This window comes from Suillus clintonianus (genome assembly GCF_016758775.1).
Source record: "Suillus clintonianus strain FC179 chromosome Unknown DEU56scaffold_24, whole genome shotgun sequence".
In the NCBI taxonomy this organism is placed as follows: Eukaryota; Fungi; Basidiomycota; class Agaricomycetes; order Boletales; family Suillaceae; genus Suillus; species Suillus clintonianus.
In genome coordinates, this window is record NW_024539248.1 from 117,743 (window position 1) to 367,411 (window position 249,669).

At 48.2% G+C, this 249,669-nt stretch overlaps 93 protein-coding genes across 93 annotated transcripts; 49 read left to right on the forward strand and 44 right to left on the reverse strand.

The window, feature by feature from the left end:
- Positions 1-1,747: 1,747 nt before the first annotated feature.
- DEU56DRAFT_795158 (acid protease) lies at positions 1,748-3,897 on the forward strand. Its single transcript, XM_041352826.1, has 7 exons — positions 1,748-2,386; positions 2,445-2,539; positions 2,599-2,853; positions 2,907-2,944; positions 2,997-3,141; positions 3,197-3,545; positions 3,603-3,897. Exons 1-7 carry the CDS (start codon positions 2,106-2,108, stop codon positions 3,631-3,633), a joined length of 1,194 nt encoding a protein of 397 aa, XP_041209955.1. The 5' UTR covers positions 1,748-2,105; the 3' UTR covers positions 3,634-3,897.
- A 136-nt stretch (positions 3,898-4,033) lies between these two features.
- Positions 4,034-5,609, forward strand: DEU56DRAFT_268578 (uncharacterized protein). The gene is made up of 2 exons (XM_041345381.1): positions 4,034-4,165; positions 4,228-5,609. The coding sequence occupies exon 2, from the start codon at positions 4,455-4,457 to the stop codon at positions 5,490-5,492; it is 1,038 nt and encodes a 345-aa protein (XP_041209956.1). The 5' UTR covers positions 4,034-4,165; positions 4,228-4,454; the 3' UTR covers positions 5,493-5,609.
- Positions 5,610-6,860, reverse strand: DEU56DRAFT_268391 (Tgs1 protein). The gene is made up of 3 exons (XM_041345379.1): positions 6,584-6,860; positions 6,330-6,521; positions 5,610-6,271 (listed from the first exon to the last, which is right to left on the reverse strand). Exons 1-3 carry the CDS (start codon positions 6,804-6,806, stop codon positions 5,727-5,729), a joined length of 960 nt encoding a protein of 319 aa, XP_041209957.1. The 5' UTR covers positions 6,807-6,860; the 3' UTR covers positions 5,610-5,726.
- A 1-nt stretch (position 6,861) lies between these two features.
- On the forward strand, positions 6,862-10,615 carry DEU56DRAFT_268405 (uncharacterized protein). Its single transcript, XM_041345380.1, has 12 exons — positions 6,862-7,642; positions 7,698-7,825; positions 7,880-8,028; positions 8,087-8,186; positions 8,236-8,347; positions 8,400-8,722; positions 8,775-9,140; positions 9,197-9,500; positions 9,553-9,752; positions 9,802-10,239; positions 10,290-10,320; positions 10,372-10,615. Exons 1-12 carry the CDS (start codon positions 7,003-7,005, stop codon positions 10,392-10,394), a joined length of 2,814 nt encoding a protein of 937 aa, XP_041209958.1. The 5' UTR covers positions 6,862-7,002; the 3' UTR covers positions 10,395-10,615.
- DEU56DRAFT_268364 (regulator of chromosome condensation 1/beta-lactamase-inhibitor protein II) lies at positions 10,465-13,405 on the forward strand. The gene is made up of 16 exons (XM_041345378.1): positions 10,465-10,696; positions 10,755-10,779; positions 10,844-10,897; positions 10,958-11,279; positions 11,341-11,476; positions 11,527-11,631; positions 11,683-11,764; positions 11,811-11,898; positions 11,954-12,055; positions 12,105-12,123; positions 12,181-12,229; positions 12,289-12,398; positions 12,452-12,536; positions 12,590-12,746; positions 12,803-13,007; positions 13,063-13,405. Exons 1-16 carry the CDS (start codon positions 10,648-10,650, stop codon positions 13,080-13,082), a joined length of 1,608 nt encoding a protein of 535 aa, XP_041209959.1. The 5' UTR covers positions 10,465-10,647; the 3' UTR covers positions 13,083-13,405.
- Positions 13,406-13,724: 319 nt separating this feature from the next.
- Positions 13,725-15,562, reverse strand: DEU56DRAFT_911206 (FAD dependent oxidoreductase; the record flags this gene model as incomplete). Its single annotated transcript, XM_041357264.1, has 9 exons — positions 13,725-13,839; positions 13,898-13,998; positions 14,047-14,085; positions 14,136-14,354; positions 14,418-14,694; positions 14,741-14,799; positions 14,855-15,151; positions 15,207-15,229; positions 15,274-15,562. 9 exons carry the CDS (start codon positions 15,560-15,562, stop codon positions 13,725-13,727), a joined length of 1,419 nt encoding a protein of 472 aa, XP_041209960.1.
- A 671-nt stretch (positions 15,563-16,233) lies between these two features.
- Positions 16,234-17,710, reverse strand: DEU56DRAFT_940252 (uncharacterized protein; the record flags this gene model as incomplete). Its single annotated transcript, XM_041358885.1, has 7 exons — positions 16,234-16,757; positions 16,809-16,836; positions 16,888-16,960; positions 17,009-17,154; positions 17,205-17,370; positions 17,433-17,569; positions 17,619-17,710. 7 exons carry the CDS (start codon positions 17,708-17,710, stop codon positions 16,398-16,400), a joined length of 1,002 nt encoding a protein of 333 aa, XP_041209961.1. The 3' UTR covers positions 16,234-16,397.
- A 961-nt stretch (positions 17,711-18,671) lies between these two features.
- On the reverse strand, positions 18,672-21,839 carry DEU56DRAFT_733952 (putative urea transporter; the record flags this gene model as incomplete). The annotated part of the gene is made up of 20 exons (XM_041348361.1): positions 18,672-18,798; positions 18,862-18,934; positions 18,987-19,235; positions 19,293-19,397; positions 19,445-19,605; positions 19,667-19,754; positions 19,784-19,923; positions 20,045-20,098; positions 20,148-20,272; positions 20,332-20,415; positions 20,471-20,498; positions 20,626-20,690; positions 20,751-20,871; positions 20,928-21,108; positions 21,158-21,248; positions 21,298-21,394; positions 21,493-21,570; positions 21,624-21,646; positions 21,699-21,719; positions 21,771-21,839. The coding sequence occupies 20 exons, from the start codon at positions 21,837-21,839 to the stop codon at positions 18,672-18,674; spliced, it is 1,980 nt and encodes a 659-aa protein (XP_041209962.1).
- A 704-nt stretch (positions 21,840-22,543) lies between these two features.
- Positions 22,544-22,792, reverse strand: DEU56DRAFT_795229 (uncharacterized protein). The gene has a single exon (XM_041352827.1). It carries the CDS (start codon positions 22,763-22,765, stop codon positions 22,556-22,558), a length of 210 nt encoding a protein of 69 aa, XP_041209963.1. The 5' UTR covers positions 22,766-22,792; the 3' UTR covers positions 22,544-22,555.
- A 325-nt stretch (positions 22,793-23,117) lies between these two features.
- On the forward strand, positions 23,118-25,322 carry DEU56DRAFT_795231 (squalene synthase). The gene is made up of 5 exons (XM_041352828.1): positions 23,118-23,465; positions 23,600-23,814; positions 23,863-24,442; positions 24,497-24,622; positions 24,675-25,322. Exons 1-5 carry the CDS (start codon positions 23,232-23,234, stop codon positions 24,945-24,947), a joined length of 1,428 nt encoding a protein of 475 aa, XP_041209964.1. The 5' UTR covers positions 23,118-23,231; the 3' UTR covers positions 24,948-25,322.
- Positions 25,323-25,847: 525 nt separating this feature from the next.
- Positions 25,848-26,780, forward strand: DEU56DRAFT_870726 (uncharacterized protein; the record flags this gene model as incomplete). The annotated part of the gene is made up of 3 exons (XM_041355652.1): positions 25,848-26,172; positions 26,225-26,600; positions 26,651-26,780. 3 exons carry the CDS (start codon positions 25,848-25,850, stop codon positions 26,778-26,780), a joined length of 831 nt encoding a protein of 276 aa, XP_041209965.1.
- Positions 26,781-27,116: 336 nt separating this feature from the next.
- Positions 27,117-29,463, forward strand: DEU56DRAFT_940276 (uncharacterized protein). The gene is made up of 7 exons (XM_041358886.1): positions 27,117-27,337; positions 27,393-27,489; positions 27,540-28,302; positions 28,364-28,373; positions 28,424-28,619; positions 28,671-29,048; positions 29,116-29,463. Exons 1-7 carry the CDS (start codon positions 27,306-27,308, stop codon positions 29,257-29,259), a joined length of 1,620 nt encoding a protein of 539 aa, XP_041209966.1. The 5' UTR covers positions 27,117-27,305; the 3' UTR covers positions 29,260-29,463.
- Positions 29,464-29,978: 515 nt separating this feature from the next.
- DEU56DRAFT_795252 (uncharacterized protein) lies at positions 29,979-31,559 on the forward strand. The gene is made up of 8 exons (XM_041352829.1): positions 29,979-30,126; positions 30,240-30,300; positions 30,348-30,385; positions 30,436-30,605; positions 30,659-30,742; positions 30,800-30,898; positions 30,956-31,185; positions 31,232-31,559. Exons 1-7 carry the CDS (start codon positions 30,034-30,036, stop codon positions 31,080-31,082), a joined length of 672 nt encoding a protein of 223 aa, XP_041209967.1. The 5' UTR covers positions 29,979-30,033; the 3' UTR covers positions 31,083-31,185; positions 31,232-31,559.
- Positions 31,560-31,605: 46 nt separating this feature from the next.
- Positions 31,606-33,036, reverse strand: DEU56DRAFT_269178 (isoprenoid synthase domain-containing protein). The gene is made up of 4 exons (XM_041345382.1): positions 32,517-33,036; positions 32,180-32,468; positions 31,763-32,124; positions 31,606-31,699 (listed from the first exon to the last, which is right to left on the reverse strand). The coding sequence occupies exons 1-3, from the start codon at positions 32,933-32,935 to the stop codon at positions 31,789-31,791; spliced, it is 1,044 nt and encodes a 347-aa protein (XP_041209968.1). The 5' UTR covers positions 32,936-33,036; the 3' UTR covers positions 31,606-31,699; positions 31,763-31,788.
- A 1,767-nt stretch (positions 33,037-34,803) lies between these two features.
- On the forward strand, positions 34,804-35,397 carry DEU56DRAFT_734080 (uncharacterized protein; the record flags this gene model as incomplete). The annotated part of the gene is made up of 3 exons (XM_041348366.1): positions 34,804-35,049; positions 35,099-35,199; positions 35,250-35,397. The coding sequence occupies 3 exons, from the start codon at positions 34,804-34,806 to the stop codon at positions 35,395-35,397; spliced, it is 495 nt and encodes a 164-aa protein (XP_041209969.1).
- Positions 35,398-35,701: 304 nt separating this feature from the next.
- On the forward strand, positions 35,702-36,280 carry DEU56DRAFT_269207 (uncharacterized protein). Its single transcript, XM_041345383.1, has one exon. It carries the CDS (start codon positions 35,810-35,812, stop codon positions 36,176-36,178), a length of 369 nt encoding a protein of 122 aa, XP_041209970.1. The 5' UTR covers positions 35,702-35,809; the 3' UTR covers positions 36,179-36,280.
- Positions 36,281-37,467: 1,187 nt separating this feature from the next.
- Positions 37,468-38,769, forward strand: DEU56DRAFT_795265 (uncharacterized protein). The gene is made up of 6 exons (XM_041352830.1): positions 37,468-37,608; positions 37,683-37,941; positions 38,051-38,202; positions 38,391-38,456; positions 38,508-38,514; positions 38,564-38,769. The coding sequence occupies exons 1-4, from the start codon at positions 37,493-37,495 to the stop codon at positions 38,404-38,406; spliced, it is 543 nt and encodes a 180-aa protein (XP_041209971.1). The 5' UTR covers positions 37,468-37,492; the 3' UTR covers positions 38,407-38,456; positions 38,508-38,514; positions 38,564-38,769.
- Positions 38,770-39,720: 951 nt separating this feature from the next.
- Positions 39,721-41,141, reverse strand: DEU56DRAFT_269332 (uncharacterized protein). Its single transcript, XM_041345384.1, has 7 exons — positions 41,034-41,141; positions 40,557-40,975; positions 40,440-40,492; positions 40,350-40,388; positions 40,254-40,294; positions 39,891-40,191; positions 39,721-39,832 (listed from the first exon to the last, which is right to left on the reverse strand). Exons 1-7 carry the CDS (start codon positions 41,087-41,089, stop codon positions 39,821-39,823), a joined length of 921 nt encoding a protein of 306 aa, XP_041209972.1. The 5' UTR covers positions 41,090-41,141; the 3' UTR covers positions 39,721-39,820.
- Positions 41,142-44,764: 3,623 nt separating this feature from the next.
- Positions 44,765-46,301, forward strand: DEU56DRAFT_795276 (uncharacterized protein). The gene is made up of 2 exons (XM_041352831.1): positions 44,765-44,930; positions 44,980-46,301. Exons 1-2 carry the CDS (start codon positions 44,869-44,871, stop codon positions 46,202-46,204), a joined length of 1,287 nt encoding a protein of 428 aa, XP_041209973.1. The 5' UTR covers positions 44,765-44,868; the 3' UTR covers positions 46,205-46,301.
- Positions 46,302-51,245: 4,944 nt separating this feature from the next.
- Positions 51,246-51,563, reverse strand: DEU56DRAFT_715864 (uncharacterized protein; the record flags this gene model as incomplete). Its single annotated transcript, XM_041347589.1, has 1 exon — positions 51,246-51,563. A coding segment is annotated over one exon (318 nt), but the record flags the coding sequence as incomplete, so codon positions are not given.
- A 6,965-nt stretch (positions 51,564-58,528) lies between these two features.
- Positions 58,529-60,295, forward strand: DEU56DRAFT_795288 (uncharacterized protein). Its single transcript, XM_041352832.1, has 3 exons — positions 58,529-58,927; positions 58,989-59,009; positions 59,058-60,295. The coding sequence occupies exons 1-3, from the start codon at positions 58,844-58,846 to the stop codon at positions 60,282-60,284; spliced, it is 1,332 nt and encodes a 443-aa protein (XP_041209975.1). The 5' UTR covers positions 58,529-58,843; the 3' UTR covers positions 60,285-60,295.
- A 1,970-nt stretch (positions 60,296-62,265) lies between these two features.
- Positions 62,266-63,144, forward strand: DEU56DRAFT_795294 (uncharacterized protein; the record flags this gene model as incomplete). Its single annotated transcript, XM_041352833.1, has 2 exons — positions 62,266-62,785; positions 62,841-63,144. Exons 1-2 carry the CDS (start codon positions 62,711-62,713, stop codon positions 63,141-63,143), a joined length of 378 nt encoding a protein of 125 aa, XP_041209976.1. The 5' UTR covers positions 62,266-62,710.
- A 267-nt stretch (positions 63,145-63,411) lies between these two features.
- Positions 63,412-64,373, reverse strand: DEU56DRAFT_795301 (uncharacterized protein). The gene is made up of 5 exons (XM_041352834.1): positions 64,086-64,373; positions 63,953-64,034; positions 63,848-63,903; positions 63,690-63,798; positions 63,412-63,629 (listed from the first exon to the last, which is right to left on the reverse strand). The coding sequence occupies exons 1-3, from the start codon at positions 64,113-64,115 to the stop codon at positions 63,848-63,850; spliced, it is 168 nt and encodes a 55-aa protein (XP_041209977.1). The 5' UTR covers positions 64,116-64,373; the 3' UTR covers positions 63,412-63,629; positions 63,690-63,798.
- A 531-nt stretch (positions 64,374-64,904) lies between these two features.
- On the forward strand, positions 64,905-70,533 carry DEU56DRAFT_979692 (uncharacterized protein; the record flags this gene model as incomplete). The annotated part of the gene is made up of 19 exons (XM_041359755.1): positions 64,905-65,054; positions 65,114-65,248; positions 65,321-65,521; positions 65,573-66,260; positions 66,311-66,647; positions 66,716-66,959; positions 67,016-67,125; positions 67,179-67,369; positions 67,421-67,455; positions 67,509-67,559; positions 67,617-68,204; positions 68,272-68,370; positions 68,428-68,704; positions 68,762-68,832; positions 68,888-69,335; positions 69,388-69,479; positions 69,529-69,638; positions 69,698-70,102; positions 70,157-70,533. 19 exons carry the CDS (start codon positions 64,905-64,907, stop codon positions 70,359-70,361), a joined length of 4,437 nt encoding a protein of 1,478 aa, XP_041209978.1. The 3' UTR covers positions 70,362-70,533.
- A 1,865-nt stretch (positions 70,534-72,398) lies between these two features.
- DEU56DRAFT_714937 (uncharacterized protein) lies at positions 72,399-72,842 on the forward strand (the record flags this gene model as incomplete). Its single annotated transcript, XM_041347568.1, has 3 exons — positions 72,399-72,542; positions 72,568-72,642; positions 72,714-72,842. Coding segments are annotated over 3 exons (348 nt in total), but the record flags the coding sequence as incomplete, so codon positions are not given.
- Positions 72,843-73,281: 439 nt separating this feature from the next.
- On the reverse strand, positions 73,282-73,781 carry DEU56DRAFT_979693 (uncharacterized protein). Its single transcript, XM_041359756.1, has 3 exons — positions 73,742-73,781; positions 73,620-73,682; positions 73,282-73,567 (listed from the first exon to the last, which is right to left on the reverse strand). Exons 1-3 carry the CDS (start codon positions 73,772-73,774, stop codon positions 73,373-73,375), a joined length of 291 nt encoding a protein of 96 aa, XP_041209980.1. The 5' UTR covers positions 73,775-73,781; the 3' UTR covers positions 73,282-73,372.
- Positions 73,629-74,680, reverse strand: DEU56DRAFT_269650 (uncharacterized protein). Its single transcript, XM_041345385.1, has 6 exons — positions 74,229-74,680; positions 74,113-74,175; positions 74,037-74,070; positions 73,897-73,981; positions 73,742-73,849; positions 73,629-73,682 (listed from the first exon to the last, which is right to left on the reverse strand). Exons 1-5 carry the CDS (start codon positions 74,513-74,515, stop codon positions 73,824-73,826), a joined length of 495 nt encoding a protein of 164 aa, XP_041209981.1. The 5' UTR covers positions 74,516-74,680; the 3' UTR covers positions 73,629-73,682; positions 73,742-73,823.
- A 2,073-nt stretch (positions 74,681-76,753) lies between these two features.
- On the forward strand, positions 76,754-79,530 carry DEU56DRAFT_795334 (uncharacterized protein). The gene is made up of 4 exons (XM_041352835.1): positions 76,754-76,834; positions 76,885-77,293; positions 77,343-77,652; positions 79,269-79,530. Exons 2-4 carry the CDS (start codon positions 76,923-76,925, stop codon positions 79,449-79,451), a joined length of 864 nt encoding a protein of 287 aa, XP_041209982.1. The 5' UTR covers positions 76,754-76,834; positions 76,885-76,922; the 3' UTR covers positions 79,452-79,530.
- Positions 79,531-80,010: 480 nt separating this feature from the next.
- On the forward strand, positions 80,011-81,799 carry DEU56DRAFT_940342 (uncharacterized protein; the record flags this gene model as incomplete). Its single annotated transcript, XM_041358887.1, has 3 exons — positions 80,011-80,473; positions 80,529-80,549; positions 80,600-81,799. Exons 1-3 carry the CDS (start codon positions 80,405-80,407, stop codon positions 81,797-81,799), a joined length of 1,290 nt encoding a protein of 429 aa, XP_041209983.1. The 5' UTR covers positions 80,011-80,404.
- A 1,692-nt stretch (positions 81,800-83,491) lies between these two features.
- On the forward strand, positions 83,492-83,930 carry DEU56DRAFT_269763 (uncharacterized protein). Its single transcript, XM_041345386.1, has one exon. It carries the CDS (start codon positions 83,587-83,589, stop codon positions 83,818-83,820), a length of 234 nt encoding a protein of 77 aa, XP_041209984.1. The 5' UTR covers positions 83,492-83,586; the 3' UTR covers positions 83,821-83,930.
- A 110-nt stretch (positions 83,931-84,040) lies between these two features.
- On the forward strand, positions 84,041-84,972 carry DEU56DRAFT_911225 (uncharacterized protein; the record flags this gene model as incomplete). The annotated part of the gene is made up of 5 exons (XM_041357265.1): positions 84,041-84,359; positions 84,397-84,503; positions 84,572-84,715; positions 84,768-84,879; positions 84,929-84,972. 5 exons carry the CDS (start codon positions 84,041-84,043, stop codon positions 84,970-84,972), a joined length of 726 nt encoding a protein of 241 aa, XP_041209985.1.
- Positions 84,973-85,749: 777 nt separating this feature from the next.
- DEU56DRAFT_911226 (uncharacterized protein) lies at positions 85,750-86,089 on the reverse strand (the record flags this gene model as incomplete). The annotated part of the gene is made up of 2 exons (XM_041357266.1): positions 85,750-86,004; positions 86,048-86,089. The coding sequence occupies 2 exons, from the start codon at positions 86,087-86,089 to the stop codon at positions 85,750-85,752; spliced, it is 297 nt and encodes a 98-aa protein (XP_041209986.1).
- Positions 86,090-86,338: 249 nt separating this feature from the next.
- Positions 86,339-87,826, forward strand: DEU56DRAFT_979698 (uncharacterized protein). The gene is made up of 2 exons (XM_041359757.1): positions 86,339-86,370; positions 86,421-87,826. Exon 2 carries the CDS (start codon positions 86,421-86,423, stop codon positions 87,675-87,677), a length of 1,257 nt encoding a protein of 418 aa, XP_041209987.1. The 5' UTR covers positions 86,339-86,370; the 3' UTR covers positions 87,678-87,826.
- A 158-nt stretch (positions 87,827-87,984) lies between these two features.
- Positions 87,985-88,673, reverse strand: DEU56DRAFT_855370 (Cerato-platanin). Its single transcript, XM_041355245.1, has 2 exons — positions 88,178-88,673; positions 87,985-88,118 (listed from the first exon to the last, which is right to left on the reverse strand). The coding sequence occupies exon 1, from the start codon at positions 88,613-88,615 to the stop codon at positions 88,184-88,186; it is 432 nt and encodes a 143-aa protein (XP_041209988.1). The 5' UTR covers positions 88,616-88,673; the 3' UTR covers positions 87,985-88,118; positions 88,178-88,183.
- A 2,118-nt stretch (positions 88,674-90,791) lies between these two features.
- On the reverse strand, positions 90,792-91,298 carry DEU56DRAFT_795365 (uncharacterized protein). Its single transcript, XM_041352836.1, has one exon. It carries the CDS (start codon positions 91,071-91,073, stop codon positions 90,837-90,839), a length of 237 nt encoding a protein of 78 aa, XP_041209989.1. The 5' UTR covers positions 91,074-91,298; the 3' UTR covers positions 90,792-90,836.
- Positions 91,299-91,990: 692 nt separating this feature from the next.
- DEU56DRAFT_734203 (uncharacterized protein) lies at positions 91,991-92,692 on the forward strand (the record flags this gene model as incomplete). Its single annotated transcript, XM_041348370.1, has 2 exons — positions 91,991-92,524; positions 92,576-92,692. The coding sequence occupies 2 exons, from the start codon at positions 91,991-91,993 to the stop codon at positions 92,690-92,692; spliced, it is 651 nt and encodes a 216-aa protein (XP_041209990.1).
- Positions 92,693-92,814: 122 nt separating this feature from the next.
- DEU56DRAFT_754857 (uncharacterized protein) lies at positions 92,815-94,246 on the reverse strand (the record flags this gene model as incomplete). Its single annotated transcript, XM_041349856.1, has 3 exons — positions 92,815-94,038; positions 94,096-94,116; positions 94,175-94,246. The coding sequence occupies 3 exons, from the start codon at positions 94,244-94,246 to the stop codon at positions 92,815-92,817; spliced, it is 1,317 nt and encodes a 438-aa protein (XP_041209991.1).
- A 2,025-nt stretch (positions 94,247-96,271) lies between these two features.
- DEU56DRAFT_979702 (uncharacterized protein) lies at positions 96,272-97,114 on the reverse strand (the record flags this gene model as incomplete). The annotated part of the gene is made up of 2 exons (XM_041359758.1): positions 96,272-96,982; positions 97,037-97,114. The coding sequence occupies 2 exons, from the start codon at positions 97,112-97,114 to the stop codon at positions 96,440-96,442; spliced, it is 621 nt and encodes a 206-aa protein (XP_041209992.1). The 3' UTR covers positions 96,272-96,439.
- A 1,634-nt stretch (positions 97,115-98,748) lies between these two features.
- On the forward strand, positions 98,749-101,776 carry DEU56DRAFT_940364 (P-loop containing nucleoside triphosphate hydrolase protein). The gene is given in 13 exon segments (XM_041358888.1): positions 98,749-98,860; positions 98,912-98,964; positions 99,018-99,052; positions 99,104-99,138; positions 99,192-99,523; positions 99,575-99,682; positions 99,737-99,809; positions 99,826-100,152; positions 100,207-100,572; positions 100,626-100,817; positions 100,873-101,077; positions 101,288-101,440; positions 101,491-101,776. The coding sequence occupies 13 exon segments, from the start codon at positions 98,835-98,837 to the stop codon at positions 101,737-101,739; spliced, it is 2,154 nt and encodes a 717-aa protein (XP_041209993.1). The 5' UTR covers positions 98,749-98,834; the 3' UTR covers positions 101,740-101,776.
- A 724-nt stretch (positions 101,777-102,500) lies between these two features.
- On the reverse strand, positions 102,501-103,804 carry DEU56DRAFT_734031 (uncharacterized protein; the record flags this gene model as incomplete). Its single annotated transcript, XM_041348364.1, has 7 exons — positions 102,501-102,734; positions 102,789-102,973; positions 103,027-103,158; positions 103,210-103,285; positions 103,348-103,509; positions 103,561-103,679; positions 103,732-103,804. 7 exons carry the CDS (start codon positions 103,802-103,804, stop codon positions 102,501-102,503), a joined length of 981 nt encoding a protein of 326 aa, XP_041209994.1.
- Positions 103,805-106,504: 2,700 nt separating this feature from the next.
- DEU56DRAFT_885143 (aspartic proteinase) lies at positions 106,505-108,073 on the forward strand (the record flags this gene model as incomplete). Its single annotated transcript, XM_041356177.1, has 6 exons — positions 106,505-106,796; positions 106,845-106,973; positions 107,025-107,355; positions 107,407-107,540; positions 107,592-107,710; positions 107,769-108,073. 6 exons carry the CDS (start codon positions 106,505-106,507, stop codon positions 108,003-108,005), a joined length of 1,242 nt encoding a protein of 413 aa, XP_041209995.1. The 3' UTR covers positions 108,006-108,073.
- Positions 108,074-108,845: 772 nt separating this feature from the next.
- DEU56DRAFT_795409 (uncharacterized protein) lies at positions 108,846-109,354 on the reverse strand. The gene is made up of 4 exons (XM_041352837.1): positions 109,211-109,354; positions 109,188-109,189; positions 108,977-109,158; positions 108,846-108,916 (listed from the first exon to the last, which is right to left on the reverse strand). Exons 1-3 carry the CDS (start codon positions 109,323-109,325, stop codon positions 109,000-109,002), a joined length of 276 nt encoding a protein of 91 aa, XP_041209996.1. The 5' UTR covers positions 109,326-109,354; the 3' UTR covers positions 108,846-108,916; positions 108,977-108,999.
- A 1,318-nt stretch (positions 109,355-110,672) lies between these two features.
- DEU56DRAFT_795416 (uncharacterized protein) lies at positions 110,673-111,238 on the reverse strand. Its single transcript, XM_041352838.1, has 3 exons — positions 111,094-111,238; positions 110,851-111,037; positions 110,673-110,790 (listed from the first exon to the last, which is right to left on the reverse strand). Exons 1-2 carry the CDS (start codon positions 111,206-111,208, stop codon positions 110,874-110,876), a joined length of 279 nt encoding a protein of 92 aa, XP_041209997.1. The 5' UTR covers positions 111,209-111,238; the 3' UTR covers positions 110,673-110,790; positions 110,851-110,873.
- A 2,394-nt stretch (positions 111,239-113,632) lies between these two features.
- DEU56DRAFT_855388 (NADP-dependent oxidoreductase domain-containing protein) lies at positions 113,633-115,233 on the reverse strand. Its single transcript, XM_041355246.1, has 6 exons — positions 115,002-115,233; positions 114,907-114,942; positions 114,723-114,857; positions 114,250-114,660; positions 113,844-114,193; positions 113,633-113,791 (listed from the first exon to the last, which is right to left on the reverse strand). The coding sequence occupies exons 1-6, from the start codon at positions 115,062-115,064 to the stop codon at positions 113,758-113,760; spliced, it is 1,029 nt and encodes a 342-aa protein (XP_041209998.1). The 5' UTR covers positions 115,065-115,233; the 3' UTR covers positions 113,633-113,757.
- A 77-nt stretch (positions 115,234-115,310) lies between these two features.
- On the reverse strand, positions 115,311-117,114 carry DEU56DRAFT_795428 (uncharacterized protein). Its single transcript, XM_041352839.1, has 4 exons — positions 117,092-117,114; positions 116,881-117,034; positions 116,804-116,824; positions 115,311-116,754 (listed from the first exon to the last, which is right to left on the reverse strand). The coding sequence occupies exons 2-4, from the start codon at positions 116,962-116,964 to the stop codon at positions 115,441-115,443; spliced, it is 1,419 nt and encodes a 472-aa protein (XP_041209999.1). The 5' UTR covers positions 116,965-117,034; positions 117,092-117,114; the 3' UTR covers positions 115,311-115,440.
- Positions 117,115-118,385: 1,271 nt separating this feature from the next.
- On the forward strand, positions 118,386-120,016 carry DEU56DRAFT_795438 (uncharacterized protein). The gene is made up of 3 exons (XM_041352840.1): positions 118,386-118,542; positions 118,593-118,610; positions 118,670-120,016. Exons 1-3 carry the CDS (start codon positions 118,483-118,485, stop codon positions 119,882-119,884), a joined length of 1,293 nt encoding a protein of 430 aa, XP_041210000.1. The 5' UTR covers positions 118,386-118,482; the 3' UTR covers positions 119,885-120,016.
- Positions 120,017-120,130: 114 nt separating this feature from the next.
- DEU56DRAFT_270201 (uncharacterized protein) lies at positions 120,131-121,875 on the forward strand. Its single transcript, XM_041345387.1, has 4 exons — positions 120,131-120,325; positions 120,377-120,447; positions 120,501-120,518; positions 120,564-121,875. The coding sequence occupies exons 2-4, from the start codon at positions 120,397-120,399 to the stop codon at positions 121,761-121,763; spliced, it is 1,269 nt and encodes a 422-aa protein (XP_041210001.1). The 5' UTR covers positions 120,131-120,325; positions 120,377-120,396; the 3' UTR covers positions 121,764-121,875.
- A 38-nt stretch (positions 121,876-121,913) lies between these two features.
- Positions 121,914-124,184, reverse strand: DEU56DRAFT_754864 (uncharacterized protein; the record flags this gene model as incomplete). The annotated part of the gene is made up of 9 exons (XM_041349857.1): positions 121,914-121,954; positions 121,988-122,132; positions 122,227-122,242; positions 122,311-122,335; positions 122,554-122,667; positions 122,696-122,782; positions 122,848-124,045; positions 124,091-124,108; positions 124,164-124,184. 9 exons carry the CDS (start codon positions 124,182-124,184, stop codon positions 121,914-121,916), a joined length of 1,665 nt encoding a protein of 554 aa, XP_041210002.1.
- A 1,831-nt stretch (positions 124,185-126,015) lies between these two features.
- Positions 126,016-126,768, reverse strand: DEU56DRAFT_270264 (uncharacterized protein; the record flags this gene model as incomplete). The annotated part of the gene is made up of 2 exons (XM_041345388.1): positions 126,669-126,768; positions 126,016-126,620 (listed from the first exon to the last, which is right to left on the reverse strand). A coding segment is annotated over exon 2 (589 nt), but the record flags the coding sequence as incomplete, so codon positions are not given.
- Positions 126,769-127,279: 511 nt separating this feature from the next.
- DEU56DRAFT_795453 (vacuolar protein sorting-associated) lies at positions 127,280-128,352 on the forward strand. The gene is made up of 5 exons (XM_041352841.1): positions 127,280-127,449; positions 127,509-127,722; positions 127,770-127,912; positions 127,975-128,035; positions 128,090-128,352. The coding sequence occupies exons 1-5, from the start codon at positions 127,298-127,300 to the stop codon at positions 128,159-128,161; spliced, it is 642 nt and encodes a 213-aa protein (XP_041210004.1). The 5' UTR covers positions 127,280-127,297; the 3' UTR covers positions 128,162-128,352.
- Positions 128,353-129,461: 1,109 nt separating this feature from the next.
- Positions 129,462-130,242, forward strand: DEU56DRAFT_795455 (uncharacterized protein). The gene is made up of 3 exons (XM_041352842.1): positions 129,462-129,511; positions 129,571-129,771; positions 129,823-130,242. Exon 3 carries the CDS (start codon positions 129,980-129,982, stop codon positions 130,193-130,195), a length of 216 nt encoding a protein of 71 aa, XP_041210005.1. The 5' UTR covers positions 129,462-129,511; positions 129,571-129,771; positions 129,823-129,979; the 3' UTR covers positions 130,196-130,242.
- Positions 130,243-130,296: 54 nt separating this feature from the next.
- DEU56DRAFT_855404 (uncharacterized protein) lies at positions 130,297-131,971 on the forward strand. The gene is made up of 2 exons (XM_041355247.1): positions 130,297-131,155; positions 131,211-131,971. Exons 1-2 carry the CDS (start codon positions 130,390-130,392, stop codon positions 131,663-131,665), a joined length of 1,221 nt encoding a protein of 406 aa, XP_041210006.1. The 5' UTR covers positions 130,297-130,389; the 3' UTR covers positions 131,666-131,971.
- Positions 131,972-132,320: 349 nt separating this feature from the next.
- Positions 132,321-134,314, reverse strand: DEU56DRAFT_870735 (L-Aspartase-like protein; the record flags this gene model as incomplete). Its single annotated transcript, XM_041355653.1, has 12 exons — positions 132,321-132,460; positions 132,515-132,637; positions 132,692-132,755; positions 132,811-133,089; positions 133,144-133,233; positions 133,290-133,421; positions 133,471-133,612; positions 133,666-133,769; positions 133,823-133,909; positions 133,966-134,122; positions 134,174-134,259; positions 134,312-134,314. 12 exons carry the CDS (start codon positions 134,312-134,314, stop codon positions 132,321-132,323), a joined length of 1,407 nt encoding a protein of 468 aa, XP_041210007.1.
- A 1,142-nt stretch (positions 134,315-135,456) lies between these two features.
- DEU56DRAFT_795478 (uncharacterized protein) lies at positions 135,457-136,473 on the forward strand. Its single transcript, XM_041352843.1, has 4 exons — positions 135,457-135,737; positions 135,794-135,951; positions 136,001-136,193; positions 136,246-136,473. The coding sequence occupies exons 1-4, from the start codon at positions 135,524-135,526 to the stop codon at positions 136,305-136,307; spliced, it is 627 nt and encodes a 208-aa protein (XP_041210008.1). The 5' UTR covers positions 135,457-135,523; the 3' UTR covers positions 136,308-136,473.
- Positions 136,474-136,895: 422 nt separating this feature from the next.
- On the forward strand, positions 136,896-138,137 carry DEU56DRAFT_795480 (uncharacterized protein). The gene is made up of 4 exons (XM_041352844.1): positions 136,896-137,094; positions 137,150-137,242; positions 137,301-137,468; positions 137,520-138,137. The coding sequence occupies exons 1-4, from the start codon at positions 136,945-136,947 to the stop codon at positions 137,862-137,864; spliced, it is 756 nt and encodes a 251-aa protein (XP_041210009.1). The 5' UTR covers positions 136,896-136,944; the 3' UTR covers positions 137,865-138,137.
- Positions 138,138-139,312: 1,175 nt separating this feature from the next.
- DEU56DRAFT_940398 (O-methyltransferase-domain-containing protein) lies at positions 139,313-141,320 on the forward strand (the record flags this gene model as incomplete). Its single annotated transcript, XM_041358889.1, has 10 exons — positions 139,313-139,666; positions 139,719-139,726; positions 139,777-140,096; positions 140,146-140,326; positions 140,382-140,503; positions 140,552-140,734; positions 140,789-140,813; positions 140,866-140,907; positions 140,959-141,156; positions 141,204-141,320. The coding sequence occupies exons 1-10, from the start codon at positions 139,480-139,482 to the stop codon at positions 141,318-141,320; spliced, it is 1,383 nt and encodes a 460-aa protein (XP_041210010.1). The 5' UTR covers positions 139,313-139,479.
- Positions 141,321-141,353: 33 nt separating this feature from the next.
- On the reverse strand, positions 141,354-142,825 carry DEU56DRAFT_270430 (uncharacterized protein). Its single transcript, XM_041345389.1, has 4 exons — positions 142,600-142,825; positions 142,510-142,536; positions 141,793-142,458; positions 141,354-141,737 (listed from the first exon to the last, which is right to left on the reverse strand). Exons 3-4 carry the CDS (start codon positions 142,393-142,395, stop codon positions 141,435-141,437), a joined length of 906 nt encoding a protein of 301 aa, XP_041210011.1. The 5' UTR covers positions 142,396-142,458; positions 142,510-142,536; positions 142,600-142,825; the 3' UTR covers positions 141,354-141,434.
- Positions 142,826-143,833: 1,008 nt separating this feature from the next.
- On the reverse strand, positions 143,834-144,792 carry DEU56DRAFT_911247 (uncharacterized protein; the record flags this gene model as incomplete). Its single annotated transcript, XM_041357267.1, has 2 exons — positions 143,834-144,136; positions 144,190-144,792. The coding sequence occupies 2 exons, from the start codon at positions 144,790-144,792 to the stop codon at positions 143,834-143,836; spliced, it is 906 nt and encodes a 301-aa protein (XP_041210012.1).
- A 2,997-nt stretch (positions 144,793-147,789) lies between these two features.
- On the reverse strand, positions 147,790-149,251 carry DEU56DRAFT_754873 (uncharacterized protein; the record flags this gene model as incomplete). Its single annotated transcript, XM_041349858.1, has 4 exons — positions 147,790-147,885; positions 147,944-149,035; positions 149,084-149,143; positions 149,168-149,251. 4 exons carry the CDS (start codon positions 149,249-149,251, stop codon positions 147,790-147,792), a joined length of 1,332 nt encoding a protein of 443 aa, XP_041210013.1.
- A 3,938-nt stretch (positions 149,252-153,189) lies between these two features.
- Positions 153,190-153,775, forward strand: DEU56DRAFT_940412 (HSP20-like chaperone; the record flags this gene model as incomplete). Its single annotated transcript, XM_041358890.1, has 3 exons — positions 153,190-153,332; positions 153,386-153,605; positions 153,677-153,775. The coding sequence occupies 3 exons, from the start codon at positions 153,190-153,192 to the stop codon at positions 153,773-153,775; spliced, it is 462 nt and encodes a 153-aa protein (XP_041210014.1).
- Positions 153,776-154,575: 800 nt separating this feature from the next.
- Positions 154,576-155,594, reverse strand: DEU56DRAFT_855412 (uncharacterized protein). Its single transcript, XM_041355248.1, has 3 exons — positions 155,458-155,594; positions 155,387-155,404; positions 154,576-155,337 (listed from the first exon to the last, which is right to left on the reverse strand). Exons 1-3 carry the CDS (start codon positions 155,524-155,526, stop codon positions 154,666-154,668), a joined length of 759 nt encoding a protein of 252 aa, XP_041210015.1. The 5' UTR covers positions 155,527-155,594; the 3' UTR covers positions 154,576-154,665.
- Positions 155,595-158,319: 2,725 nt separating this feature from the next.
- Positions 158,320-160,444, reverse strand: DEU56DRAFT_270574 (glycosyltransferase family 33 protein). The gene is made up of 9 exons (XM_041345391.1): positions 160,176-160,444; positions 159,923-160,119; positions 159,724-159,872; positions 159,585-159,674; positions 159,462-159,534; positions 158,981-159,410; positions 158,818-158,932; positions 158,691-158,766; positions 158,320-158,639 (listed from the first exon to the last, which is right to left on the reverse strand). The coding sequence occupies exons 1-9, from the start codon at positions 160,408-160,410 to the stop codon at positions 158,430-158,432; spliced, it is 1,575 nt and encodes a 524-aa protein (XP_041210016.1). The 5' UTR covers positions 160,411-160,444; the 3' UTR covers positions 158,320-158,429.
- Positions 160,445-160,507: 63 nt separating this feature from the next.
- DEU56DRAFT_795523 (scaffold protein Nfu/NifU N terminal-domain-containing protein) lies at positions 160,508-161,954 on the forward strand. Its single transcript, XM_041352845.1, has 4 exons — positions 160,508-160,742; positions 160,802-161,373; positions 161,424-161,503; positions 161,553-161,954. The coding sequence occupies exons 1-4, from the start codon at positions 160,520-160,522 to the stop codon at positions 161,575-161,577; spliced, it is 900 nt and encodes a 299-aa protein (XP_041210017.1). The 5' UTR covers positions 160,508-160,519; the 3' UTR covers positions 161,578-161,954.
- On the reverse strand, positions 161,938-163,065 carry DEU56DRAFT_270648 (uncharacterized protein). The gene is made up of 3 exons (XM_041345392.1): positions 162,672-163,065; positions 162,294-162,622; positions 161,938-162,230 (listed from the first exon to the last, which is right to left on the reverse strand). The coding sequence occupies exons 1-3, from the start codon at positions 162,859-162,861 to the stop codon at positions 162,015-162,017; spliced, it is 735 nt and encodes a 244-aa protein (XP_041210018.1). The 5' UTR covers positions 162,862-163,065; the 3' UTR covers positions 161,938-162,014.
- A 1,347-nt stretch (positions 163,066-164,412) lies between these two features.
- Positions 164,413-165,644, forward strand: DEU56DRAFT_734091 (4-hydroxybenzoate polyprenyl transferase; the record flags this gene model as incomplete). The annotated part of the gene is made up of 6 exons (XM_041348367.1): positions 164,413-164,569; positions 164,627-164,779; positions 164,831-164,948; positions 165,012-165,097; positions 165,146-165,279; positions 165,333-165,644. 6 exons carry the CDS (start codon positions 164,413-164,415, stop codon positions 165,642-165,644), a joined length of 960 nt encoding a protein of 319 aa, XP_041210019.1.
- Positions 165,645-166,691: 1,047 nt separating this feature from the next.
- Positions 166,692-168,472, reverse strand: DEU56DRAFT_754880 (uncharacterized protein; the record flags this gene model as incomplete). The annotated part of the gene is made up of 9 exons (XM_041349859.1): positions 166,692-167,012; positions 167,202-167,378; positions 167,427-167,524; positions 167,594-167,776; positions 167,887-168,018; positions 168,136-168,160; positions 168,217-168,247; positions 168,284-168,312; positions 168,428-168,472. The coding sequence occupies 9 exons, from the start codon at positions 168,470-168,472 to the stop codon at positions 166,692-166,694; spliced, it is 1,041 nt and encodes a 346-aa protein (XP_041210020.1).
- A 545-nt stretch (positions 168,473-169,017) lies between these two features.
- On the forward strand, positions 169,018-170,953 carry DEU56DRAFT_270827 (uncharacterized protein). The gene is made up of 3 exons (XM_041345393.1): positions 169,018-169,232; positions 169,291-169,305; positions 169,364-170,953. Exons 1-3 carry the CDS (start codon positions 169,164-169,166, stop codon positions 170,591-170,593), a joined length of 1,314 nt encoding a protein of 437 aa, XP_041210021.1. The 5' UTR covers positions 169,018-169,163; the 3' UTR covers positions 170,594-170,953.
- A 2,115-nt stretch (positions 170,954-173,068) lies between these two features.
- On the forward strand, positions 173,069-173,604 carry DEU56DRAFT_900579 (uncharacterized protein; the record flags this gene model as incomplete). The annotated part of the gene is made up of 3 exons (XM_041356518.1): positions 173,069-173,120; positions 173,206-173,386; positions 173,442-173,604. The coding sequence occupies 3 exons, from the start codon at positions 173,069-173,071 to the stop codon at positions 173,602-173,604; spliced, it is 396 nt and encodes a 131-aa protein (XP_041210022.1).
- Positions 173,605-174,708: 1,104 nt separating this feature from the next.
- On the forward strand, positions 174,709-176,170 carry DEU56DRAFT_855425 (uncharacterized protein; the record flags this gene model as incomplete). Its single annotated transcript, XM_041355249.1, has 3 exons — positions 174,709-175,151; positions 175,211-175,231; positions 175,289-176,170. Coding segments are annotated over exons 1-3 (939 nt in total), but the record flags the coding sequence as incomplete, so codon positions are not given.
- Positions 176,171-179,616: 3,446 nt separating this feature from the next.
- Positions 179,617-180,778, forward strand: DEU56DRAFT_754884 (uncharacterized protein; the record flags this gene model as incomplete). Its single annotated transcript, XM_041349860.1, has 7 exons — positions 179,617-179,655; positions 179,923-180,036; positions 180,088-180,208; positions 180,257-180,352; positions 180,407-180,602; positions 180,655-180,730; positions 180,773-180,778. The coding sequence occupies 7 exons, from the start codon at positions 179,617-179,619 to the stop codon at positions 180,776-180,778; spliced, it is 648 nt and encodes a 215-aa protein (XP_041210024.1).
- Positions 180,779-186,636: 5,858 nt separating this feature from the next.
- DEU56DRAFT_911260 (uncharacterized protein) lies at positions 186,637-188,047 on the reverse strand (the record flags this gene model as incomplete). The annotated part of the gene is made up of 4 exons (XM_041357268.1): positions 186,637-187,350; positions 187,417-187,845; positions 187,903-187,923; positions 187,979-188,047. 4 exons carry the CDS (start codon positions 188,045-188,047, stop codon positions 186,637-186,639), a joined length of 1,233 nt encoding a protein of 410 aa, XP_041210025.1.
- Positions 188,048-189,598: 1,551 nt separating this feature from the next.
- DEU56DRAFT_911261 (uncharacterized protein) lies at positions 189,599-190,792 on the forward strand (the record flags this gene model as incomplete). The annotated part of the gene is made up of 3 exons (XM_041357269.1): positions 189,599-189,697; positions 189,754-189,774; positions 189,830-190,792. 3 exons carry the CDS (start codon positions 189,599-189,601, stop codon positions 190,790-190,792), a joined length of 1,083 nt encoding a protein of 360 aa, XP_041210026.1.
- A 1,863-nt stretch (positions 190,793-192,655) lies between these two features.
- DEU56DRAFT_697069 (uncharacterized protein) lies at positions 192,656-192,820 on the reverse strand (the record flags this gene model as incomplete). The annotated part of the gene is made up of 1 exon (XM_041347244.1): positions 192,656-192,820. A coding segment is annotated over one exon (165 nt), but the record flags the coding sequence as incomplete, so codon positions are not given.
- Positions 192,821-196,535: 3,715 nt separating this feature from the next.
- On the reverse strand, positions 196,536-197,701 carry DEU56DRAFT_972084 (uncharacterized protein; the record flags this gene model as incomplete). The annotated part of the gene is made up of 6 exons (XM_041359476.1): positions 196,536-196,591; positions 196,670-197,115; positions 197,177-197,251; positions 197,302-197,393; positions 197,443-197,483; positions 197,540-197,701. 6 exons carry the CDS (start codon positions 197,699-197,701, stop codon positions 196,580-196,582), a joined length of 828 nt encoding a protein of 275 aa, XP_041210028.1. The 3' UTR covers positions 196,536-196,579.
- Positions 197,702-199,799: 2,098 nt separating this feature from the next.
- Positions 199,800-201,779, forward strand: DEU56DRAFT_795566 (uncharacterized protein). Its single transcript, XM_041352846.1, has 3 exons — positions 199,800-200,265; positions 200,321-200,341; positions 200,395-201,779. The coding sequence occupies exons 1-3, from the start codon at positions 200,200-200,202 to the stop codon at positions 201,613-201,615; spliced, it is 1,308 nt and encodes a 435-aa protein (XP_041210029.1). The 5' UTR covers positions 199,800-200,199; the 3' UTR covers positions 201,616-201,779.
- A 2,392-nt stretch (positions 201,780-204,171) lies between these two features.
- Positions 204,172-205,536, forward strand: DEU56DRAFT_271090 (uncharacterized protein). Its single transcript, XM_041345394.1, has 2 exons — positions 204,172-205,299; positions 205,373-205,536. The coding sequence occupies exon 1, from the start codon at positions 204,252-204,254 to the stop codon at positions 205,248-205,250; it is 999 nt and encodes a 332-aa protein (XP_041210030.1). The 5' UTR covers positions 204,172-204,251; the 3' UTR covers positions 205,251-205,299; positions 205,373-205,536.
- Positions 205,537-205,904: 368 nt separating this feature from the next.
- Positions 205,905-207,104, reverse strand: DEU56DRAFT_795574 (uncharacterized protein). The gene has a single exon (XM_041352847.1). It carries the CDS (start codon positions 206,826-206,828, stop codon positions 205,977-205,979), a length of 852 nt encoding a protein of 283 aa, XP_041210031.1. The 5' UTR covers positions 206,829-207,104; the 3' UTR covers positions 205,905-205,976.
- On the reverse strand, positions 207,099-208,248 carry DEU56DRAFT_795576 (uncharacterized protein; the record flags this gene model as incomplete). Its single annotated transcript, XM_041352848.1, has 3 exons — positions 207,942-208,248; positions 207,722-207,885; positions 207,099-207,666 (listed from the first exon to the last, which is right to left on the reverse strand). Coding segments are annotated over exons 1-3 (688 nt in total), but the record flags the coding sequence as incomplete, so codon positions are not given.
- A 186-nt stretch (positions 208,249-208,434) lies between these two features.
- On the reverse strand, positions 208,435-209,048 carry DEU56DRAFT_795577 (uncharacterized protein). The gene has a single exon (XM_041352849.1). It carries the CDS (start codon positions 208,846-208,848, stop codon positions 208,615-208,617), a length of 234 nt encoding a protein of 77 aa, XP_041210033.1. The 5' UTR covers positions 208,849-209,048; the 3' UTR covers positions 208,435-208,614.
- Positions 209,049-209,071: 23 nt separating this feature from the next.
- On the reverse strand, positions 209,072-213,790 carry DEU56DRAFT_271127 (Rho family DH domain-containing guanine nucleotide exchange factor). Its single transcript, XM_041345395.1, has 20 exons — positions 213,770-213,790; positions 213,142-213,659; positions 212,778-213,092; positions 212,670-212,723; positions 212,533-212,609; positions 212,419-212,482; positions 212,060-212,365; positions 211,697-212,010; positions 211,584-211,647; positions 211,220-211,525; positions 210,900-211,169; positions 210,726-210,849; positions 210,614-210,672; positions 210,135-210,564; positions 210,006-210,083; positions 209,865-209,950; positions 209,655-209,816; positions 209,476-209,604; positions 209,328-209,425; positions 209,072-209,274 (listed from the first exon to the last, which is right to left on the reverse strand). The coding sequence occupies exons 2-20, from the start codon at positions 213,571-213,573 to the stop codon at positions 209,139-209,141; spliced, it is 3,504 nt and encodes a 1,167-aa protein (XP_041210034.1). The 5' UTR covers positions 213,574-213,659; positions 213,770-213,790; the 3' UTR covers positions 209,072-209,138.
- A 269-nt stretch (positions 213,791-214,059) lies between these two features.
- DEU56DRAFT_271161 (uncharacterized protein) lies at positions 214,060-214,977 on the reverse strand. The gene is made up of 4 exons (XM_041345396.1): positions 214,879-214,977; positions 214,550-214,814; positions 214,314-214,495; positions 214,060-214,208 (listed from the first exon to the last, which is right to left on the reverse strand). Exons 2-4 carry the CDS (start codon positions 214,785-214,787, stop codon positions 214,158-214,160), a joined length of 471 nt encoding a protein of 156 aa, XP_041210035.1. The 5' UTR covers positions 214,788-214,814; positions 214,879-214,977; the 3' UTR covers positions 214,060-214,157.
- Positions 214,978-215,211: 234 nt separating this feature from the next.
- Positions 215,212-217,264, forward strand: DEU56DRAFT_940438 (S-adenosyl-L-methionine-dependent methyltransferase; the record flags this gene model as incomplete). Its single annotated transcript, XM_041358891.1, has 8 exons — positions 215,212-215,309; positions 215,364-215,633; positions 215,686-215,731; positions 215,775-215,808; positions 215,857-215,957; positions 216,006-216,188; positions 216,237-216,378; positions 216,436-217,264. 8 exons carry the CDS (start codon positions 215,212-215,214, stop codon positions 216,819-216,821), a joined length of 1,260 nt encoding a protein of 419 aa, XP_041210036.1. The 3' UTR covers positions 216,822-217,264.
- A 229-nt stretch (positions 217,265-217,493) lies between these two features.
- Positions 217,494-219,326, forward strand: DEU56DRAFT_754893 (O-methyltransferase-domain-containing protein; the record flags this gene model as incomplete). Its single annotated transcript, XM_041349861.1, has 10 exons — positions 217,494-217,680; positions 217,731-217,738; positions 217,790-218,109; positions 218,160-218,340; positions 218,388-218,509; positions 218,564-218,746; positions 218,798-218,831; positions 218,871-218,912; positions 218,964-219,164; positions 219,213-219,326. The coding sequence occupies 10 exons, from the start codon at positions 217,494-217,496 to the stop codon at positions 219,324-219,326; spliced, it is 1,392 nt and encodes a 463-aa protein (XP_041210037.1).
- A 2,462-nt stretch (positions 219,327-221,788) lies between these two features.
- Positions 221,789-223,916, forward strand: DEU56DRAFT_271408 (O-methyltransferase-domain-containing protein). The gene is made up of 10 exons (XM_041345397.1): positions 221,789-222,082; positions 222,133-222,140; positions 222,191-222,510; positions 222,560-222,740; positions 222,796-222,917; positions 222,970-223,152; positions 223,204-223,228; positions 223,277-223,318; positions 223,378-223,578; positions 223,626-223,916. Exons 1-10 carry the CDS (start codon positions 221,896-221,898, stop codon positions 223,725-223,727), a joined length of 1,371 nt encoding a protein of 456 aa, XP_041210038.1. The 5' UTR covers positions 221,789-221,895; the 3' UTR covers positions 223,728-223,916.
- Positions 223,917-224,245: 329 nt separating this feature from the next.
- On the reverse strand, positions 224,246-226,298 carry DEU56DRAFT_900588 (uncharacterized protein). Its single transcript, XM_041356519.1, has 4 exons — positions 226,098-226,298; positions 225,850-225,974; positions 225,773-225,793; positions 224,246-225,723 (listed from the first exon to the last, which is right to left on the reverse strand). Exons 2-4 carry the CDS (start codon positions 225,934-225,936, stop codon positions 224,389-224,391), a joined length of 1,443 nt encoding a protein of 480 aa, XP_041210039.1. The 5' UTR covers positions 225,937-225,974; positions 226,098-226,298; the 3' UTR covers positions 224,246-224,388.
- Positions 226,299-226,589: 291 nt separating this feature from the next.
- Positions 226,590-228,443, reverse strand: DEU56DRAFT_911271 (FAD dependent oxidoreductase; the record flags this gene model as incomplete). Its single annotated transcript, XM_041357270.1, has 8 exons — positions 226,590-226,698; positions 226,751-226,860; positions 226,912-226,950; positions 226,998-227,213; positions 227,262-227,633; positions 227,693-227,994; positions 228,050-228,064; positions 228,119-228,443. 8 exons carry the CDS (start codon positions 228,441-228,443, stop codon positions 226,590-226,592), a joined length of 1,488 nt encoding a protein of 495 aa, XP_041210040.1.
- A 2,414-nt stretch (positions 228,444-230,857) lies between these two features.
- Positions 230,858-232,296, forward strand: DEU56DRAFT_271565 (uncharacterized protein). Its single transcript, XM_041345398.1, has 4 exons — positions 230,858-231,143; positions 231,198-231,589; positions 231,643-231,769; positions 231,821-232,296. The coding sequence occupies exons 1-4, from the start codon at positions 231,009-231,011 to the stop codon at positions 232,100-232,102; spliced, it is 936 nt and encodes a 311-aa protein (XP_041210041.1). The 5' UTR covers positions 230,858-231,008; the 3' UTR covers positions 232,103-232,296.
- On the reverse strand, positions 232,125-232,586 carry DEU56DRAFT_271636 (uncharacterized protein). The gene is made up of 2 exons (XM_041345399.1): positions 232,247-232,586; positions 232,125-232,198 (listed from the first exon to the last, which is right to left on the reverse strand). Exon 1 carries the CDS (start codon positions 232,551-232,553, stop codon positions 232,326-232,328), a length of 228 nt encoding a protein of 75 aa, XP_041210042.1. The 5' UTR covers positions 232,554-232,586; the 3' UTR covers positions 232,125-232,198; positions 232,247-232,325.
- Positions 232,587-233,446: 860 nt separating this feature from the next.
- Positions 233,447-234,484, forward strand: DEU56DRAFT_271732 (uncharacterized protein). Its single transcript, XM_041345400.1, has 2 exons — positions 233,447-234,230; positions 234,285-234,484. Exon 1 carries the CDS (start codon positions 233,531-233,533, stop codon positions 234,197-234,199), a length of 669 nt encoding a protein of 222 aa, XP_041210043.1. The 5' UTR covers positions 233,447-233,530; the 3' UTR covers positions 234,200-234,230; positions 234,285-234,484.
- Positions 234,485-236,301: 1,817 nt separating this feature from the next.
- On the reverse strand, positions 236,302-238,525 carry DEU56DRAFT_940479 (uncharacterized protein; the record flags this gene model as incomplete). The annotated part of the gene is made up of 10 exons (XM_041358892.1): positions 236,302-236,473; positions 236,526-236,701; positions 236,750-236,920; positions 236,972-237,133; positions 237,181-237,518; positions 237,565-237,820; positions 237,934-238,143; positions 238,194-238,210; positions 238,277-238,345; positions 238,402-238,525. 10 exons carry the CDS (start codon positions 238,523-238,525, stop codon positions 236,302-236,304), a joined length of 1,695 nt encoding a protein of 564 aa, XP_041210044.1.
- Positions 238,526-239,235: 710 nt separating this feature from the next.
- DEU56DRAFT_940482 (uncharacterized protein) lies at positions 239,236-241,382 on the forward strand (the record flags this gene model as incomplete). Its single annotated transcript, XM_041358893.1, has 6 exons — positions 239,236-239,382; positions 239,449-239,763; positions 239,820-240,022; positions 240,098-240,677; positions 240,714-241,132; positions 241,220-241,382. The coding sequence occupies 6 exons, from the start codon at positions 239,236-239,238 to the stop codon at positions 241,380-241,382; spliced, it is 1,827 nt and encodes a 608-aa protein (XP_041210045.1).
- A 1,707-nt stretch (positions 241,383-243,089) lies between these two features.
- On the reverse strand, positions 243,090-244,847 carry DEU56DRAFT_271765 (uncharacterized protein). The gene is made up of 3 exons (XM_041345401.1): positions 244,589-244,847; positions 244,509-244,529; positions 243,090-244,451 (listed from the first exon to the last, which is right to left on the reverse strand). The coding sequence occupies exons 1-3, from the start codon at positions 244,694-244,696 to the stop codon at positions 243,111-243,113; spliced, it is 1,470 nt and encodes a 489-aa protein (XP_041210046.1). The 5' UTR covers positions 244,697-244,847; the 3' UTR covers positions 243,090-243,110.
- Positions 244,848-246,164: 1,317 nt separating this feature from the next.
- Positions 246,165-247,217, forward strand: DEU56DRAFT_271782 (uncharacterized protein). The gene is made up of 2 exons (XM_041345402.1): positions 246,165-246,283; positions 246,348-247,217. The coding sequence occupies exon 2, from the start codon at positions 246,509-246,511 to the stop codon at positions 247,052-247,054; it is 546 nt and encodes a 181-aa protein (XP_041210047.1). The 5' UTR covers positions 246,165-246,283; positions 246,348-246,508; the 3' UTR covers positions 247,055-247,217.
- Positions 247,218-249,669: the final 2,452 nt, after the last annotated feature.

Sequence of the window (249,669 nt, forward strand, 5' to 3'; positions counted from 1 at the left end):
AGTACTTAATACGAACTTTGTGAGTAATGCAGAACGCCAGGTATGGTGGTTAGTCAGAGGACGCATCATTGAGGGATGGAGCACCGGGAACATTATGGCGCCGCGCAAGCAAAGAGAAGCAAAAGGAGGCGATGCACCAGGAAGAGGTCAAGTGAATGTGAAAGGCCCCCCCATGCGTCCACATATATCATGATGTACCTGTCCCTGTATCAACTTGTAAAAAGCTCAAATCAATTCCGAACGCCAGCGATATCATCCGCATTTCTGACTCTCCAGCCCCAGAACAACAATGCGTGAACTCGCTATATTCTCCTTCTGAATCTCACTCACTCGAGTCCTCCCAAAACCCTGCCCCTACTTTCTCCTCCGCAGCCGTCGATGGTGAAGCGTGCTTTGCCAACGAAGATGAGGAAAGCGAACAGTTAATGTATTAGTGCAGGTACTAGTAGGCCACGCACCTTTCTCTCTTTTTGCGTGCAGACTAATGAACCTGGGTCATAGAGACGCACATGACCTGCATGGTGGCTTCCAAAACTACTGACTGTCTGAGCAAGTTCAAGCCAGACTTAGATTTTGGTTTTTTTCGGAAGTTTGCGTCATGGCGTATAGGTCGTTGATCAAAGATCGAAAATTGGATAAATACATCGCGAGTAGAATTGGGTGTGCCAGATAGAAAGTTGACATAGGGTTCTGCCAGACGCGGCCTCACTTACATAAGTGAGATTACTAATACGACATCTTTCCTTGAACGAGACGATTAGTTAACACTCGAAAAAACTTCACCAGTGCAGCCCAAGAGACCAGCTTTGAAGCGCAAATATCGGGGTCATGCGATATCCACAGCGAACATCGGAAAGGCACTGGGAATCGACAGTGCTGAATGCGTATTCGCAACCGCGTCATGAACATCATTTTATTCAGAAAGCTTCACTCAATCACGAAGCTGAACGAGGACAAGTTCCTGCCCGCATGGTGGCAAATGGTAGTCTGTGAGGGTTCCTTCTTGCTCCCCTTCTTGTCTATTATATTATCGCAAAAATAGGTCATCGGCTTCTCTGGACAAAACGGAGTCTGTATCGCGCAGTATCATGGTATACTAGACCTTGGGCGGTCGGGTGATTGGCTTCCTCATCGACCATGACGAACAATCGACTCGAGATATTCCCCATGGCAAGGAACGAACAAGAGCAGTATTACTCATGGCGCTTGAATTTCCGACAAGGAAAGCCATCGAGGCTGTACCGACACGCTGCTGAATCATTCATCTGGGTCTTCACCTAGGTCACTCTTCAATGGAAGGTGGTGTGCTCTTCCGTAAGGATAGACTGGTTGAATGACTGGCTGAGAATGAATGTGTCTTGCATTCGTCCTATTGGCTTGTTTTATGCGGAGGATCTATACCCATGCTGGAAGATGAGTTCGTGTTTCGGACGTAGCTGACGTGGCTGGAGGCGAAGGATCCGTTGTTGCTCCGAGATTAATGCTCAAGTCTATTTGCCAACTTGCCGTAGTGGCAGGTCACCATGAGAAAGAATTGCAAACACAATCGCTGGGTTCTTTCGATGCGGCCGTTTGCGCCTGATTTTGTCCCTCGTCATGTCAATATTTTCCTTTGTGAACCATCGTCACGGTTGTTGGCCATGGGATATCGTAGCACTTGCTTCTCAAATGTGATTTCCGACTTCGAATTCATTGATGTAAACAAGCGATAATAATATTTCCGCTATGAAGTTGGCAGCTGCAGAGCAACTAAACACGGGACTTCTTTCGAGTCTGCTTCGGTCACCAAGTGAGCCTTGTGGTGTTCCCGTTCAGCAGGCCCTTCTGGTCACTCTCTTCCTTAATCTGTTCTACAAGTTTGGCTATGGACCATGGGATGCCGGTTCTCTGTTGTGCCCATGTGCTGCAGGTCCAAGCGGGACAGTCGCTGCTGTTAGCCTGTTACTAGTGCCACTGTCACGTATGTTCAAGGGCTACACGCGTCATGCATTTGTAGTCCGTCCTATCGGTGCCTGTGTGCGTGGCATGCGTGCTCACATCCCTTCAGCATCAGTATAAATGTGTTGTCGATCCCTTGCAAGCAGGCAGAAACCTCCCTCGTAGTCATGCGGTCGTTTTCTGCCCTGCTGTTTGCAGTCCTCCTCACGGCTAGCAGGTCTACCTTATCCTTGGTCAGCATACCGTTGACAAAGCTTGAGCGTACTGGGTCATACCTCCAAGGGGCTCCACATGCTGATCGTGCCCGAGCGTCGTTCCTGAAGAGCCGAACAACCACCCCGACTTCAAACTTGGCATACGTACAGTACACCACGAGTGTTGGCGTTGGTAGCCCCGCCACCTACTATAATTTGGTTGTTGACACGGGTAGTTCCATCACTTTTGTCGGGTCAGTACATTTGTAGTGGATTGCCCTTGCGACTTGAATGATTGATGATGACGTGCAGAACGGGCAAAAAGTATGTCCGTACATCAACTAGTATCCCCACTGGACAGGATGTCAATGTCACCTATGGGAGTGGCTTTTTCAGTGGTGTCGAATGTTTGTCTTCATCACCACTTAGCTCCAGCATATGCAAATTGATATGTCTAACCCATCAGACTATGATACGGTAACTCTTGCAGCTGACTTCGTCATCACGAATCAGTCTATTGGCGATGCTCTTCAATACTCGGACTTTGAAGGCGTCGACGGCATCATCGGCGTCGGGCCAGTTGCTCTTACGCAGGGCACTCTGTCTCCTGATATTAATGCGTTGATTCCAACGATCATGGATAACGCTCTGAATCAAGATCTAATAAAAAAGCAGATTTTGGGAGTTTCATTCGCGCCGGCCACGGCTTATAATGATACTAGTATGTATACATCATATTTGACATTCGTGTAACCCTTCTGATCGATTGAACAGATGGGGTGATTACATATGGTGGCATTGATCATGCTCTCGTGCGTACAAAGTCATGCTTACTGATATTGCCATTTCTGATTTTCTTGTCAGTACATCGGTAAAATAACCCACGTTCCAGTTACCGAGACGTCGCCAGCATCCGCGTACTGGGGCATCAATGTCACCGATTCGACATATGGTACACACACCATTATTCCTCAGTCAACCGCCGGCATCGTCGATACGGGCACCACTCGTACGCATCATTTGTATTACTTACACACAATAATCACTGAATCTCGACGTCGCAGAGGTTCTACTTGCGGATGATTTCTTTCAAGTGTACTTGGATGCCATTCCTGGCGCCTACACCGACGACAACACCGGCCTCATTGTCATTCCATCTTCTTCCGTCGCGGGCATGCAACCCCTTAACTTTAAGATCGGCGGCCACGAGTTCAGTATGGATACAGCTGCACAGTTGATCCCACTAGATCAGAACACTGCGTGGGGAGGCCAGGATGGCGTACAATACGGCATTGTCGGTTATCTCGGCACTGACAGTGGCGAGGGATTCGATTTCGTCATCGGACAGAAGTTCATGGAGAAGTATTACGCTGTTTTTGATGGCCATGACAACCGTGTTGGCTTTGCATATACGTGAGTCAGCTCGGTTTGGTGCTTACTGAGGTCCGATGTTAATGTTGTTGGGTATAGCGAACACACTTTTTCGACGTACTCGCCTTGAATTGTCAAGGTGGTGGCATTATCATCGCATGTTAGAAAAGCTGACGATATAGACAGCAGCTACACACCAGTTATTTCTACAATATATCTATCTACCTTACGTCCACCACATCATGCTATGCTGTGCGTTTTTGACTGTATCATTGCACCTATGCAACATATGAGTGGCAACGAGGCCTATCTGGTCTATTTGCTATCTGGATATCCTGGTAATGCACGATGTGGAATACGCTGACCTTGTAAGTTAGTCTCCCGTAGGCGGATTGCATAGCATGAAGGTAATTAATTGTTCCTGCTTTTTATATTCCCGTTTCGTCGAAGAGATATTCGGGACCGGGGTTTAGTGCGATCACTGAAACTCCGGATATTAGCTAATCCGAGCCTCTCCTGTCCACGAGCCTCCTGATCAGCTTCAAACCTTCATCTTCATCAAGCATTTCAACCTTGGCTTTTGCGTTAACAGCATGCAGATAGCCAATTCAGAAGTCAAATTTTTACCGGCCACGGACATCATTCGTGCACTGTACGACATTGTAAGTGCCCAATTTTATAGGCACTCGCGTCGACGGCTTGAAATAATAACAATGCGTTCCAGGTGACGCATTCACGAGTTCTGGCATGTCTATCTTGACGATATATATGATACCAAGTTAATTTATTGAGGATGACCAGATCCCAGACCTCGATACCCCATACTCCAACTTCCCCAATATCGACCACTCTGCCATCGAGCTCAACGACAAGAGCATCAGCACCATCATCATCGGACGACAGAAGCAGTTGGATGCAATTTGGAACGAACTCTCGTTCCTGGATACCGTCATGTGTGGTGTGGAAAATGTTCGCCAGCAACTCTTCAAAAATATGGACAATATCACCCAGTCCATGGATTTGCATAAGGGACTTGTATCTGCTCTTTCCCGCTTACCAGCTGAAATCCTATCCCAAATTTATGTCGACTGTCTCCCGGAAACCCATCACTTGTTGCCCACACCAACGCAAGCTCCAATGCTGCTAACTCAAATATGCCGGCGATGGAGGGAGGTTGCTCTCGACACGCCTAGTTTGTGGTGCAGACTGTCTGTGAGGGTCAACCACACGGACTGGCAACGAGCAGTTTTATGCTGTGACTCGTGGCTCAAGCGCTCACGAGGATGTTTGCTCTCGTTAACACTCGAGTACCACACAAATTCGGACTCAGCCAAGCTACAAAACCTTCTTCAGCCTTACATCAATCAAATTTCGACTCTCGATATCGATTTTGTTGGAAATATCGACGAATTTGGACTTGTGTTAGAAGACCTCCCAGCACTCCAGAAATTAACCTTAATCCGGTATGGTGTTAATACGCCACACCAACTCATCTCGCGTCTGCCACACTCTCTGCACACCCTCAACCGCAAGATGGGGTGGTCCCCTCTCGATCACATATTTCTTTTCAATTCCCCATGGCCTCACCTGACAGATGTCGATCTCGTGGTGTGCCTATCTGACACATTCCTTCGAGTGCTCCAGCTATGTCCCAACCTCTCCTCGTTCAGGATGAACTGCTTTTCCCCAGAGCCCTATGGACCAGAGGTTCTAACGCCATTCACGCACACCAGACTTGGACACTTGGACATCCATTTTGCCATTTGGGTCCCACACACATTACCTGACCTGTTCGATGTTCTCTCACTCCCCGGTTTACGCGTATTTGCAATTGACCGTGTCAGATCATGGCCTCATGAGAAGTTTAAGGCATTCTTGGCACGGTCAAGTTGTCCCCTGGAGCGCCTCATTATAGGTACTGAGGAACTGGAGGAATACGTTGACCTCATTCCTTCCCTCAAAAGTGATAGTGCACCCAGTGCATCGTGATGGGCTTGCCTCCCAGCTAAACAGATTTATATTAGTGCTTGATCTTGAGTACTTGTGGTGTGGTAGTTTTGGCTAGGCTGAACACAAATCAAATTACTACAGCTCGCAGGCTACGATGAATTGAAATCTCGAAGTGTAATGCACTTCACTTCACTTTGCACAACTTACTTTGATACATCAACAAGAATGCGCAGCCAAGGGATGTGTTTGCATTGCAGTTCTGGCGATGTGAAGTCAGAATACATGTTCTTGCCCGGCAACCAGACCACCAAAATAACAAGTCAGAGCTTTCAACTTCGACCCCATCCACTCTTCCTCCACTTCAATCATTCGAGACTCGTCATTGGTGGCGGCGCGTTCGTCTTTTTCGAGCAGGCCTAGGGCGGATATTTCATTCAGGTCCGTGTTTCTGGGAAGGAAGTAGGCAATATTTTCAGAGATCCGCTTTGTCAGGCGAAATAGATCAGCTCCGTGTATCGGCTGTATCCTCGAGAGGCTATACTGTGAGCGTGTCTCTAGTTCATCATCCTGGTCCGCATTGTCGTCAGCAGAGACAAGGTTTTTGGAAGTTTCGGAAGGAGAAATGTATCCTGGGCCACCCCAAGGGGGACTCAAGAAGACAACATCAATCTTGCGCGTTTGGTGTGGTCGCGAAAGATATGCGTTCGCAAAAGAGATATAATCTGCAAGTATAAACTCAATGCGGTCTGCAACACCGTAGATGGCAGCGTTATGACGAGCCAAAGCGAGTCGTATTGGAGAGATGTCCAGAGCAATGACTAGTTTACGAGGGTGAAATGAGCAAGACTGTGGTGAGCTGTAGAACGGGCCTCTCACCATGCTCGCAGGTTTTTGCAAAAGCAATTGCATTTCCTCCGACGCCACAGAAAGGATCGAGGATCGTATCGCATCGACAACGCTCTGCGATTTGGACGCCGATGCTTTCAGGTGTCACGCTATACCAGCCTTCTTCATCTAATAGACATCCTTGGTCGTATAAAGAAAAGTAACGTTTTCGTTGCGAAAAATCTGAGAGACAGCTGGGATTGAATCAAAAGGCCCTTCAAATATTGAGTTGTGGCATGACGGACATTTCTGAAGGTTTTCCGGAACCTCGTGAGCGGTGGTGTAGTGTGGAACAAGGGCAGTGGCATCGTATCTTGCGCGAACAGGATCAAGGGTATCCGTTTTGCATTTCTTTGCAGGCCTGCTCTGACTTTGTGATTTCTCTGGAAGGCTAGCAGCGTTTGGATCAGTGAGAAAATCGTGTGGCAGGAAACGAGATAAGCCGGTAAGATTTGATTTTTTGCCCATTGAGAGGTGAGGTGAATGAACGACCCTAACAGTTAAACACAACCCTAACAAGTTGGCCGCTGGCGCTGATTCGCGGAGTTAGCCTGAGTCTCAGACGCCTTCAATCGAACTTGCTTGTTCAACTCCAGAGAGTACCAAGTTTGAAGTAAGTACTGTCATAGTCCCGACTAAATCCTGACTCTCTTCATGTTCTGAGATGGAAATCGACGCGGATCACGACTCGGATATCCCAGATTTTGTACGAGCCTGGCATCCATCAGTTCGTCGACCTATCATTCCCCCAAATCCGGCGATCTACCATGAAGGTGTTCATCCTCGCGCCATTTTTGAGCTTTGTGAAACTCCTTCCAGCGAATATATCTATGTCGTTTCATATCCCTGCACCCATTGTCGCACGTTAAAGCAGTTTTGCTCCCGTTCCTGGCCCAGCTGCGATCGGTGCGCCAGGACTGGACGGCCTTGTAATGCTACTCAACCAGGCTATCAGAAGCTTCCCCCGCCCAAGGGAACCAACCCTAGAAAACATGCATCAATCACTGCACCCCCACCAATACCCGGAATGTCCTCGGCGTTGCCCTCCAAAAGGGCAGCAGCTTTGAGATCCAGTCAATCCATAACAACTTCTTCAAATCCCCAGTCACCCAAGAATCCGAAACCGACCCATTCGAGCTCTTCAAATCCCCCGCCACCCAAGAAACAAAGATTGACTCATTCGAGCCCCCAAAGTGCTTCCAAACAAACTTCCGGATGCAGAGGGAATAAGAAGAAGGTCGATGGTAACTCCCCTCAGAACAAACCACTCAAAGAACCAGTCAACCCGGAAGCTAGGAATGGTGGTTAGTACCTTGTCAGATTTTCATTCATACACATAACCGACACATCACAAATTAGATTCTTCAGCCTCCACAGCGCCGGTTTGGACTTTTGTGCGGCCTCCAAAGACTGAATTTGTGATTGATAGCTCTGCAGCTGTGCCTGTAGTCGATACTCCTACTCGGACACCTCGAGTCTGGGCAAATGTGAAGTACCTCTAAATCATGAATCCGAACCGAATTGTTTAACTAGATACATAGTCTCGCGCAGACGTGGCTTCAATATTCCCTGAACTCACGAAGTCTCTTACGGGTATCTTATGGCGGCAGTTTGAAATGCCCGCATTGTTCCTAGAGCATCACCGCCCCCAGTATTCTTGGAGAGACAAAAATACTCTGGAAGTTGTTCTGTGAGTTCCTTCTGTCATGGCTTTGAAGCATCAATTCACTGATCGGTGCTCCAAACAGGGAGTGGACTTATCAGTGCGGACCCGAAGTACTTGTACATAGCGATTCGCATGACAAAACGCATGATAAGAGGCCCTCCGATAACAGTCATGCAGCACGAGTAAGAACTCAGCATATTTGCGAGGCTTACGTCCTGATCTCAAATTTAGGTGGAAGAGTGTGGGTCTGTGAAGAATTCTGCACCCTCCTTCACCCCTATCAAGCAGGATCTCCAGTTCAATTTCTCATTGTCCAATCCATTGCTGGCTGCGGGATCCGAAGGTGGGCCTGTTCGTCGTTTATATTCCTTCTATTCCGTTACTTAGGTTATGAGAAGTGTTGCCGTCCAATACCGCGACTGTGTCGCAGTTGTCCACGTTGGCGCCAGTACCGTTGCTAGATTCACCATCGCTGCCGGTATTGCTTCCATCTCTGGTTCAACCACCAGAGACGGCGGTGTCTTCCTCGACAACTCCTAAAATCCAACCCCGAATGCCTGGACCAAGGCCATCTGAGATCGAGGCCTTAGATCAATGTCTCATGAAGAAAGACCCCTTACTTGTCTTCGTATCTCGAGAAAGCGGGCTCTTACCACATCAGCTCCCTCCTGAGTACACATACTGTTGCTTGGGTTTATTTTTCATATCTGACCTGAACGTCGGTTTTTCTTTGGTCATTTTGCTGGTCATGTTTGTTAATCTCATTACAGGCAGATATAGACAACACAGTCATAGCTATTTCTAAAACCCAGAAAAGCGGACGCGTACGATGGCGTCTTACCTTGGAATGGGCTCCGGGAGGCGAAGATGCGTTGTCGGAAAACATCAGTGAGACATCATGTCCGTGGTGGATTGATCCTGTCGACTATCTTGTCGAAAAGGGGGCTGGTTCAGTGAAGACACCCTATCGTCCGAGAGACCTGAGCATCCAGCATTTCAGCTTTCTGCCGTTGGACCTCCTGGCGGGCTTCAAACCCAGCGAGTGTTTCCCAAGAGGCTGGTATTGCAAAGAGTGTGGGATGCTTAATGCGCAAAGGTGTTTTCGACACCAGATCTGCCAGAGTTCCTGGTGCAAGGTGGGTTTTTTTTTTCTGCATTTGGCGCTGTCGAACCTTGTTGAATATGACGGCAGCGTAAAATGGAGCGGGGAAAAACAACCAACGATAATGCCTTAATTTGCCATGTTGATCCGTTACAAGCAGTTCGAGGGTTACAACGTTTGCGCATATGGGATCCTCTCGATGACGCACCTTCGTCAGTTGGCAAATTCGATTGCTCGTGGGACGACAAGATGCGGACTTTGACGTATGAAGTCAACAGTGGTGTGAGAGTACAACATGTCTTCACCGGTAACCAAGAGATATTACAGCAGGATGCAACAAAACTACTCCTCGATGTCCAGAAAGATGTTATTCTTTCTCGCAATGACCTGCATAGTATGTATCCTTGCTGCTTGCCTTCTATAAATATGCGAAATTTTAATCTCAGGCCCTTATTTTACCTGGTCCACGAAACTTGATCCTGGACATACATATGCCGAGGATCCAGCAGGAAATCCCGAAACACCTAGACTTGTATTCAACATCCAGGAAGTCTTGCTTCACTATATGCAAGCATATGGCGAAATCAAGGACGCCAACATCAACCATATCCTGATTCAGGCATGGGTCAATCCGGGTTCAAAACGGGTAAGCCAGAAAGGATACTCGACGTTGTTTGTTTCCTGAAATTGACTAGGGCGCCGTTTTCAATGCCAAGAGCCACGTTGTCACGATCATTTGTCTGGGTGCCGAAGTCGTCATGAATTTAGTACCCAAACGTGGTTTCACGGAGATACCCATCGAAACTGCGGAGAACCGCATGGAGATTGATAGCGAGCGGATCTTAAGTGCGTCACAGCTGGTATGTTCATCGGAACCACTTGCGTCGGCAGCAGTAATTGTGCCAGATGGCTACCGCCAACCTGGTGGTGACAAAAACGCCGCGAATCAACATGACCCAGCGAGCCTTGCTGTGGGGGAAGCATCTAAACCGGCAGGTAATGTGGGGGACGGTAAGACAGCGGCCGGAAAAGGGAAGGGTACTGGTGGGAAGAAGAGCAAACAAGCTCCATTAGAACTTTCCATGACCTTAGTTCATGGCGATGCTATCATTCTGGAGGGAGATGATTTTGAGGTGAGGGCATCACGCGACCGCGTTTAATGCACTGCTGATGAGTACGTTAGTACCAAATCAAGCGCAGCGGAACTACGATTCGTGAGTATTTTTGAGTTGGGGTTTCTAAGTTAAATGACATGGCTTGGCTAGTTCTCATTGGGTCTTATGAGTGATCGGCACGGATCGGTCGGTGGTCGTCTTGGAAGTTTCAGATTAACCAAATATTACATTGCATTGTCATTAGACGATAGACTATGGCTTGCTTGTTCTCGGGGTCGTGAATAACAAGGGAGGAAGGGCCTTCGTCGTTCATCGTAGTTAGAGCGCTAGAGCAGTCCGAAAGCAGCAATCAAATCTCCCAAACACTCCAACTGGCTGGCGCCTGCTGAGAGCGCGATTCTTCACAGCAACCAACCTCCAAGAATTATGGCAACATCAACAAGTACAGATGGACAAGACCCAAAGTGGGGAAGAGGTAAACGCTACCTCGCACTTCTGTCAATAGAAGCTCAGTTTTTTTTTTACGCGTACAGTCCTAATTTGCGGTGGGACGGACTGGTGAGCGACGAACCAGTCATTTGAGCTCGGGTATTTATGAATGGATGTTATGCGCTTTCCATAGGCCGAAACTGGGGAGGAAAGAACGTGGTGGAAAAGGTGAAGGCAATCCTGATGCGTGCGTCATTCCTTAGCCAGCATAGCTACATCAGCTCAAAAACAGTTTTCCATATCCCAGACCGGACCTGCTCGAGCCCCATATCCTCCGTTCTCTCAGCAATATCAAAATTTCTTCCATACACGCGTCATGTTCCGGCTGCCACTTCATCCTTCTTGACGTAGACGGCGCAGCGTGGATGTTTGGGCGGAATGCAGCTTCTGCGCTTGGCGTGTCAAGAGAGGACGCGATATCTGAAGACACCCCGCGACGCGTGCTTGCAACAGACCTGGGTGCAGAAGAAGGCACTAGATTCGTGCATGCGGCGTGTGGGCGTAGTCATTCCTTATTAGTAGGCAGTGATGGACAAGTCTGGTCTGCGGGCGCGAATAACTTGGGTCAAGTGAGTCATCCTTTTGGCTCGTGGTTTTTGTTGTGTGGGTTGACCGGCTGGGATACGTCAGTGCGGACATTCGGTCGTTGCGCAAATATCCGCGTTCGAAGCGATTGAAGGGCCTTTTCTTGATGGCGAAAGACAGCACGTCATCAAGGCAGCAGTAGGCATAACGTTTTCCATTATACTCACCGATGATGGCAAAGGTACGTACCCCTTGACGTATTCCGTTCCCCTGCCAGCTGACGTCTCTCAGTCTTTTCTTTCGGCAGTGGCGAAAAGGGACAGTTAGGAAATGGCAGGACGGGAGAACATATTATTACGGGAAACAAGACGGCGTTTGACATTGAGACGGAACCTAGTGAGCTTCGACATTCATTTGGAAACATCACTTGCTAATCTATTCGTAAAGTACAGGTGAAAGGACTTGACGATAAGACCATCATAGACATCGCGTGCGGGCCGCAGCACAGCGTAGCCCTCGATTCCCAAGGGTACGTGCCATCCAAACTCAGTGATACGTCACTCAAGTACTCTTAGCCTCGTGTACGTGTGGGGTTACAACGGCTACTGTCGGCTTGGTCTGGGCAATCAACAGGATGTGCTCCTCCCTAAAGCAGTCCCACACGTACGTGTTGGTTCGGTTGTCCCTCGCAAACTAGCGTTGAAATAGCTTAACTTAGTTTGCCGGGCCGAATGAAATAACGATGGGCGCTCATATTATCGCCGGCCCTTCCAATACCGTGGTTCTGGACAAGCAACAATTGTATTGGATGGCCGGAAAGGTCCGTCAACGTCAGACAGTCGTGTGTTATTTCTGACCCTTTTTTGCAGTGGAAGAATAGCGGAGAAGGTGTGCATCAACTGTTGGCTCGGTTCGTTTACGCATTCACTTAGCTACCCTGGGCAGGATCCTCTGGCTCGCCATACTCCTCATTCAGGTTTATCCAAGATCTAATGTAGGATCTCTGCTTCTTGCTTTGCTAGTTGATTTACGAATATCGCACTTTTTCATCAGGGGTTGTAAAATATCTGGTGGCAGTTGCGGCGGAGTGACCCATTTCGCTCTCACGGCTGATGACGATGGCGGTGTCATGACAGTTGCTTGGGGACAAAATGCATCCTACGGTGAGTTAAAGAATAATCTGCATGGCTGATCTTGCCTGAACGAGGATTGGCAGGTGAACTCGGTCTGGGACCCGATGAACCCAAAAGCGCCACAAAACCCACTCGCCACCAGCCTCTCGCCGGGATTGAGGTTATGAGGTGAAGCATCTTTTGCTCGCGTGTTGGTATGATGTTTATGTGGTCCCATCCAGTGTGGCAGCTGGTCAACATACTACATTGTTTCTGGCAAAACCAAATGCTAAATTCTCTGATCTTCCACGTCATCCCTATGAGGTCGATGCCCCTGAACTCTGTTTAGTCTGCGACAAGGATAACGGAGACGATGATCCTGCCTTGGAATGTGACAAGGTTGGTTACAGTCATCTTTACTTTCGATGTCAGTGCTTACGAGGTTGGCGCAACAGTGCGACCATCCATACCACCTGGGCTGCCTTGATCCTCCTCTGGAGGCCATTCCAGAAGGTGAATGGTTCTGTCCTAAATGCGTCGATGAGCTGGGTGCCCTTTCAGGTCACGACTCCAAATCTTCCGGAAAAAAGGGCACCACATCGTCGCTGGACACCAAGGGTGGAACGAAGAGGAAGGCAAGTTCTTCCGCGAAAGAAGGTGGTAAGCGTCCAATCGACCCCTCTGTGACCTGCTGATCCCTGACGCCTCTTCGTAGCTCCCAAACGTAAAAAGTAATGATATATGGAAAATGTGCACGACCCAAACATACTACATCTGGAACTATACCTTCTCTGGAAATATTCTTTGTGTTGACGTTTAGCTGGGTCTTATTGCTCTCAATGTTATCTACAGACCTCAAGTATCTTTTCATTCCCCGTTTATCAATGTTGTGCGATGTATAATTTTGTTTTATGTGTACATGTCGCTCAAAAACTCCTCTCCGTTGTCAGATAATACATACTGTGGACAAAGTCCCTCCACTCTTTACTTATTAGAAAGCATCATTTGCGCGATGATATCTGTACCGGAAATCATATGAACCCAGAATGTGGATGCTCTTCTGGACGCTAGCATTCAACTCGTCTGCCGATTTCGTGGGGCATTCAGATCAATGCGGTGGTGTTGCTAGTATGAACTTAAGTGCTAGTGTAAATGTATTCCAGCGTTTCCCTAACTGAAAGGAGCTCGTGAAAGAAGATGGCACAGCCCGAGGCTCACTCCCACACCACAAGGTATAGATATGTACAGCGCATCGTCTTGAGTATGACTGGGAACATCAACAATACAATGTTGAATTATAAATTTCAAAGGACCGCGCGTGCCTATGCGGACTACAAGACTTTCTGTGCACAACAAACTTATTACTTGCAGGAAAGATTACTTCAAATCATCAATTCGGTTCCAAGTCAAGAATCTCTCGGGCATCCACTCGGGCCTAGTCCACTCCTTACCAGATAGCTCAGCGGCGATCATTTGTGAAATTATCTCAGCGCTAGAAGAGATGATCAGGTCCTGCCCGTATTATTAACAGTGTGGACGCGAAAACTCACCAGCCGAAGGCTCGGGGCATACCATGCCCACAATAGCCGGCCGCAATGAACTGGCCTTTGAAGGTATCCACGTTTCCATCGGGGCCGATTACAGGTCCCACCTAGACGCCATGCTAAATGTGACGATCAAGAGTGCTAGCCACACCTACCAACGGATCGCCGGCATCGGTGAATCCCATAATTCCTGTCTAATATGATGTGAAGCCCGTCACAGTCGATAACTATCTGCGGAACTCACCCATTCCATCTCGGGCTCCCTCCCGGAGTCGAACTTACCTGGAAACACCGAGGGAAGGAAATTACGAAGGGATTTGCCAATTACATCGCAGACAACGGAGTCATCTTGCACATTTAATTCAAACGGTGCAATAGCGAGACGTCGCGCTCCTCCAAGGATGACCAATGGTTTCTCATCTGAGCCTTTCGGTACAGGTCTGGGAAACCAATACTCAGAGCCCTGTCAGGATGGGAAAAGCCGCAGTCAAGACTACAGAGATGCATGCAAGCAGGCAACACGCACTCCATCGTCTCCCCACGCATAGGTCTTTATCTGATCCATGCTGACTGCAGCTCGAGTGGCCATTACTTGGCCTCTAGTAGGAACGATGCGACCAGCGAGAAATGGGAGCAGATGTGAAGCGTAGCCATTAGTAGCGTGAATTACCCTCGAGCATGAAATGGTCCCTCGAGGAGTCGATACGATGTAAGGGCGTATCAGAGACTGAACATCTGATGGAAGTGCAACCTGTTCGATGGCAGTTGCAGGAGTGCCGAGTGTGCAAAGTGAGCGAGAAGTGCTGCCCGCCGAGCTCAAGACTTCGCTCATAAAGTTTGGTAACAAACTTCAGCGGCCAAATATTGTATGCAGATGAATACACTCCTGGGTATGGCGGTCCGAACTCCTGTAACATGCATAGGGTCAGACATTCCCATCCAAACTTCGGATAACAGCCTTACAGTTTGCATCTCTTCCTTTTCTACCCATTGTGTGGCTTCCATATCTAAGGATGATGATGTTGCGCATTCGAGGTCTTTCTTTGCATCACAAGCGGCCTCCTCTGTGAAATAAACCCGCATGTGCCCACCGTTCACCAGATCAACGTCATCAGCCCATCCAAATTCCTGAATGGTTGAGACAATAGAACGAGTAGTGTATGCTTCGACCTCGTAGGCACGCATCGCCTCAGCTCGGCCGAAAGCAGCTTCACGAGCGGCATACCAGTATAGGTAGCAGCACGAAGATGTCCCCCGTTTCTGCCTGAGATATCCTTTAGTTGCACTGTCCTACGTTCCTCAACAGAGCACTCACCGGTAGCTCCTGAACCTGGCATACTTTTATAAAACGCTTGCTGACCTGGGCGAACAAATACACTCACAGAAGTCTCGCGCCTCGAGGATGACAACCTTTAGAGGCCCATCGCGTGCGGACGCGTGGGCGATTTCATGGGCAGCCTGAGCTAGATGGTATGCAACCCCTACACCTGTGATACCTGACCCAATGATACAGACGTCCGCGTCAGCTGTAAGTAGACCCTCGCTACCCTGCGATGCAAGCGGATTGGCATCCGGAGAAGAATGAGTCCAGAAAGACCGCGTCGGATTCGCAGAAGGAAGTCCTGCTGGTCGAGCAGCGTCCACCATGTCTTTCAAAGATGGGGTGGACATAGTCATTTTATGAACCAAATTGATCGCGATATCGCCGGCGTCAATGGATCTTGGGAGGATTTAACATAAAAATCGGAGTCTTAACAGCCATGACACATAGATCTTGGGGTACTCACTATGTAACTTACTACAAGTGAGTAGCTTGAGTCTTGACTGTGTTATAGCACATGCAACGTGTAGACCCAGCAGTTGGACTGGACAACAGTCGTAATTTGGGGTGAATCCCGAATTTCCGGCTGTCTCTTGCACTTCTTCTGCTATTAATTTATCGTGGACTTGGAGTGATTTAATCGATATTTGATATTTGAGAAACAGCTCTGGTTACGCACCTTCGACTTGCGAGTTCAGCACTGTGACAAGCCGCACGGCTACTGCAGCTGCTGCAGCGCCACTCGCTGAAGTACTACCTTTCAAAATCGTCGGATGACGGAACTCCCGTTTTCCTTGACTGCAACAAGTTGCGGTCACCAAACGACTTGAAGGCGGCAGCGGTCTAGACGTCTGAAACATGTATCGTAAATCTCTGCTTGATCAACGGTTCCAGCAGGAATGTCTAAGCATGTGCTTGGCGAGCGCAAGGGTACGGCGAAACCGCAGCAATCAGGCACGGTGATGATTGTTCATATGTCTCCTGGGCGGCCACCACTAAAATGCTTCAAATCATTCAAAAGTAAGAATCATGCCTCATGCACATTGCAGGCCGCATTCCAAGAAACTCTGGTAACTATTCTAGACTTCTCAGTTCAAAGGTGTAACTACTTATGTATTAGTGATATAGATGATGAAGTATGTACTACGGAACTCGTGATCGTGTCATAAAACGAATGGATGTACTTTACGTCCCAGAACCCGAATCCTCAGCACTGATTCTTGTTTCCATGAGTATGAATGTGGGTGTGCAGCTCGACAGCGACACATCATCGTCGTCGTCGTCATCGTCATCCAACTCGCAAATGCGTTCGTCAGTGATATCCTTCGTTCCTACATCTAACTCAGAGCCGGACAAGTTAGGGACTTCCGTCGAGTCGACCCTGAAGTCGGAAGCACTCTCAGGACATCCATCGATGGCATCAGAGGGTGCAAAGTCATCAAGGTCTACCTCGATCGTAGTCAACCGACTTGAATCATGAGCGCTACCCTTCTGGGACTCGTAGTTTTCGCGGAATTTCTCTTGGTGAAGAACTATGCGTCCAGCCTGACAAAGTCAATGAGCAAGCAAATAACCACCCGAGATCTCGCACTCAACAGCAAACCAAAGGCAGGACAGCAGTACGCTAGTGGGATTCACAGTAAGCCGAGAAACCTGTGGTACACGCAACACTTACTAAAAGAAGAAATTCCTACTCATTTGTATGTCGATGATACCCATGGTGCAGAGAAACATGAAGATGAAGATCGCTGGGGTGATAAGCATACTATATGTACAAAGGAATACACCAATCCTACCTGTGATCACAACAGTCGTGATACTACCGTCGCGGACCGCAAGGTTGCGCCAAGCACGTGGAGCTTCCGACCAGCTAGTCGTGTCTCTGAAGTACCGCCATAGCATCGTAAAAGAGATAAACATAAAGGTCGCAATAATCGAGACACTGATTCTCGACTCGGTAATCAGATATACAAGAGGTACGATAATTCTCACCCGACATAGATCCGATTGCGATGAGGAGTGATGGTGATGCAAGTGGGAGTGTAATGAGTGCCAGTTACAATGGTTTGAGCATTGACAGCCATGGCGACAGCCTGCGCGCTACTGAACATGATCAAGAGGGCGCGGATAGCTTTGCCCTTTTTGTACATTTTGTACACTGGAGGGCGTAGTATAAAGAATAAACACTCGTGCCCAGAGGTAAAACTGAAAACCACGTACCCCGCACCATGAGCAATGTCTCCACTGCGAATAGCAAACACTGGATCGTGGCAGTCTGGTACGTGTACCATGCTTGGCAAGCGAGCGTACTGTTTGGAACCCCTGAAGCCATCCTAAACGCAAACCAGATGTTAAACCTAGCGAAAGGGGTGAGCATGCGACCTCTTGAGTTGCTAATTCGCCTACATTTGTCCAGCCAAACCGGCATACCTAGTCAACACATAGATTTTCGCTTCGGCGCTGCTCCGAAGTTTCCTGTTCGTCAGGAAGATGTTCATGATTAGCGTTCATCAATACGCGGACAAGTACTCACGACCAGATCAGCCGTCTTTCAATACCGAAATACCAAAGATGTTCCAAGATCATGCACCCGGTTAACGTCGCTAATGATGTCTAAACCAAACTGAAAGAACGTTCAGACAGCAGTAGAACTCACTTGTGAGAATGATAATGCTGCGTGCAGCAGGGTCGGTGGAGGGGGACATCACTGGTGCAAGTAGGCACCGATAACGCCAAGTAAAGGAGTGACTTAAGTTGGAAAGGAAGGAAGAACGGGAAACTTATAGACGAAAGTCCAAGACTGCCAGTGCTGCGGAGCGAAGTTGGACGGTCAAAGGAAATAAGTGTCGAACTTCATCGATCATTTAGAGGTGAAGATATAAGGGTTCGCGACCAAGACCCGACGGATAGGCTACGGCTACCCTGACGAGCATGCCATAAGGGTGCGCGCCAGATTTGAAGCCGAAGAACCTCATGTTTGTAAAATCTATTATAATCAGCCGAACTCAAAAACCCCTTACCAGGCCCTACCAGGGTCAATCTGTGGATCAAAACTGTGAAACGTTACTTACTTTGGATCTGGGTTTTCAAGCCGCTCCACCGACGACGTGACAGTGCTAATCAGCTAGTACAATTTGGATATTAGTCCAAGGAATATGCCGTTCGCTTCTCGAAAATGACTCCCCCTTTTCACGGCGCCCCTTCCGACTCGACAGACAACGTAAAGCGCACGCAATTGTGGGTCCACCATTACCTTGATGAATGAACACGCCTAACAGTTGAACTTGAACTTGAACTTTGTTTTGTGTTTTATAAAGAAAAGCCGCACACCTCAGGCCCAGGCTCGGCGATATCCAGGGGATGTTTTTCTTCTTCTATTTTCTTATATAATATCCACAAATATTCCGCCCGCCGCGAACAACGACACAGGGTCAATTAGCTGATAGCCCGCGAATTTCATCACGATTTTATGTACAATTTCGTGGACACAAGCCCCCCAAGTCTCTTCAAGATCGCAGCCATCTCCCTCCACGATTCCAGCACGGGAAGAACAACGCTGAACGTCCCGCTCAAGAAAACCCACACGCTTCACCGTCATCATCATCAATTCAAATCCATGCATCTACTTTTTGATGGATCGATAACTCACATAGAACACGTCACCCAAAATGTGTAAAACCGCTCGCTGAACACGTAGTTTGTGAAAAACATGGATAACGGGACTAGAAGGGTCTGGGTAAGAGTCTGTATGACGGCGCAAGCGGCGGAACCAACCGATGAGGATGACAATTGCGGACATTGCTGATGAATACCATGCTGCTCGCCTGAACACCCTCTGCAGGGTTTCGTGGTCTAGGGGGTCTTCTTGGGCTCCTTGATCCGTAGTACTAGGTCCTGCTTCGAAATCTGGCGTCAATTTTTCACGCTTCTCAGCGGATGCCACGTCCGAATCGGGGTCACTGTTCTCCGGACTATCCAGCATTGCTATAGCTCTGGTCCCTTCGAAATCGTAATTATCAGGTTCTGACACGGCCATCATCAGATTAGCTGCATGCAGGCGCATTACAACAGACCGCTTACTCAACAGAGACACGAAGACGGTAATGAGCCCCGAGAACATAAACCCGGTAAGACCACTGCATACAGCGGATATTGGCAATGCGAGGTTTGCGATGGTGATGGAACCTGTAATATGAATGATTTGTCATCACGATGATCTTTGCAGACGGAACCGAGAATGCCCTTTCCATTGATCTTCCAACACCCGATCATCCATGCCAGCATTCCGAGAATTGCCCCCATGATAGACCCACATAAAAGCCCGGTCCGCGTTAGTTTCGACCACCATACCGTGAGGATGATAGGTATGACTGCGGGACTAAGCACAATTCCCCTGCGCCACCCCATGAAGAGTGAGCGTGTTAGGTTAATTTCGTAGATGACACGCACTGAACATAGTACATCTGGGGCAATTCGGTTTAATCCCAATGGAATAATGATAAATGCTAGGAATCGTTCTCACCCAACCTAGGTCGATGTTCACTTGATGGAGCTGCGACGCAAGTCAATACCTTCCGATAGTGACCGAAAAAAAGAATTTACTATGGTCGCCCAGCACCCCATCCAAATAGCCCATGCACCGATCGCGTAGTGTGAAACACGAACAATCTCCGCCCCCGTCGCATGTGGATTCCAGTAGGTACGATAGATGCTACATGCAAACGAGTCATGACAACGGACAATGTCACAGGTGGCGTTCAGGTCTTACTCATATGACCTTACAATTGGGTGAGCGAGCGTGCGCGCAGAAATCGTGCATGAGCCAAACTTACACAATACTCGACACCGCGATGAGCTCCGCGCTAGCAGCAGATGTTACGGCCATGCTTCGGGAAATATGATTAAGGTTGACGTTCAAGGTTTTGTGTGACTTACAAAACCACCAATAAAAGCGCCACAGCTCCGCCCTTTCCCATCAGCACTGCAGCCGCAGCCGGTGCAGCGAGCCCTGCACTTGTTTGCTGCGGTGACAGAGGGAATGGGTATGTTGGAAACAGTGGCTAAAGTGACGTTATCTTGGCGTTGGTAGGACGAGAAGACTGCGCGCGTAAAACCTTACATTGGTTTGAAGCGCCCGGGCACTCAGACCGAGGCACGATCCGAAAGCCCAAGGAACGGCGAACCAAGAGAGACCGCCGAGCATCTGTGACATTGAAGTAAGCACTGCTTCACTCAACCGATAAAGGGGATGGAAATACATAGGCTTTAGTTGTGCCACTGGGGTGACTTGCAATCGCCTTGAGGTTGATAGACACATCAGTCTATGACGGCAGTGCAAAGTTGCGTTATTTACCCTTTGCCAATACCCTGCGCACGTCACGTCAGAACACTAAACACGAGGTAATTTCACAACGTACCCTGATCACAAAACACGCCCGCGAATCCTGACAGCAACGCTGACGCTCCAAACACGAGACCCTGAGAGAAATGAGCACGGAAAGATGTGATAGAATCAATGAGTCCATTCCGTCCACCCACCTGATTCGACTTCATGGTCATATAACTTCCATTTGCATTGCCGGGGACAGGCACATCAATTGCGGCTTGTGTGAGCAGCTCATACATTCGAGCCACGCTGCCGATTTCCGACGATGTCCCGCTTTATTGGCGCAGATTCTCAGTGGCACGTCCCTGTGACATGGGGACTTCACCTACTATGCACGGAAGATGAAGATGTAAATGATGGCGAATAGAATAATGGTATGCGTCCAGTCACAGATAAAGGTGGCACGCAATCCACCGAATACGACATACACCGCGATGCCAATCGGCAACAGAAAATACGCAGCAAGTGTGTTCATACCGGTGAGGGCGTTCACAGTAGCCGCGCCTCCCACTGAAACACGTTTCAGTAAGGTCCATATCGACACAGTCGGCAATCTCACCCAAGAGAGATCCGCATACAACAAGGACGCAGATGAACGCATATATGGTAAACACGATATGGGCTGCGGTACCGAAGCGAACTTTGACGATCTATAGAGAAGTTGACAGGTTAGTCTCAGGTGCAGTGGGACGTACATACCTCCAAGAATGTGTGAGCGCCATTTGCGTTCATCTTGACTTTGGCAGCTACCATTCCAAACATGGCTACTTGGATAGAACCGCCTGCACCGTACCACCTTCAGGAATGTTGATCAGTCAAAGCTTGAATAGGTGTTAATTGGCTGACCAAGGGCCGCTGACACCTAGACACGATCAGCGTGTGTTGCTCGAGCACATGCTGTGATCCATACCAAATGTATAAGCTGCAGTGCTAGACTGAAGGAGAGTGGCGCTCCATGTCCAGGCGCTGACACTGCGATGATGATGCGTCACAGGTGTTCATATGTGCGGATAAAGACGACTTACATGCCACAGCACACTAACCCGGGCTAACATGGGGTAAATCAGCGAAAGTCCTATGGTCTAGGAAGACTGACGCACTTTGACACTACGGGAAGCACTCTAGAGGGAGTGATATTGAGTGGCGTGCACAGGGAGCATGATGCGACGAACCGTGAACTCTTCTGATGAACTTGGGGTAAATCGGGAGAAGTTGGATTGCACCGCGGTCAAGCATAACATGACGAGGGCAAAGAAAAACCCGACACCAACAACCACACCGTACCCAACGCTCTGCTCTGATACATCAAATGAGTGGATGAGCAACTCAAAAAATCATCACATCGCACCAAGAATAGGCTTGAAATCCATGGATTGAGACATGTTTACAGACACGAAACGAGTAGAGCTGTAAGACTGCAGGAGATACTGCTTGCTTGCCTTGGTTTTTATCATAGCCGCATCTAAGAATATCGAGAAAGATAAGCAAGAAGATAGTCGGTCATTCGTGTGATACATTCATTGTTCTTTGGAGAACCAGGTGCTATTGATTGACAAGCGCGGAACAGCCAAATCTCAAGGAGGCCCGTGTAGTTCTATCCTGGTGTGTGATCTTATCAAGGTACTGTAGTTTATGCCAAGAAGGGAGCTCGTGACAGTACCAAGGGGGGATTTTAGTCCGATGTAGATCAGTTTTTGCCGATTTCCTAGCATGTACTTGCGGTCTTCAAGTGTTCTTTAGGCCGTGTAACGTTGATTTGATGCGACTACATGCTAAACGCATGGATAACTGAAATTGATCCATGGTCTCCCAGTACTGTGCTCCAATATTCCTTTTAGTCTACAGGCTAAGGCTGCTGGCACCGTCTCCCATATACTTGTCCTAATCTGTGAAATTTGAATGCGTCAGTGATTCCGCCCGTGGTATCATGGATATATAAGCTCACCTCGTGACACGGTTATTTTGATTGTCGGATGCACTCCTGTTCAATCGCTTTACTCAGCTTCTGAAGTTGGGCAGTGATTGAAGTATCACTGCCCTTGGAGGGTGTACTGCGAGCTTGAAAATCGTCGAGGAACTTATTGACACGAGAAAGAGCTTGTTTGGAGGAGATTGGGAGTGATGAGGCAGCTTGCAGACGAACTGGAGGACGGGCTATATCGTCCATGATCTGAAACTTGTTGGATGGAGTCCGATGGACGCTGGTGATGACCGATAGCTTAGGCTATATGATGTGGATGATCCTGGATGATCATACTCGGGACATTCCCATGAGCCATCCATATTCAAATTCCACGGTTCTTCAAGTTCTTTACCTTCCACTTTGCGTCGATGGGGAAGCGCAATAGTATTGGGTTCTATTAGGTAGTTTCTATTCAACATGTATGCACCATACTGCAGGAGCTATGGTTCTCAAGTTTTAGACAAGAGTGCTATACTTGTGTTGGCAAGCCGACCTTACCCCACGGCCCGGAAACTGCCATTCATATTAGCGCCAAGCAACATTTTTGTGGTTCGACCGCGTTTCATTTCACCTCAGGTGGAGAAGCAACAGCCAGCAACTGCTCTCTTTTTCCTTAACACCACGACCTCCAAAAGACCTAATTTCCATCTCCTTCTCGCCGTCTGCAGCAATGGGAAAATTGACTTCAATGTTGGGTCTCCTCTTGACACACCCTTTTGAGTTCAGGACCCTTGTTCATTTCTACCTTTACCATGAGACGAAACGCGACATCACTGCTCAGCAAGAGCACCCCACGTCAGGCTGGGACCGCGCCTCTATGCGCCGCTGCTGGGAATTCCTTGACATGACAAGCAGAAGTTTTGCAGCTGTCATCAAGGAGCTTGACGGTGACCTTGCAAGGACGGTAAGCACTTTGCTTATTTTGTCTTTCTTCTTTGCATAGGTCTCTGTACATATATCTACGTGTGTTCTTTTGGCCAATCAATCATTGTCCTAACCCATTCGCTCAACTTCCATGATTGACCCGTGACTTTTCAGATTTGCATGTACTACCTCGTTATGCGCGGCTTGGACACGATTGAAGATGACATGACTATCCCCGACGAAAAGAAGCAGCCAATACTCCGCAAATTTCACGACTTGACAGTAACGCCCGGCTGGAACTTCACAGAGAACGGCCCTGATGAGAAAGATCGACACCTGCTGCTTGAATACCACATCGTCGTAGAAGAAGTCAATAGACTACCACCCCAGTACGCTCATATCGTCATTCACATTCTTCTATCTAACCCCTACGGCAGATTCAAGACCGTCATACTTGACATCTGTCAGAAAATGGAGAACGGCATGGCGGATTACGCACATAAAGCCGCAACCAACGGCACTATTTACCTCGAGACTATTGCGGACTACGACCTTTACTGTCACTATGTCGCAGGCCTCGTAGGTGAAGGCCTCACTCGCATCTGGTCAGCTTCAGGTAAAGAGGCATCCTTCCTCTGCGATCAACTTGAGCTAGCGAACTCGATGGGCCTTCTCCTCCAAAAGACCAACATCATCCGTGATTTCCGGGAAGACGTCGAGGAGAGACGTTTCTTCTGGCCCCGAGAAATCTGGGCTAAATATGGCTTCAACGAAATGAAAGACATGTACGAGAAGGGTGATGTTGAGCATGCCACATGGATACAAAGCGGCATGGTTCTCGATGCTCTGCGACACGCATGCGACTCTTTGGACTACCTGCGCTTGCTCAAGAACCAGAGCGTGTTCGTGTTCTGTGCAGTCCCTGTCGCCATGGCAATGGCTACATTGTCTCTTTGTTTCATGAACCCGGATATGTTCCAACGCAATATCAAGATTCGAAAAGCGGAGGCTGCTCATGTACGTCATCTTCACTTGTGATTTATCAAGGTACGGTATGCTCACACGCCGCAGCTTATCATGCGGTCAACGAATACGAGAGAGGTCGCCCTAATCTTCCGGGAGTACGCACGGAAGATCCACCACAAGGCGAAACCGCATGATCCGAACTTTCTCAAAATTTCGGTGATGTGCTGCAAGGTACTTCATGCGCACCTTTACATTTTGTGTCATCGACTCAACGTCCTTGTAGATCGAACAATGGTACGAACAGAATTTCCCTTCGTTCGTCATACTCGGTGAAAAGGGGCCGCAATACGACACCTCGGACAAGAGAACGGCCATCTTCAGAGCAGAAGAGAAGCGTGCGGCAGAGCGCATTGCCTTGGACCCCAGAAACAAACCCATGCCTCAGGACTTATTCCCATGGGAGCTTGCGACTTATGTCGTTGGCGCGATGGTGCTCATACTGGGCCTGAGCGTGCTTGTCGTGTGGCTCATGCTCAAGTTCATTCCACAAGCATAAAGTTTTGGTTTGGTTTGTTCGCATGTTTGGTATTTTTGGATATTTGGAAGATGCAGTAGATACCATACCCCCTCAAGCTTACTGTTACCCATAATGGACTGAGATGCTTTTTTTGATTTCGTTACTTATCTTTGTGCATCCTGTCGATGTTGTGTTGTTTGGTGGAGGTGATAGTTAAATTGGAGTGTTGTTGCGTGGATGAGTTGTGTACTTGTAAGCTACTTTCGAAGGGAGGATGGAGGACTTGGGAATTTATGGCGGGCAGACGAGTGACCGCATCGAAGAGTCTTGATCATGACACGTACGGAATTGCTTATATCACGGCTGTGTTTTGTGTTTACATTGCGGTTACAAATATGCTGACAAATGAGCCCATGGTTCGTATTACTAACTTTACACTATCTTGACCATCACCAATATATGACGGCGCTCGGACTCGCTCATGTCTGAGTCAGATCTCAACAGGCTGCTACACCATGCATTTGGCGAGATCTTGTCTTCTTTGACCTTGAAAGACCCATTTCCAGGCTTCATAGGTAGTCTCTGCGGAGGCAAATTTTTCAACGCCGATGTACATGTGGTATGGAGCAGTTTCAATTCGGTCAGTGTTCTGGGGCTAACAACTCAAGTCAACGGAGATTACTGGTGTCGAAACTTGAATGGGAGAGACCGATTAACCGGTGGGTGGGCCTCTATAGCTATGTACGACTGCCATCATTATCGCTCATCCTGCAGTTCAGTGACGCCATGCATATGACATATTTTCATTGACGGTCAGCCTTGAGTCAGCCAGGAGGATTGATATGTAAGCCAAGCGCCCTTGGACATATATTATTATATATACCCTGTGATACCAAAGACGCTTCCACTCCGCTTTACGCAGTCTGGCGCCAACTAACCATGGCTTCTGATACCATCGGCACCCTCAACTACTTCCTTGCTCCAACTGACGGCTCTCGGCCTTACACTAACATCAACGCAGACAGTACCACGGGAAAGCACACCCGAAACTGGATCGAGGACCAGCATGATATGCACATTGAGAACGTGCGCGGAAAGGAGGAACTTTACAAACTTGACAATGCTGGATTTCAGTATGGGCGAGAACCGGCAAAGCATACCAGCTTCTTGAATGATGCCGAGATTGAGCGTGAATACTATCCTGAGAGCATCGACCTTATCAAGAGGGTCACGGGAGCAAGTAGCATTTTCATCTTCGATCACAGTACGTTGACCACCAATTTTAAACAACCCTTGATGCCTAATTCATGTCGCAGCTATTCGTCGCCGTCGCCCAGGCGAGCCAGATGATAGCCCACAGAAGCGTCAACCACTCCCCTTGGTACATGTGGACCAAACGACTTCGTCTTCCATTGCTCGTGTTCATAGGCATCTCCCTCCAACAGAAGCTCCTTCCCTCCTTCGCAGACGCTTCCAAGTCATAAACATTTGGCGTCCTATATCACATGCAGCCGTAGACTGGCCGCTTGCACTATGCGACTTCCGGAGTGTCGATGTCAAGAATGACTTGCTACCTGTCGCTCTTATATTCCCTGACCGCGAGGGTGAGACATTTGGAATCACGTACAATCCAAACCACCAGTGGAAATACGTGGAAGCAATGACCCCAGAAGAGTTTGTTCTTATCAAATGGTTAGTGAAGTAACTTGGTCGCGCTTTTCGTCGTGCTCAAAGGGCCTCAGCTTTGACTCGATACAAGATGGCAGTGTCGCGAGGCTCGCCCCTCATACTGGCTTCCAAGACCCGAATACTCCAGAGGGAACGCCGTTTCGGGAATCCATCGAGCTGAGAGCTCTGGTATTCTATGACTAGAACGCATTTTGTGAAGTGAGGTTAAGAAATAAATCAACAAAGAATTCATACCGCGTTTTGTTGCCGTATCTACATGCGTAATTGTACTTCGCCGATTTTATTTTTGGGCGTTTTGCACAATCCTCATGGACGTATCGTAACTAGTAGGCACTGTCCATGCATTCATGACAAGGGGATGCATGTGGTATGGAGATCCTGGAGCAACATCGATGCACTCAGCGAGGTACAAGAGGATGCAAGAGATAACCTAGCTGCGGCGGGGGTCCAATTTAAAACGTTAAATTGATAGGGGTGACTCGGAGGGCAGAATACGACCCCCCTTCTGAATCTACGCGTAACTTTCGCACGGAGAAACCCCCCTTCGGTAATTCCCGAGCAATTATCTCTAGGCTATCATTAACATCTGTGCGAAACTCATTAATTGGCGAGAGCGGCGGGGCATAAGTTGCTGCGTTACAACAGCACAGGATACTTTCATTCTTCTCATTTCGTTTACTGTTCGTCGTTTGCAGATAATCTTGGACAATGTCTCGATTTGTTCGTCCATCCAAGTATCGGTGAGCACACGCCCAAGATTGCAGCACACCGAGGTACTGATCGCGTCTCCCACAGCCATGTTTTCGGACAGACGGCAAAGAAAGAGCACGGATACGAAAATGTGAAGGTCTCCGGCAGCGCATGGGACACGAATCTCGTCTCTGCCTCTGCGGTGACCACTTTCCCTCTTCACGCCCGTCCTCGGCTGATAAACCCACCCAGCGATACATCAGCGTGAACTGGAACGCATCCGGAGGTGGCGCATTCGCAATACTTCCCCTTCCCTCCCCTTTCGCAGCCGTACCCAACTTCCCGTACAAACTTCCCGATGTCATTCCCCTCGCGCGCAGCCACACCGCCCCCGTCCTCGACACCGATTGGTCCCCGCATAACGACTCCATCGTCGCCTCGGCTGGTGAGGATGGCAAGGTCATGATCTGGAAAGTAGAGTCTTCCGCTTTTGAAGACTGGGGCCAGGATCATTGGGTACCAGAAGACTTTGACCCCGTCGCCCGCATCGATGCATCGCCGCGCAAGATCGGCCAGGTTCTCTTCCACCCCACCGCGTCCAACGTCCTCGCCAGTGCGTCTGGAGAACACACAGTCAAGCTTTGGGATCTTGCTGATACCGATCGCCCACGCTCTGTTCTCACCGGACACAACGATACCATCCAGTGTCTTGCGTTTAACCCTACCGGCACGCTCATGGCGACGACCTGTAGAGACAAAAAACTCCGTCTGTTCGATCCTCGTGCTGGAGGCGAAGCTGTTCGCGTCACTGAGGCGCATGGCGGTATCAAGGGTGCTCGTGTCGTGTGGATGGGCGATCTTGACAAGATTGTGACTACCGGCTTTAGCAAGATGAGTGACCGGCAGGTCTCCATCTGGGAAACGGGAGGTCTTGGAAGTGTCAAGACGATGACTATTGATCAGTCTGCTGGTGTCATTATGCCTTTCTGGAGCGACAATGGCATTCTTTTCCTGGGTGAGTGTTTTGCATGTTCTTAGGATGCCGTCTGTTCCTTTTCTCATATCATTGTTTCTAGCTGGCAAAGGGTAAGACGAAATCGGATGCGTTTGTTTCCTGGTTAATCTAAATCTAACAGTGATGGAAATATCCGGTATTACGAGTACGAGAGCGACTCGCTATTCGCGCTAGCAGAGCACAAATCTCCAGATCCCCAGCGGGGAATCTGTTTCCTACCTCGTCGTGCCCTTAACGTGTCGGATTGCGAGATTGCTCGCGCGTACAAGGTATCAGGCTCATCCGTGGAACCGATTGCTTTCATTGTGCCTCGCAAAGTAAACAGTCCATTAAATTCTTTTGATAGCCCTCACTGACTGCATCACCAGTCGGACTCATTCCAATCCGACATTTACCCAGCTGCGGCTTCGTCAGAGCCTGCTCTCTCAGCAAGCGAGTTCTTTGCTGGGAAGACTGCAGCTTTGAAGCTCGTTAGTCTCGAGAATGGCGCTGTGTTTAATGGTACGCAATCGACATTTACGCCTTCGGCGCCTGCGCCTGCGCCCGCACCGACACATGTACATGTGCCGGCACCCGCTGCGTTCAGTGCACCCCCACCTGTCGCCAAATCTGCCTCTATGCCTGCACCCGTGCCACAAACTCCAGTCGTGTCAAGATCCGAGTCCGCACCAATGCCTCCTCGACCTGCCTCGCCTATCTCAGAGTCTCCGGTCATTCTCACTCCGCCATCGCAAGTCGATGATGAAGTGCGTATTCTAATTGTGGTATTAATCGTGATCGCGAGTTCTGACGTGTGGGCTATGCGATGTGCAGGACAAGACTGTGTTAGAGGCTGAAGTTGATCGGCTCAATAGTGAGCTCCGGGCAGCTCGGGAAAAAATTCGCAATATGGAGTTGCAGGTTGAGGGCCTGAAAGCGAATGCGAGGAAGGCGGCTCAGGCGTTGATGGATGGGTGAGGGCCTAGATTTGGATGGTGGGTGTAAAACTTGAATGGCGCCTGATGAGACTAGAGGTGCTTTTGGTGTAGATTGGTCGTGTACTGAGTCATTACATCTTGTATAGCCTGCGTTTCGGTGGACGTTTGTTTCTTTTTGGATATATCTGCTGCGTCCTATGCCTCGTGCAAGTGTTGCTGTGATTTGTAAGCACTGTAAGGGCATCAAAAGGGCATGCACCATCTTTTGTTGATCATCGTGCACAAATCGTGCGTGCGTGGACGTCACAAGGAACGTTATGCTGGGTTTGAACTTTGCACTGATTCTCATAAGTAATCAAAGTCCACGCCTCCTCAACGCCTCAATGCTCTCAGTAGTCTACGCCCCACACACTCGAAGCAGTAGTGGGAAGTAGCCTAGTGGTGAGCAGTGTAATTCTCTTGTGAGCTAGATGCTTGTTGTCCATCCTGAAAGTTGCTGCGACGTCTGCCTTGATCTCTATTCCATTTCCTCAGGAATTGCTCATTCTCCACATGCAATTGCCTGTGGTCACATATTCTGTCTCAGGTGCGTCCCTAATCCCAGCCAGCTTGTGCCCAACACTCATGTCTCTCCTCTCATACGCGACTCTTCGATGCCAGGTGTATTCGCTTATTATCCCCAAGGGCATGTCCCCTCTGTCGTGAACCTTTCCAGTTAGATCGTGTGAAGAAACTCTACCTCGACAATCCACCCAGACGAAACAATGTTGAACAGATTACTGTCAACGATCGTCATGCTAGTATCCTCCAGCGCATGTCTCTAGTCTCAGGCGAAGACACACCCAATGCAGAAGTTGTCACCGAGGTGCAGGAACGGCTGCAGCCTCAATCAGGTAACCCCAATTCCGTGAGTCCCTTTCATCATGCGTGCGCACCACCAACGAGATGTATACCTGTGCTTCAAGTTGTGGCCAACAAATCACTCCATTTTTCTTAAATTTCTCACATGCGGCATTTTAGCCTATACCACTTCGGGATGCCTTAGATTCCCTCCAGTGCCGCATGCAAAGGGGACAGACTAGTGAGTCTCTGTCCTAGGCACAGACGCGCTTTATTCAGTGATTTAAGTTGCCTTCTCGTTGGTTTTCTTCTTCAGTGTCATCGAGGTATGTGCATGGTTTATTTCAACGGATGAAATAATGACCCCCTTCGGTAGCTCACAATCTCAGCCTGGCTCGTGTCGCAATTCAATGACCACCACAACTACCTCAGTCTAGCTGAACAAGCCTACATTCGGTTTCTATCGGTCGCTTCAACATGCACGATTTTATTCTCTGGTCACCGCATATTTTTCTTCGTTCTTCTTCCAGATAGTAATAACTTCTTGTAAGTGGACCTCCTGTGACATGGACAGTCGATCGCTGACCAAATCGCTGTAGCCTGTCTCTGACATTTGTCTTCTGGATTGTGGGCATTGCAACTCACAGTATAACTGGAGCTCTCGATGGAGTGCTGAATCGCAAGTTGGTACATTTTCTATTACTAGTATAGTACTCGCCGCTCACTTCCTATCTTTCTAGCACCCAGAGCGTTCTCATGTATTGCTATCAAAATATTGCGCGAGAAGTCTTTTCTTGGGTGACTATAGCTGGAGCTCGAAATGGAATTCTGAATCCCAAGTTTGTACATTTTCTAGTACTAGTAAAGTACTCACTGCTCAGCTCCTATCCTTCTAGTACCCAGAGCGTTTTCATGTATTGCTATCAAAACATTGCGCCAGAAGTCTTTTCTTGGGTGACTATGGCTGGAGATCTCGATGGAGTGACGAATCCCAAGTTGGTACATTTTCTACTGCTAGTGTAGTACTCACCGCTCACCGGTGCACCTCCTATGATTCTAGTACCCAGAGCGTTTTCACGTATTGCTGTCAGCATATTGCGCTAGAAGTCTTTCCTGTGTTGATTTTGTATGTGTCATTGATATATATCTTCCTTTATTCATATTCTTGCTAGGGTTCTTGTAACTTTCGCAATCTTTGTTATGAATGTCCGCCAAATTGTCGCGGCAATTTGAGGTGACGCAGTGCACGAGTCACATAACACTTGAGCGGGCAGGTTGTCCCCACTCCCGTGGTTTAGATCTCCATGAGTGCGAGATATCATCTTGACTTCGGTCACTGTGATCCTTTGTGCCATCTGGCAACTAGAGCGCTAGTGGTCGATGATCATCAATGTAAATCTGTCTACAAAACCTGAAACAATTTTGAGTCTGTTTTTGACACCTGCACGCGCCCACTGGCGTGCATACAAACTCATTTAACCAGAATGAATAATGTACACCGAATGAACACGATACATTGTTTCCAACTTGTGCAAAATGGTACACAGTCGCTAGAAGATGGCAAGCGGAGAGTGAAGGTGAGACGTTATGTGTAATCAATATTCAGCTTCATGGTAAGACATAGATAATGATGTAGCCTTCTATAATACCGGTCGTCACAATCAGAATCATGCAACGCAGGAAAAAAGTGAAAACAAACTCACATAGAGCAGAGCCATAGCTATAGGCTTTACAGAGGCCGCTTGGGAAGTAGCTTGACGGTTCTCTCCCGTTTGACAATATGTGCATCCTTCCCGAAGTAGCGGGCAGACTCGAAGGACCAGTGCAACGAACCGGAAATCCAGTTCTGCAGTCCTCGAACGTAGATAGCCACCTGCTTGTCAACCTCTTCTCCCCACGAGGGGAGGATAGCGAGGTTTTCTTCAAAGTGCTGAAGGGAAATTTTACATAGCCGGCCGCAGTAGTCAACCGCACCTTGCAGGTCTAGACCTTGTTCGATCATAAGCACCGCAACCAAATTACGCGTGCCATGGTGAGACTGCTCTATGTTATAGGAGAAAATGTCCTGTCGCAGCAATGTCAGTGATACACTATCGTCGATGACAGATATAGGGTATTACATTGGACCAAGAAACAAAATCATTGACAGCTTCCTCCAGAGCCATGATCACCGGATGCGAGACAACTTCGTCAGGGAGATCAATCCCATTTACGAATTCGATGAGGGTAAATAAAGGCTTGCAGCCGCTCACGCCGCGCCTCAATTTCAGGTAAGATTTAACATCGTTGATATGTCCTTTGGCGCGGTTATCTACCTCCTTAGCAGCAGAGATGAACCACAAGTCTACTGTGTGGATAAAGCGCTCGGTGCAGCCAGGGCCGCCAGTCTCCTTAAAGCGGCTGAAGAATCTGAAGACCATAAGATTCAGAATGTGTGTGATGGAAAAATAGGCGCACGATTTGCACATCTTTGCACTATATCTTTCCGTTTGGAAGTTGATGGGATCGCGGAGCGCAGACATACAACAATCACGTACTCTCCATGCGTCGTTGACATCGAACCTATCGATCTCGAGCCAGTCGTCTAATTTGAACGACCAGTTCAGGACGTCTGCGCAGACTTTCAGATGGAAAGCATTCGCATTAGGGTATAAAGCTGCAGCGAAGTAACCTGCGCGCACGCTGGTGTATTTAGTAATTTCTGGCTCTACTAGATGTGCTTCGTCACAAAGCCATTGTGCAGAAGCATGAGAGACCGGATAACAGTGAGGATTTAGTCGCATGGGGTAGCCGCAATCACTGAAAAAGTCAGGTATAATGAATTCTGCGGGCTCGGAGTCTGAAGATGTCACGGTGCAGGGTGCGGTAAGAGCCATGGACGTTGTGGGACTCGTGTCGTGAATGTTGAGATGGGCGAACAGAAAATGGCATCAGAGAACTGGTGAACAGAAGATATTATATAGGAAAGGATCCGAATGTACTGTCGACTTGAGGTTAGCCTACAACAACAATAAAAGGATTTCTTTTAGCATTAGTTTCGTCACATTGGAATATAAAACAATACAAGCGATCCACTTCAAGTTCGGTCGGCACTAAGCAGTATGCAGTGAGCTTTGAAAAATGCGTTAACGCACTCTTGAGATTCGATGCATCATGCATATGGCATGATCACAGAAAAATAGTACTAGTGCTTATCAACTCGCGCCATACAGCATGACGCGAATTATTCAAATCATTGGCCATGTAAAAAAGCACCGCAAATCAATGATGCGCAATCAGCATAATCGCCAGCAAGAACTCACCGGTTCACTGATGGGCCTACTACATATCCGCAATCAAAAGATAGGGCGATACACTGGCACGTCCAATCAGTTTTCAAGTCGCAAATGTCACAGGGTCGGCCACCTCAGGCAGCAGTACTAGTTTGAGTCGGAGGCAAAATTTAAGGTATTCGCCAATGTAATTTTAGCACTGTTCTAAAAATAATATCATGCCTCGCCCTCCTGCTTCTACCTCCCGCCACTAGCCTACTACTAGTACTAGTACAGGCTTGTTCCAGGTCGCAGTCGCACTCTTTGTCAATCGTTGTATCGCCCGCCGCATCCGATCTGTCACTGTGCATCCGAACACAGTGTGCATCCATGGTCTCGCAACGCTCTCGATCACATTCCCCCCATGACACTATTGTCAAACCTTCACGATTTGCATTATTACCTTGCGAAATACACTTCATTCTACATTTTGCCTCAGTGTGCTAAATGGGTAGCAGTACTCAGTCCAGGAGCATCAAGCATTACAGGACGCTCCGAGTTTCGCATAACCTTGGCGTGTCACTTTCGCTGATGACCCACATTACCCACTTCTTTAGCACAGGTTCTTCCTCCTCCAACCCTAGTCGGTCTTCTTTTGGTCTCAGCGCTTAGTGTACTCATACCAGCGTCTTTCGTGCCGAATTCGAACAGCCCTCGACAACATGGAAATACACGTGCAGCATGACCTGAACTTCTGAACCTCTCCTCTCCCTCTCAGCCGAACTCCATCCTCCCCATATCCCCACCTCCGTCTTCTCCTACCACTCATTCCACCCAGCGCTTGGCCTATCCTCGATCCTCTTTGCCATTATGCGTTATTACATCATCATTCCCGGAAGCTGGGAACTTGAAGGCTGAACACGAAATGTATGTCTTATGCTCCTGTCAAGTCTGCCTGCATCCGGAACAAAATCTAAAGAGCTCTGGAAGGCGTCAGTGGCCACGCGGTGAGCCAACTCTGGACGTGTGTATTAGTCGTATCGCTCCGTGCATATAAAAAGGCTGCTTGCCCATCCTAGTTTTTGTAAATGATGACAATTAATGCATTGTGACTTGTCACTGTCTTCTGGTAAGGTGCCAGGAACTAAGCAAATACCCCGACGAGATATCCGACTCAGAATCTCTTGCCAGGACTAGAAGGAGCATCCTACTTAAGTTGTGGAACATTAAGTCGCTGGTGTCTCCTAAATGAACCCGGTATATTTATAGGAAAGCTTAGGAGCCTCTTCTACTTGATGCTCCACAGGCCTCTGAGGCTCTGACAGAACATGATCAAGTTTAGACCTCATACCTGGTCCATCATCATCTTAGGTCAGATTCTCCAGACTTCCACGTACTCCACTCTTTTAGCAGCTACAACCAACCTCTTCTACAATCGCGCTTTGTACCACAAAAGTGTCGCATCGGGCTCGAATTCACAACAATCACCATACATGTCTAAGCCTGATTTCATATCTTGGACGCAATCTCATCTCGGCGCCTTCTATGAAGCGCGTGAAGATGAGGTATTTGCCAACGCCTTCGATGCTGCATTCTCCCCCTCTTGTGAGGTCCGCGTTAACCATGCACCTTCGACACTTGATGCTTTGAGGGAAAGCGTCTCGTCCCGTAAAGTTGCCACCAGAGGAGTTGCACTCTCTTGGGAGAACCTGATCTCCACAGGCGATAGTCCGGACCAAGTGAGTTTCTATGCCCAACCTTGTGGAATTGCTATTCACCTATTAATAGCCGTCGGTGGTTGCCGGAACTTTGATTGTTACACGTAGCATGATGTTCCTCATTCGCGCTGCTCCTGCTCACCGTCTGACTCACATCAACTTCAGTGCAAGGTATGATCTGATCTTACTTAATGCTCCTGCCCCTCACATTTAAACTCTAGAGTGGAACTTCCAGAAGACTCCAATGTTCAAGCGGATGGCAATGATGACCGTCGCCGTATCACCAGCCTCTATCTTACCTCGGTGGATATAGTGCCGCCGATTCACTTTGCGACACCCCATCCGGTTAGCCAAGAAGAGCGGGAGTGAACTTTTCGACAACATGAACACAAGTCATTTTGTATTTTGTACAAGTAACGATTGCATGCATTGCATCGCGGATGCTCATTTACTAAGCACGCGATGGAGCAAATCCAAAACTGAGCGGATACTGTCGAGTGACTCGGACTTTCGCATAGCCGCGTGAGGGGGCATGGTAATCGTTTTGCTGGGTTCGAACTTTGCATTGGTTCTAACAATCAAAGTCCATGCCTCCTCAATGCCCCAAGGCTCACAGACCACAGTAGCCCAACACCCCACACCCTCGAAGAAGTGGTGGGAACCCTGGTGGTAAGTAGTGCAGTTTCTTGTGAGCTAGGTATGCTTGTTGTCCATCCTGCACGTTTCTGTGACGCCTGCCTTGATCTCTATTCTATCTCCTCAGGAATTACTCATTCTCCACATGCAATCGTCTGTGGTCACATATTTTGTCTTGAGTGCGTTGCTACTACTCCAGCCAGCTTGCGCCCTGCAGTTGTGTCCGTCCTCTCATATGCGACACTTCAATCCTAGGTGTCTTCGCTCCTTATCCATAACGGCATGTCCCCCCTGTCGCCAGCTAGATCGTGTCAAAAAACTCTACCTCGAAAATCCACCCAAACAAGACAATGCTGAACAGTATACTATCGACGCTCGTTATGCTAGACTCCTTCGGTGCGTGTCTCTAGTCTCAGACGAAGATACGCACTCGTTTTCCATTGCTCACTTCGACATTCATGATCGTAGTATCCCCTGGTTACCACATATTTTCTTTGCTCTTCCAAAGTTCTAACTATGCTGCCACCAATCTTGCCCAATCCGTTATAGCGTCTATCTTCGACCAATCCTGCTCGAAAATTTCTCCGCTATCCCTGAATTTAGCGTTGGCGCACTCGTGATCCTTCAGCACCCTCGTCGTCATCGAAAAGTTCTGCCTCATCGTCGCTGAGAAGCAGGTACTGGTCCGCAAGATTGTCCATCAAGGACCGGACTAAATCTAATGACTTAGCGTACGGGGGATAATCTTATTGTAGTATATTAAAATATTATCGCTATTGGAAATGTTTTTTAGACTCCGAAATATTTTATTCTGGATTATTTTGCCTACAGAAAGTCATCCATTGTATCCGATTTTTCGCGGTCACCTACAAGGACTGATACATTTATTCTACAGCTACTGGTCACTGCGGCTGTCTGACTTTCCACAGTACACTCTATGTTTGTGAGCACCGCAGCAGTGGCGCAGCATTTTCACCTGTTTTTTTTTGTTCCTGCTAAACAGAAACAAATATGCGAAGTCGCTCGGTTTGTCTAAATCAAAGTTATGCAAAGCACAGGCTGGTTTACTCATTTGTCTGCTTGACTTGCTTGTTCATGAATATTCTAGCGCTTACATTAACGCCCACCATGTCAGCATGAGCATGTTGCGATACTTGTCTTCAACTGTTCCCGCGCTCGTTCCCGCTTGTTTGTGCACGTCAGCACATGCCCCCACATCCGCAACTGTCCCCATGTGTTGTGCTTGTCCGTGCTGGTCGCCACTTCTTCTTTGAAATGTCGATCTTATTTGCGGGGTAACATGTATCTACATTACTTGCAGGTATTTTTTGATGTCATCGTTCACATTTGTTCACATACATTGACGTCTGCATATGTCTTGTTCGTGCTTCTATTGCTATTTGTGGTACCCGCCAAAAAAAAAACTGTGCCCGTCAGAGCGGGTACGGGTTTTTGCAGGTACTAACCCTATATTTTGATGGTCAAACCTGGTTTGAACGCGAACCGGAGCTCCCGAACGTGTTCAACGACGTTCGGTCCAGAGTTCGACCAAACAGCGGAATCCGAACCCGTGATTCGGTTTGGCATCCAGAAAATTTGCCAGAGAACCGGACTGAACCGGCCTTCGGCAGCACTAACACTGTGTATCCGGATCCTAGTGGAACGACTTTCGCACAGCCGTGTGAGGGGGCACGATAAACATTGTGCTGGGTTCGAACTTTGCACTAGTTCTATTCTTCAAGTCCACACCTCCTCACTCACGGCTCACAGTAGTGGTGGGAAGCCTGTTTGTAAGTGGTGTGGTTTTCTCGTGAGCTAGGTTACCGGCATGCTTGTTGTCCATCCTGAAAGTTACTGTGACGTCTGCCTTGATATCTATTCTATCTCCTCAGGAATTGCTCATTCTCCACATGTGATCGCCTGTGGTCACATATTTTGTCTCAAGTGCGTTGCTACTCCCAGCCAGCTTGTGCCTGGGAATCATGTCTCTCCTCTCATATGTGACTCTTCAATCCCAGATGTCTTCGCTCCTTATCCACAACGGCATGTCCCCTCTGTCGCGAGCCTTTTCAGCTAGATCGTGTTAAGAAACTCTACCTCGAAAATCCACCCAAACAAGACAATGCTGAACAGCATACCATCAACGCTCGTCATGCTAGACTCCTTCGTCAGTGTGTGTCTCTAGTTTCGGGCGAAGACGCACCCAAAGCGGATGCCATCAAAGTTGTCACCGAAGCGCTAGAATTGCTGCAGTCTCAACCAGATGCCTCAAATTATGTGAGTCCTTTGCATCGTGCCAGGCACAATGCGAACGCGACGTTTTCTGATGCTTGCTGTCAATACATCACACAATTCTTCTCTGATTCCTCACATGTGGCATTTCTAGCATGTCCCACTTCAAATTGCTGTAGCTTCCTTCCAGCGATGCAAAGTTCTTCAGGATGAGAGCGAGCGTGAAAAGGCAGAATGTCGGCGCCTTCGTGACCATGGAGAAAGTCTGCTTTCTAGGATTCAGACAATAGAGAATGAATATGCTCTGTGAGTCTCCGCTCGTAAGTAAACGAATATGTTCTAAAACGATTTCTCCGCAGAGAGGTGACCATTTTGTTCAGCGACATTTATATCAGGCTTACCTTGTGTCCTCATAGCTATCGCGATTGCATTCTCAGCTGGAATCCATGTAAATCCCCAACCTTGATACACCAACACCAGTAATCCCCTCTCAGTTCCTCGGCCAAATGAGTCAGTCACCTCGAGCAGTATATTCGGATAACCATGTATGAAAGAAACACGTTAGTAAGGCTCTGTCCTCTAGTAGTCGCTGCTGACACCCTAGACCCCAGCTCTCCTGTTTAGTATTTTCTTCCTTTCAATCTCAGCGTGGCTCACGTTTTACTAGTGCCCACCACAACCACCCCAGCCGAGCCGAGCGAGACTGCACTCGTTTTCTATTGTCCACTTCGACATCCACAATCGTGGTATTCTCTACTTACCGCACTACTACTACTCACTGCTCTTATCTTCCTAGCACCCTTAGGGCGATTCTTAGGGCGATTTCTGTATTGTGGTCAACATGTTAATGCGCTAGATGTTTTTCTTTGGGTTGTTTTGTATCTGTTATTCATAAATGCCTATCCAACGCCTCCGTGTTCTTGCTAGTGTTCTCCTGACTTATCAGAGTATTTCTTATGCACATCCGCGAAATCAAACCATTCAAGGTAACCTCCGGAGCGCGCGAGCCACATACTGCTTGAGCGGGCAGGTTGTCCCACCCCCACGAGCGCGAAAAATCATCCTTGGTTTCATCCTTTTCTGAGCAGGTTTTGATCCTCCACTGACGATCTGCGACACTGTACCCACTCGGAGGTCTGGGGTGTTTGGCTTACTACCAGTCTTCAAGCTTCATCGAGATCTTCGACAGCAGACGAAATGCAGACAGTCGAAGGGATGATAGCCACTCTCGGATATCATTGATGTGCTGCAAAGCCTCCGAGTGGTAAGTTCCGAATTAACTAAGCACTTAGCACTGCTCGTGTTTGCAAATGATCATGATACTTGATCAATCTCTTCAGCAGCTTGGCCTGTTCAAATGTAACCGTACATTTATTCTGATACATTTGATGGGCCGTGTCACGGCGTAAAGCTCGCATGAGTATAGACCTTCGATCGAGAGCCATTCACGCACACTAAACTTCAACCCTTCATACGATCTTCCATTTTCAATTCTCTTTCCCTGACACGGTCAAATTGTTTCCTGGAGAGTTTGATTTCGGGTGCCAGCACGTTAATGTCAGATAAGCAGGGAGCGGATTACGTCGCCCTTATCCTTCCCTCAAAGTACTAAGTAGTGCATCTGATTCCAATTTCCCAAGTGCCGTAAATACTAGGTTGGTCGTTACGCATTTCGCGAGTGGACTTCACAGACTCGTGCAGCTCTGTATACTCTACGTTACTGGTACTGTACACCCCGTAGTATATCTCTTCTTGCAGCTCTGAGTTAGTAGCTTCGTTTGTGACATGACTTGTCAATTTTGTTAACATTATCTGTATCTCTGCATCGGGAATTTTATACATGTACAAACCTGATCGCAGGCTACTTCAAAACGTATCCTACACAATTTTGCGCCTAGCACTACCCTCCTGTTCAGTCATTCACCTAATAGTAGGACTAACGTAAATAAATGTGAATATGTGAGTCCTAGCCCAGAGAATCATCGCAAGCTTACATTCAATCGAGCCTTCGCATCAGCGAGGTTACGGGCTGATGACCAGATTTCTACATTTTCCTTGCTGTCGTCAGACATGTCATAGATATTCTCCATAATCAGCTGGTCAGCTGTCCGACCTCTGACGTGCATTAGGGCGTGAAGGTATTTCACCACCAACGAGGGTTCTCGTGAAGCAACCAATTCATCGAGGGTTTCCCTGTATTCGTTGATGAGATCCTGAATCGCAAGACTTTCGAGAGCAGAGCCGATGATACAGGTTGACATGACCCTGGAATCAAGTAGTGGGACTACGATGCCCCTTGAGCGAATAAATGTCAGTCGAATCATTCATCTGCCCCTGTAATTACAACAAAGACTTACGCCGTTATGCGGGTCAGACCACGGTAAAAATCGAGCGCGTTCTAAGCGGGACATGTTTAATAATCACATCTATCATGGACCTCAGTATGGTCTTACATGAAAGCGACTCAAACTTGGCTCGCAAGCGATGAAGTGCTAAAATCTGTATGTCGGCAGACATAATGCGTTGGAAAGGGAAACACGCACTAAAGTGATCTTCTTCTTGAGCATCTCTCTTGCCAAATCAAGAGGGTCCGGAACTAGAATGTGTAGATGCATTCAGAACTCTGGAGTTCGCCACGACGGATAGTGATGAGTTCTCACCACCCGGTACACCATTGGGCCAGTAATCACCCTGAGATCCAATACCGTGGGGCGGAGCATCCGAGACTAACACAGCGACCCTGTTGCAGTCATTCCTCCACCCCATCGTTAAAGCTCGTGCTAGAGCTGCTGTTGCAGCTTCTGGACCATCTCCACCACCATCAGCACCAGGAAGACTTCTCAAGTTTGCGTGAATTCGAGTGAGATCCGACACAAAGTCCCATTGGCGGGTAACAAAAGAATCTTCCTGGGGGAAATGATCGCGGAACCCAATAAATGCGACACGAAGATCGCCTGGCCGAGCTGAATTCAGATGATCTGATCCCAGTATTTCCGCGCAGATTGCGTTGATGGATGATTTGACCGAGTCTATGTAGGGTTGTTGGCTACCAGTGAGATCGAGCATGAACAGCAAGTCACTGTACAAACACCATAAGTAGGCTTCAACCATGAGAAATTCGACGAAGCATCACTCACAGCTTCAAGCCATGCGTGTGAGAAGGAGGTACATTCTGCTTTGTTGCAGGATCCATCAGATACGTGTACACCACGCGCTTGACCTATGACATTGAACGACGCCCGATGACTACGCATTCTTTTCAGCAACCAACAAAAGCCTACCAGATCCTCAGCTACAGGCGCTTTCCTGGCCTCCACAAACGGTAGAGACGATCCCAGGGCTCCAGAGACAGTGGGCGTCATCATCCTGTCATGTGCGTGTGAAACTAGGAAAGTTTGTACGGCCTCTGCCTCTGCTCGAGATACTGTTTGGAGATCCACGGATTGATCATGAATGACGTCAGTGGACGGGCTGTTTTCAATGTAAAGCTGCGCTAGGAGATTTCCGACTTGTTCGGCCTCGGGTTGGGCAGCCTCAGTGTCAACTTCGTTGATCTGGGGGTGATGGATGATGTTTTCCAAGAAATTGAGAAATATTGATGAATACTCACGGAAACCAGTTCCCCGCCTTCGCTGGGGCACTCTACTTCGACATTCTCCAGCTCTAAGGGTGGAGCCATGGCCGGATGAACCTCTCTAGGTCCTATTCCGCCGGTCAGCTCCTGCAATGGATGGTACACATGACAAATCGTAATATCACCATGATCTGCTTCGAAGGGAGCGCTTTCGATCGCCCGTTCGATCGTTGGAACCATGATCTCGCGTCCCTCTACTTGCGGGGGACAGTACATGTCAGAGATCGCTGTGCCTTCGTAATCTGCTTCCGCGTCAATCGATTGTACATCTTGCTGACTTGTGGCTCCATCCGGAGCGTCTACACAAGCGGGTCGTGCTTGCAATGCACCGTACGAATCAGGAATAGACCTAACGAATTCGACAAACCCTAGGTCTGATGGTGGAGCTATGGTCAGAAGTTCCTCTCTAGGTCCCTCTCCGCCGACCAGCTCCCGCGATGGGTGATACACATCAGGAATTGTGATATCACTGTGGTCTGCTTCGAAGGGAGCGCTTCCGATCGCTCGCTCGAAAGTTGGAACCGTGATTTCATGTCCCTGCATAAGCCCCATCGCGGTAGGCTGCTCCCGCAAAGGATTGTACACATCAGTGATTGTCGTGCCAGCGTGATCTGCTCTCGCGTGAACGCCAATCGCTTGTACATTTTGTCGGCCTATAACAGCGCGCCCATCCAGAATGTCTACCCCAGCGGGTTGTGCTCGCAGTGCATTGTGCGAATCAGGGACAGAGGCACTACAAAGGCCATCCGCCGGAGCATCGCCAATTCCCAGCCCAGCAGTCGACATTGTGACCGGATGTGTGTCTGGAAATCCTGCCCATGTGAGCTTCCCCCCAGAATCAACAGGAACTGACGCCAATGCAGGTGTCTTGGGAGATGCTGGTGAAGATGGCGAATCATGTGGACTCGAAGGGGACGAATACACGTCTTTGGCTGACTTATCGTCCAAGTGTGGGCTGGTCGACCGAGTAATTTCGGGGGAGGATCTCGCCCTTCTACGTCTGCGACGCATGACGAATAAAACACAACCACAGACCAGAAGCAGCAGAAGTACTCCCCCAACGACTCCTCCGGCAATCGCACCCTTATGGGAGCTTGGTGATGAAGCGCAGGAACTAGCGGCTCCCGTCAAGTCGGAGTATGCTTATTGAAGTCAGTGTGTGTTCGCGGGTTCACCAAGGTGGACATACATATGGCGGCAACATCAGATGCAGCCACTGCGTTAAATGTCCCATTCGGCCAGCTTCGAGCTGTGGGATGATCCTCATGAAAGAGTGGTTTAGTGATCAGTAATTTCTGGACGCACGATCGTAGCCCGCGTAACAAGGTATTGAGGTATTGGAAGACAGCGTCACTCCCGCATATGAAGGGAAGTATCTTTAACAGATTCATCAGATCAGGGGACATGCCATACCAGTAGAGACTCACGTTGTTGTCGACGTTAGGTTTGTGGGACAATTGGCTATCCATGCATCCCAACTGCATTATATTGGCTCAAATATGTCGTTGATGACGTGGGAAGGCTTACCTCACTAGTGAAGGTGACGAAGAAGCGCAGAGCATACAGGCGCTAAATAAGTTGTAACTCGCCCAGGAGCTGTTATCACGACGCCGTTATTTACCAAGTCATGTATGCACGCTGAAAAACCTACCATGTGCATGCAGTCACGTTTGAACCACCCGGAATAAACGCTTCCTCGGAAGGGAGAGGGGAGATGGTAGCGTCTAGAGTAGCTTGAGCGCTGACAAATGGGATCAAAAAGGGCTCACATATATACGAGCACGCATTATCCACATCCTGGACCACCTCGCACGGTGTTTGACTTTTGTTATTTTCGGTCCAAGATGGACACGAGAGAGAAGCTGACATTCAATAAGAGACAAAAGGTAGGCAAGATAAGCTGTACTGTGACGTCGAGATTGCTTTTGAGACTGGAGGTACCAATGGTGGTACAGAGAGCGAGAAAGGCCCGAGTAGGGATGAAGGAATGGGTACTATATGGGGAGATTTCGCATGTGAAACCAAGAACCAAACTTGTGCCATATATTCAGATCCTGTTGGTCGAAGTAAAGCCTCGTGAACAAAATTTGTTATGCAATTCCCGTGGAATCGGACCGAAGCATGATTTTGCAAACGCAAAATAACATTTCTAGAATTTGAAGCAGCTATCGAAGATGATGTTTGAGTCAGCTGTCTTCTATGCAGACTATGTAAGGAGCGAGACGATACAAGCGAACTCACAATCACGAGAATAATTGTAACAGGACACATTTTCTTTTCGAATCCTGGCATAAAGACCTCTTGGAGAAGCCCGCGACCTAATCAAGTTGAATTCCGCGAAAAAGCGCAACTCGTTCATCGAGTTATCGCGGAGATAGAGACATCAAAATCTAAAAAGAGAAGTGGCCCCGGGGAGATAAGAAGGAACGCTTAATGACATATGTCTACGGTCTGCCTAGGTTAGACTAAGGGGGAGATAAACAGCGCGGCTGTCAGTTCCTCACCGGCACGTGGTGATTAAATACGTTCTGGATCATGGCTAATGGGCATGGACAAAGACGCCGCACTGATATGCCAGATTAGTACGAGTAAGTAACGTTCCGAGTACGGGAAGTCGTGATTTATGAACGCACACAGGAGAACTTGGACATTATAGTGACTGCGACAGGACATCTATTGAGACAGCGTGACAAGCCTAGCTTGAAACCTGAAGCCGAAATGAGGGAGGGCATCTCGGGCTTCGACTTTCCGCCCCATTTGCCTCGTTTGTGTCATTCGTGCAGATTATGATGAGTTAGCGACAATTTCTATAGTCACCGCTGCAGGGTGGTTGTAAACGATCACAATTTTAACAGTGTCATTTGCTCGCCGGAAATCCATTGACCTCGGTGCCTTCCTATGGCCGCATCGAGCTCGGCCTGAATTTTAGCTTGCTCCTCGGGGAAACATGGTGCTGCCATGAATACCGTGCATTAGTACTATGAGAGGAGTCTTGCGCCCAATTTCAGTCACATATTTTCCAAGGCAACAAATAAAATCTCACCATCTCGGATCCAGCTGAAAAAAAGGAACCGCCGAGAAAGGCCATCTCGGTCTCTGAGAAATCATGGCTGTTTTCTAGGATGTGTTTTGCGAACGAAGGGCCTGCAATGTCTAAGGTATGTCATGGTACCGTGGGAGAGTATTATTAATATCACTCAGCAGACCGCCTTGGCTCAAACCAAAGTTTTATCACTTATGTACTACATTAAATCATTGATGGGACGACATTGACCAATTTTTGGTCGGTCTCGGTCACCATTGGTGCACTGCAAAACATAGTAAGTGTCCGATCTTATATGTTCTCGCGCCCGTATGTAATAATGTTCATTCGCTTCAGCTTGCACGCTCACAAGTCACCGTATGTCTATTCTGATATATATCTGCGATTTCATTGATAATGTGACCAGACTCCAGACCTCTCAACTCCGTACTCACAGATATCTCAGTACCAACTATTTCACCATTGAATTCAAAGACAGGAGCATCAGTGCCATCATCACCGAACGCCACTGGCAGAGGCAGTTGGACTCAGTTTCGCACGAGATCTCCGGCTTAAACGCAGTCATGGATAGGATCGATCATCTTCACCAACAGGTCGTCGAAAAGAAGGACATGATTACCCAGCCCATAAATTTTCACGGGGGGCTCGGATCGACGCGCTGCTGTTTGCCTACTGAAGTCCTTTCCCACATTTTTGTCCTCTGTCTCCCGGAAGACAACTACTTGTCGCCAGCATCAAATCTGGCCCCCATGCTGTTGACAAGAATATGCCGACTATGGAGAGAGGTTGCTTTGAGCCTGCCCGGTTTATGGTGCAGGCTGCGGCTGGGAGCCGAGTCCGAAGACTGGGAGCGGAAATCTTTCTGCTATGAGTTATGGCTCAAACGAAGCATAGGACGTCCCCTCTTTCTGGCACTCCAGTGCTCCGAAATTGACTCGACCCGGCGAGCACGAAGCCTTCTTCAGCCTTACGTCGATCAAATCTCATCTCTCTCCTTTCATTCCTCCTTTGAAGCGAGCCAACTCATATTTTTGTTAAACGACCTCCCGGCACTTCAGGAGCTAAGCATTGTCACAATGAATTTGCGAGCTCTTGTAGAATGCATCTCGCGACTGCCATCCACTCTAACCAGTTTCAAGCTCACAGGGTCATGGGCCAGCCTCAGGCTCTTACCTTCTTCCAATCACACGTGGGCCCACCTGACAAATATTGTGATCAAGATACTATCCAACGCGGTTTTCCACTTGCTCGAGCTATGTCCCAACCTCTGCTCGTTAACGATAGGCATACTATTCGATGGCGTTCTGGACGTGGAGCCATTCACGCACACCAAACTTCAATCCTTACGTCTTGCTCCTTACTGTCTTGGAGTCCAGGGCCCATCCGAATTATCAGACCTTCTCAACGCTATCTCACTCCCCAATTTGCATATGCTTGAAGTTTGCGGTGCACAACCGTGGCCTCATCAGGAGTTACAGGCATTGTTGACACGGTCAAATTGTCCTCTGGAGACCCTGATTTTAGGTGTTGGAGTGACCATGACAGATGACCAGCGAGCGGAATACCTTGCCCTTATTCCTTCCCTTCACGTAGTAGTGGATCTCAATCGTCCTGATTTCTTTGCAATTTAGTCGTCATTTATCAATGCTCGTAGGATCATATCTCTCTTCGCTGCTCATTTTCGGCACCATAGACATTCAATCAATGAACAACTTGTGATTCAGAGGATATATGTACGGACGACGAGAGCTCAGAGCGCTCAAGGAAGAGTGATGTCACCTTCTCTTGTTCAGACAAATCAAGCGCATGGCTTTGCTCCTAGAGACCATCTTTTGAGCTACGCCCGCAGCAATCCTTCCATCGACCGTCACAGCCCTCGAGTTCCTCAACCCGTGGCTGAAACAGAAACCCGGACAACCCCGGACTCACGTGCACTTGGTTTGGGCAAATAGTAAAGGCGCCTATGATTGCAGAAATTAATTCATCGGTTCTAACTTCTCTGATGGGCCGCGAGATGATTCTGGTGCAGCCTTGCGGATCCGTCAATCAATTCCCTTGATACCTTGGCGGGCAGTGTTACGTATTCCACGCGACAGGATTATCGCTCAGCTTCGATGGATTGATCCTATCCGATTCTTTGATCCAAAAAGTGCGGTGTTTACAAATTGCACTGCAAGTCTCACATCAAACCAAAATCTGTTTCTGATACGGTTTCCGCATGGATCAAAGTTCAACCCTAGATTGACCAGGCTGCCTGGTCACTTTGTTATACACCGGCTAATTGTCAATTGCAAAGGCAGCGACATATATAATCCAGTAGCCCAGAATCGCTGGATATATATCTGACACGAACACCATTGTCAAACGTCCACTTGAAATCCGCGGCTCGCTTACACTCATCCTCGCACAGTATGACCCTAGTTTCAAACGATCCAATTTGGTGGCCGCTCATCAATTCATATCAGATTGGCAGCTATGTTGTAGGTTCGTGGAGAGCTAGTCAGGTGATGGCGGTGCCGCATGCTTCGTTCTAACCTGGGCTGTGGTTTTGCAGTTGCCGCATCTGCTGGCGTGATGTACGATTGGGGTGAGCAAAATAATATTCAAGAAACCTCGGTATGTTTATGGTGTTTCCAGCTCTGACGTTCACACAAGAGGTAGGTTGATCTCATTGCTGTAGTAACTATCTCGCTAATGATGGTTTTATAGGTCGAACTGGTTTGGGTGAGCAGAGTTCGGCGCTAGGATAATAACGTGAATATTCAATTGATTCATGCAGAGACAACGCTGGTCCATCATGACGATTCTTTATCTCGGGGTATGTAGCGTGCGTTAAAAGTGCGGTCAAGTGTTGCTGACTTGAAGATATCTTAGGTGCGCTATCTCGGAATATCATATTCTGTGTAAGTCTGGAAGGCTAAGCAACCGGCGCTGTGCTAATTGGTTATCACCGACAATCAGTATCAATATCCTGTGTACGTCTCCTCACATCTACTGTATTTATTTGTTCTGACCAGCGGCATACAGTATACCTCCCGACATTTTCGGCAACCGATGTAGTGAGTATGATTTCTGCACCCATGCCTGCTATTTCCGTCCAATTAACCGCACTCCCATGTAGGGGTGAGTGTGATTTTTTATTAGCTCTTGGCTCAATACGATGACAACCATAGCTGTAAGTCTGTTTGAAGTATGTGATCCTGCTGGGCTAATCGCTAATGTTACTCCATTTTCTAGGCCATATCATGTACACCGCACTAGCTTGGATGGGTGCGATCATAAGCGCCATATTGGGTGGTAAGCTTCGCAACTTCAGTCACATCGATTTCAATTTAACATTACGCAAAGTCATCATGATCACTCGGTTATATGTGATGTATCAGCGATCTATAAAGGTGCTGATATTTCTCATTGTCATCTTCCTTGTTGTCAACATCATCGCGGGTGTGATCACCGCAACAATAACGATGCATAGTTCAGGGGGTAAGTGTCAATCATGGATGAAACACTCAATTGCGCCAGGCTCATCGATGAATACCAGAGGAACGAATTCTCTCCGGCACCCACAATTGCATTGTTGGCTTTGATGGCAATGACCAACTTCTGGTTGCCGTGAATTGGACGCTCACCGCTGTATGGGAGGTCCTCGCGCTGTGCTTCGCAGGCTGGATTGCCTCAAAACACTTCCGCGAACTGCAACGTAGATCCAGAGGATGGGTTATCAGGGATTTTTTTGCAGTGCTAATTAGAACTCACGTGGTTTACTTTGCGAGGTGAGCCCATAATGTGAATCCTGTCTTTTTATGCTGAAAATTCGTCAATCGCGCTTGCTAGCTTTGTTGCTACGTCTTCCTTCCACCTCAGTTATTTATCTCCAACAATCACAACGGTATGCCGAACTGTTGTTGACCTTTGCATGCGGGCATAATTGATCCTTTCTATAGTCCGTAGTAGGAAGTCAGATTTATCCTTGTCAAATATTCGCGCTCGTCCAGATGTTTGTGCTGGGGCCACGCCTGATCCTTGGCGTTCGGGAACATCAAGCTAAGCTCGTGGTAGGCTGCAATACGGAAAGCATTACGACTTCAATTGCTTTCCAGGAGCGCGTGCATGTGTCAACTAGCAGTAGTGTGTAGCACGAGAAATCCTTGATATGATTAAAACTTGCCAGGTACTCTACAGGGAGTAGAATAAATTGTTCGCAAGTTACGTCGTAGTGTACGTCATGAAATGTTCGAAGTAGCCTTGAAATATTTTTTTCATGTCTGCACCATATCGAGGCTCTGATGGTATACCCGACAATGTGGAGGACAGGGATTCGAGGGTGCTAGATGGGTCGTCGAGGTGATATTCAGGTATGAGATATGGAAAATTCTAGAGCAAGTGAAAGTCAGATCGGATTGAAAGAGGCTCGCCGAATGTGAGCGTGCGGTGAACTTTTATCCGCCTGCGTGCCTCATGAGACCACGATGATTCGCGTAGAAATCTCTGTCGTACGAGGATCAGAGTAAGTACAGACCAGCTCAGATAGTACGCTCATAAGATGCCGTCAAATGAAAACGCAGGTGCCGTAGAAGGTGTGAATTTTGCTGGAAATGAAAAGACGTAAACCTACGGACGTGCACCGTCCACGAAAATCAGTCTTTGAATCTCTAATAAACTACTGTCGACCATCGATAGTAGGTAGGCTCACAGTAGGTCGCTTCTGCTTCTGCTTCTGCTTCTGCGTCCATAATAAATCGATATTTTCACATATACAGCAAAATAAATAGAAACTAAATTGAATATACCATTTCTAGCCATCCCGCTCAGAGTGCGCCAAGTCACATTGTACTCTACTTTATACTCTCGCGTAGCTAAATTAAAGAAGGTACAAAGTCTACCCAGCATTCAGTGGAACGAGAATGAGCACTCGCGTGTGTGGAAACTCATTGCAGAAATCAGCGCAAGTGCAAATTTCAAAGTCTTGTTTGGTAAAAAAGATCAACATGAGGTGAGCACCGTGAGCCTGAGGATATCTGAGTCGCTAGTACTAATTCATGGAGCCATCAGAACACATCTGGCGAGACGAAGGCCAGCGCAAGATGTCGGATTCTAAGTATTGCTGATGTAGCAAGCTGCGAGGCGTGTGTAGTAGGGTTACTAGGGAGTTAACTGCTTACATAATACACCGCTAACCCTTGTCCCTCACGTGTCAGCAGAAGCAGAAGCAAAAGCAGAAGCAGAAGCGACCTACTGTGAGCTCCCCTAGTAAAACTGGACATCCAATATGGACTCGGAGCTTGGCGGCATTGCAAATTCCTGTACCATCAAAAACACAATCATCATAGTCGGGTGTTTGTCCAGCTTTTCGCACTGGCAGTTCGAACTAAATTGTTACAGTACGCGTGAGAGTGTGGCGTTTGTGAAACGTTCACACGAGACGAGTTGAATTTCGAGGCGAGAACTTAAGGGAGTCTGAGTAAACTGTCAGAACTAAACCTCTGTTTCTCAAAAGGGGGGTAGAAGGATCAACTACCTCTCCAGTACTATGTAAACTAGCTTATATAGGGGAGGAGAGGCTCGGGTGAAGTAGGAACAAAAGTGAATAAAGAAAGTGCTAATGAGACTAGGTGACTAGGGGCTAAGTGGTAAGGGGAGGTGCCGGGTACGGATATTGGTCGTTAGGTACGATATCCGTACTATTGGCTTTTGTGGAAAGTCGAGCGTTACATACGCCCTCCGGGTCTCCGCGTGGAGACCCACAATTTTTGTACGCGAGAGCTCCTAGGAGGAGGAGGCGATGCCCATGGAGTTCATGGCCGCTAGCGAAAATGCCAGTGTCAGGACATTTGTCAGGAGTAAGCCAACAACGAGGACTCTACCGAAGAAGACTTCGTTCGCCTCACCATGGAGGCGGTCATCGCGCTCCAGGTCCAATTGCTCAGACGCGGCTATTATGTCCAGGACATCACGGCCTGGGTCAACAGGCTGGGCAGGGGGACTGGGGATCAGGGGAAGGGTGCTGGGCGTAGATGCAGATGCAGCCGCGATGATCTGGGGAGCAGTGAGCTGCGTGGGCCGGTGCCTTGGTGGGGATGGGCGAAAATGAGTGTGCTGTGGTTGGCGTCGTGGCCCTCTGTTGTCTAGGGTCAGGTGTCGAACGCGCTGACGATGCTCCGCACGTTCCGCCTCTCTATCAGCCTTGACCAGCGCGTCAAAGGCGTACGCGTCCTTCCTGATGGCAAGCTCTTTGGCGAGAGCTTCAGCGCGGAAGAAGCGGGAGAATGCGTTCATCGCGTCGGAGTTAGACTCACGACGCGGAGGGTGGTATTGAGGCCCACTCCGCCCCCTGCGTCGCCTGCCCCGCCCTCCACGGGAATGTGGAGAGCGCGGGGGTTGTGAGGCGTTCTGGTGGGGAATTTCCCCTGGTTCAGAGCCAGGGGGGGTGGGTCCGTCGACGTTCATAGCGTCAGACGAGGGGGGAATGGTATGGGGGGCAACCATTGGGTAAGGGAGTGAAGGACAGGATGGGGAGTGCGACCTGCTATCCTTGCTTTTTAAGGGGCAGGGGATATCGGGTAGTTCGGCCAATAACCTGTCAACCATAGTGAAGACAATATCACTAGTGTCAGGTGAGTGACTCACGGCGGCAACCCCAATATTAGGTGGGATAGGCGAGATCTTTCTGGGGAGGTGGAATATACCAGGGACCCCCAGGGCCTCTAAGTACTGGCCCACGGCCTCAAGCCGGGAGACAGAGTGGTAAGGGAGCCACACGAAGTCACCAGTGGTGTACTCTACTTTGAAGAGGGCACCGCTACCCTGGCCATGATGATCAGTGACGCGAGCCACTGACCACTCCTCGGGAGTTCCAATATCCGCGAGTTGATGGAGTTGGCGGCCTGGGAAACGACGATCGTCGTTAGGAACGTGCAGACGCAGGAGACTGGCGTGAAAAGCCGGGTGGATCCCCCGTTGCTTTAACTCAGCGGGAAGATCCAGTAGGAAGGCGTTATTCTTGTAGTCTTGCAGAATTTTGAATGGGCCCACGAATTTGGGCGCGAGTTTGCGAGCACGGCCCTTGGGAAGGGAGAGGTTAGCCGTTGATAGATATACCAAATCTCCCTTGACGAAGGGAGACTCCTTCCGATGCCGGTTGGCGGTAGTGGTGCTTTTCACCCTAGCCGCAATTACGGAGTCGTGAGCCGCCAGGATGGCATCCTTCATACGCTGCGCGAAGACTCTAACGCCAGGATAATCTGAGGATGAGTTCCAGATCAGCGGAGGGGGAAGGAATCCATAATTAAGGACAAATGGAGCATACCCAGTGGCCCCAGCGCATGCAGAATTCATGGCGAACTCTATCGCAGGGAGCTTCTGAGCCCAATCACGCTGGTGTGGTGAGACGGTTTGACGCAGCATCTGCGTTATGGTGCGGTTAGCGCGCTCGGTGGCACCATCTGACTGTGGGTGAAATGAGGTCGACATCCTAAGTTCCACACCAGTCAGCTGGTGGAATCTCTGCCAGAACGTGCTAGTGAACAGGGTGTCGCGGTCACTCACGATGTTCGACGGCATCCCGTGCAGCTTGTACACGAGGTGAAACATCACCTCTGCGACGTCTCTTGCCCTGTAGGTCTGCTTAGTAGGAGCGAGGTGCACCATCGAGGTGAGATGGTCGATGGCGACCAGGATCATGTCGAAGACCCCATTAAGGGTCTTGGATTCGGGGAGGGGTCCAACGAAGTCGATGCCGATGGTTTCCCATGGGCGAGTGGGGACGTCAAGAGTCTCCAGCAGTCCATATGGCTGGTGGTTGGTGGGCTTCGATACTTGACAGGTAGGGCAGGACTCACAGAATGCGTTTACGTCGGTAGAGATACTCTTCCACCAGACGTTCTCCCGCAGATACTGTAGGGTCTTGAGGGGGCCAAGATGTGCGAGGATTGAGTGTGCGTGAGAGATCACTATCTCTCTCACTCGCCGGGTGCCTATAGCGACGTCGGGAATACATAGGATGCGCTTCCCGTTATCTTTAAGGAAGACGCGGTCATTACTAACTTCAAAATTCTTAAACGCACCAGGGCTGCCCAGTATTTTGGCGAAAAAAGGGTCTTCAGAGTACCGGCCCACCAGTTGGGCGTGAATATCAAGTGACGGATCCCCAAGAGCGATTGTCTCAGTAAGGAGTGGTGGAGACTCACCCAGCAAGTCAGAGGCGATTTCGCCCTCCAAGGAGCTACTGGGTGGACGATTGAACTTAGCATTTGAGGCAGGTGTACTAGTCATGTGACTTTGTTGGTCCATGTGTACGCTTATCGGGGTTGAATCAGTCGACTTCATTGTTTCACGCAACGATGTCGACTCAATGCTACTATCAGCAGACGGTGAGCGATTCCCTGCTGATTTTGCTAGTGAGTTAGCGTCTGAGATATTGACTGTTTCTTGATAGGGGCTTGTCACCCTGCCGTTTGCGCCGCCTCTTGCGATGAGGTTCAGTGTCCCAGGCGCAGTAGGGACGTCAAGTCTACTGATCTCTGCTTCAGCGGGCTTATTCTCGGTGGGGTGTTCAGTGCGCACGGAGACGTCCACGCCGACCACTTCATCCAGTGCAGGATCGCGAACCTTCAGGATGACTTTCCTCGCCTTAAGAGTTGGGGCCGCTCCAGTCAGACTCGCCTTCTCTGAACAAACGGTGGCGTTATCGATGGAGACCTTGGGATTGCCATCAGGGAGAGGGGAGCTGGGAGGGGCATGACCTATAGTGGGTAAGTCGCCCTCTTGTGTGTCAGTGTGAGTGAGAGATCTCACTATCTTAACGCTTTCCCCGCTTTGTGTGTCAGTGGGGGTGATCCCCACACGCTTGGGTTTAACTAGGCGTTTGGATGGGGAATGATTCACCCGGTTGCCCATGACTAACTGACTCGCTATGCGTGCAGAGCGCCTGGCCTCTGTTGCACCCAGAAACAGTGGGGTCCCGGTGTAGACTGGAGCCGATACGAAGTTCAGCAGTAAAGTGCGTGCTTTATCTTCTTCCTCAACATTCACATACTCACTGGCAGCCCGGACCGTGCCCTTAGGTTCGTTGCTGTAGATTCTGGACAGCGCGTCGGCTAGCGTGTTGTCAACGCCTGGTAGGTAGATGATTTCAAAATCAAACTCGCTGATCGCTTCAAGCCAGCGCATCTGTCTGGGTGACAGCTTAGACTGAGTGTTCAACCACTCCAGTCCCTTGTGGTCAGTGTAGACCCTGAACTTGTAGCCTATCAGTAAGTGACGGAATCGTTTCAACGACTCCACTATGGCTAACAGTTCCTGCTCATGCACAGGATAGTTTTGCTGGGCAGAGTTGAACTTCCCGGACCAGAAGGCGACGACGTCGGCCTTACGAATGTCGATTCCTTGGGATAAGACCCCGCTCGCACCGGTAAGTGAGGCATCAGTTGTCAGATTTACTGGATTCACCCCGTTTATGGCAGGAACCATATCAATTGCCTTCCGGCGTACGTTTCGATGCGTTTCAACGCAAGACTTAACCAGGTCGAACGCACGCTGGTCAGTGGGATCCCACGTCCATCTGGTGGACTTTGCTGCTATCTTGGAGAGATGCTGCATATCGACGCGCACCCCTTCGCATCCAGCGGCTAAGTATCCGACCGAGCCTATGAATTGCATTAACAATTCCTTTGAGGTAGGTGTTTTCCAATTAATTATCTTATCTACCTTATGCGGATCTAGTCTGATTCCACCATCATCAATGACGTGCCCAAGGATATTAAGGTCCTTCATGAAGAATTGGAGCTTATGCTCGCTCAGGTAGAAACTATTGGTGCGCAAGGTATCGATCACTACTTTCACGTGTCTTACATGGTCGCTGACGGAATCAGAGTAGATGACAATGTCATCAAGGTACACGTCCATGAACACTCCAATATGAGGACCAAAGATGTGATTCATCAACGATTGGTAAGTCGCCCCGGCGTTACAGTCTCCTATCTGCATGACGTGACTAATCATAGTACCATCAGGGGTGGCGAACAGCGTCTTTGGGACGTCTTCAGGGACCACCCTAATCTGTTCGTATGCGTCCTTACCATCTATCAGAGACCGGAACGGGTGAGACGAGACGTTTCGTAGGATGGTATCTATGTCAGGTAAGGGCGACGCCAATTTACGAGTGTTCTTGTTCCGTTGACGGGTATCAAGCACAGTTCGCAAACGAAGGGTTCCATCCTTCGTGGCTTTCTTCATCATAATCATTGGCACCGCGTTTGACCCGCTAAAGAACTCCCAGCGACCTGTTCTGGTGTAGGCTTCGCGTTTCGCCCTCCATAGTGGACGCAGGGCTTCAGGACAACGCGACTGGCGCCAAGAGTATACCTGGCCATTGTCCAGGAGCGGGATTACATGATTGATTTCTCGCAAAGGAGGAAGAGGGGTCTCCTCCGCATCTTTGCATATGTCCCTCGCGTACGCGCGCAGTTCCTCCCGGTAAGCATTAATATCATTAGACTCAATCCCTGACCCTTTTAGCTCAAGGACCTGTGTTTGAGATCCCCTGATAGGCAGGGGGTCAATACTTCGGACTTTAATTTCCGAGGGATTAAATCCCATCAGTACTTGATGCTGAAACAAGAACGGCATCCCGAGAATGACATCATAGGCGTCTAGATTCGCTATGTCAAAGGTTCGCGTGTTTTTTATATCTTGGTACGAAAACTCAACAGTTGTATTAGCTTTCACTAGGCTACGAGATCCTGAGACGGCCAGCTGGAGGGGTATCGGTTTGTCTAGTAGTTCATACTTCAACTTCAACTGATCTACTACAGTAGACGATATGAAGTCTGTGAGTGACCCGGAATCAAGGAGGGCACGACACGGGCGGTCGTTGATTGATACGATCACGACGATCGATCGGGGAAGGATTCTCGTGGTTGTCCTTGGACGAGCGGACAGTCTCGTTAAGGAACGGATATCGGGAGGGTTCGTGTTCTTACTTGAGCTACTTGCGCAGGTCAGACTACTAATAGCTCCGTCAGGTTCATCCTCAGAACTCTCATCATCCAATAAGGCGGGAATATCGTCTGATTCGACACCGTCGATCTGCTCAGACGAGCTACCAGTCTCGGATAGGCTTCGTCCACCCCAAGTTGGTTGGAATGAAGACTTGGTGAGTATCAGATCTTCGAAGTTTCGCAGCTTAAGGTCAATCAACCAGGGGACGATTTCAAAGGACGGGTCGCTAATCTGTTCCCAGTAGATGATATAGTCATCGTAGTTGTGTTTGTCGGATAGCAAGTAAGTGTCGGGGCCCCCGTGAGTGGAAATACTGAATCTATCAACTCCATAGGGGTCAAACAATGGGTCTCGCAACTCGTCAGTGGGGAGTGGGACGGCTCTGCGGAGGGTGGATAAGGCACGCTCAATGGTGGTAAGTCGAGCGATTGATTGTGCGATTGGGGCATTATCCTGACTAACAGCCATCCCATATAGTCCGTACGCCACTCCTTCTTCGATGGCCGCACTCCTAATATCCGACTCAGTTACTTCCACGAAGTTCGCGCTCAGGGAAGAAACCTTAGAGCCAGGTTTAAAAGGTAAGCGGTGTCTTCGTGGGCAGTCCTTGGCGATGTGGCCAGGCTGCTCACACTCAAAACACTGGTTGTTATCACGCAGCTTTCTTAACTGATCGGTACTCTTTTTGTTAGGTTCTCTAGGGGATCTACTGGGCCCTGGGGGTTTATCCCTTCGATTAGGCGTCATTCCATTGGACGGTTTAGCAGGGGATGGGCTAGAAACGGCGTTTGCGGAGATGGATTGTGTGCGAGGGCGAGGTACGTTATTCCTCCTATTCCTCGTATCACGACGAGAGTGCTGATCGTTCATTGAGTAGTGGTTTGCATAACTCGAAGCAAGAGTAGGGTTGACAGCAAGAAGGATGTTGGGGTCGTTTGAGTTCTCTAGGAAAGCTCGTTCGGTGCGTAACGTCTTCCTTTCTACAACGTCTAAGCTAACTGTGTTTGGTTCGTAGCCCTTATCCACGAGTGAGGCTCTGAGGTAGGGCTTACAGTTAGTCCAGAACTGTCGGACGATTTCGCGTTCGCCCACGTCTCCCGCGGTGTCTGCTAGATCACGCAGTCGTCTCAAGTAGTCCCTCACGGTTTGTTTTCCTTCCTGTCTGCATTCGATGAACCGTTGACGTTGTTGCATTCTAAAATCAGGGGGAAAGACATAGTCGAACAGCTGCTCGAAGAACTCCGTCATGGAGTACCTCTTCTGCAGGTCCAATATGTCCCTTTCGAAGAACCGGTAGGCTTGTCCACCAAGGTATTTTCCCAGCATGCGAAGTGATTGTCCGTTAGTAAGTCTAGCTCGCTCCTTCCAGTCTCTAACCTCCCTGACCCACTTTTTGAAGGTAGTGGCATTAGCTTCACCATTATAGGTGAATGGTGGCTCGTTTTTGATAAAACTTTGCTGATATTTTAATAGATTCAGCTTGGCGCGATGTTCGCGCCTAGCTTGTCTTTTAGCACGCTTCGCTTCAGGGGAGTCGCTGTCGTGGTCTGACTCGGGCTCTAGCGACAGGAAATCCGCCCCGAAGTCGTTATCGAGTGCGGGTTGGGTCTGTGGGTGAGTCGTTTTCTTAAGGTTGATAACTGGGTTGAGCTCATTGTCCGTATCAGTAGACGAGCTCTCGTCCTCGCTTGACGAGGATGAGCTATCTGAGCTGCGTTCCTCGTGATTAGGGCCTCTCATGGCTCTTTTAACGGAACTTTCGTTAGGAAGTACTGAAGACGCTCGTAGGAATCGAGTGCCCTCTGCAGGCTTGACTCTCGTAGTCAAGTTCTTTACCTTAGGAGTATTCGCACTGGGCCCTTGGATGCTAATAGTAGGCGCGCGGTGAGCGTCAGAGACCATCTTTCGCGCCGCTTCCTCACGCAACTGACTGGCGATAACCTGCTTCTCTAGGTTTCTTACTTGTTCCCTTAGCTCATCGATAAGATCAGACCGTTCGGTAGCAACCTCCTGGGCTAACTCGTGATAGCGGCTAAGTGACGCGTCAAGCCGCTTAATCTCGCTGGGGCATTTTTCACTACCTCCTTCCTCTCTGAGGGGTTTGATTTTCGATGGAGGTAAGTAATTTCCTTTGATTTCTTGCTCTCCCCAATCCTTTGGGGTAACATTCTTGCCTTTCAGTTCGTACGGTATCCTGGGAGTGGAATCTGGGGATCGAACTAGCGGGGCTAGAATCGGGAACTCGGGCACGTCGCCCAGTTCCCCGTCGTTAGGCAGGTCAAACCAGCGGGTGCGTTCATTCTCTACGCTAGTGTCACTAAAATTTCCCGTTGCGAACGCAACGGCTCTAGGAGCTTGTAGATCGAGGTGGGAGGTATGTAGTCCCTCTACACTACCTAATATAGGGCTAATGCTCATCACTGCAGAGCCTTCGCCATCGTTACTGCTAACGAGGTGTTTGTTACCTTCCGCTAGACTATTCAGCGGAAGGTCGGGTCCGGCTGAAGCCCCCAGGGCTCCTAGCCACGAGTCTGAGGACAGATGATCACTCGATGGTGCCTCTGCCCTCAGGCTGTCTGAGTTTTCGACTCCAGTGATGACCCTGTCATCACGAGTCCACGCGCTCTCGACTCCCAAGTCGAGGGCGCCCGCGTCTACACTCGATCCGTCTGCGAGGACAGGAGAGCTCTGCGGGAAGGTACCGGGTACGTTTGTTTGTTTTGTCGACATGGGGGAATTCTTTTTAGAAAGAGATAGATGGAGAGGGGTCGTCGGGTCAGAGGGTGATCAAGTCCTCGTCAACGGCGGCCTTAGTGGGGAAGATGGGAGGGCTTAGTATTCTAGTTTAAAAATATGTGGCGTTTGTGAAACGTTCACACGAGACGAGTTGAATTTCGAGGCGAGAACTTAAGGGAGTCTGAGTAAACTGTCAGAACTAAACCTCTGTTTCTCAAAAGGGGGGGTAGAAGGATCAACTACCTCTCCAGTACTATGTAAACTAGCTTATATAGGGGAGGAGAGGCTCGGGTGAAGTAGGAACAAAAGTGAATAAAGAAAGTGCTAATGAGACTAGGTGACTAGGGGCTAAGTGGTAAGGGGAGGTGCCGGGTACGGATATTGGTCGTTAGGTACGATATCCGTACTATTGGCTTTTGTGGAAAGTCGAGCGTTACAGAGAGTTCCCTGTTAGCGGACATGGTCTTTCAATTACATCCGAGCCATTCCTCGCTCCGAGTGGAACCTTGGAAAGTTACGATTGTTCACCAACCAACATGCAGGCAACCGAGGGCATGGCAGCCCACTCAAAAACGGGGTTTTTACCAGTCTTGGGCGTCATTGGTGCGCTGCAAAACATCGTGAGTGTCCAGTTTTATATAGGTGCTCGCGTTTGCATATAATAACATTCATTTGCATCAGCTCGCACGTTCACAAGTGACTGTACGTCTATTGCGACACATCAATTGTCATTTTAATAATGATTACTAGATTCCAGACCTTGACACCCCATACTCCAGGCTCCCAAATACCGATCAGTCTGCCATGCACAGGGATATGGGTATTGGCACCATCATCACCGAACGCCAACATCAGTTGGATGCAGTTTTGCATGAGATATCGGACCTAGAGGCCATCATGGATAGTATTGAAAATCTTCAGCAACAACTGGTCTTAAAGCAAGCCAAGATCACGCAGTCGCTGAATTTGCACAAGGGACTTGTATCGCCTCTTTGGCGTTTGCCAATTGAAGTCTTGTCCAAAATTTTTCACCTCTGTCTCCCAGAGTTCGATAAATTCGAGATGCCATCAGAGCTCGACGCTCCCGTAGTGTTGACTAGAGTATGCCAACGATGGAGGGAGGTTGCTGTGGGCATACCCAGTCTATGGTCCAGACCATCATTATCATTCTGCCCCGGAGACCAGTGGGAGCGGCAAACCTTCTGTTATGGCTCATGGCTTGAGCGATCACGAGGACGTCCGCTCTCGTTGACTCTCTGCTGGAACGACTGCCCATATGACTCGACCAAGATACAAAGCCTTCTTCAGCCTTACACCCACCAAATATCATCTCTCTCCATCCATTTTTCCCAACAAGACCCTGAGGACCATCCCGAACTTCTGTTAGACGACCTTCCAGCACTTCGGGAGCTCAACATTCTCACAATGGACTTGACATCTGTTGAATATTCCATCGCGCAACTGCCGTCCACTGTGACCAATCTCAAGATCTTATGGTCATGTTTCACTTTCGAAACCCTACTATTTCATTCGAATCCCGTGTGGACCCACCTGACAACCGTCGTGACGAGGATGTCCGAACCAAACGCATTTATCCGCTTGCTCAAGTTATGTCCTAACCTCTCCTCGTTAATGATTGGGATGGCGTCCGATAGCTTCCCGGTCTTCCGGCCATTCACGCACACCAACCTCCAATCCCTATACATCGTTTTTAACGACACATCCGATTTAGCGAGCCTGTTTAACAGTGTCTTACTCCCCAACTTGCGCGTGCTTGAAACTAGCTCTTGGAGCAAGTGGCCTCATAATGGGTTCAAGGCATTTTTGACACAGTCAGCGTGTCCGCTGGAGAGCCTGATATTCAGCGGTCATGCGACGCTGAAAGATGCGTACCGAGCGGAATACGTTGCCCTTATCCCTTCCCTCGATGTCATAGTGGATCCCAGTCGCCCTAATTGCTATGACTTATATAGCTAGTCGTTGCACAAACGTTACACGTTACACAGGATATTTTTATTTCGCCTAGTCATTCATCATATCCGCGACTATATACACATAGATATCAAAGCCAGCAACTTGGGGCGTAATTCTCTAATACCAATGCAGATGTTGTCTATGGCATCCATATCTACGGGCCAAGTGGCACGTCATGATAGGTCGTGATTCAAGTGCAGAAAGTCATGTAGACCCAGTGTTCGCTCAAGCTATTGCGCTAATGATAGATTCGAAACGACTATGGGTTGAACCAAGCAAATACCACGACGTCTTTGCGTGATTGCAATTCGCTGCAGTGGCTGGTCCGGTTCAGCACTTGGAAGCACACAGTGAGCCCTCCGTTCTCCATCTTCGCATGGAGATCCTCAGCCTGAACGATTAGATAGCCGTAAGAATCAATTTATCTCACGGAATGTGGACGGATAGAGTACTCAAATTGATTCCCTGAGGAATCTGAAGGGTCCTGCAGCTGCTGGCGATCTTGCCGCACGAGCGCTCCTGCACCGCATAGCCGCCCTTGTCATAGTTCTGAGTGCCTCGACTCCCCAGATATGGTCAGGCAGTTTCCGTGGACCTCGAAATTGATATCCTGTTACCGGGAATTTTGAATAGCACAGTCACTGTCTCGGTCTCGGCGTTCTCGTGTAGGTCCATTCTGTCACAGTCTTGGCTTGGGTCAGTACTACTGAGTGTTGAATGCATTGAAACGTACATTAAATATACCTGGAAAATGCCCGATGATGACAACGAATCAAGGTAGTATTGCCCTCGATGGTAGGGAAGGGACAGAAACGAGCATTGAGGAGAGGCGGTTTCAAATGGAGTTTCTTATTCGAACTATTTACGGGTGTTTTGTTTCTTACAAGAAAGGAACTTGGTCTGCTCCAACCAATTTCAAGTTGGCCGTGTGTCTACATGTAGCATCCACTGGCACGTTCGCTGGTTCTGATAAGTCTAAAAAATTTCCCCAGGCTTGTAGGCTGTTATGCACCACATGTAACTTCCGGAATTTGGGTATCAAGTCCAGAAGTGTCTGGTAACGTGAGCACTGAGCAACTAATATCCTACAGTCATCTCGAGCCCTCGAGCCCTCGCATAGTTCATTTAAACAGGGATATCTGTGCGACCACAGATGGTATGCACCTCCAGAAGAGCACAGATACTCGCATTTGGACGTGCAGGGTATTCGTCAAGCAAGAGGAACGCGCGGCTCAATCAGCACATATCTTATTCCCATGCTCTCTGCCTGATACGCCCAGACCAAGTGTGCAGCGACGGCAGGCATAGAACAGCGTCCAGTGATGCACGTAGGAGCCACGTGCGGTGTGGTGGAGGCCGAATATGCTGCGGACGTAGGCTGGGTCTGGGCCTGCCATGCGAAGGAGACGCAGGCGAATGGGTGGTGCTTGAATCGCAGGCGAGGCAGATAGTACTCGAATCGTGTGCGAGACCGCCTGTGATGTCGGAAGTCCACCGGGGTCGACGTCTGACCCTGTCTCACTCATGCAGATCATGGGCAGACAGGTTTTCCTTCTACTATATTGGACGACCATCTGCTTCGTGCTCTCCTACCTCTGCAGCGCTGCGCACGGCTCGAGGTCCGGTGTCAAGTCTACTGTCACGTTCGACTTGAAGAAAATACGCACCGTATGGGGATAGCAAGCACAGGCAAGCACACTATGGCCTGTTTTTTTTTTGCCGCCAGGTGTCATGCCAGTATAATCCGACAAAGTGGAACTATCAGCGGATACACTATTCATGACTCGGACTAACACCATGATTCGAAATGTTACCCGAAGCAGTGACGCATGCACGATACTGGAGCGTGTGCGGACATGTGGAGAACAAGTCTTGGTCAGTCTTATTCACATTGTGACTGAACTGGTGTTGCGTGATATTTGAGTCACTGCTCCCAATCAATGCTAAATGATCATCTAGCGTCTTTGCTGTCTGTTGTTCGTATGGTGTATGTGTGGTGAGGACGCGTGTCTAAAATATGATTTTTCTGACTCATCTATGCACTGACACTTCTGAGTTTTCCGCATTTCACTCTCCCACCTCTCAATCCGTTATGTTGTGACCTCGAAAGTTGATACCCACGCATCACTGGATGGATTTCATGATGATCCGGTGGACACCGCACATGAATTCAAGAGTCCAGTGATATGCTTAGCATGCGATAACCCAGTGCTAACTCAAATGAAAATCGCTCGCGAGCTGTCTGGCTGAACCACTCAGATACGGATCATGCTTAACATTAGGTGTGTCCTCAGGTTCCCGAGTCCGTCAAAATTTTTTGTTCTGCTAGGTCTGGTATTGATTATCAAGATGACCTTGCTTGTATCGGGATATTCACCTGACGCCAATCAAGTCATCGTCTCACGTATGTTGCCAAAGGCGACGGCAAGATGGGTGACTACTTGATGATTGTTGTCGGTCCAAATGAAAACATAGGCGACATGAAACTAGATAAAGAAGTCCTGGTAAGCATACGGTGTCACATACGTTTAGACCCCGTTCTCAAATGTGCATCGCCAGCGCAAGACTTCTTATACCATCAACATCATCACGCACGTTACGCCTGACGCTGATCAAATCTTCGTCTCACGTATGTTTGCACCTGCAGCAGATCTCCCTGAAGATCCGGTCTGTGGAAGCGCGCACACGTTGCTCGTACCTTACTGGGCGAGTCGGCTCGGGAAGAAGACTGAGGAGGAGATGCATGTTCGTCAGGTGAGCCCGCGTGGAGGAGAGCTGTGGGTGGCTTGGAATCAGGATGAAGGTCTTGTTCGGCTCAAGGGCTACGCGAAGGCTTTTGGAAAGGGTGAATTCACCATTTGAATATGTGCCACCATTTGCATGGGGGAAAAGAAGTGATATATCTTTGCCCATATACCTGTAATACAAGAACCTAGTTCACATCGTGGGAAATTTCGATATTCTGGGTTCCAGTATTCTTTTACAGCAATGCTCCTGTGTCAACATATTCAATAATAGAAGTGTGAGCTCGCAGCGGGTAAACATTCATGATGCGAAACCCGCACCCCTTCACAATTTTCTCCCGCTCATGCTGTTCAATCTTCAGTAACACATCATCAAACTAGACCTCTCGCAACCGTTGATCATGGTCAGTATGTGCACTGAGGAACCGTTTACGATTCCTGACGCTGAATCAAAGTGCGATGTTCCCGGCTCTAAGTCGTAGTAAATATAGTATCCACTGACTGAGAACGCAACAATGTCGAGACACTCGGTCCAAGTGCTCAAACCGCACGTTTTTTGTACCTATAATTGGCATGTTGATGGGAGATTGTACCAGCGCTAGCTCTGTTCCGGGCTAATTAGCGCACGATCACTGTACCCGCCTTTCATTGGTAGCACGCTCACAAGGCATCCACGAGCATAAACGTCAGCAGAAACTCACGTGCCAAGAGCAGATCGGCAAAGAAAACCGTTGGGATCTTGACTTGCCACGCTATTGACCGCGTGCCATTACCTGGCACAACATTTAAGCAAAATGTCCCCGACGAACGACCTTGAACTTGCTATGGTGCAAAGCAATGACCAGTATAACAACACATTGAATCCCATACTCGAGGTGCTGCAGTGGGAATGAGTAAATGGATGTCATTGAGGTTGGCGAACCTTACCATGAGCTGCGCCAATCACCACATTTTTGACTAAACAGAATCCAGAAGGGCTATCTTCTTCGCAATGATGGCCTGGCTTAAACTATGCGGAACATCAGCCTCATAACCTGGTTCGCCCAAGAAAGATACGTACGGTAAAAGTCAAGTGGTGGCATCTCTCCATAGTGGGCCCGAGGTACCTCGTGAGCAAATAAAGCAGTGCTTTAATCAGTTATCTTGGAGGTATATTTTGTGTTGGAGCTTTTGATGACGAGGTGAGCCTAGGTCAAACTTTGGAATGGAGCGCCGACTCCCAGACTCCCAGTGGGTTGAATTCGAATTTCGGACCTAGCTACTATCTTGAATCGGCTGCTTGTGTGCTCATAGTGCTCGTAACTGTGAAGTCGTCTGAGCTCTTGCAAAGAAGTACATGTGAATTGCCAGAGAGACAGGAGACGGTTGCAGTGACTAACAGCATTATTTACCTCTATTTACACATCTTCATTTTCTTCCTCACACCAGTGCGGCTAGCGATTTCTCCAATATCAACGAGTTTCAAGTCAGTCTTAGCACGGGTCAAAGTGTCCCCTGCAGAACTTGATTTTCGGTGCTGGAGTGACGATGACAGGATCAACGAGCGGAATACGTTGCCCTTATTCATTTCCTCAAAGTAGTACTAGTAGTGGATCCCACTACATAATGGGCTACTCTCAGCTACTGGTACTCTTCGCAGCCTCAATAATGTATTCTTACTACATCTGCAATTGGACCCTTCTCTAGGTTTCGATTCCAAATCCACAGTTCAGTCTGACGCACCCCGGGCCGCCGCTGCAAGTTAGGCGAGATGCCAGCTTATTATTGGCAGACACTGCTCTCAATCACTAACCCACGGACTACGGGCAGTGGGACTTCCCACAAGTCTCACAGCGGCATACAACGTGCGCTACACTTCTCTCCATCCACAACGTCCTGCATGGCTTCTTGGCATGGGACAATCGCTTTCATATGGTCAACGCTTGCTTTTCTTATTTACTTTGGTGCTGCGTTTGCTACTGACCCAGAACATGCCGTAACCTACTTCGACAATGAACCGGCCCGATTGTTCTTTTTCGATGATGCGACTGTGAGGCATTCATATCTGGCTCATTGTTCACTTTCAATATCATTAATATTAACTTCTAGAGTGTGATATACCATGATGCCATCTACGGGGAGATATATGTTTCTCAGGACGAAGGCAAGAGCTGGAACCTCGCAGATGACATACCAGCTGGCGACGCTGCAATGTTCATTGAGCACCCATTCGACAACCGCGTGGTGCGCTACTGTTCATACCCCTCTTCCCAGTCTATTTCATCTGCTGACGTGGCTTTCGATCTTTCTCTCTAGGCATTCGTATTAACCAACTCCTTCACTCATTACCGCACAGATGACCGCGGAAAGACGTGGCGCACGTTCGACGTCCCTGAGACGGTAGCCTACGTCCCAAAACCACTCTCCTTTCACTCAGATCCCAAAAAGTGGGAGCATATCCTCTTCCAGGCTACTAAATGTGACAACATTCCATGGGGAGAACGGTGTCGAGACGTCGTGCGCACTCATCTTTTTATTCATATTAATCGCATTCAAATTTCTATGTAGACGTACTACACCACAGATGGATTCGCCACATCACCACAACTGCTCCTGGATGACGTCTCCCGTTGCCAATTCGCTCACAGCAGCAAAGACTTTAAGCACGACGCCCACGAAGACCTCATTTATTGCGTCGCCTATGACTCTTCTGCCATGACTGGTTCGCACAACATCGCAAGCAGTCGTCTCTACTCCAGCACAGACTTCTTTGTCACCAAGCAGACTGAAGACATTGGCATCGGCGAGAATGCCAAGGGTGTCGTGGCATTTGCGATCGTGTCCAAGTTTGCCGTGGTTACGCTCAAGGACTTGACGCTCGGCAGCGAGGGCGACATGCTCTTATATGTTACTGTGAATACCAAGGAGTGGGCCAAGGCACAGTTCCCGCATGCTTCCCAGGCACGCTTGCGGGAGAATGCATACACCATCGTCGAGTCCACAGTCCACTCCCTAGCAGTAGATGTCGTCTTGCACGATGTAACCAACATCGGTACCTTGTTCGTCAGCAACTCCAACGGTACCTACTTTGTGGAGAGCTTGAAGGACACGAACAGAAACATGGCGGGGTATGTTGACTACGAGAACATCTATGGCGTTGAGGGTGTCGGTATCGCCAACGTCATTGCAAATGCGCAAGACGTCGAGAGGCAGATGGCAGCTAAGCAATTACGGTCGGTCATCACATTCAATGACGGTGAGGAACGATTTGTGTTTTTCCTGTGGACCAACCTCACATCTTCGCAGGCAGCTCGTGGGATCCTCTTCTCGCTCCTAGCGGTTCCTGCTCCTCCGATACATGCTCGCTGCACCTGCACTCAGTGACAGACATGCACAACTATGGTCCCATTTTCTCGTCCCCCGCCCCTGGCTTCGTCATGGGCGTAGGTTCCGTCGGAAAGGCGCTCGCGCCATATGAGGAGGGCAACACCTACTTGAGCACCGACGCTGGCCTGACATGGACCATGGCCCACGAAGGCCCATATCAATATGAATTCGGCGATTCCGGAAGCGTTATTGTCATCGTCGACGACGAGCAACCTACCGACACCATCATGTACTCCACGGACATGGGCCAGAGCTGGTACGTCTTGCCCCGCCACTGTCTGCGTGTGCATACATGCGACCTTACTGAAATGCCCCGCCCTATAGGAACACGTTCAATGTTGGCATCCAATTTCGTGCCAAGGGCCTGACGACGGTATCAGATTCGACGTCTCAGAAGTTCCTCATTCTCGGCCAGGTGATGCGGCAGTCCCAACAACCCAATAGGGGCCGCAACGCTGCCATCTACCTCGACTTCGCCGGCCTCGGGCGCCGGATGTGTGGTCCTGACGACAAGGAGTCATGGTATGCAAGAGCCAAATTCAACTCCGAGTGCATCATGGGTGCCAAGGTTAGCTGCTAATGCAATCCTTGCCATGATAATGGTCTTGCTAATATCTTTCGAAGCAATGGTACACCAGGCGCAAGGCTAATGCAGATTGTTATATGAACGAGGAATTCCACGATCCAGAAGTTCATGATGATAAGTGTTCATGCGAGGACCACGATTATGAATGGTACATCGTTTCTCTTCTTTCTACTCATCACCCCCGCTTACGGATCCTTCCAGCGACTACAACTACGTACGGAGTGGTGGTATGTGTGTACCTTCGGGTCCAGAGCGCATACCCAGCACCCAGTGCACCCTCGGGACGACCGACGAGACGTACATGGGTTCATCGGGATATCGCAAGATCCCTGGGAACAAGTGTGAGGGCGGTATTCGCAAGGACGAGCCCATATACAAACCTTGTTTGAGACGTCAGTGTTTTAGAAGTGGTGGAACGTCTGTGTCTGATGCATCATTTGCAGCTCCACCTGCCGAAGGAGAGATTATTCACCAAATTGTATGTTCCGTTCTCGCTTTTGTTCTCAGTGTGGATAACTTACGATATCGTAGCATCCATTCCGTAGTGATATTTTGCAGAGCGAGTTTTTCAGGGACTCGAAGGTGAGCGTCATGTATATCGTACCATGTCAGGACTTCAGCTCACGTCTGCCTCCATAGACCGTCATTGTCCGTCTTGCCGATCTCTCAATATGGCAATCCAGCAACGAAGGCTACACATGGGAGCAAAAGTACCCAGGGGAGCGTTTCCTGGCGTTCTACATGCACCCGCACTTCCACGAACGCGCATATCTCATCACCGACACTAACAAGTTCTATTACACAACAAGCACAGGTCGCTTTTGGCATATCAATGAAGCGCCTTCGCTTCCCAACACCTTCGGGGCCGCAGTGCTCCGCTTCCAGACCAAGTCCTCCCATCTCATCTGGATCGGTAATGTGGATTGCCAGATGGGGTACGAGAATTGTCGCGCGCAGGCGCAGTACACATCGGATCATGGGCGGAGTTGGCAGTTGCTGGAGGACTATGTCGTCAACTGTGACTGGGCGCGACACGACCACCTGCCATTCGAATCATCTCAGATCCTATGCGAGTCGTATGAGAACAAGCAGGGCTCGCAGTTATTTTTTGGGAAAGAGAACGCACTGCAGCTCGTCTCTGTCACAAATTATTTCATGAAGAAAACGAAGCTGTTTGACCGTGTCGTGGGGTTCACCAAGCTTTCAGAGTTTTTGATCGTTGCGGAGGTCTGTTTTGGTGGTTCTTTTGTGCTGCGTGCTGGTTGATTTAATATTGTTGGTTTTGTATTTGTAGTACCTCCAGACGAGGGGCACGCTAAACCTCCAGGTCTCACGAGACGGACAGACATTTACTTCTGCGACCTTCCCTCCTGGCATGCATCCAGATTCGCATGTAGGCGGGATCTCCATAACTCTAAAAACGCTGGAATCGCTCAATCGTGTTTTCTAGGCGTTCACCATCCTTGAATCGAGCACCACGGCCATCTTCCTACACATAACTATGAACGAATGGCCCACGCCATGGGGTCATATCCTCAAATCCAACTCAAACGGAACTTACTTTGGAGTGTCCATCGAGAACGTGAACAGGAACAGTGCCGGCTTCGTCGACTTTGAGAAATTTGCAGGGTTGCATGGTATAGCGATGGTAAACGTGGTGGCCAATCCTGCGGAGGCTGCGCTCACGGGGCGTAAGATTCTGCAGACGAGGATTACGCATAATGATGGTATGGTTTATTTGCTGAGTATCTATGTCGCTCGTTGATGTTTGCTTGTTGTGTTAGGTGGCACATGGAAGGCGCTTCTACCCCCTTCGGTGGATTCGTTGGGTCTGAAGTACCCTTGCACATCAGTGGTATATTGTGCTTGTCTGTGTATCGCTGTCAGTTGACTGATTTTGTCGTGTTTAGGGCTGTGCGCTCCATGTCCACGGGTATACAGAACGCTCTGATGCCCGCGTAACATACAGCAGCCCATCCGTCGTCGGTGTCGTAATGGCAGTCGGGAATGTAGGTGATTTACTTGCCTCCTACACCGAGAGCAATACCTTCCTGTCCCGGGATGGCGGTTTCACATGGGAAGAAGTGCACAAGGACGCGCATTTGTGGAAGTTTGGCGACTCAGGGTCTGTCATCATGATCGTGAACGACAAAGAGCCGACAGACCACGTCCTCTTTACCACAGACGAAGGACTCAAATGGCAAGAATTTAAGTTCACGACTGAAAAGATCAGAGTGAGGGATATCATGACGGTTCCAGAGGATACGAGCCGGAAATTCATGCTCCTGGGTCAGTATCCCGGGACGACTGGCTCGGTGATCGTGCATTTGGACTTTTCGTCTCTCACGCACAAAAAATGTGAGTAAGGTGCTCTTGTGCTTGATGATTGATATTGAACCCGTTCTTCTAGGCCTCGTGGATGTGGAAAATCCTGGATACGATGACTTTGAGCTGTGGAGCCCAAGCGAGGAAATAGATTCTCTTTGCTTATTCGGACAACAGGTGAGTCCCCTAAATTCGAGATTTGCCTTTTCACTCATATCATGTATAGACGCTGTACCATCGTCGCAGACGAGACGTGAATTGTGTTGTTGGAAACACGCCCAAGGCACTTGACATTGTCGTACGGAACTGCATATGTATGTCGGAGGACTTTGAGTGGTGAGTCATGGGTGTGATACCACCCGTTCAGAGCTAATTTAAATCCGGGAATGAAAAAGTGAATTCAACTATATCCGTAACGAGGATGGTAAATGTGTTCTAATACCGGGAGCGAGTCCACTCGCGCCCAATGATTCATGTCGCAATCAAGAAGACTATTGGTACGAGCGCACAGCTTATCGCAAGGTCTCCTACTCTACTTGTGAGGGCGGTGACCGCATCGACCAAGGCACGCAACACCTGTGCCCTGACATTCCAAATCCTGACATTCCAAACCCTGACATTCCAAACCCTGACATGCCAAACCCTGACATTCCCAACCCTGACATTCCCAACCCCGACACTCCCAACCACAATTTTGGCCACAGCGTGATGTTCTGGATGATGGTGATTTTGTTCCCCTTTGCGATCACAGCGCTTGCCGTCGCATGGTGGTGGTACAACAAGAGTAAAATGGCGAGAGGGTGAGTGGCATTTATTGTATATGTGCGCGTTCTATGCTTAATGTTGATGCACAGGTCAATTAGTTTACCTGAAGACGACGATTTGCCTGGGTCAGGGTCTGGTGTGTTTGCCACACTGGCATCTGTGCCATTGATCATGCTCGGGTTTTTGGGCATCGCCTTTAAATACGTGTCTATGGGCTACCGCGCGATGCGTAAAGATAGGGGAGTGTCTTTGGACGAAGATTCGCAGGTCTTGCATCTTGAGGATGGTGAATAAGCGGAGCAGCTATCTTGCGTAGGACAGCTTCGACAGTATAGTGAAAAACAGGCTTGCGTGAGTGCCTCACGCAGAGCTTCGCATAGGGAACATCGTAAGGGTTGAGCGATATAGCTTCATTGTCAATAATGACTCAAATTGATTTTGTGAACTAGGAGAAGAGACTGTAAATTTCATTGACGTTCTAATTTCATGCACACCATCTACTCTTCGAGAGAGCTTCCAGCCGGGTCCGCTGGTCACTAGAAGATGATCTCAATCATGATGCTTTGGGTTGCGTGCTTGGAAAACGGATTGATAATGCGTTTTAAATTCCCACGAACCTACATTTTGTGACACTACATATGTAGAATTACTATCATTCCCTGTAATATGTCCACGGTTACTAATATGCAAAAAGTTCATAGCACTTCAACATCGTGCTTAAGTGACATTGAAAAAATTCAAGCATGCGCAGAGTACCTATAAGTGATGTTTTGTAAAAGTAGAATAAAAGATTTTGGAATATTGCAGCTGCGAGAGATGAAATAGTGGTGTTTTGAAACCTTCTCCCAACACAAATCATCCAGATCCCGAAGATCCTGCAAAGGTATTTGTAAAATTTTACCTAGAGCACAATGAACACCTTCTAGGGATGTCAGAAAACCAATTCGATAAAGGCTACTCTCTTGCGCTGAGGTGCTACAGTGGTAGAATCAACGACAAGTACAATAGCGTGACACAGGACAGGGGAGATGTGTAAGTAATTCAAACTCCTCCTCGGCATACAGGTATGCCCCCCGTATTACCCGATGCCAGCATCCTGCGGAGAGCGAAAGTCGACTGTGCGGCTACTGTGCCGAGGTGTGACAGGACGTGACAAAATGTTGCAGATTAGAGAGTAGACCCTGAGTTTTATCGGGTTTGCTCCGACATCACACCACATCATCCTAAAAATCAGTAAAAATCAGATCCATGTAGAGGAGATACAAATATATGACGGAGCAAATTTGCGAAAGAAAATGTGATGTTGCTGAGGAGCTACAAAAGTTTTGCTGAAAATTTTGCATGTTATAGGGAATGATAGTATGGTGGATGTTTGGTTACACTTCGACTTTGCCGCTAAGCCGGACAAATTTTCAATGTCCGATTAGTGTTTGCTTCGAGTATTATCATTTATTTCATTTATTCGATTTTATTCGATGTATACCTTGCATATATTCTGCGTCTGTGTTCGTCTTCCCTGAGTTCCCTCAACTCAACTCACTGGCATCCTACATCATGCCTCTCTGGAGTCAGTATGTACAATGTCTAATTTCAATATACACCCACAGGTTTACCCTATACCTGTTTAAACCCGTTCGAGGACTCATACATAGCGTAGTGATAGTGATATCATCTTGGAGGTTTCCCGACAGCTTGGAGACTCAGGTAAGGCTCGGGATTGTTAGCTATGAATAGGAACAAGGAGAAACCTGAAGGATATAGTGATAAAATACTGCCTCAAGTCAACATAGATATCACAACAAACGATACGATACTTATTCACCTGGCGACCCGATCATGCCGCAGCACCACCCGTTGTCGATGTTCCTTTCGCGAAGGGCAAAGAGGTGCGCCCGGTCCATTTTCATCACCATGTCTTGTCTCATATATACATCTATAGCGCAATACTGCAGTGGATGCTCGTGGGAACGAGGACTTAGTACCTGACGAATATTTTGATGAGTGATCTTTGGATATGCGATTTACGCTTACTCTCTTGCTTGGTTGGGCTACATGTGTTGTTTTTGCCGGTACCTCATTGACACTCCATTCCAACTGTTGGTACGCAAGTCTTAGCCAGATGTTCAACATTTAAATTCTGAAGGCACCAGCACTTTGTCTGTGTCCTCCAAGAGTAACCATCTTGCCTCTCTCGGTCCCAGATTCTAATTGAGCCCTCTAGATCTCTGTCTCCAGCAGTCAAGGACTCGTGGACCTTCAACAGTCTATCTTCTCTCCTCTCGAACAGGCAGCGGACCCAGGCTAATTGGGAATGCGGGTGACGTGAAGTGCCGCTACCTCTTCCAATGCGCTCGGACTGACATCCAGGAATCACATTCGAATTTCTGGAGTTCGGTCGAGAACTCTATCGAGTTCGTGATCACGCGTCCGAACGGTTGGGAAGGTCAACAACAACAACAACAACAACAACAACAGGTAACAGGTTAGACGCGCTGTCGAGATCGCCGGTCTCATCTCATCTAAGGAGGAGCAATCTTACGTGCACCTCTTGACCGATGGCGAAGTAATCATTTCTGTTTTACCAGCATGATTGCGTCGGATATGTTCTCTAAAAACCTTATAGATGTGTCAGATTACTCGGACGAGGAGGAAGATCAATCTGACAGCCAGGGAGTCATCGTTGTTGATGCCGGAGGCGAAACTATCGATCTCAGTGCCTGCTCGATGAACTTATCTCCGACTTCGTTCGAGGAGATTGCCCCAGCTGAATGTAAATCCCGCTTTCCTGCGTTATTAACGGCGTATAGCTTGTTCAAATACTATGCTGTATCCCTCGAAACTTATTCTAAACACTTTAAATAGATCAACATTTGAATGTCCAGCTGCGCACAGGCCCTGGAGTGGTGAAACTATTTATTCGCTGATTAAGTACAGGCTGGCAACACTGGCTATTAGAATGAAGATCGATATAAGAGATCTACTGGTACCTGTAGTGAACGACCTCTATAGAAGGGAAGACACTGCTGCACCAACACTAAACAATTCTGCCGTTGGCGCGGGGTGCGGTGATCGCTGGCATCGAACATTCAGATCACTTTCGCATCACCGGCATTTCATTCAAGGCCCGCTACATCACTTCGAACGTGACATCATATCTATTGACAGGAACGAATATCATCCCTCGATCTCATTTTGGTCATGCAAGCACTGGATGGTGGTGGTATATCCAGCACAAATATCATCGTCGTATGTCCACCAAGTTCCCCGCTCCCTCACATCCATCCTCTAACAGTATGACACTAGTCTCAGACGACCTTAGTTATTGGCCGTTGATCAACTCTTTTCGTATTAACAGGAGCAGCGACAGGTGGTAGCGCGGTAGGCGATGTTAATGTGGGTGCATGCGCAGGAGGAGGAAGAGAGCGCCTTGTCACAGCGAGCCTGAGTTTCTTGAAGCGCCCCGGGCGCTGCTGAGGTAGTGGTCTGGAAATTTGAGAATGCTGTAATGAATGATGTGTCAAAGAGAAATGAAGGATACGCTGATGCACCCACACCATGCATGCCCTGGAATAAACCATCCAAGGCCTTGGTTCCGAGCTGAACGCGTAGATATGCCTAATGTGCGAGTTGCAAACATCAGTGTTGATAACCGAGCATAGCCGCATGATACTTACTTCACACGATGCGACATCCGAGGGTATCAGCATTCGGACGAGCGGCAGCTAGCTCTTTGATGAGCAGCATTGCCTCGTCATGTTATTTGCATTGAAGAGGGCAATGGCCTGAAATACGGAATGGGCAGAGAGCATGTGAGACGAACTTAACCTACCTTGATCAAGAGATGAAAACGGATGGTTTCTGGATCTTGGTTCGTGACAGACCACTTGAAGTGCAGAGTGTTTAAAACGGAAACCCTTATTGAATAGACATTATGGAGGAGCCTAGGGTGAGCCGTATTCTTCCTCTTGCCTCCTGAGTCCGAGTGCTGAATCTCGTGTGTTCGCTACAATTTGAGTTGACTAAACCCAGTTTCAAATGTACTTACGACCAACAACACCTCTCCCATTTTTGCCTTGCGAGTTGGGCATTAGAGCAGGGCTTGAAGCGTCAGTGGTTCAATGAGTATATATTGATACAATGAACCACAGATTCACGACTTACAACCCCCTCTGGACTGCTGAAGAATGTAGATTGCCTTTCCTTACAAAGTCGCTAGGGATATTTGAGGGATATACATTGAATAAAATCGAAGAAACAATATTACTGAAACCAAACACCGATCGGACATTGGAAATCCGTGCGGCATCTCGGGAAGTCGAACTGTAACCAAACATCCACCATATAGAATATCTTATTTCATGTTCGCTCGACGTTGTGTCGTCGGGGACGTGCTCAATGTTCATCCAATCACTGCCGCACGGTGGGTCGTTCGTACTCTCAGGGCCCATCTCACGAGCAAATTTGACAGGCAGTTATTTCTTTCGATGTGCTCAGAACCACGTCCCGCATTCCAGACTTCTTTATTGTTGAAAACTACGGCAGTGAACCACGCTGCACCTGTTCATCGATACCGAGTCACCAACAATGTCCAGAATTTCAATTGAGGCCAACACTTGGTACAAAGTTGCGCACCCGTGGCACGTTACAGCGTAAATTGGAGCATATCAAGGTAAATACAACAGCTCGTCCAGCAAGCTGTGGTGGCATTCGAATCGAGACTCGGTAGTAAGTCTCGCATATATACATCTACTCTTGTGCTTTAAATATCACGGATTGGACATGCTAGATGAGCCCATTACCGCTACAATCGTCAACGCAATCACCCATCTTCTGTCTTACACGCTGGCTCTCAGATGCAGGGCGAAAATGAGAACTGGTACTCGCGCTGACCACAATGATCATCCAGCGCACCGGTGTGCACTGCAAACGCTTTGTAAGTACTCTAATTCTCAACGTGATGAAATGGAAGTACAATTTGATAATCAGGTATCAAGCCCTCCCCCACGCAAGAGTGGTGAGGATTCGCTGGTCTGCACGCAAAAAGAGAGAAAGGTGCGTGACCTACTGGTACCTGCACCGATACCTCAACTGTTTGCTTTCCTCGTTTTTGTTGACGAAGCACGCCTCACCATCGACGGCTGCGAAGTCGGAGAAAGTAGAAGTAGGGGCAGGGTTTTGGGAGGACTTGAGTGAGTGAGATTCAGAAGGAGAAGATGGTGAGTTCATTCTTTTGTTGTTCTGGAGCTGAAGATTCAGAAATGGCGGGTGATATTGGAATGTACTACTGGCTTTTGGGATTGATTTGAGCTTCTTATGCTTCGACTACCGCAGAACGATTCTGGGCGCTTCATTGGACTGTTTCCATCATAGGTATGTGTTGCAATCAGTTCTCGCGTGTTCTTGGTCCATTTTTGGACAGGAGCTGAACCCTGGTGTGGCAAGGAGATACTTTGGCGCTCGGCTTCTTTGTCGGGCGATCTACATGATATGTCATGGTAATACGAAGACGAGTAAGACACCTCGCGAACAGTACGGCAGCAGCGAATTCATGCTCAACGTGGGTTTGTATTCCTACTTATCTCTACTCCTATGTCAATCATCGGTATTAAAAGTGCGGCTTCTCTTCCTTGATGATCGGACAACGTGCGACTTGCCCTCGTACGAGTCACGTAATTGTCAGCGTCTATATGGTACATGAGAAGCCCAGCAACCTATGACTTTTGAAGCTTCAACGACCGTGCCACTCAAAGATGAGTCAGGAATGTGGTAGAGGCTGTATGCTGCGTTATCGACTTTGGGTGCAATGCAACTCTATGCGCGCTTCCCGGGTGGTGACGAATTGGGCGGAGGATTATCGATCGTGTCGATTTGACTGATATGTGGCATTCATTTACACAGCAAATTCCCTTGCGCTCGCCATGCTGTAAACACTAGCCAAGCCTGCCGTCAGGGTCTCATTGTACTGCCTCGAGAAGACGCCCGCCAGCAGGTTAAATACCCATAGTGAGCAGGATATACAAACCGCAATATCTCCACCCCAACGTGACATCCAATAATGCGCTTACTTCTATGCATGATCCTCTACTTCGTTGCAGTAATCCAAGCCGCACCTACTACCAATGCAACTACTACCAACGAGTATTTTGAAGCACCGTCATTCACGAATAGAACCCTGTCGAACATCATCTCCAGCTCCGTTCTCACTCTCTTCGCATGTATATACAGCGCCATCCATCCGAATATTCCGAGTCCTAAGGACAGCCTATTTCGTATCCTATGGCGGCGACTCGGGATCATGATCATGGCACTAATCGCTCCTGAACTGATCGTCGTATGGGCTATGCGCCAGTGGATGAGCACTCATCGTGTTACGAAACAGTTCAAGCAGTCAGGGTATTTCAATGTTCCTCGGCCGCAGGAGCAGTCTGAAAGTGAGTTGTGCTTTCTGAAATTGGATATGTTCCTCGGACAACTCACCACGCACGTCCTTAGATTATGAGTTGGCTGAAGTGCCTGCAGAGCAACTCCAACGTGAGCTCGACATTTTATCTTACATCCTGAATATGTTTCCTCGCGACTCACCTGCTTCTGAAGATCATGATAGAGCCCGGCTTCTCGTTGCGCCTGGTGAAGGTGAACCATCTGTACTGGTGTTTCTTCGGCAGTTCATAGTACTCCAGTGTCCACTTCAAGATATGGGGGGACTCATGTTCTTGCGAAGCCATTCAAAAAGTTGTTTGAGGCTTACATCTCAGATCAATCCGAAGGTAAGCTGCGTTCGCGCTCTTCCAAACGTTTGACTGATGTGGATCCCTAGATTACGCGTGGACTCAGACCCACAGCTTCTTTGTGCTGATGGGTGGGTTTATGCTTTATGTAGATGGGGAGCCCTACCGTACACTACTGCCTGACAAGGTTCTCGAGCTGATACGTAAAGGGTGTATTGATGCCCCTACCTTAACGGCAAAGGAGATCGGCGACCGGAGCAAAGGCAATATGATATCGAAAGGATTGATCATACTTCAGGTGGCCTGGTTCATTCTGCAGCTCATCTCTCGCGCCATTTATCGCCTCGAAACCACCCAGCTGGAAACGGGGACGCTCGCTTTTGCGGTTCTGAATTTCCTGACCTATGCGCTATGGTGGAATAAGCCTCTCGATGTTCAGTGTCCATATCGGGTGTACTGGAAGTCGACAGAGTCAAAGCCAGAGGATCACATTGATGTGTATGTCTGCGTCTAGATCAATTATTCCGTTATTTATTGTCTACCTCAGCCTCCCTAATAATTATGAAGACAATGTGCTTGTCACGATCATTAAGGCAACCTTCGGTCCATCTATAGAACTGATCGGCTTACACGTTCCCACGCGTAAGCTCCGAGTTCCTACATTTGATGGCAGCATCAAACTAGAAGAATCGGACACTTTGATACTTGTATTTGCCGGAGTTCTGATTGCGACAATCTTTGGCGGCATCCATTGTATGGCTTGGTTTTTTACCTTTCCTACCAATCTGGAACAGGTCCTGTGGCGCATGAGTGCCGTCGCTATAACTTGCACACCCTGGATTGAAATTCTAATAAAAGTTGCAACTGACATCACGGCGTGTTGTCCAAAAATTCCGACGGCTGAGAGTTGGCGGAAATTCTGGGGGGTCCCCAAGGTTTCAGCCACGTCACCACCACCAAATATCAGCCAGCTATTACTAAGTCGTAAACTTGATACTCCAAGTCGACGCTCCGCGCAACGATGGCGGATACTTTCAAGCCTCCTCACCTTGATTTCCGCTCGGTATATGCGGCATCGACTCAACCCTTCAACACGCTTCAACGCATACCTAGTTGCAGACGTAAATATAATGTTAACCCAACGCTAGGGTTTATTCGACGTGCGCGTGCAGACCGTATAGTGACTCAGTACTCAGAGGTTAATTGAGGACCCCACACTCGCGGAGTTTGAAATTACCCTTGCTCTCGACTTCCACAACGACATCCGCGTCGTGCCTATCAGCATGCATACCACACTCTTGGCGGAACCTTGAATTGCTCTCGGCGACATCGTTTTCGACCCCTAGCTCGTGAAACCAGGCCTGGTTGGGATCTCGCACGTACTCTGTGTTTCTTTTATCTTGGAAGTGGCATGAGTGAGTCCCATGCACTTGATTATCGGAGTAAACCTTGAACCATCTGCCTGCGAGGCCCTCTACTCGGGAGATGGATTTTTTTTCTAGAACGACGATTCCCTCTTCGATCACGGAGAAGTCAAACCCGCGTCAGCTTCAGAGCTCTTTCAAAATGTGTGGCTGCCGACCAGCTAATAATGTGAGACCTTCCTTCAAATATTTGATATGTTTGCAGACTGACGCCGTGGTCGCTATCCCGCTCTTCTCACCAACTGGAAGGTTTGGCCTGTAGCACAAGTAAGTCCAAGGACGCTTAACTGTTCGTCGATGGTGAACTTAATTTCTCGCAGATGATTTATTTCCGATATATGCCGCTGCCGTATAGAATACCTTTCCAGTCCGCCGAGAGGCAGCACCCATCTTGTTCATCACCAGTATCCCTGCACCTTGGACCGCAAGGTAGTCACCTTCATATTGGTTCTTCATTCAAGCTTACTATATTCTGTTGGCATCTGCAGACGCGATGGGTCCCATTGGCTCTCAACACCGCAACTCTGACGTGTCTTGACATTCTTGCTACCCTTCATGCTGCATTGCAGCGCCCACTCAGTTTCCCGTCTGCTCTCGAAGGTCGCGCCGATTTCATTGTCCATTACTCGGACACGTTATATACGAGTCTGTTGTATATATCTATATAGCTGTGCCTGTATCTAGCTAGCACTGAGCAGTGCACGGCGCGAGTATAATATACCATTGATTTATCTAGTATTGATACCTGGCTAGCTGAATATCGATTGCGGCCGCGCGTGCACGATCGAGGTATATATATATTAATATTATATATATTGATTTAAAGGTATACAAATATTAAACCTCGCGAGGTTGCCCTATCGAGGACAGGCCATGGTTTCAGCTAGTGTTGACGAGAGGGCGAAACCTTGACTGCTACATGGAGGGAATGCGATAAAACCGCCATGTCGATGCCGGTGTCCAACGAAGGCGCTGACGTGGCTGAGACCTAACCCTAGGGTCAGGTTCTGCCCTCGTTTCATACGGCTGAAATTTTTGATAACACGCAGTGCATGGATGTTATAATGAATGGCATAGGTGATATAATGACAGCTGTTTTCATGTTCATATTTGCCCTGTTGTACATTATATCTCGTGGTATGCTCTTGGTACTTATGTTCACGACATTACGCCATCTTCCTCTTGACGCATACATGACGGTGTCGTGGGTTAGTTTAGTGCCACACTTGTAGTTTGCTTATTTTCATACTTTTGTAACCATACTCAGGATTACAGGCAGTATCATAGTACGCAAAAATTGTATTTCAGGAAAGAAAGGTGCGTCCGATGTTCATCTAGATTTCCTGACTCTGTTTGGACTCCTTAGCAGGCTTTACTCGTCGTTCTTGGCGATGCAGGCCTCACTATCGACGGCTGCCCTTTGTTCCCATCATCTACCAACGCCTCCCTCTACACAACAATCCCCATCTCTGAACTATTGCGGGATCGAAATTCACAAGAAACATTTCGTATTCTCCTACCCACCGAAGCAGTTCTGTTCTTCACTCCACAACATCGATTCACCAGTCAAACCTGAAATGCGGGAGGCGGATACGAATGAGCATGATCCAGAGTGCTCAAGTATCCACACCTCGCGGAAAACCCTCTTCGGATCCCCTCTCAAACCTCCGTATCCTCCAGAGCCCACGCTCGTGCCATCCCCCAAGTCCCAGAACCAAACGAAATAGAAGAATGAATTGTACTTGTAGCCTCCAACGACTCAACATCTTGTACAGAAAAAGAAGGACCTGGAGCGTGTCAGTTTGATTCCTGAAAACAGCAAAATTGGGGCACTGATACAAATTTGAGGTCATAAATCTCGACCTCCAGGTTCCAGTGGCTTCAAATTTCACACATCATTGCCCAGTGTCCACCATCGTACTCGTTGCTCTCGGGCTCCTCTGCGCCATCAGCCTCAAGTCTCTCACGCGCAGCCGCTACCCTATCAGATGCGTTCGAGTCCCAGCGCAGCGGATTGGTTGTGCCTGTGCGCACACCGTATGCGGAAGCCATTTGACGTATTTGTGACGGCGGGTGGTTTCACTAGACATGTGTAGACTAGCGCCTCGTGTAGTAACGTCATTTTTTTTCTCTTCTTCAAACCTTCATCTTCCTTGAGCATTTCAGCCAGTAGCTAACGAATACCATGGATACAGTCAAATCCCAAGTCGATTTCTCCACGGCCTCGGATATCATTAGTGCGCTGCAAAACATCGTAAGTGCCGAGTCAGTACATCTCATCATCTGCCAATAATCACTAATCACTTCAGCTTGCGCATTCACAAATGATCGTGGGTCTAGCAGCTGATCATATGTTTGATGCCATATTGATGATTAGCAGATGCCAGACCTCGAAACGTCCTACTCTCAATCCAGATTGCCCACTACCAACTACTTTGCGATCGAGCTCAAAGACCAGAGCATCGGCGATATCATCACAGAACGCCAACATCAGTTGGACGCGATTTTGCCCGAGATCTCAAGCCTGGAAACTGTCATAGATGGTGTCCAAAATATTCACAGACAACTCGTCGAGCAGAAGGCCAAGATCATCGAGTCCATCCATTTGCACAATAGACTCAGATCGGCTCTCTGGCGCCTGCCAACTGAAATCTTATCCCACATCTTTTACCTCTGTCTTCCAGACGTTCCGAGACTCAGTATGTTGCAGCCACCATCACCGCTAACAGCTCCCATGCTGTTGACCGGAATATGCCAACAATGGAGGGAAGTTGCTGTAGGCGTACCTGGTCTATGGCGCATGTTGTCTGTGACAGTCAATGACCATCACTGGCAGCGGGCAGTGTTCTGCTATGACATATTTCTTAAGCGGTCACAGGGACTCCCGCTCTCGCTGGCACTCCAGTGTTCCAAAAATCATTCGACCAAGCTACAAAGCCTTCTTCATCCTTACGTCAAACAAATCTTGTCTCTCTCTATCAATTGTCCTCAGGTCCAAGGACTGGACCAACCTGAACTTTTGTTAAAAGACCTCCCAGCACTGCAGGAGCTAACAATTGGCCATAATAACGAAGCTTTTCCACGACTCATGTCGCGACTGCCGTCCACTGTGAGATGTCTCAGTTTCCCAGGGACGTGGTTTGGGCCCATGCTACCATCTTATCTCACTTCCGTTCAGTGGGCCCACCTGACGAACATTGAATTCTGCGTAGATGGACAGAATACACTCTTCCGCCTACTCCGGTTATGCCCCAACCTCTCCTCATTAACCACTGCCATGGTATCACCTGAATCACAGACCTCAAGGCCATTCACGCACACTAAACTTCAATTCTTGATCTTCCGTGGTAGTGTGGCGTACAAAACCCCATTATCGGGCGTGTTCAGTACTCTCTCACTTCCCAATTTACGCGGATTTTATGTCTGCAGTCCATCAACGTGGCCTCATGAGGAGTTCAAGACATTTTTGACACGGTCAAAGTGTCCCTTGCAGATCCTGTCTACATGTCATTGTTTGGGTGTGACAGCTGAGCGGCGAGCAGAATACGCTGCCATTGTTCGTTCCTCCAAAGTGTCATGACCCCAAGCATGTTGATTCTTTGTACAGCACTTATAATACTGCTAGGTATCACACGTTTCGTTGTATAGTTGGCTTCATGGACTCTTACTACAACCTCGTACAATATGTCTAGCAGAGTGTTATGTTAGTCTGAACACGATTGTCGCAGCAGCCGACAGCTTGCGATTTAATATGCATGGCGTACTTATCTGACTGGACCGAAACGCTCAATATATGTTGTACCATTCAACCTTTAGTATTTACCTTTAAGCTTCATTTACATTGCTCGCTCTTTGTTGCAGTTTCGCTATCGATCTCAAGCGTGTCATCCAAAGAGTGCACAAAATAAAATTAGATTCAAATACTACGGACTATTAATCCTCGTCACCGTACATGTCCAAAATATGGAAAGATTGTCAATGAGATGAACTGTTTTGTAGATAGAATATATGTCTGCGACGAAACCTTGATTGGCGCAAGAAAACAAGGTTTGAACTGCTTGGCAAACTCGATCGCGACGCGTCTCTAGTCACGTGTTTGAAAAATCACCACGATGTGTAAGCACTCAAATTTCAAAGTTCACATGCAAATAGAGTCCCACAGTGACTTGACAGTGACCATGTTTACACGATCGACGATACAGCCTGCAGGTACGTAGAATGAGAGGGCGGGCCAGTGAATTGACTGGTGATCGGCTGGTCACTACTAGTCTAATCACTGAACGCGGTATAATCCTGATTATCCGTCAGATTGTACTGACCAATACTCCCAGGCTCAGCGCTCGACGTTGAACCATTGTGCAACCGTAGCACTCATCATCATCGGGTTTTAACATTTATCTGAGTCTTATCAGTCGTATAAAGCCTCAGACCTCCGAGACGTTAAAGCTCTATGATTGAGGCCTCGACACTGGACAAGCCCTCTGATCTTAGACATCTGAATCTCGTTCATATCTACCATCTGTGCTGCTGTGGATATGGTCCGAGGATTATCTTGCCTTAGGACAATCCCCGAACAACATCCATGTGCAGAACGATCTACCCCTTCATTTCATCGTGCCTTCATTGATTATACATTTTCAGAATACAACAAAGTTTACGCAGCGACTATTAGTATACTATCACAAGCACTTTCCACGTAGGAATGTCTGTATGATCGTCTTGATGCTGCTGTCCACCCTCGTAGAGCCTATATTTGCCCATTGTCACTCGTTGGTTCCTTGCGATGACTGTGGATGCATGTGATGGAATGCATGCCATGTCGACGCGCTACTTACATAGACGGACATCAATTATGATTGATGTGGGCCGAATAGAGTCGAGCACGACATCCCAAGGTGATAGGATGGCAATTCTAGTAAAAGCACCGCAATCATCATAATCGCCAACAAAAACTCACCGGTTCACTGATGTGCACGTAGACAAGTTCTGGGGGTGCTTCAGCCTTCGGCAGCTGGTTCGAGCAGAGTCTAGACGCTGCTCATTGATTCAATGCAGCGGTATGTTGTGTTGATTATCGCGCCATCCAAATGTGCATTTTCAACATCCGCAAGCCTGTGCATCACAGTCACCACACATTGTCCATCTATGTTTGATCTACCTCATTATCGCCAAATAGGAAGCGCAACCGAGTTCCAGCGCAGCGGGTTGGTCGTCTGGCTGCGCACACACACCGGGAAGCTGTTTTACGTATTTGTGATGTCGTTGGCCCTCCATCGAGCATCGTGTGGTAACGTCACCTTTTTTTCTCTTCTTCAAACCTTCATCTTCCTTGAGCATTTCCATTTCAACCAATAGCTAGCGAATAACATGGAGACAGTCAAATCCCAAGTCAATTTCTCCGTGGCATCGGATATCATCAGTGCGCTGGAAAACATCGTAAGTGTATGGTGGATGTTTGGTTACAGTTCGACTTCCCGAGATGCCGGACAAATGTTCAATGTCCGATCAGTGTTTGCTTCGAGTATTATCATTTATTTCATTTTATTCGATGTATACCTTGCATATATTCTGCCAGTCTGTTCGTCCCTCAGTTATTCATGACACGTGTTAGATAAGTCGGCTCATGTCTTAAAGGGATCGCGCGTCCCATCAGCACTTGCAGATACTGCTAGTACAAGTCACCGATCGACCATATGGCTTAAATACCACCATCGCTTAAATGACGCTTGTCGTGACGAGTTTCTGCGCCTAGTGGCAGACATTTATTCGATCGCTATCCCTCGCAGCTCCTAACATCCCAACATATTCCACCGAGCGCGGCATGCTGAAACACGACCGATTCAGCGCAGAATACTACTGGTCCACTACGCGTGGCCCAGTGCAGTTCACAGGAGCAATCCAGCGTATGATTCACGACATCAATACTCCAAGCTTTTTGGAAATAGGACCTCACCCAGCTCTCGCTGGTTATCTGGTCACTCTCGGGGGCGAGACAGCCACCGTCATCTGTCCTCTGCGGAGACCCAAGGGCAATCAAGGGGAAGTGGTTTCTGCATTGACTTCAATGTTCTCAATGGATGCACCGCAGCAGACGTCCCAAAACTACCCGCCTACCCCTTTTCCCGCAAGAAGCTCTTCCTGTACCCAAACTCTTCTTCCATGCTGAGAATTCATCAGCCTCGCAGCGGGCCGTTGAATTGTTCTCCGCTTCGTATCAACTCGCAGACGCACCCTTACCTGGCTCAACATGTGATCCAAGGCGAGCCCATCCATGCATGCCACAGGTTTTATTGAAATGGCAGGCATTCACTCACGCAATCTCAGAGTAGCACACTAAATCTGTATTTTCCAGGCATTAGAATTTGGCGCACGACAATTTTGGGACATCAACTTCTCATTCATGCTCTCTCTATCTGGGGATCAACCGGTGCCAGTCGATGTTAGCATCGAAGGACCTCGTTGGTCGGTGCGCTCTGCTTTCGGTGCACCGCCTCAAGTACGTGAAACGAGTGTTCCCTTCTTCGCTGTATGACTCATCGACGGTTTAGTTTGATTGTCTGCGTGCTGATGGCTACCTATCTCTGGATTCTCAGTGGTCAACCTTGCCGGCAGTGGACATCCAGGCGATCAAGGCACGCTGTACGCAAGCCAGCGTTGAAGGTCCGCCACGAATCACTATTGGGCTTCGTCACTCACCCGACTGTTACAGGTTTTTATGAGGGGTTCGAGCACTTCGCCATGACGAAGCACTGATACAGATCCATGGGGATGTCATCTTCGACTCAGCAATACATGCTCTAGTCCATCCGATGTTCACCTGTCTCGCAGACAAATCGTGTTTGAAGGTATGTTTAAGTAGCTATGACTCACGATATATTGAACGGATTCACAACTTACAACCCCCTCTGGACCGCTGAGGAATTTAGATTGGAATTGAGATTGCCATTCTTTACAAAATCGCTCTAGTAGAATATAACTAGGGATATACACGAAGAAACAAGTAACATGTGTGTGCAGGGAATGATTCCCCGCCTGCATTTTCTGAGCAATTTTTCGAGCGAGTCTTCCTGACGCTGGGGCAGGGAAACGTAGTCGTTGGTAGGTAACAATAGTTAACCATGACATTAACATACCGAACCAAGTGCCTGGCGGTTGAATTTCTGTGAGCCGTAGAGCGATCTTGGTGTTGACAGGAATGGCCAGCTGCACGAAGAGAGACACGGCAGTTTGAATCGAGGCGGAACCTAGCGCTAGACTTTTCAACCGAATGAGTGGCACTCTGTCGAGTAGCTTCGTTTCCTCTGAAGTTATGGACAGATGCTCAAGCGTGAGCTGCTCTAATGCAGGCTTTGACACATAGCGTTTGAAGCTCGCTGTGATAACAAGCGGATAATGGGATCGACATCCGGTGACAACGAGGGAAATCAGAGAACTTAAATTCGGGGCAATTGTAAAAGGACTGGCTCCAAGCAACCCTGTAGCGGGACCTCGTATTTGTATGTCACAACCAAAGAAAGATTTTTCGACCTCTCAAGCATGATGTCTGCCCAATAAGGAGACGAAGAACGGATGAATCTCCAAAGAGCGGGGCACTCGAGGGCGACGTTGCGCCAAATACCCGCAGACATGTGTGACTGCTAGACAAGCAGGGACATCATTGTCCGCAGATTCATCGAAACGCTTCTCTTCTTCAAAGTATTCGAAGACGATCGCGAGAATCTCGGTTGGAAGGCGAGATATGGGGAGCAGAGCATTGCTGCGAGAGTGGACCGAAGGCAATGGTGTCTATTGTTCAGCACCAGGAGTCCTCGAACGGGTTTAAACAGACAGGTATAGGGTAAACCTGTGGGTGTATATTGAAATTAGACATTGTACATACTGACTCCAGAGAGGCGTGATGTAGGATGCCAGTGAGTTGAGTTGAGGGAAGACGAACACAGACGCAGAATATATGCAAGGTATAATCGAATAAAATCGAATAAATGAAATAAATGATAATACTCGAAGCAAACACTGATCGGACATTGAAAATTTGTCCGGCTTAGCGGCAAAGTCGAAGTGTAACCAAACATCCACCATATAAGTGCCGAGTACTTCACATCGTCTGCCAATAATCACTAATCGCTTCAGCTCGCGCATTCACAAATAACCGTAGGTCCAGCAGCTGATCATATGTCTGATGCCATATTGAGGATTCTCAGATGCCAGACCTTGGAACTTGCTACTCTCAACCCAAATTGCCTAGTACCAACTACTTTGCCATCGAGGTCGAAGGTCAGAGCATCAGCGATATCGTCGCAGAACGCCAGCAGCAGTTGGCCGCGATTACGGCCGAGATCTCAAGCATCCAAGCAGTTAGAAGTAGTATCAAAAATCTTGAGTGGCAACTCGTCAGGCAGAAGAATAGGATCATCAGGTCCATTAATTTGCACAATAGACTCAGATCGGCTCTCTGGCGCTTGCCAACCGAGATCATATCCCACATTTTTCAGCTCTGTCTCCCGGACGTTCCAAGCCCCAACGTTTTTCAGCTCTGTCTCCCGGACGTTTCAAGACCCCATATTTTGCAACCGCCATCACAGCTAACAGCACCCATGCTGTTGACTGAAATATGCCAACGATGGAGGGAGGTTGCTGTAGGCGTACTTACTCTGTGGCGCAGGCTGTCTGTGACAGTCAACGACCATCACTGGCAGCGGGCAGCGTTCTGCTATGACACATTTCTTAAGCGGTCGCAGGGGCTCCCGCTCTCATTGACACTCCAATGTTCCAGAAATCATTCGACCAAGCTACAAAGCCTTCTTCTTCCTTACATCAATCAAATCTCGTCTCTCTCTATCAACTTTCCCTGGGTCCAAGGAGTGGACCAACCTGAACTGTTGTTAAAAGACCTCCCAGCACTGCAGGAGCTAACAATTGGCCATAATAACGAAGATATTTCACGATTCTTCTCGCGACTGCCGTCCACTGTGAGACGTCTCAGTTTCCCAGGGACGTGGTTTGGGCCCATGCTACCATCTTATCTCACTTCCGTTCAGTGGGCCCACCTGACGAACATTGAATTCTACGTAGATGAACAGAATACACTCTTCCGCCTACTCCGGTTATGTCCCAACCTCTCCTCATTAACCACTGCCATGGTCTCACATGAATCACAGGCCTTGAGGCCATTCACGCACACCAAACTTCAATTCTTGATCTTCCGTGGTAGTGTGGCGTTCAACAACCCATTATCTGGCGTGTTCAGTACTCTCTCACTCCCCAATTTACGCAGATTTTATGGTTGGAGTTCATCAACGTGGCCTCATGAGGAGTTCAAGGAATTCCTGACACGGCCAAAGTGTCCCCTGGAGAAGCTGTTTGTATCCACTGGCTCGGGTATCATGACAGCTGAGCAACGAGCAGAATGCGCTGCCATTGTTCGTTCCTCCAGAGTGTCACGATCCCAAGCGTCTTGATACTTTGCCCAAGACTTATATTACTAGGCGTCGCACGTTTCGCTATATAATAGACTTCATGGACTTTTACTACAACCTCGTACGACATATCTCGGAGAGCATTACGCTATTCTATACCACTCAGTCTATAGCATTCACCTTTAAGCTTCGTTGCTCGCTCTTCGTTGCAGTTTCACTTCGGACACCAGCGGGCACGTTATGATCATTGCTGAGAGACAACACGGCAGAGACTACCTTTCCTCATGCCATCGAATGCACGACAATCAAGACAAATTTTCCAACTATAGACATTCAAGTTAATGCAAGTCCGGCTAACCGACTCCTACAATGAACGACTGTACCAAGTACACGTAAAAGGAGAAGAAGCAAAACGGTAATACGAAAGGTCCATAGTGAATGCTAATAATTCTTCGAACTTCGAGAAACTCTGGCGGTACGCTTCTGATTGATCGAAAGTAAGCCTTTTATTTGCGTGGCACACATTTTATAAAACAACTTGCCTGTCTTTACATGCCACAGAAGCTTGCGGCTACCTGGGTGACGGTAGCAGCGACCTTGCCCGACGCGACACCAGTGTTGTCGGTCAACTCATTAAATGCCTCCTCCGACAGATTGAATGTGTACGCTGCATCAACAGCGGTGATATATATGCTCTCTTGTGTCCCAGTGGGAGTGGTATACTGCAAGTTCCAGCAGGTACCGCACAGAGTCGAATTCCAGGTGAGGTTAGGAATGCCTCCAATGTTGGGGTAAGACGGAAGAGAGCCGAAAGTGGTGTAGCCCTTTGTCAACAGGCCATTGACACCGTTAGAGCAGGCTACTTGGGAGAGGGAAGTGCCCGAGTTATCATAGAATGCGTCGTAGGTCACATTAAACTGCGTCGCAAAAGCGGGCAGAGCAAACGCAGAGAGAAGAGCGACAGCTGAGGAAAGCTTCATTGTGCAGATGAATTGTTTGGAGGCTGGATTGCTGATGACTGACCTTTGGAAGTCGGCCAGGCTTTATAGTCCATGTCCATCGAGAAATGGAGCGCGCGTAGCCAGAATTCTGATTCGGCTCACCAGGATGAGACACAGCCAGACCGCAAAGGGCGCAAGACAGGTGATGGGCACAAGTGCCCGATGACAGTTGTCAATTCTTGTGCCTGAAAACCTGTGGGATGAGGCGGGACACGTAGCGGGACACGAAGACCGCTTGACACTCAAATATGATGGGACGTGAGCTAGAGAAGATAGTGGTATGTACTGAACTCGCTATTGGGGCGTTACATAGCTCCATTATTGGTTGCGCATGCGTTTTCGACCACCGACAGCACTGTCTCTTGTCTTGGCAGTATGATTCCATGTGCTGTTTCACGAATGCGGGCAAGAAACGAGGAGAAATAATGACCACATTATTCCGCGCCGAGAGTGTAACTAACTCGATGCAGGACATTTCAAGTCGTCAGCAGGTTATAAATGTAACTTACGTACGATGGACGTTTGTCGTGTCTGCATTGATATCATACTGTTTAGTCCTTGGATATTGTCAATAAGCCGACCGCACTGTAAGTACTAGTCTGCAGCAGAGCTTGCCTGCGAATGGACATCACTAATCAACTGTGCCATGCACAAATAGCGCCGTGCTGGTCGGACCGTGTGGCGTGTTTTAAGGCCGTATTTGGTCCATTTGTTCTCGCTCAAAAGTATCTGGCGGTAAACCGATGAGCTGCGGAATGGAGAAGGTCGTATTCACATGTGCCTCTGGTATGCTCTCTCGTTGCGATTTTGCCGATATGTCCGTCTCATACCGAGGCGACGGCGACGGCGACGGATATGAGTCATGGACATCTCTTATTTGAAAGGTGAGGGAAAACGGTGAGGGAAAACGGTTGAGTTCCAATATTTCGAACTTCAAGTCTCACCTTTCGTTGTGAGCCAGACCACCTTCGTCCTGTCCTCGAACACAGATTTTGCACCAGCTCGAAAGGCGCATCAAGGAAATGATTGTGACACTGACATCTATGGGCAAGGATCAGGTATTATCTTGATTAGGATTCAACAGAATGTGCGGTGTGATGCCCTGACGAATCCCCGGACAGAGGAAATTCACGTCGACAGGTAGATTAGACGCGGATAAGCAAGCGCACGCTGTCCGCCTTGTACGCTGCCCGCAGACTTCCTGGTACAATCATGAGACTACGGATAAAACCCAACACCAACCACCTACAGACTAGCGAACTATGATGAGACTTCGTGGGGTGTTGTTCTGGATATATAGACATTTTACCAGAGTCATACGTATAAGATCGTTATTGTAGAAGAGACTGGAAAGCATTAGTCATGTCACCCCGGGGAGGATGAACGAAGGTGAGACATACGGAAAAAGGTACACCGCACGCCAAGTGCGCATATAACTGGCCAGAAAATTGAGAGCTTGTGTGCCAGAAACCAAGGAGGGACTAACCACTCAATAGCGTGTAACCACTAGTAAAGCTGCGGATTGGATGCTATGACCATTGAAATTAATGTACCTGGCCGTTCCAATTTTAAAAGTTCTATGTCACGCTAGAAAATTAAAATTGGCATCAGTTAGAGTTCATGGATAACGCTGAAACACGAAAGAGTAAATCCGTGTACGTCTACACAGCAGCCTATTTGCAGCTTGTGTGGTTTATTCATATACGTCCCTGGCAGTGGACAGCGCTCGAGCCACATGCATCAAGAGAGGCTGCCAACGAGAAGACATGCAAGACTCCGCGACGGTATATTATTTCTCCTTACCGCTGCTCAGACTTCGGCATATATATGATGGACGTCAAATAAAAGCTATGGAAATGCTGCATGATTCTGCTGCATGAAGGGGCATGTAGTCCAGCAAAGGTCGTGAACTTACCTGCCGGGACTGTTCTTATGTTCATGCTGTTCAAAGCAATAAGCCTGAAAATATTCAACGTGAGCCCGAAAGAAAGAAAGCCACAGAACGGGACGCACCAGCAGACCATTCTGCTTCGTCCCTCCCAGTCCTTGCTCCCCTTAAACCTAGCACACCCTGTGACAAACTTTTGCAATATCAAATGAATCTGGTCCTTAGCGCGCAGTCTAAGCCTCAACGCATCCATGAATATGATAAAATTCTGCGCTATTGGTTAGAAAATGAGACTGCAACACAAACTCCAACCTATGTAGTCTCTGCGATCCACTTTCCAGTCTCAGGTCCCACCTCACTAGAGTGCTCAACAGTAGCAGTTACAGCAACTCGTATGCAATGCAATGCCGCAGGATTATCCATCCGATATCGCGTCATGAAATGCTCGATGGAGGGAACGGAGTAGTTGATGAACTTGAGCGCTTGACCATTGTCATGTATTGCGAAAGAAGATGCGTGCGTGATACAGGAGAGTATCTCTGGCAGCATATGTATTCCTAAGTCTGATATGTAGCGAATTTAGAATGGGAACATACTATGCTCAGTGCTCGGTGCTCAGGTAAATGCATCATGAACGTAGGCGTGCTCGAGGTAGTCAAGCGCGACGATGATCTCGTACAAGACACAAATTATATTTTGCTTCTCTCGCTCGACGCTCGGTGTTTTTCGTGAACAGTCGAACTTCTTCGTCCAGTGAACTGAGGGTGGCCATCTTCAACTTCAAGAGATTCATTTCATGACGTTCAGTGATTTGTCATCACGGAATCAATTGTTTGTTACTGTTTGCAAAGCGCCTAGCACAGGTGTATTACAGTTATCACTTCCGACGCCCATCCTTCACGTCAGTACTACGGTGATGCATTCCGTTCTGGTCATGGAACCCCCCTTTCGCACTCTCCGTAATTCATCAGCGCTTTGGCCTGCCTCTTTCGCGTATGCCGCACCTGCCATCCCTGAGTACTGGTGTGTCGGCGCCTTTGCTCAGGCTGTTGTGATGCATCACAATCAATAACTGTAGTCCATCTCATCCGAGCGGCATCCACTGTCTGAGTCTACATGTTAGATCCAAGCACAGGCGCTATGCCTGACTTTATAATGAACCAGCTGACATGGACCCAGACTCGTGGCTAATCCGTCCTATGAGGCAAGCCATCGATAGATGGACTGGTCACGAGTCTAGAACCAGACTGGGACCTAGATACGCCCACAACACGCCCACAGCACGCCCATAACACGCCCCAAAGACCCCAGAGGTCCATTTCCCGGAGGATCTCTCGTCCTCTCATCCATCGTCCTGTTCGACTTGAAGTTGAAGCAGCTTCCGATACACGGAAACTCACAGGTTTGGTCGGTTTTCCCCGAGTTATATAACAAGCTCAACTTAAATCAGCTCACTGCACTAAACGATGCCACAAACCAAGACTTCCAAAAGCCTCCTGCGCAATTGTGTCACCTTCCCATCATTCGACGACCTTCCGCACGAGAATGATATTGATTTCACCTACTACGACGAGGGCCCGTATAGATTTGCACCCAGACGGCACTGGTGCTTCCTCGGTGAGATTGTCGCCGACTACGGCATTTTCCGAGTCCTATTGCGCGCAAAGGATAAGGATGGCCAGGTCGTTACCATCGGGCTGTACACAGATGACCGCGGACGAGCGCTCGCCCCGCAAATCAAGGAAGGCCATACAGTTGCTGTACTGTATGGCGAGCAACATCATTTCCTGGACATGACCGTCGGTATACGTGTCGAAGAACCCTCCGTTATCAAAATCATACCTTGCTCGCTCGACCAGCTGCTGAAGGCCAGTGATGATGTGGCTGCGCTGGGCAAGGGTCGTTCGGCGCGCTGTGGGTGTTGTGGTAAGGGGGAGAACTCTGACAATACGCACTTGCGCTTGTGCTCCCGCTGCAAACAAGAGTCATATTGTGGAGAGGTAAGCATTGGCGATATTCAAGTCGTGTGCGTGACTCAAGCCCATTCTTAGGTTTGTCAGAAGAAAGCCTGGGTGGATGGCCACAAGACGGACTGCAAGGTTCTTGCGGGGGTACAGTGGTTCACGGCGAGAAACTGGGAAACGTTCCACAGATATTTTAATTTTTGATGCTTCCCCCCGATCAACTGCTGGCTTCCCGAATTATGGCATTCTCCAACACTTTCATGATACTCATCTACTGCCAGCCCGATAACGTCATTTTGTATAACATGTCACGACCGAGTCTTATCTCAAATGTATTTACTACCATGATCCACTACTACTTTGAGGAAAGGAATGAGGGCAACGTATTCAGCTCGCTGCACATCTGTCATCGTCACCCGCCCACCAAAAATCAGGGTCTCCAAGGGACACTCTGACCGTGCCAAGAATGCCTTCAAATCCTCATGAGGCCATGGTGCACTGCGGCGAGCTTCAAGCACGCGCAAATTTGGGAGCAACAGAGCATTGAGCAGGCCAGACAAATGGCGTGTGAGCAAAGAGTCATAAACGATGCGCAAGGATTGAATTTTGGCGTGCGCGAATGACTCTAAGTTTAAGGGTTCTATTTGCTCGCATGCTATGCGGAGAGTTAACGAGGAGAGGTTGGGACATAACTGGAGTAAGTGGATGACTGCATTCGGGTGACTAAGGGCGATTTGGACATCCGTCAGGTGGGCCCATACGGGACTGAAATACGATAAGTCCTCGAGGTCGAAAAATGGCTTCATATCGATGACCTTGAGACTGCGCAAAGTGGACGACAGTCGCGAGATAGATTGTGCAATAGCTGGAGTGTCAGGATGACGCATTCCTAGTATTGTCAGCTCCTGAAGCGCTGGGAGGTCTGTTGAAAAAAGCGCGGGGCACCCGCCCTGGAAGGAACGAATAGAGACTTGGAGAGATTTTATGTGAGTGACGTAAGGCTGAAGAAGGCTTCGTAGTTTGGTTGAGTGGTTGCAACCGATTGCCAATGAGAGCGGATGTCCTCGTGAACGCTTGAGCCACATGTCATAGCAGAAAGCTGCCCGGTGCCAGTGTCTATCGTCGACTTCCACATATAACCTCAGGCTGCACCATAAACTGGGCATGCCCACAGCGACCTCCCTCCATCGTCGGCATATTCCTGTCAACAGTATGGGAGCTTTTAGCATTGATGGCAACAACATTTTGGTTTCCGGGAGACATTGGTGAAAAATCTGGGACAGGACTTCAGTTGGAAAGCGCCAGAGAGCCGATACAAGTCCCTTGTGCAGATTCATCGATTGCGTGATCTTGACCTTCTTTTCAACGAGTTGCTGATGAAGATTTTTTATGCTATCGACCACGCTTTCCAGACCCATGATGTCGTGTACAACTCCATCCAACTGCTGCTGGCGCTCGGCGATGATATCGATAACGCTCTGGCCTCCGAGATCGACGGCAGAGTGGTCTGTATTTGGGAATTTGGAGTATGTGGTTTCGAGGTCTGGAATCTGGTCATCATCAGTAACGTAGCATGCGTGTCGGGATAGACAAAGAGATAAACGTACAATGACTTGTGATTGCGCGAGCTGGAGTGGGTGATGATTATGCTCAGACACGAATGCCGATTTGAAATTGGGCACTTACGATGTTTTGCAGTGCACCGATGATACCTGAGACGGACTCGGAGACATTGAGTTTTGAGTCGGCTGTCTGCATGTTGTTGGCTAACGCGAGAAGCAAAGTTGAAAAGTTAGAAGATGTATGATCCATCGATGAACGGTTTTAAGCTGCTTTAAGACTGTTGCCAATATCATATGGGCGTGGCTATTTTGACGCGGTCCTGCCGCGCCTGCCGCGGTCGTGACGCGGCATTGACGCGGCACTAACGAACCTTGACGCGGCCACTGCTGACGTGCCAGTGCAGGTGTTCCTATATGTTCTGCATTCGACCCCACATCAAGCTTAAGTTGGACGGGTTCATGACCATTCCTTTGTTATTTTATTCGTCATAGGGACATGTACTAAGCTAGCTACATCAACCAATGACTGTTTTCTTTTTCCTCCCTCTCTGGACCCTCCGAGTCTGTGGAGCACGTCAACACTTAAAATAGGACTGAATTAGCTGCACAGGATACCAATACTTCCCGAGACGAGCCAAAGCGCTTTTGTTAACACTATAATTGAGTGCGCAAGTCAAACTCGTGTGTGAAGGGTAGCTGTGACGAGGCTGTGACGAGGCTGTGCCGCGGCACTGACGCGGCATGGACGAGGTTTGACGCGGCGTGACGCGCATGTGACGCGGCACAACTTATTTGAACGCGGCACTGACGCGGCATGGGCAATGGTTGACGCGGCACTGACGCGGCATGAAGTGGGCCTTGACGCGGCACAGGTAAGTGTGAACGTTGACATTAGTACAGAGACTGTGAAGATGTTTGGGAAAACCTGTCGTGGTATGAGCAGCGCTTGACCCAGCCAGAATGAGGTTCGAGATGACATGGTGGGGGCTTAACATGGTGGCCGCGTAGTATGCGAGTATAGAGACAGTATTAGACTTGACAATGTGAGGTCGAGGCTTGACACTTAGCGAGACAACACTTGACACTGTCTGAAAACCAACATTAGGTCAATGAATCACAGGCAATACAAGACGAATGGATGCACCGCATGACACTAGTAGTATGGACACAGAAGACAAGCACTGTAAATATAGTGAGAAGTAAATACAGCAGTCTAGGGCTTGCACGCAGACGGACACTCACATGCTGATCATTAACGAGGATATTCAAAGTGTTTAGAATTCAGTTCGAGCGACATAAGATGTTGGTTTGAACATGATCTCTATCTCACAGTGCCGCGTCACATTTGCCGCGTCACAGGCGCGTCACGACCGCGGCAGTCGCGGCAGGACCGCGTCAATTTCACCTGGCCCATATCATATCGGTCACTGTACATCAGAGACCTGAACGAGGACTACTAAAAATACGGGAGTTACAAATTTGTACGTGGTACAAATGAACCAAAATGCGTTACATTTATCTACATTTATCCATTCTCGTTATGTAACGCTACGGGGAAGAAGGGACCCACCCCGCCAATTCCGATGACTCCACTGATTCAAAAACATAACATGGACCTTGCTTTCAGAGGTCGAGAAAGATGAAAACTATTCAGATTCAGATACATCCTAGACGCTGGCACACTGCGCAGTGCTCGATTGCATGGCTGACTGAACAGACGCAAGGGTCCTTGCGGTATCCGTGTTTCCGGTACATCAAACAAACTTAACCGAGAGAGAAAAGGGCGCACATTCGAAACACCCTGATGACTTTGTGAACTGGGCGGCGAAGGCACCTGTTGAACAGGGGGCTAAATGAAGGTGTATTCGGTGAGGTTTTTATGACGATAAAGCGGTTTGAAAAGACCCGCTGTACTTGTGCACCTCGGCTTCGCGGCGGGGGTAATGCGTCCGGCGAAGTCCTACAACAGCCAAGATTAGACGGGGTTCGTGATGATATGGCTGCGCTAGCCAAGACGCTAACACTTACGTCCTCAAGTGTGACGCTTGTTTGGCACCTGGAACAACAAATGCAATTCAGCGATACTCTCCTCCAGTTAGCACAAGACCCACAGGTCCCTGCTCGCGTGTATCCGAGCACATTCAAGTTCTCAGCATTTTGAGAAGAAAGCCTGGTTTGACGGTCACAAAGTGGATTGTAAGGTGTTTGCGACTATACAGCAGTTCGTGGCAAGAAACTGGAGAATATTCCACGACGTCTAGTAGGACTGATTTATTTTATGATTCGTCCTTTTGGCTTTGTGGATCATCCTATTACTATCAGTTTCGTTGTACAGCTGCAGTAGTGTTACGTAGATCGTTCCTACCCAGTCCAGAACTCCAGGTCAACTTTACAGAATTTCTCCTCCTAGCCGAATTTCGCGAGCTATAGACCGCAGCGAAATGAGAACGTGAGATGAGGTAAACGAGAAAGACAGAGGAGAGTTAGTGGGAGCCTTGTTGGCGACAACATTGACCGCGTTGATGTACTTCACAGCATTAGAGTCAGAGAGACCACCTGCATGACACCCAACATCAATTTTGGATGGGGCGGGCAGGAAAGAATAATGAAGGTCTTGCCTAAGAGAAAGGCAACACCAGCTACTGCGACAGGGACTGAACGAGCAAGGACTGTGGCTGTGGCTAGACCAATCTCCTAATTGACGAGTTGCAGGGGATCGGGGCACGCCATTTGCTGAAACGTGTGCTGCTGCCTGTAGATGAGGCAGGGCTTCGGTCGTCAGGACCCTGAGTAGCAGGTTCCAAAGGATAGGAAGAGAATGTACGTCAGCATCAGCACGAATGCCAGGAATGATGCCCTTGTTGGACAGCACAGGGCCCGGCTGGAAGTCAAGAAGGGTCTCATGGTACAAGATGGCATCCGAAAATACATTCTGTATAAAGTCAAGATGAGATCAGTCTGATAAACTGATAATCTCATGAGCTACTTGCCAGCGGAAGGAGATTCGTACAGGCATGCCCTCCACCACCGTCTGCGCTCTCACTTTTGCCAATTCCCCTTCCATGCCATGCGTGGCGACTAGTCTGGCCTCAATGCCATTGATAGTTTCGTCAGTGGCATAGATGATCTTTCCTTACGGATTGACGAGGGCCTGAACATTCTGAATCAGACTTTGTGACTGCAGTACGGCGATAATCAGACAGGAAAGAGATGCGAGGGTGAGCCGCGTCGAATGCACTAGCAGTTCTTCGGCAGCCTGCCTCCGCTGGCAGCGAAAGTGTATTCAGGTGTGCTTGTTGTATTGGGATTTGAGAAGCATGATTCTGATCAAGAGATAGTGAGATATAGCATAGATTGTCACTTCCAGCATGAAAATTTAAAAGTCATCACCAAGGAGGAAGAACCACAATGACACGAGTTTCGATGCTAGAGTCATTATTCAGCAAAGGCATGAGACAAACCAGTATCGTGTCACTTGCTAGCAGGGGCAGAGGGTGGGGTTGTTGGCGCTGGTCACTGGTGGCATGCCCACTAGAGACTGAAGAAAATAATAGTACGTTGAAAGAAAGAGATGCAGGTAATTCCCACGACTCTTTGTACCTAAGTACAACCGCCCACGCCCACAAGTTTACTGGCAGTGGCCAGACTCTATATCCTTACACCATCATGCGACTCTCTGCCAGCAGTGTGCTAGTATCTGTGGCATTATTGAAATCCGATGCAGGCTGGCTATGCGACCCCCTTTCCCCTGCGGCACGCAACTTATGGTTCAAATTGGTATGCGTATATTCATGGTCTAACCTGGACTCCCTGCAGGAGCGACCAGTCCCGTTGCACCATGATAGTTTTGGTTTTGATTCGAGTCGATGATATATACGATGTAGGGAGTGGTGACCTATCCATGATTTACCGCAGATGGGTCACCACTTCCTACCGTATTCAAGTTGACGGAGCAGGATTTAGTGGGGGTGCTTCAAGCCTCAATTCCTGACACCATCCCCTCAAGATGCCCATTGGTGAGTACTTGTTTGTGGTGAATCAGAAGATGCGAGGTGTGAGCTCTGAATCGCGGTGATGTAGGAGAGAAGAGTCAGATGATTCTTTAAGGCGAGCGTCATGGCAACAAGTTCGAGCCTGAGGAAAAGCGTACAGGCCTCGGGGAAGAAAACTTGTAAGTTACGCAGCAATGCCCGCCGATCATGTTGGGCCACGTGTACAGAGGATGCGACTCGCCGAAGTGACTGGAACTTCTTTACAATATGGTTGACGAGGAGGAAGGCACACTGTATTTCATTTCTACTTTGTTTACTATATGGCTTTGTGCCGACAAGGTCAACGCAGATCTTCTATGATTGGTATGTGTCATATTACTTCGCGTTGAGATCGCCCTCGATGCACTCAAACAATGAGTCGCCAAATAACTGTGTCCATGCGCGGATGCCATTGCTGTGTTTGCGACATCTGAAGGCCCTCTCTCTTCCCATTATCCCCTGTATTACGAACTAGAAGGTGTAGCTAATCTCACACGTATCCGAGGAGCCTCTAGATCGAGCGCCGGCGCATAAAAACAGAGGCCGTTTGGATGTTGTGTCTAAGACGCTTTTAACATCCAATCTACCATGGATTTACTGCGCAATAGACGCAAACAAGCAGCGTCAACCGAGCCCTCTCTTGATGGAACGTCCCTTCCCTCCCTCTCTGGTTCTGTCAGCTCTCCAGAGATATGGGAGGAAGTGGACATATCGTCCACCGACTATGCCCGCAGGCGCAATGAACTTATTCAGATGATGGTTGACCTCCGATCCATGGGGTGGGTATTTTTGGATCTGATTGTAATGATGGCTCATGCTCCTTCTTACAGTGCCGACGCGCTGATCGACTTACCATCTGTGGTCGTAATTGGTGGCCAATCCGGTTTGTAGTCACCTGCCCTTGCAACCACGGCTATACTCAATCCGATATTTCAGCTGGTAAAAGCTCACTGGTTGAGGCTGTCAGTGGGGTACGTCGACAGAAAGTTTGACCTTTTGTACCGTTGTTCATTACGATAAAGATAAACGTCCCAAGAGATAGCGGAACGTGTACAAGGTGAACCTAATGACCATCAGCTATTGCAGGCATGCTCATACTACTATACGCAGATGCCCTATGGAATGTACAATGTCCAGTCATGCATCATCGTGGGCCTGCACTATCACCCTACGTATCGGCTTCAATCGCAACGGCCTAGAACTGCGAAAACCTACTAATGTGCGCTTTGGCGGAACGCTCACAGACAAAGGTGAATTTGAAGTTTGGATGCGTCGTGCTCAGGCAGCCATTTTGAACCCAAACGTTCCTTCTTCGACTTTCCACACCAAAACCATCGAGGAACTCAGGAATGCGAAAAGTTTATTGAAGTTCTCCCGCAACGTGGTGTGCGTCTCTATCCAAGACCCCGATGCGACTGACCTATCATTTTATGATCTGCCGGGTACGTATGTGCTCATCTAGATTGACATGACATATCTGATGGTCAATGAAGGCTTGATACAAAATGAAGACGCCGAAACCGTCGCCTTGGTGAAGAATTTGGTGGAACATTACACCAAGAAAGAAAACACTATAATATTGACCACAATTCCCATGAGTGGTACGTGCATGAACCGCATAATGCTTTCCACTGAATTGATCGGTCCCGTACTAGATGATATGGAAAATCAACAATCCATGAGTCTCGCCAGGGCCGCAGACCCTGATGGAAAGCGAACAATTGGCAAGTCACCTATACATCAGTATAATTAAATCACTCAACGTTTTTTCAGGCGTACTCACGAAGCCTGACACACTCGGTGCTGGAGCTATCAACCAGCGCCGCAAATGGGTAGAAATCATCGAGGGTCGTTCGGAGGAACACACACTGAGGCACGGTTTTTATTGTGTGCGTCTTCCCGATGATGCCGAACGCGCGCAACGCCTGTCTCGTTCCGAATCGCAAAGGCGTGCCGCTGAATATTTCGACACGACGTCGCCCTGGAAGGACGTGACCGATCGTCATCGATTTGGGATTCCAGCTTTTGTCTCCGATGTGAGCCGACTGCTCATTCAATTGATCGAGAAAACGTGCGTAAACCTTCTTTCAACTGGCTCGTCATAAAGTACTTACACTGTCTACAGTTTACCATGTCTTAGAGATGATGTCGACAAGCTCCTTGCCAAATGTATCAAAGACTTCGACGAACTGCCCCCGCCACTTGCAAATGACCCACAGATTGAGGTATTAGGGCGAGTTAATGCCTTCTGCGATGTCTTCAAGAGCTTTGTGAGCGGCAGTCACGAAGACAAACGCCTAGCACAGCAGAATCGTGCTCTCTATGCTGTCTTCAAGAGGGATATACGTGGTACTGCTCCCGACTTCAGGCCTTTTAATCAACCGGAAGCCTATGTTCCACTGGATGATACTGAGGGAAATATGACTCTTACTGAGCGGGATCCGGGAGTGAAAACGATGGGGATATATGACATCCGCAAGGTCATCCAGGAGTATGTTTTCGTCTTCTGTTGTGGCAGTTGGACGGCAGCTCAAATTCATCAAGGGCAATTGGATGGGAGCTTCCGAACAATGTGCCATATCTAGCGAAGGCCAACCTCATCGCTGAATTTACCAAACTTTGGGTTGCTCCGTCTGAGCGCTGTCTCGATGGTATCAACAATGTGCTCGATCAAGTCATTGATGCACTCATAAGCAGCCATTTTGGACGTTTCAAAGTTCTCGAGGATTATTTTGGGTAAGCGCTGACTCCTCGCGACTATTGTCTCGGCTCAAGGCGTTTGTGTTATTAGGAATTTGATTAGAATCCAAGTTGATATCTGCAAGACTCGCGCTCAAGTTGCTGTCAAAACAGCTTTGGATCTGGAAACTACTCCACACTATACTCAGAACACGCACTATCTTCAAACACTCCGCGACAAATGGCTGTCTCATTATAAGACAGCTCGGAGTAGACCTTCTCAGTATAAGGCTCACATCCGTCATGTTCGAGAGGTGGTCGGAGAACCTACGCCAGCCCGACCTCAGACGCCCAAGTCCCCTGAAGGTTGCGCAAGTCCCGATAATGGCTATAGGGAATCGAATCAGAAATGTCCTTCACCAAACGTTCCGCAGACCTCGATATGGAGACCACGTGCGTGTGCCGTCGCCTTAGAGCCAAAGCCTAGTCAGAGTGAACCCTGCATCACCCCGCCTCCACTTGCAGAGACGGCCCAGGCCAAAGCTTTGAGGGCTCTTGCAGAAGCGGGGTACACAAATATTCGGGTTTCAGATCTTGCACGGTTGTTACCTCCCGACTCATTTGAAGACGAGCTAATTGTGATGGCTGATGTTCGAGCCTATTATCACGTTGCCTACAAGGTGAGTCTCGCTCATCATCTCCGTTTCAACGCGTTTATCGCCCCGAGCAGCGCATCGTTGATCATATTCCTTTCACGATTGAGCATGCGCTCCATCATGCTCTAGCGGGGCAACTTTCGCAGAGCCTCCTCACGAGCTTGCTGACTGACGTTGCGTCCGGGCCCAATTTCTCTGAGCGTATGCACGAGTTGGTCAGAGAAGATGATTCTATCGCTCAGAAACGCGTAATGCTCTCAACAAGAAAACAACGACTGTTAGACATTCGCCGGAGACTCGTGACCTTCAGCAATAGTTCTTGATCACCGGAGAAGTCACGAAATATGTTTGTTTGCTGGGCTTTCTACGGTCATATGCCAATAAGTATAAGTACTCTGTGGTAGAAACCGTTGATTGATTGTCTCACATTTGTTGCTGTATTGCTCGGTTATGTGCTCTCCCGTTGAAATATGTCTGCGAGATGGCGGATTCTAATCATATTTCTTTTCAACGACAAGGATATGCTGAGCAGGATCATGTCTGCAATATAGCAATATAGACTAAGCTTCAAGATATCGTACCGAGTGTGATAAGGGAAGCGCAGAGTCTGATCTCGTTAGTGAGTGAGACCTTTTCGATACTCATCGACTGGGAGCTCGTGTCTGCCAAACAATTTGACAGTCCTTTGTCACGTATGTCACATCAAGCACCTCCATAATTATATGGTTTGTTGATTCAGACCTCCCACAAATTTTGTTCTGAACGTGGAACAGGGAATCGAACCCGACATTTCCTTCAGAGTAAATGTTCCAGACCTCGCCACCTCTTAACTGCATTGTGTTATCGACGATTCGAGAATTATATCTGTTACGGAAGTCCTTCATACACTTCTTTGTAGGGAGGGTGTCGTATTCTACGTTCCCCGACATACGTACAACGATCCAATCTCCAATAAACACCCGTATTCTGTGTTTCCCCGCGTATGGATAGCCATCCAATGATCTCCCCGAAATATCCTACATATTCCACATCTCCCAGCATATAGATATTCATCTGAATCATCACAAAATGCAAAGTGCGCCTTTCACATGCTCCCCCTCGCATGTTGGTGGTCGATTTCAATTACCTGTTCTAAGGTGCCGTGACCGTGCGTAGATTGGGATATTCTGATCGACATAGGTTCCGTAGGACGTTGCCGCGAGTTTCCTTGTTCAGTGTTTGGCCGTTTTGTGATGATCGAGTGGTACATGCGAGTTTTTTCATTTATTGGGATGCGGACAAGCACCATGTAAAAGGCAATTGAGATGATCTGCGTGATCTAGTTGATCGAAGCTCAATATTTTTCAACAATAGGTGTTGATAACCGAATTACCATGTCCACCAAAAACTCCTGCCCATTGTTGTTATAGATGAAAAATATTAGTCTGGTGACGAGAGCCGCAGTGTACAAAATAGCAGCATCCACAAGTACGCGAACTATTGGCATCATTGAGCTCTTCGTAGTGCGAACTGTGGAGATACTGCGTTCTAGCATCCAGATGCGATATGCGAGTAATCCTGGATACATTGAGTCAGGACCTCTCGACACGCCCAGGCTGACACGTGCTTACCCGAACTCAACAAATTAGTCACAAGTGTCGAAATAATGAATACCTTGATCCAGTCTGCGACAACCGTGGTGAAGATATCTGTGGGGTTTCTACTGGCTTGCGAAAGGTCATAAACCGCAGCGACACCAGTAACTTCGAGGGCTGTGTCAGAGCACAACTTCTTGAGCACGATGAAAAACCCACCTGCACCGCCGCACCACAGCACGCTTGGTACGATGATAACCCAGACAGTCTTCCAAACAACATAGCAGCGATAAATCTATTGCCAGACAACGGTAAGTCCGGAGAGCCTTAATCCGATAGATAAAAAAGTGAACGCACCACTACCCCATCAGCAAGTAGTGTTTGTATCATGTATAACGCATGCTTTATCACATACGTTACTTGGGTAATGTCTCCAAAGAACGCTACTGGCCCGCCTGGAAACGTGTCGCGATACTTCACTAGTCCATCTTGGACACGAATAATATTCACGACGATGTGCTTGGAAGATGTCAGTATATGACATCGGATATTGAGAAGTGAGAGGCTGACTGCAGTACTCAATATTAACAGCAGGATGGCCACCGCAGTGATCGGGCGATTCACGTCCTGCATGCGACGGTTGTATGTTAAGGCCCAGATGGTACCCGTAAACATGAGGATCGAGAAGCCTAGAGAACGCTAGCTTGGTGGACATGGGACGAAGCCATTTGCAATACTCACCGTATAGAATGCCTTCCAGCGATACTGACAGTACAGCAGCACCGTCAGACGGGATACCTTGTGGTGAATTCATGCCGAAGGGAGATGTGCGAAGTTGCGGGTGACTTCATCAATTCCATGTCTCGCTCGTTATATACAAATACCTTAGACGGTCGTACAGTAGTCGTACCATTAATCAGTCCCTTCTCAAGGCCTGACGGCCCTTGGTGGAAGGTCTCTTGCTGTATCGCTGATGCCATAATGCCGAGGAAGTAAAACGGTCGTAGTAGTCTCGGTCACAGCCTGAATTGTACAAATTAGACTCCGAGCCTCACCTTTTCAAGAGCACATCTTATATTTTGTATAAGTCTAGCAAGGTTCATCGTCCAATAACCACTTCCACAAAGAAATTCGGACACGATAACAAGCTGTTGCTGGTTAAAACTGAATGTCTTTCAAGCTCTGAACGTAGCACAACGAACTGAGTACAAATGAGAGGGGTGGCTTCTGGCGCTAAACTGATAGAATCATACCTATGAGTAGTGTCTCATGACTGGATGATCCCCTTCACAGCCTAAGGAGGATAGCCATTCCTTCTAACAATCAGAGTAGTGAATTACCTATTGGAGTCACTGGCAGGTTATCTAGCATCGTGATTGGAACGCAATGAAACAAACCAATGTTTTGGGTGGATGTGCTAAGCCTTGGAGTCGAAACCTGCCAGGGTATTCCAGTGAAGTCCGCGGATAGCGGGGTGACTCGGGGTCAACCTGCTGTGTCGGGCGTGGGACTCTTCCACGTGTTTTCCAAATGAATTGTGATCTCACGGGTGACCCTGGCCTGCCAATATCCATCCTTCAAGTTGCAAGTTACTATCAATGGCTGCCATTTAAATCACCCGTACATGCTGCATCGCCCTCCTCTCGAATGATACTACCTCTGGTATGCTGTGCAGCGCCACACTGCGGGCATGTTGTCCCATCAGAATAATCAGATGTGGATCAAAAACGACCGTCATCTGTAGACTTGGATCCCAAACGCAAACTTTGATTGAAATTTGCTACTTGTCTTTCATCAAGGATGGAACTGCCGGCGTCACCTTAAAATCACATATTCTCGACGTGTTCAAGCCCATAACGTAGAGCTGGAGACCTCGCTATCGTCGACCATCCCTGTACACCGTACGTTTCACGAGTATGATGTTGTTCGCCAGTGCCACCTGGAACAAGCACTCAGACCAGTCAAGAGAACTCTGACAAACAACGACCTGTATCATCCCACCAGGCATTACATCGGATGCTGTAGCAGCACGCAAGGGTCAGCCAAGACGCTAATACTGGAAACACAAACACAAGTGCGTACTCTCAGCGATGTTTTCCTCCAGTTAGCACAAGTCCCAACTCGTGTGTATCTGAGCCCATTCTTAGGATTTGAAGAAAACCTGGGTTGACAGTCACATAGTGGATTGTAAGGTGTTTGCGAGTTCACGGTGATTCGTAGCAAGACAGTGAAGAAAGTTCCGCGATGTCTGGTAGGACTAGTTGAGTTTTTCGTTTTTCATCCTTTTGGCTTCGTGAATCACTCTATTTTCCTATCAGGTTTGCTGTACAGCTGCACCGAAGCTATTGAGATCGTTCCTCCCGGTCCAGGATTCCAGGTTAACTTTACAGCATTTCTAGACCACGTCCAAACGAGAACGTGAGGTGAGGTAGACGGGAAAGACACGGGGAAAGTTAATGGGAGCCTTGTTGGCGACAACATTGAACGCGTCGAGTTACTCCACTGCATCAGAGTCAGAGAGACCACCTGCACGACACCCGATATCACTTTAGGGTAGGTCGTGCAGGAAAGAATCATGAAGGCTTTGCCTGAGAGGAATACGACAACTGAAACTGCGACGGGGACTGAACAAGCAAGGACTGGCTGTGGCTAGGCCAATGTCCTAATTGACGTGGAAGAACGCGAAAGCAGATTGCGGGAAGGTTTAATCAAAGAAGCTGCGTGAACACCTTAGTTACTCGCAACCAAACTCCTTAAAGGCCAAATGGCCCTTACTCTCCAGCAGTACATCTCGCGTAATCTTCACGTAGACCTCGATGCTCTTCTTGAGGTCCGCGTCTTCAGCGAAGTCGATATCAGGCTCCACGATAGGCACTTGACCGACATGTTGGCTGACAGCAACAAAGTGAGCAAGATTTCAAGCTTGGACTTCGAGATCAGCCTGAGTGGGTAGGGACGACGAATTCCAGAGGATCGGGTCACGGCATTTTCTGAAACGAGTGCTGCTCTTCGTGACGGGGCAGGGCTTCGGTCCTGAGTAGTAAGTTCCAAGGGAGAAATTGAAGGAGGATACGCGTCCCGTACGACCCAGGAACGTTCGACAGCACATGGGACAGCTGGAAGTTGAGAAGTGACCCAGGAGTATGGGGCAATACCCGAAGATTATATATTATGAAGCCAAGATGAGAATTTTATTATAGATGTTGATATCTGCCAGTGGCCATGGGAAGATTCTGAGCAACCTGGCACTGGCGGCCATGTAAATGAACGCAAGGTAAGGACTGAGCATGGGTAAACAGGCGGATAAATATCCCCTAATACCACGTGAATTGTAAATTCCTGCTGCTCGAGATCATACTTCGATATTTCAATTTTGATCAGTACCGTAAGCTCCTTGTACTCATCCATACAATGGGGATTCATACGTGCGTGGCTAAGATACCCAACATTCGCGTTGGCCAGCGCATATATAAATGGGCCACTGAATACATTATTATTCTCACTTTCGGGAATCATGTTCCCCGCTGCATCCTTGTTGACAACTCTCCTCCTGGCTTTGTCAATCGCGGCATCTCCCGTTGAAGTTCGCAATTCTCCCATCACCCTCCCCATCGCCAGGAAGCTAAACGTCCCAAATGGTACCATCAACCTCTTGCAGCGTGATAAAGCTCGTGTGGCTGCCATTAAGGGCCGCTCTTTCGACACGCTCAACCGCCGTGCTGCCAGTGATAGCGTTCCTATGACCGTCGATGATACTGTCTGGGCCTACGTCGCACAAGTTGGCGTTGGCAGCCCTGCCACAACCTGTAAGTTAAATACTGAGAAACAATTCGGCTGCTAACGGATTGTTACAGACAACTTGATTATCGACACCGAAAGCTCAAATATTTGGGTTGGCGCCGTCAAGCCGTACGTGCAGACCAGCACCAGCATCAATACTGGTCAGGAAGTGGGGGTCGGCTATGGTTCTGGCGCTTTCGCTGGTATGACATACAAATATATCATAAATTGTAAATATTTACCATTATCTATAGGAACTATATACAAAGACACTGTCACTCTCGGTAAAGGGCTCACCATTACCAACCAGTCCATCGGTGTTGCTTCTAATACTTCGGCGTTCGGCTTCGGCGATGCTGATGGGATCCTTGGTCTTGGGCCTATTTCCTTGACAATGGGTACCCTGAACAATTCACCAGTGGGGGGGGTCCCGACCGTCACTGATAACCTGCACAGCCAGGGCACCATCTCTCAGGACGTCGTCGGTATCTCTTTCAAGCCCATCACTTCGCTAACGGGCACCAGTGGAGAACTTACCTTCGGTGGAACTGATGCCACCAAGTACACCGGCTCCATTGCGTATACGTAAGTTACTTCAACCCCTAGATCAATCCAGACCGATAGTAATTATTTCAGTCCTCTCACGACCACACCCCCTGCACTATACTACTGGGGTATCAACCAGAGCATCGCTTACGGTACAACGACGATCTTGTCTACGACGTCTGGTATCATTGACTCTCGTACCGCTCTCATTTACATTGCCACCGGTGTGTATTCAGAGTACAGCGAGTGATCATAGTCTAATTAGCGTTCGATAGATGCCTTCGACAAGTACCAGTCTGCAACCGGCGCTACTCTAGATGCGGCGACTGGTCTTCTCAGTGTGACCTCCGACCAGTACAGTGCCCTCAAGAACCTGGACTTCACATATGACAATGTACGCCATTTCTATTTCGAGGTGCTAATGTCCCTTGCTTACCGGTTCTTGAGCACAGAACACCTTCTCTCTCACCCCTAATGGCCAGATCTGGCCTCGTTCCCTCAACACATATCTTGGTGGTAGTAGCAGCGCCATCTATCTCGTTATTCATGATCTTGGCTCGACCAGTGGTTCAGGTATTGACTTCCTCACTGGCTACACATTCCTTGAGCGCTTCTACTCCGTGTACGATGCCACCAACGGCCGCGTCGGTTTTGCCACAACAAAATACACTAATGCCACCACCAACTAACGTGGATTTAGGATTTCCTTCCCAACTGTTGTACATAGGAAATAAAAGAATATTGTTCACACCCCGACTTCTGGAAGTATTTCGGGACGTGATAATCCAGCAGTCAACAACAACACTGGCTTTTTGACAGCGACAAGAATGTTGTGCAACCTTTCCGACGTGCGAGTGTGGAGTCTCTGGATGTTCTGCTTCTCCGTGGCATAACGCCGGAAAGCCAAAGAGTCCACCTACTATTTCTACCTGACAGCAACATGGGGGGCATTGATCTGAAAGTTCTTCCTCCACTATGGACAGAGATCAAATACATACTTATTTTCAGGACTTACGAGAAGGAAAATAAGGTAAGTCGTAGCAGAAAATCGAATGCGCATATCTAGATAGGACTTCTCGAAACAGAATGCGTAACAAGCATTTAACGTAGGTTGTTCCGTGGGCGATCTGACAAGGCGCGATCGGTCTGATTCTTCGTCCCAGCTTCCAGAGAAAGATGAAATACTACCTGGTGGCCCATTGGACATTCCTGCGCGATGCACTCCTCTTGAACTTGAATTCCTACCCTGAGATGAAGAACTGGCAGCCGTTCTCGATCTACTCGTACTTCCCCCAAACAATGACCGGAGTAATCCTCACCACTACGATCCGGGAGGCTGCCTGGTAAGCGTGCTATACACTGATGGAGCGCTCCAAAGTGGATTACTTATCAAAATCGAAATTATCATGAAAACCATGATGTGGCCCTCGTCAATTGCCTGGTTTATTCGACGTTACAAAGCATACTCTTGATTCTTTGGTAAACAAGATAGCGTGATCACGATTCATGAATGGGTTTAGTGGCTCCAGAAATTCATTACATGTCGTTGACAACACTCCTTCACGCCCTCGTCCACATATCATACTAATTGTTCCATCCACTGACGACAGAAAGCAAATCAGCACTCGGAGTTGGAGGACAATGAGAAAGACAGGCTCACCCGGGCACTGGAGTTGGGCAGGCTCAAGCTTCAGGACAGGTAAAGTCACTCCCATCGGAGAGAACCTTACAGCAATGTTTGCACGAACATGCCTCATAGTAATCAATTTTTTCAGTAGGTGAACAGTAATACCCGAAATCGTTGCCGTTGTTGAAACCTTTGAGGTTTGAACACCCCACTGATAACGATAAGCATGTAGTCTAAGGTCTGCATGCAAGTCGCAAAAGTGCTCACCAGCTTTGGTGCAGGGAAAGTTCATGGGTGTTAACACCAGGTTGTCGGATGCGATAGCTACACCAGCCATCGCTGCGACAGATATGATCGTAGTGGTGAGTGAAGTGAATTTCATGGCTGAAATTCGATGGTGCTTTCAGAAGTGGGTACATCAGCTTTTATACTTAGGGGGGAGCAAAACAATCTGCAACTTGCATCACGAAATAGATGCCATCTCACACTTAGTGACCTAATGTTCGTGAAGACCTCAAATAATCCCGACGCACTTCGTGATGATGATTTATTCACCCCAAGTTTCATATTTGCAGGGATACATAGAGGCACTCACCGACCATAGGTGACGAGAATTCGTAAACCTGAGCGATGCCCGGTGCACGCGTGACCTCACCACCCCACTAGAGCAAACTATTAGCCAGACCAGTGGTTGCGGTGGTATGTTGTGAGGGCGAGCGTTTTCCGAAGACGTTACGTAGATGTTAACGATATCAGTTGTGTAACACCTGGACAAAAACTCTTTGACGATTCCAATATCACGACTCACACATGATTAGGTTTATTCCTGACACTCCGCAATGGACCCCAGAGTAAACAGATCATACAAATGTGTACTTCGATGCGATTTGCTTTCTGTGGCAGATACAGCTATTAGTAGTCAGGTGGATGAAAATAAGAGGAAATCGATCGACGATTGACCACTCGCATACCGTTGCTCAACAAACGTCTACATCAGTTGAATTTCACAGGCTCGGGGAATTGCCAGCTGCTATAACCGCCAACCACGGTGGTGGGCCGTGGCTTGAGTGGGTGTGCTGTAACTTGATCTCGTCAACATTTTTGCAAGGGAATAACCGGACAAAGTACGTGAGTAGCATTGGCAATTGGGTATGGCATATCAAGTGGGTTGGCGGGCGTTTGAGCTTTGAGCGCTATTCCAAATGGACCGCCGTGTTGGACGGGTTCCTGACTCCACCATGTAGTAAAGTATCTGGAATCATGTCGTACACAGGACAAAGTCGGATAGATGCGTGTAGTTAGTAGGCAGTGACAATTAGAGGTGCGGCGTACCGGGTCATCAGCATCATGCTCTTGACGTTTGAATTCCTGTGTCACATTATTTAGAAGTCCACCGCACACAGACAAGTTCAAGTTCATGTTAAGTGCTTGACATGATGCCGTGAAAATACCGTTGCAGCATGGCGGAATTTCAAAATGATGTTACGTCTTGTGGCAGATTGTCACGCCAGGTAACATATCCTTGACTTGTGCATCAGTAGTCTGGCAAATCAACCTCAGATGTTGTCATTTTAGCTAGTTATCTGTCAGAACTAATGTTCCAAGCACTTCCGAGGTCAAAATTTGTGTGAGTTTGCCTTCCTGACGCTGATCAGTGTGCCAAATTGTATATATTGTACCATCACACTTGCACAACACAATCATTCAAAAAATAAAAGACATCGAACTACTCATTGACAATCCAGGACCATTTTATTTCAATAGACCAAAATGATTAAATTGATTACATATCGTTGACAGCACGCCTTCACGCCCTCGTCCACGTATCATGCTAATTGTTCCATCCACTGGCGACAGACCGCAAATCAGCACTCGGAGTTGAAGGACAATGAGAAAGACAGGCTCACTCGGGCACGGGAGTTGAGCAGGTTCAAGCTTCAGGACAGCTGAAGTCTGCTCCACCGGAGAGAACCTTACAGCAATGTTTGCACGAACATGCCTCATAGTATGTAATTTTGTTGGTAGGTGAACAGTAATACCCGAAATCGTTGCCGTTGTTGAAACCTTTGATGCCCGTTGAACACCCCGCTGAATCTGATAACGACAAGCATGTAGCCTAAGGTCTGCACGCAAGTCGCAAAAGTGCTCACCAGCTCCGTTGCAGGGCAAGTTCTTCGGTGTTATCACCAGGTTGTCGGATGCGATAGCTACGCCAGCCATCGCTGCGACAGATATGATCGTAGTGGTGAGTGAAGTGAATTTCATGGCTGAAACTTGGTGGTGCTTTCAGAAGTTAGTACATTGGCTTTTATACTTAGGGAGCAGCAACACAATTTGCGTGTACTTGCATCACGAAATGGATGCCATGTCATACTCCGCGACCTAATTTTCGTGAAAACCTCAAATAATGTGCCCGACGCACTTCGTGATGATGATTTATTCACCCCAAGTTTCATATTTGCAGGGACGCAGCAGAGGCACTGACCATAGGTGACTAGAATTGTTAAACCTGAGCGATGTCCGGTGCCCGCGTGACCTCGCCACCCTCCTAGAGCAAACTATTAGCCAGACCAGTGGTTGCGGTTGTACATTGTGACGGCGAGCGTTTTCCGAAGACGCTACATGGATGCCATCGATATCGGTTGTGGAATACTTGGACAAAACCTCTTTGATGATTCCTGACATTCCGCAATAGACCGCAGAGTACGCAGATCGTACAAATGTGTACTTCAATGCGATTTGCTTTTCTGTGGCAGAGACCAGCTATTAGTAGTCAGGTGGATGAAAAGAAAGGGAAATCGATCGACGATTGACCACTCGCATACCGTTGTTCCTCAACAAACTTATCCGCATAAGTTAAGTCGAATCTCACAGGCTCGGGGAACTGCCAGCCGTTATAATCGCCAATCACGTGTGCTGTAACTTGATCTCATCAACATTTTTGCAAGAGAATAACCGGACAAAGCACCTGAGTAGCAATTGAACGCATACTAAGTGAGTGCTTGGACCGCGGTGTTGGACGGGTTCCTGACTCTACCATACAATAACGTCTCTGGAAACAGAATCGGATAGATGTGTGTAGTAAGTAGGCAGTGAGAATTAGAGGTGCGACGTACCGGGTCGTCGGCATGCTCTTGAAGTTTGAATTTGAGCAATACATGCAGTAGCCTGGTGTTGTTTTCAAAATTTGCACCTTGGGATGTCACAGTGTCATTCTGCAGCTGATCCTGGTTATCTTCCGAATCGAAGCGCGGCCCTGTGTCTGGACTCTGTGAGATCATTTTCCTGGCACTGTAGTGACTAAGTTACCTCAGGCTACCACACAATTCCAAACACCGAAGTTTTCGCCGAGAGTCCGTTCTACCGTGACCGTCGGGGAGAAGCGTGGAGTTTGAAATTTGGCTAAACGGTAAATTTGGCCTGGTCCGCTCATGATCTCAAGTGTCACACCTCATTCTAATGTGATTGCGGCATAGAGTTACAGGCAGTGTTTATCGGACCTTTGGTGCTGTTCTAGGTTCTTGGTGACATATCTACCGCGCCGATTATCGTGGCACACTACTCATGGGAACAGTCGGACCCGGGACTCACCCGTCATCGTATATTGTGGATGGGGCAAGGGCAGTCTAGTTCTGGGCATGGAAGACGCGCAAGTTGGGACATATCGTTAGGATAACTGGGAGTGGTATACTCAAGGTGGAACCTCACGAATTTTCCCAGTCGAACCACGGATCGGAAACGAGTATTTCATCTCATGTAATGCGAGTACTTATTCGCCTCACCTTAATTTTCCTCACACCAGTCCTGCCAAAGGCATGAAGAGGATCTCAAGATGGCACGTCCGGAATAGAGTGTACTACAGGCGCAGAGGACGACTTTGAACACCGGACCACTTGTTGGCTGCTTGAATATCATCTTGACTCGCTTCGGACACCGGGGCAATGACCAAGATATGGATGACGCTCAGCCTATCGCTAGACTAGTAATGTTTTTCAGGGAAGCGCTGGATTTGCGCCTAGTCGGTCTTCCCGTTTGGTTTATGGCATCAAATAACCTTGCAAACGGACTTTCCACCCGCTTCAAATCTAAAGTGTTTACTAGTTGATGAGTCCTTCAAGTTACTCACGACCATGGGTTTGTCGCACTGTGGCAGGGATGTCACGGTTTGGTTTGCCTTTGGAGAGTCCTTGCCAGGCTCAACGACATGCGTCTCAGTTCTGATACTGGTGATTGTGTCCCTCTATTTCCTACAAGCGTATCGCCAAAGACAACGAACGACACGCTTACGAGGACCTCAGAGTCCAATTTGGGTGTTTGGCTTCGCCAAGACAGCAAATTCCACCGCTATCATCGCTGAAATGTACGAACATTGGGCCAGAGAGTACGGTCCCGTGTACAAGGTGCCACAGTCTTGGGACAGTCCAGAGCCATACTATGGGACCCAAAGCGATATCTCATTTATTTCACAGGTCGTTCTAGGACCAGATTCGCATCATTAGAATACGGACAAAATTCCACGATTTCATGATTTCACCAGGTCGGTGGGAATCTTCGTTTAATGATGTCTATACTAACTATCCATTGACAGATGAAAGATATCTTCTCGCGGTGTTGCATGACCCCGCTTCGCTTTTCTATCATACCTCGTTTTCTTACGACTGTATTGGTAGGATCTCTCGGCAATACAAGTTTTTGAAATTGACATCATGATGATCATTCTCTGCTCAGTACGTTACGGCGATAGTGGTATTACAAAATGCTACAGATTTTTGTCTGACGTCTCTTCTTGGGCGCTCCAGGTTGGCTGCAATCATTTAAAGATGTCCATGGACGGCTTTGGGTTCATACCTGAAAAGCGTCGTTAGTCTCATCTCGAATAACCACGAAGCAGAATACGCACGGCTCCTCTAAGTACGAAATTTCCTCCGGGGTGAGCTCGATTCCCTTGATAATACTCTGCTGCAACCTCTCTAGAGAGCTGATACCTACGATAGGGCTCGACACCTTTAATGCAACCCAGGCCAATGCAATCTGGCTCATGTTGCAATTTTTCTTCTTGGCAAGCTCTTCGACGCGGTTGATGATCGTCTCGTCTCCACCGGTCAGCTTTTTCTCGAAAGCGGTTCCATTGAGAGAATTGAGACGTGTCGTCTCAGTGCCAACGGGACGTGCGAGGACACCAGAAGCTAGGGGAGCCCACGGGATGACACCGATACCATTGTACTTGCAATAAGCTAGCATCTCACGTTCCTAAACGCAACGTTAAACTGGCTGAACGAATTTGTACAAAAGAAAATTAGACACACCTCCTCGCGGTAGAGTAGCGAGTACTCATCCTGCATGCTGACGAACTTTGTCCAGCCGTTCCGAGCCGCCACGTCATTCAGCATTGCAAACTGCCAGCAGCGCATGGAGCTAGCACCAATGTAACGGACTTTACCGCTTTGTACGAGGTCGTGAAGAGCTTTCATGGTCTCCTCAGGGGTGACTGTAGCGTCGAAACGGTGGATCTGAAAGAGATCGATGTATGGGGTCTCGAGACGAACGAGGGACGCGTCGACAGCGTTGAATATTGCCGCGCGAGACAGGCCATATTGGTTAACGTACTCGGGAAGCTGTTTGAGGTCGGGTCTGAAGAACGACTGGATTGAAGGATCATCAGCGACAAGACCGTTGCACTTGGTGGCGATTATGATCTGGTGGCGAGGAATATTGTACTATGAAGTCCGTGCATCATTTCAAGATACCATCAATGAATAAGGACATCTGTAAGGCACACCTTTTTGATGAACTTGGCGATGAGAATCTCTGACTCGCCATTTGAGTAAACATTGGCGGTGTCGATGGTGTTGATGCCAAGGTCCCAAGCAGCCTTCATGATTTCGATAGCGGGTTCCTCGTCAAGGACCCAGGACTGTAATAAATTTAGGATGCGATGAATAGAACATGAGATGATGACGTACAGCCCATTTGGATGTCCCAAAGCTCATCGCACCAAGCTATCAAGAATCAGTGACATTTAGTGCTGTGCGCTGGCAACAAGCATTTCGCAACTCACAATTGGCACAGAGACTTTGAGACCAGTCTTGCCAAGGGAGCGGTACTGAACAGTATTGGACATGGTGTTGATGATGAAAGTGATGATGATGTGGTTGTTGATCCTTCTAAGTTCTCAATGAGTATCGTGGCACACAACGGAACCACCCGTCCGCGTCATCGTTGATTGTGGATGTGGGGCAAGGGCGGTCCAGTTCTTGGCATCCAAGACGCGCAAGGCGGCACACCGCGGATCGCGGGAAACGAGTATTTGATAGATTTTGCGTCATGACTCTTGATCAAGGCCTATCGCACTCGAAGAAATAACTTAGGTAGAACTGCGAACAGAAACATACTACGAAGCCGGTAGCGTACAGTAGTAGTAGCACAAAACAGAGACCTTCGCATAACTCCATGAAGCATGAAGCCCAGTGTTATGGGTAACGAGTAAAGCAAAGTCATCATGACGCACGGGATACTACTACTTCGAGTGAAGGAATCAGGGCAACATATTTCGCTCGCTGCTCATCTGTCATCATCACTCCACCACTGAACACCAGACTCTCCAGTGGACAATTCGATTGTGCTAGCAATGCCATCAACTGCTCGTGAGGCCATTGTCGTGCATAGCGAGCTTTAAGCTCGCATAACTCGGGGGATGGTAGTGCATCGAGAGCATCGAACAGAACGTGTATTTGCGACGGCTCTATATAGCGGGCTTCAAACAAGCGTAAATTCGGGAGTGATAAATTTGCGAGCAAGCGAGATACATGTTTCGTGCTCCTAAGGTCATGAGCGATGCGTAAGGATCCAAGTTTGGTGTGTGTGATTGGTGAGTTGGGCTGCATTTTATGGTGGACGCCTGTGAGAAAGGCTAACGAGGAGAGGTTGGGACATCGAGGGAGCAAGGCGGTGACTACATCCAGATAATCAATGGCAACCTCAATATTTGTCAGGTGTGCCAATAGGGGAGTGCAAACAAGAACATCGTTGGATCTGAATGCCGGAAAGGTTATCTTGAGACTGCGCATAGTGAGCGGCAATTGCGACATAGATTGTACAATATCTGTCATTTTAGAACCATCGTATGCGCATACGATCAGCTCCTGGGGTGTTGGGAGGCAAATGAACATGAGTTCAGGTTTGTCGGTCTGGGGGAAACAACGAATGGAGAGAGATGCTATTTGATAGAAGTAAGGCTGAATAAAGCGTCGTAACTTGGTGTTCGAGTTATCATTGCAGCACCAGACTTCCAACGAAAGTGGAAGTCCTCTTGATCGCTTTAGCCATAAGTCATAGCAGAAAGCTATAAACTCCCAGCGTCTGTTGTTGACTTCGTCGCTGTACAACCGCAGCCTGCACCATAAACTAGGCATCCCCACTGCAATATCCCTCCATCGTCGGCATATTCTCGTCAATAACATGGGAGCTAGCGTTTTTGATGGGGGTAATATGTTACTGGTTTCCGGGAGACAGTGAATAAAAATGTGGGATATGACTTCAGGTGGCAAGCGCCCGACTCGAGCTCCCGATGCAATTCGCTTGTGCAACTTCATGGATTGTGTAACCCCGTCCTTCTTTTCGGTGAGTTGCCGGTGAAGATTTTTCATCCCATCCATGACTGTTTCCAGGTCTGAGATCTCGTGCAAAACTGCATCCAACTGCTCCTGGCGTTCATTGATGATGGCGCTGATACTCTGATCTTCGGACTCGGTGACAGAGCAGTTGGCAGTATAAGATCTGCAGGAGTACGGAGTTTCGAGGTCTGCAGAAATCTGGTCATTGTCAATAACAATGCCATCCGATAAAGCGGGACAGGCTTACGATCACTCGTGAACGTGCGAGCTGAAACGAATAGTTATTGTTCTTAAGATGTGATGCCTATAGAACTTGGCACTTACGATGTTACGAAACGCATCGATGATATCCGATTCAGATATCGCAGAGAGACTGGCTCCTGGATTGGCTGTTGAACCCCCTTGCATCTTGACCGTCCAAGATCCTTAGTTGCTAATACTGACACTCGAAGGGCAACATTGAGACTGTAGAGGAGTACTAGTAGAAGGATTGGGCTCGGCGGTTTAGAAAGCAACGCTGCTGTTGATAACTAACTAGAATGATGATTTGTTCCAGGCTAAGACTCGGAGTCAGTGCAAGCGACATTTAAAGCTGGCGTTACGCACCTCAGATCAGTAAATGCTGCCAGTAGAACGATAGTTGCTAGTCTACCTATAGAAGAAGGAAGATAGGAGAGGATAGCCTAGAGTCGTTGATGGATGATTAGTAAGAGGTGGCAAGCTTGTACTACAGTTGATTTTTTTCTGATTCAGAGTGAAGATATCGCTTTTAAGTATTTATTTCGTTAGATCCTGAGCGTCTTAATGTCATATCTTGTGGTCGTTACCAAGTCGTTACATAGTATATCGATATCTCTCTTCGCTAAGTTATCATTCCCTACATCTGCGATCGAGACTCTGAGAGTCAATATCGTTCGTGCCCCATTGGCCTGTCGACATAGCAATTTTCTGTCTAGCCGGGCACGCCCAGTGTATCATCGATGTGATCCTAATGTGACCAGCCCTCTCTCAGCAAGAAAGAGGACGGGGTGTGGACGGTACAGTACGACTGTGAGGAACATGGGCAAGTACTATTGCTCCTGGTCATGGAAGGACACCATAATGAATGAGCGAGTGAATTCCACCAGAGCGAACAACGAACCTTGGAACGTATAGCTTGAAATATCGAAGGAAGGTAGAATTCTCGAAATCCTCACCCAGGGAGGCAAAAAGTTCAGGAATGAACGTACACGTGCAGAGTGTGCCAGGGAAAGGCACCGAGGAGACCATGACAGTGAAACTGACAAGGAATGTATCGTCTATCGGGTTGTCGCTGTTGAGGGCAAATGTTCTTTACAGATCCCTCCATGAGGTTTGACCAGTGGCGGGCGGTCAGTACCCGATGCCTGTAGCATGACGACAAACAAGTTTCAAGATGCAGTGCAGCTACATGAACCGCCGTGACATACAGAAGGCCACTTTATGTGTCTACCCTGGAGGAATTGCCTGTCGAGCGGTGTTTGTTGGGAAGACAATGGAATGACGAAAACGCACCATTCATGAGAATATGTCTGTGGATGTCCAACAGAGGCTGGAATTCCAATACAGAGCTTGGCGCCATCCATCACGGTCCCACAAGCTATGTTCACGCCTGTACCATGTCACAGTGGGAGAAAAAAGAAGCTCGCCGTTCGTCAAGGACTCCGGGTCAGTTCTAAGACCGTCGTGGCATCCGTTGGCCTGTTAGTATAATGAGTCTCCTGGACAAAGCGGCATCAGGCAGGATTACCCTTCCCAAGGTCAATATTGTGTAGGATGAGTGGCTGTTGGATGGCAGCGTGAGATCAATAATGTGTGAATAATTCTTGGCTCCTCTTCAAACCTTCGTCTTCCTCAAACGTCACCTCCGAATACCAGTGATTGAACCTCGCGCTAGCAACCGACATTATGCAAACAGAAGTAAATCTCTTGCCGGCCTCGGATATCATTGCTGCACTGCAGATCATCGTAAGTGCTGAACTTTTAAACAGTCCTCAAATAATAACTCTTCGTTTCAGCTACGTTCACAAGTAATTGTAAGTATATATGTCCGAGTCTATGTGGATGTGTCTGATGCGTTATTGACCATGAGCAGATTCCAGACCTCGAAACCTCGTACTCCCGAACCACATCCCCCAATTCTAATCACTGCGCAATCGAGCTCGAAGACCAGAGCATCAGCGCCATCGTCACCGAACGCCAGCAGCAGATGGACGCGATTTTGCCCCAGATCTCAAGCTTGGAAACAGTCATGGATAGTGTCCAACATCTTCACCGGCAACTCGTCGAGCAGAAGAACAAGATCATCGAATCCATGATATTGCACAAGAGACTCGGATCGGCTCTCTGGCGCTTTCCAACTGAAATCCTAACCCAAATTTTTCACCATTGTCTCCCGCAAATTCCGCAATTCGAGGGATTGCAGCCGCCATCAGAGCTAGAAGTTCCCATGCTGTTGACGAGAATATGCCGACGATGGAGGGAGGTTGCTCTGGGCATGCCCAGTTTGTGGTGTGAGCTGTCTGTGGATGTTGTCGACGTGAATTGGCAACGAGCAGCCTTCTGCTATGATACATGGCTCAAGCGAACACGAGGACATCCGCTCTCGTTAACACTTCAGTTCAACGAATATGACCACTCGACCAAGCTACGGCACCTTCTTCAGCCTTACATCAGTCAAATCACATCCCTATCTGTCGATTTTTACTACCCCGACACACCTGGACTAGTTATCCTCCCAGACTTCTTAGCGCTCGAGGAGCTATCCGTGGTAATTTGTGCTGTTATGCTTACTAATCCTCTACCAGCTATTGGACACTATATCTCGCAATTGTCCACTCTGCGAAGTTTTAGCGTAACAGGGTTGTGGTTTGACCATGAGGACTTGTCCTTTTTCGAACCCGTATGGCCCTGCCTGACAAATGCCACGATCGATATAGACGGACCAGAAACTGCTCTCCACTTACTCCAGCTAGCTCCCAACCTCTCCTCGTTGACGATTCACATGGTGGTCAATGTCATCCAAGCATTAGAGTCATTCACGCATATCAAACTGCAATCCTTACACATCACTTGCGAATCTGAACGCCAATTATCCGACCTGCTTAACGCTCTCTCACTCCCCACTCTACGCGTACTCGATGTTCGCGACGTACTAGAATGGCCTCACAAGGAGTTCAAGGCATTCCTGCTGCGGTCGAGGTGTCCTCTGGAGAGCCTGATCGTCCGTGGTGGAGCGACGACAGATGAGCAGCGGGCGGAGTATATTACCCTTGTTCCTTCGTTCCAAATTGTAGCGCGAGGACTCTGATAAGAGTCTTGATACTTTTAGTTATTAGACATGATCATGTACTGTTAGCAGATCTCTCTTCGCAGTTCAAGGTATTACACTATTCTTCAGCATTTGTAATAGTACCCTGATCTGCGGGCATTTGTCTTCCAGTGGCCAGCAAGTGATTGCGTTCAGCCTTTGATCAGCGTTCAAGCTCTCCAACTACGACTACCTTGATATCAATAATCGTGGTCATTTTATGTTGGGAGTGCGTGATTTCTAATGGTGGTTCTCGGACTTCCTACCTTGAGGATTGATATAATAAGTTTCTGGCCAAAGTCATCAAACCGATTACGTCGCTGTGCAAGGGTCAGTACTCGGGAGGTGTTGTTGAACCGGAGATGTGGGTACACTCTTCACTGGGCCAGGTGACGCGGTCGTGCCGCGGTGTACGAATAAATTTTCGCCCATTGTTGTCTCGTTGAGTGTTCTCTTAAATCTTCGTTTTCCTTGAACGTCTCATGAACTCAGGATTTCCCTAGCAAACAAACATGCAGACAGACAATCCAAAATCGGACATCATGGCGGCACTGCAGAAAATCGTAAGTGCCGAAACTTTACACCCTTTTCTGCGAATAATAACCCAACGCTTCAGCTACGTTCACAAGCAACAGTATGTCTGTGTGTATCTATACAGTGCGTTATTGACCACCAACAGGTGCCAAACCTTGAAACACCTTACTCCCAAGCCACTTTCCTCAATCCTAATCACTGTGCGATCGAGCTCAAAGAACAGAGCCTCAACGCCATCATCACCGAACGGCAGCAGGAGTTGGATACCGTTTTGCACGAAATCTCAGACCTGCAAACGCTTATGGATAGACTCGTCGAAAAGAAGGTCAAGATCGTCGAGTCCATTAATTTGCACAAGAGACTCAGATCGGCTCTGTGGCGCTTGCCAGCTGAAGTCCTCTCCCATATTTTCGTTAACTGTCTCCCGGAAGACAAGTATCTGTTGCCCGCGTTAAATCTGGCTCCCATTCTGTTGACCAGAATATGCCGACGATGGAGGGAGGTTGCTGTGGGCACACCCAGTTTATGGTGCAGGCTGCGGTTGGAAGTCGAGAGCGGTGATTGGCAGAAGAGAGCTTTCTGTTATGAATCATGGCTCAAGCGAACTATAGAGTGTCCGCTCTCACTGGCACTACGATGCGACGATGACTGGACCCGAGTACAAAGGCTTGTTCAACCTTACACTGCTCAAATATCGTCGCTCTCTATCGATTTTTGGGAGCGTGATACACCTGGCGTTAGGGTGCTCGCAGGCTGCCAAGCCCTTGAGGAGCTGTCCGTGATCATCACTGATGAAGTGTTCTGTGGCGCTCTGCTAGCTAGTATTGGACGCGCTATCTCGCAGCTGCCGTCCACTCTGTGCAATCTCAGTGTAACAGGGTGGGAACTTGACCCTAGGGTCATATCCACTTTCAATCCTGTATGGGCGCACCTGACAACAGTCGAGATCCACGCACGGGGATCAGTCTCTGCTCTCCACTTACTCCAGCTAGCTCCCAATCTCTCCTCGTTGACAATTCGCATAGAATCTCACGGCATCCAAGCGGCGTTGGAGTCGTTCACACACACCAAACTTCAATTCTTACACATAACTTGTGTACAGTATTCACGCACACCCCAATTATCTGGCCTGCTCGATGCTCTATCCCTCCCCACTCTACGCGTTCTTTATATTCGCAGCGCAGGAGGGTGGCCCCATAAGGCGTTCAAGGCATTCCTGACACGGTCAGAGTGTCGACTGGAGACCCTGCTCGTCGGCAGTGAAGGGACGACGGCAGACAAGCAGCGGGCGGAATATGTTACCCTTGTCCCTTCGATCCAATATGTAGGGCCATCACCCTGGTAATGTCGGTGTTGATACTTTGCACTAGTCGTCACAGATTTCGCAATGGAATAATCAGTCTACTCTGTACATATGTTAAGTTATCAGCCATATAAAAGACTCATCTTTTCGCGCCTGTTTTTTTAGGTGATCAACGTCTCGCGTCAGCTGCAGCTAGTGTCTCGCAGACGGCACGATCTCAAGTGTCGTTTCATCTTGTTAAAATGACGGTTAGTCTAGTAACGCACCTACCGCATTACCTTGCTCCATCTCGACTTCGCGTTGCGCAAGTAGTAACCCTCCACCGCCGGGCACCTCGGACGGCCCTCCACGTGGTGTAGCCCTATATCTAATAACAATGTTCTCCATGCCTTTGACCGGACTGTGCAGCATCTGGCATATGACCAAGTCGACGGGCGTAGCTATTTTGATGTGGTCGTGCCGTGCCTCAGGATGACAGTCGACTCAAAAGCAAATTTCTCCTCACTTTGATCATCGGTGCGCTGCAAACCATCGTAAATGTTCACTTCTACTAGTATGGACACTCGCGTCTTTATATAGTGATACTTACCGCTCATGCCTAGGAAACTGCGTTGCTATACAACACTACAACCGGGTAGCCTTTCCTGGCAAGCGGGGCAAGTGCTCAGCGCTCATCCATGGAGATGCAAGTATTAGTATTGCAGCAGTGTTTTTACGTCCTAGATTCAATTCCTGCCAGACTTAGTAAAATGCATATAGGCCGCTAGAGAATACTCTGCTGCATGCACGCGTCTTCTCTCGCAAAGTAATGTGGTGCGTGCGTAAGACTGACCATTGCTGGAGAAGATGTCATGACATTTGAGATCGTGCCGTCTGCGCTGTATGTGCTGATAGAGTGACAAAGCCGTTCGTTCTAGATCGCTTGTTAGTTGCTTGGAATCGAAATCTACATCATACCGTAGTTCTTTCTTTACCTATCGTATATATGTAGTATTCTGGATACTCCCGACACTCCCGTTTAATGCGCGACGCCCATTGTCGTTTCCTTTCACTATCCGAGACTGAGGGTACGTGCGTTCATTTATAGCAATTCCACTCACACCGACTTACCATAGACTAATCCTACCTGTGGCTAGGTATTCGTCATATTCCGCTCGCTGCTTATCTCCCGGTGTCATTCGACCGCCGAAGCCCAGGCTCTTCAATGGACACTTTGACCGTGCCAGGAATGCCTTGAACTCCATGTGGGGCCACGCTCCTATATTGTGAAGATAAAGAACTCGTAAAGCTGGTAGCGAGAGTGCATCGAGCAGGGCAGATAATTTGGGCCCTCGGCGCGAGCTATTTTCACAAATGATTTCGAAGGATTTAAGTTTGGTGTGTGTGAATGACTCGAACGCCGTTTGGATGCCGTGAGATATTGCGTGAATCGTCAACGAGGAGAGATTGGGAGCTAGCTGGAGTAAGTGGAGAGCAGTGCCTGATTCCTGTACGAGGATCTCGACTGTTGTCAGGTGGGCCCATACGGGATCGAAAGTGGATACGTCCCCGAGGCTAAGTGCCCACCCTGCTACACTGAGATTGCACAGAGTGGACGGCAGCTGCGAGATAGCGCGTCCAACACGAGCTAGCATATCGTCACCAGCCATATCATCAGAAAAGGTCACGGACAGCTCCTCAAGGGCTTGGCAGCCTGTGAGCACCATAAGTTCAGGTGTGTCTGATGCCCAAAAATCAATAGAGAGAGACGATATTTGAGTGAAGTAAGGTTGAAGGAGGTTTTGTACTTGGGTCCAGTGACCGTTGCATTGGAGTTCCAGCGAGAGCGGACATCCTAGGGTTCGCTTGAGCCATGAGTCATAACAGAAGGCTCCCTGCCACTTCCAGTCATCGTATTCGGTTTTCAACTGTAGCCTGCACCATAAACTGGGCATGGCCACGGCAACCTCCTTCCATCGTCGGCATATTCTCGTCAACAGCATGGGAGCCACCCCGGGTGTGGGCAACAAATACTTGTCTCCCGGGAGACAGTAAACGAAAATGTGGGAGAGGACTTCAGTTGGCAAGCGCCACAGAGCCGATCTGAGTCTCTTATGCAAATTAATGGACTCGACGATCTTGACCTTCTTTTCGACGAGTTGCTGGTGAAGGTTTTGAATACTATCCATAACTGTTTGCAGGTCTGAGATCTCGTGCAAAACGGTATCCAACTGCTGCTGCCGTTCGGTGATGATGGCATTGAAGCTCCGGTCTTTGAGCTCGATTGCGCAGTGATTAGGATTGGGTATAGCTGCTCGGGAGTACGTGGTTTCGAGGTCTAGCATCTGCTGACGGTCAATAACGCACCAGATACATAGCCATAGACATACCGTTGCTTGTGAACCTAGCTGAAGCGTTTGGTTATTATTCGCACAAAAGAGTGTTTAGAATGTCAACACTTACGATTTTCTGCAGTGCAGTCATGATTTCCGAGGTCGGTAAGAGATTGCCTTTTGGACTGACTGTCTGCATGTTATTTGTAGCTAGCGCGAGGTCAAGGTCAGCACTAGGCGATAGAGTCAATGTGACGTTGTTTGGTTCTGTTGAATTCTAAAGCCCACCCACAAATTTCCCACAGGGGCGACTCCGAGCCGGCGGCGGAGTTCTTTGGAAGTGTTTGAGGCTCTCTGGGGAACTCAACATACGATGCCAATTGTGGCTCCGATAATGGACGATCGCAGAGCTGACCTGACAAAGCGTGAGTTTCCTTTTCTATCTTACGATCAATGTTTGTGACTGCGCAGGCGTAATATTGCGATATGAATGTAGCAACTTGGGCCCAGTAAATACTTGGGACACTTTTCACATCCTCAAATTTGTTCACCCTTCACCATCTGCAGGAAATGTATACTGAACGCCCATGAGGCACTTGTCTTACATACTCAAACGAATCCTGCCCCCTGCCTCCAATAATAATGCAAATTCAATAAGCGATGCATTCCTCGCCAGCTTCATTGGCAGTACTAGTCTCCTCAACGTCTGTACTTGATGCACACTCAGTATGTATCTATTGACAAGGAAAGAAAGCTAAAATTGTCTCCAGGCCTTTTCCCTCCGTGGACCATATTTTTGAGTATACTTATCTGTCGAAGTTGTAACTAATGAAAATTTTGCAGACAACGTTCCTTACTCGTATTTCAAGCTTTACGCGCCTATCATCACATGCTCCGATGGGTTTTACCCACTGTTGTACTACGGTGTTCTACCTTTACATTCCCTTGTCATTAACTACTTGTGACCAGGAGCGATACTCAACACTTTCCTCATTATCACGCCATCTCACACCTCCTCTTTCTTGAGGAGACAGGGCCGGCCACAGCCAGTATCCCTGCTCAAACCAGAGCCTACTCTACATTCACACTAGGCCAACGTCAGCAGAAAATACAACTGAAAGATCCACGCTTCTGGCTAAAATGACGCCCGTATTTTGGCTGCACCCCTGACTTTATCGACGTCTGTGGTACCGATCCTTGAAACGGGACCAGCTGAAGGTAGGCCCCCTTTCTGTTTCAGCGTGCTTAACCTGGGTCCGTAGATCGTGTACAAATTATCAAATATTTGATACAGCAGAATCACTCATGGATGCGTTTCGCAATGGCATGCTCAAGCGCGTGCCTCCTGTGTCAGAACAAGAAGAGGACTTCTCTCGGAATACACGAGAGCGTATTGATGCCTTAATCGACCTCGGTAATCTTCCGGGCAGGACCTCCTTCGTTCCGTATCTTTGCATAATCTCAAGGTCATCAATATGAGGCCATTCTTCGACCTTATAGGCTTATCTTTTTTTCAGTCCTGTATGGGCCTACCTGACACACACACACTTTATCTGGCCTGCTCGATACTCTTTCACTCCCCAACTTGTGCATGCTTGAAGTGCACTATGGCCTCATGAGGATCCAAAAACATTCTTGGCACGGTCAAAGTGTCCCCTGATTTTCGGTAGTCGCAAGTGCAATACATTGCCCTCATTCCTTCCCACGAAGTATTAGTGGATCACAGTAGTAAATACTTTTGACAATACTCTATCATTACATATTTCGTGAAATGACATTATCAGGGCTGGCAGAGATGCAGTGAGACTTGGGGAGCATCATAATTCCCGAAGCCGACAGTAGATCAGGGCGAAGTATCAGAAATTAAACCACCCGTGGAATGTTGTCCAATTTCTTGCCGCAAACCACTGTATCCCCGCAAGAGCCTTGCAGTCAACCTTGTGACCGTCCACCCAGGCTTTCTTCTGACAAACCTAGTAAAGGGCTCGAGTCAGACACGCATCTTGAATTGGAAAAAACATCATCAACGCTCACCTCCCCGCAATATGATGCTTGTTTGCAGCGGGAACACAAGAGCAAGGGCGTACTGTCAGAGGTGTTCTCCTCTTTACCACAATACCCACAGCATCCTGACTGATCCTTGCGCAGTGCAACCACATCACTTGCCTTCAGAAGTTGGTCGAGCGAGCATGGTATGATTTTGAGAAGGCCGTCTTCTTCGACGCGTATGCCGACGCTCATGTCTAGGAAGCCATGTTGTTGACCATACAGTACAGCAACTGTGTGACCTTCCTTGATTTGCGGAACGAGCGGCCGTCCGCGGTCATCTGTGTGCAGCCCGATGGTAATGACCTGACCATCTTTATCCTTTACCCGCAATAGGACGCGGGTCAGACCGATCGAGGCGACAATCTCGCCGAGGAAGCACCAGTGCTGTATGGGTGAAAATGTGGATGGTGGACCCTCTTCGTAGTAGGTGGAAGGGACTTCATTCTCATCCGGAAGGTCGCTGAATGTTGGGAAGTGGATGCTATTGCGCAGGAGGCTTTTGTAATTCTCGGTTTGTGGCATTGTTTGATACAGGGAACTGATTCAAGTTGAGCTTGTAATAGATTTCGAGGAAGAAAGACCAAACCTATGAGTTTCTGTGTCTTGGAAGCTGCTTAACCTCAAGTTGAATTGGACGATGTAATAAAAAGACGAGAGTAAGTCCAGGAAATGGAGATGGACACTCTGTGAGCGTCTGTAGGGCGTGTTTCGGGCGTGTTATGGGCGTATCTGGGTCCCAGTCTGGGTCTAGACTCGTGACCAGCCCGTCTATCGACGGCTTGCCTCATACGACGAATTGGCCATGAGTCTAGCCTAGATCCATGTCAGCCGGTTCATTATTACGTCAGGCGTAGCGCCTGTACTTGGATTGAACCACAGACAGTGAATGCGGCATGGATGAGATGGACTACAGTTATTGATTATGATGCGTCAAAGCAAGAAAAGGCGCTGATGTATAAGTACTCGGTGACGGTGGGTGCGGCATGCACGAAAGAGGCAGACGAAGGCGCTGATGCATAACTGCGAGTGTGAGAGGTAGGTTCGCATGACCAGAACAGAATGCATCATTGTACTGACAGGCGTTGAGGCCTCGTTGAGGATGAACAACCGTTACCGTATCACCGTGTTCTAGATGCGTGACAAACAGCGGCAAACAATTGACCCCATGACAAATCGCTGAGCTGTAACTTGGTTCAGGAGAAAGATCTCTCGAAGATGGCAACCCTTTCGCTGGACGAAGAAGTTCGACTATTCACGAACAATGCCGAGCGAGAGAAGTACAATCTACTTGGTACATTGTACGGGATCATCGTCGCCCTTGACTACCTCGAGCGCGCCTACGTTCGTGATGCAATTACCGCAGCACAGTATGTTCCCATTCTAAATTCATTGCAAGTCAGACTTAGGGATTCATACGCTGCAAGAGATACTCCCCTGCATGCACGCGTCTTCTTTCGCAATACATGACCATGCTCAAGCTTGTCAAGGACTCCGTTCCTTCCATCGAGGAGTTCATGACGCGATATCGGATGGACAATCCTGCGGCATTACATCGCATACGAGTTGGCGTACCTGCTACTGTTGAGCACTCCAGTGAGGCAGGACCTGAGACTGGAAAGTGGATCGCAGAGACGACACAGGTTGGAATTTTGTGCTGAAGTCTTTCTCTTTCTAACCAATAACGCAGAACTTTATCACATTCATGGACGCGTTGAAGCTTAGGCTGCGCGCTAAGGATCAACTTCACCCGATCTTGCAAGAACTTGTCACAGGGTATGCTAGGTTCAAGGGGAGCAAGGATTGGGAGGGACGAAGCAAAATGGTCAGCTGGTGCGTCCCATTCTGTTGCTTGCTTGCTTTCGGTATCTCGGGCTTACGTTGGATATTTTCAGGCTCATTACTTTGAACAGCATGAAAGCATCCGAAGAAATCACAGAAGAACAGTCGCGGCAGGTAGGTTTACGACCTTTGTTGACGCGCATGCGCTTCATGCTGATATTTTCATAGCTTTCATTTGACATCGAACATGCATATGCCGAATTCTTCAGAAGTTTGAGCAGTGGTAAGGAGAGATCGTAACGAAGTTGGTTATACGGCCCTCGATTATTTCATATTCGGGCGGTCCCGCTTTGTTTTACTAATATGGGAAATCAATGATGTGCAATTGGGGAATCTTGTAGGACCCAAGCATACTGCGTGCCCTTTCGTGGGCAGCCTCACTTGATACACGAGGCTCCGTGATTAATGCAGCAAGCGCTGTCCACTAGGACATATATGTCATTCAGTTGCTGTGCCGCTGTGCACGGATCTGTCTTGCGCGTTCCGGCGTCAATCCGGCGTACATAGTTATCCGTAATCTCGTGAGTCGTGATGAGCTGATGCCAATTTTGGACTTCTAGCGTGACGTAGAGAAAATTCGGATGCCGGGTAAGTTAAGTTCAATGGCCATAGCATTAAATCGACCCGCAGTTTTGCCAGTGGTTACACGTCGTTGGGCGGTTGGTCAATGCCCTTCATATCCGACTCACCGGTTTTCGCATTCGATACACCTTCCGCATGTCATACCTTCGTGACATGTCATACTGATGTTCGCCAGCCGTTTCTGTGCTGACAATAGTGGTTCAACGATTATGCTGTAATTCATTTCGTTGCGTCGCTGATCGCTGATCCAGGCTGAATTTATATGGGTGAATCTTTTAGAGCCCTCGGATATTATGGACGATCTAATCCATTTGCTCAGGTGAAACCTAAGTCTATAGTGACAATGCTATATATACTTGTGAGCCTTGCTCATATCCTTGCAACTGTGCTATTTCTCATGCATGTAGTTTCGCTACGTTGGCGGACTGTTCGCAGCCTATGTAAGTTCCGGTATCTCAATGGATACGGGAATCCGTAGTTATATTGATAGTCCACTAGTCTGTAGGTGGTTGGTGTCGGTTTTTCATCTTATAGTTTCATCATTGTACCAGGGAATCTGCAGACAGCATGCAGCTGTTTCGCCTCCTCCAATCTACCTGCTAATCTGACTTGCCTCCGTTCAGGGGTTCATCTGGGCAACACACCGCACATTCTGTTGAATTCTGATCGAGGTGACGCCCGTTCCTCGCCCATAGATGTGACTTTCACGATCATTTCCTTGATGTGTCTTTCTTTTATCGTGATGTTTTCTAGGTGTTATCAAATACGAAGCCCAGATGTGAGTCGAGTGTGCAGATTCTATTGCTGTGGATGGTGAGTGTTTCCCGCTAGCCTGTGCTCGTTGACGATCACTCTAACAGCGGTTATGTTGATGCGTCCGTCCGTCCGCAATGTATCAGCATCAAAGATCGTGATCGTAGCGCTCTTTGCGCTTTTTTGATGGTGAATTTGTCTGATGGGATCTTGGTTGGCCTGGCCTCGCTATCGGTACGAATAGTGACTCGAGTGGTGAGTGTCTTGCTTCAGATGAGCCAGCATTCGTGGGGAATAACGGAGATGGATATCAGAGACCCACAGTCGCGTGTCGAATGTGAATTCGCGAATGACGTTTTTACGTGATTCTGCCGAGTTTTCTTCGGGAGGTTTTCGCATTTGACCTCGCTGCACGCGTTTCGTCGTACATGTGCTCGAATGCGGCGCCTACGATCGTAATTGAAGATACACGACGGTCTGACAATTCGATTCAAAGATCATACACTGTGGTTCTTGTGGGTACTCTGCTTGAACAATTGGCACGGGATTTATAAAAAGCCTGATAGCCACTGTGTCTAACTGTCTTCCCACCCTCAACATCCTGCCTATGATCAATGCACTGAGAACTTCTTGTTCGCTACTCAGCCAATTCCTTCTCAACATTCAGTAATTCATGGTCATACCAAGGCTTGTTATCAACGCCCGCGAATTTTATGAGAAGGAATGCAAATACACGAGAGTGCGAATGACTTGCAGCACTTGATTTTTATTTCTTCGATGGTGCTCCTGGCAATCACAAACGCACAAGCGCCACAGATCTACCATTCTCTGGCAAGCGCTGTGATAACTCTGCAAGTGGGAATCGGACACTCTTCTCTTAGAAGTTCTATGCATGTTAACATTGAAATATTTTTGCATGGGGGAATCAGACACTTCTAGAAATTCCAAGAGAACCGGTCGGCCTATCTTATCTCGGCATTAGTGGCTGTGCTATTTAAATTGATGTGGCTATATAAGACTCTCGGAAACCAATTATCGACGAGACCGCAGCTGGCTGTGTCTCCCGTATAACATTCCGGACCTTTCGATATAAACCTCCTCCTCCTCCGTTCATACTTTTCATTTCAGAACTGATGTCGCCAACAAACCCTTACCGCTCAACCCATTCCAGCCAACCAGCTGGGTCCTCCTCGAGCTCGAGCGCTTTTCAGTATGGGTCTGCGGCACCCCCACGTGTGGCAGATCCAGTAGGACTTGAAGAGGAAATGCCCCCAGCGTACACTCTATCTGCAGACACTCACCATGGAGAGACCACAGTAGAAGTCGGTCCTCGCAGACCCTTCCAACAACCCCCACGACCCAGTAATACACACAGACCATCACATTCACATTCCTCCTCGCATTCCCATTCATCGCATACTACGTCCTCATCATCACATTCTCAGCCGCTGTCCCCGTCCCAACAGCATTCACAGCGCCCGCCATGGCCAACTCCTGTCTCATCTTCTGGCTCAAACTCGTGGTCTACGTACCCTAGTCAGCAAAACCAGCGCCGAGGGGGCGGCGTAGTTGGGGCACTCCTTGGTACAGTACGCGATGCAGTGGATGCTGTTTCGGGTGTACATGAACAGCAGATGCGGACGATGCAGCAATCGCAAGCGGGTACCTATGCAGCTCCATACCCACAGTCTTCTACCTCTGGTATGACGCAGAGCCCTTATACGCCGCCTTACCAGGGGGGTCAAGGACCCGTCCCTGGGGTGCATTCTGCGCAGCAGACCCCTCCGCGGAGCATTCCGGATGACGGGAGTCCGACTAGAACACCCGCGCCTGGACATCCTTTGCTGAATAACGGACAACTCCTCGTGTACCCCAATAAGGACCACATATGTGTCAAATGTCCGTGTATTCACATCCTCTCCGAGTTCCCTAACTCACACTACTCCCTTTTTAGGCCAAAATACCGGGTACAAAAACTATGATCCCTCCCACCCCTGCAGAAAGTGCTGGGATAAATACGGGAAACCGTATGTCGGCGCCTTGACATATACAACCTGGAACACCGAGTCGTCATCTCGTAACTCCAAGTATCAGCGTGCTCTACCCAGTTTTGCCCCACCACAGGCATCGCAGGTCTCAATGCAGCCCTCGAATTATACTGGCCAGCCGCCATATGTCGCTCAACCACAGGCGCCCGCACCTTACGGGCAGCACCTATACGTATATAATCCAATAATAGGCATGGGCCAATCCCCACCCGTCCCGCATGCCGTTCCTGTGCGCCCAGGTGACCCACGCCTGGGGGGTCAATTGTGCTGGAAGTGCGGAGGCACAGGAACGTTACCTCTCTTGATCATTGACGTGCGACCGTGCTCGGTGTGCGGCGGAATTGGACGCATTTTGCGATAGGTGCGTGGATGTTCGAACAGGCGATACTAATATAAAGGGAAATTGGTACGGTTACAAAATTGATACGATATGTTATTCACCACTGTTGTTAATGTTTTCTGGGCGGCACACTTTCATATGTACTAGTAACATTCATCACGTTGTACTTGTTTTCGAATCAATTTTCATTTTCTGATGGGCAACATTACCCGTACCTTCGCGCTTTAGAACAAGAGGGCTTACTACTCCCGACATCAGGAACTGTACTTCTATCAATCAAGCTGAAGGCATGTATTACAAATGTGTTGTGATCGCATATCCTGCCACCGTATCAACACGTCATGCAGTTAAGTTTAAGAAGGATGTGATAATCAGAATCTCGCCCTAATGAGGCTCCAATTCAGAACGAGAATGATCTACTAGTTTGGTCGTTCGCGGGAAGGTCTGTACAGCCAAAGTACCGCAGTAGAAGATCATCAAACGTATTTGGTAGGGGGACACCCGCACGACGGTCAGGCCGCGGCCGACTTAGAGGCGTATTACATTGATCTTGTACCACACGGTGACTGTCCACACCGCACAAAGGCTCTTTTGAAATTTTTGACACAGCTCCATAACAGCACGCAACAAAATCATCATCACTCCACAGTAGACAGTGATGATGAACAATTTGTGACTATACGTCATCTGGGTACAACATCAGCTCCGGGCGCACTTTCTCATCAAATTCCTCAGGTGTCAGGAATCCGAGCGTAACCGTCGCCTCCTTCAGCGTCGTTCCTTCCTTGTGCGCTTTCTTGGCGCACTTAGCCACATCTGCAAAGTATGATCGACTTCTAGTGGATTTGCACACTTATAATTAGCACCCACTATCATAGCCAAGGTGGCTGTTTAGGACCGTTGCCAGCATCAAACTCTCGTTTAGGAGGTGGTTGATGCGCTTCTCGTTGGCCTGGATGCCAACCACGCAATTCTTTGTAAACGAGCGCGAGGCTGAACAGACAAGATCAACACGCCAGCAAGGGTCATTGTAGTATGGAAACTTACCATCAGAAAGAAGTCGAATGTTCTGCAGCACGTTCATTATTATAACGGGTTTGAAGACGTTGAGCTAATTTGAGGAAATAAACATTAGATAACAGACGTGCTGCGTGAGGTATGAATACCTCAAAGTGTCCGCTGGCACCAGCAATGCTGACAGTGGTCTGACTGCCCATCACTTGAGCAGCGACCATAGTCACAGCCTCGCACTGTGTAGGATTGACCTTTCCGGGCATGATGCTGCTGCCGGGCTCGTTCTCGGGAAGAATGAGTTCACCGAAACCACAGCGAGGACCAGAGCCAAGGAACCGAATATCATTGGCAATCTTCATCAGCGAACATGCGATGACATTCAGAGCACCATGTGCCTCAACAAGGGCATCGTGGCAAGCCAGCGCTTCAAACTGTGGGTTTTGATCAGAAGTCTGATGAAGCACAAGTTATGAGATGAGTCTTACCTTGTTAGGCGCGGTCTGGAATTCTAAGCCTGTAATTTTGGATATCTCGGCTGCAATCTTCACATCGAAACCCTTTTTAGTGTTAAGACCCTGCACGCCACTTGAGCACCTATATTAAATAATCGGCTGGATGTTATAAGGCTCACCGTACCAACAGCAGTTCCACCCTGAGCCAAAAGGCTTAAGCGAGGAAGGACGTCTTTAGCACGAGCGATGCCATTATCGATTTGCTGAACATATCCGCTGAATTCCTGACCAAGAGTCAGAGGAGTAGCATCCTGATAACGATAAGACGGCGTTAAAATTTAAAGCCGACCCTGCCAATACCTGCAAGTGCGTCCGTCCAATTTTGATAATGTGGCTGAATGACTGAACCTTTTCGTTAAGCGCATCCCTAAGTTCTGTCAATGCCGGAAGCAGCGAATGGCAAATTTCAGTCATGGCGGCAACGTGCATAGCTGTCGGGAAGCTACAGTCACCAGTAAATTGGTTTAATCAAGCATTCTTTGCGCAACAACTCACGTATCGTTACTACTCTGGCTCATGTTAACGTGGTCATTGGGATGAACCGGTTTCTTGGAACCGAGTTCACCGCCAAGAAGTTCTATCGCACGATTCGAGATCACCTGTCGACCAACTAGGTAAGGCTATTGAGCACTCAAGCATGTGATATGCTCACCTCGTTCACGTTCATGTTGGTTTGAGTTCCACTCCCAGTCTGAAAAACAACCAAGGGGAAGTGGTCCATGAGCTTTCCGGAAATGACCTAAACCAAAGCTCAGTTCGAAACACACATCCGAAGCTTGGGTCGCAATGTCTCACATCATCAGCTGCTTTCTGGATGGCTTCGCCTATTTTAGGATCTAGGCCATAGCTGACATTAATGACGGATGCCGCCTTCTTCACCACGCCAAAGGCCTTGATTAGGGGAGGTGGTAGTCGTTGTGAGGGACCGCCGATGTCGAAGTTTTGTAGTGACCTGAGGGAAAGGCTCAGTTATAAGTATGCACCTCTGGTCGAATATACATACCGCTGTGTTTGTGCCCCCCAATAGCGATCGGCTGGGACCTGGAGCTCACCGAAGGTGTCACGTTCAGTGCGGAAGGACTGGTTTGACTGATGGTGATAGCTTCAGTCCATCTCTGCTGAGTGGGATCATATAACTTACCATGATGAAAAGTTATACGTGGTTAGAGGAGTCCCGGTCTCTTCGCATGGAGGAGCTGTTCATAGTGGTGCTCGGAAGGAACCGGGTACTACCGGGTACTGTAGTTTTCCCCTATCACGCATCCCAACTTGCGTTGGTACCCTCCCAAACTGGGCAGAGTTCTCATTTTGATGGTTCTGAGAACGGCATCGAAACGCACATTCGACTCAAGCCCGCACGGGCAATAATGGATGCTTCATTCCATGTATGGGCGAAGGACTCTGCTGTATTGCGTTCTGACTTGCCCTCCACCGTTCACACCCGGCGAACATGACCCACGGTGTCACGCTGAAGAATTGAAGAATCCCGGGATGCAAATAGGGGACCTAATGAGGCCTGGCTTCGGACGCAGGTTTACGGACCGCAGCCAACCGACCCGCTTCCCCAACTCTGTTCACTACGCGCCAGCACGAGGACGTTCCGGAGACCATTTACGTCCATCCACGTCGTCCTTCTCTGGCACGTCGCCTTCCCCCTTGGGTGCCTGAAATTGTAATTCATCCACGAATGCTGGGTGTTCCAAATTGCTCTGGCCTCTGACGCGTCGGTGAAGTGTCAGATGAGTATTTTTTGATAGTTGGGAATGTGGATAATAGATCAGTGCTGCAAAATTGATACCAAAAATCATCACTCACATCCCTTACACATTTGCGGAATAGTCTCGCTCCTTCAGCAAATTGAGGTCAAGCACTATGAACGCACAGAGGTGAAAGTCCCTGTTGTTGGCAAAGCCGAACTCCCAGAGAGTTTGCAGGGTTTCTTCATCATCAGGAGTATCCTGCCTCTATGATTGGTACACTACATTCAACTTGTTGCTACCGAAAAACTCCCTGAATCATAACTCCTGACAGAAAGTAGCATGAACGAAAAGGTGCCGATTCGAATAAGGATTTTTACTTACAAATATTAAGCATGCTTCCAGGATATGGCAGGTAGCAGGCGTCTTGCGCGAAGTGTGGCTCTACGTGCACAATCCATTGGTCCACAAGTTAGGTAGATGAAGATGAATCACAATCGTTTCTGAAGTTCGGTACCAAGTCTACACTCACGTGACCGTGACACACGCGTCAAAAACACAAGACCCAATGCCATTAAATTTAGACCAACACCGTTAGAGACACCAAGTACTGCTTCCAGCTCTCACCTCTTTGCCTCTTATACTCAACTTTATAAATGTCGTCGCTTACGCCGCTCAAGGCATCTATCATCAGCCTCAAGCCACATAGAAATGAGGCTGCACTCCGGATTCGCAACAGTTCTGCCGCCCTCATCGCTCTACTCTTCCTTACGCATCTTACTCCAGCACCGTCGCTATGGACAGCTATAGATGTCGTTTTTAATGATTTAGGAGAAGGAAAATCCGCATTCTGGATAATGTGCGCTGCTGGTGAGTGAATTTACTTGCTCCAATTTGCCAACGAAGTCGCTGATAGCAGTTTCTAGAGTTGGCCATGCTAGGTCTCTTCACCCTGAACGTCCTTCAGGCAGCTATAGCGCTCATGTATCCGCCCAAACCACTCCCGCTCACGCCGTCACCTTCGAAGAGCATCAAGACACCACAATCACAACTACAAAAACGTCGTCACGTGTTGTCACCTCATGTAAAGTCCTGATATCTCCGAGCGAATGTACTTAACTGACGATAAATAGACGAGCCCACAACCGCAGCGCACTTTCTCTCCATACGTTTCCTCTCCTGTGTCAACGCCTTCTCGCACCCTCCAATACTCCATTCCCGGACCCACGCCTCCGCCTTTTTCCTCACTGAACTCCTCGACCGGTATGCCACAAACACCGTCCCCTTTATCTGCATACCGAGGCAAGCATTCAGCGAGCATAGGACGTGAGTCATCATGTGTACCTCCATCCTTGCTCCGTTCTCATCATTTTATCAGATGCGTTCAATGGCTCGATCCTCAGTAGACTCACAAAGGACGATGAAGAAGATGAGGAGTAAATGTAGATTTGTAATGCGGTATTTTTGTTTTAGATTATGTCCATTGCTAGGTGTTTCTGCGTTCTTCCAGAGTGCAATTGATAGAGTCACTTGCAAATGTGGGAATATTTGCAGCGTGCAGATTGCGTGCATCCTTCCGATGGCCACGCGCATCGCGCATGCCCGCCAATCCAGTGCTGTGACCAGTGAGTCATAGCACATCTCGTTCCTTGTGAGTTACATCATGGCGCGTACTAGGGCCATCATATCGCACTGACTAACAAATTGGCTGAATTAGGACAGTGATTAACGCCCGTCTTCATGTTTATCAGACCACTACTTCGAGCAGCCCTTCCGGGCATGCCGTGAGACTACTGAGGGGCGGTGAGCCGACACGTGTGATCTTAATGTTCCTCTTGAGATCATATAATGGTACACGAGACCACGGCATTCCCTGGCACGAGTACAGAGAATGCCAATCTGAGAGAATAAAATCGAAGGCATGTTTCTTCAGGAAGGTCGCTGATTATCGATCCGTAGATGCTGTGTCGATGGAAAAAAAAACAAAGAAGGTTAGTTGGGCCTTGGGGTAGGGTCAAAAGGGAACGAAGAGTTAGTGCGAGCGTTCACGCTCCATCCCACACTTTCGATAGACATCATGATTTCCAAACCCCAAGCTTTCACGGGTACACCGGGTTTTTCGATCGCAAGACCCTCTGATGCCGAATTTCGCCGCCTTCACAATGCAAGGCATGAGGACATTGCCCAAGCTTTGGACATGGCTCCTGACGATTTCTTGGACTTCAAGGTACACTTTCATCCCCTTGAAATATTTCCTGCTGAATCGAGCATCCGGATAACAGAGACGAGTGCGCCAAGAAATGAATGTATCGCTCGACTACTCAAAGAAATTCGACGAACAAGATCCTTCAGCGTGGCAAAGATTTATACAATGGGTGGGTCATTTTTTTTCACTGCTGTAGTGCTTTGATTATTCTAACAACTTATTTTAAGTCTTATGATGCCATGCCCTCCCTGATGTCGAAATACGAAGATGCTTGGCCAGTCGAGTTATACGTCAGGATCACCATCAGTAAGCGTATCGCACAAGAGCGCTTCAATTTCCGAAAGGCGATGGCAAAGTATAAACGGACGATGGTATTGAGGTCTTCTTCTTCGGCAGTAAGTCAATTCAACACCTTCCCTCCTTCTGTCCACGCTCATTATGTACAGAAAGGTGAATCGGAGATGTCACCAGCCGACCCGCCGCCGCCCTACGACCACGAAGATCTAGCCACGGGCAGCGAGACTCCTGGTGCGCAGATGCATCCGGACGCTGCTCCCGACAACATCAAGACATTTTTACAATCCTGTGACTTTGATCTCGGGCATCTCACTAGTATTTTCGTCACCCGACGAGCAGGTCTTTTCAATTTGGAAAGGCTGGAACTTGTTGCGTCGTGGCCTGCCGCCCTGAGGCGCGACCACTTGGAGAGACACTTTGGCACTATGCTCGATGACGTCGAGATAGAAGTGTTGAACAAGCGGTTCATCGAGATGAGCCATGCGCAAATTTGACTTTGGGTCATGTGGGCATTGTGATGTAAATTAGGCTGATTACTGAACCTCGTCATCGTGCAATCGAAGTTGCTAGAGTTCACAGCTATAGGGAGGCTAATAGAATCTGAAAAATCTATTACTGAGCCTTACGACACATGATCCACCATTCAATGGGATGATATGACAACTCCGTTTCAGACTCTGGCCCATAATGGTTGTCGCTGCCACTTGGCAGCCACGACGACTGGCCGTCCGTAGCTCTGTCACCAACCCCCGAAAGGACACTTGTGGTGCCACCCAGAGTTGATTACGATGATGGGTTTTAAGGTCGAGACAATTTGCCTCCACCCTCACTTCAGACTTTGCGAAAAAGTGGTACGGCACACTTATTCCATTGCAGTCAGATGTGCGGGACTGCACAGGTCGCAGTCTAACGTGAAGGCACCTTGTAATACAGCTGTCAGGGTTGGAGAAGACTCCTTTCTTGAGAAGGTTGGATGCCGTTGCCAGCTTGTTGGAGGCGCCGACACTGTGGCGGGGGTGAATAACGTGAGTCGCCAACGTAACTATATTCCATTCGAAACAAGGGCTAAAAAAACGGTGAGAGGAAGGGTTGTCACTATACGAAACTTCTATTGAAATTGAAATGATTCCAGGAAGAAGTGTTGAAACGACCGTGAAGACTCGGAGTCCTGATACTCCAGAGGTTGCTTATGTCAGCGAATATTCAAGTTGAAATTTTGAACTTTAACTGATTCAGAGTACCTAGCTAGTAGCTATAGTTGCCAATTGTTGTGCTAGCTGAGGAAGGAGCACTTCAATTCTCCACAAGAATACAATGGCCGAAGGTTCTTGCGGTGTGGTCCTTTGGGCTTGAAGAGAAGACTCGGCCAGATGCGCGGCGGCTCGGGTAGGCGATGATTTGCAAGGCTTGCACCGCACCTTCAAGATTCTGAGCCAGCCTGTATGTACAACCCCATCAACGTACGGCGATACCATCTTAACATTCAGTCATACGTTGCGCTGAATCATATTCTGAGCAGAATCCAACCAAGCCTTGCATTCGACTGGCCGTCAATTGGCAACTGGCACCTGGTGAACAAGCCTATCAAATTTGCCGATCTTGATGTGGCAAAGAATCGTGTCCTTATGCTAGAACTCCGAACCCCGGATGCTTCTAGTTATGTTCCACCACTGCAGGTCACTAGGTTCTAGCTGGCAAATACGCTCTGGATGGAATCCGTGACGAGAATGTATTAGTATGAAATCCTGCAAAACACTGGTTTAGTGTCTTATTTGTCGTGACTTCACCCTCTCTAACGTTTTCGATTGTATGATAGCTCGGAAAGGCGAACGTTACTGAACTCTCCGGATATCAAATACAGCCAATTGTGCTATTGATGGGTTGGTCTTGCCACACCGTATAGTTAGACCGTCACCTCTTTGACGGAAGTGACTTTTCTGGGAGATGGCGGTCTAATTACGCGATTGGAAGACAGTCGTTCCTTGTTTATTTTGTTGGCTGTTTTGGACCCGGCACCGTGGATCAGTATGGTACGGGTGTGCCTGGGCCAAGGCATAAAAGCCCATAAAGTCTGAGAGACTTTGTTGATTCTTTCCAGCAAACCGCACCATGGCCCACGTAGAACTTGACCGTCTGCAAGCATGCTTGATTTTCGCACTCGATACACTCCGGAAGGAGATGGACAACTCTCAGCTTCCTCCCCTCAGTCAAGAAAGCACAGTGGATCACCCATTGGACGACGCAACAACCTATCTACCAAGTACGGGGTTGTTTGAAGCTCGCCGCCTCTCTCTAGGTACGTCATTGTGTTTTACGCACAAGTATGGATAACCTTAATTAACGTCCAGCATGCCTGGTTGGTCACTAACTAAGCCCTGCTTTTCATTCATTTGAGTACCCTTCTAGGGAGAGATAAAGAACCTTATCCAGTCGCCTTTGGATAAGTGCATGGAAGAGAGGTTCACGGTATATGGCGTCGCCTGCACCGATACCCTCATCAAGACTGGTATCATCGATTACATGTCTGACTTGCCAAACCCCTCCCAAGGCGTCCCGGCCGCTGAACTGGCATCAAAGTTTGAACTTGATTCTCAAAAACTTGTTCCCATTCTCCGCTGCTGCGCAGCCAGTGGTTGGGTTAGGGAGACCCGTGATTCCGCATTTGCTTTAAACAGATGCTCGCGCACTTTCATTGAAGGTCATGCGGGTCGGAGACTGAACTTTTCGTGAGCTTTTCACTGTACAAGCGACCGCCAGGGCTAAAATTTTTGGTAGTATGCCTGGGTTTATGTCGATGGTAGAAACCATACCACACTGGGTGGCGGAATCGGATTGGAAACTATCGCGTTCTCCAGAGCAAACTGCTTTTCAGATTGCGTTCAACACACCCCTGTTGTCGTTCTCCTGGGTTATGGAGAATCCAGATGTCCTCGTTCCCATTGCGGATCATCTCCAGGTCAGTCATTCTGTGAGAGAGTTGCAGAGAGCTGATCGGAATTTTGCTGTTTTAGGTATTCGGTGACATCTCTACGCCGAGCATCGTGGCAGACTACCCATGGGAACGGCTGGAAACACCCGTCATCGTTGATTGTGGTGGGGGCGAGGGTGGCCTAATTTCGGCCATTCTGGATGCGTGAGCCCCTGGCAGATATTCATATTCCGGAGGTCTCAGTCATAGCAGGCACCCTTCCTTCCGGGCCATCGTGCAGGATATGGAGAATGTGGTCGCACTGACAAGTTCGATTATGGAAGAACGCCGGCCTCGTGATATTGAAAATGGTGTACTTAAGGTGGAAGCCCACGACTTTTTCCAGCCTCAGCCACGGATCGGAAACGAGTATAGCTTTATCTTGCGTCATATAATGTAAGTATTCGTTTCTCTTATTTTGTGTTTGCTTATACCAGCACTACGTCAAAGGCATGATTGGCCGGACAAAGAAGCGGTCGGTGTTGTGCATCCTACTTCAATTGCATCCATATCTGACTTTGACTCAGGCGACAATACTGGGAAACGTAGCTAGTGCACTGGGTCCCAAGGTCAATAGTCAAATTTACAGATCAATGTGTTGTGTCTGATGCATTTTACAGTCCAAGATACTCATCATCGACATGGTAGCTGTCCCGAACTCAGATGCCACTACCACCACGAGCGCCAAATCCTTACTTAATAGCGGTGCTAAAGGTCCCGACTACAGGATTCCATCGCACTTTGGCTCAGCATCTAAAATTGTAAGCGGTTCCTCGGTGCACATGCTGACCATGATCAACGGTTGCGAGAGGTCTTTGGTGCGTGCAAAACAAAGTTTGACGATGTGTTACTGAAGATTGAACAGCGTGAGTGGGAGAAACTTGTGAAGAGATGCGGGCTCCGCATCACGAATATTTACCCCCTGCGAGCTCACACTTCCATTATTGAATGTGCACTGGACACACGAGCAGTGAAGTTGTAAAAGTGTACCTGAGTAATATTCATATCGAGATTATTTCCCACACAGCATAAATTTTGGTATTCCAAGTATGTACAGGTGAGATACGCTGCTTCTGTTCCCCCTTGGCAGACAATTTTAAATGGTAAATTCACCTTTTCCAAAAGCCTTCGCGTAGCCCTTGAGCCGGACAAGGCCAGTATCCTGATCCCAAGCCACCCACAACTCTCCTCCACGCGGGCTCACCTGACGAACATGCATCTCCTCCCGATTCTTCTTCCCGAGTCGAGCCACCCAGTAAGGTACGATCAGCGTGTGCGCGCTTCCACAGACCGGATCTTCGGGGAGATCTGCTACCGGCGCAAACACACGCGAAACGAAGACTTGATCGGCGTCAGGCGTAGCTTGTGTGATAATATTGGTAAAGTAAGAAGTCTTGCGCTAGTGATGCACGTTTGAGAACAGGGTCTTTACCTATGTGAAATTGTATTCTTACCAGGACTTCAATATCCAGTTTCATGTCGCCCAAGTTTTCATTTGGACCGACGACAATCATCACGTATTTGTCCATATTGCCGTCGCCTTTGACGATATGCTCTATCTGTACATCCCTCCCGGCGGCTTCACTGACTATGCTTGCAATCCTGGCCGTCTCTGCGTCCAAACAGGTGGCAACTGGAGCTGCGGGAAGCGCAATCTCGTACATTTCGTCATCAGATTCGCTTTCTGTGACCATGTGCGCAGAAACAATTGTTCCAGCCTTCGTGCGGAACTTCACTTCGGGACCCCAGTGACCAAGGGATGGCAGAGCGTTCGTACATAGCGCTTTCGTTGATGCGAACATTCCGTGTCCACAGAAAATTGGTGCATAAGCATTGATATAGTACCGAACGTCGAGGAGGGTAGAATCGTCTGGAGATAGCGACAGGAAGACGCAGATGGGCTGCGCGAATGTGCGAGTGATTTTTATCATGGTTTCTTCGCTGATTGTTTCGGGTTGAGAGAGAGAGCCTGGTGGGAGAGCAATGATAACAGCTGGATTACCATCGAAGGCTGAACGTGCCCATGCATTTACGATGACATAGGGGAAAGTGGTCATGCTGTCTTGGGGTGAGGTGAGAGGTATTGGTGGTTTTTTGTTCAACCCGAACTTGAAAGTGGGCTCGGAGCTAAAAGTTGGTGACTTGTTTAGAGTCTCGCGAAAAAGACTCACATAATGTTGAAGACGACTGAGTGTGAACTGAAATGTCCTTGGATGGTGGTGCTGTTAGTGAGTTCATCATCTGGATTGGATCTCACTCACAAGACGGGGAGAGAGTGGACGATGGGTTATTGCATCCACTGAGGTCCCTTTTATCTGCTACTACGCCCCGGGAGCGAGTACTGACCCTGTTCTAAGACGTCATCGACGAAATCTAGTGTACGGAATCTTAGATTGCCGTTTGACGTGCTTGGCCATGAGGTGTCGGCACTTGGTCTCGTGATCAGATAATATATCACTGGATTGTTACGAGGCTTCTGGAAGAAGTGAGGGGTGTCCTGATTCAAGCATGGTCATCTTGATCATCTATACCAGACCTGGCAGCAGAATAAAGATTCTCGACCAACTCAGTGACCTGAGTACATACCTAGCCATGATCCGTACGTGAGTGATCCAGCCAGACAGCCAATCGAGTTGCTGGTCTAAGATCCTAATCCCAGTGCGTCTGGTTGAGACCTTCCATAGTCTGCGGAGGTTCGTCACTAAATGTCGTACATATTACCTCGCTCGCATGCAAGAATGGAAGGGCTTAAACGCGCGGGCGAGTATCATGTACCCTGTCAAGTTAGCTGCAGAAAGTCAGCGGCATGTGAGCATATATTAAATTCGGTTCCCACCTTGCCGCCGTCAGTGCTGGAATGAACCAATTGCACCTCCCGACTATACCGGCAACACTTGGCTGGTCCATACTACGTTTTGCAACAGGACGAGTCATGCTGAATGGCGGAAGTAGCAGGCCCTAGGATTGCAATTGGGTGGTTGCTGGACATGAGGTGCGTGCCTGAATGATGTATTGTGGGCTGTCACCGGGGGTAAGTATTTGACTCGGAATGGGCACGTGCAGATATGAGATATCATCAATGCAGTAGGTCTTCTGTTGCAGGAGAAAGCGCATGGACTTACGTAGGAAATCCATATAGATTGACTCCGAGTCGGACTCCCAGCGACAAGTCGCTCGTAGTACTATAGTCCACATTCGAAGGGCGTCCTTCAAGACGACCACGGTGAGAGGATTCGAGTTCCATCTTCAAGTCCATCTTTTGAATTCAACAAGTCACATCATTTCTTGAGCAGGCGTGACTTGTTCACCTCCGGCGCTGGGGAATGGTGATATTCGGGATATGAACTAACATATCCGCTTTGCAATGAAGTTCGAGGTCGCACCATATGCGACATGAGTAAGTGTAATTAACACATCAAATTTCCCATGCACAGGTAACGAAGTGGGCCTTGCCAAGGTATTCCGGGAAAAGGCGACCTCGTGTTACGAGTCAAATCAAATGGTAAATTCACCCTTTCCGAAAGCCTGCGCACAGCCCTTGAGCCTGACAAGACCTTTGTCCTGATCCCAAGTCACCCACAACTCTCCTCCACGCGGGCTCACCTGACGAACATACATCTCCTCCTCATCCTTCTTCCCAAGCCGAGTCGCCCAGTAAGGTACGAGCAACGTGTGCGCGCTTCCACAGACATGATCTTCAGGGAGACCTTTTTCAGGTGCAAACATACGCGAGACGAAGACTTGATCGGCATCAGGCGTAGCGTGTGTGATGATATTGATGCTGTAAGAAGTTTCGCGCTATTCATGCATGTTTGAGATGATGGCCCACTTATGTGGAATCACGTGCCTACCAGGACATCGGTGTCTAGTTTCATGTCGCCCAAGTTTTCATTTTGACCGACGACGATCATCAAGTAATTGTCCATCTTGCCTTCGCCTTTGGCGACATACTCCACCTGTAAATCCCTGCCGGCGGCCTTGCTGACTATACTTGCAATCCTGGCAGTCTCCGCGTCTAGAAGGGCGACGATTGGAGTTGCGGGAAGCACGATCTCGTACTTTTCTTCATCAGACCCATTCTCTGCGACGCTGCGTGCAGAAATAATCGCGCCTGCCTTCGTGCGGAACTTCACTTCTGGACCCCATTGACCAAGGGATGGCAGAGCGTCCGTACATAACGCCATGACTGCAGCGAACACCCCATGTCCACAGATAAGCGGTGCATAGGTCCCGATATAGAACCGGATGTCAAGGATGCTGGAATCGTCGGAGGATAACGAAAGAAAGACACAGACGGGCTGCGCGAATGAGAGACAGATTCTTATCATAGTCTCTTCGCTGAATGTTTGGGATTGGGAAAGAGAGTTTGGTGGGAGAGCAACGACAATAGCTGGGTTACCCCCGAAGGGCGTACGCGTGAATGCGTTTACGATAACATAGGGAAAGGTGGACATGCTGTCTCTGGGCGATGAGTATCTATTGGTCTGTTGCGCAACTCGAAAGTGGGCTTGTGCCCAAAATATGGCGAATGAATGATACAACGACTTTTATAGAGATAAGCGCGATGCGGGAGGCCGGCGTACCTGTCAATGCACATGACTCTATGTAGTCAGTCCGAGTCAGATAATTATAAGACGGTCATGACTCAAATCATCCGGGCGTCCATCATCGCATGTCATCCATATAGTGTCGCATCATGGAGACCCCAACAGCGCCAACTCCATAAGCAATTAATGTTGGTCATGTAGTGGTGCGGAGTTAGACTATATGATCGGCGCTAAGAAAATGGGGGAACTCCTTGAGATTGTCCTGTCTGTGCTGTAATATAGGTCACTTGTTGGCTGCTTGGAATCAAAATATATGGGAGGGTCAAATAGAAGGATACATTACAACCAACGTAGTTGAAGTTGATCTATAGCATGCAGTACCAGTACTGGGCAAATCTGAACTTCAATGAATGCTTATGATGTCAGGCGTCTATCGGGAGCAACATAAGTATCTTATACATGCAGTGGTGAACTCTATTCTATTCCAACGGAAAGGTTCTGAAGGGAGTGGCCGCTTGAGGGGTGCGGGAAGCAACAGTACTTATTCGTTGAGTGCGTGAAAGACACGGGAAGTACTTTGCTAGAAGCGCAAAGCAGCTAATGTCTCGACCATATTCAACGTCCAGCAGGGAAGGGGGTCTGTTCGTTGCAGCAGAAGCACTTGTGCTTCCAGTCTGCAAGGTTGCTGGGGTAGTTCCATCGGTCACGTCGGATGTGCCCACTGGGGGTGCGGTGCTGCTTGAAGCACCAGTGTTCGCTACACCAGTGTTGGAAGTGTGGGCTTGCTGGGGAGGGGGTCGTGGTCGTTGCACCAAATGCCTTTTCCCGCTGATGGCATTAGCAGTGCGCTGCGGGGATGTCATCAAAACGGGATCATGGATTGTCATAGCTCAGGAAACTTACGTATTTACCTCGAGTTGCGAAGACATCCACAGCAGGGATTTCGCTGGGGAGGGGGGTATCACCCTGAGGAGCGGAGAAGCGAGAAAAGAGACGGTTCATCATGTTTTTGATTGGCGAGTCTTCGGCATGGCGCATGGTTGTAGTAGTGCGGTTGTTGCGTCCAGGTGGGGAGTACGTAACAAACTGCAGACGGATGGTGAGATGTGGATTGAGACTACTGTATCATACGGACTTACACCATCGAACAACCCAGACGGGATTCCAGTGCGTTGTGGGCGAGGCTTTGTGCCTGGGATGGTCTTCTGCAAGATTGAAGTAAAGAAGAGCACAAAATGACAAGCGGGGGAGCGTACTTTAAGAATTTTCTGTGCGGACTGTATGACAGGCCAGCATGAAGCATAACATGACGAAAGAATTTGCTTACCTGTTCGAGCTCCTTCTCTAATTCACTCTGAGGAACTGTCCATGTGCGAACGAGGCTGTCCCAACAGCCAGTCGCGATGAGCTGGCTGTCCTCGGAAAAGGCCACACAATAGACGGAATCAGGGTGCTCAAGTGGCTCGCCGATGGGTTCGAATGTGGTCAGGTCAAAGAATCGCGTCGTTTTGTCATGGGATGTGGTGGCGAATTTGGAACTATTGGGAGCAATGGCTAGCGAGAGAAAGGGATCGGTGTGCGCGTCAAACTGTTTGATGATGTCTCCAGTGGCAGCATCTGAAATTCGGATGTCTTTGTAATTTCCACTGACGAGACGGAGACCATCTGGAGTGAATGCGACTTTGTGTGCCCGCTGTTCTATTTTCAATAGTTCTTCTGCAGTTGCTGAATTCCAAATGATGATGTGTTCGTCCGTGCCTGCTGCTAGTTTGCTCCCATCAGAAGAGTATGCCACCGAGAGTGTCTGGTTGCCGACTCGGAGTGGTCCGAGGACTATTTCGCCCGTTTTCCTCTTCCACACGCATACTGTTTTGTCCGATGACGCACTTGCAAATGTCTCGTTGTTCGGTGCAAATACGACGCTCCAAACAAAAGATTTATGGCCCTTGAACGAGATGGGCACTCTCTTTTTTGTCTCAACCTCCCAGACTAGGATGCTTCCGTCCACTCCTCCACTCACAATCCAACACCCATCGTAGGATGCTGCAACCACCCGGACTCCATGATCGTGACCCAGCAAGGGCTCCCCCACTTGTTTCCCCGTGTCCAAATCCCATACCCGAAGACTTTTGTCGCTAGAGCAAGTGACGAGGAGACATGTACCAGGGATGAAAACTACGTCGTACACCCGTTCTTCATGACCCTTGAGCGTCATTTCGACGTGAGATGGTTCCTTTCGAGTTGACGATGCTTTTTGAGTGGTAGCCGCCATCGAATCTTGTTCAACGACTCAGTCAGCAAGAGCATGGAGGAGGGAGTAGTCGCTTACATTCGCTATCGTGAGTGGTCGCCAAGTTGCATCTTATAAATGATACTGAATCTATATGGCGGCATTGCTGTAGACACGTGGTGTCCCACATACAGGTTCCACGTTCAGCGCTTCTTTCTGCCGTTTTCTGTAATAGTAGGCACTCACCGTGCGTCAACTTGTCGTGGCTGATACAATCTCTCGGCCACCTCAATCGACAGAGATATCTTATCGCATTGACCAACTAATAGGTAATCAAGCGAATCAATTGGTTGGCTGCGGTACTGGCGGAATCATCCTTAGGATTGCCATAACAAAGCCCGAGTCGGTTCGCGGTCACCACGTGGGCAGATTGCAAGGCGCTTTTCAGCAGTTAGTGACGACAAACTAGAGACAGTTCTACACTGGTATGTTTCGTTACATCTGCAGTATTTCTATTTTGTTGATTCCCACTCCGACTTCAGGCCAGCACTTCTCGGAAGGCACGCGTGCATAAATGCATGATCAAATGCATTGTCAGTATATTATACGCAACGTAGGAACTATATTTACTGCCAGATTGGATGTCATTGTGTTGGGAAATCCGTAACAATTGATCAAGTATCAATGCCAGGAACCATCACTGGGGACATACCATCCTCGTAGTATGTTGAGGGAAGGTATAAGGGTACTGTATTCCGCTCGCTCCACATCTGTCACCATATTCAGACAGGATAACCCCAGGCTCTCCAGGGGACACTTTGACCGTACCAAAAATGCCTTTAACACTGCATGAGAGCATGGTGGACCTAAATAACGGTAAACTCCAAGTACCCGCAAACTGGGGAGCGACAAGGCATTGAACAGGGCAGAAATAGGTTGTCTGTCATTCAAGTTACAGTTGTGCGCGATGTAAAAGGTTTGGATTTTGGTGTGCGTGAATGGCTTCAAGGTTTCCCCGTTTTGGGTAAGTATGTAGATCTTTAACGATGAGAGGTTGGGACACAGCTGGAGCAAGTCAAGGACTGCACTCGAGCGCTGTAGTGTGCTGATATCGAGATTTGTCAGGTGTGGCCCCACGGGACCGAGAGAAGATAAGGGCGCTTGGTGGAAATCCTCATCAACGACCTTGAGACTGCGCAAAGTGGACGGTAGTTGCCAGAAAGATTGTTCAATGGATGGAATGTAACCATCCGACTCATCCTCGTCCACGACTACTTGTATAGCCAACTCCTGAAGTACCGGGAGGTCGTCCAATAAAAGTAGGTCTGCGGCACCGTAAAATGTGATAGAGAGAGATGTGATTTGACTGATGTAGGGATGGATAAGGCTTTGTATTTTGGCGGCATCATCTTTTTTGCAGAAGAAAGCTAATGAGAGCGGACGTCCTTGTGACCGCTTGAGCCATAAGTCATAGATGGGGCCCTGCCGCTCCCACTGGTTTCGCAGGGAGACTTCCATATCCAACCTGCACCATAAGCTAGGTATGCAGACAACAACCTCCCTCCATCGTCGACATACTCCAGTCAACAACAGGGGGGCGTCTGGCTCTGATGAATGGCTAGATTCTGGGAGACAGTGGTGGAAAATCTGCGACAGGATTTCAGTTGGCAAGCGCCAGAGACACGATACGAGTCCCTTGTGCAGATTCAGCGACTCCGTAATCCTGTCCTTCTTGACGACGAGTTGCTGCTGAAGATTTTTGATACTATCTATCACGGTTTCCAGGCCTGAGATCTCCCGCAAAACTATATCCAGCTGCTGTTGGCGTTCAGTGATTATGGCGCGGACACTCTGGTCTTTGTGCGTGGCATACTGATCGGTGTTCGGGAATCTGGAACATGGAGTTTCAAGGTCTGGAATCTGGTTTTCATCAATAACATGATGTTTAATATGTCGCAAAAGACATACGGTCGCTTCAGAGCTTGCGAGCTGAAACAAATGAATATTATTGTATGAAGACGCGAGTACCTATATATAGAAGTGGACACTTACCATGGTTTGCAGCGCACCGATGATGTCCAAGAGAGGAGAAGAATTTGCTTTTGAGTTGGCTGTCATCCTGTCGATTGTCTGCATGTTGGTTAAGGTTAAAATTAAGGCGAAGAACACGTTAGTCTCCCGTAGACTGACCCTGATAGAATAGAGACAGGATGAAGACAGTCAATGGTGCTTTTTGAATTATGGAGAAGACAACGAAGTTGAACATAAATCATTATAAATGTAAATTTGTGGATGTTCCGTTTTGCCGATATTTATTGTTGTATATATATGGGTTATGCACAATTTTGTAGCTGGCAGTCCCGAAGCATGCAGTGGGCATTGCGCAGCTACTGAACAAGTTGTGAGTGACATCAACCTACAGGCGCGAATCCAATTGTACGATCGACATTGTGGCCATGGGACGTAATGTGGACTCTTGAATTCATGTGTGGTGTCCAATTCCCTGCGACTCCAAAACCGACGATTTCGCATGGCAGGCCCAGACCCAGCCTGTATCTGCAGCATACTTCCACTGCACATGGCTCCTACGTGCATCACTAGATGCTATTCTACGCCCACAGTCCCTGCGCACTTGGTCTAGGCGTATCAGGCGGAGAGCATGGGAATAAGATAGGTGTTGATTGGACCGTGTGTACCTCTTGCTTCATCAACTGCACACCCCCGCACGACCGAATGCGGGTAGCTGCGCTCTTCTGAAAGTGCATACCTCTCCAGTCGCACGGATGTCCGGATATTTGCTTCATTGAACTATGCGAGGGTTTGAGGGTAACTGTATTAGTCCACTTTCTTTTCTCGTAAGAAACTCAACGCCACACCTCAATGCTCGTTTCAGTCCCTCCTCTACCATCGAGGGAAATACTACCTTGATTCATCGCCGAGATTGGGCGTTTCCCAGGTCAGTGTAATCCCGCTTTCAATGTATTCAACACTCAACAACGCTGACCTGCACCAACACAGAATGGACCTACAAGAGAATGCCGAGTCAGATCGTGTCGCTATACCGGGTGCAAGGGTTGCTCTTGGTCTGCACCGCTCCGACGTCGTCTGCGGTACTCGGCGTGTTAATACTATCACAACAATTATCCTTATACATGTAAGTACTCAAGTCTCGTCGACGTCGACGTTATACCTCACCAAATGTGTCTCACTTGAGTCACCGGTCAAGATTGAAATGACCTCATTCTACATCGCCACGAGATTGATGTTGAATTCGGATGTCTCACAATTGCCATCGACCAAGGTCGCGTATATAAGGTTGTCGTTTGACACAATCTTCTCTTCTCTCATTTCCACTTGTTCCACTCGTTTTGACCTCGAACTTTGTGCACCTTCTGTGGTGTTCGAATGTCGATGGGACGAAGACAAACCACGAACTTGGTGCGATACAACAAGACTATCTGGATCCGAATGAGAGGGCCACCTCACTCTCTTTTCTCTGATGCTACATCTTCCAATCGACTGGATTCTCGTGCACAACCGATGTCATTTTCCATGTCGATCTCGCTGTCGATCTCCGCTTCTCGAGACCCTATTTTGGCGATCTCGTTTACCTGGCGTTTCATTGTATTTCATCCACCTCCAAAGGCGCTTGGGGTTCCTTCGATTTCCGATCGTTCTCCTCCCAAGTATCGCTTTGGCTTTGGATAGTACTAATTTGGCCGACCGTCTACTGTCAACTACCTCGACGCACCTTACCCCTATGCGACGATATCTTTGATTCACCCCTTGGCAAGATGCTGTTGCGAATGGATCAGCCCCATCACATGACATACCCTTTACCATATCTCTTCGATGTTGACTGTCCTTACCATCTGCCTGCTTTTCTGGATATCACCCGGTCGAGCATCGAACTTTTGTGGACATCTATGTCCCCGAGGCACAATCTCCAATGGACACAGAACGCGGATTTCTCACAACTGCGATTTCTGTTCGGGGCACCAACCGAAGACCATTGTGTATGAAAGGCCGTCGTTTTACTCCACTGTCTCGTCTTTTGCTTCACTCGTTTTGATCTCCGACTTCCCACCGTGGCACTTCCTTCTGGTAATCGATGGAACGACTCTTTGGCACGAGGAGGCCAATCTTTAGGATGCTGCCTACGCATAGACCTAATCCGTGTCGATCTGCCAGTCGATCTCCACTTCTCGAGACCCTATCTGATGATCTTGTTCACCCGGGGTTTCTTAGAAATCCGGCCTGCGTCTACATCTACCACTGAGTTTATTCACCGACCTTAACTCTGAAATTGCCAATCCTACTACGGTCGATCTGAACTTCGCTAGCCGCGACCCCCGATTTCAATTTCGATTCAGACTAAAACACTGTCTGTTCAGCTCGATCATGTTTCACCACCGATACGCGAGGTCATTGGCTTTGAAGGCACGAGCACGACCGATTTTCGTCAAATGCAAGGAGCACTTTCAGCAATTATCAGGATATAGTTGGACTTTCTTCCTATCGAGTTCTTGTCGTCGACAATCGAATTTATTTGTTGCATTTTGTGCAGGCAAAGCAGCTGAAGCGGTAAGCTCATCTTTGGTTGGGTCTCGCTTGCTAAACCCAGGTTGTTCAAGACTCGAGAGAGACCCATGCTATTGTATAACCTCCTTCGATCCGACTATATCGCAAACATGGAAAGTCACTTTGTCACGCTCTTGCTAAATATCGATGCCTGCTCTGGTGCTGACAGTTGGTGATTACCTCATACTTTATATCAATTTCTGGAGTTTATACGCTAATAATTTTTTCATAGCCTTTCCAGTCACATCAGCAATACACCTTGTTTCTAGATCTGGGGTATCCCTCAGACCTCAGGTCACCATCACCTCACAGAGCAGTATATGCTAATGTATGCTGGACGCAAACGAGGTACGTCGGGGTAGTGGTAATGACCAAAAGGTCATTACCACTATCCCGGCATATCTTGGCTTACCGTGCACTTTCCAAGCTCCTCCTACACGAATGAGACCAAGTTGCGAAAGAATTTGAAACCTTGTATTGAGCGCACTTCGGAGCGTTGGTATATTGAAGCATATGCTACTGCTACTATTTCAACTTAGTAGGCAAAGCAAACAAGAGGGCGTTGAGAAGACATCGAATACTTCGTGTCATCATGGACAATCTGTTCCCCGGCATAATTCTATTCATCAGAGTCACATCACATATATGAAAGACAGCCACCGGGACATTCGAACTTCCTGGTGTCAAACAACAGGGTGTCAACGTCGAGTTTCATGGACTCGACCAACTGTTGAAAGCCAGTGGATGCAACAACCAGCCAAGATGCTGTGGGTTTGAGGTAAGCAGTGGAACACCTCGGAAAATAGGCACCTGCGCTCGTGTTCCCGCTGTGCAAAGTTCAAACAAGCGGATTATACCTCAACTCAACTTGAACTTGTCTGTATTATCCTTAGAATTGTCAGAGAAAAGCCTCAGTTGACGGGCACAATGCAGATCGCAAGGCACTTATCAGTAGTTCGTGACAACAAACTAGAGACAATTCTACTCTTGTTGGGTTTCTGATGTTTTCGGCCTGATGGCATGGTGACTTTGCGGTTACTGTTTGCAGTGCACTAAGAGTGAAGAGACTTGCTTGTGAGTTGGCTGCCATCCTGTCGCTTGACTGCATGTGGTTAATGCAAAGAACATCAGAACAAGCTTGTTAGTCTCGCGTAGACCGAGTATTTAGGCTACATCCGACTTGGTTCAAGTTGGACTCTGGAGTCGAAGAATCCAAATTTCCTTTATTGTAAGAAACAAAACACCTGTAAATAGTTCGAATAAGGAACTCAACGCCCCACCGGCTTCTCGAAGACTCGAACGAATCTCGAACATTAGAGAATGTCATTGTCCACCATTCAACCAAACACCGGGTGATTTCTAGAAGTAACTTGTATCATCATGGTCGTCATACACGAATATGCATATATAACTGCTGGCCAGAGTTGCTCAGACTCCAGCAATAACCGCCAAAGCATCTTCTCTCAACTCATCTATCACTTCTTCGCTTAATCATGTCTCTAGTGCGCACGTTCTATGATTCCTTCACCGAGTTCGACAAACTATTTGACGATGCTTTCAATGCTCGTTTTCGTCCCTCTCCTGCAATCGAGGGCAATACTACCTTGACTCAACGCCGTGATCGGGCGTTTCCCAGGTAAGTATAATATTACATTCAACACTTAATAGCGCTGACTCGCACTAACGTAGAATGGACCTACACGAGAACACCGAGACCAAGACAGTGACTGCGTCATTCGAACTTCCTGGTATCAAACAACAGGATGTCAACATCGAAGTCCATGGAAACCGGCTGACCGTATCCGGTGAGTCGAAGCGCTCGGAGAACTATGAAAAGGGCGGCTACGCAGTGCAGGAGCGCTCGTATGGCAAGTTCTCCAGGACCCTTCAGATTCCTCAGGGAATCCAGGTGAGTACGCTATCGATATTTGTCTGAATTCCGTGTGGCAAAGTGGTGCTTACGGTTATCGGAACGTCCAGGCTGAGGATATTCACGCGAAGATGGAGAATGGAGTGCTCACTGTGTGCTTTCCGAAGGCTGGACCGGACCAGCAACCCCAGCGGGTTGCGATCGCGTGAAGATGGAGGGGTGTTTGACTGGTCCAACCCATGATCCTATCAAATCTGTATGATAAGCACGTTGCATAAGGTGGAACAAGGATTCTGAAGTAATAACAATAATGAATATGCCACCCGATCTTTTTTCGAATCAAATTATTGTCGGAATCATGACGTGCAAATAGGACCGTATAAGTGGACGCAGATTTATCAACGTTGTCGAGAATTACGCTCCAAGTTGTTGAGATATTTATATGTGTATAGTCGTGGATGAGGAGAATAAAATTTCCTGTCCAACATAAGTCGTCGTAATTAGCTATTCACATTACGTTCAGCGAAGGAATAATGGTAACGTATTCCGCTCGCCGCACATCCGACACCGGCATCCAACCACCTAAAATCAGGTGCTCGAGGGGACACTTTGACCGTACCAAAAATTCCTTCAATTGAGAACATGATGCACCGTAAAAAGGGTCAATGCGAAGCATGCGCAAATTGGGAAGTGTCAAACCATCGAAGTGACCAGGTATAGGGTTTCTGCGCCCCGGGCCAACAATCAAGTGTAGGGATTGAATGTTGGTATGCGTGAATGGCTCTAAGGTCTGTTCTTCCCAGGAAAATGTTTGAGCCGTTAACGAGGAGAGGTTGGGACATAGACGGAGCAAGTGTTGAAACGCACTCGGACCATGTAGCTTGATCTTGACGTGTGTCAGGTGGGCCCATACGGGATCGAGAGAGGATATGTGATTGTGGTAGAATGCCGAATGCATAGCATCGAGAACGCGCATTGTGGACGGGAGTTGCGAGATCAATGGCACCACATCATCAATATCAGTATCTCTCGTCCCTACTATGACCAGCTCTTGAAGTGCTGGTATGTCTTTTAACAGAAATCGAGTTCCACCCTCTCCTCATGAAAAACGTATAGAGAGACATGAGATTTGATCGATGTAAGGCTGAAGAAGGCTTCGTCGTAGCTTGGCTGTGTGGCAGCGCTCGACCACCAACGAGAGCGGGCGTCCTCGTGATCTCTTGAGCCAGGAGTTATAGAAGACAGCTGCTCGCTGCCAGTCTCCGTTGTCGACTTCCACATCTGACTCATCCGAATAACTGTCGTCGTCCAAATATTCCTCTTCCCTAACTCTGCCGATGTCGATTGTCACATACAACATGCACCATAAACTGGGCATATCCACAGCAATTTCCCTCCATTGTCGGCATATTCTAGTCAGCAGCATGGGGGAAAACTTTGATACAGGTGACATGTACTTGTCTCCTGGGAGACAGTGGTGGAAATTTTGGGATAAGACTTCAGTGGGCAAGCGGCAGAGAGACGATACGAGTCCCTTGTGGAAAGTCATGGACTGCGTGATTTGGTCTTTCTGTTCGACGAGTTGCTGGTGAAGATTTTTTATGCCGTCCGTGATCGCTTCTAGACCTGAGATGTCGCGCAAAACTGCATCCAGCTGCTCCTGGCGTGCGGCGACGATTGTGCCTATTCTCTCGCCGTTGAGCTCGATGGCAGGGACGTGAGTATTTGGTAAAATGGCTCGGTAGTACGGGGTTTCGAGGTCTGGTCCAATCTGATAATGGTCAATATTGCATCGGATACATCCACATGAATAGACATACAATTCCATGTGAATGCAGCTGAAGCGAGTAGTTATTATTTACAGAGAAATGTTTTAAACCTCGACACTTACAATGTTCTGCAGTGCATCAATGATATCCGAGGCCGGCAAGAGATTGACTTTTGAGTTAACTGTCTGCATGGTGATTGCTACCGCAGGAAAGGTTCGACTTCGAGGAAGGAGGAATACTCGTGACTAATTGAAACGAGTGACCACAACAGGGTCCCCACATTTGTCTCACGATCATGACACAGGCAAGCACGGTACCGCAGCCACCTGTGAGTCCACCCTGCATACCATCCACCACTTTTCTCGTTTCTTTGCACAAAAAACCACTTAAGACCAACTTAAGACTCATACTCCCCTCCTTCCAACTTACTCGATAAATCAAGACAACTTGAATCCAAGTCGTTCAGACCCTCATTTGGCAAAGGAGCGAGGCAGGAGAGCAGTCAGTTATGTATGGACTTTCATCTTTACAACTATACATTGTTCCTAATGATTACAGCCACGCTCTCTCCCGCCTTCGAGGAATAGATCTCGCAGACCATGTTTGCGACAAGACTATCTAGGTGTGGGATATATAATTTTTTCTACCGGGTCCACCCTTTCGCAGCACCTGCTATATGTTTTTCAATCAACCCAACCCAGGCTCTTCATTCCGCCTTGTCGATTTTTCCACCCTGGCCTCTGTCACTGCGAACGAGGGAGGGATAGGATGTAGGTTCCGATGGACGGCCGGTCGTCGTGAAGACGGGCAGTGGCTTGGGCGAGATCTTGTAAAAAAAATCTTCGACGAGTCCTGCTCGAAGCCTCTAGCGAGGCCAACGACGCCAACTCGACAAATGATGCATTTCATTGTCACTCTCCGAGTCAGCACGTATATAGCGCACCGCCAAAATGGCACATGGTTAGTTATGTGCGTAGGTAGTCTGTCGAACACCGCAGAGATGGCATGTCGATATCTTAGAACAGACTCGGAGGAGTCAAGTTTCATTTCCCTGTCGCAATTGTCCCAGCTACGAAGACGGGTGCAGTCTATAGAACTCCCGATTCGTATTGTCGTAAAAAATCATCTGGCCGTGAACTATTCATGGATGAGTGAAGCAGATATGCACTGAATGAAAAGCGGCACTCTACCGTCTTGAAGATGGGATTGATGTGGAAGAGGGAATCACAGTCGAGACTCGAGACCGAAAAGTACGCAGTCACATAGCGCTTCTTCGTTCACTCATATGGGATTGCATTCAAGTCAATATAATTTTCAGATGTACACAGGTCCCCCAAAAAATACATTGCTCAAGTACCACTGGAATTTTTCCAGAAGCGACCATGCTGATCGACTTTGAACTACGTATTGCACAATCAGCCACGACACCAAAGCGAAAGCGGAGGCATGACTCACTATCGCGGCGCGCCGCTACCTCATTGGTCGGGAAAATCGCATGTTTTACGACGAGCCCATTACAAGGCGCGAAGGTCAGTTATGTTGCTGAATTCTGGATGCGCAGCAAACCGCTCATACTCACAGCAGTAATACATTTCATGCCCAAGCAGCAATCACTATTCTTGGTGCAAGTTGTGTGCTGTTCGCCACACGCACTGACAGCCATAGATGCTGTCAAAGCAACAATAACGGCGAGGAATCAAAAACGCATTGTGTGTTTGTGGTATGAAATCTGCTAGGGATCTCGAATAAGAACTCTGAGGGATGGGGGGACACAGTAGGAAGACGGCCTGCCTTTATATCCTAGGCATAGTGGTGGGCAGTCCTCAGTAGTTCTCATGAAGTTGGCAGAATAGTTATCGCTGTTGAATAGCAGGATATCAGGCTAAACATGCAAGAGACCATTACTATAGATTTCTGCGTCATCTGCCGTCGTCGGAGATCAGCTTCTTTTCATTCAATTTCCATGCCAAGCTGCACACCGATTGTATTCCATTCAAGTTGTGGAGATCTGCTCGCGTGATAAAGACGTGCTCATGTCTATGAGCCGAACATGCAGGAAATGAACGAAGCGAATCTGGTGCTGGAAGCGCGCGACATCTGCGTAAGCCAGTCGCAGCATCACTTTGTAAATCTCTTCATCCGCACGCCCAGAAGTCCCAGCACTGGTGGAATTAAATTTCGTCAAGTCTTCGGTTCGGGTGGCCTTGCTATTACTAGGTAGAGAACGTACAAACAACTGAGCGCGGATAAAACTGGGGAAATAGTTAGAACACAGGAAAGAACAATGTCGAGGTCCACGCTGCAAGGGTTATGACCAGCTGCCCTGTCATCGGTGCAAGTGATGGCTGTGATGGCCATACTGGAATGGAGTGGGGGAAATTACATGCCAGCAGCAAATAGCGCAATGTTCCGTCATATCTGAGTGCAGGGTGAAATGAATGGTATCTGGGCTTTTTTAAAATTACAGGGTCGTGCCGCACCTGCTGTGACCGTGATACGGCATTGACGCGGAGTGTCGAGCACCCTGTTATGACTCCGAGCTCGGTTTCCTCAACGTGAAAACCCCGATCAGCCTGTCTCTTTAGTCCCTCGCAATTGTCATAGCTCAAGCTCTACACAAGCGTGTTAGCTTTGGGGAGCAAATGCTCAGCGCTAACCAATGTGATTGTGCTCGCGGGTGGGCCTCAGGGTAATGTCTGTGCCGGGTCCCAGTCAAACACGCCGTACAGCCCGCTGTATTCATAGAAGCTGGCATTTGATCTAAACAAGAATGCACACAAGGCAGTGTGCCAATATCAGAAGATTTCGCATGTGAAACGAATGTACACCCGAACCTTGCCATATATATGGACCTTTTCTATTGAATTGAAGCATTGTGAACGAACTTGACTCTATAATGCGAGTACGTACGCCACGGAGAAGCCAGAGACACAAATATACTCATATGGGAGCGGTCTATGGCCTCCCCCGCATGACCGTCAATTGTCAGAGGTCATGTATGTAGCGTAAGACTGGTATGGCATGGAAAATGGCAGATATAACCACAATCCCATGCAAAACCCGTCATCGTTCGCTCCGAAGGTAGACCTACGGTTCAACCAGATCGTTCTGCATCCCTCAGCACTAGGGGTTTCATGATACGGTTCCAGTTCTCTGACCAAGAACTCCACTCCCAATCAGCAACTTCTTGGTGTTCATGGTTATGTACACGACGCTCAATATTGAACGGTGCCTGTGATGCGCGCTCCAAAGATGTCCGTAAGGAATCGAGTGCAGGAGACAAAGGGAATGAAGTGAGGAGGGCCTATGATGTGTGGTCAATATCCATCAATATAATAGGGAGGATGAATCCCACCTCCAGATGCTCTGCAAGCTGAGACGCATTTATGAAAACCAGGCCATTGATACCGTCTTTGACCAGCTCTGGTAGGCTACGATTACGATTATCAATATGACATAGGTCTATGCACGCAGGCTCTCACCATGCAAAATCGAGGGCACAAACAGGGAGTCCGCATCCAAACATATCAACGATTTTCATTGGTAAGTCGAGTGCGGATGAACTTGAGTGTAAGGAGACGCCCAAGACAGCAGAGCCTAGACAAGATTAATTAACGAACATGTGACCATGCATAAACGGCTTACCCAGCAACAGCGGATAGTCTTCAGCTTCGAGCCATAAACTTGTGCACCTGACATACTGCCAGTTCTTTTGCAAGAGCTCCACATCTGCCATATATCGTTCTTTAAGCGGCCCCTTGCCCGTGATGACCATCCATATGCGAGGCAAGACTCGTCGTTCCTTCGAATCGCGTTCTGGTCGCACGTTTTCACAATCTGTAAGGTTGACTTCACGAGCGCGAGATTCGTAGAGTTTCAACGCCTCCAAGAGAATGCCAAAGTCTTCGTCTGGTGTCCACGACGTACTACTCACTAGCAGCGCTGGCCGATCTTGTCGAAGACTGGGCATACTCAAAAGTCTATGTTCAGTGAGATGGGTTGAGTAAGGCGGTGAAGCGCTGGGGAGAAATGCTGCAAGTGATGGCGATATCGAGGGTCCCAGCCGCCGGAAGAGCTATATAAAAAGTGTCAGGTACTGTTGAATACATGAGAGTCACTGTCGTACCTCATGGACTTCTTGAGGTAGACATTTATGAAAATGGCTGGGCGGACGATCACGCAAGACTGCTTTATGTCCTCTGGAAGCAGTCATCAATCGTAAGTCAATACTGTAGACGATCGGACAAACATTAAGCACCATTCCTGCACCAGATGGTCTCGCATAGCGTTTGTGACGAAAAGGTGAGCGTACGCAGAACTGCCAAACATGATCTCAAATCTGAAAGAGGATGGTAAAAAAACATTGGCACAAATGATGGTGAGCATACCGTTTCGCAATTTTGACAAGCAGATGTGTCTCTCCCAACCTCAATGCGAGAATGCTATACCCAAGGTTATGCCAGTCAATGATGACTTTACTTCCGGTCATTCCTCCGACAAGCCATACTAGGGCGAGAGTTGGAATACTTGGGGGATTCTGCAAGAATATTCGAGCGCTGAAGGTTATAGCCACGTTTATATCCATACCTGCACCATGATAAACTCGGGCGGATGGGGTATGTCAAAGACTAGCGTGTATAAGATGGTGGCTATCTGGTACACGATTTTGATTAGAGAAGCTAAAATAAAAGGGATCCAGGCAACAAATGGCAGTGGTTCTGAGAGGTAGGAAAACCTGATATGCGGGAGGGACTCGGAGGTTAGCGAAGGTATCGGCTTGGAGCCTGACTCGGACGTGTCGAACGTCAGTCTGAACAAACGCGACACCAGCAGTTCTCACCTTTGTATCCAATGAGATAGGTGTCAAATCCCAGCTTCGCAAAGCTCTCTGCATGGTACATCATTCGCGGGCTGCGTCCTACATCGCCCAATACGAGAATGGCAACTGAACCGGATTTCGGTGTCTGTCGCACTTTCTCGAAGACATTAACGACAAGAAACACCAGGAGCGCAAATAAAGATAAGGCTGCGAAGTTAAAGAAGTCGTGAAAGTCACGACTCTGGTCTGCTATCATTGCATTGGAACACTTGGAAGTTGGCAGAAAAGGGCACAAACGACACAGCCACTGCGACTATTGCTAACCTAATACTGCCGACAGTGAGCCTGACACATCAACTTGACTTATGACCATCATGTCCGCCAGGCTTGCCTCCAGATCTCTCAGAACCCTGTCCAGTGCACGCTCTGCCTCTAACCGCACCATTGACTCTGCTGTTCGGTCCTGGACAAGATCAATCTCTTCCACGCCCGCGCGTGCAGCAGTACATCGCGGAACTACTCTCGCAACTGCCTCGGGCATTCATGCCCCAAAAGTTGCGCCATCGTTTAGTGTAGCACCCTCACAACGTATGTCCTACACTTTTTTGTCCCTGAATTGTGTCTCTGAACTGTTAATGTACGTCCAGGTCGATCCATGTTCATTCAGACGGAGACCACGCCTAACGACGATTCTCTCAAATTCATACCTGGCGTAGGTGTCATGGACGAAGGAACCGCAGAGTTCCTTGACACACGATCAGCGTTAAAATCTCCACTTGCAATCCGTCTTATGGGCATTGAGGGTGTGAAAGCCGTTTTTTATGGACCGGATTTCGTCACGGTGTCGAAGGATAGCGAAAACTCATGGGCAGTCCTCAAGCCAGAGATCTACTCAATAATTATGGAACACTTTTCTGCTGGTTTACCTCTTTTCCGTTCACAAGAGGACAGAGAAGCCGCCGGCCCTCAGGACACTCAGATTCTTGACACGGACTCTGAGACGGTAGCAATGATCAAAGAGCTACTTGAAACTCGTGTCCGACCAGCGATTATGGAGGACGGTGGCGATATAGAATACCGAGGGTTTAGTGACGAAGGCTTTGTGAAAGTCAAATTGAAGGGAAGTTGCAGAGGGTGTTCGTCTAGCGCGGTGACATTGAAGTCAGGAATTGAGAGAATGTTGATGCATTATATTCCGGAGGTGAAGGGTGTAGAGCAGGTATGTCTATACTTCCCTGCGGTGTTTGCCTCTAATTGACGATGAACCAGATCTTGGATGAAGAGGAGGTTATTGCATTAGATGAGTTTGCCAAGCTCGAGCAACGGCTAGCGAAGAATGGAGATTCTAAGTAAGTCACTTATAACATCAGTAGTGGATTAACGAGTTTACTCGCACAGGATGGCTCCGTATATGTCCGTATGAGTGCCTGCTATCTTACACTACTGGATTGTTTCTACTTTGATATACTTCTCGATCTCCGCGGGTGGTAGCAGAGCACCCCATGTCCTCAAGTATATCTCACTTCCGGAGGAGGTTGTAGCTCGCCAATGTTCGACAAGCACTGTGTCGCCCTCAGTTATGTCTCATGCTCCACGTTCGAGGTTCGCCGCTTGGCCCGATGGAGTTCCTCCATAATTCTACTACGGTGTCCCACACCCTCTAATTTTCCTGCCGGCGTCAAGTCATCAGCTATTCAATTACCATGACCTGCTTTCTCCATCCCGGCGAACGAGGTGGGACGTCGCCTGGCTGGTAGTCAGCCAGGAATCGATGTGAATGATAATGAAGAATAGGCAATAGAAATTCAGTCAAACACCGTCCATGTTTCAATGCTCGCGACAGCAACGTCAGTGACTGATTTATCTTCTCTCATTCTTGTGGTCACAGCTACAACGCGCATTGCGCTCCTCTTGTTCCAACTGGTATTCCCGCACGCGCCGTCTAATTTCCCTTCGCCGCTCCATCCCGTACTCCTGAGCTTCGCTGCGGGCTTGAGCAAGGTTTTGGACCGCACTCATGTGGCGCTTATCGGAAGTATGACTGAAAAATATGGGAGCAATGCCAATGATGAAACACTTCACGCGGAATGATTAATAAATAAAGGAGCCATGCACGACTGAATAAAGAAAAAGACGTACCGCAGTCCCCACGAATATTATTGACCAGTCCTTCCATCTCTCATCGGGCCTCGCAGTCCATTCCCTCCCAGAAGTTCCACTCGCGAATCCAAACGGGTGGTTGTGGTCAAAGTCCATCCCTGCACTCCTATGATGCGAACGTCTCCGCCGCCTCAGCTCTTCATACATATCGGAATCAGACCGAAACCCCGAACCAAGCTGTAAGCGAGATTTCCCAGTCAGAGCCTCGTATGCAGCTGTTATGGCTTGAAAGCGCGAGTGTCGTTCTGAAGCAGGGATATGTTGCGCTTGTGCAGAATCGGGATGGTGTTCTCGGACGAGTTCATAGTCTGGGGGCGTCGATCAGAAGTTGGTGTAGGTATGAGCGAGTATACAAACATCTTGACTTGATGTCAGCCTGAGACGCACCATGGGAGAGGTGGAATATTTGGTGCGGAGTTGGTCGTGGGTGGTGAGGGAACGGGTACTGGGACACGGTGGATACGAGTCGGGGATGTATGAGAGCACGCAAACCTGCATTTGCACTTGGAAGCTTCCCTCGACACGTTCCAAATAAGTGTACGGCCATCGTTTTATCTAAGGATCCCGTTGAGACTGTTCATTGCCAGTTTGAAGTCAAGCTGGTCGTTGCAAGGTGCGATTGAAGAAGTGACACGGCATCTTCCGCGACTACCTGTTTGGACATATGTAGATGATCTAGATTCTAGACGGTCATGTAGGCTGTAAAGCTTGCCATATGTCCCACACACCCGACTCCGGGCTTTTACGGTGATCGACCGACATAATAGCTAGCCCAACGCTTAACCTGGGCCGAGAATTTTCATGTTAAACTTCAAAACTCGCATCCGCCGCTGCATTTTGCGATTACCTTCAGGTCCTTCACGCACTTCGAAAGTCGTTCGATTTCACTCGAGTTCCACTACAAGCGCAGATGACTTCGATGTCTATGCATCCTCAACTACCATCGCTTTCCATTTGCAAGAGCTCAACGTTAACGTTCAACACCATTTGACAAATTCCTCGCTGTGTCTATCGCGTTATTTTCGGAGACCAGGTCCGACCTATTCTCTTTATGTTCTCGGTCGTCGCCTGTTCTTTGGTGACGTACGCCGGGATCCTCAACAGACACGGCTTCCTATTTTTCATTGACGTGGTCCTTTACCTTGTCCGGTGTGATTTAAAATACATGTTCCGATAGCGGATCACGTAGCACCCGTTAGTTCCCATGCCTGCAGGTAGATCAAAGAGACCTGGGTGATGGTCTTCAAGCGTCAACTTATGTTGGTGGTTGGTGTGCGCCGTGCGGGAATAATATTTGAGGTCACGATGAAGTCCTTATTTACTATTGGGCCACATAGTGCCCTGGGAGGTGCCCTTGCAGTGCCCACAGATCAAGTACAACCCAACCTGAACTGGAGATAACGAAGTTTCCGTTGCTTGTGAGTTACCGTCATGATTTAATATCTATGGCCTTAGCTAGGCTTGGCGGGGCAGCCCGGAATCCGGATCCGTCATTTCCAGCAAACAATATGATCATCGCGATTCGCCATCACCCTTTGGAAAAAGTTGACTGGGGCAGGTCATGCCAGCAGACCCTGATACATTGCGTTCACGTCTGGCCGGCGCACTGTATGTGCCGAGAGGTCCCCAAATATAGTGGGTGCATTCGCGCTGGCATAGACACGAGCCAAGACTTGTCCTTCGAGGGAAAGGTGGGGCTTGCGACTGCGACTGCGACTTGAATGCGGTGGAGCAGGGAGTGTGAGAAGATGGTGGTGTCTTTGCCAATATACCCTACAAAGAAGTGAGTTCAAACCCATACTCGGTCCCACTCCTCGTGATGGAATCAATTACCAGATCCGAGGATAACCCGGAGTAGAGATGCGGCTCTCCAGCTCGGAAAGGTTCGGAAAGGTTCGGAGGACGAAGCAGCTATGTTGCTTCGACCATCTCTCTTGTCATTTCATAACCTTCTGTTAGGCTGGAGAGTCTAGTTCTAAGACTCTAGGTACAACGTATATCCAAATGATTTATCTGCAAGCGCAATTAATGATCGTGTATATAACCCTTCGTCGTCCCGTCTTCACCGGCCTATCGTTCAAATCTGCCCGCTTTTTCCATGGCCGACAAATCACTTATAATCAAACAGCACCTTCAGGAGTGCCCAACTCTGGCCCCCACATGGGTGGATCACCTTCCTTCCAACATACGTCCTTACTTTTATCTCGCACGAGTTCACAGGCCCTCTGGAATACTTTTACTGTTTTATCCATGCGGTGAGCATGTCTTTGTGATGAAGTTTTTTTGTTCGGTTATCGAGTGGAATGACTTAGCATGGTCGGTTACCATGACCTGCTACGCGCTCAGTGCGCCGATCGCGACAGTGTGGACCTATCTTGGATTTTTTCTTGTGGCCTCTCAAGTATTCTGTGCTGCCGGGTGTGTGATCGACGACATGTGGGACAAAGACATTGACGCTGCTACTTGTGAGTTTCCCATCGTTAAGTTATTCAGTGACACCTGGTGACCCCACGAAGCACGGACACGCACGAGACCCTTGGCTGCAGGCGATCTCTCGATGTTCCAGGCATCCATCTTCCTTATTTTGCAGTTAGCCATTGGCGTCTGGCTTTTCATGCAGTTAAATAAATACAGGTATTTCATCTCACATGTTTGAATTATTTCACTACCTGCATCATTCCTTGCACCCCTCTTCAGCTCGGTTCTTGGACTTTCCTCCCTGGTTTTAATCGTGTTATATCCTATCATGAAGCGTGTGATAGCATGGCCACAAGCTGTGCTTGGTGAGTTGCTGCCAATCTCCACCGGTCACTAACGGCATTATTGAATAGGCATGTGCTTCAGCTGGGGATCACTTTTGGGGACAGCTTCTGTTGCCGGAACGGTCGACTGGCATATATATATCCCCCTATACATGGGGGGCTTGTGTTGGACAATCGTGTACGATACTTGCTACGCCCGTCAAGTGAATCAATCATTTTGCGCTTCATTCTCGTCAGCTGAACCCACAGAACTTAGGACAGAGAAGAAGACATCATAAATGGCATTCACTCGACCGCAGTTGTTTTCGGAGACCAGATTCGGCCTATTCTTTTAACTTTCTCTTTCGTTGCTTGTTCTTTGATATCGTACGCCGGGTTCCTCAACGGACATGGCTTCCCTTTTGTCATTGGCGTAACTCTTGGGGCATTTCACCTTGTCCGACTCTTCGGCAGGATCGACTTCGAAAATATGGAGAGTTGCGATGATTGTCTCATCAACACCACTTGGTTTGGTTTCTGGGTTTGGGCGGGAGCTATGGCCGACTATGTTGTGAAGATGCAGTTGTAGATGCTGCCAGAGCCTCTGTTGCTCGACGCTTGCGATCTTAACGATAGCAATACTGCATACTCCTCCTTCCATCTTTTATTTACGTTTCTCATTACTTCATGTCCTAATCTTCTACCATCTATGCCTACGCTTGCTGTCTCGGCGCCGCCCACTCCTTTCATGCATGTACTTACACTTTGACCTCGTCACAACCATATCTCCGAAGAAGATGAGCAAGTACCATCTTGGGGCGTCACTTGTGGCAAACTGTAATAAATCGTAGGACCAGGGCCAGTGGATACCGTCGTCTCCGCACTTCTGTTCCACGTCTCTTCGTCTAGCACATATTTAAATCTCTGTCCAATGAGTGACCTCCGGGTGGAGCGCTATGACGAGGAGAATCCTCATGAGTCACATCAGTGAAATTGCAGAGATGATGAGGCAACTAATTGTAAGTTCTAGACAGTAGTCTTTAGGCCGGTTATTGCGAACCAGAATCCGAAACCACCCTGTGACATCAGCAGCACAGATCCCAAGTTATGCGGCTAATTATGGAAAATTCGGTCAAAATTAGTGTCCCTAATTTGAATGATGGGATCTTTGATGACGCGATTTTCCGTCATGCCGCGCACCCTTTTCATAGTCTCCAAGGACTGGGTGATCTTGTTCTCTTTTCAATGAGTTGCTGGTGAATATCGTTTCAAGCTGTCCATGACCGTTTCAAGACCTGAGAGCTCGTGCAAAACTGAATCTACTAGCTGTTGCCGATATTCAGCGATGATGGCGCCAAAGGTCCGGTATTTGAGCTCGAACAGAGTAGTTCGTTTTGGGGAGACTTGCTTGGGAGTACAGAGTATTGAGGTCTGGAATCCAGTAATCATCAGCAGACATACGGTCGCTTGTGGACGTGCGAGCTGAAGCGGAGAACACTATAGCGTGAACATGTGAGCGCTTGCAAAATTGGGCACTTACAATGTCTTGCGGTGCGTTAATTGTGTCCAAGAACGAGGAAAATTTGATTTGTGAGTCGGATGTTTGCACGTTGTTTTTTATATGACACCTCAGGCCTCAGTCCTCCAGGCAGGTTGCGAGGAAGAACGGGGGGTGGGTGACACGCTCATAGTAGGTCATATGAGTGTCCACCACCCACGGAGGGCGCTCGATCACGTGAGGGCTCTTTGTCGAAGTTAAGTCGGCGCCAGTGGTCCGACTCGGAGTCGGACTACGTGGGGCACTACTTTTCACTTCCATTGACCGCGAATCGATACAGCCTTGATCAGCGAAAACTTCGATGACGGGCGCTTCCCGGACTTGATCGCACCCCTGTGGAAGGGCTCGGCCCCGTTGGCAAACTCGATGCTCTAGGCCAACTTTTCCGCTCGCCCACCGCTAAGGGACCAACCTGTCGAGAGACACATCAACGGCAGTGGTTGTAAGACTTACATGCACATACAAATGGGTCTCCCATCTTTATGTAGCCCATCACACTAGTCTAAACCCTCGTCAGAAAGATCCTCGCGCACGAACAAGGACTGCCTACCCATTCCATCTCAGGCTCTCAATCCGGGTCACACCTACCTTCGAACACAGATGCAAGAACTCGCGAAGAGTGTTCCCAACGAGAGTGTGCGTTTTGGAGTCGTTATCCATGTGTAACTCGTAACTGGGTGCCGCAGCTTCCCGACCACCACCATTGATGATCAGCGGTTTCTCGGTGTCGTATGTTACGGGTCTGGAGAACCAGTATGCAAATCCCTGAGAGAAGATCGGTCACGACGCACGAGCTAGGATGGAGTCGCTTACTTCGTTTCCGCTCCAGCTGGCTAGCTTGATTTGATCTGTACCAACGGGAGCTCGGGTGGCCATTACTTGTCCTCGAGTGGGTATGATTCCACCTGGACCTGCGAGAAATGGAAGGAGATGGCACGTGTATGCATTCGTGGCATGGACGACGCAGGAGCATGATATACTACCCCTGTTCGTCACGACTGTAGAAGTGGAAGAGTTGTTGGCCGTTTCATGCGTGACGGCAGTCACCGGTGTCCGAGTGTGCAAGCTGAGGAGGGCATATTGTCCAGTGTGTGCTTGAGCATTCTGGTACAGCTTCGTGACGAGTTTCAGCAGCCAGACATTGTGGCCTAGTTCACAGAATCCTGGTTAAGGGGCGCCATATGTCCTGGTTACGAGCCCGTTCGAATCAGACGGTCCAGAAAGGCGACTAGCGAGAGTAATCGCCTCCTTGACTTTCTCAGTCATTCTATACCATCTAGATCAAGCCGCGCCTGGCGGGCCATGCCATAATCCTCGTGCGCATCTTTTTCTTCCTTGTCCGTGGACAGGAAATTTGAGTATACACTTCTTATGAGATTGATGTCGCTCGCCCAGCCATTTTCCCCTATGATTGTGACGATCACAGACAGTGTGTTGTTCGAGTTCATAGGACTTTATGGGCTCAACCGTATTGAACAAGGCCTGACGTTGAGAAAACCCTGACTCAAGGAAAACAGCTGACGTGATAGTATGTCCACCATTCCTTCCTACAAACGATATTCTCCGCAAGATGAAGTAAGGAAATAAGTCATGCTTGACGCACCGGTCGCTCCCGAGCATGAAACACGTCAGTACTAGAAAAATTCACGATCAGCATGAGGCTGACTGACAGAAATCTCTTGCTTCGAGTATCACGATGCTAAGCGGGTGTTCGAGAGAAAGCGAGGCGTTATTCAAGAGTTCGATAAGGTGGTACGGGACGCCGACGCCAGCGAATCCGATACTAACCCCAATAATGCAGACGTCTGTCTCACTTGATAGAGGATATTGGCTGCCTTCACCAGCGAGTGGATTTGCATCCGAAGCGGAATCGATCCAGAATGAGCGGGTCAGATTGCGAGATGGGAGTTGAGCAGGAGGAGTTGGATGAGGACAAGTGTTTGAAAGATTAATATATTCGCGCGGGTCTGTGAATAACGGACACTCTCAGTCGTGCGCGCGAAGGCAAACGTCTGAGGTGGTAGTCTGCAACTGTAGCTAACTATATAGACTAAGTGCTCTTGTACGAACGAATCAATGCGTGAGTCGGGAACAAAAGTAAAAAGTGTAACAAGAGCGCACAATGGTGCGAGTATAACGAGTGGAATACAATAGAAATGAAACGCGTACTTTGTTCTGTCGAAAAGACTCAGTGCGGGCTTGCACAGCCTCTGAATTCCAACAGTGTTGTAAATGTGGCGAGAAGTAAAATTCACGACTCCAGGGCCTGTACGCAGTTAGACATGCAAACGTTGATCTTTTCAACTGTAAGTGTTATATGCAAGTTAGAAAATGCAAGATGCCGTGTGACAGTGTCACGTGACCGCCCGAGCAGTATAAAATCACAAGCGAATTTTCCGTCTCGTCGCTGACCAGGGGTTAACCTACTCTCACCTTTTGTCATCGCTCTCAGTCTGGTCCACATCATTAGCCTGTTCCACATCATCAGCCTCAGTCTTTCCTTCTTCAAACCATCATCCTCCTTGAACATTTCAACCGCAAGCAAATAACATGCAGACAGCCAATTCACAAGTCAATTACTCCTCGGCCTCGGATATAATTGGTGCCCTGCAAAACATCGTAAGTGCCCAGTTAGTGAAACCTAGTTGTGTCTGCCGATCTTAATCAAACACTTCAGCTCGCACATTCACAAGTAATCGTAGGTCTAGCAGATGTCACGATCATTTGTCTGATGCAATACTGACTATCAGCAGATGTCAGACTTCAAAACCCCGCACTCCCGAGCCAATCATATCCCCAACACAAATTACCCCGCCATTGAGCTCAAAGGGGAATGCATCAGCAATATCGTCGCAGAACGCCAGCAGCAGCTGGATACAGTTTCGCTCGACATCTCAGGGCTAGAAACAGTCATGGGCAACATCGAAAATCTTTACAAGCAACTCGTCGAACAGAAGAACAAGATCATCCAGTCCATGACTTTCTACAAGGGACTCGTGTCGTCTCTCTGGCGCTTGCCAACTGAAATCTTATCCCAAATTTTTCACCTCTGTCTCCCCGAAGACAAGTACTTGTCACCCGCATCGAAACAGGCCCCCATGCTGCTGACCACAATATGCCGACCATGGAGGGAGGTCGCTGTGGGTACGCCCAGTTTATGGTGCAGGTTACATGTAGAACCCACTGGCAGAGATTGGGAGAAGGCGGTTGCCTTCTATCACTCATGGCTCAGGCGAGCACGAAGACACCCGCTCTCATTAGCATTCAAATGCTGGAACTCGTCTGAGCAATTCAGCCTTCTTGAGCCATACGTCAAACGAATCTCGTCCCTCGCCGTCCGTGTTTACCACGAACCGGGAAATTATGAAACTTTGTTGAAAGACCTACCCCGGCTACCCGCACTTCAGGAGCTTGTCTTACAAGGTTCAACACTTTCACCTAGGATGTCAAAATCTATCTCGCGACTGCCGTCCACTATGCATAGCCTCGATGTCTCGGACATGCCGGCGTTCGACATCAGTCGCTTATCTTGGCTCAATCGTGTATGGGTCCACCTGACGAACGTCAAGATCTCCATAAGTCACCCGGATGCATTACTCCACTTGCTCCGTCTATGTCCAAACCTTTCCTCATTAACGGCTCGCACATCATTCTACGAAGCGCAAATCTTGGAGCCACTTACGCACGCCAACATTCAATCCTTATCCGTCGTGAACCTCTCTGGTAACATAGGGTGTTTAACTGGCCTGTTCAATGCCTTGTCACTCCCCAATTTGCGCGTTTTTGAATTGTGGCACAGGGGAAGCAACCTATGGTCTCACGAGGTTTTGAAGGCATTTTTGGCACGGTCGAGGTGTTCCCTGGAGAGCCTGATCTTCAGCGGTCAGCTGACGGTGACAGAGGTGCAGCGAGCGGAATATATTGCGCTTATTCCTTCTCTCAACGTCATAGTGGGTCCCAGGAGTCAACACTTTTCATAAGGGCTCAGCTGTTACCTGCAAAATGATTGTAGTACCACCGATGCCTTCCACCACTTTTCTGAACCTCGCTCGTATCATCGGACACTGCTGGACCAACGACGTGCAATACAGCGCGAGGAGCATCCGAAGATCAAGAGTATTACCGCACCCATGTTTGACCTTGACGCAGAGATAGATACATGGAGTACATCGCAGCGGGGTTTTGTTACCTACCTTCCTGTATCGTACACAGACCATACCACTGCTTCAAAGGCGAGATCTAACTCTACGTGGACTCCCAGAAGGCTATAAAGATTTTTTCCCTACTTGTGGTTAAAGGTACAACTAAGCGATAACGCTTCGCAACACCATGGGTTTGTGTTTGTTGTCCTACACCTTCAGAAATAAACGTCTCCAAAGAACCCTTACGAACTCATGCTCAGGGAAAGGAGCAAAACAAGGACAGATGGCTGAGCGGTTCAAGGCGCCAAAACTACTTATCCACAATCTTTGAAGACGTGCCAACACCAATCTCTATAAAATTAAAAAAAATTATACATTTTCAACATCACTCTCTTAACCGCCGCTCAAACGTCCCGACCGCGAAATCCAGATCATTTTCAGAAGTCATTCATTTTCGAAGCTATATGGGTGTTGTGCCATCAACCACAGCATAAATGAGAAAGTAGTAATATAGCTCACTGTAGCAACGTGCCAGTGACCGTGGCGTTCAGCTACTCTTCAGTGACAGGTTCGATCTGGGTCCTGTATGAGTATTACAAAGGGTGAGTCTGAGTCATATTGAATCAAGCACACGATCTATACTCACAAAACCAGCACAAACATAAATGTTGCAGCAATCGAGGGTGGTTTCACAATGTTGGTCTAGGCCAGCACATCCTATTGACTGCGCCGCAGACATACTAGATGTTGTCAAAGCAACAATAACGGCGAGGAAGGAGAAACGCATGATCTGTGCGAGGTGGTATGGTATATGATCTTGAATAACAACTCTGATGATGGCGCTATATAGTAGGAAGACAGCTTGTTTTTATATCCTGAGCAAAGCAGCGTTCCAGCAAAATTTGTCAGTCTGCCAATGGCGTTGGAAAAAGTGTTATGCCTGGGAGATGGCAGGGCATCATGACGAGAGTCTATGCATGACCTGGCCGATCCCTAGGGCTGACGAATAAGCAATATGTGAAGATAAGACATTGAACGCATCTGAGGCGGAGATACATAGTGCTTGTTGTACGCAAGGCCTATATATGCATATTGCTGTTAGCGCACGCATTCACAGCCGCAATATGAACATATTGTCGAGGTGCGAAATCCTGGTTGCAATATTGTGGCAATGCGGAGGGCATCTTGGGAGAGGAAACCCCATGGATCCAGTGTCGTAGCACCACGCTATACGGACAACTCGGAGCCATTTACCATGAAAGTTGCAGGTGGAAGGAGCATTCGGGATGAAGGAATCACGCGATACTAGCAGATATACGCGCACTTGGAACTGGGGGCCCAGACGTTGCTTGGTCTAGTGCCGACTCTCCGCTGAGTGATTTTGGAAGTCAAAATCAACCGAGGATCTCACATCGGGTACCATCGAAAATTAGAGTGCCAGCAGTAAAGCGCTCAAACACTTCTGGCGCCTGCGGGATGTAAAGCGGCAGCAAAGACGGTGATACGGACGGGTGACAGTGACAATTCATTGATGCGGGTATAGGTGCGGAGGAACAACAGGTTACAGGTTACGATACAACGTGATTCGATTCGACTTGTCGGTGATCAGACAAACCATTATTAATACAGGGTCCTGCCAGGAAAAATCAGGAGCCAAATATCTTGCACCATTGGTTCAGCACTCCAGTTGTAGATCTTCTTTCTGTATCATGACTGGATGTGTGGGGCCGCCTAGGAGAGGCACGAAGGGAATTTTTGGTTGAGCCCGATTAGAAGCTGGAGGTAAAAGTGCTGGAATAGAATAGTTGAGCGAAACATAATCACTCTGACATGAAGAGGACGCAAATAAGAGTTGATGATAGCAAGTTTATATTGTCGTGCTGGATAGTTATTGACCATCTGAGTGATGGTCAGATGGGAGGAAGGCTTCGTGTATGTCGAGGGAGATTTCGCTCGTGAGACTCGAGTGGAGGGGAGAGCAGGCCTGCGTTTCACAAGGAAATGTCAGATGCGAAAAGAGAAGTATACATAAGCGTTTTTCTGGTATGTTAAGATTCATTAACTCCTGCAAAAGAAACGAAGGAAGGAGTGTAGCAGCAGGTTTCAAAAATTGCAAGTCGGAGGGAGATCCATAAGTCTAATGACTGCGGGTGGTACGACACGAGGATGAAATAGCGCCTCACGAGCGATTGATGAGGAATGTAAGTAGAACATGTCTTACCATTGCACCTGGGGTGGAGCTCCCTCAGTTATTTGCATCGAAGACGGTATTGCTCAACCACTACCCAGAACAGTATAAATGCGAAATCAGGAATGACACACTGTCCCAATATACCAGTGGCTTCCAGCTACTCTTTAGCGTTAGGTACGCATATTCCCTACGAGTGTTACAGAGGATGAGCCATTGAGTTGAATCAAGCTAACGATCTATACTCACTTCACTACAAAAGTAAAAGTCACTGCAGCAATCCCCGTCGAGGGTGCAAGACCCGTATGCGGCACTGCATTGTGCCCTGACGGACATAGATGCTGTCAAAGCAACAATAACGGCGAGGAAGGAGAAACGCATTGTTCGAGCGAGGTGATATGGGATCTGATCTCGAATAATAACTCTGGGGATGGGGGGCCACGGTAAGAAGACGGCTTGCTTTATATCTTGACCATAGTAATATGTAGACCTTGACAGTCTGCCAGTTGCTTTGGCAGAAAGGTTATGGCTGGCGGATGGTAGGGCATCACGACGAGAGTCTATACATAACCTGGCAGATCCCCTGGGCCGACGGATAAACGATCCATATCCTGAGGCAGATGTGCATAGCATTATACGGAAGGCCTATGGGTACGGGTAGCATTGTTGGCGCACGTGTTCATCACAGCTGGAATATGTATGTTACCGAGGGAGAATGTAAGACCTGCGAAGTCTTGCCTACAATAGACAGGCCACCAATGGGAATGCGGAAGAAGCCTTGGGAGACGTGGAGCCAGTGTTGCGCGTACGTAATACAGGTGGACAACCCGGAGTCGTTTGCCTTGCGGGTAAACGAAGTACTAGACTCGTATTTGGAATAAAGGATGCAAGCTGTAGGTATGAACGGACCCAGAGTTGGCAGAACATCGCTCGGCCTAGCGCTGACTCACCACTGAGTGAATCGTGTATATCAAAATCAAACACAGACTTTCTCACCGAGGACAGCCCTGAATTAATGAGCGGGAGGGCGAAGCTCGTTGGCGTCCTAGTATAATGCTTCGCGTTTGTGGAGTCTGTAAAATGTGAATCTGTTAGCAAAGGCGGCGAGCGTACGGATGGGTGATGGGGACATTGATTGATGCGAATCAGAGTTGCGGAGGAACAGTGAACCAGTCATGGATGAGATGGGATAAGATTCAATTTGTTAGTGTCATCCAAACGAGCCATAACTCAGGTTCAGGGTCGGGTCCTGCCAAGAAGAAACATAAGACAAATGTCTTGCACTCATTGGTTCAACACTCCAGTTCCCGATCTTCTTCCTGTGTCATGACTGTCTGGGTGGGATCACCTGAGAGAGGGACGAAGGGGAATGTTGGGTCGAGTTTCCGACTCTTTTTAAGTTCGGGTGCGCCAAGTTGGCACAGCTCGACAAGTCTATCCTTTAATTGACGTCGTGCACTATATGACACGAAAGGCCTCGGTTGGAACTTGAAGGCCTACTAACGCATCGAGTTCATCAAAGGGATCGAACCCTGGCAGAGGTCCTTGTCACCACTGATTCAAGGTTAACGGGTGAGATGGCCATTCCGAGAAGCGTTATTGTTTGAGTTTTGGAAGATGGATCAACGGCTGTATCGCCGTTTAATGGAAGTGGTAAGCAGGCTGTCTCCATTACTGGATTTGAACCACATGACAGCAACGTCACGTGATTCAGTGATTCCGGGGGTGTTTTCCAGGTTGGTGAGATGTTCCGATAGTGGCGATTGGACTGACTGTAACTTATAAACGTGACCAGACAAACAACCGATTGTGATATAATGTCGATCCTCGCTGATCTTTGGAAACTTCAATCGACAATGAACGCCTGCACACGGGTCGGAGCCGGTCTCACGACACCCTTTGTCACAACTATCAACGTTGACAATAGACGCATGCGTCAGCGCCTGTAAAAAGGCCTGAGGCTACTTTACACAATCATACTCGTTGATTTATTTCCTTTGTCTATTGTCCTAGTCATTTTGCCTACTTCATTTTTGGCAGCAACACCTTTATTCTCTCGTCCCCTAGATACACCCTACCTTACAGTACTTAAGTAGATTAGTTTGTCACTCCCAAATCTCCATCTTCCTCGAACTTTCAACTTCAGCCCTCGTGTCATATAGAAACTCTAACATGCAAGCAGGCAGCATTGGTAAACTGCATGAAATTGTAAGTGCTCAGTTGTATTACCACTCGCGTCCAAATGTAATGATCAACACCCACTTTAGATCGCTCGTTCACATGTGATCGTATGGAAACTCCGTATGATATAATTATTGAATGTCGTTTACTGATATGATGATCAGATACCCGACCTCGAAACTCCGTATCCCGATAGCAATATGGCCTTCGAGATCAACAACCAAAGCATCAATGCCATCATCGCTCAACGCCAGCAGCAGTTGGATGCAGCTTTGCATGAAATTTCGAGTCTGGAAACAGTCATCGATTGTATCACCGATCTTCACCGGCAACTCGTCGAAAAGAAGGAGAAGATCACCCAGTCCATGGATTCGCACAAGCGGCTTGTATCGGCTCTCTGGCGCTTGCCAAATGAAATACTATCTCAAATTTTTATCTTCTGTCTCCCGGAAATTCATAAGGTTTTTCCCGGGCCCGCATCAAAGCTAGTATCTCCTATGCTGTTGACCAGAGTATGCCAACGATGGAGGGAGGTTGCTATAAACATGCCCAGTTTATGGTGCAAGCTGCGGTTGGACCTCGACCGCAACAGCCGCCGAAAATGGCAGCAGCAAGCATTCTATTATGACACGTGGCTCAGGCAATCACAAGCACGTCCGCTCTTGTTGGTAGTCCAGTGCTATGCAGGCGATATGGCCAAGATACGAAATCTTCTTCAGCCTTACGGCAATCAAGTCTCGTCTCTCAACATCCCTTTTTTGGTCGGCATCGACAAACTGTTAGAAAACCTCCCAACACTTCAGGAGTTGATTTTACATAGAACAGCTGGTGCCGGTAGTCATCCACCAACTCTTGCAAAATCTATCTCTCGACTGCCGATCACTGTGCGCAGCCTGAAGGTACTACGGCTGTCGTTCTCCGCCTCAGACTTCTCTATTTTCAGCCCCGTATTGGCCCGACTGACACATCTCGAGCTCTCCTTATTTCGCCTGAATGAAGTCTTCGAATTACTTCAACTCTGTCCAAACCTCTCCTCGTTACTGCTTTACACATGCGCCAACCAGCAAATACGAGCCATCGAGCCATTGCCGCACACAAATCTTCAATCCTTACGCTTATCTTATCAGTCTAGGGGAAACTATTTAGATGGTCTATTCAATGTCCTATCACTTCCCAACTTACGCGTACTTCAAGTTGGAACTATATATGGACCAGCATGGCCTCACGAGGAGGTGAAGACATTCTTGGCACGGTCAAATCGTCCCCTGGAGAGGCTTATTTTATGCGCTGGAGTGATGACGACAGACGAGCAGCGAGCGGAATATGTTGCCCTTATTTCTTCCCTCGATGTAGTAGTGGATCCTTGGGACTTCAGCAAGTCTGCTTACGAAGACGACTAGTAGCTTGGTCCACACACATTTTCTAATTAGTATAATATTAGTAGTGGATCAGAGTCACCCTCTGTGCCATACAGCTACAGTGCCGATCATTGGGATATCAGGCATGTGTTACTGTCAGCCTCGTAGCGTGTCTCTCTTTCGCAGCTCTCACTAAGTCGGTAAGCACCTTGTGCACACACCATTCTCGACACAGGCCCAAGTTTCACTAACGGACGGCTGTCCTACTACTTTATCGACGGCAGAGAGTCGGGGAGACGTTCTCTTATCCGTGTCCTCACACGAAAATAAAAAATGTGTCAACGTCATATTTAATGAATCGCTCCGTTAAATACTTAGCTACCACACTTTCAACAAACCACTTCCTTCACCGTCACTCCAACGTCCCGACCGCAAGCCATTCCTCGCCAAAATGATATATCTTTTTCTTTGTTAAATATGCATTGTGCCATCAACTACAGCATAAATGCGAAGACACGAATATGACTCACTGTCACGACGTGCCAGTGACTCCGACTTTCAGCTACTCTTCAGCAATACGTTGGCAGGATCCCTGTGAGTGTCACCAAGGGTAAGCTATGGAGTTGGATAAAGTAAACGATCTATACTCACAAGAGGCTGCTTGCAAACCAAAAAGTTACCGCAACAATCCTTGGTAGTCGCGCAACGCCCGTTTAGGCCACTGCACGCACTGACAGACATAGATGCTGTCAAAGCAACAATAACGGCGACGATGGAGATACGCATTTGTGATATGAGATCTGATTTGGAATGATAAGTCTGAGGATTCTGAGGATTAGTGAAAAAGGCGGCTTGCTTTTATATCCTGAGCATAGTAGTATGCAGACCTTGGCAGTCTGCTGATCGGGTTGGCAGAATGGTTGCGCCAGGCCGATGGTAGGGCATCACGACGAGATTCTAGCACGACTTGGCAAAACTCCAGGGTCGACGGATAAACCATCCAGAATACACAAACACACATTTTTGAGCGAATTCAGAGGCGGAGATGCATAGTATTGTACGCAACGCCAATGTATACTGTTGACATTGTTAGTGTACATGTTCATCACAGCTGAAATATGAATATCACCGAGGGTAAATGTAAGACCTGGTTCTTTCGTGGCCCTGCGAAGTCCTGCCTACAATAGAGAGGCCACCAACGCAGAATGTGGAAGACGTCTTGGGAGACGTAGCCCCCCATGGTGCCAGTGTCATAGATACTGTATAGATAACTTGAACTAAGTCATTTGCCTTGCAGGTGGAAGAGGCATTAGACTCGTATCTGGGATGAATGAATCACGCGATAGATGTACACGCACTTGAAACCTAGGATCTAGACGTTGTATGGCCTTGCTCAGTCTAGTGCTGATTCGCCGCTGAGTGAATTGTATATGTCAAGATCAAACGTACATTTTTCCCACAGAGGACAGCCCTGGATGAAGGAGAATGCCAAGGGTCTTGCCAGTAGGCGTCAGAAGTCAAATGTATTGCATTCATCAATGGTTTAGTACTCCAAATGCCGATCTTCTTTATGTATTATGACTGTCCGTCTGAGGCCGCTCTGGTGAACTATATAGTGTTATATATTTGCTCACCGAGGATCAGAAAGATGAGGAAAGTTCCATGAGCCCTCATAGGCGGCGGCGGAAAGCATCTCTCTAATGCGGCTATACTGGAGGTGTGAATGTAGATTGCGTAGCTTGGAGAGGGCATGAATGCTGAGCTGTGGATTGATATAATGTTGCGTGATTAATGTTGAAGTGGTAGGATCTAACGAAGGAGCAGCTACAGTGGGTTGAGGGTAAGACATTGGGAACGCAGACGAAGGAGTGTTATGACACTTGCTTGTTACGCAAACGTTTGAGGTTCGGAAGAATGATAGGGGGGCAGTCACTCTGAAGAATCCGGTCGGTCGCTCTAAGCCGATTTCCACCTTGGCACATCTCAGTTTTCAGTATGACGACCGACCCGTTTTCTCTATCGGCTGGGATCACCGATACTTTCAGCGTCTCCCATCGGAGGTAGCCAGAAGAGCGGCAATAGTTTCTGGTTTAGCCATGGGCACTAGCCGTTCAGAGTCGGGTACGGCAGATGCAACAGTATCGCTAAGGCCGACTTGCATAGCGTCGTCGGAATCAGACTCAAGCGCTGTAGCTTTCCCGAGTCGGCTGCTTCCTGCTCCAGAACAGCTTCATTCTGCAAATAAACCACTGGCTTTTGATTTGCTGGGTCCAGCTAGAAAGACAAGAATTCGAAAAGCAATACATCAGCGGACGATAATAATGGCAGACCTTGTCCCTGCGAGCCTTTTTCGATACCGAGTCTGTTGCAGCTCCTTCGGAACCTTCTTGTTTTGCTGTGTTTCTAGTGATTGGATAGAGCCTGTTCAATTCGCGTGATTCAGATTCACACCCATAGAAAAACTGAATAACACACGAGATCATTTGTGCCATCATCTTTCACGAAGTAGTACTTGGCGGGTATCAGAACTTCAATCGGCGTCAGCATTACGTAGGTATCTATGGAAAGCAGGACAGCCGTGCTCGTTTTGTCACTGTGACATTATCCATAACAGGTAAGCGCAACATGAGGACTCCGTGTACCCTATGAGCCTCCTTCAATAATATATCGTACAACTAACAATATGATGAACCAGGATTATAGTTTTGTTGATTCAGGAATTGTTGCAGAGCATCAACATCATTGGTTCATATGTTGGTAATTGTCAGGATGCCGTCGAGGCACTGTAGATCACATTGAGTGGTAAGGTAGCAGTGAGGTGTGAGTGCAAGGGTCTCTCCGAGCTAAAGGAGTGAGTAGATTGCAATGGCAAATAATATTATAGCTGACGTGATTCACAGGGCTTATGACGCACTCGGACAAGGCAAAGTAGCGGGAAGGATAGTCTTGGAGATGGGCCAAAGTGAGCATAAATATACGTAGCCGCAAGACATTTGTGCAGTCAAACCAATCCCAATCGTATATTGTTCTTGCATGTATGTCCTTTTTGGTGTATACTATTATGCCCATGTCTCCTCTTTAAGTTCTCCGTCTGAACACCAGGGGAAGGCGGGTTGGTCTAAACAGCCATCAACATGTCACCGTACTGGAGCAGAAGTTCGACGTACGCTAGAGTGAGTACACTTTGTGCGTCAAGTACTCTCACTTAGTGATGTACAAGGCCCGGCCTCAAGCCGTGGGCCGAGCCTGACCGGGCCTACTTAGGCCAAGCCCAGCCGAGCCTTAAGGGCGGCCTAGTAGGGCTCAAGGCTTGGCCTGAGGTATGTATAGGCCAGAGCTGGGCCGCCAAGCCGTGGCTTTCAAGGTAGGTTTTGATCTTCACACGGCAAACACCGAAAAACTAAATAGTTTATCTGTGCCTCTGTACTGGCGCACCATAGCCTAAAAATCGATACTTCGAGTCGTCTTATCTCCAAATGGCTCCGCGTGTCTATTCAGATGACGAGGACGCGCCTCCACGACGTCCTAAACGGGTTGCTGTGCCATCTGCCAAGGTAATCAGCACAGATAATACTGCTGACCTTGAACTCCATTCTCACAGAAAGGCTCATGTTGCCGCTAATGCTGCACCCTCGCACATCCAAACCCCCATCACTGTCACTGACTTTGATGAGGATGATAGTGACATTGAATCACTTCACAGCAAAACAAGACGGCTCATGAAAGGTATGTTGTTCTTTTGTTTTCTAGTACTGACATTTTGAATCCTTATAGGCAAAAAACGCGCTCGTGCTGCTGCCGACGGCAACAGTGAAGGGGCTGAACTGGAGCCAGATAGCCTCCTGAATGAGGCACTGCCATCCGCAACTAGTAAGTCATGACCTGCTGCATTTGATACTGACAATCTTACCTGTACATGTGGAGTCAATCCACCACAGGCTCCCGCTATCGTTGACGACGAACTTGATGCCGACGGATTTCTAAAGGATGTGCAAGTTATGGACATCGATGAGCCCAAAAAGTCGCGCCAAGAGCAGCGAAGCCGCGACATCAATAAAATTTTTTCAGCACCTTATTCTGGCGATAAAGGCAAGAAGTATCGTCATTGCGTGCTATGCAGGTAAGCTCTTGTTGGTCTCACTCGTGTTGTACTATAACTGACTACATATTAGCAAAAAAACGAAGAAACCTGTTGCTTTTGTCAACGAAATAACAACCATGCGCCATCACATGGACACTTTGCATCGGGTAAGCTTTTCTGATGCTTACGAGTTTACAAGTGACATGTAGGACTAACTTTGTTCATTTGTAGCACGAATATATCCAATGGGCCGACCAGAACCAATTTACGTCGATGTTGCCGAGGGACACGAAACATCGCAAGATAGATGCTGCTGCGGACTCTCAAGCACGACTCGACACCCACCTCCGTGAGCCGCAACCAAAGGAACGGTGTCATGCATGAAATGAAGATCATACATTGACATTCAATAGGATAAGGGTATACTAGTCCAAAAGCTTTCGCTTTAGACTAATTACTCTATGTTGAGGCAAGAGAAGTAAAAAGTGGCAGAAAGCTCGCATTTCGTTTACTTTTGTTTACATTTATCTTTGTTGACTTTCTTGCTTCTGTTTCTCTTGTTCTTTTTTATTTGTGCACGTTATGTGAGCTTCAGCCACAATCTGAGCTTACATAACATGTAATTAACCCTAGGAGAAGTCATGTGACTCCAGAATTGAGTCATTTGATCTTGGACGATGTCACTCGATGTCATAACTCCACAACGATGTCATTTGATGTCATAGCTCCACAATGATATCATTCAGCTCCACTTTGCTCCACAAATGCTCCACACTGCTCCACAGTGATGTCATTTGCTGTCAAATGAGTCAGAATGAGTAATTTTCCTCCTTTGGTGTTCTTTCCACTTCAATTCTGCATTTTATGCTACAACTACCTTATTTCTTCTGAGATTTGTGTCTCTTTCTATTTTCTTGGTACTATACAGTTCCTGGGATATTTCCCACACCAAATGTATATAAGGAGGCTCAATTCTCTGAGGAGAAATGAGACACTCCCCATATTGGAGATTTCCCACTTCACATCTATCATCTGAAGTGCAGGCTGATACTGACAGCCTTACTACACTAAGATTTGATATAATCTTAGTCTTGTGTTATCTTTACTGTTGTTAGGGGCATTTAGTCACCCTAACCTTCTTTTCTAGTCCTTTGTTGGTCTAGAACTGCTGTTTCCTTGCTTTGATTAAGTCAGCAAGGATTTGTCTGGGAAAAGCTTAGTCAGCATCCCACACAACCCATATCTTTTGTCCAAGAGCTGTTTGGACAAAGAACTCTTCAGGAGAAATTCTTGCTCTGATTACGTCAGCAAGGATCTGTCTGGGAAAAGCTTAGTCAACTTCCCAATTCCACACCACCAAGGACTTTTGCTCCATACCAAAGGTCCCTCGTTCATCAAAGGATCCACACACTTCAGCCAAGTGTTGTGTAGCGCATCCACTCGTATATTTGTCCAAGGACCATTCGGACAAACTATTCGTCAATGTAGTCTAGTCCATCTATTCTACGCAGTTCATCGTATCAGGCCTATCATCTAGGTCTATCATCCCATCCAAAACCAAACCCCATTCCAAGAACCAACGACAGACTGTATAGTCGAGCCTCCCACGAACGACACGTTATCAACCGAGAAAACTAGAAAATCCGTTGACCGTGTACTTGAGGAGTTGGCAACTCTTGTCTTATCAAAGTGTAGTTGTGGTGTCACTACATTTACACAAAAACATATAAGACCCTCAAGTAGTAAGACAATGGATCATCCCATTCTTGGATGCAATCTTTTGTGAGGCCGCCATTGAATGGTTGATTGAAACGGACCAGGTATGCTTTTTTTTAATTCTGGCAATTGGATACTTATCAGTTCACTACAGCCTATTGACGCACTCAACCACAAGTCCTTCAAATATATAATTGATGTAGCAGCACGAGCTACAAACGGTGTCAAACTACCTAGTCGACAAAAGACGCGCCGAGCCATTATCGACCTCTTCAAGCGTAATCTCACCAACCTCCGCAGACGGTTACTTGTAAGTCAGTTTTTAATTTTTTTAATCGTTATTTCTAACGCAAACCACAACAAGAGCGACACTGTGAAAGGAAAGATCAATCTGACATGTGACGCCTGGCAGGCGTCAAATGTCGATGGCTATTTTGCTCTCACCGGTCACTGGATTGAAGAAACAACAGTTGGCATTTGGACTGTCCAAAGTGCCCTTCTTGGCTTCACTCAACTGAACAATGCTCACAATGGTGTCCGTCTCGGTCAAGCGCTGTTCAAATTAGTTAAACGTGTTGGGATTTCACATAAGGTAAGTAAAATTCTAGCTTCATAACAGTATTGTGCTAATGAAGTTTCAGATTGGCTACATTACGTGCGACAACGCATCCAACAACGATACCATGATGGAGCATTTCGCAGTCCACATCGAGGCACATACCAACAAGACATTTGATCATAAAAAACGGCGCCTTCGGTAAGAGTTTCTATGTCTTTTTCATTACTACCAATTCTCACATGTATATTCAGGTGCTTGGCCCACATTATCAACCTCGCAACTCAGGCACTGTTGTCCACACACAGCAAGTCAAGACACTATGATGCCACCCAACCTAACGACAATTTGCTAGCCCCGCGACTCACTCCACATTTGAACAAGACGAGGTTGGATGAATCCGGTCAATCTGTGTCAAGGAGCGCTCCTCTGCTCAACGAAAGGAGCTTTTTCAGAGTGTCCAGCGTCGAGACGAAGATGGCCACACGCCAATCAAACATCCACGACAATTGCTTCTCGACATGAAAGTAAGGTGGTCCTCAACATACACTATGCTTCAATGTGCATTCAAGCTGCGAGATGTAAGTTTAATTTAGGATCTCAATAGTGTGCCCGCTGATGTATATTATTAGGAAGTTGACTATTTTGTGGGCCGGCTCGGTTTGCAAGAGAAGGACTCAGCTAAACGGAAAAAGATAACGGACCTCGAGCTATCATCTGAAGAGTGGACCCGTGTTCAACGTCTGCTCTCAATCCTTGGTGTACGTACCTTTATCTTACAACTTGAATTGTGGCTCACGGTCTCAAAACTACAGTATGCCGAGTTGTCGCAGCAGTCCTTCTCGTCTGAACAAGGACCAATGCTTCACTTAGCATTGCCTGCATTAGAGTCGTTGCATAGCGCATGGTCGTCACGTTCTGGACGCATCAAGTATCTCGATTTTGCGGAGGGCCTGGATGCTGGTATCGAGAAGATCGCAAAGTATTATGAGAAGTCGAGTAGTTCTGACGCCCATATCATGGTGATGCGTGCGTTGTTTTTTTCATTCACATACTACTCCCGCTGACTTTCCAATGACAGTTCTTGATCCGCAACAAAAGGAGACACATATTCGCAAGTATTGGGGCGAGGAATTGCTTGTCGAAGCACGCGGACATGCAGAGGAGATGGTAAGTACAATTTTCAAAGCTTTCGTCACAACACACTCGCTAATGTTACATCCAGTACAAAGAACGGTATCTTGAAATGTACAGCAACAATCCCGACTCGAGGAATGGTGCCGAAGTCAAGGTCAGGAAGACAGGGAATTGCAAACTCGATGCTCTGCTGCAAGAGCTCTCTGATGGCGAGGACGACAGTGACTCGATGCTGCAGCCCACCCTAATCTCTTGCACAAGTTCAACAAGTTCTGTTACTCCCTCCGAAGCTGTGAATGAGCCGTGGCGTCAAGACTTTCACGCTTACCTCAACTCCAAGGACCACCTTGGAGATATGACTGTCGTGCAGTGGTGGGGCATCAACGCACCTCGATACCCAGTCTGGGCGTCACTCACACGTGACTTCCTTTCGATTATGGCCACATCCGTGTCCAGTGAACGTGCATTCTCATCTGCCGGTATTACTATCTCCAAGCGCCGAAATCGTCTCAAACACGACATCGTCGAAGCACTGCAGTGCTTGAAATGCATGATCAAGCACGATCTCCTGTTCCGCAAGGACCCATCTGTTGCAAGCGAGTCCGTAGATGATGCATCGTCCGAAGATAAGACTCCCGCTGATGCTTTCAACGAAGATGATGGGTGGGATGATGTTGTCAAGGATTTAGGTGAGAATGAGGAGCCTTTAGAATCAGATGACGAAGATGTTTTTATTCAAATGTTAGATGAAAATTGATTTACTTGCTATGTTTTTTGTATCACGAGGCCCTAGGCCCAAGCCGAGCCGAGCCCCAGCCAAGCCTGAGCCCTACCATAGGGCTTGGCCTTGGTTTGAAGCAAGCCCCAGCCCTCCAAAGCCGAGCCGTGGCCCCGGCTTTTGAGCCGAGCCGGGCCTTGACCATCACTACTCTCGCTTTACGCTGCTCAAATGTTTCGATAGCAAATTGCGGTTCGTCCTTGATCGAAACCGTATATTGCGAAAACAAAATGGTGAGAACAGCCGCTCCCTCCGTTTCATTCAAATGAATGACCCAATAATAACTGCAACACGATCACTTTCTTCCTACACACCCTCTGTAACCTTCATTGGTACTACAATTGTCTTCACGTTGCTTCTGAACACAAGATGGCAAGACACTTACCACTACTGAAGGGGGGGAATGCATCTCGGTTCCAGTCACCCAAGAATCACTCGGGTTTGAATGCATATGGATCTTCCCAGTGCTTAGCTGCAATTGTGCGTCAGGTTGTTATTGCGTCTCATTTCCATTTAGCAAGTATCTTACGGTTGTAGTGAAGCCCAGGCACGTTAAATGTAAGACCCAGTCCTTGAGGCACAGGGACCGTTTTCATCGTCCCGTTCACGTCTAACTGGCACCGTGACATATGATCATAGTTTCATCGAGTCCACAATGTGGTCCGAGTGTTGTGGTTGACAAAGTAGGACCGACCGTGCAGTGCGATGTGCCATTCGCATCCAGGAATGAGCTGCCCGGGGTCATCTATGCTCGATCCTGAGTTTCTCACTCTCATCGTAGTTTCGTCACTCACCTAGTTGCACTCCAGGTAAAGGTTGGTGCATTGTGTACATGTCGAATGTGTTGTTGTGATAGGATGGGTCAACCCCCTCCACCTTTAACTCTCTCCACATAGGAGGGAGTGCCTCATTCCCTCCTGCTTGATGTTGAGTTGGTCAATGGGTTTAAAACATGCTCGCTCACCTTCCCAAAGTGCATTCTGGCGGTGCTGTGCACCATAAGCTGGAAGGTTTTCCGAGCGCTTCAGGGGAGACACAGGTACTAACGAGTTTGACAGCATCCCTCGGTCTGCTTCTCTCCCTTTCTCTGGCATGCTTGACTTGTCCTGTTGTGCAGCACAACGACAATCGGGGAAGTTGGTGATGGTGGAGAACAGACCTTCTATAGATACGCGGTTTTACGAGCTGTACTTACAGACACCAGGTGATTTGACAGATACCAGTCGGCCGTTGAGATTTGTATACAACGCAATCTTGTTATCGAATCAGATATTGTTGATGCTCTCACTGGAGTGACAAATGCTTTGATGGTAATATTTGGGCTTAGCGGACCCACGAGCTTGAGCGCAGATGCCCTCTATGAATATAACGAGGTGTGAAAATCCGCGAGTCGGGGATGGGTGCTTGCACTGTTACCGATAATGTAGGATGTTCGGAGTCCTATTGCCCAATAGGGATTTGTGACATGCAAAAACGAGCACGGCTGTCCTGCTTTCCATAGGTATCAGCCTGAGAGTGAGCCGAAGTTCACGGTACATTGGCCACAAATACTGCGTCCCCTGCAGGTTTTTAAGTTACTGTGACTTGAAGTTGGAATGGAGTTGTCAGATTGCTAGTTGATGGTCGAAAAGGAAAGATGCAAACAAACAAGCAGGACCGTCAGTTATGTCTGACTAAGGTTTGACTGGGGACCAACTAATTATCCCTAATCTTCGACCTGAATATTATGTTGGAAGACATTGTCAACGCTCCGACTCAGAGCCTAGATATAGATGCCTATCGTATGAGGCGGTACTAGTAAAAGTCCGTGAAGTCCAAATTCTTTATTATCATGTAGCGAAATGTGACACCTATAAGTCTTGTGTGAACAATTACGATGCTTAGAATCATGACACTACAACATTAAAGGAAGGAATAAGGGCAACACATTCCGCTAGCTGCCAATCTGTCAACATCATTCGAGCTTCCAAAACCAGGGTCTCCAGGGGACACTTTGATCGTCCCAGAAATGCCTTGATGTCCTTATGAGGCCACGTTGGTGCACTGCGGACGTCAAGTGTCCGTAAATTAGGGAGCGAGAGACCATCAAGCACGTTAAATATCTTGTTTCTGGGCCAAATGGCAGTAGGGATGCGCAAGAATCGAAGTTTGGTGTGCGTGAATGGCTCCAATGCCTGGATTTGGGGGGATACTGTGCCCACGGCAATCGTTAATGAGGAAAGGTTGGGACATAGTTGGAGCAGGTGGTTGAATGCATCCCGCTGATCTACGTAGATCTCGAGTTTCATCAGGTGGGCCCATATGGGTGCGAAAGAAGACAAGAATGCGAGGTTAAACCACATTCCTAAGAATGTCACACCACTTAGAGTAGACGGTAGCCGCGAGATGCACCGTTCAGTAGGTGACCAATGCCTTGAAGATATAATGGTCAGCTCTTGAAGTGCTGGGAGGTCTTTAAACAAAAGTTCGAGTTGTTCCGCGCCTTGGGAAACATAAAGAGACGAGATTTGATTCATGTAAGGTCGAAGAAGGCTTCGTAGCTTGGTCGAATTATTTTCGAAGCAATCGAATGCTAACGAGAGCGGGAGTCCTCGTGACCGCTTAAGGAACGAGTCATAATAGAAAGCTGCTCACTCCCAGTGATAGTGCCTGTTGTGAACTGTCACCGACAACCTGCACCATAGACTAGGTATGCCCATAGCAACCTCCCTCCATCCTCGGCATATTCTGGTCAAAAGTGTGGGAGCTGTTAGTTGTGATAGCGGCTGCAATTTATCAAGTCTCGGAACGTCCGGGAGACAAAGGTGAAAAATTCGGGACAGGATTTCAGTTGGCAAGCGCCAGAGTGCCGATCTGAGTCGGTTGTGCAGATTAATGGACTTGATGATGTTGTCCTTCTGCTTGATGAGTTGCCGGTGAAGCTTTTTGATACTACCGCTAACTGTTTTCAAGTTTGAGATCTCGACCAAAATCGCATTCAACTGCTGGTGGCGTTCGGTGACGATGGTGCTGATGCTCTGGTCTTTGAACTTCACGGCAAAGTAGTTGGTACTGCGCAATTCGGGTTGAGAGTATGGTGTTTCGAGGTCTGGTATCTGCCAATCGTCAATATGGGAAAAGACAATTGATTGGCAGCTGCTAAGTAAACCTACGATTACTTGTGAATGCGCTAGCTGCAAGAGTGATTGATTATTATTTATTGGCAGAGGCCACTGACTCGGCACTTACAATATTTTGCAGTGCACTGATGACATCTGAGGCCGGTAAGAAATTGACTTGTGATTTGGGTGTATGCATGTTATTCGTTCGTGGTTGAAATGTTCAAGGAAGATGAAGGTTTGAAGAAGAAAAGGTGACGTTACCACAAGGCACCGTACGCGCGTACGTACTCACTCAGCCACATGCGCTCGAAGCTTCCTATGTGCAACCATGAACCTGGTCAACATGTGTCAACCCCCACTGCAATAAATTCCTCGACACTCATCAAGTCGTAAGTTCAGTCTGCGTTCTTATTACTCCCATGAGCTCGTACTGCATTGAGCAAGAAACTGAGGATGACAGATTGTTTTCAACTTGAAAAGGTGTTTGACTCTGTTGAAGTTCAGGTGCGTTAGTACCATTAAGATAATGTAGTGGGAGCTTGAAGTGGCTTTGCAGAAAACGTCAAAGTTAACTACAATCACCCGCGATGTCACCCTTCCTCGCCACTTGTCCACTCACCACTGACCAGATGTGACTATAGACAACCTATCCCTCATGCTCCTTTACTCCCAGTGATAACTTGAAGGACGCAGATTGAGACATGGGGCGAACAAGAGAGCTTGTTGGATGTTCAAGATGCATGTCTTGAGAGTGTCTCACTGGGTCACAGGATGGATGTAGAAGGCATGAAGATTGAGGAGCTCCCAGGCGAACCGCATTCAGAGGTTTCAAAATGAGATCAGACATGGTGCAACGTTGCCTCAAACCCAGAAGTATAGGCTTTACAGCAGCTCGAATTCCGAAACTTCAAGACATGATTAAATGGTAGAACCTGCAGCTGGAACTCCACTGTTCGCCCGGAATAATGCTCAAAGTGCAAACACTTGCCAACCCACTTGGTATGCCGTATCTATATAATTGTCAATGTTACTCATGTACTTTTTCTCTTCAAGTTGCAAAAATGTTGACGAGGTCAAGTGTTATAGCACCGCCCGATCAAGCTACCGCCGTGGTCAGCAGTCGCAAAATCAAAATCGCGATCGGCGGTTCCATGAGTCGGACATGTCACATTCGGCACATGCGGATGTTTTGGGGGCAACGGTGTGCGGACTAGCGAGCCTTGAGCAATTTTTTGTTACACTAGAGAGTAGGTCAAACTAACACTAACTGTTCTAATTTTCTCCAACTTAAGACGGGATGTTTTTGAATGGACATAGCCTTCTTTCAGACAGTCATATATGTATAGGCCAAAAATTCAAATCTATAATTCCCCTCGTATGCCAGCAGCAGTACTACTCTTTCTCTTCACATTTGTCACATTACTAATCATCCATCAACTTGAAGTCGACAGTTACGTCGCTCTTTGATTTCAAGGAACACCATCTCTCTTCTTCTATACGTCTGGCTAAGGGATGTTGGCATTGTTCTACCGGTACCATTTACCAATCGGAGGTATGTAGCGCTGCCCCGATCCCAGCAAGTTTTTCTCGCACTGACTCCATGTGACTCTTACTATCCTAGTAGTGACTATTTACTAGTATAAATCCAATGTTCTAGTTAGTTGACAGTAGCGTCACTTATCCTCCGCGTCTTATCCTCCTACTATTCAACAGTTCAACATTGTCCTCCAACTCGTGTTAGAAACCGATGTCCGAGATGCAGGCAGTTGATGGTTCAACAGCCAATCCAGGAGTCAGTTTCTCTGCAACATCTGAATCGGATATCATCGGGGCACTGCGCAACATCGTAAGTGCTAAGGTTTGGCAAGCGCCAGTGGTGTCTGAAATCACCATTCATTTCAGCTCGCACGTTCACAAGTCATTGTATGTCTATATCAATTTTCAATTTATTGGATACCATGGTGTTGACAGTGATCAGATTCCAGACCTCGAAACCCCGAGCTCCCGCAAATTCTCCACTATCAACCACTCTGACATCGAGATCAAAGACAAGAGTATTGGCGCTATCATCAACGAACGCCAGCAGCAGTTGGATATAACTTTGGACAACATCTCAGACCTGGAGACAATCATGGACGACATCAAAAGTCTTCACCAGCAACTCATTAAAACGAAGGATAGGATTACCCAGTCCTTGAATTTGCACAAGCGACTTGTGTCGGCTGTCTGGCGCCTTCCAACTGAAGTCCTAGCCCACATTTTTGGTTACTGTCTCCCGACACACCATCAAGATGTGCGGTCCGCATCAAACAAAGCTCCCATGTTGTTGACCAGAATATGCCGACGATGGAGGGAGGTTGCTGTACACATGCCCAGTTTACGGTACAGGCTGAGGTTGAACAGCGGGGAAGTCCATAACAGACGCTGGAAGTCGATAGCTTCTGCCTACGATTTATGGCTCAAGCGCTCACAAGGACTTCCGCTGTCATTGGAAGTCTTGTGCCACAAAGATGACTCGGACATCAGGTTACGAAAAGTTCTTCAGCCATATATAAATCAAATATCGTCTCTCTCTATCCGTGGTTTTACCTGGGCAGCCGCACCTCAACATATGTTCAAAGACCTCCCAGCACTTCAGGAGCTAACCGTATGCGAGTACGAAGGCCCTAAATCCCCGTGGTTTGCACAAATTATGTCGCAATTACCGTTCACTGTGTGCAGTCTCAAGGTAGCACGTCTGGAGTTCATCCTCGAGGATTTGCCTACTGTCACTCCCCTATTGGCACACCTAACAAATATCGAGTTCGCCACATATGAACTAAGAATGGTCCTCAACTTGCTCCGTCTATGTCCAAGCCTCTCCTCATTGACAATTTGTACATGCATCACCCAGCGAATGCAACCCGAACCAATCACGCACACAAAACTTAGATCCTTATGAATCGCTCATGACCTTGGGACCACGGAACATTTATTTTGCCTGTTCGAGGCTCTAACACTCCCCAATTTGCGCTCGCTTAAAGTTCGCTATGTAGAACGATGGCAACTATTCACCCTGCTCGATGTTCTCCCACTCCCCACGTTATGCGAGCTTGAAGCTCGCTGTGCAAACCCGTGGCCTCACAATCAGTTGATGACATTGCTAGCATGGTCAAATTGTCCCCTGGAGAGCCTGGTGTTGTACGGTGGAGTGACGACAACATATGAGCAGCGAGTGGGATACGCCGCCCTGATTCCTTCCCTCAAAGTAGTAGTGGATCCCTTGTATCAAGCTTAGTCGTTTCACATTTCGCGAAGGATGATATTGGGCTTCACGGACTTCCGCGAGGGGCTATACTCTGTGTTTTACGCTCCTGGTACCATATGTTACTCTGCACAGTCCTACCCAAGTTAGAAGCCCATTCTCTGAGCGCGACAGGACCAACCCTTGTAGATATTATCCAAGTAGACTTCAACAGCATCATGCGTAGTGTTACGCCTGATGTGAATCAAGCCTTCGTCTCATGTGTGTGCGCACGCACCAGCAGGTCTCCCTGACGAGCTGGCAGATAGATCTCTGCAATTTGAATGTAATACAATTGGTTAGTTTGCAGCTTGGCATAGAAATTTAATGAAAAGAAGCTGATCTCTGGCAACGGCAGATGTTGCACATTTAGCCTAATTTCCTGCTATCCAACAGCGATAACCATTCTGCCAACTCCATTAGAACTCACGAAGTCTGCCCACTACTATGTCTAGGATATAAAAGCAAGCCGTCTTTCTACTGTGTCCCCTCATCCTCAGAGTTCTTATTCGAGATCCCCCTAGCAGATTTCATACCACCTAGCACAAACAATGCGTTTTTTCCTTTCTCGCCATTATTGTTGCTTTGACAGCATCTCTGACGGTCAATGCGTGTGGCGAACAGCACACAACTTGCACCAAAGATAATGATTGCTGCTGGGGCATGAAATGCACAACTTATGTGAGTAGTATGAGTAGTTTGCTGTGCGTCCAGAATTCACCAACATAACTGACCTTGTAATACTAATAGGGTCGCCTTCGAACATGCGATTTTCCCGACCAATGAGGTGGCGGCACGTTGGAACAGTGAGTCATGCCTCCGCTTTCGCTTTGGTGCCGTAGTTGATGGTGCAATACGTAGTTTGAAGTCGATCAGTATGGCCGCTTCTGCACACATTTTAGCGCTGCTTGAGCAATGCATTTCATGGAGACCTTTGAACAACTGAAAATGATATTGACTTGAATGCAATCCACATAAGTGAATGAAGAAGCGCTACATGACTGCGTACTTTTCGGTCTCGAATCTCGACTTTGATTCCCCCTCTCGCATCAACTCTATCTTCAAGGTATGAAGGTTTACGGTAGAATGTCGCCTTTTCATTCAGTGCATATCTGCTTGACTCATCTGTGAATAGAGTAAGTCCAGATGACGATATGAATTGGGAGTGTTCTATAAACTGCCATCCGTCGACAATCGCGACAGGGAAATGACATCAGGAAAAATGTCAGCCATCAGTTGCACTAAGCAAGAATATGTAGCACTATGTAGGCCACATAGCTCAACAGACCATCCTCATATGATACATAGCGCAATAGAGCGCCCTCGTATGATACATAGCACTATGTACAGTCCTGTAGCACACTTGAATGCCAATGTAAGCTATGTAATCCCACCTCGCGCATGATAGCCAATGTTGTGCTATATACCCAATATCATTGCTCCTCAAGCTCCCCACTACGTCAAGCGCTCAAATAATTCTAAATCAATATACCTGTTGAGGTAAAACTCTTCTGCCGCCTCTCGACTGAACCGGGGCGCAAGGTGAACCGGACGAAGCACTTGATCAACCGGTAGAATGGCTGCATTGGGTCGATGTTGATGCGAGGACTTGGTGAGACGAAAACTCTGTAGGTTTTCGTCGAAAGTCTGAAGTGGGCGGAACCAGTGAATATACACCAGGGGGCACGCAAAATGACCCAGACGCACCTGTTCATGGCAGGGTGATACTTAACCATTTCTAATAACACACAGTACCTTTTGTAAGTTCGTCTCTGAGCTACCAACGTGAAGCTTCATGAAGCTTAAGGTCCTCAACACAGGCACGATCCAAAGATCTAGATCTCCCCAAAGCAGCACTATCAACACAGGCACGATCCAAAGATCTGGATCTCCCCAAAGCAGCACTACCACCGGAAAAATCACCAAATTGGGATATTCCAATAATCTCACTATTCCCACATACCTCCCTGGCTCTACTTGCTTCACCACAGCCTTTCCTCTTGCACACTCTTGTATTTAAGTTGTAGCTAAGCATGTATGTACATAAAATGATACAATAGACCGCTTTTTCATTGTCTAAGAGCTTGTACAGTAGTCTACAGTGCTGACTACAATATGTGAATCCCAGGACTAAAACATATTCGCTTTTTTGCCCCTTTAGCAGGGGAGCTATTCTGACTGTAAATATCATATATTAGAGTGTTAATGAATATATTGCACCGCTTGTTTGAGCCTCTAAAGTGTCCTACATCAGTAGATATGTTAAATTCATACAAACCTCTCAAAAAACATAAACCAGTTCGCATTTTTTAGTGTTTAGGTATATAGACTGGTGAATATTATTTCTAACATCTATTCACTAGTATATACAATATATCAAGAGTATAGGTCAGTAGGATCAGCCCCTGGGGTTGTATGTATTTACATCCTCCTGGTGGTTCACCCCCTGAGAAAGTTTTTCCTGCAGCTCCGGCCCTCCAGGATGGTATGTAGGCTGTTGCTATGAACATATAGAATATATTCATCATATAGATATACCAGAACAATTCCAGGATCCTTGTCTACAATCCAAAGTCACTTCCTGCCTACAATGTACCATATTTTCGCAATTTTGAGGTTTTTCACTACATTCTCACTACATAAACTATACAAGCTATTTATATATCCCTTATGGTACATATATGAAGCCCTCCCAAGGCCATGATCAGGTAGAAATGTGTCAGAGTAATGATATCAATGATATAGGGGCAAACCCCACAATCATACAAATGTCACATTTCAACCCTGTCTAGGGCGAAGATTTCATTAAAAATATGTAGAATACATTGTAGACTACTTAAATATGCTATACTAATATATGTTGTGAAGGAAAAGGTGATGTGGAAGTGTTGTGGTCTCAATTTGTTGCATTATTATGGTCTGACCACCCATGCATAGACTGTTGGTGCACAGTACTTTTTCGATGTTTGGACTTTTTGACTTTCCCACGGCCTTTTTCTTATCTATTGCATTCCCCTGCTGTCAATTATTCATAGATCCTTCTGGTAGTCGAGGACTGTATTACCTGGTATATATTGTGTACCCCTTGATAGTCTGATCATAAAATTTCACTATATTCATGTCAGGGCATTCTTATCAGTGAGAATAGGAGATATGTCCTTGATATCATTACTCTGACACATTTCTACCTGATCATGGCCTTGGGAGGGCTTCATATATGTACCATAAGGGATATATAAATAGCTTGTATAGTTTATGTAGTGAGAATGTAGTGAAAAACCTCAAAATTGCGAAAATATGGTACATTGTAGGCAGGAAGTGACTTTGGATTGTAGACAAGGATCCTGGAATTGTTCTGGTATATCTATATGATGAATATATTCTATATGTTCATAGCAACAGCCTACATACCATCCTGGAGGGCCGGAGCTGCAGGAAAAACTTTCTCAGGGGGTGAACCACCAGGAGGATGTAAATACATACAACCCCAGGGGCTGATCCTACTGACCTATACTCTTGATATATTGTATATACTAGTGAATAGATGTTAGAAATAATATTCACCAGTCTATATACCTAAACACTAAAAAATGCGAACTGGTTTATGTTTTTTGAGAGGTTTGTATGAATTTAACATATCTACTGATGTAGGACACTTTAGAGGCTCAAACAAGCGGTGCAATATATTCATTAACACTCTAATATATGATATTTACAGTCAGAATAGCTCCCCTGCTAAAGGGGCAAAAAAGCGAATATGTTTTAGTCCTGGGATTCACATATTGTAGTCAGCACTGTAGACTACTGTACAAGCTCTTAGACAATGAAAAAGCGGTCTATTGTATCATTTTATGTACATACATGCTTAGCTACAACTTAAATACAAGAGTGTGCAAGAGGAAAGGCTGTGGTGAAGCAAGTAGAGCCAGGGAGGTATGTGGGAATAGTGAGATTATTGGAATATCCCAATTTGGTGATTTTTCCGGTGGTAGTGCTATTCTTGGAACTTCTTGGAAGCCTGAGAATCACCAAGGGACTCAGAAGCCATTAAGCTTAATTGTGTAGGTCTGTGGACTACAAACAAACTTACAAAACCATCACATTTCTAATTAGCTATGGTTAAGCTTAATTTTAACAATATAGCCTGCCAGACGTGGTGGGAGGTTGAACACGACCTTGACTTCACCGATGCGAAGCCCTATTAAGAATAATGAGAAACGGCCGATAAACGCAAAACATAACGACTCACCCAAGATACCCTCGCCAGTGTACTCCTCGCGATCCTCAGTCACGAGGACCGTGTCGAATTGCGCAGGAGACGGTAACTTCCTGGTGTCCTTGGGTGTGATCTCTGGTGACGCCCGGACCTTGAAGATGCATTTGGCACTGTTGAAATGTGGTCGTGCGGGTGAGACCACCTTCACGTACTTGTACACGTCAACATGGTCTTGCAGCGTCAGTTTGCGGCGGGGTTGAGTATGCAGGTTGTGGCGGAGAAACTGTTCAAGAGCAGGAACGATGAGCGAAGCGTTGTGGTGATTGACTAAGTGCTGAAACGTCGTGTTGGGGAATAGTGATGTGCATGGCCCGGCTTCAAGCCGTGGGCCGAGCCGAGCCAGGCCAAATTAGGCCGGGCCAAGCCAGGCCAAACTGACGGCCTGACCAGGGCTTTGGCCCGGCTTGGAATTCTGAAAAGCCAAAGCCGACGGCCTGAGCCGCGGCTCCTACCCTCTGCCATCGACAACGACAATGAACATTTTGACACCAAATTTTGGTGTATAATTTGGTTGGTAATAAGTTACAACGCATGCTGAGCGCTGAGTCACCCGAGGTGGCAAACTTCGAAACAAACAAACGAGGACCAACAACACAAGTCGGTCTGTACTTCAACCAATATTAATATTCAGCTCTTGCAATCGCACTTTTGAACAACTTTTGCAGGGATGGTGAGCATATTTTGTTGTTTTGCACGATACACTAACATAAAGGATCGAACAAGTCAGCAAAGTGCTTCGCGCGCGCAGCAGATCAACTTGAACACTTTTGGATACACGCCTGCCAGGCTGTGGTCTCGAATGTCGTGAATCCCTCCAACGAAGAACAGTATGTTGGCAGATCGCAGGCAGTCAATGTTTGGTACCCAGATTAATCAGACTGGTTTCGAGTGTCGTTGATATTATTACCAAGGTCCCCAAACTGGAGCCGGATCAGTGGACGATAGGGTTAATTTCATCTTCGATGGGACGCGAAATAGCAGGACAATATTAATCTAGTGCGCTCACTACACGGAAACTGAGGGAGGTGGTAGGAGGTAGTGAGTCACATTGAGAGCCGAGGTCCCAAGATGCGTTGATTCCCCTTGTCCTTGGCAGTTAGACGAAGCTTACTGAGGTATGGCTAGATTGTCGACAATTTTCTCTAGCATCGAGTTGTACATGCACTCCCTCAAATTGACTGCTATGTTTGTATCTACAATCTCATCACCGACCACTTCATCACGAGGAATTGCCCCTCTTGTATCACACTCTCCACCAGCTCCGTTTCTACCTTTACAGTGCCCTTCTCGAACACCTCTCCATCCCACAAAGACGTCCATGTCTGGGGAGAATGAGAAAACAGCCGATACTCGGAGCCCAATATAAGGGGGGTTACAACGCCTTTTTCGAGACTTCCGATGTGATTACCGCAAATGACAGAGCCTGGCTGCGCAGATAACAGACCTGCGAGAGCTTTGGCAAGATGCAATTGTTTTTCCTCAGTGAAGAGATGGAAGAATCTAGTAGCATGTATTGTGCTAATGCGGCCATGAAGGGGATTGAGGGATTTCAGCGAGGACAGATCAATGGCTGGCGCTGGAGAGACGTCATCTGACAGTGAAGCAATGGAGAGAAATTCTGGATCGAAGACATCTCCGGGAAGGTGACATCCGGGGTAGGAAGCTGGTGTCGTTCTGAAGAGTTCGTGGCTTAGCTCGAGAAATTCTGCATACACATGCACATCATCGTTAACAAGAATAATTCACAGACGAAACGGATTATTTATCGTTGAGGATATCCGATGCAATGATGTTTTTTGCAGGAAAACCGTCCGCCGCAGCCCTTCTGGCGTCAACACCAACTACAATGGAGTCAAGTTCATCCAAGAAAGTAGATGATCATTTAACATACAACAACATCCAATGTCGAGCAGCACGGCATCAGGGCGCTCGCGACCAAGCTTGAGGATGTTCTCATACAAAGGGTTACTCGATATGTTCACGCTGTTGTCCCCTTGTTATGCGTCGACGCATAGCTTCACTGTGCACGTACCTAAGAAATGCAAATCTTTGGATACAAGGATAAGGTGCAATCTTCCAGTGAAAGAGGGTTAAACAACTTATAGTGAGATCCTCTGCAAGTGACTCGCCTCGTATGCTTTCGCCTGAATCTCCAGGATATGCTTCTTCAAGTCTTCATCATCATCAATACCGATTTGCGCCTTTAAGAATACAGCTTCTTTGGAAGACAGTTTGTAAAGGCTGGTGTCTGCTTTTGGGATCGACAAGAATGTTACGTCGGCCAACGACATTGTAGAGTTATCGTGCATAGTAGGGTCCTCCATCATGACGGGATACAATTGGTGCTCAGGTTGCGCAGTGTTCACATCCTTTTAAAGCTGACTGACTTTGGGCGTCTCCAGGCATCAAGAGAATGTCCGTTGAGTTAATTCGGCAATCCCTCAGTCTATCAAGGTCTGACTACAGGAGGCTAGAGATTCGCCACTTCTGATATGAAGTGAGGCCGTGAAATCAAGCAGATATTCGCAAATCACTTGCAGTACGAGTCTGAAATCCATCAATTCCTATCAGTTCCTGAACTGCGAAGGCGGGTGCTGGCGTGCCGACGACAAATCAAGAAGCAAGGTGTACTTATTCAACATCGTGGTATGCACTAAAAGCATTATCATAGTGCCTTTCTAAAAAGCCGAGGACATATCTGTGGCCTTTTTCGTCAAGTGGATATGCAGAAGTCTAGTGTGCGCACCAGATCACTTCAAGTTGAACGCTTTTAGATACACGCCTGCATCGAGTACTGGAGGCATCTATTTATATTGTCGGTGAATCAATCTCCAGAAAGAACGGCGGTAATCTCTGTGCTCGATCACATGCGGGTGAATGAGGTTCGGATGCAGGACATTGCGGTTTCTCTATTACCTGGTCCTTGTGCGAGGGACCCAGATCCTTCGTCAATTGATGTCTTGCAACTAGCAGTTACCTGGTTCAGAACTTCAGTCAAGGATCTGGGTTTTCTTCTCCACGTTATTATTGAATGGTGTTTGTGAACTAATGAGGGTTCCACGGGACTCTACGGGCGAGTATTGTATGACGCATCATGAAGGCATTCGTGTTCAAAAGATAGTAATATAAAACGCACCTTCCAAAGCTTGGTGTCACTGGAGACTGTGGAACAAATGAGAAATCGGTCTCGAGCTGCACTTGGCGACCTCTGCATCAATAATGTCGAAAAGTTTGGTGTTATGCATGTGAGCCGCGGCGTGCTGGGTTTGGCGATGTTCTTAAAGCGAATATATGATAGCGAAGGATCGCGCGGACCTTGCCAAGTATCTCGAACGAATGCCAGTTCCGCCTTGCCACGGGGCAGAATGGCAGTTCTCTGCCCACAACACTAGTATTAGTGCGATGTTCTTGAAGCGAATATATGATAGCGAAGGATAGCGCGGACCTTGCCAAGTATCTCGAACGAGTGCTAGTTCTGCCTTGCCACGGGGCAGAATGGCAGATCTCTGCCCTGACGGCGGAGGCTCAATTCGTCCAACAAGTTACTTCGTGTGACCTCTTTCGGAGCCGGAAAATTTTGAAATCGGAACTGTCATCTGAGAGACTGAGATACATGGATGAAGCCCTGGTGCAGATTGTGGTGGCGCATGTTTGATCGGTACACCATTAATATTTTGGTACTTGAAGCTTGAGTGGTACCCCGGGCCAAATTTGGTTCAGATATAAAATGCACTGCTGATCACTGACCAGTGTCAGCGATCACAGCCTTGTCTTGTAAATCCTCTCGTAAACTACGAGTGCTCACTCTGAATGTATTCATTAGATCGAAATATACGGTTTCACTTAAACTTGAAGCAGTGTGCATAGACTCTCAAGTGAGTGCCTGGAGGGGAATTGGCTGGTCACGGTGGAGCGGTGGATGGGAAGGGAATTATTTGGCAGGGATCGCGAATTTGTGGTTCATTAGTTCTGCGTATGCGATGGGTTCTAAAAGACTCGTGAGATACCTTAAAAATCTTTCCCTGGAAATGAAGAGTTATGCAAAGACCCCAATTTGCGCTCTCGTTACTCCGGGTTCAGAATGGCAAAGGGTATTTGGAAATGGCGAGCAGGTGAAGCACCGCCACGAAGTTGAACAAGCACAGGTGGGCTAATTTCGGTGGACAGCAGGGTCTTTTATTGATGGTCGCTTGCGCAAGGTCGTGCGGAGCAACAAAGTGAAAAATGGCCAGATGCAGGAGGATGCAGGCCGAAGTTTCGATACAGGCAAGTTGGCCAACTTCGCGCGAGGTCCGCAGCTTCGGCCAGGAGAGCAATATTTGTTCCTATTTGCTGCCGTTGCACGGCACGCATGTTTCATAACATTTCATTTCTCTTCCTAATTGCTATGTTTGTGCCATACCGGTACCCCCACCTTGAACGGGCCACCATAGATATCCTTTCTACCATGTCCCGTTATGCATTGTTATATTGTGAGGAACAGGTTGTTTCTTACAATGTGATTGTGACGTGGTCCCTTCCGCATCATGGCCATGGTCTGCTGCGTACTTTCGAACCCGCTTTGGACTTCTGCTTGCCTTTCGCAGACGTAGGAGGCTTGATCGCTAGCTGAGCGGTGGAAACTGGGGGCGGGGTCATTACGTATGGTGGCCGGGGAATGTACCGCTACTACTCTATCATTTCACATTCACCACAATTTACGTACTGGATAATCCGACTAACTTGAGGACAGTGGTTGCTTCTTCAGATCTTCTTCTCAAACATTTCAACCACCACGTTGATCTACAACATGCAGACATTCGACAACATCATGATATCCCCGGTCCCAGATATCATCGGTGCCCTGCAAACCATCGTAAGTGAACAGTTTTATAAATACTCGTGTCTGAAAATAATATTATTCGCTTCAGCTCGCAAGTTCACGAGCGATCGTATGTCTAGTCTGATATATGAGCTCAGATGCCACGTTATTGACGATGAGCAGATTTCTGCAAACCTCGACACTCCGTATTCTAGTTTCCCCAACACTGACCATTCTGTCATCGAGCTCAAAGACCGCTGCATCAGCGCCATCGTCGCCGAACGTCAGGAGCAGTCGGATGCAACTTTGCACGAGATTTCAGCCCTGGAAACCGTGATGCATGGTATACAAAATCTTCGCGAGCAACTCGTCAAAAAGAAGGGCGAGATCACCCAGTCCATGAATTTACACAAGGGACTCGTATCGCCTCTCTGGCGCTTGCCGAACGAAATCTTATCCGAGATTTTTGTCCATTGTCTCCCGACACACCATCACCTGTGGCCCGCCTCAGTGTCGGCTCCCATGTTTTTGACTAACATATGTCGGCGATGGAGGGAGGTTGCTGCGAACATGCCCAAATTATGGTGTAGGCTGCGATTGCAAGAAGCAGAAGGCAGAAACTGGCAGCGAACAGCTTTCTGCTATGATTTATGGCTCAAGCGATCACAAGGACTTCAGCTCTCGCTATCACTAGGATGCTTCCAAGGTCGTCTGACCAACATTCAAAGCCTTCTTCGGCCTTACATCAATCAAGTCTCCTCTCTCTCTATCCATGTCTCCCGACAGGTCCCTGAACTTATGTTTACGGACCTCCTAGCACTCGAGGAGCTGACCATAAGTGTCCTCTATCTTGATGTTTTGCCAGCTGTCGCACAATCTATCTCACGACAGCGGTTGACTCTTCGCAGTCTCAGTGTCAAAGGTCTGGCGTTCGACCTTCAGTGTTTATCGTCTCTCAACTCCGTATGGGCGCACCTAACAAATGTCGAAATCGCGATTACGCAGCCAAATGCAGTCATCCATATGCTCCGTCTATGTCCCAACCTCTCGTCGTTCACGATCCGCGCAGCTTTCGTTGGGCACAGAGAGGTTTTAGAGCCATTCACGCACACGGAGCTTCGATCCCTACGCATCGATCAAAGTAACTCTGTACTCACAGAAACTCTATCTGGTCTATTCGATGCTCTATCACTCCCCAAGTTACGCGTGTTTGAAGCTCGGTACGTGCGGAGATGGCCTCATGAAGAATTGAAGGCATTCCTGGTACGGTCAAATTGTCCCCTAGAGAGCCTGACTTTCGGCTTTGGAGTGACGATGACAGATAAGCAGCGAGCGGAATACATTGCTATCATCCCTTCTCTCGAAGTCGTAGTGGATTCCCTGCGTCAAGATCACTTTGTATAGTGTTACAGACTTGGTGCTACTCATGTATCGACCGTAACATGATGATATTGGATTTCATGGACTTGGACTATACACTTACGCTTCGCTATATATGCAGTACTGGTTAATGTGTCAGATCTCTTTCGCAGCTCTGATTAACTCCGTATTTGATCCTTTGTCTACAATCATGGATAGGATCGATCGTTTTATATAGCCCAGAATCACTGTCCAAAACCTATCGGGACCAACATACAAGACAGACAACGGGACCTTGACTCCTACTCCATCTGACACTCCTATTGGGTCCAGCGAATGTCCTTGTTGCATGTCTAGGGACTGCGCTACTCATTGACAAGTAGCTGCAACCCACGTCCTGCGCGCAAATATCGATGTGCTACATATTGAACTTTGTGGTATAGATACTTGCTGAGGTGTTCTGCAACATCAGCCTCAGCTTCAACCGTCAATGCTACCTGAAAGGCCAGCCACATACCCGTAAAACCCCAGTGCACCGAACCGATCGTCCGGTGGTGCGCTCAAATGAAATGCTGCGTGGACACTTGAGCCACGACGCAGATGAACAAGAAAGACTACCTGGGACAGCTGCATTTCACATTCCCGGGCGAAATTCTACCGCCTTCCTTTCTTAAAGATGCAGTTGATGTGAGAAGGGTCATGACAGTCGAGACCGAAAAGTACACAGTAGCGCTTCTTCATTCACTCATATGGATTGCATTTTCATGCCCAAGCAATAATCACTATTCTTGGTGCAAGTTGTGTGCTGTTTGCCGCACGCACTGACAGCCATAGATGCTGTCAAAGCAACAATAACGGCGAGGAAGGAAAAAAACGCATTGTTTGTGTGAGGTGGTATGAAATGGGGATCCCGAATAAGAGACACAGTATGAAAACGGCTTGCTTTTATATCATAGACATAGTAGTGAGCAGACCTTGTGAGTTCTAACGGAGTTGGCAGAATGATTATTGCTGTTGAATAGCAGGAAATTACTAAACGTGCAAGAGACCATTACTATACATTTCTGCGCCATCTGTCGTCACCGGAGATCAGCTTCCTTTCATTCAATTGCAATGCCAAGCTGCAAACTCGCCGATTGTAATTCATTCAAGTTGTGGAGGCCTGCTCGCATGAAGGAGAGGTGCCCATGCTTTTGAGCCGAACACCATGCAGGAAATGAACGGACCGAATCTAGTGCTGAAAGCGGGCGACATCTGCATAGGCTTCTAGTCGCAGCATCACTGGGTAAATCTCTTCATGCGCACGGCCAGAAGTCCCAGCACTTGTAGAATTGAATACGTCAAATAGTCAGCGCGGGTGGCCTTGCTATTACTAGGTAGAGGACGTACAAACAACCAAGCGCAGAGCGTTATAAAACTGGGGAAATACTTAGAACACAGGAGAGAACAACGTCGCGCTTCATACTGCCTGAATGACAACCAGCTGCCCTGTCATCGGTGCCAGCTTGGTGATGACCATAGTGGAATGGAAAGGAGGAAATTACATGTCAGGCGGCAAATAGTGCAATGCTCCGTCATATCCGAGTGCAGGGTGAAATGAATGGTATCCGGGCTTGGTCAAGCTCAGGGTCGTGCCGCACTTGCAGCGACCGTGATGCGGCATTGACGCAGAGTGTCGAGCACCCCTGTTATTCCGCACAGCTCGGCTCTGTCAACGTGAAAAATCTGATCAGCCGGTCTCTTTAGTCCCCAAGGCAGTGCAATATCAGAAGATGGCGCGTGTGAAACGAACGTGCAGTCGGACTTGCCATATATCTGGATCTTGTCCATTGAATTGAGGCCTTGTGAACGAATTTGACTCTGTAATGCGAGTACGTACGCCAAGGAGAAGCCAGCAACACGAATAATTTTCACGAACAGTTTCGTGTTTCCTTTCCCCTCTTTCGCGCCAACGCCAGGCCCAACTCGGGTGATCGAGTTATCACGGAGATACAGACACTGACACTCGAGCTCGGTATCTGCATGTCACCAGCCCTCTCCCCGCAAGAAAGAGGGCGGGGTCAGACGGCATGACTGTAACTACCGAAGGCTACTTTCGGTACTGACATGTGAGCCTACCCTTGAGGAATTGCCAGTGAACCGGCGTTTGTTGGGAAGATGATGCGAAAGGGAGGCTGAGAAAGCGATTCCATTGATTTTCCAAGCATGTCAGTGGGAAGGGAGTGGATATGGGAGGGTATGATCATGACGGAAATGCATCGATCATGAAAATCAATCTTTGAGTCTCCAAGGACCAACATGAGGGAACCACAAGGTCTCCCGGAGACTGGACCTCCAACATAGAGCTTGGTGGCTTTCATCACGGTCGCATTAGCTACGTTCACGTTTGTACTATAGCTATCAAAACATGACTACAGCAGTAGGGGAAAAAAGGAAACTCGCCTTTCATCCAACTTTCATCCCAGTTGTGTGACCTTCTTAATCCATCGTTGCGGCCTCACAATTGCCCTATTGGTATGAGTTTTCTGACCAAAGCCATCGACGTTGCATCAACCCTTCCAGTCGTTGTGCAGGATGGTTGGATGACAGAGTCACGTGTGCGAATAGTGTTTGATTCATGAATCATCGATCATCGTTGAGCTAAATGCAACATTTACATCCATCCAGTCACCGGTGATAACATGCAGAGTCAGACAGTACTCATAGAAAAGAAGAAGAAGATTACGGAGTCCATTAATTTGCACAACAGACTCGGGTCGGCTTTGTGGCGCTTGCCAACTGAAGTCCTATCGGAAATTTTTATTCACTGTCTCCCAGAAACCAGTCACCCCACATCAGCACTAGCTCCCATGCTGTTGACTGTAATATGCCGACGATGGAGGGAGGTTGCTATGGACATGCCCAATTTATGGTGCAGGCTACTGTTGAAAGTCTGCGGAGACTGGCAACGGAAAGTTCTCTGCTATGATTCATGGCTCAAGCGATCGCGAGGGCTCCCGCTCTCGCTGGTTTTCCATTGCTACGCACATAACTCGACCTGGCTCGTACGAAACCTTCTTCGGCCCTATATCAACGAAATCGTGTCTCTCGCTGTCTTTGCCGTTCGCCTCATTGACAAACCTGAACGTATGGCAGCATACCTCCCAGCACTTCAGGAGCTGACCTTATCCACGGTTGGTTGCGGCCTTCCTGTGCCAACTACTGGTCACTCTTTCTCGCCCAACCTGCGCAGTCTCACGGTGATAGGGCCACTGTTCGACCTCGGAATCATATCTTCTTTTAATCCCGTATGGTCGCACCTGACACATGTCAATCTCGCTATGCGTCATTTGAATGCATTCTTCCACTTGCTCCATCTATGTTTTGCACTCTCCTCCTCAAAGATTTGCATCATACACAACCGAACACAGGCCTTAGAGCCGTTCACGCACGCCAAACTTCAAGCCTTACACATCAATTCTGGCACCAACTGTCTACCTGACCTTTTCAATGCTCTATCACTCCCTGATTTACGCATTCTTAACGTTAGCTATTCACAAACATGGCATCACAAGGAGTTCATGGCATTTTTGATGAGGTCGAATTGTCCCCTGGAGAGGATTTTCGGCTTAGGAGTGACGATGACAGATGAGCAACGAGCAGAATGTGTTGCCCTTATTCCTTCCCTCCAAACAGTATAAAGCGGCCAAGTCTTACGCATACATTGACACGCTGCTCTACTGCTTCCATGTCAGTGCATCGCCATGTTGTCTGGCTCAAATGCTGTTGCTTCTCACTCCTCTGCTACTCGTTCTGATCACAGCCCCGTTCCTCCAGTATCCTCGGTTGTTTCTAATAAGCTGCTGTCCGACGAGGGAAACTCTGTGGTGTTCACAGGTGTTTTCATCGAGTACCTAGTGTGCGTCTTACCGCAGTGCAGCAATATTATATTGTCAGTCATTACCCCTAGAATTGAAATTCCAATAAGGACCAGTTTCTAGAAGTCGTGTATACGCAAAATATCTCGGTTTCTTCTGGTGCTGGTATTCAACCATCACAAGCCTCCGCGTCAATCTTGTCATCATTAGGTTCTCCCTGAGTCATTCGATGACTCAAAAGTGCGCAAGACTTGGATACCGAATATGACAATCGCGGCAGCATGATGAAGAGACACGACTGAGTGAGAACCTTGCAAGAAGATGCGACTCGCCACCGCGCTTGATGTGATGCCGAAAAAACTTTCTAGTGTCCACTCAAGGAGTCACGGGAAAACAATGAGTTCAGGAACGCCCGTAAACGTGCTGTACTTGAGGGTCATCTGACTGACGCGGCCGGTGAAACCAGACTCATAATGACAGGGATTTAGAAAATCAGAAATGTATATTGAAGTCTCAACCACGAGTACTTGCACAGATATAAGAAAGCGCTCATCGACACACCTCTGCCCATCTCTTCCTCCAGCTGCTAGTCTGTTTATCATCCCGCACATAGTGGTGGCGGACCGGACCTGAAAATTGCTCTCTCACCATCTCTGCAAGTGACTGAGCTCCCGGCACGCCCGAGTTCCTTATAATTGCGGCATCGATTTCCGACATCATCTTGTCATGCGTAATGTCAGATTCAGTTGTACGCCGGGATCTTGGGACGAGGTGTGCCAGCGAGTTCGCAAGGCGTCGCGGGAGGCTGGGAGAACTCCTTTGCGGAATTTTATAAGGGAAACCCCACTGATCGTATGCGTTACTCGAAGACCGAACGTCCAGATCTGTGTCATGCAGCTGCATAACGTATGGTTTGATGCGTTCTTCCCAGAATTGCGTTAGAAATCTCCGTGTTCTTTCCTGCCCACTGAGGTGGAAGAAGAGTTTGGTGGGCTGCCCTCGTGTGACATAGACAAAATGCCATGGGTGTGTGGGGGACGGCTCGTAAGGACTTCCACGTACGACATCCAGAAGGAAGAGAAGACCCTCCGGGGAGACTGGACGTGAAGTACCGTGCATCACCTGCACGAGCCATACTGTCAACTTGTCGGCGTCAAACATGATTGCATCAATGCCTGGATGCACGAGCGCATGTTCGGGTGTGTGGAGGATTTGTGGGCGGTTCGCGGCCAACAACGAAAGTTCACGTTGGGAAGAGTATATGGAGTTCGAGGGCATGGTCTGCTGTTTCTCGTGCTCCACATCCATTTTGGTCAGCAGCACAAGCTCTTCTTGAGTGGGATGGTAATGGCCCTGCACATCAGGACGTCCGAGCGTGAAAATCCCTCCAAGTCTGGACATAAGTGCCACGACGGCCTGACGATAGAAGATCTCGCCAGCCAATTTCGTGTCTTCTGACTTAAGGAGGGTGTCGGCAGTCTCCTTGGCACCGGCGGAGTCTATGGAAGTGATCTCGCCTGCGAAAACCCTGGCAGCGACTTGTGAAACGGGGAAGGAGAGCGGCTCTGAACATGTTTTGCCAGGTTCGACAGCGAAGAGGTTACGGCTATATCGTGCTTCGGATTCGCGCAGCGCAGGTTGCACCTTCCACAAATCATCGTGGGCACGCTCAAGCTCCTTGAGATAATAATCAGCATCGCTGGCATGTTGCGATGCTTGCAAGCAAGCATGTGCATTGGAGCCGAAATGGATGTACGACCATCGCAAGGGCTTGGCTTTGGCTTCGTGCTGGCCTAGAATCAGAGTACTAACCGCGACGGTCAGCGAGAGCTGATATGTGATGAATTCATTTACCTCATCGCAAAGATCTCATCAAAGGTACACGGCTTCATCCACTTCCGAAGTACAACATTATACTCAGGCAACCATTCGATATCAAGGTCCAGGTTGTCTGGCCAGAACGTGGTGAAGATAGCCTTGCCGCACGTGCCCCGCATCAAAGCACGAGTGTGCTCGGTGTTTATATGTGTAATGGTATCTTCTTGAGTGCTGTCGATTAGGTGCAGCACATCTTCACGTTGGAACAGCGGGTGATATTCGCTGTTCTCCTCTGGGAGAACGAAGAAGCCATCGGCAGTGAAGCACAAGACCCTCGAGTCTGATTGGTTGAGCTGGTAGGTGACTGGCTGGCGAGAAAGAAGTCGCTTGACGAGGGCGTATAACAGGAAATATGTCTTCCCTAATGGTGATTGGCTATATCAAGCAGCGATAATTGTAGAGGGACACCGACTTACCGATACCAGCCGACCCATGAATGACAATATTGCGCTCGTTCATGAAGACGTTGTAGAAGAAGGTCTCATACGCCGAGCGGATTATCATCGAGGTCGCCCCATTAGGTAGCTTGGCACCAGGGCATTGAGATAGATCAATGGCGTTGAAGTTGAACGGATGCACCCTGTTTCAGACCCCTTTAGTATCATTTCAAGTCGGGTAGAAAGTAAACAGGCTTACTGTTCTTGCTCCTCCAGATCTGGAACGTTACATTTGAACTGCCTCAGGACAGAGTAGTCCTGCTGCTGCCAAAGAACATTATAGAGTGACAAGATGTTGAAGTGGGATACCAAGGGGCTTGCAGTTGTGGTGGATGCCATGTTAGCCTGTGTAGAGTTTGATCAACATGGGGGGGAGGTAGCTGCCATTATATAGTGGTTGCAGCATTTTCGGATGTGACGGAAGGACGGATGGACGGATGGCTTCGTGACGTCAATGATTCGTGAGCTGTGTGACAATGTTTACTTCTGTTGAATTGTGAAGCTGCTGACTAAGGAAATTGCGTATTTGAATTACGACCATGACAGATGTTCTTTCTGGAGGTCGCTGAGACGCTGGGATGCAAATGCGAGCTCAGCGCTCAGCTTGTGCTTGCTATTTATAGCTAGGGTCTCAAGATGTGACTGTCCCCTTGGGTAGAGGGCATTCATTCAACCCTGCTGTCTGTTCCTGACGGTCATCAAATCGATATCGATTACCAGAAACCAGATTACAGGACGCTCTAGAGAAGACTGCGAATGAGCACTGATACAAATTATGTAAGTTCCTAAAACAAGGACGAAGAAATCCACAAGAATGTACATCTGTAGAAATAAATGTGCACAAGCATCAAGAATGCATGTGTGTGACATAATCATCTCCGGGATGTCGTCGGGAGGGGGTGGGGAGACTGGGGTGGAGAAGCGGGTTGCTGCTGCTGGAAGTACGTCGAGTTGTTGGGTGACCCTGGTGCGCCAGGCGGATAGAGCGGCATGGTAGGTATCAGCTCAAATACATGCTGAGCCACTGAGCGAGGACGCCCAACGGCGCCGTGTTGAACGGGCTCCGGTGCGGCCATGACACAATGTATCCGGGGGTCAAGGCTCATGATCTGCTGGAAACTTTCCGAACCAGTCGATGGAGGGGCACAGGTGCCACGACCATCCCAAATACAGCGTATCTCGTTTCCAGGAATGATCTGTGCGAGTAGACCTGTTGCTACGTGTCTGACTTCGATGAAACGGGAGTCGAATAGAAGGATATAAGGCCAGTGGATTGCCACGCGCTCAGCCGTGCCCTCCCACTCAATGGTGCCCATGCTCCGACTAGGTGCGCCATGCTTGTTGACGTAGATACCGAATTCTAGGGTCTTATCATCAGCATTGGCTGAAGATCACATCAAAACAACTGACCATCATAGCACAAAAGGAATTCATTTTCCACACGGAACATCCCCATTGGCCGGCAAGATTCCCCACGTTTTGCAAGTCTCTCGTAGCCTTCGTCACGCAGAGGAATAGTGACACTCTTAAAACTAAAAAATGATTAAACGGAGAAACAGAAAGTGACGTTGTAAAGGTGACGTACTCAGTTAGGTCCATGATTTCGAAGCCCTTGGTGCAAAGAATCGCGATCTTTGCCTTGAGGAAGACCAGGTCGAAAGATTCCGAGGGCAGGAAGAACTCCTACGAAAAAAATATCAACATGGAAAACGTGATCCACTAGAACCGCATACCCTGTACAGTCGGAACCACTCTGAACGTGCAGGCCGTATACCAAAGCGAGAAGTAAACGACGCAGGTGCCTTGCTCCTTTCATTAATTTTTTCCACCACCGGTTCCAAAACACGGAAGACGCTGTCGAGCTGTTCATATTGTCAGTAGGCCGTCTTGAGCGTGATGTCTCAGAACTAACCCCTTTCTTCTTCATGTATATGACTAGTGTTCGTCCGCCTTGGTTTCCGACGCTAAAGAAGTGAACATCTCTGGTCCCATTAACCCTCTGTGGTGTCTGAGATGTATGAGCGCTCTGGGGTGACGATGGAACGAGAGCCTCGATGTGGTATGCAAAGAGGGCCTGAATGCAATTTAGCATCTCCTGGAGGTGATTACAAATGGAAAATACCTTGTCTGCAAGTACGAGGAACATTCCGAAATCTTCGAGCATTGCACACTGTGTCACCATCTTTAAATGTAATACCCGGCGCATAGCTAAAGCAGCATTTGTCAATATGCAAAGAGAGCACATGCGACTGACTGCACGAACATCGTGAATCATGTCTAAAACCTATCCAAACACCTTCGGCACAACCAATAGCCACCAATGCTCGACCATCAGCGGTAGCTAGGAAATATATGAGCGAACGAATGGAAACACAGGATGTCAGAAGCTCACTAAACGGAACAGAGCAAGTAACCTTGCCAGTGAGGGAATTCTCGTGGTTCCAAGATGGTACAGCAGCTGAAGATATGGATGGCACCAGGAAGGTGTCTGTACTGAGAGGCTCCAGCTCAAAGACTTTGTTTGACTCTTGAACAACCTTGCGCAAACCGATGGCCTCGTCCAATTTCTGTTTCCACTCCGCTCGCGCTTGCTGAGACTCCGTAAAGAGGGTATACAAACCACCAAGCCTGCCGTTATAGTGAATGGTGCAAGGATATACAAGACGTGAATCGTTAGCAGTGTCGGAAGTACCGCCACCTGGAGAGGGTCCGCCTTCTACGTGTTTGTTTCCTCCACCGAGGCCGAGACGTAGAATGCTTGTGCTGCGCTGTGTCGGGGGATCTGTGAAGCTGGCCAAAGTAAGAAGGTCGAGCGGTATGGGCTAAACCACAAGTAAGATATTTATACAACACCATTTTACAATCACTTACTCTCCGGTTAACGTTATATTTCGTGAGGCCGTCTTTTTCTTTGGTCTTAGTCATGACCACTGAAATTTTGCGTGACGTTTGTGACACGGTATGGGAGCGTGGGAAGACTTACGGTAATTGTCAAACAGCAACACGAAAAGCTCAGTCCATCCGTTCCATTCGAAGCCGGTGTCGGGCTGTCTCAGCAGTTTGCCGGCGTGAATAAGAGAGCGGTTTTCATTCAAAAGGTCCATGTCCTGCGAGGATAATTCAGTACAACACAATACAAAATATCTTGGACGCTTACAACAGACTCGTTGGGTTTGAATTGCAAATTCGAGTTATAGCACCAGAGCTGAACCTTCTGTTTTGCTGATTGGACCCCGGGCTCGGTCTCCTTACCCAAAGACTTTATGATCTCCAAGACTTGAGGGATCGCTTCATGATCATCGTGGATAGCAGGAGTCTCGTCCATTATGCCCTTCAAGAGCAGTTCGTACCGCAACAATCGAGGGATAGGGCGGTTGATGAAGCTTTTCATGTCCAGGCGGTGGGCATCCGGATGCCGTATACAATGCTGCAGGATCGTTAGTGATGTAAAGAAATGAAAAAAAAAATGAGCCTCACATCAACAAACGTTTTGAAATCGAGGTTATTGGCCATCTCGTCATCAATGCGATATGCAGCGATAGGGTAGTTGGGGATATACTCCATGTATGCATCCCTGAAGTTCAGAGCAGCGTCGAACATAGGAGCTGTAATGCTCTTGATCACCGGATGCTCATCGCGCTGTATATCATGCAGTTGGTCGAGCAACTTCCGATGATGCGAGTGAAGCTCAGCAAAGTTGTGGAAGACGTCGGTGATAAAACCATTCAGTCTGTCACGAGCAATGACGGGAGGATCGAGTTCTCGCAGGGCCTGGACGTAAATCTGTGGTGTCGAGAATGAGCTATGGTGTGAGATCGAGTACGTGCGAAGGACAACACACCAAGTCGATATTTTCGAGGTCCCTAACGTACGCCATCTCGCCTTTGATCAGTTCAAAGATAATGCTGCAAAAGATTGAGCAATCAAACCCACGAGAACAACAAAGATACGTACGACTGGCGCTTGGCCTCGGCCTTGCTGAGGCCCTCTCGAACGTCCTTGGACACCATATCGTGCCACTCCCATTTCCCAGTCGGGCCTTTGCCCATTGCAGTCTGGAATGTCCGGAGTTGTGCAACGTTCTGAAGATTTCTGATGGCTTCGATGGCTTCCGCAAGGTAGTATGCGTCTGGGTTGCCCTCAGTTGTCTCTTTCATGATCGCCTCCAACGCAATGGGGTACTTTTGCAGATGTTCAGACGGTCGCGATAGGAAGTGTTTCAAGTCCAGTCGACGAGATTCCTGCTGCTTAGATTGCCGCGAGCACTCCTGCAAACCTGTCTAGTAATGACTCATACTTCAGAACGAACGATCATACCTCGAGGAACAGCCGAAGGTCCGCGTTGGACTCGATCTCGTCTTTGAAACGCTTTTCTGCGAGGGGCAGATGTCCGACATATGTCGGATACGCAAACCGGAACTCTCTCGCGGCCTCCAAAAACACATCTCCGATCCTCTGGATAATCGGTGCTTGCTCACGCTGCCGAACGTACATGGCTTCCACCAGCCGCCTGTTGCATTCCCGAAGATCCAAGATGTTTCCGAAAACCTCTTCAACAAATTCATCTAGCTTGTTGGGCGGCATGACAGGAGGACTTGCTTTTAGCAGCGGCCGAATGAACAGCTAAAATAAGATGTTAGGGGGGTCAGAACTATCGAGTGGTGCAATACACTCACCGCCTCCACAGTGTCCAGGTCTTGGACGTATTGCTCTTCCTGAGTGATAGTTTTGTAGATGATGCTAGCACGATCCTGAGTGCAGTGCCCAATGAAGTTAACCAAGATGCTCACGTTTGACGATGAATTTCACTTTCTGGAAGAGTGTGAAGGATGCCGGGATCAACCGTACTTAACCAGTCTTCGGTTTGCTGTTGTGGAAACAATATTCAATGTTCAATTCAATCTATCGAGCGTGAAAGATGACTTACGTGATGTACTTCCGGCTCGGGTACGGGACCCAAATCAACAATTCGACCTGCTTGCTAGAGAAACATTAGGTCAAACTCACGAATGGCTACGCGATCACAGGTACTCACTCGACGTGGACAAGCAAACGAATAACATGGGTCATCCTCACTGCAACCCGACGCATAGCACCGAGTGAGTGAAGTGATGACGGCTGTTGGCAGCTCTTCCCTCTCTCGGTGAGCATCAGAATTGCCCTCGAGATCGTCCAGGAACATATACACGTCCTCGACACCATCTTGCAGCAGCTTCTGACCCCACTCGACTTCGTAGAAAAATAATTGCTGCTGTAAACTCCGAGCGACCTGGAGGGCAGCGCGACGATCGGTGGTCGAAACTCCATGGTTGATCAGCAACTCGCGTTGGATTTGGCTTTGGATGGTAGACTGAAAGCGCGGCGTCACGCCAAATCTTGAATTCTAGTGAGGGACTTACGACGATGTCCTTGCCCGTGAATGCACGAGGGTAAGGAATGCTGCTTTTCACGTGGGTACCGCGAGGCACCTTGTCGCGCAAGCGGACGGCCAAGTGCGATAGCAAGCTGAAGTTAACAAACCTATCTGGATCTGGATCATCGCTCTCAGAGTCAAAGTAATCGTCGTCTTCTTCTTCTTCCTGGTCACCAAGCGGTGGTCCAGGTGTACCGCTGTACACGCTCGGACGGGCACGCGCTAACGAGTCCACGCTTCCACCTTGGAAACCGCCACTGCCAGAAATCGAGTGACCGTGGCTGTATTTAAGTGTCGAAGGGCCTGCCGATGGGAACCCGTAGGACCCTTCCCTGCTGAGCATTGTTGGCCCGACTTTAGAAGTAGAAGTTGAACCGTCGTTCAATGTATCAGTGTAGCTGGTGGCTGTCGTCGTCATTGAGCCATTGCGACCCAGGGAGTCTGCTGCCAACGAAGACGTGGTGGAGCCTGTAGAAATTGCACGATCGAGTTTGGGGTCAGTATCTGGATGATCTGCAGATGAAATTAGCAATCAAAGTTGCACGTTTTGGTGTCGACTTACAATTAGGGATATAGTCGGATGATGATGAAGGGCGATGACGCAAATCATTTACCCGAGCAGACGGTGCAGGACCATTGATGCCATCGTTTGGATGCAATCGGGCATGAGGCTGTGGGTAGACATCCGCAGGACGAAATTGTTCCGAAGGTTGTTGAGGGCGATGAGATGGGCGGTTCCTCGGATCATCTGGACCATGGTCGAAGTCATCATACATATTGCTGTGACCCGGAATGTTCGGGGGTGAAGCACCAGGAGGTCGAGGGGATGGCTTTGGTGCGACGGTGACGCCGTAGCCTCGCACATCGATGCTGCTATCTGATGATTGCAAACGGTACGCATCCATACCGTTAGCAGGTGCTCCATTGGTTTGCGAGGGGACAGCAGGAACGGCTTTATGTATATTTGGCAGCCCGTCAGCGTGAGAGCCGGCGAGGAATGGTTTACTTGTGGATGAGGTTGGGGATGTTGCAGAACCTGTGGATGGACGACTGCTATTATAGCCATTGGGTTGTACAGTAGGTGCCTGAGGAAGCTGACGACGCCTGCATGTGTGATGAAAACTTTCCGAATGGAATTAAATAGGTGATGACATACACATCGACTCCAGCCGTCCCAGGGCGTGAAGTAGTTGCAACTGGAGTTTGTTGTTCATGAGGCTGAGGACCTACAGAAGGACCTGGAGGCAACGGAAGTGGTCTCAATCTCCTATGTGTAGGAGAGGTCGCAGTATCAGGTTGAGGGCGGATTTCAGGAGAATGCGGCCGCTGGGGTGCAGCTGCTGTGTATCATGGTCAAATTACTCTCTCACAACGCGAGTGAATAGAGAACGAACCAGGAGGACGTGGAAGGGCGTTTCGGATTGAGGATGAAGGAGATATAGTCGCGTTAACATCGTGGAATGAATTATTGGAGTAGGGCTCGCGTGCATGGGCAGAGACTGCACTTGTTGGCGAGCGCTCGGTTGGGGATGCTGTTTCTTCACCAAAGATCCGCCAAACTTCATCATAAAGATGCTGGAGATCCTCATCACCGGGCGGAGGAGGGCGACCGTTAGATTGGGGAGCAGACATGTTTCCGGTCAATTATCGAATTGGGAACTGGTTGGCCAAGTTGATCAGGACCTACGACTGCGCAGCAGTCCAACACTACCTGAAGACCAACCAGATGTAAATTTTGACGGTGGTCAATGCCAGCAACAATGACGGGATACGATTTCGTATGTTATCAGAAAACTTGGGTCCCAGCGTTGGACGAGTAACGAGACAAGACTGTCGCTTGGTAGACAGCTCAGGCGCTCAGGGAAAGCCAAGCCAATATTGAGCATCGGATTTCGGTTACATCCGGAGCTAGTAATAGAGTCTCATCCGCTGCAGTGACTAACTGATCTTTTTTCTCTGATCGCATCCAGGTATAACTTGCGCTGAGCGCTCTGCTGTGTCGGGATAAAAACTTTTCTTTAGCAATCAGAATCTCACCCTGATCTGTGCGCTCCACATGACTTCTCCACCGGAAGGGGCCAAACCTGCGCGCATACCGAAGCTAAGCTCATCGGTGCACGACATCAACGCTGAGAAACCCCCCTTTGGATCTAGGTAACCATGAGAAAGATCAAGAGCACAGAATATCCCTGATCATCAAACGTGTAGATTTCTTACGCAAGACTCTGATGTCTGGGCTCAGAACGCTTGGGACCATGTTCCGCCACCTGAAGATCAAACTGAAACGATAACTGCATCATTAGCGAGGCAGCGTCTTGTTCCAATACCAGATGATGACAAGAAGATTTACAATGAAAAGCCTGCAAAACACTGGTTCTTCTTTTCGTCTGACTTCGCTTTATTCACTCTAACACCTTCGATTGACAGGGATAATTTTTACAAAACGAACGCCGATAATTTCTTCCGAAATAGAAAATGGTGGGTATCACTCCTTCCATTTTCTGTAATACTCTCACCTTTGTAGCTGAAGGTTACATCTTGAATTTCCGGAGTTGCTGGCAGCAGCAGAACCGAATGTAAGAGATTGTGCCTCATCAATGATTTCTCTTATGTAGTCAGGCAGGGGATATAACCATTTGCGAAATAGGATGCGGTAAGTCTTAATATCTTCTTTGATGAAACGCACCTAACCCTTGTTTAGGTGCCGGCAACGCAGCATTTCCGCTTCTAACAGCGAACAAAAACCCAAATCTTATGATCCGTGCTTACGATTACTCAACACATGCAGTCAAATTAGTACAGGTATGCACAGGTTATTCTCCTCGTGTTTTAAGCTCAGCCCATGAATAGACAAATGCCCTCTATAGCTCCCCGCCTGTTGGCAAGATAGAGGCAGCTGTCTGGGACCTATCCTCACTGGAAAAACTACCACAAGGAGTAGAGCCGGGGACTGTAGACATTATCGTCCTGGTGTTCGTGCTCAGCGCACTCCATCCGGACGAATGGGGTAAAGCGATCGCTAACATTCATAAGGTATTTGTCTGGCTTCACAGAGACCATCACTTCATTACCTGCCCTTAGATTCTCAAGCCTGGCGGGCTTGTGTTGTTCCGCGATTATGGTAGACATGATCTCACTCAATTGAGATTCAAATCTGGTCGTCTCCTAGAGGATAATTTTTACATCAGGGGTGATAAGACACGAGTTTATTTCTTCGAGCTTGGTACGTTGCCAACAATACGCAATCAACCGAGTTTCCGAATTCTGTTACTGTATTCAGACGAGCTTGCGCTGATCTTCACCGGATCCCGCACCTCACCTGCTCAGAAAACATCAACAATGACAGAAGTTGTAGACGAAGATGAAGACAACGAGGCAACATCACTACCCGTACCATCGCAAATTGCCAGTCCCGCGTCACACACGCCGGCGGAAACCCCCATCCCAGGATCTGACGATACCCTCGACCTGGCCTCTTCAGGTCCATCCTTATTCCCTTCCTCTGTCGTACACCCCAATCTCCTTCATCCTCTGACCCACTGTCCACCACACCCTCTCTTTACGATTGAACAACTTGGTGTCGACCGCCGGCTCCTGGTCAATCGGAAACGCCAGTTGAAAATGTATCGCATCTGGATGCAAGGAAAATTTCGTAAAGCTGAGTGATGCAGACGTGGCATGAATAAAGTGACGGAGCTTGGGTGGTTGACCGCGTATGTATTGACTAATGACTTGCAAACGAAAAGGCTCCTTTCTTCTTGTCGGGTCACATGAAGTACACGTCTGGTGGCCGAACATCGGCCTACAGCAATGAGAATATCAGGGCAGTCCGGTCCCCAAATGTAGGGGGACATTAATTGCAAAATGATCTACGTTTTCGACTTTTTAGTGATTGGAATTATCAGATTATGACAAGATTCATGATGATGGTGTGGGGCAACACGGCAGCAACACCAATCATGTTCCACCACTGCAGATAAATAGGTTCCAGCTGGCAAACACGTCGGTCTGGTTTGTCAGTGGTGACAAGAAGAACTAGTTTGATTTCTCATTCGACATGCTATTCCCAATTGAACTGTCGACGGCTATCAATTCCGTGTCCCGAAACGGAGCCGCAAAGTACGTACAAGCCTAGTTTCTGATCCGACCACCGTGACTGCAAGGCGAATGTCACATCAGCCTATCCAACGACAGAGAACGACCGCCTCCTCACACGAGCCGCTGGTGACCAGATACCGACGGGCCGGACACACTAGTTGGGTACGGGTTTACAAGCGAAGGTAAGTAAAGCCTATAAAGGTCAAGAGATGTCATTGACATTTGCCAGCAAACTGCATCATGGTCCACGCAGAACTTGATCGGCTCCAAGCATGTTTGAATTTCGCACTCGATACCCTCCGCAAGGAGATGGACAAGTCTCAGCTTCCTCCCCTGAGCCAACACAGCTTAGTAGAACACCCATTGGACGACCCAACAACCTACCTACCAAGCACGGCGTTGTTTGAAGCTCGGCGCCTCTCTCTAGGTACGCCAATTTGCTTTACACCACCACTGCACAACTCATTCATCCTTCAGCATGCCTGGTTGGTTACTCACTGAACCATTCTGTGTAGCTATCTGAGCGGCTCTTCTAGGGTGAACTAAAGGACCTTGTACAGACGCCTTTGGATAAGCGCATGGATGAGAGGTACACCGCGTATGCCGCTGTCTGCACTGATACCCTCATCAAGACCGGTATCATCGATTACCTGTCTGACGTGCCAAACTCCTCTCAAGGTGTCCCAGCCGCTGAACTGGCCTCCAGATTTGAACTTGATTCTCAAAAGCTCGTTCCCATTCTCCGCTGCTTTGCAGCCAACGGTTGGGCTAGGGAGACCTGTGATTATTCATTTGCTTTGAACAGATGCTCGCGCTCTTTCATCAAAGGTCACGCAGGTCGGAGACTGAACCTTTTGTACGTTTCTACTGTATGAGCGCCCGACAGGAGGCTAAAATGTCGAGCAGTATGCCTGGGTTTATGTCGATGGTAGAATCTATACCAAGTTGGGTGATGGAATCGGATTGGAAACTATCGCGTTCTCCAGCGCAGACTCCTTTCCAAATCGCATTCAAGACTCCCTTGCACCGATTCGCCTGGGTTATGGAGCATCCACATGCCCTCATTCCAATTGCGGATCATCTTCAAGTCAGTGATCCTTTTAGAATTACCGAGCTATTACCAGAATGTTCTAGGTCCATGGTGATATGTCTACGCCGAGTGTCGTGGCAGACTACCCATGGAAACAGCTGGATACACCTATCATCGTTGATTGTGGAGGGGGAAAAGGTGGTCTAGTTTCGGCCATCCTAGACGCGTAAGTTGGCACATGTTATATTCCTAATATCCCGGAGGCTTTTAATTATGGTAGGCATCCTTCCTTCCAAGCTATCGTGCAGGACACGGAGAATGTTGTCGCATTGACAAGTTCGATTATGGAAGAACGCCGCCCTCGTGATGTTGAAAATGGTAGACTCAAGGTGGAAGCCCACGACTTTTTCCAGCCTCAACCACGGATCGGAAACGATTATAGCTTTATCTTGCGTCATATAATGTGAGTACTCGTTCACCTCACGCTGGTGTTGCTTTACCAGTCTTGCCAAAGACATGATTGGCCGGACGACGAAGCGGTCGGTGTTGTACGTCCTACTTCAGTGGCACAGCTGACTTTCATTCAGGCGACGATATTGGGAAACGTAGCTCGCGCGTTGGGCCCCAAGGTAAATAGTAAAATTACCATATCACTGTGCTATATCTGATACGTTTCACAGTCCAAGATACTCATCGTCGACATGGTAGTTGTCCCGAACGTAGATTCGACTGCCACAACGAACGCCGAATTGTTCCTACTGGACAGCGATGTTAAACGCGTCGACTATAGTGTTCCATCGCACTTTGGTTCAGCGTCTAAAATAGTCAACGCGTTCTCGGTGCACATGCTGACCTTGATGAACGGTTGCGAGAGGTCTTTGGTACGTGCAGAAAAAAGTTTGACTTATGCATTGCTGAAAATTGAACAGCCTGAGTGGGAGACACTTGTGAAAGGGTGCGGACTCTGTATCACCAACGTTTACCCGCTGCGAGCTCACACTTCCATTATTGAATGTGCACTTGACACACGAGCATCACCGTAAAAGAACAGAATACTGGATCTCAGAGTCATATCGATTTCCGGGCATATTGACGTATATAATTTGATATTCGATGTATACTTGGACGAGACAAAGATCGATACGAGATATTTGTGATTTCCTGTCCCCCATGGAGGATGGTCGCACAATTGTACAAAGACAACCTATCGTGATGTTCTGAGTCCCCGAATGATGACTTTACTCCGTGTAGCCCTACTGAGAGAGCCAGACATGGCGTTTCAAAGTTTGACTTGATTCTTGCCGAACAAAAGGCATTGGCATGCCTAAGATGCTGAAGTTGTCCCCGGGACATGGTACATTATTGACAGTTCTTGACCGATATCCTTAAGTTCCGACGTTGTCTTATTTACAGTTGTTCATAACACGTTTAATTAGTCGCTGTTAAAAATTGTTGAATTTTTCACCGAAACCTATATCATACTAAGAAACTCTGGCTCGGACTATGTAGGAAAGGGAAAGAGACGCAGTCTTGAATCAAGAGATTCGATTACCTATGGATCTTACCTAGGAACGGGGAACAGACCAGGTAGGTTAATAGTCAGGAAAATGCACGTATAACCATGAATCAGAGAGCTCACCTCAGTCTTTTCCAAGACTGAGGGAGATTTCGATGGGGAGAGACATTAATTCAAGTTCGTTGATCGAGACGGAGAATCAAAGGTGAACGTGAGCGGGGCATGTTGTATGTAAAAGAAAAGGATGAGTACGTACGAGAGTGACGTCGATAGTTATATCTTAATACCTACTGGGGGCTCCATATCTTGGCGCTCGCGGACGGATTCGGTGTGGTACATGTGAGTGATGCATAAGACAGAACACACCGAGGTGCATCGAGATTCGAAGCACTGCCGCTAACATTTTCTCAGCAAGGCACCTCCGACCATAGCATGTAATCCTGAGCGACTAGCAGGTCACCATCACTCCTTGCCATCGTCTCTTATTTCCCGACATCGTCCTTTCTCCATTAGAATAATGCCCCACGAAGAGGCTGAATTAAGCACGTCAGCAAGACAAAGAGAAGCGCTGTTAGACTCACCAGCACGCGTTACACCTCTTCGAGCAGAAGCGAAGGATCCACCACTATATGGTGCACCGTGACAGCACCGCCGCCAGGACGCACTTTGGAAAGGTGAGCAAATGTACTGTGATACTACTTTTGGTCAACCTATGTTATAACACAGACCAAACATTAGTGTTATAGCAATGAGCAAACCAGCATGAGGGCATGATGTCGAGCAGCGTGAGAGGTGCGTCCTTCAGTCTGGTTGCAAGTTGATCTACGTTTTGCCAAGACTCGGAGGTGGTTTTAAGTTAAAGTTTAAACTAAATTCAAACGCCTCCGCTTTTGGCAGCTCTTAGGTAATCCTGTGCGGGACCAGCTTAGATCCTTATGTCAGAACTCCGACGACCTCCCAGACTTCGAATCGTCCCAGAGTCTTCTCGCCCCATTCATCATCACGGGTTTCTTCAACCGTGTCCTCACAGCACGCTAGAGCTTTCTAGCACCATCTCAGCGCCCAACCACATTTACTACCACCTCATACCACACCCTTTAGTACCTCGAACTTCCCGTCGTGGTACGGGTTTCCGCACTTCGCTCACTCTTCAAAGCACACAGTGTGCGCCACGATATGCGCGTAAAATGGGCTTTTGTTGTGCGGTGTGCACGGGGGGCGAACATTACCATCAACAAATACAGATAAGTCACCGACAAGTAAGATATCTCCTGATAAGTGACACAGAAGGTGAGTAAACGTGATGATAAAGTTAGATTATGTGTTGCACACTGATGATTGAACAACGTGAAGGGATAGGGCCCTGTGAAGGCCATATACGAGCTCACATGTCCATTATTGAATGTACACTTGATACGTGAGCGTTACTGTCGCAGGAGAAAATGACGACAATTCTATGTACATGTTTCGTTGGGTATCACGATGTTGTCCACTGACCACAACATATTCGGTCTAGTTCCACATTCACTGCGCCGTGTCATCACTCAAGTATACGCCTGGGGATAGAGCATTGGTTTTATAGCAATGAGTACACCGGGATGGTCCTATAGCTTAGGAGGGCCCTGCATCCCAAGGTGGTCTATGTTTTGGATGGTTGGTGATTTGAATTTACAGACGATGACAAGATGATGGTGGTGTGTGGTGATACAGCAGAACTCCGATGCCCAGATGCCTGCCAGTCATGTTCCACTACCGGAGATCGAAAGGTTCCAGCTGGCAAACACGTATGATCTGGATCGTCAGTGATTGCAAGGGGAAATCATCAAAGCCTGCAAAAAATTGTCTCATACGCCATGTCTATTCCCAAATGAACAGTCGGTAATGCATCCAGAAACAAGCCTTATGCAGAGGATGTAGATGACTCACCCGTTGTAACAATCGTTATAACAGGAATCACTTTCACAATATTAATGAGGATGCCACCAGTACAGCTCCGTGTATCGACGGGCCGGACACCGGAGATCAGTACGAGGGAAGGTAGGTAAAACATATATTAAGGCCAAGAGACTTTCTCTTTTTTGCCAGCAAATCACATCATGGCCCATGCAGAACTTGATCGACTCCAAGCATGTTTGAACCTCGCACTCGATACCTTCCGCAAGGAGATGGACAAGTCTCAGCTTCCTCCCCTGAGCCAACACAGCTCAGTAGAACACCCATTGGACGACCCAACAACCTACCTTCCAAGCACGGCGCTATTTGAAGCTCGGCGCCTCTCTCTAGGTAAGTCGTCGTGCTTCACGCGCACCAATGCATAACCCTAATTCCTTTAGCATGTCTGGTCGGTTCAAACCGAGCCCTGCCTTTGATTCATCTGATCGCCTATTCTAGGGAGAGCTAAAGAACCTTATTCAGCCGCCTTTGGATAAGCGCCTGGATGAGAAGTACACAGCCTATGTCGTTGCCTCTACCGATATCCTCATCAAGACCGATATCATCGACTACTTGTCTGGCGTTCCGAATCCCTCCGAAGGTGCCCCAGCCACTGAGCTGGCCTCAGCATTCGAGCTTGATTCTCATAAACTCGTTCCCATTCTCCGCTGCTGTGCAGCCAACGGTTGGGTGAGGGAGACCCGTGATTCCTCATTTGCTCTGAACAGATGCTCGCGCACTTTCATCAAAGGTCACCCAGGTCGGAGATTGAACCTTTCGTACGTTTTCGCTGTATGAGCGCTCGATAAGAGGCTAAATGTCGAGCAGAACGCCTCGGTTCATGTCGTTGGTGTCAGTCATGCCACGTTGGGTGACGGAATCGGATTGGAAACTATCACGTTCTCCAGCACAGACAGCTTTTCAGATCGCGTACAAGACTCCCTTGAAGTTATTCTCCTGGGTTATGGAGAATCCACAGGCCCTCGTTCGAATCTCGGATCATCTTCAAGTCAGTCATTGTGTGTGAGAGTTACAAAATCGCTCATTGGACTTTGCCGTTCTAGCTCTTCGGTGACATGTCTACTCCGAGTATCGCAGCAGACTACCCATGGGAACAGCTGGAAACACCCGTCATCGTTGATTGTGGAGGGGGAAAGGGTGGTCTAGTTTCGGCTATTCTAGATGCGTAAGTTGGCAAATATCAGGTCCCTATTCGCGAAATCACTCAATCACGGCAGGCATCCTTCCCTTCGAGGCATAGTTCAGGACACGGAGAATGTTGTTGCACTGACCAGTACAAAAATGAAAGAACACCGCCCTCGTGATGTTGAAAATGGTACACTCACGGTGGAAGCCCACAACTTTTTCCAGCCTCAACCACGCATCGGAAACGAGTATAGCTTCATTATGCGTCATATAATGTGAGTAATTGTTCGCCTCACGCTGTTTTGCTTACACCAGTCCTACGAAAGGCATAATTGGCCAGACGAAGAAGCGGTCAGTGTGGTGCATCGTACTTCAGTGGCATGGCTGACTTTGACTCAGGCAGTGATATTGGGAAACGTAGTTAGCGCGCTGGGTCCCAAGGTAAATTGCCGAATTCGCAGACCGATGTGCTATGTCTGAACGTCTGAATCGTTTCACAGTCGAAGATACTCATCGTCGACATGGTAACTGTCCCGAACTTAGATTCGACTGCTACAACGAGCACCAATTCGTTCTTACTGGACGGCGACGCTAAACGCCCCGACTATAGCATTCAATCGCACTTCGGTTCAGCGTCCCAACTAGTTAACACTTTGTCGATGCACATGCTGACCATGATGAACGGTTGCGAGAGGTCTTTGGTACGTGGGCAACAAAGTTTGACTATGTGTTGCTGAAGATTGAACAGCCCGAGTGGGAGAAACTTGTGAAGGGTTGCGGGCTCCGCATCACGAACGTTTACCCGCTGCGAGCTCACACCTCCATTATTGAATGTGCACTGGACTCATGAGCATTTCTGTACAGCAGTGAAGGGCGAGTTCCAGACATATTCAAGTAGATTTGGGTGATCCTGGAATCGACGATATATATGACTGTTTGCCCCCCATCGGGGATAAATTCAAACAAAGGGAACTCATGTTTCGGGACTCTAGATGGTACACTTACATTGACATCCTCCGCGTAGTAGCCCTCGAGCCAGACAAGACACATTTGTCCTGATAAGCCAAGGCGCGCTCAGTGAGAACACCTCCTTCCAGTCCTTATTCTGGAGTCGAGCCACTCAATAAGGTACGAGCAACGACTGCGTGCTTCCACAGACCAGTTCTTCAGGGAGATTACTGGTGCGCATATATACGAGACGAAGTTTTGATCCAGATCAAGCGTAACACTACATATGATGGTGCTCTTGCTAGTGATGCACATCACAATATCACTGCGAAGGCCGTACACTCAATATCCATACTGTACTACGGCGACTCTGAAATCTGGATCAGTTGGTTGTATAGATATCATCTACAGATGTTGGTCCTATCGCACTCAAATAAATAACTTAGGTAGAACTGCGAAAACAAAACATACTACAGAGCTGGTAGCATACAGTACTAGTGACACAAAACACAGAGTATAGCCCTTTGCAAAAGTCCGTGAAGCTCGATGTCATTCTTCGTCGACTAAGTCTGCTTGAGCAAAGTGTGATCTTGACGCATGGGATCCACTACTACATCGAGGGAAGGGATGAGGGCAACGTATTCCGCTCGCTGCTCATCTGTCATCATCACTCCACCGCCTAGATTCAGGCCCTCCAGGGGACAATTCGACCGTGCCAGCAATGCCTTCAGCTCCGCGTGAGGCCATGGTTGTGCAAAGCGAGCTTCAAGCTCCGAGTCGCACAACTTGGGGGGTGGGAGGGCATCGAACAGGGTGTGTATCTGCGATGATTCTATATAGCGAGCTTCAAGCAAGCGTAAATCGGGAAGTGATAGAGCATCGAACAGGCCTGATAAATGCTCCGCGTTCCTGAGGTGATGAGCGATGCGTAAAGATCGAAGTTTGGGGTGTATGAATAGTTCGATGGGTTGCATTCGCAGGCTGACGCCTGTACGAATCGTTAACGAGGAGAGGTTGGGGCATAGATGGAGCAAGTGGGGGACTACACTCAGTTTATCTATGGTGACCTCGATATTTGTCAGGCGTGCCAATAGGGGAATGGCAGCAGAAAAGTCCTCTAGGTTGAACATTGGAAATGTTACCTTGAGACTGCGCATGGCGAACAGCAATTGCGACATTGATTGTGCAATGCGCCGCATTTTACAATTATCGTCCGCATATAGGGTCAGTTCCTGAAGTGTTGGGAGGTCTTTGAACATAAGTTCGGGTTTGCCGGCCTGGAAGACAAAACGGATATAGAAAGACGAGATTTGATTGATGTATGGCTGAATAAGGCCTCGGAACTTAGTGATGGAGTCATTTGTGTCGCACCAGGCTTCCAACGAGAGCGGAAGTCCTCGTGATCGCTTGAGCCATAAGTCATAGCAAAAAGCCATTGACTCCCAGTGTTTGTTGTCGTCTTCGCTGCTTTGCAACATCAGCCTGCACCATAAATTGGACGTGCCCACAGCAACCTCCCTCCATCGTCGACATATTCTGGTCAACAACACAGGAGCTAGCCTTTTTGATGCGTACGGCAAGCGACTAGTTTCTGGGAGACAGTGAACGAAAATGTGGGATAGAACTTCAGTTGGCAAGCGCCAGAGAGCCGATACAAGTTGTTTGTGCAAATTCATGGACTGGGTGATCTTGTCCTTCTTTTCGACGAGTTGCCAGTGAAGAATTTTGAGGTCGTCCATGGCTGTTTCCAGCTCTGAGATCTCATGCAAAGTTGCATCGAACTGTTGTTGGCGCTCGTTAATGATAGCGCTAATACTCTGGTCTTCAAGCTCGACGACAGAGTGGTTGGTAATAGTGGCAACTCTGCGGGAGTACGAGGTTTCGAGGTCTGCAGAAATCTGGTCACTGTCAATAACATGGCATTCGATATATCGGAATAGTGCATACAATTTCTCGTGAACGTGCAAGCTGAAATGAATGGTTGTTATTCTCGGACACGGGTGCTTGTAAAACTTGGCACTTACGGTATTTCGCAGCGTACCAATGATGTCCGATTCAAAGGCTGCAGAGAGACTCACTCCTGAATTGGCCGTACCGTCAAGTGGCTGCATCTTGGACCTTGGTAGCTAACACGTGGGCAAGGTTGAAACTGTAGAAGAGTAGAATGATTAGACTTGGTGAATCGTGAGCAACGCTAACTGTTGATCAATAACTCACTAGAATGATGATGTATTAATACGGTATACGAGGTATATGAATAGTATTGCATACCTCTGATGAGCGAAGGGTACCGGTAGAACAACGCAAATCTCCCTTAGGTAGACCTATCTGAGGAGAAGGACGATCGCAGTCGTTCCAATAACCAATATTGAGGTGGTGACCGTCTATAAAAGCTACGGCGTTGAGCCCGGTCGATGGATGGCGTGAGGTGCTTAGGAGAAAGAGTACTTTGTAGCACCAAGTACACCAACGTACATACGCCAGCAAAGACGTTCGAGGCACTTCCATGAGGGAATCCGAACGATAATCTTGGAGTTCGGGTCGAGTTCGGGTCGGAAAATTATGCAGAAGAAGGTAAACTGCCTTCCCCTTGAATCTATTATTAGGGTCTGCCTTACGAGAGACTACTATGTGGTACCTTCGCTCGAGACTCTTGTTAGTTTACTACATGACCTGGTTAGCGGGTATCTCGATGTGGTCTACTGACCACAAGCACATCCAAGCTTTCCACATTCCCCACCCTAACGTCGTGCTTGGTAAGATCTTACTCAACTCGTCTGTTCCATGTCAGATAACGCTGTGGAAACCAATCAGGCTCCTTCCACTCTGTATTAGTTATCTCAGCCAGAATCATTTGCGCGACGACTTCAGCACTGGAAAATCATATGAAGCGAACCCGACACGGCCAATCGCAAAATAACTTACCACCCAAAAGCGCGCGGCATTCCGTGACCGGAATATCCTGCGGCGATGTACTGTTTCTTGTACAAGTCTTTCTCTGAATTGGTTACGAGTAAGTCTGCCACGGGACCAACCTAGCGAGGAACACATCAACGACAGTGTTTTGTAAGAGTTCTTGCACGCACAAACGGGTCTCCCATCTTCGTATAGCCCATGATACCAGTCTAAACCCTCGTCAGACAGATCCTCGCGCAAACAAAGGACTGCCTACCCATTCCATCTCAGGCTCCGAATCCGGGTCATACTTACCTTCGAAGACAGACGGCAAGAATTCGCGAAGCGCATGACCAACGAGAGGGTGCGTTTGGGAGTCGTTGTCAACGTATAACTCGTAACTAGGTTCCGCGGCTTCCCGACCACCACCTATGATGATTAGCGGTTTCTCGGTGTCATGTGTTACCGGTCTGGGGAACCAGTATGCAAATCCCTGAGAGAAGATCGGTCACGACATACGGGCTAGGATGGAGTCGCTTACTTCGTTTCCACTCCAGCCGGTTGTCTTTATTTGATCTGCGCCGACAGAAGCACGGGTGGCCATTACTTGTCCTCGAGTGGGTATGATTCCAGCTGGACCTGCGAGAAAGGGAAGGAGATGGGAGGCATATGCATTCGTGGCATGGATGACACGGGAGCACGATATGCTACTCCTGTTCGTCACGACTGTATAAGTGGAAGAGTTGTTGGCCGTTTCATGCGTGACGGCAGTCACCGGTGTCCGAGTGTGTAAGCTGAGGGAGGCGTATTGCCCAGCGTGTGCTTGAGCATGCTGATACAGTCTAGTGACGAGTTTCAGCGGCCAGACATTGTGGCCTGGTTCGCGGAATCCTGGGTAAGGGGCGCCATATTCCTGGTTACAAGCCCGTTCGAATCAGATAGTCCAGAAAAGTGATCAACGAGGGTAATTACCGCCTCGACTTTCTCCTGTGGAAGCCATTCTACACCATCTAGATTGAGCCGCGCTTGGCGAGCCATGTCATAGTCCTTGTGCGCGTCTTTTTCTTCCTTATCCGTGAACAGGATATTTATGTGTCCACCTTCTATGAGGTCGATATCGCTCGTCCAGCCGTTGTCCTCTATGATTTTCACGAGCAGAGATGCAGTGTGTTCTTCGAGTTCATAGGACTTTATTGCCTCGACAGTATCGAACAAAGCCTGACGTTGAGAAAACTCGAGGAAAGCGGCTGGCGTAAGATGTCCACCATTCCTTCCTACAAACAATATCCTCACACAATGAAGCAAGGAAACAAGTAATGCTCGACGCACCGGTCGCTCCTGAGCCTAAAACGCGTCAGTTGAACGAAAAACACCATGATAAGCATGAGACAGACTGACAAAAATCTCTTGCTTCGAGTATCACGATCCTGAGTGGGTGTTCGAGGGAAATCGAGGCTTTATTCAAGAGTTCGATAAGGTGGTACGCGACGCCGACGCCAGTGATACCAGCCCCGATGATGCAGACGTCTGCCTCGCTTGGCAGAGGATCTTGGCTGCCTTCACCAGCGAGCGGATTTGCGTCCGGAGAGGAATCGATCCAGAATGAGCGGGTTGGATTGCGCGATGGGAGTTGAGCAGGAGGAGTTGGATGTTCCGATGGCGGCGTCTCCAATACCTTCTGAGAATGTTCTAACTTGCCGAGTATCTGAGGGTTAACAGGCATTATTGACCAACTGAGAAGGAAGTATAAAACGAGAAAGGTCCGGCTTCTCATTTCCATGAACTCAAGTCCCAAAGATAAGATAACATGACCATTGGGCGGCTGCGGTCTGGAGCTTGGAAGCGCTGAAATTCAGTTGAATCACAACAACCACAAATATCGCTTGTTATTTACTGTAACGGAGTAAGTATAAGATGAGACGACTCATCAAACTGATCCAGCGATTCAACCAGTCGGTGTCGCGAGACTAGACATGCATAGGCATGGTTGTGTAAGTAATGATTTCGGTGGATGACAAGCCTAGGTCTACAGGTTTACCCGCTGGAGAAACGTGATCCGACTGTTAGTAGCTTGAAGCTGGTGAACTGGTGAGAAGGGAAGAAGAAGAAGTTGCCCAGGGTGGAGCTTTGGGTGCGCTCTTGCTCCTCACGAGGAAAGTTGGAAGCTGTTGGGAGGTCGGAGATCCCACGCATATTCTGCTCAGGAGATCGCAAATTCATTCCGTCGCATCTGTTGTACAGTGTATGTGCCAGTCTGACGGTGAAAGATCTTCCATCGTCGAGCTGACACACTGACCAGCTGCGAATGCGGTAAAGCCATCCACCTCTGAGCAAATACCGTCTTAATCATTTATCACAGTGCATAAAACAGCAGCATCCACAAACATGCGCATTACTGGCATCACAGTGCTCTTCCGAGCACGAACTGTAGAGACAGCGCCTTTAATCATCTAGATGGGATACGCCAATGATTTTGGACACATCCAGGGCCAGGACATAGCGTTTTCGAAAACATGCTTAACTGAACTCGGCAAATTAGTCGCAATAGTTGAGGCAAGGAACGCCGTGACCCGCTGTGCAAGCGCCTCGGCGAGTATGTTACTTCGACTGGCTTGCGAACAACTATAGACCGCATAAACACCAGTCGCTGCGAGGCAGTACATCACTCTCGAGCATAATTCCGACCTACCTTGCGGCGCTGCACCACAGCATGCATGGTGCGCCGACTGGCCGAGAGGTAAGGCTAAGGCTAAGGATCGGGACCGGAGTAAACATACCTTCCAAGTGCATTCTAGTGCGCAGGCCTCAAGCCTGAATAAAATACAGTTTGAACCAAATCACAATGATGAGACGAACTTCATGGGATCTATCATCTGCCAATGGGGAACGTTGGTCAAAAAAATGCGCGTGACAGTGAGTCACAGAGTTGAATGTGTTACCTGTTACAGGCTGTTAGCGTTCCTCGGAAATGATACATCATAATCGGCTCTTCTATCCTCTATACTTCGGCCTCCATCCATACTTCGAGTAGGCTCGTGACTAGCCTGGCGGATACTACCACGGATACTCAAGTGGTGTAGCCAGCCTGGTTGAACTCGGAATGGCGTGGCCGCAGGGCGAAGCGAGGAGTTCGACCCGTCTGACTACGTCAAAATATCTCGCCATCTCAAATTGACGCAGTAGTCAGATTGATTGCGAGTCTATACTTCGAGTCGTATCATGATGCAATTTCGGAACGCTAACAGGCCACGCATCACTGTCACGGGCATTTCTTTTGACCACCCCATCACATTCCATCTTTATCTTATAATTGTGATTTGGTTCAAACTCAGGCTAGAGGCCTGCGAACTAGAAAGCGCTGTGGTCTTTTAACTCCGGTGCCGGTCATTAGCCATAGCCTTACCTCTCAGGATCAAACGACTGTCTTCATCCGAGTCTAAACTCTGCCTAGGGGAGTTCGAGTCCAGAATTTCACACATGCATATAGCGAATCAACGCACTCTCATGACTCTCTCACCGGTTCGTCTGATTTCCTGAACTCATTTTGCCTATTAGTTTGTCTTGATTTTCATATGAGAGTTGACCTTCATTTCAGCTCACGTCTCTCTCCGCTTCCACATCTCAGCATAACCATGCAAATGAGCAGCCTCCTGTTCACCCCTTTACCCCTGCTCGGTTTTGCTACAGGCCCAATAATCGGGTCGCCATCTTGGCTCTCCACGCCATAATGCTTGAGGTACGGTTTGCCTCATAGACGGACTGGTCACGAGTCTAGCTTGATCTGGCAGCAACTCGGTTGCGAAAGTACTATATATAGTGCAACTTGCAAGTATAGACATCCTAACTCGCCAGCATGTCGGATTCTTATTTCGAAATGGCCGTCTCCTTGCGGCTTTTTGACGCCAACCCAGTAAGTGCAAGTCTAGGGTTTCGTTTTCGTCATATTGATGCGTGACATCACCCGGTTATCCCAAACCCCTATAGTCAACTATCAACATCATAGCTCCGGAATAGCTGTACACCGAATCTTATTATTTTTGCAGTGTCTCATTACTATTGACGGTCATTAAACCAGCTATTTTAGGACTCCATCCGTGCACGATCGGATCCGAGAACGTTTGTGCGACTTCCTATCAATCCTGATACGATTTCAAGGGGTATCCCACATTTTCCGGCACAAGTTGAGATCAATCCACGCCTATCCTTATTCGAAACTCAACTCGATGGCTCAGTATAAAAAGCGGCAGAGAGTAGTATTCAATTTGTCTGCTGTTCAATTTCCACCAATATGTCAACCCTCACAATCCCGAAACTTGCAGATGAGCTCTTCTTCCGGCCCATCGTAATATCAATGAACAGCTTAGCCCTGTCTTCCCTTATGTCCTATATCATGTCTGCCAATGGAACTATCGATTGGAGATCGGTATGCTCGCCAATGTAATCCCAGAGAATATGACTCATCCAATTGTCTTCACAGATAACCATCTGCGTGACATCGGACATCCTTGCGATGGGGGCTGACCATCTTAGGGATAAAGAGGAGGAATTCTCATCTGACCGCAATAACGCAAACGACCCTCGCCTCGCCTCTTGGTTTGGATATGCACGAACCTTCCTCACCGCCAGCGCTATGCTCCTTGCACTGGCACTATCTCTATGTCCACTTTCGACCCTCCTCACTACGGCAGCCTTCATAGCCCCTGCCTTGCTCTGGAACACTCCGATCAGCTTCAAAAAGTTGGGGTTGATTTCGAGGCGCCTTCTCGGGAGTTTTGTTAAAGACAGCCACAAACCTTCGACATCTACGCCCATTCTGGTTATCAAACGCGTTCCTGGGATGAAAGCCATATTTAGCGGTATCATTCGAGCGTATGTCTGCATATATTCCTTGAACATTGAACGCATATATCAACGCTTTTCAGATGTGGAATCTACACTGTTGTCCTCACCGTATTGTCAGGATCAGGAAGTCTGACTAACACACTACCATCTCCATGGAGTACTGTTCAACTGATAGTCTGGTCGACGGTTAATCGTTCATGCCACGCAGTAAGTAGACAGTACATGATCAAAGGATTTGACCTTGAATTATGTCTATAGGCTATGAATGATGTCCGTGATTTTGAAGACGATCTGAAGGCCGGCGTCCCCACCATACCTGTCCTTCTCGGATCCGTCCGCAAGACAAAGGTCATATTGACGGCTTGCCATGCGCTCGTTATGTTGGCCTTCATCGAAAATCCATACATCATGGGAAGCTGCTTATTTGCCACAGCTCTGGTATGGGCGCTTGACAAGCACTCGCCGAAAAAGGCGTTTTTGCTGGGTTCTCATTCGCAGTCCTTGTTCATTATCTGGTACTTTTTGACGAGGGAGACTTAGCTTTTCGCGTGGAGGACGAATATTATGATGGCATAGGAACGGTTCTGGCTTGAATGCAGATCGTTTTATAGAAGGATATGTCGACTCTCATCTGTCCTATTTATTGTGTCAGCCACTAGAGACTAGACGGTTAGGAAGACATACATATGCTCAGGCTATACTCCAAAATTACGAGATCTGATGATGTAACCGATGTGCATGATCTTTAGCGCCCAGTACTATCTTACAATGGGGATTGCGGGAAACCATGTCTACTACCCAAACGACTACTTGGGCCACCGCAAATTAGAAATACAATCGCGCTGCTGGGTATTGATCGAGAAACAGTAATACCGCACCCAACGTAGGGCCCCTTCACACCCTGCGCCCTGTACATTGCTTTCGCGGTGTCAAGGAAGATTGGCTTGGGGGGATTACTGCCACGAGGACTCGAGTCTTCCTCGGTCTGCATCGTACTCTTGATGCTGCCGGCGGGGAGTATTAGAAAGTGGAAAATTCCGCCTGCGCAATGCGCACGCGCCAGATATATAACGCAGATTCCCACGTCTCACAACAATCCAACCGTAAGTGCACGTGCGTTTTCTTTCGAACCCTTGCCGTCCTCAACCTATATAGCCAATACATTTCTCAAGCTGCGGTGTACTACAGTCCACTAGTATGTGCCAATCATTGTTGACGTCAATTATGACCTGTATTTGCAGCCAAGAGAACCGTCACTCAAAGTATATCATCGACTTACAATTCGAGGTCAAAGTGGAAATTTTATTTTGACAATGATGTTGATAATATAATGTAGGTCCTGCCCGGTGCTCTATATACAAATTGCGCGGGGAGGTCCCGGGATCGAATACATTGGCAGCACCTTGATCAATTATCACCACATGGGCGTCATGGCCAGGCAGCGGAACAATACATCACACGTCGAACGATGAATTAGAAAAGTTCTCAATTCAAAGATGGCTCACTTCTCCGAGTCGATAAATGCAGTACGCAGTGTATTTCTATGTCCAACCATAGGCTTCTCAGCGGCTGGTGACGTGTAGCATACAACCAGTACTGATACTTTGTTCGCAATAGCCTCTATGTATTGTCTGCATTGGCAGATCATTTACTGGACCGTCATAGTGGTCAACGCGAGTGGTCGCTCAAGTTCGTCGTCATTGTCCGCTTTCACAAGCGCTTCCATGGTTTTTACCACCATGGTCAAGCCACGGGCCCTCACAGATATGGCGATTAATGCTACCCACGGCATTGTTTAGTCCAACGCTGCGACCTCGCTGTGGGTGTTTGAAAACAACGTCCACACGGTGCGTCCACAGCACTAAATTATTTAAAGGGCGCGGTTCTACAAGGTAGCTACCACGTTCGCCCCACAGAGCGCTCCTTCACAGAAAACGAAAAAAAACAACTCTCTCCCTTATCCTCATTATGCCTCGCATCATACGACTTGCTCCTAACGCTGTCTTGAGACTCGGTCCGCCCTCTCCAGATTGTTCTGACTCTGATACGTGTCAGATAACTGACAAACCAAAACGTCAGGACACGTCCTCGCTCAAAATCATTATTCCCGCGCGCATGAAACGCCTCGTCAAGCATCAGCGGCGCTCCAGCTCTTCTGAGCGCTCCGACTCAGAACTCCCCTCAGTAGAAGAGTCACGAAGCCAGACAGACAAAAGTCAGGATAAATCAGACATGCCGCGTCTGACCATCAAAATTAGGCCCTTGCAACACCCGATTCCCGTTGCAGCGGATCATAACTCGGGCGATGGTAATGCACAGGACAACGAGAAGGAGGAGACCCGAAGCCTTACCGAAGTAAGTGGGGCTGAATCGGGTGCGCCTCGTCTGCTTATTAGACTTCAGCCCCGCCAGAGTGTTATCGCGACGGATGACAACTCCGACGATGGTAATGCACAGGAGAACGAGGAGGATAGCAGTTACTCCGAGAGTTGCGACAATGAATCGGCGGAGGAATACTTACCTCCACGTAAGCGCCAGCGTCGATGTCTTGAAGCCATCTCCAACCTCCCGTCATCGCGGGACCTCTCCCCCACTTCTGCTTCCCCTAAGCACAATAAGGGAGTCTACCCACTGTAAGGTGTCTGTGTCAATAATACGAACATCAATGGTTCGTATTGTATGCTTTTGCTTGAATGATTTGGAAGCTGATGATATGTCACAGAAATATTAGCTGGGTGCTATAGATGTCCTTCGTTCGAAGGGCAGTGAAGAGCGATTGGTGGGGAAGATGAAGGTGTACAAGCGCAGCCGCTACTGTGAAATATTTACGACGTTAATGAATTGGATTCGGACAAAGCATGGTCACAAATTGATTTTCTGTGACGGTATGCTTGATCTTGTTACCCGTTTCTGAAACAAGGCTTATTTTATTTGTGCTTATGAACTTGTCATCTCTATATATTAAGATCCGGAATCCAGAGTCCCCAGACTATCAACTGCTCAGAAATAAACCTAAATACGACTAACCACTTAGTATCTTACATGGCTGCTCGTTATGCTCTCTTCGTCTCGTTCTTCTCCCTCTTCCAACACGCTCGTGCCACCCGCCCTGCAATGCCAAGATGGAGAATGGAGTGCTCGCTGTGTGCTTTCCAAAGGCTGGACCGGACCAACAACCCCAGCAGGTTGCGGTCGCGTGAAGATGGTGTGGTATTTGACTGGGCTAACCCATGATCGTCTCAGATCTTTATGATTAGCACGTTGCATAGGGTGGAACAAGGATTCTGAAGTAATAAAAACGGTGAAGACCCCACCCAATCTTTTTTCAAATAAAAGTACTATTGGAATCATGATGTGCAACTAGGACCGTAGAAGTGGACGCAGATTTATCAACGTTGTCGAGAATTACGCTCCATTGCAAGTATGTTGACCTTTGATATTTATATGTATATGGTCGTGGATGAGATGGACTTCTCCTGTCTAACACAAGGCATAGTGGATTTACCACTACTTTCAGTGAAGGAATAAGGGTAACGTATTATGCTCGCTGCACATTTGTTATCGTCACTCGACCGTGGAAAATTCAGGCTCCCCACGGGACACTTGTATTGTTCAGCTGCAGCAATTCCATCTTGGCATTCCATGACCAGCATATCCAAGTCCTGCGGCGATGTATTACATATTGTACAAGCAAGTCTCTATCTGAGTTTCAAGTCCGCTAAGGGACCAACCTGGCGAGAGACACATCAACGGCCAGGCCATACTGTCATATTAGTGCATTAATACGTGGTAGTTACAAGATATATGTTGTGCATTAACCATTCTAAGTATGATGCATTACCGTGGTGCATTATCAGTGGCAAACCCTAATGCATTAACTTGTTCGGATCCAACGTTTCGATTCCGGTAAGCACTTCTGCTATATAATAGCGCTTGCTGAAATCTGCTGCCAGTTTCCCTCCTTTGTACTTGCCTGCTATCCGGAGTGCTCGAGCCTCTTTGCCACGTCCGCTGGTGCCTTCCTTTCCTTTATTTTTCCATCAGGAAAACCGTCCCCCCATAGCCTAGATGTAATTAGCCTAATTTCTGATAATTCTGTAAATTATGACAGTTTGCCGGATTATAAGAACTCTTTTACTGGTTTGTAACTTTGACATATTTGTAACTAGCTTTTCGCATATTGTTCTCAAATACACAGTGTATGGCTAGTGTTGTGAAAATTTTCAGTCCCTTATATGAGTTAGCTGTTCCTCAGGTCCAGCTCGTATACACGAAAACAATTAATTGTGATTAAAAAGAGTGTAGTCAACACGATGTATGAGGGTTTTCTAATTTTATGAGAGAGCGTGAATTATTTACTGTATTAGACAACGAGAACAGCAATGATAGCCACAATCGATCACCTACTCCTCCATCCCGTCGAGATCGAGGAATGGAGATGTGTCGGTATCATAAAATAGACTCGGAGGAGTCGAGTTTCCATCAGGAAAAAATCGAAGTGCTACATAGCGCTACATAGGCTACATACTGCTCGTAGGCTCATTGCAGGTCCCCCCCCCTACATAGCGCTATATACCTCAGGCTATATCATTATTTTGCTACATAGTATCCAGTATCTCGAGCATCAGCTATGTAGCCCTGCTATGTAGTGCCACATAGCCTCCAATCGTACACCAACTTAGTTCATACCACTCAAACCAATGAGAACAATGATATGCATTAATGAAATTATTATTATTCTACTCGTCTTCGCATCCGTTGTGCTCAGATTGACTACCATAATCCTCATCCTCATCATCAGTCTCATTCACACCACTCCCCTGCTGGTATTCGCGAATGGCATTGTGAATCTCATCATCCGAGAGACAGTCTGCATCTCCGACATCAGCCGGATCTACCTTTGCGTGGATTCTGTACCGTCGTCAGCAAATCTGCGAGAATTCAATAATAAAAAAACACTTACCTCCCATTATCGTTGATCTCCTTCAGGATACCATCGAGAATGCCGTGGTCCTTCGTTTGCACATGGAATTTCTTGAGGTTAGTAAGGTGCTTGTCATAAGCCTCCTTGTACTCGCCACACGAAAAACTAATATCTATTCGCTCGCCGTCGGCCCATTCGTCGACACAACATTCTGCCTGGCATGGTTGTTAATTAGCGGAACAAAACAACTTAAAGTCACTCACCGCTGCATACACTAATGCCAAGGCAGGAACGGGAAACAGAGTAAATAGCTTGTCGAACATTACCCCCTCGTCCTTCTTGTTGCTGTACCAGAGCAAATTTGCTGCTTTCTGGTTCAACTTCGTGCGAAAAAGCCCGCTGCAAGGGACCTTTGCTTTCTCATCTCCGAGGCTCTTCCAACAAAGTATAAGTAGACTATATGATCCAGCATACTAACCACTCACCCGATAACATAAACCGAACTTGTTCTTGAGCTGACGGGCCAGTCTGCGGTTCCTGGACTTGACCGACTCCCGACTGCCGTGCTCGAAGCCGTAAATATTCTCGACAAGAGAACGGACCTTCCCTTTCACCTGACTGGTGAGATGTGATGTGTGACGAGTAATCTAAAGAAAGAGATCAGCAGGTGAAATAATATATATAAATCACTTACAATTTGAATGATCTCACTATTGAAGCCCATCTCAATCTCATAAGCGGCACATCCCTCCTTCCATGCCTCCTTCGCCCACAAGACTTGAGTCATGCGGTCTGGGTACGCATACTCAGAAGCAAGCCGCGCGCAAAACGAGCTAATGGAAAATTTGATTAGCTGCTGCACAGCTACCTCGTAATCACGTGCTGCGACTCGGCCTTTACTCTTCTGGATTTTCTGTGGCAGCCGCTGTTGCTGGGGCGAAGGTGAGTCCTCAGAATCGCGCATCCGTTTGTAGCGACTGTGATTGCTGTTGCCCTCGCTATCTGAGGGTGATCGCGGACGCTTGTGCAAGCCTTAAATCATTCAGCTGCAGTGTTCGAGCTACATAGTATCACTCACCATCACAGTTAGCACTCTCCTCCCCATCTCCATCCATGAACACGTCACTATCACCTGCGTCATGGTCGTTGTAGCGATCTTCATTGTAGTTTTCATGTCCATCATTAGACTTGTCCAAGTCATTGTCCAAGTCGTTCGGATGGGCAGACTCCAGCTGGCGGAGCTGCACAAGCTCCTTCGCACGAGCAGCCGTCAACTTGCGAGGTGCAGGCGGGGCCTTCAACTCGTTGATTAGTGCATGAAACCAGACATAAGGCTGATGATACATACACTGCTATTGGACATGTGTCCGTGATTGACAAATCCAGAGTCCTCACAAATGAAGCATCAGTGTGCGCTGCTAGAGATTAAGTTAAGTATGCAACTCACCTTGGTCAGGACATCATCCTGCCAGCCACCAGGCTGGGTAGTTTGCACTGGTGTGTGCTTGTCTCGTCTTGAGGTTTGAACGGGCGTGGTCGAGGTTTGGACTGGCTGGTGCTTGTCTTGCGGGGGGACCCTGCTAAAACGAGGCCTCAAATCCAGCAGGGCATCGGCCGGGACACTGCCTTTTGACAGGCTGACATTTTGAGACGAAAACTGTCAAATGATTAATGTTAGCTAGCACAAGGGAAACAATAGGTTCTTACCTGGGCGCCGTCATGACCTGAACGTATATAGTTAGCAGATCAACGATGATGTGAAAGCACACAACACACCTTTGTCGACACACTTTTACGTGTTGGCTTGATTTTACCTTGAACGTTTTGCCGACGGACATCACGATCTTGGTCTTCCTCAGCTAGATATGTCACAGTGAGCAGTCGGTCTAGCAGTACATACACAATGAGAACTGACCTTGATAAAGCGCTCTCTCTGAGGGACGGCGGTCACGACGTTGACGCTGTGAAGTAGCTACTACATCAGGGCCATTGTTAATCAGTTGGGTCAGGGCTTGACGAGTGGGGCCTTTCGAAGACATTCTGAAGGTACTAGTAGGAGGGATGAGTAGTTTGAGTCGTTGAGAGACCCTTTATAGTGTCGCGCTAAGTCATGCTACAAACAAATCAACAGAAAACGCGACATCAACAACGCACTTGCATTGAATCAACAAAGTACACGCCTTGATCAACAGAGTGTACGCACCTTGATCAACAGAGTACGCATCTTGATAGATGATGGCCCCAGCGCGATAAGGAGTGATCGACAAAAATTTTCATGTCCCGATTGTGCACCTGGATTTGCTAAGTCAGCTGGGTTAGACTTGATCGAGCTGTTGCTGTCACTCACGTCGGGATTAGTTGAGTCGGAATTTTCAGCTTGTAGGCCTATTGCCCAACCATCATGTACCATTGTAACTTCTGCCTCAAAGGCAACTTCAAGAGCGCAGGCGCCGTTAGCCTCCATATCAGCAAAACAGCAGCCTGTAAGCACCAGATGGAACGGCTCCGTGAGTGTGAGCAAATAAGAAAAGAGGCGACCCCCGGAGGTGACTCGGACGAACCTGGAGATCCTATGGACATTGATGGAGTTTGGGACATTGATGATGGAGTACCTGATGAAAGACCCCTGCAAAGACCAGGCGATCAGTATGTTGGGCTTGAAGAGGTGGAAGATGAAGAACGAACATGGATGCGCTTCATCCAGTCGTACCCTGGGCAAGTCGCACAAACACTTGGGCAAGCAGAAACCATGTTCCAGGACATCCGGGCCCAGCAAGAGGCTCAGGGCCTAGAACCTTGGGCACCATTTGCAGATGATGAGGAGTGGGGGTTGGTCAAATGGCTGGTCTCGCGTGTTGGACACATAGTGATAGATGAATTCCTGAAACTGCCAATTGTAAGTCAGATTCACGCTATCGCTTCAAACTGATCAGACACTCACAAATTATGGACTGGGACATAGACTAGCCACATGAACACATCATTTACGAGCAAATATTCGCTGCTGAAAGCCATTGACAAACTCCCTTGTGCGACCAAATGGAAACTGAAGAAGATCAGCGTGGTGGGGAATAGAACTGCCAATGATGGGCAGCGGGAGACAGAAGACCTCGAATTGTGGTTACGCGACCCGGTGGACTGCATTCGTGAGTTGATGAGCAATCCAGAATTCGATTGTTGCGTCTCGTACGCACCAGAGAAAGTTTTTGCAGACGAGGAGGGAAAGACACGCGTTTTTGATGACATGTGGACCGGGGACTGGTGGTGGGAAATGCAGGTAAGCTGAGGTGCAGTCTAAACAAGGGGGAAAACGCACTAAGTCCATTCTCACAGCATAGATTACCCAAAGGGGCGGTGGTAGCGCCAGTGATCCTGGCCTCGGATAAGACCTCCCTATCGCAGTTCCGTGGCGATCAGGAGGTATGGCCCGTGTACTTGACACTGGGCAACATATCTAAAGACATTCGCTGTCAGCCGTCGAAGCACGCAGCCATCCTAATCGCGTACTTACCGATATCCAAGTTGGAGTGCTTCACGTGAGATGTTCGTTCAGTCGAACATTACCGGTTATTCCACTACTGCATGGCTCAGGTGCTAGAGCCTTTGGTGAGTGCGGGTGAGAACGGAGTGGAAGTGACTTGCCCCGACCATCAAGTGAGGCGGATGCATCCCATTGTAGCTGCATACATTGCCGACTTTCCGGAGCAATGCCTCGTTGCCTGCTGTATGGAGAACAGGTGCCCAAAATGCACTGTCGGGCGTGACAACCGCGGAGATCTGAAAGAGTCAGCGCCACGGAGACGAGAGACGACAATGACAGACTTACGGCGTCACTCTGAGGGTGAAATAAGTAGTGATCAGTTCGAGAGTGAGCTGGGGCTACGTGCAATTTACTCACCTTTTTGGGCCGCTCTCCCGCACAACGACATCTTTCTCTGCATGACACCCGACATCCTGCACCAGCTGCACAAAGGTGTGTTCAAGGACCATCTCGTTAGCTGGTGCACGAAAATAATTGGCAAGGACGAACTCGACTTACGTTTCAAGACAATGAGTTCCTACGCAGGATTACGGCACTTCAAAAAAGGAATCTCGAAACGCAAGCAATGGACGGGAGCTGACTACCGAGAATTGGAGCACGTGTTCCTGTGTGTCATCGCAGGTGCTGTTGACAACAGAGTTATAGCGGCTGTGCGTGGAGTGTTGGATTTTACCTACTACGCCCAGTACCAGTCCCACACCGAAGAAACCCTCTCTCGCATGCAAGCTGCACTGGTGTCGTTCCACGCCAACAAGAACATTTTTGTCGAGCACGGTGTGCGGGAGCACTTCAACATCCCAAAAATCCATTCCATGGTACACTACACCAATTCTATCCGTTTATTTGGGAGTGCCGACGGTTTCAACACCGAGCTCCCAGAACGCCTCCACATAGATTTTGCCAAGCGTGCATATCGTGCGTCCAATCGCCGTGACTATGTTATTCAAATGACTACGTGGCTACGCCGTCAAGAATCTATCTACCTTCAAGAATCTATCTACCTTCAAGATGCTTATCTGCATTGGCGCACCTCACAAAATTCTGCTAACGAAGATTCACACTCGCAGGACTTGGACTCCAGTATCGACTCTGGTTCTGATCGCGAGTCACCTTCGCCAGCAGACCACCACCACCTACCCCAGATACTTCGTTTCACCATGTTCACATCATCTCGCGGGTATTTTGTCCCTAGGACATGCCCATTCCCCAATAGTGATGTGCCGGCCCGGCTTGGCCTGAAAGCCGCGGCTTTGGCCTGGCCTAGGGCGGCTTTGGCTTTGCAAAACCTCAGGCCGAGCCGTGAGCCAAAGCCAGGCCAAAGCCGCGGCTCGGCTCAGGCCCATCACGGCTTTTGAAATGGAAAGTGATTAATTTTGAATAGACTAATGTGCAGACAGGGCGCGAAAACTCACACATGCACTTCAAGTATTCATCCAACGGGTTACATCAAACAAGTTCTGCAAATCCTACCCTTGTATTTGCGTAATCGAATATTGAATACGCGTGACGATCGTAAAATCTGCGGTATAACAAGATCGTCATCCTGGGCACCATATAGCATTTCTTCCTCCTAGGTGCGTGACGATCGTGAGATCTGCGGTATAATGAGTTCGTCATCCTGGGCGCTGCAAGCGAAAGATCCTCAAAAGAATCTCGGTAGGGAGTTCAGTAGCTGGAGCGCGAGCTTTTGGGCCTGAATCCAAGAACAGGGAGCAGCTACGCGCGATAATGATAGTTGAAAACGCTGACACACACACTGTGGCGCACAAGACAAGCTTCTGCATATCCACTTGACGAAAAAGGCCACATATATGTCCTCTTCTTTTTAGGGAGGCACTATGGTGCTGGATCCGTTCAACTATTCCACACAAAATATGCACACACACACACAAAGGATTTACACCCACAGAGTCGCATACCGTTGCCGAGATGTATCAGGATGCTTTGGGATTAGTGTGACTTCCCGTTTTGGTAACACCGCACGACGACAAAATGCTCGAGCTCGCTGTCCTCAACAGCGAGCTCAAATAGTTGCCTAATCCTTCACCCTTTTCACTAGTTCTTTTGAGGGAAAAAATCAACTGTAGCTAAGTAACAATGCTATTTTGACCATAAATCTTCCATACTTCCAATATTCACCCATTCCTGTCATATTTCAAACTGGGCGCTCTGAGGGGCTTATTATGGGCTCAATTAATGATGTATTTATTGTATAAATATATTAGAACTTCTACAAAGCCAGAAGTATGCAATTAGAGTCCAGAAAATACCAGAAAAGCGGTCAGGGTGGGGGGAGGAGGAGGTGGGGAAGGAGGGTTGTGTTGTCCAAGAGTAAGCATAGTTAAGCTACAGGTGATTTTTTTCCCTCAAAAGAACTAGTGAAAAGGGTGAAGGATTAGGCAACTATTTGAGCTCGCTGTTGAGGACAGCGAGCTCGAGCATTTTGTCGTCGTGCGGTGTTACCAAAACGGGAAGTCACGCTAATCCCAAAGCATCCTGATACATCTCGGCAACGGTACGCGACTCTGTGGGTGTAAATCCTTTGTGTATGTGTGTGCATATTTTGTGTGGAATAGTTGAACGAATCCAGCGCCATAAGGCACTATGATCATGCTTTCATCCAGGCACTCATTTGAGAGTCTATGCACACTGCTTCAAGTTTACGTGAAATCGTATGTTTCGATCTAAGAATACATTCAGGGTGAGCACTCGTATTTTACCAGAGGATTTACAAGACAACAAGACAAGGCTGTGATCGCTGACACTGGTCAGTGCTGAAACAAGTGCGGCGAGTCCCAGCGCGTCAGATTGTTTGTCTTACGGTCCGCACGCGTGGCAGTAAATTATATGTGTGTGGATGGCAGGTGTTTAAGACCATAACCGGAGATGCTGCAGGCTTGTGAAAAAAGACAATCGCACCTTCTAGATACTCAGGCTGGTGTTATTGGTCAAAGATTGGTCCATCGCACTCGAAGGATAAGTTCATGGCTTGGGTAAACCTGCGAAGAGAAACACTCTACGAGGCTAGTAACATACAGTAGCGACATAGCAAGTATAGCTTTGCACAACTCCACGCAGCAAAGTCATCTTGACGCATGAGATACTACTTTGAGGGAAGGGATAAGCGCAACATATTCCGCTCGCTGCTCATCTGTCGTCATCACTCCAGGGCCGAGAACCAGTTTCTCCAGGGTACAATTTGACCGTTCCAGCAATGCCTTCAACTCCGCGTGAGGCCATGATTGTGCATAGCAACCTTCAAGCTGCTGTGAATGGAGGGATGGGAGCCATTCGAACAGTTCGCATTCGTGCGCTTCTATATAGCGAGCTTCAAGCACGCGTAAATTGGGGAATGATAGAGCGTCGAACAGGGCGGAAAAATGCGCTGTGCCCACAGGGGGTAATTTGGGAGAAGCACGGTATAGTACCTTGTCTCCAGGGTTAAGAGCGATGCGCAAGGATCGCAGTTTGGTATGCGTGAAGGGTTCAATGATTTGCATTTGCTGGGTGAAGCCTGAACGAATCGTTACAGAGGAGAGGTTGGGACACAGACGGAGCAAGTGGGGGAATATATCCAGTCTGTTTATAGCGACCTCGATATTTGTCAGGTGTGTCAATACCGGAGTGAAAGGAGAAAAATCCTCGAGTTTGAACATCGGAGTTGAAACCCTGAGACTGCGCATGGTAGACGACAGTGGCGAGATGGATTGTGCAATGCGTGGAATTTCAGAATGCTTGTGCACTGATAGGATCAGCTCCTGCAGTGCTGGAAGGTCTTTGAACATAAGTTCGGGTGCGTCGATGCGGTGGAAAGCAAGGATAGAGAGAGAGACGATTTGATTAATGTAAGGCTGGAGAAAGCTTCGTAGCTTGATGGAGGAGCCATCTGCGTCATAGCAGGCGACTCCCATCGAGAGCGGAAGTCCTCTTGATCGCTTGAGCCATAAGTCATAGCCGAAAGCTGCAGACTGCCATCTTTCATTGTGAACTTCCCCGCCCCAGAACTGTATCCTGCGCCATAAACCAGGCACGCCCACAGCAACCTCCCTCCACCGCTTGCATATTCTGGTCATCAGAATGGGAGCATCATCTTTTTTTGCGGGCCGCATGTCCTGGAGGAATTGCGAGAGACACTGTGAAAATATTCGGGATAGGATTTCAGTTGGCAAGCGCCAGAGAGCCGATACCAGTCGCTTGTGCAAATTCAAGGACTGGTTGATCTTGTCCTTCTTTTCGACGAGTTTCTGCGTGAGATATTTGATACTATCCACGACTGTTTCCAGGTCTGAAATGTCATGCGATACTGCATCCAACTGCCGCTGACGTTCGTTGAGGATGGCGCTGATACTCAGGTCTTTGAACTCGATGACAGGGCCGTTCGTAGTCGGAAAACTTCGGGAGTACGGGGTTTCGAGATCTGGAATCTAATCATCGTCAATACCATGGCACATCTGTTATGCCGTAAATCGGAATAGACATACGATGGCTCGTGAACCTGTGAGCTGCAACGAATGTTTATCATTATTCTCAGACACTAGTGCTTGAAAAACTTGATACTCACCGTGACGATGTTTCGCAGCGCACCGATGACATCCGATAATGATTCAGATGTCGCGCACTGGCAGAGACTGACTTTTCGATTAGCTGCTGTACCGCTAATTGCTTCCATGATATCTTGAACCTGAGTTGTTAACGCGAGGGAAAGATTGGGACGGTAAAACACTAGAAGGAGTAGACTCGTTCCTGCACTTAATGCTGGGGTAGATCGCCGTTTACTGATAAGCCTGCCAAGCTCATCGATGGTGACAAGGTGTAGCGTTGATAATTTAGCGTATGCGGCTCGAAGGCAACGGTGCAGCTAGGAAGAGTGTTATCGGTCCAATAACACAGTAAAACTGGTATTCGTGGGTCTGGACCGTCTGGCTCGTATTAAATGTACGTGTTTCGGTGCCATTAGAGCCCTTCGGGTGAACTAGGGACAAAGCAACAAGGGATAGGGAGAATAGTATAGACTCGGGGCAGATATAACTGTAGGGTTCGGAAAGAATGTGTCACATGAATACAAAGGAGCGACGGTGACGAGGACATATGTCAGAATCACTGGAAACAGACAAGGAACGGAACGGTAAGTGAAACATTCAGATGGTAGAATGGGGCGCGAGAAAGAGTAGGCGGCATCCCATCCCCGACTCCACTTTAGTGGAAGAGGGTTTTGTCGTAAGGAAATGACTATTTCTCTGCAAACGGACCCGTGGGTATGGGAAAATGTGGGTGTGGGAAGATGTGCGCTTGCTTAGTCAGTGGTGGATGTAGGCGCTGTGCCACCTGTGGCCTTTTTGCTTTCTCCTCGAAACACTTGCAGATACACTGAAAGCATGGCAGGCACATGTGAGTATAATTCGTTTGTTATATAAGTGTTATACGAATGAACAAATAAACAGCTCGAACCCGCCTAAGAGCACAAGATAGGACCTGTAGTCAGTTCAATCATTTCAAAAAGTTTGAACGCGTCGCGTCGGCCACTGTGACAAGCGTCGCGGCCGCACTTTTCGACGTCGCCAATAGCGCCCACACGTGATTCTTACCCCATCGAGAATAATTGCGAGGGTCCACATTCGTGGCGTGGGCGTATACCAAAGTATAACATATTATTCGTTCAATGATTCTCTGAACCCACCTCGAAAATGCCCCCCACTACAGGCCAACTGGAAGAAAGTCTAAGAAAACTTCAGGTGAGTGTCTCTTCAACTTACATCTATTTAGCGTGTACTGCCACTCATTTTGTCTAAAGATCACTGACTCAAAAGCACCGTCTACCCCTGAGCAATGGGTGCCCTCAAAATACAGCTCGGACATATCTCAGTACGTTCTCGTCAGGCCTTCCCGGGCCCCGTGCAGCCATCGTCAGCTATTTGGTTTTCCTATTACCAAGAAAGAAATTCGGGACATGGGTGTCATTGCTTTCCAACATGTTCAGCCAGACGAGATACTACCAGATGACCACACCTTCTTCGTCATGAATTCCCTTACCTTCATCATGCTATCTCTCGGTCTTCGTGTTTGCACTACCGCAGATGGCAAGGCGGTTGGAGATTCGGATAATATCCTACCACAGTGTTTGACGCCGTCGGGAAAGGTGCTGTTGTTAGTATTGTGGAGGGATACAGAACCCGAGGCTACCTGTCCCACGCTCAGTCAAGTGCATTACCTGGAGTCGAAGATTGGGCGCTTGCCGGGATGGTGGGTAGAGATCCCAGTGCGTATGCATGTTCAGTGCGAGAGCCGTTCAGCTGACAGACATTCTTGCATTTTTTTTTCAGCAATTTGGATGAGTACTTATTCCGCCATCGTTCTATCACTGGCTGTGTCGCCTACCCCACTTATACCTACCCATTTTATTCAGTTTCTGCCATGCCTCCTGAACGGCCGCAGTCCAAAGACAAACAAATAACACGTTAGGGAAGATGATTTGATTTTTGTGATGAAGCTCATGAACACCACACTGCCAGAAGTGCGTGAGCCGTGCCAGCATCCCAACAGAGTAGATGCCCTCTTACTACCCTTTGTGAAATTCATGACCCCCACGCGTTCGGGTGGTCCAGTACGCTTCGAGGCCGGTGGTCTCCAAAATTCTACGTTCGATTTTGAGATCCTACAGATGGACAAAGAAACTGCAGCGTACCGAGCGATCATCGGGTGTGGTGTGGGCCCAGCATTCCTTGGGCATATCATCGAGGGTGACAGGGTAATAGGGTTCTTAGTTGAACAATTGCACAGACGATCGGCTGGTCCTGAAGACTTGCAGGGATGCCGCGATGCCATGCTGCAGGCTAGACATCATCCATGGGGACCCGAACAAACACAACATTGTTGTGACCTCGGACGGAACCGTCACAATGATCGATTCGAGAATGTGATGCCGTGCAAGAGTGCTGAGCAGAAGAGCAAGGAGCTTGCCACTTTGCCAGCGCAACTGAGTGAGACAGCGGGTCGAGGGGGCGTGGCTTCGAGACAATTGGTCTACTGAATATCTGTTCGGTTTTTCGAACAACGTAGCGGAAAACATTGCCGAGTCAACCGGCAGTGGATACCACGGGTCGCTCGATCTCCTTATCAGCATATAGATGTTCTTAATATTCACTGACTCCGCTGGTGATGTCTTTTTGTCTTGGGCTCGATTCTGCCGCTCGAAACTGTATAAATGACCTATACTATATTGTTGTTACAAATATCTGTGAATCATATCTTGTCTGTGTTTTCTTGCGAGAGTCGGGGATTGGCGCTCGCGCCGCTACGATTACATAATCCGTCATCCTCAGGTTCAACACTTCAAGTTGTCATCACGTTCCTTCTGACCTCCACTAGCTAGTGAGGCCATTGAGCCGCACGCGCTACTAGGGTGTAGACTACAGCCAGTCTTAGCCTTCGCCTTCGTAACGCGTTCGACACGACTACCAAAGACGATTCACATCCCACGCAAAAGCGAGAGGACGCGAGTAGCAGAATATACACTCACACCCATACAGTTTCAGAGTTCTTCATTGTCATCCAACTTGCAAGGATGACATTGGCCTGACATTTATCAAGCACTTCTTGGGCGATCTTGTCATTAGACATCCAGCCGACAAACAACAGGCTTCTTCGCTCTCAAGGAACCGTCTCAGGAAAGAAAAGATGTGGTCCGTCATATGGACTACATTCCCATGCCTCCCCGTCGTACAGCCCTACCGCAAGACGAAGTGCAAGCGAGTCACGATGGCGGTCTAGAAAACATCTATCTCCGACCCTGTCGCGCCTGACGAAGCGCGTCTTGACCCCCCTGAGTGTTGTGTAGGTTTCAACGTTTGTTTGTTTTGGCGGTACAGTTGATGAATGTGGTGTTTACAGAACTCAGGGCCTAACATTTGCCTCCGTATATCATCATTCTTATCTAACGCACACTAAGCAGCATCGACAAGTTGACTGAAATAATCCCGGAAAATTTCGTCACGCTGCTGTCCTAGGACGTCCTCGAGAAATCGGTCATGGAGATACGTATCACTCATACTCACTACTGAAGTCCTCGTCGCGGTTCCAGACCCGATATGCATCCCACAAGTTTCCCCTCATCGTTCTGCAGCAGTTGCTGAAACGCCTCCAAGCTTCATGCGTACATGTTGTAGCTTCGTGTACACGCTTCGACAGCATAATCGGCCTCTCAGATGCCGAAGTTGAGCCAATAATTCCCAGATAGCGGAGGCCGAGCCTGCGAAGCCTACGCCAGAGAAACGCAGACGGTTCATAAAAAATGGCATCATCCTCGAAGGGTAGAATGGCGTGGAGCACGAGGTAGACGAGCACGACGCTGATTCGCTTCTGGCGGACAAATTCGGTGTTTTAAATACAGTGCTTACATCTCTGCTGATCATGAAGAAGGGTGATCGTGATGTAAAGACGATCAAGAAGTCGCAGTACTTGTTTCATAAGCTTGGTCAGTCGCCCCGTCTTTGCCTTCATGTGCATATCAATGAAGGGATGTAACTGGAGCAGCTGAGCGCAAAAGCTCGCCCCTGACGGTGCCGAGTTTTAACTGCATGGAACAAGCCCTCTCCCCCGGTCGAAAGTTACATGCTGGTCTTCCGGAGTCTTTGCATCTCAAGCCAGCTCTTCACGCTTGATATACGCCTCCCAAGTCAGAATCAACTAAACATTCGACATAGAATTCGTACAGGTTTTGATACTCATCCCCTCCTGCACTCGCACTCGCATTGCATCCCCTAGCACTGCACGCAAGCACCGTGATAACTAGGGGACTACTCATTATTGACTAAACCTATCAAGCATATCGCTAGCTACACCCCTCAGCTCCTTCACAGCAACGGTGGCAACCTCTTCCTGCTCTGAATCTATCATTTCTGGAATTCTGAAAAGAGAATACATATTCTCTTGTCGACTTTGGAGAACACGATCTATGTTTTTGATGAGATACTCAAGATTAGATTTCGAAGCAATTTGCATATGCTTCTTTGTGCCTTCCGCGAGGATGGGGAGGAATTCGGAAGGGTGTATGTCCTCAATCGCGTAATCACAGAACCATGCACTTCTCATTACATCCCACCACTGCTGCTCTGTGACAGAATCGAGCGATGTGACAGACGTCTGTTCAGCTGCGATTCGGAGGAGGAAAGCAGCTATGTAATAGGGATGGTCCGACTGAAGCACGCTGTCGGCATCGGATGATTCGCAGTGCTCTGCAATCATGCTAATGCACCGATCTATATGGCGATCCCCAGACAAATGAGGGTGCCAGTTGGGATTCCTCGCGAGGGCTAAGACCAGACGGAGATAGCACAAGTCGCGGGAATAATGATCAAAGCGGTGAGAACTATCATCGACGGGAGTAGCACTTGGTCGCGGACAAACCACGGATAAGATAGCGGGGGAAAGCTTGGTTAAAACCATGTCACGTAAGCCCGCATCACCAATAACATCAATCGAGGCGATTTTTTCTCGGGCACTGTGAGCAGCACGAAGAGCGGCATAGCGTAAATGGTCAGGCATGGTACTACCCATGCAGGCGATGAGCCTCTCGACGAACACATGCTGTTTGGTGGGGATGCAGCTCGCTCCTATGGTCCTCAGTAGCAAAAGTATGTCATACAC

Coding starts and splice junctions, on each gene's coding strand:
- DEU56DRAFT_795158 (XM_041352826.1), top strand. CDS start 2,106: ATGCGGTCGTTTTCTGCCCTGCTGTTTGCAGTCCTCCTCACGGCTAGC. Junction 2,540..2,598: donor CTTTTTCAGTGGTGTCGAAT/GTTTGTCTTCAT, acceptor CTAACCCATCAG/ACTATGATACGGTAACTCTT. Junction 2,854..2,906: donor CACGGCTTATAATGATACTA/GTATGTATACAT, acceptor TCGATTGAACAG/ATGGGGTGATTACATATGGT.
- DEU56DRAFT_268578 (XM_041345381.1), top strand. CDS start 4,455: ATGTGTGGTGTGGAAAATGTTCGCCAGCAACTCTTCAAAAATATGGAC.
- DEU56DRAFT_268391 (XM_041345379.1), bottom strand. CDS start 6,806: ATGGGCAAAAAATCAAATCTTACCGGCTTATCTCGTTTCCTGCCACAC. Junction 6,522..6,583: donor TCCGGAAAACCTTCAGAAAT/GTCCGTCATGCC, acceptor GCTGTCTCTCAG/ATTTTTCGCAACGAAAACGT. Junction 6,272..6,329: donor TGCAAAAACCTGCGAGCATG/GTGAGAGGCCCG, acceptor CTCGTAAACTAG/TCATTGCTCTGGACATCTCT.
- DEU56DRAFT_268405 (XM_041345380.1), top strand. CDS start 7,003: ATGGAAATCGACGCGGATCACGACTCGGATATCCCAGATTTTGTACGA. Junction 8,187..8,235: donor ATAACAGTCATGCAGCACGA/GTAAGAACTCAG, acceptor TCTCAAATTTAG/GTGGAAGAGTGTGGGTCTGT. Junction 8,723..8,774: donor TTTTCATATCTGACCTGAAC/GTCGGTTTTTCT, acceptor ATCTCATTACAG/GCAGATATAGACAACACAGT.
- DEU56DRAFT_268364 (XM_041345378.1), top strand. CDS start 10,648: ATGGCAACATCAACAAGTACAGATGGACAAGACCCAAAGTGGGGAAGA. Junction 11,765..11,810: donor GTAGCCCTCGATTCCCAAGG/GTACGTGCCATC, acceptor AAGTACTCTTAG/CCTCGTGTACGTGTGGGGTT. Junction 12,537..12,589: donor GCCGGGATTGAGGTTATGAG/GTGAAGCATCTT, acceptor GGTCCCATCCAG/TGTGGCAGCTGGTCAACATA.
- DEU56DRAFT_795229 (XM_041352827.1), bottom strand. CDS start 22,765: ATGGACGATATAGCCCGTCCTCCAGTTCGTCTGCAAGCTGCCTCATCA.
- DEU56DRAFT_795231 (XM_041352828.1), top strand. CDS start 23,232: ATGGGAAAATTGACTTCAATGTTGGGTCTCCTCTTGACACACCCTTTT. Junction 23,815..23,862: donor GTCAATAGACTACCACCCCA/GTACGCTCATAT, acceptor CCCCTACGGCAG/ATTCAAGACCGTCATACTTG. Junction 24,623..24,674: donor TTTCGGTGATGTGCTGCAAG/GTACTTCATGCG, acceptor ACGTCCTTGTAG/ATCGAACAATGGTACGAACA.
- DEU56DRAFT_940276 (XM_041358886.1), top strand. CDS start 27,306: ATGTCTCGATTTGTTCGTCCATCCAAGTATCG. Junction 27,338..27,392: donor GTTCGTCCATCCAAGTATCG/GTGAGCACACGC, acceptor CGTCTCCCACAG/CCATGTTTTCGGACAGACGG. Junction 29,049..29,115: donor CATCGCAAGTCGATGATGAA/GTGCGTATTCTA, acceptor TGCGATGTGCAG/GACAAGACTGTGTTAGAGGC.
- DEU56DRAFT_795252 (XM_041352829.1), top strand. CDS start 30,034: ATGTCTCTAGTCTCAGGCGAAGACACACCCAATGCAGAAGTTGTCACC. Junction 30,606..30,658: donor CCAGATAGTAATAACTTCTT/GTAAGTGGACCT, acceptor AAATCGCTGTAG/CCTGTCTCTGACATTTGTCT. Junction 30,743..30,799: donor GATGGAGTGCTGAATCGCAA/GTTGGTACATTT, acceptor CTATCTTTCTAG/CACCCAGAGCGTTCTCATGT.
- DEU56DRAFT_269178 (XM_041345382.1), bottom strand. CDS start 32,935: ATGGCTCTTACCGCACCCTGCACCGTGACATCTTCAGACTCCGAGCCC. Junction 32,469..32,516: donor AGTGCAAAGATGTGCAAATC/GTGCGCCTATTT, acceptor TATGGTCTTCAG/ATTCTTCAGCCGCTTTAAGG. Junction 32,125..32,179: donor ATTTTGTTTCTTGGTCCAAT/GTAATACCCTAT, acceptor TTGCTGCGACAG/GACATTTTCTCCTATAACAT.
- DEU56DRAFT_269207 (XM_041345383.1), top strand. CDS start 35,810: ATGCAATCGTCTGTGGTCACATATTTTGTCTTGAGTGCGTTGCTACTA.
- DEU56DRAFT_795265 (XM_041352830.1), top strand. CDS start 37,493: ATGCTTGTTGTCCATCCTGAAAGTTACTGTGACGTCTGCCTTGATATC. Junction 37,609..37,682: donor GGTCACATATTTTGTCTCAA/GTGCGTTGCTAC, acceptor CTTCAATCCCAG/ATGTCTTCGCTCCTTATCCA. Junction 37,942..38,050: donor AACCAGATGCCTCAAATTAT/GTGAGTCCTTTG, acceptor TGGCATTTCTAG/CATGTCCCACTTCAAATTGC.
- DEU56DRAFT_269332 (XM_041345384.1), bottom strand. CDS start 41,089: ATGGATCCTGCAACAAAGCAGAATGTACCTCCTTCTCACACGCATGGC. Junction 40,493..40,556: donor GCCCAATGGTGTACCGGGTG/GTGAGAACTCAT, acceptor TACACATTCTAG/TTCCGGACCCTCTTGATTTG. Junction 40,192..40,253: donor GGTCTGACCCGCATAACGGC/GTAAGTCTTTGT, acceptor TATTCGCTCAAG/GGGCATCGTAGTCCCACTAC.
- DEU56DRAFT_795276 (XM_041352831.1), top strand. CDS start 44,869: ATGTTCTCGCGCCCGTATGTAATAATGTTCATTCGCTTCAGCTTGCAC. Junction 44,931..44,979: donor TTGCACGCTCACAAGTCACC/GTATGTCTATTC, acceptor TAATGTGACCAG/ACTCCAGACCTCTCAACTCC.
- DEU56DRAFT_795288 (XM_041352832.1), top strand. CDS start 58,844: ATGCAGGCAACCGAGGGCATGGCAGCCCACTCAAAAACGGGGTTTTTA. Junction 58,928..58,988: donor TTGGTGCGCTGCAAAACATC/GTGAGTGTCCAG, acceptor CATTTGCATCAG/CTCGCACGTTCACAAGTGAC. Junction 59,010..59,057: donor TCGCACGTTCACAAGTGACT/GTACGTCTATTG, acceptor AATGATTACTAG/ATTCCAGACCTTGACACCCC.
- DEU56DRAFT_795301 (XM_041352834.1), bottom strand. CDS start 64,115: ATGGAGAGATGCCACCACTTGACTTTTACC. Junction 64,035..64,085: donor GCCACCACTTGACTTTTACC/GTACGTATCTTT, acceptor TGTTCCGCATAG/TTTAAGCCAGGCCATCATTG. Junction 63,904..63,952: donor GGTGATTGGCGCAGCTCATG/GTAAGGTTCGCC, acceptor TTCCCACTGCAG/CACCTCGAGTATGGGATTCA.
- DEU56DRAFT_979693 (XM_041359756.1), bottom strand. CDS start 73,774: ATGCTGATACCCTCGGATGTCGCATCGTGTGAA. Junction 73,683..73,741: donor CGGATGTCGCATCGTGTGAA/GTAAGTATCATG, acceptor CTCGCACATTAG/GCATATCTACGCGTTCAGCT. Junction 73,568..73,619: donor TATTCCAGGGCATGCATGGT/GTGGGTGCATCA, acceptor CATTCATTACAG/CATTCTCAAATTTCCAGACC.
- DEU56DRAFT_269650 (XM_041345385.1), bottom strand. CDS start 74,515: ATGGGCCCTGAGAGTACGAACGACCCACCGTGCGGCAGTGATTGGATG. Junction 73,982..74,036: donor TCAGCACTCGGACTCAGGAG/GCAAGAGGAAGA, acceptor CTATTCAATAAG/GGTTTCCGTTTTAAACACTC. Junction 73,850..73,896: donor GTTTTCATCTCTTGATCAAG/GTAGGTTAAGTT, acceptor TCCGTATTTCAG/GCCATTGCCCTCTTCAATGC.
- DEU56DRAFT_795334 (XM_041352835.1), top strand. CDS start 76,923: ATGGGTGGGTTTATGCTTTATGTAGATGGGGAGCCCTACCGTACACTA. Junction 77,294..77,342: donor CCAGAGGATCACATTGATGT/GTATGTCTGCGT, acceptor TGTCTACCTCAG/CCTCCCTAATAATTATGAAG. Junction 77,653..79,268: donor GGATTGAAATTCTAATAAAA/GTTGCAACTGAC, acceptor GATAACACGCAG/TGCATGGATGTTATAATGAA.
- DEU56DRAFT_269763 (XM_041345386.1), top strand. CDS start 83,587: ATGGAGACAGTCAAATCCCAAGTCAATTTCTCCGTGGCATCGGATATC.
- DEU56DRAFT_979698 (XM_041359757.1), top strand. CDS start 86,421: ATGCCAGACCTTGGAACTTGCTACTCTCAACCCAAATTGCCTAGTACC.
- DEU56DRAFT_855370 (XM_041355245.1), bottom strand. CDS start 88,615: ATGAAGCTTTCCTCAGCTGTCGCTCTTCTCTCTGCGTTTGCTCTGCCC.
- DEU56DRAFT_795365 (XM_041352836.1), bottom strand. CDS start 91,073: ATGCTGCCAGAGATACTCTCCTGTATCACGCACGCATCTTCTTTCGCA.
- DEU56DRAFT_940364 (XM_041358888.1), top strand. CDS start 98,835: ATGATGGTTGACCTCCGATCCATGGG. Junction 99,053..99,103: donor TGGTTGAGGCTGTCAGTGGG/GTACGTCGACAG, acceptor ATTACGATAAAG/ATAAACGTCCCAAGAGATAG. Junction 101,441..101,490: donor ATTATCACGTTGCCTACAAG/GTGAGTCTCGCT, acceptor CGCCCCGAGCAG/CGCATCGTTGATCATATTCC.
- DEU56DRAFT_795409 (XM_041352837.1), bottom strand. CDS start 109,325: ATGAAATTCACTTCACTCACCACTACGATCATATCTGTCGCAGCGATG.
- DEU56DRAFT_795416 (XM_041352838.1), bottom strand. CDS start 111,208: ATGAAATTCACTTCACTCACCACTACGATCATATCTGTCGCAGCGATG. Junction 111,038..111,093: donor CTTGCCCTGCAACGGAGCTG/GTGAGCACTTTT, acceptor TGTCGTTATCAG/ATTCAGCGGGGTGTTCAACG.
- DEU56DRAFT_855388 (XM_041355246.1), bottom strand. CDS start 115,064: ATGTCCAATACTGTTCAGTACCGCTCCCTTGGCAAGACTGGTCTCAAA. Junction 114,858..114,906: donor TTGGGACATCCAAATGGGCT/GTACGTCATCAT, acceptor AATTTATTACAG/TCCTGGGTCCTTGACGAGGA. Junction 114,661..114,722: donor TCGCCAAGTTCATCAAAAAG/GTGTGCCTTACA, acceptor CGGACTTCATAG/TACAATATTCCTCGCCACCA.
- DEU56DRAFT_795428 (XM_041352839.1), bottom strand. CDS start 116,964: ATGCAAGGGGGTTCAACAGCCAATCCAGGAGCCAGTCTCTCTGCGATA. Junction 116,825..116,880: donor TCGATGCGTTTCGTAACATC/GTAAGTGCCAAG, acceptor TATTCGTTTCAG/CTCGCACGTTCACGAGTGAT. Junction 116,755..116,803: donor TCGCACGTTCACGAGTGATC/GTAAGCCTGTCC, acceptor GACAATGACCAG/ATTTCTGCAGACCTCGAAAC.
- DEU56DRAFT_795438 (XM_041352840.1), top strand. CDS start 118,483: ATGCAAACAGAAGTAAATCTCTTGCCGGCCTCGGATATCATTGCTGCA.
- DEU56DRAFT_270201 (XM_041345387.1), top strand. CDS start 120,397: ATGCAGACAGACAATCCAAAATCGGACATCATGGCGGCACTGCAGAAA.
- DEU56DRAFT_795453 (XM_041352841.1), top strand. CDS start 127,298: ATGGCAACCCTTTCGCTGGACGAAGAAGTTCGACTATTCACGAACAAT. Junction 127,913..127,974: donor CGAAGCAAAATGGTCAGCTG/GTGCGTCCCATT, acceptor GGATATTTTCAG/GCTCATTACTTTGAACAGCA. Junction 128,036..128,089: donor CAGAAGAACAGTCGCGGCAG/GTAGGTTTACGA, acceptor ATATTTTCATAG/CTTTCATTTGACATCGAACA.
- DEU56DRAFT_795455 (XM_041352842.1), top strand. CDS start 129,980: ATGCAAATACACGAGAGTGCGAATGACTTGCAGCACTTGATTTTTATT.
- DEU56DRAFT_855404 (XM_041355247.1), top strand. CDS start 130,390: ATGTCGCCAACAAACCCTTACCGCTCAACCCATTCCAGCCAACCAGCT. Junction 131,156..131,210: donor GGACCACATATGTGTCAAAT/GTCCGTGTATTC, acceptor CTCCCTTTTTAG/GCCAAAATACCGGGTACAAA.
- DEU56DRAFT_795478 (XM_041352843.1), top strand. CDS start 135,524: ATGTCGTCGCTTACGCCGCTCAAGGCATCTATCATCAGCCTCAAGCCA. Junction 135,738..135,793: donor CTGGATAATGTGCGCTGCTG/GTGAGTGAATTT, acceptor AGCAGTTTCTAG/AGTTGGCCATGCTAGGTCTC. Junction 136,194..136,245: donor GCATTCAGCGAGCATAGGAC/GTGAGTCATCAT, acceptor TCATTTTATCAG/ATGCGTTCAATGGCTCGATC.
- DEU56DRAFT_795480 (XM_041352844.1), top strand. CDS start 136,945: ATGATTTCCAAACCCCAAGCTTTCACGGGTACACCGGGTTTTTCGATC. Junction 137,095..137,149: donor ACGATTTCTTGGACTTCAAG/GTACACTTTCAT, acceptor TCCGGATAACAG/AGACGAGTGCGCCAAGAAAT. Junction 137,243..137,300: donor GGCAAAGATTTATACAATGG/GTGGGTCATTTT, acceptor ACTTATTTTAAG/TCTTATGATGCCATGCCCTC.
- DEU56DRAFT_270430 (XM_041345389.1), bottom strand. CDS start 142,395: ATGACCACTTTCCCCTATGTCATCGTAAATGCATGGGCACGTTCAGCC. Junction 141,738..141,792: donor AACTGGATATTGAAGTCCTG/GTAAGAATACAA, acceptor GTGCATCACTAG/CGCAAGACTTCTTACTTTAC.
- DEU56DRAFT_855412 (XM_041355248.1), bottom strand. CDS start 155,526: ATGCAGACAGTTAACTCAAAAGTCAATCTCTTGCCGGCCTCGGATATC.
- DEU56DRAFT_270574 (XM_041345391.1), bottom strand. CDS start 160,410: ATGATAGCAGACCAGAGTCGTGACTTTCACGACTTCTTTAACTTCGCA. Junction 159,411..159,461: donor TACCTCAAGAAGTCCATGAG/GTACGACAGTGA, acceptor CTTTTTATATAG/CTCTTCCGGCGGCTGGGACC. Junction 158,933..158,980: donor AGACTATCCGCTGTTGCTGG/GTAAGCCGTTTA, acceptor AATCTTGTCTAG/GCTCTGCTGTCTTGGGCGTC.
- DEU56DRAFT_795523 (XM_041352845.1), top strand. CDS start 160,520: ATGACCATCATGTCCGCCAGGCTTGCCTCCAGATCTCTCAGAACCCTG. Junction 161,374..161,423: donor AGGTGAAGGGTGTAGAGCAG/GTATGTCTATAC, acceptor ACGATGAACCAG/ATCTTGGATGAAGAGGAGGT. Junction 161,504..161,552: donor GCGAAGAATGGAGATTCTAA/GTAAGTCACTTA, acceptor TTACTCGCACAG/GATGGCTCCGTATATGTCCG.
- DEU56DRAFT_270648 (XM_041345392.1), bottom strand. CDS start 162,861: ATGGCCGTACACTTATTTGGAACGTGTCGAGGGAAGCTTCCAAGTGCA. Junction 162,623..162,671: donor GGCTGACATCAAGTCAAGAT/GTTTGTATACTC, acceptor CGACGCCCCCAG/ACTATGAACTCGTCCGAGAA. Junction 162,231..162,293: donor TAATATTCGTGGGGACTGCG/GTACGTCTTTTT, acceptor TTCCGCGTGAAG/TGTTTCATCATTGGCATTGC.
- DEU56DRAFT_270827 (XM_041345393.1), top strand. CDS start 169,164: ATGCAGACAGCCAATTCACAAGTCAATTACTCCTCGGCCTCGGATATA.
- DEU56DRAFT_795566 (XM_041352846.1), top strand. CDS start 200,200: ATGCAGACATTCGACAACATCATGATATCCCCGGTCCCAGATATCATC. Junction 200,266..200,320: donor TCGGTGCCCTGCAAACCATC/GTAAGTGAACAG, acceptor TATTCGCTTCAG/CTCGCAAGTTCACGAGCGAT. Junction 200,342..200,394: donor TCGCAAGTTCACGAGCGATC/GTATGTCTAGTC, acceptor GACGATGAGCAG/ATTTCTGCAAACCTCGACAC.
- DEU56DRAFT_271090 (XM_041345394.1), top strand. CDS start 204,252: ATGCAGAGTCAGACAGTACTCATAGAAAAGAAGAAGAAGATTACGGAG.
- DEU56DRAFT_795574 (XM_041352847.1), bottom strand. CDS start 206,828: ATGTCCAGACTTGGAGGGATTTTCACGCTCGGACGTCCTGATGTGCAG.
- DEU56DRAFT_795577 (XM_041352849.1), bottom strand. CDS start 208,848: ATGAGCCTTGACCCCCGGATACATTGTGTCATGGCCGCACCGGAGCCC.
- DEU56DRAFT_271127 (XM_041345395.1), bottom strand. CDS start 213,573: ATGACGACGACAGCCACCAGCTACACTGATACATTGAACGACGGTTCA. Junction 211,170..211,219: donor ATTTCAAAACGTTTGTTGAT/GTGAGGCTCATT, acceptor ACGATCCTGCAG/CATTGTATACGGCATCCGGA. Junction 209,426..209,475: donor AGTGGTTCCGACTGTACAGG/GTATGCGGTTCT, acceptor TTTTTTTCGTAG/GAGTTCTTCCTGCCCTCGGA.
- DEU56DRAFT_271161 (XM_041345396.1), bottom strand. CDS start 214,787: ATGTCTGCTCCCCAATCTAACGGTCGCCCTCCTCCGCCCGGTGATGAG. Junction 214,496..214,549: donor CGCCCTTCCACGTCCTCCTG/GTTCGTTCTCTA, acceptor CATGATACACAG/CAGCTGCACCCCAGCGGCCG. Junction 214,209..214,313: donor CTGGGACGGCTGGAGTCGAT/GTGTATGTCATC, acceptor TGGCTATAATAG/CAGTCGTCCATCCACAGGTT.
- DEU56DRAFT_271408 (XM_041345397.1), top strand. CDS start 221,896: ATGGCCCATGCAGAACTTGATCGACTCCAAGCATGTTTGAACCTCGCA. Junction 223,153..223,203: donor TTCATTATGCGTCATATAAT/GTGAGTAATTGT, acceptor GTCCTACGAAAG/GCATAATTGGCCAGACGAAG. Junction 223,229..223,276: donor ATTGGCCAGACGAAGAAGCG/GTCAGTGTGGTG, acceptor ACTTTGACTCAG/GCAGTGATATTGGGAAACGT.
- DEU56DRAFT_900588 (XM_041356519.1), bottom strand. CDS start 225,936: ATGCAGCCACTTGACGGTACGGCCAATTCAGGAGTGAGTCTCTCTGCA. Junction 225,794..225,849: donor TTGGTACGCTGCGAAATACC/GTAAGTGCCAAG, acceptor CATTCATTTCAG/CTTGCACGTTCACGAGAAAT. Junction 225,724..225,772: donor TTGCACGTTCACGAGAAATT/GTATGCACTATT, acceptor GACAGTGACCAG/ATTTCTGCAGACCTCGAAAC.
- DEU56DRAFT_271565 (XM_041345398.1), top strand. CDS start 231,009: ATGTCAACCCTCACAATCCCGAAACTTGCAGATGAGCTCTTCTTCCGG. Junction 231,590..231,642: donor TTTAGCGGTATCATTCGAGC/GTATGTCTGCAT, acceptor AACGCTTTTCAG/ATGTGGAATCTACACTGTTG. Junction 231,770..231,820: donor TTAATCGTTCATGCCACGCA/GTAAGTAGACAG, acceptor TTATGTCTATAG/GCTATGAATGATGTCCGTGA.
- DEU56DRAFT_271636 (XM_041345399.1), bottom strand. CDS start 232,553: ATGCAGACCGAGGAAGACTCGAGTCCTCGTGGCAGTAATCCCCCCAAG.
- DEU56DRAFT_271732 (XM_041345400.1), top strand. CDS start 233,531: ATGCCTCGCATCATACGACTTGCTCCTAACGCTGTCTTGAGACTCGGT.
- DEU56DRAFT_271765 (XM_041345401.1), bottom strand. CDS start 244,696: ATGGAAGCAATTAGCGGTACAGCAGCTAATCGAAAAGTCAGTCTCTGC. Junction 244,530..244,588: donor CGCTGCGAAACATCGTCACG/GTGAGTATCAAG, acceptor CATTCGTTGCAG/CTCACAGGTTCACGAGCCAT. Junction 244,452..244,508: donor TCACAGGTTCACGAGCCATC/GTATGTCTATTC, acceptor GACGATGATTAG/ATTCCAGATCTCGAAACCCC.
- DEU56DRAFT_271782 (XM_041345402.1), top strand. CDS start 246,509: ATGAAGCTCATGAACACCACACTGCCAGAAGTGCGTGAGCCGTGCCAG.